Source organism: Chiloscyllium plagiosum, unplaced genomic scaffold (assembly GCF_037043375.1).
Source record: "Chiloscyllium plagiosum isolate Xiang-an unplaced genomic scaffold, Cpla_swu_hap1 HiC_scaffold_6, whole genome shotgun sequence".
Taxonomy (NCBI): domain Eukaryota; kingdom Metazoa; phylum Chordata; class Chondrichthyes; order Orectolobiformes; family Hemiscylliidae; genus Chiloscyllium; species Chiloscyllium plagiosum.
The window spans coordinates 128,494,605-128,773,930 of NW_028270144.1; the positions used below are offsets into that span (position 1 = coordinate 128,494,605).

The 279,326-nt window shown below is 43.9% G+C and overlaps 1 protein-coding gene across 1 annotated transcript; it reads right to left on the reverse strand.

The window, feature by feature from the left end:
• Positions 1 to 1,759: 1,759 nt before the first annotated feature.
• On the reverse strand, positions 1,760 to 237,554 carry inppl1a (inositol polyphosphate phosphatase-like 1a). Its single transcript, XM_087988454.1, has 28 exons — positions 237,290 to 237,554; positions 138,432 to 138,495; positions 137,107 to 137,257; positions 135,430 to 135,538; positions 122,943 to 123,083; positions 109,647 to 109,737; positions 107,284 to 107,373; positions 94,538 to 94,651; positions 90,835 to 90,985; positions 87,890 to 87,996; positions 85,400 to 85,502; positions 83,603 to 83,799; positions 78,941 to 79,058; positions 72,869 to 72,965; positions 63,456 to 63,594; positions 58,058 to 58,157; positions 57,880 to 57,968; positions 56,156 to 56,237; positions 48,318 to 48,407; positions 42,989 to 43,102; positions 39,364 to 39,452; positions 38,129 to 38,216; positions 36,827 to 36,982; positions 29,437 to 29,512; positions 27,907 to 28,047; positions 21,525 to 22,302; positions 9,257 to 9,393; positions 1,760 to 5,429 (listed from the first exon to the last, which is right to left on the reverse strand). The coding sequence occupies exons 1-28, from the start codon at positions 237,451 to 237,453 to the stop codon at positions 5,336 to 5,338; spliced, it is 3,870 nt and encodes a 1,289-aa protein (XP_087844580.1). The 5' UTR covers positions 237,454 to 237,554; the 3' UTR covers positions 1,760 to 5,335.
• Positions 237,555 to 279,326: the final 41,772 nt, after the last annotated feature.

Consider the following 279,326-nt stretch of genomic DNA (forward strand, 5'->3'; position numbering starts at 1 on the left):
TATCATTAAAGGATGAGATTTCTAAATTCTTGGAAGTGCAGTGTCGGATTAAAACAAGTCAGCATGGATTTAGTAAGGGGAGGTCATGCCTGACAAACCTATTAGAATTCTTTGAAGAGGTAACAAGTAGGGTCGACTAGAGAAACCCAGTGGATGTTATCTTCCTAGATTTCCAAAAGGTCTTTGATATGGTGCCTCACGGGAAGCAAAGCAAGGTTAGGGTCCATGTTATTCGAGGTGTGCTATTGGCATGGATTGAGGATTGGCTGAGTTGGGATTGAGAAGGCAGAGTTGGGATAAAAAAATTCTTAGGTTGAGTCTGTGATTAAGAAAGCAAATGTAAGTTTGTCATTTATCTCAAGAGGGTTGGAATGTAAAAGCAGCAATGTGCTACTGAGACTTTATAAAGCTCATGTTTGGCCCCATTTAGAATACTGTGTCCAGTTTTGGGCCCCACACCTCAGGAAGAACATACTGGCACTGGAGTGTGTCCAGCGGAGATTCACACGGATGATCCCTGGAATGGTAGGCCTAACATACGATGAAAGGCTGAGAATCCTGGGATTGTATTCATTACAGTTTAGAAGGTTGAGGGGAGATCTAATAGAAACTTACAAGATAATACATGGACGCTGGGAATTTGTTTCCGACAGGTGGGGATGCTAGGACACAGCCTTACAATTACAGGAAGTCAATTTAAAATGGAAATTAGGAGACATTTCTTCAGTCAAAATGTGGTGGAATGCATTGCCATGGAGTACAATGGAGGCCGGGACATTAAATGTCTTCAAGGCAGAGACTGATAAATTCTTAATCTCGCAAGGAATTAAGGGCTATGGGGAGAGTGTGGGTAAGTGGCATTGAAATGCCCATCAGCCATGATTAAATGGCGGAGTGGACTAGATGGGCCGAATGACCTTACTTCCACTCCTGTGTCTTATGGTCTTAATAATAACATTTCACTGAAGAATTTAAAAATTCATGCCTTCTGCTGGTATTTAAAATAAATTTGTTCATTTCATCAATTTGTTCTTTTTCATTTCCTTTGACTCTTTCTTAGGATGTGGGTGTCACTGGCTGGGGCCAGTATTTATTGCCCTGAGTCAAGAGCACGGTGCTGGAAAAGCACAGTAGGTCAGGCAACCGCTAAGGAGCAGGAGAAACTCTGATCTCCAGCCCTCAACTTTCTCATTTACTGCCCTGACCCTAGTTGCCTCTTGAGATGGTGGAGTGAGCTGCCTTCTTGAACCGTTGCAGTCTATGTGCTGTGGGTAGACCCACAATGCCCTTAGGGAGGGAATTCCAGGATTCTGACCCAGCGACAGTGAAGGAATGGCAATATATTTCCAAGTAGAGACGGTGAGTGAGGGTGTTCCCAGGTATTTTATTTGTCTGTTTGGAACATGGGCTGTGCTATCAAATCCCTCCAAATGAATTCAGTTCAAGATGTGGGTCAGAGAGAAATGCTCCTGCATGGAAAAGTGCACAGGGCAGCTTCATCACTTGTCAGCCTCCTTTGAATTTAGGTTGTGGCGCACTGCTGGGTAAGTCCATCTCGTCAATTTTTCCTGCTCGGTATAACTGCAAATTTCTGCCATCAGCTTTATAAATCATACCACTGAGCCAAAAATCTTAAGTTGCCACACAGAGATTTGAAACAATTGTTTTGCAATCGTTAGTATGTGTGACAATGCCCTTGGTACACACAAGTCAATGCCCAATACAGAATCACAGTTAAAGTAAAGACATTCAAACTCAATATTGTTAAAAAGAACTTTAGTTTTAAACAGTTTTGTACAGACATAATTAAATCATTAAAAATACAAAATCTTAAATGAAAGGAACACAGGCGCACACACACGCGTGGGTATCCTTGTCGTTTGCTCTTGCTGTTCTTGTCATCACTGTGCTACAGCTAAACAGGAATTCAGTGCTAATCACCAACACACATTACAGCAAGGACTGACTAGGTGGGGACGGAGCAAACAGGGAAGGCACCACAAAAATAACTTGGCATAATTGCATTAAATATCACAGATAAAAGCAACTTCACAAACTCCTCCAATTAGCCGTAGTTACAATACATTAAAACGGAAAAAAAATAAAGAAGAGTAAACGAAAGACAAACAAGCTCTTGGCTTCTGGCAGTTCACACACATTATTGCATAATTATTCTAAAAAAGTTGAGGACTTTTTTTCATTTTGAAAATATATATTTGGAGAAAGGTTGAAGAAGAAACACAATAAGGTTCCTACATTGAGTTGGGCTCAGCACCTCCGGATGACACAACGTCCAGCACAGAATAAGTGACACTATATTCTCAACAATGGACAGTATAGAACAAAACAACAAGCCAAGAGTGCAAATAGATCAGTCCCCCAACTTGGAGTGTTGAAAATCCTTCCTACTTTGTTTTCTCGACAGATCAGTGAAAATCTGGATCCCTCTCCTTTTGCCCACAACGAGGAAACATCTGGAACTTTCGAGCACGCGATAGATAGATCTTTGCTGTGACAGGGTATTGAGGGACTTGGAGTCATGGTGGACAGATGAAATTGCAGGTCTGCCAATGCTGGAGCAAGCCCAAGGGGCTGAATGGCTGCCTATTGCCTGAACTTCAGTGCATTGTCCAGTGTTTGGTCAGCTGCGATTTGAGAAACTTGTGCGTGAGATGAAGCTCAGCAGAATGATACGTTTAATGAAATTACCTCAAACCATACAGGGACGAGAGACATTCATTCATGGATGACTAAGTCGCCAGGGACTGAATGCGTCTCAGTAAAGGCACTTGCACAGAATTGGTGTGCTGCAAGTAAAGCTGTTAAACCACACCCTCAGGAAACAGCTTGATCTCTGATACAAGAGTTCCCAGTCGCTGTAAAATCACTTTTCACAACTCTGTACCAATCTCCCAATCAATACTTAATCAATGTTGAATAGCATGTTAAGGCAAACCACACTTAAAAACAAAAGCGAGTGCAAATTTTCTTTCCGTTATTCTAGTGAATTCGATATTTAACCTTTTAAGTCACTAATGGCAGTTCAGTTAATCTGGCAATGTCTGTATAAGTGTGAGAGATGGGTGAGAGGCAGTAAGAGCAAGGGAATGAGGTGGAAAGAAACAAGGACTTGTATTTCTATAGAACCTTTTGTGACTTCAGGATGTCTCAAAGCACTTATAGCCAATGAGGTATCAGGGAGTGCAGTCATCATTATGATATTGGAAACACTGTCCCAAGGTCCAATAGACAATAATGAGGAAATGGCGAGCAGAATCTAGTTTAGGATTTGGTTAATACTGGCGAGGACATGAATTGCTCATCATTTATTATTTCCATGGGATCTTTCGCACCTATCAGACAGTATTTTATGTCTCATGCAAAGGGTTGAACTGTCAACACTAATACTGAGGGAGCCAGTCTAGACTGGGTGATTGGTGTCTAGGAATAAGGCCTGAATGTTTGGAGGCATAGGTGTAGTGGACTACCCGTTGAAGGAGGTGGTGATGTTTGATTGGTTGACGTCGGTATAGAATCTAGGCAGGACACTAGGACCTTGCAGCAAGCGAAAATAACTCGAGACTGTGAAACAGAACCAGCTGTTCCAGGTTTCAGGTCCATCAAGAAAATGCAGACCAAACAAAACAGTTACAAGGAAATACCTGTGGGAAAGCTCACTGGCCAGAAATAGCATTCCCTCTGCCTGCAGTTGTAGATGATGCCTCAGCTGCAGGATTGTGAAGTGATTGCAAATGGGTTCTAGCCAAGTTCCAGATTCCTACCAGCATTCTGGAGAAGCCTGGAGCTTGCAGGGCAGGGAACGCTGCCAGGCCCAGACTGAGAGGAAATACACAGACTTTGGAGATTGCAGCTGGCTGACACAGATTCCTGGGAGTGGTCACTCCTCAGATTTGCACCACTGACCTCACAGCAATGGGGATGGCGGTGGTGGCACAGACAGGAGTCATTTCTACACTATTACAGAATTAACTTCAAGAACAAATCCACAAACACCATTGAGACACTTCAAACTTGCTTTACCCAGTCAACAGACATGTCAAGTCCCACCAGTGGAACCGGTGTATCTGACCTGGGCTTTTTTACCTCCCTCACCGCCCACCCACCAGACTATGGCTTCAGTCACAGGAGATGGAGCTTCTATAAACTGCTGGAGCAGTTTATAGCAACCCCTTTGACCAGCTGCACAAAGATACTTGCTGTGTGAAGGTGTATGTGATCACTTGCAGGTTGTTTAATTTGAGCTAGTGAACAGATTGCTGCCTACCTTCACTCCCTCTGCAGGATGGTGAGAATATAATCACAAGGGAAAATAAATAATTTGAAGAAAAGAAGAACATTTCCTTCTACCTCTGGCAGAGCAGAAGCTGAACTTCATCCTGTCCAGTCCTCACTGCAGGGCAGAGGTGATTTTCCCTTTAGTGTGTTGAAAGCAAACAGCTGAAACAGCTGCACATGCTTAACTCAATTTTTCATACACCCTTTGACCAGTCTTTCTCTTTCTCTCTCTCTCTCTCTCTCTCACTCACCCACTACCACTCTGCAAAATACTGAATGGGATCCATTTGACTAGAATCAGAACAAATTGGCCCCATTTTCAGAAACACTTAAGATTCAGATCCTAACTTCTCAGATATCCATACTGCATACACACCGTCACACCTTACCTTTCTTTCCTCAATTCCAGCATGGATACAATACCAATGGATGGTCAGCAGCATCTCACCCTCCTGGCCCCAGAATGGAATCATGCGCTTTCTGAGGCACAGGAAGACAATTTCTGAAGACAACATTCCCCCTCCTTTCCTGGGCAGGTGACCCCAATGCAATTTAAGCCAGAGGATGTGCTTGAAAATAAAGCAAACAGTGCACAGTGAAAGGAGTCAGCACTGCCCATCTATCAACCAGAACTACAGAAGCCCCATCAACAGGACCCGCTGGTTTCTGTGTGATCCATGCCACTGCATTTCTTTACTGTGATGAACACGATGGAAACGGATTTAACTTAATACTTCCACATGGAATGAAACAAAATGCATCTCACTGCACTGCTTGTAAGGACGAAGACTCTCAACAGTGTGGAGACAGGAGTGAAAGAACAGAAGAGTGAGGAAGAGGTCGCAGCCTCTGTATTCTATCATCCAAACGTTGCTAAGGACAGTAAGCACCTTCCTCATCTGGACAGGTCAGTTGGGTTTACATTTTCCTTTTTTCAATATTGCTTGAGTTTCAGAGCTACTGTCTATCAACATTTTGAAAAAGTCTTCCTAAGGCACTTTTTTGTTTACAATGAAGAAAACAACAAAATCCCAACAGACTATTTTCCAACTTGCTGTAAACTCTCCAGGAGAATGTTCTGGTGAACAGGATCCGTCACTCCAGCCTCATCCAAGTCGTCCTTGGTTATGTCACTGGTGAAGGATCAAAAGAAAAAGAACCGGAACAAGAGTCAGCTTGAGATTTTCCATTTCCTCAGTTATTAATATTTCCCTTCATTGCCCAGGTCAGGGATGTTACCGATCGACTGCAGAGCATTCTAAAAGGGGACGGCTTGGATTGGTGCCTGGGAGTATGACGTTATTGCAATCACAGAGACTTAGTTGAAGGAAGGGCATGATGATTGGCAACTAAATGTTCCAGGATACAGACGCTTCAGATAGGACAGGGAGGGAAGTAAAGGGGGGGATGGAGTTGCATATAGGCACCAACGATATAAGTAGAAAACGAGATGAGGTCCTGAAAGAAGAATTCAGGGAGCTAGGAGAGAAGTTAAAGAGGAGGACCTCAAAGGTAGTGATCTCAGGATTACTACCAGTGCCACGTGCTAGCCAATGTAGAGATGAAAAAATAGGCAGGATGAACACGTGGCTTGAGAGATGGTGTAGGAGGGAGGGGTTCAGATTTGTTGGACATTGGGATGGGTTCTGGGGAAGGTGGGACTATTACAAAATGGACGGTCTACATCTGAACGAGACTGGAACCAATGTCCTTGGGGGAGTTTTTGCTACTGATGTTTGTGAGGTTTTAAACTAATGTGGCAGGGGGCTGGGAACCAGAAGAGAAAACAAGTAGGCAGTGAGGTGGAGACTGCAGACTGTAAGAATTATGAAGATAGCACGAATAAAGGGAAGAATAGGCAGAGAGCAGGTGAGCACAAAACAACTGAAATGCATCTACTTTAATGCAAGGAGTATAGTGTGTAAGACAGATGAACTTAGGGCTTGGATTGGTGCCTGGGAATATGACGTTGCAATCACAGAGACTTGGTTGAAGGAAGGACATGATGATATAGACGCTTCCGACAGGACAGGGAGTAAAGTAAAGGGGGGGGCGGAGTTGGATTGCTGGTCAGGGACGATATGACGGTTGTGCTAAAGGAGGACACTATGGAGATCTTGGGAAGTGAGGCATTATGGGTGGAGCTGAGAAATAAGAAGGGTGCAGTTACATTGTTGGGGTTGTATTACAGGCCTCCAAACACAGAGCGTCAGGTAGAAGTAGAAATAGGTAAACAGATTATGGAAAGATGTAGAGGCAATAGGGTAATGATGATGGGAGATTTTAATTTTACCAACATTGACTGGGATACACTTAGCGCCAGAGGTCTGGATGGGGTAGAATTTGTAAGAAGCGTCTAGGAGAGTTTCCTAGAGCAGTATGTCAATAGTCCAACAAGGGAAGGGGTCATTTTGGACCTGGTACTGGGGAACGAGCCAGGACAGTTGGTAGAAGTTGCAGTGGGGGATTTCTTTGGGAACAGTGACAAGTCTGTAAGTTTTAGAATACTCGTAGATAAAGAACAGAGTGGTCCTCAGGGAACAGTACTAAATTGGGCCAAGGCCAATTATATCAAAATTAGGCAGGAGCTCGGAAATGTGGATTGGACACAGCTATTTGAAGGGAAGTCCACATTTGAGATGAGGAAGGCTTTCAAAGATAGGTTAAAGATAGTGCAGGATAGGCATGTCCTGTTGAAGGCAAAGGATAGGAAGGGCAAGATTTGTGAACTGTGGATGACAGGAGAAATTGTACGACTAGCCAAGAGGAAAAAGGAAGCATACATAAGGTCTAGGCAGCTAAGAACAGAACAGGCCCTGGAGGAATATCGGAAGAGTAGGACACGTCTGAAACGAGGAATCAAGCGGGCAAAAAGGGGTCATGAAACAGCTTTAGCTAGCAGAATTAAGGAGAATCCCAAAGCATTTTATTCTTATATAAGATGCAAGCGGGTAACTAGAGAAAGGATTGGTCCACTAAAGGACAACGAAGGAAGGCTGTGTGTCGAACCTGAGCAAATGAATGAGATTCTGAAAGATCACTCTGCTTCAGTGTTCATTGAGGAGAGGAACATGATGAATGTTGAGATTAGAGATTGAAGTTTGATTAGTATGGATCATGTTGACACAAGTAGGGATGATGCGTTGGGTAGGCTAGAAGTTATTAAGGTGGACAAATCCCCAGGACCAGATGGGATCTATCCCAGGTTACTGAGGGAGGAGAGAGAGGAAATAGCTGGCGCCCTGACAGATATCTTTATGGTATCCTTAAATACAGGTGAGGTGCTGGAGGACTGGAGGGTTGCTCATATTGTCCCCCTGTACAAGAAGGGTAGTAGGGATATTCCAGGTAACTACAGACCAGTGAGCCTGACGTCAGTGGTGGGAAAGTTGCTGGAGAAGGTACTGAGGGATAGGATCTATTTATATTTAGAAAAGAATGGGCTTATCAGTGATAGGCAACATGGTTTTGTGTGGGGGAGATCATGCCATACCAACTTAAGAGAGTTCCTTGAGGAAGTGACCAAGTTGATAGATGAAGGAAGGGCTGTTGATGTCATATACATGGACTTTGGTAAGGCATTTGATCAGGCTCATGGTAGACTAATGGAGAAAATGAAGTCACATGGTATGCAGGATGTTCTAGCGAGGTGGTTAAAGAACTGGTTGAGCAACAGGAGACAGAGAGCAGTAGTTGAAGGGAGTTTCTCAAAATGGAGAAAGGTGACCAGTGGTATTCCACAGGGGTCAGTGTTGGGGCCACTGTTGTTTGTAATATACATAAATGATCTGGAAGAGGGCACTGTTGGTATGATCATCAAGTTTGCAGATGGCGCGAAGATTGGTGGAGTAGCAGAAAGCATAAGGGACTGTCAGAGAATATAGAGGATATAGATAGACTGGAGAGTTAGGCGGAAAAGTGGTAGATGGTTTTCAATCCAGACAAATGTGAGATGATGCATTTAGGCAAGACTAATTCTAGAGCGAGTTATACAATGAATGGAAGAGCCTTGGGAAAAGTTGATGGGCAGAGAGATTTGGGAGTCCAGGTCCATTTTACTCTGAAGTTTGCTGCACAGGTGGATAGAGTGGTCAAGAAGGCATTTGGTATGCTTGCCTTCATTGGACGGGGTCTTGAGTATAAGAGCTGGCAGGTCATGTTAAAATTGTACAAGACTTTGGTTCGGCCGCACTTAGAATACTGTGTACAGTTCTGGTCTCAACATTACCAAAAGGATGTGAACGCTTTGGAGAGGGTGCAGCGAAGGTTTACGAGGCTGTTGCCTGGTATGGAAGGTGCTAGCTATGAAGAGAGGTTGAGTAGGTTGGGTTTATTTTCATTAGAAAAAAGGAGATTAAGGGGGGGACCTGATTGAGGTTTACAAAATCATGAAGGGTATAGACAGGGTGGATAGAGACAAGCTTTTTCCCAGGGTGAAGGATTCAATAACGAGAGGTCATGCTTTCAAGGCGAGAGGTGAAAAATTTAAGGGGGATACACATGGCAAGTACTTCACACAGAGGTTGGTGGGCATTTTGGAACATGTTGCCTGCAGAGGTGGTAGAGACAGGCACGATAGATTCATTTAAGATGCATCTGGACAGATGCACGAGTAGGTGGGGAGCAGAGGGAGACAGATGCTTAGGAATTGACCGACTGGTTTAGACAGTACATTTGGATCGGTTCAGGCTTGGAGGGCCGAAGGGCCTGTTCCTGGGCTGTAAACTTTCTTTGTTCTTGTTGACTCTCACTATGTCTTGCCCTGGTGTGTCAGAATATCAGTCTGATAGAGAAAGGAAACTGAAATGAAATGGATCTGTATACTCTCCCCCACTAATCTATTTCCCTGTGGGCTGCCCGCCTCATGATGGGAAGGCACATGCCCTTCGATAACTCTACAGCTTTGCTGGTAGGAACAAACGGAAATGAACAGGACCATTCCAATTGTGCAGGCACCTACCTCAGAAACTCTAAATCATCCCAGCCATTATGGATCAGCCCATCTTCATATCTCTCCAAACCTAGGCGACGTAACCAGTTACCTATACTGGAGTCGTGGGACAGGCTGGAGCTGGTGCTGCTCGCTTGACACGATGACTACATGGAGAAAACAGACAAGTTATCACACAAGTTAAATGATGAAACTGATCGGTGATCTGAGATGCGAAGCCACTGACCGCCTCTGTTACAAATCTCAAGACACATGAGCAGGGGAATGTCCACTGATATGGTCCATATTTTTGACGAAGATTTAAATAGAATGATGTGGGATATATGGCACACAAATAGGGCATTTGGCCAAACAGTCCACAGCAGTGTTCATACTCCACCCAAGCCTTCTCCAGTGCTTCTACTATCCTCTGCTCTCCTCTTCATTCTGTGTTTCGCCAGATTTTCCTTAAATGGATCTACACTGCTCACTTCATTTACTCCAATGGGCAAGTTACATATTTTCACTACGCTTTACATAAAGAGATTTCTCCTGAATCTCCTACTTGATGTTTTGGTGACCATCTTATCTGGATGGCTTCTAGTTTTACTGTCCTCTATTAAATGGTAACACACTCTGCATCTGCTCCAGATAAATCAGTTTATAATTTTAAAGATTTTTGAGAGAAGAGGTGCAGCAGCCTATCCTTTCTTCTCATGTTGACCGACTCTTAGCCAAAACAAATACAATCCCCCCAAGCGAATGCATTTTCATTTCATTTACTACTCTCCTGTGAAACCATATCAAAATATTTCAGAAAATTCAGATACACCATGTCCACTGGCTCTGCGACAAAGAACTCAGGAAATGCCAAGCTTGTCAAACATAATTTCCCTCTCATTAATCCAAATCTACTAATTTTAGCATTTACTGAGGAACGTCGATTATCCGAATATTGGATTATCCGAAGGAGATCTCAAGTTCCCGATAGAAACATTACAAAGATGTGTTTCCAACACTGATCGGGTTGTTTGTTTACAGTGATTAAAAGTGAACTCGGCTTACTGAAATGCAGCCGAGAACAGTCCTGGTACCGTCTCCAAATGACTGACCTCTCGCCCTCTCTCTCCCCGGAGTTCTACACAGGGGTGTAGCCTAAACCGCCCCCCCACCTTCCCCAGATAATTTCTCCAACATTGTCCTGTACAGGGCAAAGGTGGAACCTGTGAAATAGTTGCAGTCAGATGGTAGGAGCGTGTGTGCATGTCTCTGTGGGCATCTATGTGGTTGCACGCACACACGATATTTGAAGACACACCCCCCCCACCCCCAAAAAGGCGGTGGCAGCAGCTGTCTTGTTGTTGGTGTCCTGTCCGGCCGACCCAGAGAGGTCGGTGTTGGATGGGGTTGGGGTTGGATGGGGTGCGGTGTTGGACAGGGTTGGGTCGTGAGCGTGTGGGTGGACAAGGGGAGAGGGTGGGGGCAGACGGGTGGGGGGGGTCAGCGCAGTGTGCTGCTGCCTAGTCTCCTGAACGGGGAACGGACTTGACAGAAAACTCCAAGCCCCAGAGCAAATCAATTAATCAAATAATCAATTATCTGAATGAAATAATGCCTACCCATCTTATTCGCATAATCGAGGTTCCTCTGTATTCCAAAATATCCAATTATCACATCCACTAAAATAGATTTCAAAATTTTTGCTAATATCAAAACAACATGATTGTAGTGCTGCACTCTCCTCCTTCCTCCCTTAAGTAGTGGGATGACAGTAGTGGGACTAGTTTCCAAACAATAGGAACCTTTCCCAATCTACAGAATTACAGAAGATAATTACCAAAGCATCCATCACCTCAAAAGCTACTCCCTCAAGTAGCGATAGCCGTGTTGATGCATGCTTTATTAACTATAGGAGCTAATTTTTAAAATAAATATTCATAGTGTATAGGCTTCGTGATGAGCCACTATTTACTGTCATCATTAGATGCTCTTGTAAACGTGGTGGTGAGCTGCCTTCTTGAATTGCAGTCCATTTGGTGTGAGTCGACAAGTGCCATTAGAGGCAGTTCAACATTTTGACCTAGGAACAGTATTGGTGAGTGACTTGGAGAGGATCTTGCAGGTGACGATGTCCCATGCAACAGAGGGGTAGTGGCATAGTGAAATGTCATTGGACTATCAATCCAGAACCTCAGGCCAATGCTCTGGGGGCATGGGTTCAAATTCCAACATGGCAGATAATGAAATCTGAATTCAACAAACTCTGTAATAAAGAGGTGAACTAATGGTGACCATTGATTGTTATAATCCTCTCCTTTAGGTGAGGATATCTGTAATCTCTACTTGGTTTGGTTGACATGTGACAAACATCCACTCCCTCCACCACTGATGCTCAATAGCAGCAGTGTGTACCATCTACCAGGATGCATTGCAGAAATTCACCGAGGCTAAGATAGCACCTTCCAAATCCACGTGGCTTCAAGGCAATGTGGTTGATTCTAATCATCAAACTAGTTAACTCCAACAATTAAGGACAAGCAACAAATGCTGACTTTGCCAATGATACCCCCATGAACAAATCAAGCTGCTTTTGTTCTTCTATGTGATAGCAGCTGTGTGCTTTGAGGTGGTGGACAAGATTTGGGGAGTCAGGACTGAGTTACGGCAGGAATTCTAGTGTCTGACCTGCCCTTGTAACCACAGTATTTATGTGGCTACTCCATCCTGGTCACCCCCAGGATGTTGATAGTGGGGGATTCAGCAACAGTTGTGCCACTGAATAGAGTCAGAGATGTACAGCATGAAAACAGACCCTTCGGTCCAATTCGTCCATGCCGACAAGATGTCCCAACCCAATCTCGTCCCACTGCCAGCACCCAGCCCATATCCCTCCAAACCCTTCCTATTCATATATCCATCCAAATGCCTCTTAAATGTTCCAATTGTACTAGCCTCCACCACATCCTCTGGCAGCTCATTCCATACACGTACCACCCTGTGTGTGAGAAAGTTGCCTCTTAGGTCTCTTTTATATCTTTCCCCTCTCACCCGAAACCTATGCCCTCTAGTTCTGAACTCCCCGACCCAAGGGAAAAGACTTTGTCTATTTATCCTATCCATGCCCCTCAATTTTGTAAACCTCTATAAGGTCACCCCTCAGCCTCCGATGCTCCAGGGAAAACATCCCCAGCCTGTTCAGCCTCTCTCCCTGTAGCTCAGATCCTCCAACCCTGGCAACATCCTTGTAAATCTTTTCTGAACCCTTTCAAGTTTCACAACATCTTTCCGATAGGAAGGAGACCAGAATTGCACACAACATTCCAATAGTGGCCTAACCAATGTCCTGTACAGCCGCAACATGACCGCCCAATCCCTGTACTCAATACTCTGACCAAAAAAGGAAAGCATACCAAACACTTTCTTCACTATCCTATCTACCTGCGACTCCACTTTCAAGGAGCTATGAACCTGCACTCCAAGGTCTCTTTGTTCAGCAACACTCCCTAGGACCTCACCATTAAGTGTATAAGTCCTGCTAAGATTTGCTTTTCCAAAATGCAGCAACTCGCATTTATCTGAATTAAACTCCATCTGCCACTTCTGAGCCCATTGGCCCATCTAGTCCAGATCCTGTTGTAATCTGAAGTCACCCTCCTCGCTGTCCACTACACCTCCAATTTTGGTGTCATCTGCAAAATTACTAACTTGTACCTCTTATGCTCGCAAATGTTGAGAAGGAAAGGTTAGATTCTCACTTGTTCGAGAATGATCATTGCCTTGCATTTGTGCAGCATGAATATTTCCTGTCGCTTGCCATGTCTACATCCTTTTGAAGTTCTGCATTATCTTCCTCAACATATTCAGTGCTTCCATGTTTGGCATGATTAGCAATTTTTGAAATTGTGCTGCCTAGTCCAAAGTCTTGAACATTAACATTTACTATGAAAAGCAAGGGTTGTAACACTGATTTCGGGCATCTCTATGATAAACCTTTCCCACAGCCTGAAAACCATTAACTATTTCTTGGACTTTTATAACCTGCCAAAATTCTGCTCGAAGCAGGACCTGCCAAGCCCTGCAAGTCTCCCTCCAAGCCATTCACCATATCACCATTCCCTCAGTCTCGCTGTGCCAAAATCCAAGGGTCCAACAACGCTAAATGGTCTTCAGCGTTTCAAGAAGCAACTCACGATCACCACAAAGACAATAGGGATAAGCAAAAAATGCTGGCCCAGCCAATGCACCAACATCCCATGAATGAATAGAACTAAAATTCTACAAATTTATTCATTTCTTCCTATGTACCTTCACCAAGGTTGCAGATGACAAAAAATAGTGGGAAGACAATCGGTGAGGATGACAATTTGAACATTCCCTGAGAGGCTGGCTGACCTGCTGTGCTTTTCCACCACCATTCCAATCTTGACTAATCTCCAGCAACTGTAGTACCCACTTTCGCCTGAGGATGACAGTTTGCAGAGGGATATAAAAAAGGTTAAGCAAATCAGCAAAAACTTGGAAGATGGAAATATAATGAGGCAAAATGCGAGGTTATATACTTTGGCAGGGCGAACCAAGAACGCGATCATTACTTAAATAGAGAAAGACTACAGAAAGTTACAGAAGAGAGGAATGAGGGAGCACCAGCATCCAAGTTCAGTAGAAAGTAGGGAAAGCAAATCTAATGTTGGCCTTCATTTCAAAGGGAATGGAGCATAAAAATAGGGAGACCTTGCTAACACTATACAAGGCACTAGTCAGTCTATGTTTGGAATACTGTGAACAGCTTTGAGCCCTAATCTAAGGAAAGATAGACTGGCATTGGAGGCAGTCCAGAGAAGGTTCACTCGGCTGATCCCGGGTCCAGAGAGACTGTTTTATGGGAAGAGATTGAGTAGGTTGGAACTGTACTTATTAGAATTTAAAAGACTGAGAGGTGACCTCATTGAAACATGTAAAATTTTTAGAAGACTTAACAGGGGAGACACAGAAATAGAGTTGTTTGCTCCTGTGGAAGAGAGTCTTGGACCAGCAGACATAATCTTAGAATAAGAGGTCATACATTTAAGACAGAAATGAGGAGGAATTTCTTCACAGATGGGAGCCAATCTGTGGAATTCTTTACTGTGGAGCTCTGTTGAAGCTGTGTCATTAAGTATATTCAAGGCTGAGATAGATAGAGTTTTAATCAGTAAGGGAATCAAGAGTTGAGGAAAAGGCAGGAAAAGGGAGTTGAGGATTATCAGATCAACTAATCTTTTGAAGAGCAGAGCAGACTTGATGGGCCTGAAAGGCCGACTTCTGCTTTCAAGTCTTATGGTCCTCCTGGAACTTGCTGTGGTTTCAGTGTTAATTACATCCCTCAACTTGACATTCCTGCAAAGTTAGAAATTGTGTTTTGATCCACAAATGATCGTTAATATAAAGTGTATGCAACATTTGTCTCTTAGTCTTGCAAGATATTTCCCACTTGCTGCCAGTGAATAGCTATCCTTTGTCCTTACTCCCTACCCCCTGTCTTGCAGTCAGCTAGCTATCCTACAGATAGCACTGTAAGCTACCTGGATTGGAGGGGCAAGTTATGAGGAGACACAGACATACTTAGCAAGTAAGGAAAGTATAACAGATGAACTGGATCGTAGAGAAGTGCGAGGTTACCCACTTCAGATCAGACAAGATAAATCAGAATAACTCCTGAATAGTGAGAAAACAGTAACAATGAAGGAGCAAAGTATACAAAATGCAATCAGAAAAGGCTTCAAAGATGTTGGCCTTCATTTAATGGTGACTGGAATACAAAGACAGAAAGTAATGCTTGATTTATAAGAAGATTTGGTCAACCCCATCTGGGCTAACTGCCTTTAATTCTGGAACATGAAGTCAGTATATTCATCCTGAGCTGCATTGGGTTCACATTCACATGAGTGATACTGGGCATAAAAGTGTCAAATTGAGGATGGTTTAAATAAACTTTATCTGCATTAATAATTGCCTGGAAGTTACAGAACTTGAACTTTGTGGAAAAGAATAGTCTACTGAAGCTTTTTGATTTTCAGTCATCAGGCAGAATAACAAAAACATCAAATCTCAAAAGGAAGCAACAATTTATGCTTATGAAAAGAGGATGCTGATTGGTTGGTAAGTGGACTCTGATTAATGGAGATGATGCCATGGATAACACATGTGGAACACTGTTTTGGACCAGCTTCCACATAAACATTTTTTTTGCAGTGGGAGTGGTGAGAGTGAGGACCACCGGACTGCTGGGAAGGTAAATTAATCCTATAAAAAGTTACGTTGTGAATAGGCATCGCGCACACTGAGCAGGAGCAGACACATGATGGTTAAATAAGTGAGGTAATATATTTGAGCGGTTGCTTTATCTGAAACACTACTTAGGTAGTGTCTCCCACCCATCCTCCTCCTCTAACCAAAAAGATGATTCTTTGCGCAGATTTGGTAAGGTTACTAATTTTTTTTTCCAATAGTCTCTTTGGGAATTCAGAACAGTAGGTATGGATGTTAGGGCAATTGCATGCTCCTCCTGTAGAATGTGGGTCACCACTCGTGTCTTCACTGACTTCATCTGTGGGAAGTGCACTTAACTCCAGCTCCTCGGAACCGCATTAGGGAACTGGAGCTGGCTGAAATGCGACTCATTCAGGAGGCTGAGGGGGTAATTGAGAGGAGTTACAGGGAGGTAGTCACACCTCAGGTACAGGAAAAAGGTAGATGGGTTCCAGTCAAGTGATGGAAAGAGAACAGGCAGACACTACAGTCCCCTGTGGTCGTTCCCCTCAATAACAAGTATACTGTTTTGGATACGGTTAGGGGTGATGACTTACCAGGGGTAAGCCATGGGGTACACGTCTCTGGCATAGAGTCTGTCCCTGTTGCTCAGAAGGGAAGGGGGAAGAGGATTATAGCATTAGTCATTGGGAACTACATAGTTAGGGGGACAGATCGGAGATTCTGTGGGAACAAGCGAGACTTGTAGTTGGGTGTGTTGCCTCCCAGGTGCCAAGGTTCGTGATGCATTGGATCATGTTTTCGGGATCCATAAGGGGGAGGGGGAGCAGCCCCAAGTCATGGTCCACATAGGCACCAATGACTTAGACAGGAAAAGGGATGGGGATTTAAGGCAGAAATTCAAGGAACTCGGGTGGAAGCTGACAGCTCGAACAAACAGAGTTGTATCTCTGGTTTGTTACCTGTGCCATGTTCTAACGAGGTGAGGAATAAGGAGAGAGAGCAGTTGAACACGTAGCTACAGGGATGGTGCAGGAGAGAGGAATTCAGATATATGGATAATTGGGGCTCATTCTGGTGCAGGTGGAACCTCTACAAACAGGATGGCCTGCACCTGACTAACAGGTTTGCTAATGTTCTTCGATTTAAACTCATTCAGCAGGGGGATGGGAACCTCCAGCGTACAGGAGGTTGAGATTAGTGAGGTCATGAATAAGGTTTCAAGGTCGCAGGAGTGTACCGGCAGGCAGGAAGGTGGTTTGAAGTGTGTCTAATTCAACACCCACAATAACGTGGGTGAACTTGCAGCATGATGTGGTACCCGGGACTTTGATGGTGTGGCCATTTCGGAGACATGCAAAGAACAGGGACAGGAATGGTTGTTGCAGGAATGGTTGTTCCTGTAAGATCAAGGAAGATGGTAAAAGAGGGGGAACGTGTGGCATTGTTAGTCAAGGACAGTATCATGGTGGCAGAAAGGACATTTGATGTGGACTCATCTACTGAGGTAGTATGGGCTGAGGTTAGAAACAAGAAAGGAGGTCACTCTATTGGGAGTTTTCTACAGACATCCGAATAGTTCCAGAGATGTAGGGGAAAGGATTGCAAAGATAATTCTGGATAGGAGTGAAAGTAACAGTGGTTGTTATGGGGGACTTTAACTTTCCAAATATTGACTGGAAATGCTATAGTTTGAGTACCTTAGTTAGGTCGGTTTTTGTTCAATGTGGGCAGGAGGGTTTCCTGACACAGTATATAGATAGGCCAACAAGAGGCGAGGCTGCATTGGATTTGGTACTGGGTAATGAACCAGGCCAGGGGTTAGATTTGGAGATAGGTGAGCACTTTGGAGATAGTGACCACAATTTGGTTATGTTTACTTTAGCGATAGAAAGGGATAGGTATATGCCTCAGGGCAAGTGCTATAGCTGGGGGAAAGGCAATTATGAGGTGATTCAGCAAAATTGAGGATGCATAGGATGGGGAAGGAAACTGCAGGGGATGGGCACAATTGAAATGCGGAGCTTGTTCAAGGGACACTACTGTATGTCCTTGATAAGTATATGCTGGTCAGGCAGGGAGGAAGTGGTCGAGAAAGGGAACCGTGCTTTACTAAAGAAGTTGAATCGCTTGTCAAGAGGTAGGAGGCTTATGCAAAAATGAAGCGTGAATGCTCAGTTGGGACACTTGAGTGTTACAAGTTAGTCAGGAAAGACCTAAAGAGAGAGCTACGAAGAGCCAGGAGGGGACATGAGAAGTCTTTTGCAGGTAGGATCAAGGAAAACCCTTTCTATAGCTATGTCAGGGCAGCACGGTGGCACAGTGGTTAGCACTGCTGCCTCACAGCACCAGAGACCTGGGTTCAATTCCTGCCACAGGCGACTGACTGTGTGGAGTTTGCACGTTCTCCCTGCGTCTGCATGGGTTTCCTCCGGGTGCTCCGGTTTCCTCCCACAGTCCAAAGATGTGCAGGTCAGGTGAATTGGCCATGCTAAATTGCCCGTAGTATTAAGTAAGGGCTACATGTAGGGGTATGGGTGGGTTGTGCTTCGGCGGGGCGGTGTGGACTTGTTGGGCCGAAAGGCCTGTTTCCACACTGTAAGTAATCTAATCTAAAAAGAATGATTAGAGTAAGAGTAGGGCTTGTCAAGGACAGTAGTGGGAAGTTGTGTGTGGAGTCTGAAAAGATAGGAAAGGTGCTAAATGAATATTTTTCGTCAGTATTCACATAGGTAAAAGACAATGTTGTCAAGGAGAATACTGAAATACAGGCTATTGGACTAGACGGGATTGAGGTTCATAAGGAGGAGGTGCTAGCAATTCTGGAAAGAGTGAAAATAGCTAAGTCCCTGGGCTGGATGGAATTTATTCTAGGATTTTCTGGGAAGCCAGGGAGGAGATTGCAGAGCCTTTGGTTTTGATCTTTATATCGTCATTGTCTACAGGAATAGTGCCAGAAGACTGGAGGATAGCAAATGTTGTCTCCTTGTTCAAGAAAGGGAATACAGACAACACTGGTAATTATAGACCAGTGAGCCTTACTTGGATTGTGGGTAAAGTGTTGGAAAGGATTTTAAGAGACAGGAATTATAATTATCTAGAAAGGAATGATTTCATTAGAGATAGTCAACACGGTTTTGTGAAGGGTAGGTCGTGCCTCACAAACCTTACTGAGTTCTTTGAGAAGTTGACCAAACAGGTGGATGAGCGTAAAGTAGTTGATGTGGTGTATATGGGTTTCAGTAAAACGTTTGATAAGGTTCCCCATGCTAGGCTACTGCAGAAAATAAGGAGGCATGGGATTGGAGGTGATTTAACGGTTTGGATCAGAAGTTGGCCAGCTAAAAGTAAACAGAGGGTGGTGGTTGATGGGAAATGTTCATTCTGGAGTTCAGTTACTAGTAGTGTACCGCAAGGATCGGTTTTGGAGCCACTACTGTGTGTCATTTTTATAAATGACCTGGATGAGGATGTAGAAGGATAGGTTAGTAAATTTGCAGATGACACTAAAGTCAGTGGAGTTGTGGACAGAGTGGAAGGATGTTGCAGGTTATAGAGGGACCTAGATAAGCTGCAGAGCTGAACGGAGGAGGTGGCAAATAGAGTTTAATGCGAAAATGTGAGGTGATTCACTTTAGAAGGATTAGATTCCCTACAGCTATATATCAGAAAGGCCCAACCAGTCCACAGCGATCCTCTGAAGAGTAACTCACCCTGATCCATTTCCCTCTGACTAATGCACCGAGCACTACAGGCAATTTAGCATTTTGCTAAATTTAGCATGACCAATTCATCTGACCTGCACATCTTTGGATTGTGGGAGGAAACCAGAGCACCTGGAGGAAACCCACACAGACACGGGGAGAATGTGCAACCTCCACACAGTCACCAGAGGCTGGAATTGACCCTGGCTCTGTGAGGCAGCAGCGCTAACCACTGAGCCACTATGCCATCCTCTTTTGAAAAATGATGACATGGTCACCATCACCAAGGTCAGCTTTATATGACAGATTTATTAACTGAATCTAAGGAGTAACAGGAATAGAGGATACTGGGTTAATGGTAAGATTCTTGGTAGTGTGGATGAGCAGAGACATCTGTGCTCATGTACATAGATCCCTGAAAGTTGCCACTCAGGCTGATAGGGTTGTTAAGAAGTTGTGTTGGCTTTTATTGGTAGAGGGACTGAGCTTCGGCACTATGAGGTCATGTTAAAACCGTACAAAACGGCTGCACTTGGAGTATTGTGCACATTTCTGGTCACTGCATTATAGGAAGGAGGTGGAAGCATTGGAAAGGATGCAGAGAAGCTGTACCAGGATGTTGCCTGGTATGGAGGCAAGGTCTTATGAGGAAAAGCTGAGGAACTTGAGGCTGTTTTCGTTAGGTTAAGAGGTAACTTAGTAGAGACATACAAGAAGATCAGAAGATTAGATAGGATGGACAGTGAGAGCCTTTTTCCTTGATGAGTGATGGCTAACATGAGGGGACATAGCTTTAAATTGAGGGGTAATAGATATAGGACAGATGTCAGAGGAGGGTTTTATATGCAGAGAGTAGTAAAGGTGCAACATTAGTAGACTCACCAACTTAAAGGATACTTAAACGGTCACTGGATAAATATATGGATGATAATTAGATTAGATTAGATTACTTTACAGATTAGATTAGATTAGATTACTTTACAGTGTGGAAACAGGCCCTTCGGCCCAACATGTCCACACCGACCCGCCGAAGCGCAAACCACCCATACCCCGACATTTACTCCTTACCTAACACTACGGACAATTTAGCATGGCCAATTCACCTGACCTGCACATCTTTGGACTGTGGGAGGAAACCGGAGCACCCGGAGGAAACCCACGCAGACACGGGGAGAATGTGCAAACTCCACACAGTCAGTCGCCTGAGGCGGGAATTGAACCCGGGTCTCTGGCGCTGTGAGGCAGCAGTGCTAACCCACTGTGCCACCGTGCCGCCCAATAATGGAATTGTGTAGGATAGATAAACTTTAGATTGATTTCACAGGTCAGCGCAACATCGATGGCCGGGGAGCCTGTATTGCGCTGTAGTGTTCTATCGACTGAATGATCTCTAACCTCCTCTCCCTTTCTGATATATAGCTGAGACCTTTGCTGGATGAGAACTTGTAGCTGCCTGTACAAATTTTGTTCAACCCCTTAACTGGCTCAAATTCACCTTTGAAATTGAGCAGTCAAATGAAAGCCTTTTCTTAGAATTACTAATTAAGAAATCCACCAATAGGTTCTCCACTACTGTCTAGAACAAGCACATCCTCACTGATCCATTCACATTCAGCATTCCAACAATTTCACAATTTGGTATTCTGGTCATTCTGACCTGATGGGTGGAGGACAAATTGCTTTGTCAGCATAGTCTCTTTTTTAAGCTTGTATTCCCTTGAGCATAGAAGGTAATTTGACTGAGGTTAAAAAAACAATAGATGGAATCGATACAAAGGAACAATTGTAGAGGCAGGCAGTAAATGAGGAAGCACTTTTTGTCACAGAACATCTAATGGAAATCTGAATTTCGCTTCACGAAAAGACTCAGAATAAGTGAAAACATTTCAAGGTTGAGAGTTATATGTGTTTGTTGAGTAAGGAAAGGATATGGAATAAAGTTGGAAAAATAAAGTTAAGATAAAGATCATCTATGACCTTACTGAACAGGCTAATGGCCTCCTTACTTTTCCACTGATGGACATAGGTCTCAAAGCAAATCAAACAAAAAGCAGCTAAGTGTATTTGTGATACAGACTGGCTGTGTTCAAACAGCAGAACAGGCTTTGGGGCTAGATGGCCATTTAATGATGCTCAATGTTATGATGTTAGATTGGCGGCTCATCATGCACGTAATATCCATAGAGCTTTGGGGCAAAAATCTTACGTTTGTATGCAATGATTTCCTGGCCCTCATGACTCTGCATGAGTGATGTTTTGACAGAGCGCACAAGAAGAATCGAAAGGACATCAACTATTACAGTCATTCTCGTGCTGCCGATCCCCAAACCTCTCCTAACACTCACCTCTTCAGCCATGTCCTCTTCGATGCTTTCCTTTATGGAGCGTGAAGGGAAGGACGTGGGTCTGCTGTAGTCAGGGAGCAGTCCTCGGGGAAGCTGGCCTTTCACCGGTAGTGGAGGATTTCTTGGTATAGGCTCAATCTTGCCCGCCGGGTAGTCCACCTCACTGAGACTCTTGGCCATCTGAAGGGCAGAGTAGGATCGGTCATCGACTATGCCTTGGTAGGGAGTGTTGCATTGGTCAGTCAGAAAGGGGCTGGCCACGTGTGGTGTGCCGGAGACCAGCTGCGGCTTAGGGTGTGCTTTTGGCGGAAGCGAGGCCTTGGCTTCTGAAGGTTCAGTGGGAGTCCGGTGCTTAGCACCAGGGTTTCTGGGGTCCAGCTCATCCCTGGCTGGCCCTGTTTTGGGTCGCTGGAGTTCCTTTGAGGAAGCATAGAAAGGATTATCAACCATATCCAACTCCACTGCCTTGGGTAGAGGAGGAGGGGGGTAATCGGGTGGTGGTCGATTATGGTTCGAATTCTCATCATCTGATAGGGATCCCTCCTCACTCGTTAATGGAAGGCGCCCCGAATGATTGCGTTTCCTATCTTGTGAACCGAGTGTTGCCTGGTTTTTGCTTTTCTGTCCTATCTTGGAAAAGGCTGAACCCTGGTGCTCTGGTGACAGCAGTGCAGCTTGCTGATGTGGCACTCCCTCCAAGATGTAGTAAGCTGGATTGTTGAAACTATTCTTCAAACACAGAGCATCTGCATCAGAGTAAATCTCTTGCTGTTTTGATCTGAGGAAAATACATTCAAGGTCAGGTTATCTGCACCAGTTTAGATAAAAACAACACAAAGTCATATCTCAATTTTAAAAATTTTCTGATCCTCATGGGAGTAAGGGATCCATTGGCACTGGCCAGCTCCCACCAACTCACTCATGTGTCAGCCATGGCTCAGTGGGGAGGACACTTGTCTCAGAGTCTAAAGGTTGTAGATTTAATATCTAGGCCGTACTAGAGGATTCATTTGCACATAGCAATACAGAGGACTACGACACTGACCGAAGGTCCCAAGTGTCAGCTGAAGATTTCAAGATGTTACTCTGAAAATGTGGGGGAATTCTCCTGGTTCCCTGGAAGCTATTATTCATTCATCAAACAACATCACCAGGATAGATGTGTTCATCATCTCATTATTGTATGACAGAGATTGTACCTGTGAATTGACTGAACTTTCTACTGTACAGCAGTATCAAGAGCAGAGAGAGCTCTTTGTTAATAGAAATGAAACCAGTGGGTGATGTTTAAAATCAAATCACACCCCTCAAGGAAGGGATCTTGCTCACATGACGTCAAAGGCAACTCAAGATGGGCAACACACGTGACATGATGTAAGTGTTTTTTGACATAATGGATATACAAAATGGAACAACACAAGTGAACATTTAAATACTGTTCAAGTGCTGAGAGCATTTGTGACTCAATTATCCTTTCAGGCAGTAAACTCCAGGCGAAAGTACATCCTTAACCACCCTGCTCATATATTCTATAGTCAAGCTAATAAAGGCAAGTATCCCATATGCCTTTTTAACCACCTTACCTATTTGTCCTGCTGCCTTCATGGATCTTTGGATATGCTAATCAAGGTCGTTCTGATCCTCAGTACTTGCCAGTCTTATTGCATGCTTGTTAACCCTCCCTAAGTGCATAATCTTATATTTTTCCAGTTTGAATTCCAATTGCCACTGCTCTGTCCAGCTGAACAGTCCATTAAAATATTCCTGCAGTTTGCAGGTGTACTCCCCATCATTTACCACTCACTGTTTTTGTTGGACCTCATGATCATAGCTCTCACATTTAAGTTGAAGTCATTAACACAGACTATGAACAGCAAAGGCCCCAGCACCAAGCCCTGTGGAACTCACTGGAAATAGACTTCCAGTCATAGAAACATCCCTCTACCATCACCCATTCCTTCCTGCCTCTCAGGCAAATGTGAATCCAATGTGCCACTTGATTTTATGGGCTCTCACCTCCTTAACCGATGTATCATGAGGGACTTTATCAAAATCATCACTGCCCTCTTCATAGCATTTAATACAATTTTTTGAAATATGATGTTTCTTTAACAAATCAATGCTGGGTATTGTTGATTAATCCATGTTTCTCCAAGTGCAGATATATTCTGTCTCTCAGAATTCTAAACTTTCCCACCGAACAGGTTAGACTGACTAGGATTAAAAAAAGTCACATTCACCATAAAACTATGAAATACGAGCAGAAGTCAGCCATTTAGCCCATCAAGTCTGCTCCACCAATAATCAATTTGATCATGGTTGATCTGATAATTGTCAACTCCACTTTCCTGTCTTTTCTCACAACCCATGATTAAAAATCTGCCTGTTTCAACCTTGAAGATATTTAATGACCCAGCCTCTGCTGCCCTCTGCAGTAAAGAATTCCACAGGTTTACTATCCTCAGAGAAGAAATTCCTCCTCATCTTTGTCTTTAATGGGCAACAATTTATCCTGAGGTTATGTCCTCTGGTCCATAAGCAGTCTTTCTGCACCTACCCTGCCAAGTCCCCTAAAAATCTTATATGTTTCAGTAAGGTCAACTCCCATTCTTTTAAACTCTAATGAACAGAAGTCCAACCTCTCCTCATAAGACAATCTTGCCATATTTATTGTATACCTGCACATCCATTAATACCATTTATTGTATCTGTGATGCGGTCTCCTCTACATTGGGGAGACTGGGCGCCTCCTAGCAGAGTGCTTTAGGGAACATCTCCGGGACACCGGCACCAATCAACCACACCGCCCCATGGCCCAACATTTCAACTCCCCCTCCCACTCTGCCGAGGACATGGAGGTCCTGGGCCTCCTTCACCGCCGCTCCCTCACCACCCGACGCCTGGAGGAAGAACGCCTTTATCTTCCGCCTCGGAACACTTCAACCCCAGGGCATCAAGGTGGACTCCTCCCTGACCTATCACCTTCATCCCCTCCCCCAATGTACTCTATGCTACTTTCTCCCCACTCCCCCCCCTCCTCTAGCTTATCTCTCCACGCTTCAGGCTCTCTGCCTTTATTCCTGATGAAGGGCTTTTGCCCGAAACGTCGATTTCGCTGCTCCTTGGATACTGCCTGAACTGCTGTGCTCTTCCAGCACCACTAATCCAGAATCTGGTTTCCAGCATCTGCAGTCATTGTTTTTACCCTGTTTATACCCAGAATCAGCCTAGCGAAACAAAATCAGAAATTGCTGAAGAAACTCAGCAGGTCTGGCAAATCTGCTTTCCTTCCACAGATGCTAACATTTTGAATCAAATTAGCCTTCAGCAAAGTGAACATTTTCTGGATGACAACATATCTTTCCTCAGATGAGGGGACTAAAACTGTTCAGTATTCCAGCTATGACATGACTAGTGCTTTGTATAGTTTTCACATGATCTCTCCACTCATATACTCAAAACCCTTTGTAATAAAGGTCACCATTCATATTGTATCTCAGGAAGGATGCACTGGCCCTAGAGCGGGTCCAGAGGAGGTTCACGAGAATGGTCCCAGGAATGAAAAGCTTAACATGTGAGTAATGTTTGAGAACTTAGGTCTATACACAATGTAGTTTGCACATTCTCCCCGTGTCTGCGTGGGTATCCTCCAGGTGCTCCGGTTTCCTCCCACAATCCAAAGATGTGCAGGTCAGGTGAATTGGCCATGCTAAATTGCCCGTAGTGTTAGGTAAGGGGTAAACGTAGGGGTATGGGTGGGTTGCGCTTTGGCGGGTCGGTGTGGACATGTTGGGCCGAAGGGCCTGTTTCCACATTGTAATGTAATCTAATGTAATCTAATCTAATGTAGTTTAGAAGGATAAGAGGAGATCTAATTGAAACTTAGAGAATAATTGAAACTTACAGAATACTGAATGGTCTGGACAGGATGAATGTTGGCAAGATGCGTCCATTGGTAGAGGAGACTAGCACCCGGGGGCACAGCCTTGGAGTAATGGAAAGACCTTTGAGAATGGTGATAAGGAGAAACTTATTTAGTCAAAGGGTGGTGAATCTATAAAATTCACAGCCACAGAAGGTTGTGGAGGCCAGGTCATTGAATATATTTAAGACGGACATAGCTAGGTCCTTGATTGTCATGGGGATCATGGGTTATGGGGAGAAAGTGGGAGAATGGGGTTGAGAAACTTAGCCATGATTAAATGGTGGAGCAGGTTCGAAGGGCTGAATCGCCTAATTTCTGTTCCTGTGTCTTATGGTATAAATTCCATTTACCTTCCCTATTATCTGCTGAACTTGGGATGCTAACTTTGATTTATGCAGATTCCTCTATACCCAAGGTATCTGTAATCTTTCTCCACTTAAATATTATTCAGCTCCTTCATGCTTCTGGTCAAAGTGCATAACCTCACATTTTCCCACATTTAATTTCATCTGCCTTGTTTCTGCCCTCTTGCTTAAACCTGTCTACGTCCCTCGGCATACTCTGTCTCATCCTCACTACTTGCTTTCTTACCTATTTTTGGGACAAGTACAAACTTGGTGACAATGCATTCACTTTCCTCATCCAAGTTATTAATATACATTCTAAATAACTGCGTACCTGCACTGATTCCTGTGGCACTCCACTAGTTCCAAATTGCCATTCTGAAAACATGTCCCCTTTTATTCCAACTGTTTTCTATTAATTAACCAATTCTCTATCCAGCTAATATACTGTTTCGAATACCACAGGTCCTTATTTTAAGTAGCCTAACATACGATACCTTATCAAACTATTCCTGGAAATCTAAACATTTTACAGCAAGTGCTTGCCCTTGACCTACCCTGCTTGCTGCTTCCTCAAAGAATTCTAACCAATTTGTCAGACATGACTTCCCCTTCGTGAAGCTATGCGGTCTCTGCTTGATCATATTGTGTATTTTTAAATACATCCTTAATAACAGACTGTAGAACACTATTCCAATAGTGCATTAAGCTAACTGGCTTACAGGTACTGGTTTTTCTGTCTCCTCCTCTTTTTAAATAAGGATTTTATATTGATACTTTTCCAATCCTCTGCGACTTTTCCAGAACCCAAGGATTTTTGGAAGGTCACTTTCAGTGCATCCACTATCCATGCAGCTACTTTCTTTAAAATCCTAGGATGCATCCCATCAGATCCAGGGGAATTACTGGTCTTCACTCCCATATCTTCCAATCAAATAGGACTGACCTTTAATCAAAGCAACTTTGGAAAATCAAAAGCAATGCTTGAACTCTCTCTCTAATCACTTCTTTAAGACTAAGTTGTAGTCATTCAGAACCCAGGTACTTGACAGCTTACAGCACCAAAGATTTACTTGACTGGAGATTGTAATTTTCCAGAGCTTCTATTTCCTGATCTAGCACAGCTTCTGGGATGTTACCTGTACCCTCTATAAATACTTATGCAATTCGTTTGCCATTTTCTTATTTCAAAATAATTATGCAGTCTAACCTTACAAAGGACCAACGCTCACTTTGTTAACTCTTCTCTTATTTAAAAATTTATCAAAACTCTTACTCTCTGTTTTTATATTCTCGCTCACTTTCATTTCTACACTTACATTTCCTCTTCCATCATTTCACCGTTGATCGAAAATAGACTGATAGGGCAGTAAATGGCCAGGTTGAATTTGTCTTGCTTTTTATCAAGTAGACATTTCTGGGCAATTTTCCAGAGTGTCAGGTATACATCTGTTGTAGCTGTACTGCTACAGCTTGACTGGGTCACCATTAATTATGGAGTGAAAGCCTTCACCACCACAGTCAGGTATTTGTCAGGGCCCATAGCCTTTGCTTGACTCAGTGCTTTGTGGAATGAATCAAATTGGCTGAAGACTAGCATCTATGATGACCTCAGAAAGGGGCCCACATGGATTGTCCATGTGGAACTTTTGGTTGCAAATACATCAGTCTCACCTTTCGCATTAACAAGCTGCACTCCCTTTAGAACTTCCAACCCTTGCCAATGAACATGTTTGTGCAGCCTCCTCCTCTCCTTAGCTTAGTTGTTTACAACTTCGATAACTAATGTGGCATGACTACAAGTTTTCATCTATTCTAATGGGATTACTAGCTCTTCCTCAAACAGCTTCCATTCTCTAACCTGCAGGTTTGGAATATTTCACTAGGTTCTTCAACAAATTGGAGCTTATTTACAGATTCACCTGGAGCTGGTCCTACCATACTATCTCCATTCCTCTTGAAGTAGTTGGTTGCCTAGCTTGGTCGTAATAATAAACTGAGAGTTATTATTAGTTCATGAGGCATTCATTATTGTGAAATAAAATTCTGGGTTTGCTGATGGCCCACAGCACTTCTCTAGAAATGATCTTCCCCCAGACCCCACGGTTTCTACCTGTCTTCAGCAGTTGCCCCAGGAAGTGGAATTGGTGCGCGCCCCATGGCAGTACAACTGGGTTTCTCCACCTCTTCACATGGTGGTTTCCCAAGCTGAATTCCCATGTTGTCTGCAGAAGCCAGCTTCTTTGAGGTTGCTCTGAAAGATGAGATCCAAGCGTTAAAGCTGAAATCACTCAACTATGCACAATTATCTGTGCATCAGGCCGCCACTCTGTTGTTGTGATTCACGCAAAGCAGCAAGAAATTTTGACACTACTGAGGGAAGAAATCACCTTTGGCACAAAGCTGAGTAAGTTAGATAGAGATTACAAACCAGTGGGAGTGCAAATGATCATTAAATCCAGTTTGTAATCAAACCTACAGAATGGCCCATTTTTACACCAAAATTTTACATCAAAAATAGAAAGATAGATCCAAGGGTGCAGAGATCTACCAGAATGATACTGGAGATTTCAGTACGTGGAGAGGCTGGGGTTATGCTCTTGACAAAACAGGTTATGGGATTTTTAATAGAGCTGCTCCAAGTCATGAAGAAATTAATTTTGCTTTGATTTATTCACACAATGTGGCATCACTAGCTAGGCCCACATTGGTTGTCCATCTCTAATTATTCTGGGGAAGGTGGTGGTGAGCTGCCTTCTTGAACTGCTGCAGCCCATGTGACTTCAGCATATCCACAATGCTGTTAGGGAAGGTGTTCTCAGATTCTGACCGTGTAACACGGAAGGAACAGTGATATATTTCCAAGCTGGGTGGCAAGTGTCTTGGAGGAGAACTTGCAGGGGGTCGTGTTTGTGTGAACCTGCTGCCCTCGTCCTCAGAGACTGTACGAGTTGTAGGTGCAAAAAATGCTTCTGAAGGAGTAAATAAGCAGCAACTGTCTCCAGTGGCAGGAGGGTCAACAACCAGAGACACAGATTTAAAACCATTGAGAGGAGAAATGAGTGTAAGCGTTTTTAAAATACAAGATGCCAGAATTAATTAATAATAGACGAGGAACAAAGTGATCTTGGATGGCTGTGGTTATGGGAGGAATGGCAGGAAGTTATTGAGACAGGGAGAGAGAATCTGTGGAGGATTTTGAAGAGAAGGAATGAGAATATAAAACTTGAACTGGAAGACAGGGCACATCACCAAGTTGAGGGGCAATGGATGAATGGAAATTGAAAAGAGAGAGGAAATTACAAAGGCTTAGATGACCTGCAGTTCACAGCAAGTGGAAGGTCAGCCGCAAAAGTGTTGAGAGTGGAGTCCAGAGGTTCAGAGATGGTTTAGGCTTTCAATAACAGATGAGCTGAGGTAACTGCAACATCAACTTTGATTTTAAATAACTTAAAAGGACAGTAAATTTCCGAGTGATTTGTCATAACAAAATTTGTTACTATACAGCCCCACTTGAAAGGACTGGGACAGTTTCCCAAAGATGCTGAAGCCCTCCCTTTCCCTTGGACATGGAGGAAGAGTCAGTATAATTGGCAATTGCAGACATCCAAGAAAGAAAAGATCAGGGAATAAATGACCGTACTTGAAGTCTTGGCTCAATCGACATCCTGGCTTCCCTTTGGTTGCTCCAGTCTCATCCTTGTCGACTCTAATCCATTCTATGAAAAACAGTGGAGACATTCACACCATCAGTTGTGCTGTGTTCAGTGCAATACTCTCCTGAGTGAAATCAAAGCTTAAATATCTAAGCGATTTTACAGTATTGAAATGATCTGGAATTTGATGTGTTATACCTCATTGGTACCAATAGATGGAGCTGGAACACCGTCACCACTAAATAATATGCTGCCCACTGTGACGGAAAAGTGTCAGCCCATTTCACAATTAACTACTTTGAAAGTATGACTAAGCCACTAAAAATAGTAGGATATCTACAAGGTTCTATAAACTTTGGTGAGCTAATTGGCCAGCAAACCTGCACTTCACAATGCTGTCATGCTGTTCACCACGTCACAGTGGATAGTACCCTCAGAAGAGTTAAGAGATTTGAGAGTTTAAATTTTTCCCTGCAGACTTTAGCACAAGAATCTCAGCTAACACTACATAATACTGAGAGTGCTCCAATGATGCCGAGATCCCTCAATGTCCCAGGTGAGCTAGCATTCTTCATTTCATCAAAATGAAACTGATATGTGTGGTTCAAAAAGCTATAACACAAACTGCCTGCTGATGTGTCCAAGCAAAATATTCAGTTATATTATCTGCTAAGAATCCCAAGGAAAGAATAAAACCAGACAGACCGCTTGGCATTCACTAGGAACTGGAAATGACAACAGCAAACTCAACCCTGCAAAGTCCTCTTTACCAATTTCTGGGGCTAGTGCCACTTTGGGAATTGAATTGAATTTATTGTCACGTGTACCGAGGCACAGTGAAAAGCTTTGTCTTGCGAGCAATACAGGCACATCAGAGTTAAGCAGCGGAGATAAGTAAATAATAGGTAAACAGTGACGAAAACCAAAACACAGGTACAGGCGAAGTTAAGAGTTTGAGAGTCCATTCAGCATTCTAACAATAGTGGGAAGAAACTGTTACGAAACCGGCTGGTGCGTGTGTTCAGGCTTCTGTTCCTTCTCCCTGATGGTAGAGGTTGTAGAAAAACATTGCCAGGTGGGATGGATCTTTGAGAATGCTGGCGGCCTTTCCTTGACAGCGGGCCTGGTAGATGGATTCTATAGATGGGAGGTTGGCCTGTGTGATTGCCTGGGCTGAGTTCACCACTCTCTGTAACGGTCTTTGATTTTGAATGGCACAGTTGCCATACCAGGTAGTGATACATCCAGACGGATGCTCTTGATGGCACACCTATAAAAGTTGGCAAGGGTATTTGCTGTCATGCCAAATTTCCTCAGCTGCCTAAGGAAGAGGAGATATTGTTGGGCCTTTGTAACCATTGTGTCTGCATGAAGAAGGGCCTGTGCCCGAAACGTCGAATCTCCTGTTCCCTGGATGCTGCCTGACCTGCTGTGCTGTTCCAGCAATAAAGTTTCAACTTTGATCTCCAGCATCTGCAGACCTCACTTTCTCCCCGTCTGCATGAAGAGTCCAAGAAAGCTTGTAGTGGATGACCACTCCCAGGAGCTTTACACTCTCCACTTGTTCCATCTCTGTGCTGTTAATGCATAGGGGGGGCGTGAGTAACATCCCACCGAAAGTCAATAATGAGTTCCTTGGTTTTGCCGGCATTTAGAGCTAGGTTGTTCTCAGTGCACCATTTTTCCAGGTTTTCCATCTCCTGTCTGTATTCTGTTGCGTCGCCATCTGAGATACGACTGACTATAGTGGTGTCATCAATGAACTTGTAAATGGCATTAGTCTGGTACTTGGTGATGCAGTCATGAGTATACAGTGAGTACAGTAGGGAGCTGAGTATGCACCTCTTGGGGGGGGGGGGGGGGGGGGGGGGGGGGCATTGTTGAGTGGCAGTGAGGATGAAATACTGTTCCCAATCTTCACTGATTGTGGCCTGTGGGTCAGGAAACTGAGGATCCAGTTGCAGAGAGTGGGGCTTAATCAGAGATCACTAAGTTTAGTAATCAGTCTCGAAGGGATAATAAATTAGATTACTTAGTGTGGAAACAGGCCCTTCGGCCCAATAATCCACACCAACCCTCCGAAGAGAAACCCACCCAGACCCATTCCCCTACATTTAACCCTTCACCTAACACTTCAGGCAATTTTAGCATGGCCAATTCACTTAACCTGCACATTTTTGGACTGTGGGAGGAAACCGGAGCACCCGGAGGAAACCCATGCAGACACGGGGAGAATGTGCAAACTCCACACAGACATTTACCTGAGGCGGGAATTGAACCCGGGTCTCTGGTGCTGTGAGGCAGCAGTGCTGACCACCGTGCCGCCCCAATAATAGTGTTGAAGACTGTATTGCACTGTTCTTGGTGTCAAGATGTTCTAGGGAGGAGTGAAGGGCAAGTGATATGGCATTTGACATGGATCTATAGGCAAATCGGAGTGTGTCAAGAGTAGTGGGGAGGCTGGAGTTGATTAATGCCATAACCAACCTTTCAAAGCACGTCATGACCACCAAAGTTAGGGCCACTGGGCGGTAGTCATTGAGACATGCTGCATGAGCCTTCTTAGGCACAGGGATGATGTTGGCCCTCTTGACACAGGCAGGGACAGTGGCCTGCTGCAGGGAGAGGTTGAAGAGGTCCGAGAAGACCTCTGCCAGTTGATCTGCGCACGCACTGAGTGCATGGCCTGGTACTCCGTCTGGTCTGACCTCTGATGTAGTGACAGTTGGGATAGGTTCGTTTGGACTTGTCGGAATAGGTGTTATCTCTCCGCCGAAATTCTGCTCAAAGCGAGCATGGAAGGCACTGAGACAATCTGGGAGGGACGTGTCATCGTCTGCTATCTTACACTGTCTCTTTTTAGAACCTGTGATGTCATTCAGTCCTTGCCATATTTGCCAAGTGTCTATCTGGGTCTCTAGTTTGGATCGGTGTTAGACAGTTGTCTCACAGACCTTTCAAGTGACACGTATCATATTCATACAAACTGACACAGTTTATAGACAATGTTCCAGACAATACCATCATCCTATAACCATATGTTCTGTCCCACCAGCAAGACAGAAGCGGTTGTGATACTGTGGTATATGGGAGAGAGTTGCCCTGTCAATCCTCAATATTGACTCTGGACAGAAAGTCTCACAGCTTCAGGTTAAACATGGGCAAGAAAACCTCCTGCTGATGACCAGATCCTCCCTCACCATCCCACATAAATACCCACATACCTGTCAGTATTCCTCCACATCAAACATCATTCAAAGGAAGCACTGAAAGTGAGATGGGCAGAGTGTACTTTGGTGGGGTCCTCAATGTCCATCACCAAGAGTGGTTCAACACCACCACTATTGACTGAACTGGACAAGTTCATACAACATAGCTACAAGACTGGATGCATCTGTTCATGACAGTACTGGTGAGATTGACTGCCTCAGAGACTAAGCGAAGATGAAATCTTGTCAACTCAAAACTGGATGCTGTGGACCACCAGCTGCAGAATTGTATTCAACACAATCTGTATCTGCAATTTCATGAAGCAGCATACCCCCACTCTATCATTACCATCAAACCAGAGGATTAATCCTGGTACATACAGGTGCATACCAGGAGCAGCACCAGGTATTTAAAATATCAACTTGGCGAAGCTACAAAACAGGACCACCTGTGTGCCAAACAGCATAAGCAGCAAGTGACACAGCTAAGCGATTTCACAACTAATAGATCAGATCAAAGCTCTGCAGTCCTGGCATAATATGACCGGTGGTGGATAATGAAACATCTCATTAGAGAAGGCTAAACAACCTATCCTTAAAGATGGATAAGCCATGAACATCGGCATAAAAAGAAAGACTGAAGCATTTGCAACAATCTTCAACCAGAAGTGAGAAATGATCATTCACTTTGACCTTCTTCAGTGGCCCCCAGTAACATAGTTACTGATATTCAGTAAATTCAATTCACTCATGATATCAATGAACAGCTGGAGATACAGAATACTGCAAAAGCTATGGCTCCTGACAAAGTTCAGGCAATAGTACTGAAGACCTGTGATTGAGAACTTGCTGCCCCCCCCAGCCAAGTTGTTCCGGGATAGCTACGACTCAGGCGTGCACTCAACAACCTAGAGAACCCCCTGGGTATGTCCTGTTCACAAAAATCAAAACAAATCCAACCTGGTCAATTACTGCCTCATCAGTCTACTCTTGATCATCAGGAAAGTAACGGAAAGTATCATGATGAGTACTTGCAAGGAGCACTTGCATAGCCATAATCTGCACATTGATGCTCAGTTGGCTTCAGGCTGAGCCACATGGCTCCCGATGTCATGTGATCCTTGGTTCAAACATGGACAAAAGAGCTGAATTCAAAAGGTGAGGTGAGAGTTATGATTTTTGAAATCAGGGCAGCATTTGACGGAGTATGACATCAAGGTTGCAGAATTCCTCAGAGTAGATATTTTCTCATCAACCTATTTGGAGATGTTGTGACATACTTCTGTAGTGGGCTGGACATGAACCAGGGCTTCCTGGCTCATAGATCAGGACACTAAAACTGCACATTAGAGAAGGCTAAACAGCCTATCCTTAAAGATGCAGGAGCTGTGGACATTTATGTAAAAGGTAAGGCCGAAACATTTGCAACAATCTTCAACCAGCCCCTTGTGCCTCAGGCCTAACCATTTTCAGTTGCTTCATTAATGACTTTCCTTCCAACATAAGGTCAGAACTGGGATGGTCGCCGATGACTGCACAACATTCAGCACTATTTGTGACTGCTCAGATAATGAAGCAGTTCATTCTCAAATGCAGCAAGACCTGGACAATATTTAGTCTTGGACTGATAAGTGGCAAGTAGCATTCACATCCACACAAGTACCAGGCAATGACCATCTTCAACAAGAGAGAATCGAACCACCATCACTTGATATTCAATCACATTACCGCCACTGAAACCTCCCACTACCAAAATCCTGCAAGTTAACATTGACCAGAAACTTAACTGGATTAGTCATCTAAGTACTCCGGCTACAAGAACAGGTCAGAGTCTAGGAATCTTGCAATGAGTAACTCACCTCCTGACTCCCCATAATTTGTTCACTATCTGCAATGGCACAAGTCAGGAGCATGATGGAATACTCCCCACTTGCTGGGAAGAAATTCACCATTGCTCTTTAGACAGCAACCACGACCACTATTACCTCAAAGGATTAGGGTAGCAGATACATGGGAACACCGACACAACCAGGTTCCCCAACAAAACTCTATCAATCCTGACTTGGAAATAAATAGTCATTCCTTTAGTGTCTTTTAGTCAAAATCCTGGAACTCCTTCATGTTGGCATTGAGAGTCTACCTACAGCACATGGACTGCAGCAGCTCACCCCCATCTTCTCAAGGGTAACTAGGGATGGGCAATAAATGCTGACCCAGCCAATGACTCCCACATTCCATGAAGGAATTCTTTTAGAAAGAAATCTGATCTGTATGCAAACTCCAGTCCCACATTAATGCAGTTGAGCTTCAGCTGGTCTCTAAAGTGGTCCATCAAGACTCTCAGCAACAACAATGCAGCATATGCACCAAGCTCCCAATAACAACAACTGGGATAAAACAAAGGAATTCACATCCATACATCTGCAACACAAGCACAGGTGACTATTGTCCATTGTACCTCAGAACCTAAATTTCAGGTCCACTCTCCCTTGGAATAAAATGCTAAAAAGCTCCAGACTCTGCACTCTGCAACATACAACCTGTTCTATTGATTTTTGATATCATGCATTGAAGTGGAACATTAAAAGTCTACATACTTCTGTCAATTGTTCCATCATAAAAATTTGTTATGGTGACATTACAAGTTCACCTAGGCATTTTCCATTAACATCGTGGTCATAAGAAATCCCAATGATAAAGAAGGACAGAATGAGACTATGTTATTTTTACAAGGTCCTGCAAAACTTTTAAGTCAATCCTAAGGGGACCAGGAACCCATTGAGAAAAGCTCTTGGCCACATTTCTACATTAGAAAGTGCTGCATAAACACTGGAACTCAAGAGACAGAATGCAATGACAATGAAGCAGAAAGCTCAGCGAGGCACAGTACTTTTTAACAGAGTTCAAAGCGATGCCACATCATGAGTCTTTCAATCATTGCTGGCTGGGTTCCCAGTAGTTGGGGAAAACTGCCAGGAAGTGTCTTCTGCTTTTGCTCCAGGGTTAGGAAAGCAATACTTTCATTCCTTCCTTAAAAATAAACAAGTGCTCAATGCAACAAAAGCCAGTCAGGCTCCAACACTATAGCGTTCATCAGTGGAACAACCCATTTGAGGTTCAGTTGGTCCATGGAAGCGCTTATGCTCCACATGAATCCACTCCCACTTCTCTTCATCTCTCACAATCAGTAAGCATACCCTTATGGCTTGGAGCATTTGACTGAAACATTGTTTTTACTTCTCTCATTCTTCCAAATCTAAAGATCCAGATTTATGCAAGGTTTGTGAAGGTTTGTAGCTCAGGTTGAGATTTAGGGTGTAGGTTTGCTCGCTGAGCTGTAGGTTTGATATCCAGACGTTTCGTCACCTGGCTAGGTAACATCATCAGTGGCGACCTCCAAGTGAAGCGAAGCTGTTGTCGCCTGCTTTCTATTTATATCTTTCTCCTGGATGGGGTTCCTGAGGTTTGTGGTGATGTCATTTCCTGTTCGTTTTTATGAGGGGTTGATAGATGGCATCTAGATCTGTGTGTTTGTTTATGGCGTTGTGGTTGGAGTGCCAGGCCTCTAGGAATTCTCTGGCATGACTTTGCTTAGCCTGTCCCAGGATAGATGTGTTGTCCCAGTCGAAACGGTGGCTTTTTTTTTTCATCCGTGTGTAGGGCTATGAGGGAGAGAGGGTCGTGTCTTTTTGTGGCTAGCTGGTGTTCGTGTATCCTGGTGGCTAACTTTCTTCCTGTTTGTCCTATGTAGTATCCTATCTAGATTTATGCAGGAGCATAGTGCTCAAGTTGCTGGCCATCTTCCCATTAGCCTTCACTACCACCAATCCCTTCCCTACACAAAAAAATGAAGTTTCCCTAGCCTGTGGGCTTTGACTGGACAGGATGGCACCATTCAAAACCACAACATGGAACAACCAACTCTGTGAGCTGAAAAGAGGAGGACATGACATCTGCTACTTTATCCATTTCAAATGGTGCAAACAAAAAGCACAAAAGATGAAACCATTCTATGTCAATACAATGCTGACAAGTGTAACTGCAGTCTAGCTCAGTTTAAATAGCATGAAGCCCACAAAAACAATAAGGGGTCAGCAACACTATTTGAGACCTCTGAACTAAGCCAATGAAAGAAAACAAAGCTTGCTCATGTTGACACATTACACACCATAAAGACGCTCCCGAGTTCCAATCCTCTCTGCTGGCACCCGAACCTTCATGGATCCACGAATGTTGCCAGTCTCCTCTCCTCTGTGTGATAACGATGTCAGGAATTGTTGAGCAGTACTGCCAATCATTGACTTCAGCGCAATGCAGCACTCCCCTGAGACAGACAGAACACATTGGGAGAAGGAGTTAAGAATCAAATGACAGACTTGCTAACACACAGAAGAACTCCACCCAATATAAATCATACTCTCGGCTGGGGTTCAACCCAGGAACAGATTCAGCTCACAGTGAAAAGAAAAATTGTTGGAAAAGCTCAGCAGGTCTGGCAGCATCAGTGAAGAGAAATCAGAGTTAATGTTTTAGGTCTGGTAACCCTTCCTCAGAACGGCTGACAAAGGGGTAGAGGGAGAAAATACTAGTTGGCAGACGCCAGATGACAGAAAGCCTGGACACCAATGGTGGAACTAAAGATGGAAAAATACATTAAGGCCAGAGCTAAGTAACAGACTTTACTGGGCTGAAGTGAGGTTTCAAGGGTTTTAGAGTTATTCCACAGAACAAAGTCATTTGGCTCAATCAATCCATTTCAATACATCATTTCCTACTCTAGCTTTCTCCTCAAATTCCATCTGCATTATTCTCAATTCCTCTTCCCCCATAGAGTTGCCTAGCTTCTCCTTCAATGCAGTTAAATTATTCCATGTTAATGAGTACTGCATTCTCACCATTCACATTTGGTAAAGCAGCTTGTTCCACATCATCTATTGGTTTTCTTGGTCACTATTATGGTTTCTGTTTCTACTAATGCCAACAAGAGGCAAGATACATATAGAAAAGCTTTGAGATATATAAGCTACGGTGAGGCAATGAGGGTATCAAAAATAAGGAGACATTTTCAATTTCATATCCAGATGTGAGGTCTGAGGAGCCAATGTAATTTAGTGAAGACCAGTGTGACAAGCTAAGAGGGCTTTGAATGCAAACAGATATAGGGTAGAGTTTTGAGCTCAACTTTATTGCCAGCAGATAATGAAAGAGCACTAGAAAAACCAAGACCACTGAACATTAAGACATACATGAGATTTCAGTGGCAGAAGCAATTAACTTTGACATTTGGTTCCTACTGATGCCCAGGATGATGTTGGGGACCAGTTCACACATCAAGATCGACCACGTAGCATGGAATTGGATTCACATGGAGGACAGATGGGTAGGTTTACAGTTTTTCTTCACCAGATATCTGAATATGTGCAGTAGGGTTAATCAGAATATTCCTTCCCATTACGCTGGCAATACTTACCATAGGATTCATAACCATCCACCGATTTGACAGTGAGGAGGAGGTGCTGGTCCTGAAGATATTCAATATCTGACAGAATTGGCTTCAGCTTTAAAATAAAATGTATGCATCATTGCCAATTTATTTGTTCATCAACTAATAATTAGCCTTGTGAATTATAAAGCAAAGCTATCAACATGTACTTGATGGGCCGAATAGTTACTTTCTGCGCCACAAATGATGATATATTAATTTTCGACTGTTACTAAATATATATAATACACTGGTATCTGCACAGCCTTCAAGGAAGACTCGAATATGGTTTAATGGTGCAACATACTCTGAGTGAGGCAGATGTGGATTCCAGACCCACTTCAGAGGCTTAAGCCCATCATCGAGACTGAGACTCAATGAAATACTAAGGAACTGCCTTTCAATGAGACTCTGTATCAAGGTTCTAATTGCCCTCTTGAGTAGGTGGAAATATCTCAAGGCCACTAATTTGAAAAACAGCAAGAGAGTTCTCACCAACATCCTGCTGAGTATTTATTGCTCAATCACAAGGACAAAAAAATGATGATGTGGGTCATTGTCAGATTGATGTTGCTGGACTTTGCTACATGCAAAGTGGCTGTTGTATTTCCAACATTGCAACAATAACTACACTTAAACAACATGGTCCGTAAAATACTTCAAAACACCCTCTGATTGTGAATGGTCACGTACATTAGAGTTATACAGTCATAGAGATAAACAGCACAGAAACATACCCTTCGGTCCAACTTGTCCATGCTGACCAGATATCCCAACCCAACCTAGTCTCACCTGCCAGCACCTGCCCTATTTCCCTCCAAACCCTTCCTATTCATACACTCATCCAAATGCCTCGTAAATGTTGCAATTGTACTAGCTTCCATCACTTCTTCTGGCAGCTCATTCCATACAAGTACCACTTTTTGTGTGAAAACGTTGCCCCTTAGATCTCTCTTATATCTTACCTCTCTCACCCTAAACCTATGCCCTCTAGTTCTGGACTCCCCCCACCCCAGGGAAAAGACTTTGTCTATTTATCCTATCCATGCCCCTCATGATTTTATAAACCTCTGTAAGGCCACCCCTCAGCTTCTGATGTTCCAGGGAAAGGCCCTGTTCGGAATCCATGGTCCTCCTTTGCCTTTGTTTCTCCCTGGAATAAGGATAAGGCACAACAAGATAGCACATAACAGCAAAAAAGAGATACTGTCTGCTTTATTTACCGTTGGGAGTTGCCTTGAAGACCAGCCAACCTTCAGAAAGTTGATGTTGTCACAGCTTTGTGTATCATTTTCTGAACTTTTCTTGAATTCTGCAACAGAATGGTCAAACATAAGTCAGTACATTATTTCTCTCCCATTCAGATCATGGGTGTGTGTACTCAGAGCTGGCAGCAATATTAAGCATGCTGCAAATGTTGGTAGATTGTTTAACGTTGATTGGTAGGAAAGGAGGAGCAGGAAGCAGAAACACACATCAAAACAGCACTCACTCTTCTCTCCTTCCAATCCTACTGAACTCTAATACTCCAAATGTCAAGTCTCACCTCCAGGACACCACTTATTGACTGCATATCTGTGTGATAGTAAAGAACGAACCAGGAAGTGAGTTTACTAACTGCTATGTTCTGACCAGAGAGCTGCAGAGTGTTGAACAGCAAGATGAGATACTGCTTCAGGATATTGTTAAGGAGCACCATTACAACAGGTTAGAAGGCCAGAGATAAGATGCGTCTGATTGAGACTACAACAAGAGTTGAAATGATGTGTTACAGTAAAGTCAAGGCCCCAGACACAACCAGAATTAGAGGTGAGTTGGTCACCTAATCTTTGCTTGGAGAGTAGAGTCCAAGAGCTGGGAGTGCTGTCTCAGATGGCTGGAGCGTTTGGGCCTCAGTATGGATGAATGACTACACTTGTATCTCGTATAACTATATGAGATAATACCATAGAAAAGACAGCTGAAAGAAAGCATTGTGGAAGAATTATTACAGCCTAATTTTAATGGCTAAAGGTCTGCCCTAAAATTTAAACTCTGCAATCAAACAGCATAACAGTCACAGCATTTGAATTTGTATTTATGAATAAAGCAGCAAAGCTGTAGGAGCAGTAGTAGTCCATTCAGCCCATCGATGAACCACTGTGTTTTTATACAGGGTAGATGCAGGATTTTCTCCATGGTAGGGGATCTAACACCAGGGATTACTGTCTAACGATATAAGGAAGGCCATTTTGAACTGAGATGAGGAAAAATTCCTGAAATCAGAGCCTGTGGAATCTGCCACCACAGAAAGGGGTAGTCGCTGGTCACCTTGTTATGAGAAGAGTTGTCACCACCTGTTTTAGAATACACAAATTGCACAAAGAAAAATACACAAAAGAAAAAAATCACAGAAATTAAATGTGCACTTTTAATTCTAAAATAGCTTTTCAGTTACAGGAATGCAGCACAGGACATGGCAAGGCTCCAAACCTCAGTGTGAACAGACCCACACTCAAAACTTTGGCTTCAGGTCCACATACACGCAAACCTTTTAATGTACTCTTTGCTCCCCACACCCAGGGCTGAATCACTGTTAGCCACAGCAATGGACTTGCAGTTTTAATTTACTTTAACAGCTCCAGAGTTTCTAAGCACAACCCCAGAATGTTAGGAAACACATCAAACAAATCTTGAATACAGTTGGACTGATGCATCAGCAACTAGAAGGTAATTATAGAATACATATTGTAAGCATGGAGTAAAAGTGAGTGAGGGTGAAATTATTGAGAAATCTATTGGGAGGCAGTGGTATGGTGGCAATGTCACCAAGTTAGTAATTCAGAGGCTCAGGCTACTGTCGTGGAGATACGGACATTCTCTCTAAAATGCATGGCTGCTGGGAAACTCTGCATGTCAAATTGCATTCAAATGAATGGTTTCTGCACATTGATCAGAGGTTTGCACAGTGACAAAAAAATTACAAGGGATATTGGACATGGGTTCAAATACAATCAAAGCATCTGGTGAAATTTAAATTCAATAAATAAAATATGGCACTGAAAGCAAGTCTCAGGAACACAATGACCAAGGCAGCCAAAACACATCCATTTTTGTTTGCTTTTAACTGCTGGCTTTTATTTCCCAGCCCCCAATTACCCTGACAAAGTGCTAGCAGGACAGCATGACCTCAGTAGCAATTTGATATAATTCAGGTGTCTGCTATGGTAGTTCAAAGGGAAGCTAAGAGTTGGTAACTTTGGTGTTGGACCAGACTCTTATATGGTCTGATTCCTTTCTTTCACAGGAACATTAAAAGTTGGGGGAAATTGATCATTCATAATGTTCATGGTTGATTATCTGGAGCGAGATGCCAGAGGAAGTGATGGAGGCTGGTACAATTACAACATTTAAAAGGCATCTGGATGGGTATATCAATAAGTGTTTGGAGGGATATGGGCCAAATGCTGGCAAATGGGACTAGGTTAATTTAGGATATCTGGTTGGCATGGATGGGTTGGACCAAAGGATCTGTTTCCATTCTGTATGACTATCTAATTAAATAGCCTGTTCCTGCTTCTTGTCTAACTTTTTTAAAAATCATACAATGTTTTGACCTTGACTACTTTGAGGCAGCAAATTCCACAGGGTCACTACTCACTGGGTGAAGCAATTTCTCTTCTCAATTCTAAATTACCTACCCAGTAATCCTTAGACTGCAACCTCAGATTCTGGACTCCCCTATCATCAAGAACAGCCTTCCTGCATCTACCCTATGTAGTCTGATTGGAATTTTGTAGGTTTCTATGAGATGCCCCTCTTTTTACGAATTCCAGTGAATATAATCCTAACCGATTCCAGCTCTCCTCATACGTCTGTCCTGCTCAATCAAAAGGACAAAAAAAGCAGATGTGGGTCATTGTCAGATTGATGTTGCTGGAGTTTGCTGTGTGCAAAGTGGCTGTTATATTTCTAACATTGCAACAATGACTACACTTCAGATAAGGAGACCAAAACTACACATGATATTTCAGGTGTGGTCTTACCAAGGCCCTGCACAATTGCAGCAAAACTTTCGCAAAAGTCCATCAGAGAATCAATTGGAATTTCAAGACTGGGGAGCACATTTTTAAGGTGAGAGGAGAGAGATTTCAAAAAAAGACACAAGGAGAAACGTTTTTACACAGAGGGTGATTCGCGTGTGGAATGAACTTCCTAAGGAAGTAGTGGACGTGGGTACAATTACAATGTTTAAAAGACATTTGGATAGATACATGATTAAGGAAGGTTTGGAGGGATATGGACCAAGAGCAGGCAGGTAGGACCAGTTTAGCTTGGGATTATGTTCGGTATGGACTGGTTGGACCGAAGGGTCTGTTTCCATGCTATATGGCTGTATGACTCTATCACTAAGATCATCTCTCATTATTCTAAACCCCAATAGAGACAGAACAAACATACCCAACCGTTCCTCATAAGAGAAGCCCTTCAATTTAGCAATACTACCAGCATCTTTGTTGGGTTTTGAATATATTAGCCTAGGTCCCTGGATTACCAGTCCAGTGATGTTTCCATTACATCATCATCTCTCCCGAAAGAGGCTCATCAGGCCCAAGATCCTTCTTGGGTACCTCAAGCCTCCTGGCCATACGAAGCTGGACTTAAAGAGCGAATTAAGGCAGATAACAGTGAAGAAACATCTCACGTTTATTTGCTGAAGTTGTGAAGAATTGTGGTGTGGGTGGGGGGGGGGGGGGGGGGGGGAGGGATCAGTTTTTGGGGAGCCTAGTAGTGTGAAGAAAGCAAAGTCAGGATGGGACAGGAGGCTGAAGGAAGGAAGAGCAGGGGCTTCTATTTACAATCACTTACCTTCCAGACAGGTAGAGTAGAACTCAATGAAGAACTTAGTCCTGCTGGCAGTTTTCACGATGGCTTCTATATTCTCAAAATCAATGTAAGCCTGGTCAGATGTTTTGGATAGACCTGTATATAAACATGAGCCAGGAATGAGTAATAAGCAGTCAGACCAATTTCTCACTTTGTTAGTAAGATCGCCTTGTCCAAGGCCAGGTCAGAACATAAAACTAGAAACCGAAGCAGGAGTAGGAGGATGACATTTAGCCCTTCTAGTCAGTCCTCCATTCAACAAGATCGCGGCTGATTTGACTCAAGCCTCAACTCCTCTTTCATGCTGATTAACTATAGCTCTTAGCTCTGTAATGCTTCAAAAATCTAGCTACCTCCTCTTTAAAGTCCTTTAGTGATCTAACCTTCGCAACTCTCTTGGGTAGACCGTTCCAGCATTCACTGTCCTTTGGGAGAATAGATTCCTTCCATCTTAGTTTTAAATGAATATCCCCTTGTTCTGGAACTATGCTTCCTAGTTTGAGATTTTCCTGTTTGTGGAAATATATCCTCAATATTTACCAAGTCCCGTCAGAATCTTACGTGTTTCAATAAAATCACCTCCTCATTCTTCTAAACTCTCATGAATAAAGAACTAACCCGTTTAGCCATTCTAGAAGTCAACCTGTTCACCCCACGGATCATCCAAGTGGATATCTTCTGGATAGCCTCCAATGGCGATATGTTCTGTTTTAAAAACAGGCACCAACACTGTGTACAGTACTCCAGGTACGGTCTCAGCACCCTGTACAGTTCTAACATGATTTCTATGTTTTTTTAAACTTGAAACTCAAAGAAATAAAGACTCCATGTGCTTTCATTAAACGCTGCACTGGACAAAACAATTTATCTAAAGATTCAACAAATCTCAGCAGGATATTTACCTGTCCTACTGTCCATGATCACAGCTCACCTTCCACAACAAATCCCCATTACCAACAAATCCCTTAGACTTTTTTTGGGCACTATCAATTTCAATTGAGGCACAACAGTAGGTTACTATCTATCTTCTCAAAGCCCACTGAAGGTGACTAACAAGAATATTAAGCCTTAATTTACTCAAATACAAATATCCACACAATCATACATACTTTGCATCATTCACTCACATGGGGACACCTCACCTCATCCCAAAATGCCTTTGTGAAATGTAAGGACTAGACCTCCTCCTCAGCAGTCTTTTACGATCAAGGTTGTGGCATTCTCAACTACAAAAGGCTGCAGCATCAAAGTTAATGAACATACATAAAGATAGATTTAAAGGGGAAGGGGAGAGAGTAGGACTATGGCACTGAGACAGAGGATCAGCCATTATCATGCTGAATGATGAAGCAAGCTTGATGGGCTGAATGGCCTATTCCTGCTTCAACTAGCTACATCACAAGTCCTGGTGGTGATGACAGACTCCTTCAGTGATTTTCTTAGAACAACTCTAAAGCATTTTCTGTGAAACTCATGCATTAGTCTATGCTCTGCACTTCAATTATATGACCGAGAATTTCACATTCTCACCAACACTGGATGAGTGAATATTTAAAGTATCATTTTGATAAAGTAAGACATGGTGACAATCAACATACTCACATCATGATCACACTGCTATCAGTCTTGGGAGTATTCTGTTGTGAATAAGGTCTAAGTAGAACATTTTAATTTTGACATTCTGGTGTCAGGAATACACATGACATGTCCAGCCAAGTGGTTTATATTTTAGCAATTGCTGCCTCAATACTGGGTCTACTGACTTGTGAAAGGCTTATCTCCAGACTGAATTACTCTCAAATATGGTCCCCAGGCCATCCAGAGTCAGATCCAGTTCAAACAGCAACCATGGTTAAATAGTTTAGGATCCTGGGTTCCTATGGTAACTCGTGCAACGCGCAAGTGTGTGCCCAATTCCCAAAAGTGTTCCAGTGAAAATCAGGAAGATCAAAAGAAAACATCCCTTACAAATCATTTTAAAACTAGTAGTACTTGGTTTTAGATTATGTTAAAAAAAAATCTATTCAAAAAATAGGCTCGTTGGTCTAGGGGTATGATTCTCGTTAAAGGTTTTCCACAGATGCTGGTGTCACTGGCAAGGTCAGCATTTATTTATTTATATCACAACCAAGTAGCTTGCTCAGCTGTTTCAGAGGGCAGTTAAATGTGAACCACATTGCTATGAATCTGAAATCATATATAGGCCCTGACCAGATAAGGACAGCAAATTTATTTGCTTGAAGGACTTTAGTGAAGCAGTTAGGTTTTGACAGTGGTTTTACATTCTGGTTCTTTTAAATGATCAATTAAATTTCCGAGTTCTCGTAGTAAGATTATCATTCCTCTCGATTACTAGTTGAGTAATATCATGATTATGCTACCATGACCCTTCAATGTGATGGTTGTCACATTCTGACAAAGCCTGGGTCACAATGCACTGTTGATCATGCCCATACTCTCAGCAATTTTCAATGACTAGCTTCACTCTTCACTGGCTAACCATAGCAGACGAGAGCATCGTGTTCGTCAGAAGCACCTTTAATGGACCAAGCATGAATGACAAGGGATCGCATTCACATAATCACCGCTGTCATGGATGTCTGCACTCGCATCAGCTGTGTCCCCAGTAAACAAACCCAGCTGCTTCAAGTACACAATATAGAACACAAATAACAGGCCCCTCACATTCATACTGACTGACGCAGTCTCTTTATATTTATCTGCAACACACAATCACAATAACTACGATTGATTCACATGCAGCGACAGACATCAAAAGCTCACTCTCAGTCAAAGCCTTATCTTTCAAGCTACTGAACTGTCAAGACGCTTATTGTTCACTCTACGCTGCTTTTAATTCATGCAGTCCATTCAGTTCAACAGGTCTATGATCTTCATATAAAGGCTCACCACCCCTCAACTCTTGCATTCAATTACAGTTCTGTGAAACTCATGCATTAATCTATGCTATGTGTCCCAACTATGTGGCATAGAATTACACATTCTCAACACCCATTGGTTCAATAAATAATTGAAGTGTTAATTTTATAATCTTTATAATCTATAAAATAACAAGCAACGTACTCATATCACCATCATACTGCATGACCAGATAATCTGTTTTTACTGATTCTGGTTAAGGGATAAATATTGAAAAAGACACCAGTGCCTTGAAATCTTTTGCATCTACCTTAGGGTTCACATTTTATCTGATAGACTGACCTTCCAACAATGTCAAAGCTAGTGTGCTTCCAATTAAACCTGTTGGACTATAACCTGGTGTTGTGTGATTTTTAACTTTGTACACCCCAGTCCAACACCGGCATCTCCGAATTATAAATAACTTGGATAAGGGAATCGAATGCAATATTTCCAAGTTAGGTATTGACACAAAACAAGATGAAATTGAGAGTTGTGTGAAGGGTGCAAGAAGGCTTCCAGGTGATCTAGACAAGTTGAGCGAATGGACAAACAATATAGATTCAGAATCATACAGGGTAAATATGAAACTGAGGTACTTTGGTGTGAAAACCAGGAAGACAGTATTATTTAAATGTGGATGTACAAAGGGATCTGGCTGTCTTTGTACACCGTTCTATGAAGGTAAACAGATAAGCTCAATAAGCAACGAGGAAGGCAAATGGTATGTTGCTGAAAATGTGTTGCTGGAAAAGCGCAGCAGGTTTCCAGCAACATATTTTCAGCTCTCATCTCCAGTATCTGCAGTCCTTACTTTCTCCGAAATGGTATGTAGGGGGGCCTACTTTGCAAAAGGGTTTGAGTTAAGGAGGAGGATATCTTACTGCAGTTATATTGGATCTTGATGGAACACACATGCAAAGTATTTCCTGCAGTTTGGTCTCCCTACCTAAGAGAGGATATACTTGCCATAGGAGGAGTACAGTGGAAGTTCACAAGGCTTATACTGGGAATGGTTGACTTATGAGGAGAGGTTGGTTCACCTGGGGCTGTATTCACTAGAGTTTAGAATGAGTGAATCTAATTGAAACATTGTAAAATTTTAAAGGAACTGGATAGACTAGATGCGGGAAGGATGTTGTTCCAAGCTGGGGAGTCTATCACCAGAAGAGACAGAGTCTCAGGATACAATGAACAAAGAACAATACAGCACAGGAATAGGCCATTCAGCTTACCAAGCCCGTGCCAATGCCTAACCCTTATTTAGACCTGTTACTTACTGCCCATGCACAGTTTCTATTCCTCTAATCACCTCCCATTCATGTGTCTATCAAGATATGTCTTAAACATGGCTAATGTGCCTGCTTCCACCACCTCTACCGGCAGTGCATTCCAAACACCACCCTCTGTGTGAAACATCTTGCCTGCACTTCTCTCCTAATCTTTCTTCCTCTCACCTTGAACCTGCGCCCTCTTGGAGTTGATTTCTTTACCCTAGGAAAAAGCCTCTGACTATCCACCCTGTCTATGTCTCTATATGTATACAGTATAGATCATTTAGGATTGAGATGAGGAAACATTTCTTAAAGAGTGGCGAACCCATAAAATTCTTGACCACAGAAGGCTTTGAAAGTCAGGTCACTATACTTATGAAAGAGATAGATACATTTTAAATTTTAAAGGTATGAAGGAGTATCTGTAGAAAGCAGGAATATGGCATGGAAAAAAAAAGGATCAACCATGACTATACTGAATGGCAGAGTAGGCTCAAACAGTCGAACACCCTACTGTTGCTCCTAAATTTCTATGTTTCAACAGTGTGGTACTTTCCCTGTACTGCTCCCCTGACAACATTACACTTCCGCACAAGACCCCTGCCAGTTGCCTACAATACCATTGCTTTGACAGTGTTGTGCTCCTTCAGTACTGCCCCTCTAACAATGCAGTGCCTACCCCAGTGCTGATGCTCTGACAGTGCAGCATTTGCTACTAAAAGTGAGGAACAACTTGAATTCAGTGATACTCCTGATAGCACATGCAACCCTTTGGGCAAGGCAAGTGGATGTAGGTGCACAGGTTTGGCCGAGCTGCAATATCCCTCACCAGTGACCCTAGCATCATTTGAACACCATGACCATATTCAGCAACCAGATTCACAAATCAATGCTACTCAATAAGGTTGTGAAGGAAACTTGCAAAGTTCTTTGCTGCCAAAACTCTGGAGGCCACTGAACTTCAAAAATCAGATGGGCAGATTTTTGTTCAGTGAAAGTGATTTGGTTATACAGATTAGCCTAGGTGCAGAGAGTTGTAGTTTTGCTAATTTGTAGAACAGCATCAACAGACTGAGTAGCCTCTTCCCTGCTTTGATGCTCCATGTGAACATACTCACCCTTTTTGGATACAAACTGTGATGTCACACCAACTTCGAAAGTGCCAAAGGCTGGCGAGTGGTCACTTGTCACAATATCATCTGTGCAACCTGGATGGAGAAAAATAAACAGATGAGATATCTTACTGATGAAGACAATCCATGTACATCAGCAGGAAGAATGAGATTTCTGGGCTGAACAGCCTTTTTTAAAAACACAACCCCTCTTGAGTTTGGCTTCAGTTAGCTTGAGACATTTGGTAGAGCAGTTGATTAAATGTAGACCCCTTATTGCAACTGGTCATAGAGATGTACAGCACGGAAACAGACCCTTCAGTCCAACCTATCCATGCTGACCAGATATCCCAACCCAATCTAGTCCCACCTGCCAGCACCCGGCCCATGTCCCTCCGAACCCTTCCTATTCATATAACCATCCAAATGCCTCTTAAATGTTGCAATTGTACTAGCCACCACCACATCCTCTGGCAGCTCATTCCATACACGTACCACCCTCTGTGTGAAAACGTTGCCCCTTAGGTCTCTTTTATCTTTTTCCCCTCACCCTAAACCTAAGCCCTCTAGTTCTGGACTCCCTGACCCCAGGGAAAAGACTTTGCCTATTTACCCTATCCATGCCCCTCATAATTTTGTAAATCTCTATAATGTCACCCCTCAGCCTCCGACGCTCAAGGGAAAACAGCCCCAGCCTGTTCAGCCTCTCCCTGTAGCTCAGATCCTCCAACCCTGGCAACATCCTTGTAAATCTTTTCTGAACCCTTTCAAGTTTCACAACATCCTTCCGATAGTAAGGAGACCAGAATTGCACGCAATATTCCAATAGTGGCCTAACCAATGTCCTGTATAGCCGCAACATGACCTCCCAACTCCTGTACTCAATACTCTGACCAATAAAGGAAAGCATACCAAATGCCTTCTTCACTATCCTATCTACCTGCAACTCCACTTTCAAGGAGCTATGAACCTGCACTCGAAGGTCTCTTTGTTCAGCAACACTCCCTAGGACCTTCCCATTAAGTGTATAAGTCCTGCTAAGATTTGCTTTCCCAAAATGCAGCACCTCGCATTTATCTGAATTAAACTCCATAAAGAGATGTTGTGAAACTTGAAAGAGATCAGAAGAGTCACAAGGATCGGAGGATTTGAGCTTTAGGTAGAGGTTGAATAGGCTGGGGCTATTTTCCCTGGAGTGTCGGAAGCTGAGGTTTATAAAATCATGAGGGGCATGGATAGGATAAATAGACCAAGTCTTTTCCCTGGGGTGGGGGAGTCCAGAACTAGAGGGCATAGGTTTAGGGTGAGAGGGGAAAGATATAAAAGGGGCAAAAAATCAGCTTTTTCACTCAGAGGGTGGTACGTATATGGAATGAGCTGCCAGCGGAAGTGGTGCAGGCAAGTATAATTGCGACATTTAAAAGACATCAGGATGGGCATATGAATAGGAAGGGTTTGGAGGGATATGGTCCAGGTGTTGGCTGGTGGGACTAGATTGGGTTGGGATATCTGGTCAGCATGGACGAGTTGGACTGAAGGGTCTGTTTCCTTGCTGTACATCTGTATGATTCTTAATCACTCAATTAATGGAAATTAAGGTGGATTACATTTAAGAAAAGACAAAGGAGTCATTTGAGATTACACAGGGTGAAACTCAAATAATCTGATATGTTAAATTGCACAAAAGGGGGCACTGACTCATACTGCAACAAGCTCCTGTCTGAAAGGGAATGGTTATGGAGGTGGTCAGTTGGCCACTCAATTTAATTCAAAACAAACTACTTCAAGTGACCATACTTTGAAGAGAGCACTGGAGATGTGAGATGAAAATGCATGTTGAGACAGATAGGGTCAGAAAATTCCAGGAAAACTAGAGATGTGTGGCAGAGCAAATAACTGTAGGAGAGAGAAAAAGTGAGTTGAAAGTTGTTTTAAACTTTGGGAATGGCTGCAACCTTAAAGTAGCAAGGAACAAAGATGAACTTTTGTCCCATAAAATGTTTGATCAAACCCACCCCCAGCAGGGGAGGGGAAGACCAAGTTTGAGCAAAACACAGGCATGCACGGACAGACACATACATACTCAGAGAAACACACACACACACGGGGTGCAGACAGAGCCACACACACACACACACAGGGTGTCAAACATATATTAAATGTCTCCCATGAAGCACAGCCAAAACAGTGTGCAATGCACTGTTTTGGCTACTGTCTGAAGGGGAATGGTTATGGAGAGGTCAGTTGCCAACACACAGTATCCAAGAGTCACCAAATACAAAAAAATCAGCTTTGAAAGCTCTTCTCAGTTGCTAAGATTTCAGTGGAAATTGGAACAGTTGTCTCCTTGAAGTGTTTTGGTTCTGATCCTGTGATTAACTGGAAATTTGATTCCACAGAGCCAGATACTAATGAAGACCACATGTGCTGCTTCTTTGGTGTGGTTTAAGTTTGAGTAGGGCTGGATGTAGAGCAGGGAGTCGGGGTTGAGAGAGGAGAAGAGTGAACAATCAGAAAGGAATCATATCCATGGCAAACAGGAAAAGGACATAAATGCAAAACCACCTTAAAGAAATGTTATTAAAATCAACCAAAGGGTTATACCTAATAACTTAATTATGCTTCTATCAAGGTCTTCTACATGCAATCAGTTTTTCAAAAATGAGTGCCTGGTCTTTGGTAATTTCAGGCAAAATGACAGCAATCTGGAAACAGCCAGGTCCCAGAGAAAGCAAAATAAATAACTGACCGAGGCAGATTATTAGCAAGGAACTCCAACTCTCTGTAAAGGTATCATACATGTTTCACATAATTCTCTCTGGCAGATAGCATTTCAGTTCAATTCCTCATTCACTGAAGGTTCAAAATAGTTAAGTCATCTTCAAGTATCTGAGTTTGGAAGCACTTCCACCGTTCACAAAGCTCAGAGACCTTGGCACTCTCCAACATCAACATGATCTGCCCCCCATTTCACTTCCATGCTATGCATTCCAGACCCAAATCATTCATTCTGTGACTTATTGTGTTTGCATCACACTGGTTATATTTGCAAATCATTTTGGTCGCTCTGCCTATAAGAAGGATGTTATTAAAATGGAAAGGGTACTAAAAAAAATTTACAAGGATGTCACCATAACTGGAAGTATTGCGTTACAAGGAAAGGCTGGATAGCTTGGGACTTTTTTCCTTGAAAGGTAGAAGGCTGAGGGTGACCTGATAAAAGTTTATAAAATCATGAAGGGCACGGATAAAGGTGAATAGATCTCTTCCTCAGGATAGGGGAGTTCAAAACTAGAGGGTGTATTTTGTTTTAAGGTGAGAGGGAAAAATCTTAAAATTTAACAGGGACCTGAAGGCAATGTTTTTCATGGATGGTGTGTATGTGCAACAAGTTGCTAGAAGAGATGGTACAGGCAGGTACAATTACAACATTTAAAAGACGTTTGGACAAGTACATGGTTAGGAAACGTTTAAAGGGATAATGGGCCAACCGCAGGCAAATGGGACTAGTTCAGTTCAGGAAAAATGGTAGGCATGAACAAGTTGGGCCTATGGTAAGTTTCTGTGCCAGTTCTGTACCCAGCAGCATTGGTGGTATCTGCATTGTCAAGGTCTATCAAGAAGGCACCAAAGAGTGGCAAATTTCCTTCCAACAGCAGCAGCATGGTAAAAGGGACTCATGCCTGAACACCAGTCCCATGGCCCATGACAGAGCACTTAACAAGGAGGACTACACATTTGGACACTTGTTTATTTCTTCATTTTTCTGCTTTTACAATCCATGTTTTGGTTTATTTTTTCTGTGTTTTATGCTTGTGCCAGAGAGTGGCGACACTATTCAAACACTTTTCATGATACTTTTAACAAGATACACATGACAATAAACCAAATAAATCAAGGCAGATGTTTTTAATGTGGTGGTCCAAAGGGCCTTTCTCTGTGTTGCAGATCTCAATGATTCCATATCAAATATCATCTGCCACCTTTCTGCCCAATCCAACTAAATGCCTATGTCTTTTTGGAGTTCTATACTGTCACCCTCACATCTTACAATGTAAAGTTTTGCATCACCCACAAACTTAGAAACTGTCCCCTGTACACCAAGATCTAGATCATTAACATATACCAGGGAAAAGGGTCCCAATACTAACCCTTGGGGATCTTGCTCCAGCCTGAAAAATATCCATTAACCATTACTGTTTCCTATCACTCAACCAATTTAGTAGCCACATTGTTGCTATCTCTTTAATTCCATGACGTATAACTTTTCTCAAGTTGTGTGGAACAGTAATTACTTTTTGAAAATCTATCTTCACCACAACAAAGCATTAGCCTCACTTACCTTAAATCTTCAAAATACTTCAGCAAGTTAGTCAAACAATTCCCCCTTCAGAAATTCTAGTTGGATCTTTCTAATCAACTCACCATTTTCCATGTGACCACTAATTTTTTCCTGAATAACTTTTTAGAAGCTTCCCTACCACTGAAGCTAAACCACTGAAGTTCTTTAGTTTCAAAGAGGAGTAATGGGACTTTAACTGTTTCTCTGCCCACAGAGTGCTGCCAGCTTGTCTCCAGCACTTGCTTCAATTTCAGATGTGCAGCATCCACAGTCATTCGCTTTTATTTCACTGAAGTTAAACTGAGTGGCTTATAATTGCTGGGTTCATCCATAAAGCCTTTTTTGAAGACGACCAAATGTTTGCAATTCTCTGATCTTCTAGCATCTCCTTTGCGTCTACCAATGTTGTTGATAACCACAAAAATGTTGCTCTTTTCTTCTAATTAATCTCTTACCACTATTGCTCATCATTCTTCCTCCTCTGCTCGTGCAATCTAAGCTGATTGTGGTGCCACAAACGTGGTCCAGTTTGAATTCTCGAGGAACCGGAGCCTTCAAAAGAGAAGAGTGAATTGAGAGTTGGAGCCCAGGGGGCTCTTGAACTACATCTGTTTCTCTTGCACAGCTTGATTTTCACCCAGTCTCTTCAATGTGACCACCTCTCTGGATGTGCTATCCATATAACTTTGAGTTTCACAGATGTGCCAACGTGACTCCAGCTGCCGCTCACACCTAATCTCAGAGCTCAAGTTTCTGCATCCTGGAGCACTTCCGGCACGTGATTTGTGAGGATACTTGTATTATCCAGGACTTTCCTTATATTGCAGGCTATACATTCCACTTGACTGAACTGAGCTGCCATATTTTCAAATTATTTTCCTTACATTAACCTTTCTCTGTTTTGGATCAGTTTCTACTGAACCAACTCTCTGCTGCAGTTAACTACTGAGACCAAAACATTGACGATTTTCAAGAGATATAGTTCTTAGGTCTGGAGGGAATCAAAAGGGTTTAGCTATTTGGATAAAAAGTTGGCTAGCAGGGACAGAGGGTGGTGGTGGAAGGTTGCTTTTTGGACTAGATGCCCGTGATGGTGGTGTGCCGCAGGGATTGGTGCTGGATCCACTGCTTTTCGACACTTGTTTAAATGATTCGGATGTGAACATAGGAGGTATAAGTTAGTAAATTTGCTGATTACACTAAAATTGGTGTTATAGTGGACAACGAAGGTACCTCAGTACAACGGTACCTTGACCAGGGCCAAGGAATGGCAGATGAGTTGAATTGAGACAAATGTGAGGGGTTGCAACTTGGTTGGGCAAACCAGGTGGAGGTCTTATACACTTAATGGTAAGGTCTTAGGGAGTGTTGCCGAACAAACAGACCTTAGAGTGTAGGTTCATAGTTCCTTGAAAGCAGAGTCGCAAATCGATTGGGTAGTGAAGGTGGCATCTGGCATGCTTGCCTTTATTGGTCAGTGCATTGAGGATAGGAGTTTGGAGGTCATGTTGTGACTATATAGGACATTGGTTAGGCCATGCTTGGAACACTGCATTCAATTCTGGTCGCCCTGCTACAGGAAGAATATTGTGCAACTTGAAAGGGTTCAGAAAAGATTTACAAGGACGTTGCCAGGGTTGGAGGGTTTGAGCAATAGGGAGAAGCTGAAAAGGCTGGGGCTGTTTTCCCTGGAGCGTTAGAGGCTGAGGAATGACCTTAGAGGTTTATAAAATCATGAAGGATATGGCTAGGATAATAGTCAATGCCTTTTCCCCATGGCAGGGGAGTCCAAAACTAGAGGACATAGATTTAAGGTGAGAGGAGAAAGATTTAAAGGGTCAAGTTGTTCATGTAGAGGGAGATGGGTACAATTATAACATTTAAAAAGCATCTGAATGAGCGTAGGAAGGGCTTAAGAGGGATATGGGTCAAATACTGGCCAATGAGGCTCGGTTAATTTAGGATATTTAGTCAGCATGGACATTTTGGATTGAAGGGTCTATTCCAGTGTTAAAAATCTCTACAGCTCTGATATGGGGAGAATGAGAGAACAAAGGACTAAGTTGAATGATCAACCACGATCACACTGAATGGCACAGCAGGCTTAAGGGGCTGAATTCAGGCTTTTACGTGCTATGTTTCTATGATTTTACAGATTTTCTGTGGTATTATAGTTCACTCTCCTTTCAAACTGAGGAGTCATTCCAATAGCAGTCCAGTTCTAAGTGTGATCTAATACCAAGCTGATTCTAGTGTGCTTGTCCAACATCCAGTATTCATTGGAAGGTTGATGAGAAGAGGAGATACCAACCCGAGCAGTTGCATTGTAATCTATTGGTCCTTATCAGGATTAGCTCGTCACAAATTGGAGTGTGAATGAGTATTCTAATATCCATTGCATGCGCTTCTAATGTTTTTGTTTGGTTTCCAAAATAACTACTATTGAGTATGAAGACATACTTGACTTTGATCTGGTCTTTCAGGTCATTTTCTGGTGAGTCTGTCACAGGAATTTCTTAAGGACTTCAGTCACCACAAGAGAAGGGAAGATTAAGTGATGCAACACCGGGAATAGTGTAATGGTGAATTTATTCCAATAAATTGGTCTCTTTATTCCAATGAATTGCCAACACATATGGGATGACATTGCTAGATCAAGTCAGTATGCATTCAATTTAATGCCATGATGTGGAGGTGCCAGTGTTGGACTGGAGTGGACAAAGTTAAAAAATCACAAAACACCAGGTTATAGAGGTTTATTTGGAAGTACAAGCTTTTGAAGCGCTGCTCCTTCGTCAGTTGGCAAGTGGGGCAAGATCATAGGGCGCAGAATTTATAGTAAATGATCAAAGTGTCATACATCGTATCAGTTGTATGACAATTGATCTTTTTGGAGAAAGTGAGGACTGCAGATGCTGGAGAGCAAAGTCGAGAGTGTAGTGCTGGAAAAGCACAAGAGGTCAGGCAGCATCCGAGGAGCAGGAGAATCAACGTTTCGGGCATAAGCCCTTCATGATGAAGGACCTATGCCCCAAACGTCGATCCTCCTGCTCCTTGATTGCTGCCTGATCTGCTGTGCTTTTCCAGTACTACACTCTCAACTTTGATCTTTTACTATAAATTCTGTGTTCAATGATCTTGCCCCACTTGCTATCTGGCAAAGGAGCAGTCCTCTGAAAACTTGTACTTCCAAATAAACCTGTTGGATTATAACCTGATATTGTGAGATTTTTAATTTCAATTTAATGGTACAAATTGTGGAACAGATGGTTGGAAGCAAACACACCAAAGCCTTAAGACTGGCTGTCATGTAATCCATCATGAAATGGACAACAAGGCAAGTAGCCTACCCTTGATGCCATTCAATATCTCAAAGCTAAGCATGAACCTAATGGCTTTTGGTATTTATGGTAATGAATCAACTCGATAAAATACACTGGAATAAATACAGAGACTTGCTCGCAAAGTTATCTGTCAAGGGATTGAGGTCACATTAACTTACCATATGAATTACAAATGATGTGGGTCTCGGGGTATGATTTCCACAAAATTCTGTCACACCACGATGGAACATTTGTGCGGACCTGTTGGTGGAAACAGCACCTGCATTTACACTGTCATCTCGTTTATACCATCAGGCTCTAGAACTGAGAGATCCTCCTCCACTTTGCGAATTGCTCTTGCTTCAGTTCTACTTGCCTACCCAACTTGTGACATGTACCGAAAAGCCAGAGCAGCCATGATGGACTGAAAAGTGTCTTTTCAATGCTCTATGACTCAATAGGGATGCTACGAAATGTTAAGAGATCCTTTTGAGGTGAGGAGAATTTCACATGTGTTTTCTCCTTCTTACACTTTTGTTCTTTGTCAAAGGATTCACACTGTCAGAATTGGAAGATATTTGCAAGGTTGAAAGCAAGCCATTCAGCTGTACTAAAAACCACTTTCACAAGCAAGACTTGCCAATGATGCTAATTTTTTGTGACTTCAGCACTAGGTCTAAAATCCAGCAAGCTGAATGAATTAATATTACTGGCAGCATCAAGTGAAATGTTGATCAGACTTTGGAGCCGTGGAGCAGAAATGAAAAAGAGCATTTGTCAAACTTTGGGAAAGCTGAGCCATGTTCAAAGAGAGGTCACTTAAGTTTCTTCGAGTCCAGACAAAAAAAAATGAACAAACATGCGTTTTGACAGAAATCTGTTGACCTGAACCATTTCCCTCTCCAATGTTTGCCCAGCATTTCCTATTTTTACTTCCAACATCTACAATGTGTATTCTGGTTTTCAGCCTCCTTCTCAAGTTTCAGATGTGAAGTCTAAATGGAAAGAGGTAATTCACAATGTTTTCTCAAAAGGGTCTTTTATGTTGGAATTTAAAGAGAGATTATAGTCATTTTGATCTAAGTCAATGGTAACTCAAATACAAACATTACCTTTGGCCCATTTTCTACAGGGAAAAAAATGAATGGAATCAAGGAATGCAATGCCCAAATAATAGGTTCAAAACATTTCAGAATGTTATGACAAAACTGAAAATTTATTCATTCACAGCTAAATTCCTTGGTCATAGAGGAATACTAGGTCTCACAGAACATTACTGGCTTTTCATGGGGGAAAGAAAGAAATGGAGTGGAATGCCAGTCTCAAACCACTGGTCAGAACCTAAGGCAACCTGACGATCTGAAATGTACAGTCTGCAAGGGTTGTGGAGTAGACAAGCAGGAGACTGGAAGAGCTCAGCAAGCCAGGCAGTATCAGGGTAGTGTAAGCAGATTCAAAAATAACTTGCAAATCTGCAGGTTTCTGCAAGGATGGAGTGCAATAGGGCTTGGAATAGAGCTTGCAAAGAGTTAGTAGCACAGTGAGTCAAACAATCTTCTCCGTTGTAGAACTTCCGGCCATTAAATAGGAACACAAGTAAGCAAAGCCTGTTCTATCATTCAATAAAATGATGGATAATCTTTTATTTCAACTTCACATTTTGATTCTTAGATGTGCATAACAAATGACCATCCACAGCCTTCTAGGCTAGAAAGTTCTCAAGATTCACAAAATTCTGAGTTTGAGTTCGAAACCTTCACTGACTCTGACTATAACTCCAGTTGCATATATACATTGCAAGCCAGTGGTTCCAAATATTTATACAATTACAGCAGTGACAAAGATGGGGGAGAAAAAAGAAGAGATGAGAAATTTGCAACTGACTAGGAAAGCCATTACGTACCCCAGTAGTCTTCTGTTTGTGACAAACGTATACGTCCCGGGATCCTCGCTCATATCGATATGTCGGAGGGAATGTGATCTCCTCTTCATCTACAGGCAGGCCATAAGAAACTAATGGAGTCAAACTTTCAGGTTCAGTCTTGGCCATGACCAACAGATAATGTAGCATCAGTACTTACAAAATCGAAGAAATATTTTGTTTTTCTCCTTCTCCAAGTTCAGCTGGTCAACCTTATGAAGAGGCTCAAACTCTTTCCTGTTAATGTAGTTGAGTATGTCCTGCATGGAGAAACAGAATAAACAAAAATCATGGGGAAGAAAAGTAATAGCATCAGAGTCATACACCTTACATTTATCTAAATTAAACTCCCTCTGCCACTCATGAGGAATGACAGGTAAAGACAAACAGCTCAGAGAAGGCCCCCATTTCAATCCCAGGTCTATAACAAGCTGGCTGATGGTGACCTGGGAAGGTTGGGGACTGTTATTATTTGCCTCTTGGGCCATGGGCCATTGAAGAGCGAGGATGAGGAGGGATGTCTCAGTGTAACTGCAGCCCAGGAAAGGAGGAGAACATTCAGATGGAGACAAATTGGCTACCGGGCTCAAAATCTCAAGAATGAGCCTTTCGCTCTATTTCACATTCTTCCATAATAAAGGATGACATTAAGACATTGGTAAAAAAGGATCATAACTCAGAAAATCAGGAAGTAGAATCATTATGGTTCGAGATTAGGAGTAGCAAAGCTCAGAAAAGTGAGTGCAATTTATAGACTCCCTAGCTGTTCTTGGATCATGAAACAAAGTATTAAACAAGCAGGTACTGGAGTTTTTAACGAAGTGCAATATTATTGGTTCTTTGGATTTTAGTCTTGATAAAGACTGGACTAATTCAATTGATATAGCTGGAAGATGTAATTGTAGAATGTCTGACAGTTTCCTGGAGCAATACATTATGGAACTAGCTAGGGATGAACTGCTTTTATATCCACTAGGCGGAGGTGGGTACTGCAAATGTTGGAGATTAGAGTCAAGGTTAGAGTGGTGCTGGAAAAGCACAGCAGGTCAGGCAGCATCTGAGAAGCAGGAAAAATCGAAGTTAATAATAATAATTAAACCGATTTTCCTGCTCTTCAGATGCTACCTGACCTGCTGTGCTTTTCCAGCATCACTCTAACCTTATTTTTATATCCAGTATTGTGCAATGAGCCATGAGTTAAAATTAAAGAACAGGACCTCAAGGGTTATAATCTCTGGATTATTAGCCAAGCCACATGCAAGTTGGCACTGAGATAAGAAAATTATGGAAGCAAATGTATGGTGAAGAAAGTGGGGTGAAGAAAGTGGGGTGAAGAAAGTGGGGTGAAGAAAGTGGGGTGAAGAAAGTGGGGTGAAGAAAGTGGGGTGAAGAAAGTGGGGTGAAGAAAGTGGGGTGAAGAAAGTGGGGTGAAGAAAGTGGGGTGAAGAAAGTGGGGTGAAGAAAGTGGGGTGAAGAAAGTGGGGTGAAGAAAGTGGGGTGAAGAAAGTGGGGTGAAGAAAGTGGGGTGAAGAAAGTGGGGTGAAGAAAGTGGGGTGAAGGAAGTGGGGTGAAGGAAGTGGGGTGAAGGAAGTGGGGTGAAGAAAGTGGGGTGAAGAAAGTGGGGTGAAGAAAGTGGGGTGAAGAAAGTGGGGTGAAGAAAGTGGGGTGAAGAAAGTGGGGTGAAGAAAGTGGGGTGAAGAAAGTGGGGTGAAGAAAGTGGGGTGAAGAAAGTGGGGTGAAGAAAGTGGGGTGAAGAAAGTGGGGTGAAGAAAGTGGGGTGAAGAAAGTGGGGTGAAGAAAGTGGGGTGAAGAAAGTGGGGTGAAGAAAGTGGGGTGAAGAAAGTGGGGTGAAGAAAGTGGGGTGAAGAAAGTGGGGTGAAGAAAGTGGGGTGAAGAAAGTGGGGTGAAGAAAGTGGGGTGAAGAAAGTGGGGTGAAGAAAGTGGGGTGAAGAAAGTGGGGTGAAGAAAGTGGGGTGAAGAAAGTGGGGTGAAGAAAGTGGGGTGAAGAAAGTGGGGTGAAGAAAGTGGGGTGAAGAAAGTGGGGTGAAGAAAGTGGGGTGAAGAAAGTGGGGTGAAGAAAGTGGGGTGAAGAAAGTGGGGTGAAGAAAGTGGGGTGAAGAAAGTGGGGTGAAGAAAGTGGGGTGAAGAAAGTGGGGTGAAGAAAGTGGGGTGAAGAAAGTGGGGTGAAGAAAGTGGGGTGAAGAAAGTGGGGTGAAGAAAGTGGGGTGAAGAAAGTGGGGTGAAGAAAGTGGGGTGAAGAAAGTGGGGTGAAGAAAGTGGGGTGAAGAAAGTGGGGTGAAGAAAGTGGGGTGAAGAAAGTGGGGTGAAGAAAGTGGGGTGAAGAAAGTGGGGTGAAGAAAGTGGGGTGAAGAAAGTGGGGTGAAGAAAGTGGGGTGAAGAAAGTGGGGTGAAGAAAGTGGGGTGAAGAAAGTGGGGTGAAGAAAGTGGGGTGAAGAAAGTGGGGTGAAGAAAGTGGGGTGAAGAAAGTGGGGTGAAGAAAGTGGGGTGAAGAAAGTGGGGTGAAGAAAGTGGGGTGAAGAAAGTGGGGTGAAGAAAGTGGGGTGAAGAAAGTGGGGTGAAGAAAGTGGGGTGGAGAAAGTGGGGTGGAGAAAGTGGGGTGGAGAGATTTCACTTCAGCTCTGGGACAGAATTGAATTGTACCGTTGGGATGGGATCCACCAGAATCAGAATCAGAATCAATGTGGGATGAGAACTTTAGCAGAAAGGCTGAATGGTGGTGTTGGGGATACTCACTGATTATTATACTGCCAAAACAAGTAATGAGAGAGAGAGAAAGTATAGAAATCATGGACTAAGACACTCATAAAGCTAGTCATTTCAGGTTAACCTTGCACTATCCCCTGGTTCTGGCCACAGAAGAAGTATTCACACTGCATCAGACTGTTAATCAGCTATATAACCCATCTATTTATACATCTTGGTTGCTTAAAGAAAGAATTGAAAGATGAGAGAAGAGTACTGTGCATGAAGGTACCATCCATGCTGTTTCATTTTAAAAAAAGCTTACTGCACAAGAGCTGTAGTGTAGCAATTGTTCAGAGCGTGCCATAATCCTGCTTTGGTATCAGGAGTCCTAAGAATAAGGGAAACACTCATAATGGAGTCATACTTAGAAGAAAGATGGTTGTGGTCAATGCAGGCCAAACATCTCAGCCACAGGACGCTGCTGCAGGAGATCCTGAGGGAAATGCAAACATTTTAGGCTGCTTCATTAATGACCATTGCCAATTCTTCACTCAATGTGCAGTATTCAATTCCTCAGATCATAAAGCAGTCTGTGACTGTGCGCAGTAAGACTTGGATAACCTTCAGGTTTTGGTTGCTAAGTAGTAAGCAACATTCGCACTACCCGTGCCAGACTATGGTATCATCAACAAGACTGAATCTAAGTATCGCCCCATTGATATTCAATATCTTGACCATCATTGAAACTGCCACTATCAACACCCCGAGTAATCCTTGACCAGAATCTGAACTGGACTAGTCCTATAAATAATCTAATAAAGCACATCAGGCACTGGGAATTTTGCAGTCAGTAACTCACCTCCTGACTCCCCAAAGCCTGACCACCAGCTACCAGGCATAGGTTTTCAGTCAGGTGTTTGAAAAGGTTCTGTATGGGAGACTGGTTAAGAAGATTACATCACATGGAATACAGGGAGAACTAGTTACTTGGATACAGAACTGGCTCAAAAGGTAGAAGACAGAGGGTGGTGGTGGAGGGTTGTTTTTCAGACTGGAGGCCAGTGACCAGTGGAGTGCCACAAGGATCGGTACTGGATCCATTGCTTTTTGTCATTTATGTAAATGATTTGGATGTGAACATAAGAGGTCTGGTTAGTAAGTTTTCAGATGACACCAAAATTGGAGGTGTAGTGGCCAGTGAAGAAGTTACCTCAGAGTACCCAACAGGATCTTGGGCAGATGGGCCAATGGGCCAAGGAGTTGGCAGATGGAATTTAACTTAGATAAATGTGAGGTGCTGCATTTTAGAAAGGCAAATCAGGGTAGGACTTATACACTTAACCTTAAGGTCCTGGGGAGTATTGTTGAACAAAGAGACTTTGGAGTATAGGCTCATAGTTCCTTGGAAGTGGACTTGTAGGTAGATAGGATAGTGAAGTAGTTTGGTAATCGTTCCTTTATTGGTCAACATATTGAGTTTAGGAATTGGGAGGTCATGTTGCAGCTGTACAGGACATTGATTAGGCCACTTTTGGAATACTGCGTTCAGTTCTGGAATCCCTGCTCCAGGAAGGATGTTGTGAAACTTGAAAGTGTTCAGAAAAGATTTACAAGGATGCGGCCAGGGTTGGAAGGTTTGAGCAATAGGGAGAGGCTGAATAGACTGGGCTATTTTCCCTGGAGCATCAGAGACCGAGGGGTGACCTTACAGAGGTTTATAAAATCATGAGGGACATGGATATGGTCAATAGCCAAAACTAGAGGGCATAGATTTAAGGTGAGAGGGAAAAGATTTGAAATGGACCTAAGGGGCAACCTTTTCACACAGAGGGTGGTGCGGATATGGACTGAGCTGCCAGAGTAATGTCCGTTCTTATCTGTATGTAAGGATACTAGCCATAAAACGACCAGACCCTCTCTCACTAGTATCCTTACATACAGATAAGAACGGACATTACTTTGATGGGAACAACACATTCATTCTAGGACAAACCAAACAGATACATGCACGAGAATTCCTAGAAGCATGGCATTCCAACTGGAACTCTATCAACAAACACCGAGTTAGACCCCATCAATCACCCCTTGAGAAAAAAAACAGGAAATGACCACCACAGGAGAATGACATCACCAACCCAAAGAAACCCAAACATATAAATAGAAAGCAGAAATCATCAGCAGTGCTTCGTCCGGAGGCCCACTGAAGATGTTACCTAGAAGGGTGACGAAACGTCTGGAAATTAACCTTCCAGTTCAGCAAGCAAACCTACATCCAGAACCTCAATCTGAGCTACAAATCTGCTCAAAACTCGCGCAGAATTACTGTTCCATCATTAGGTCAAACTCCCAGAACTCCCTAACAGCATTTTGGGCATACCTACTGCATAATGACTGCAGTGATTGAAGAAAGCAGCTCACCAGAACCTGTTCAAGGGCAATGGGAAATGAGCAATAAACAATGGCTTTGTCAGCGATACCTACATCACATCAAATTTTTTTTTTTTTTTTTTTTTTTTTTTAAGAGAACCAAATCCAGATTCTAGTTACTGGAAAGTTAAATATCACAGCTGGGCAGACAATACCGAACATCCAGTGATGACTTATCCAGCTGGATCAAGAGTGTGTGAAAAATCAATTAGGGAAACTTGACTGCATTTTAGCTTTCTGATCCAAAAGCAAGTTGTCATAGTCCTTAGGATAATGGAGGTCCCACTGCAACAACTGAATGATAATAGATTGTGTAGAAGCTCCTCCTCCCTCTTTATCCCTGGATTAGGTGACATGGAATTATCCAACACCTTTGCATTGGTACCTCTGGACTAGTCAGCCTCCTAACAGGTGATGATACCTACCTGCAGCTCCATGTCCAGACGATAATTGAGATCTCCAAACCAAAAGAGATGAGTGAATCGTAATGAGATGTCAAAGGAGCTCAACTGCTTGTCACCGAGAGACAGCAACCGCAGGATATCCAGGTAATTCTGATTTCGTCTGTAAGAGACAAACAGGATTGGATACAGATGAATTTATACTGGCTAACCGATCCACTCAGACTCTTACTTTTATCTTATTTAGTTTCAGCTTCCCAAATAAAGGCAGCTTCTTCTCCCTATGAATGGGATTGTTTGGTGCCAGAGTCAAAGACTGCAAACTCTCCTGCTCCCACTGCATCAGCACTCATCGCGTCATGCATCAAAGTTTCATCATGAAGAAAGCTACAGTAAAGTCGTACAAGACCTGGAATATATCCAGAAAAGAATCATCTCCTGTTGAGTCAGTCCAATTCACCTTCCAATAGTGTGCACATAGAGATATTAAAAATAAAACCCGCATGTGTTGGCTCCTGATAGACATCTTACCATTCTCTCAGTGAACCAGATTTACAGAGTTGTAAGCTCTCAACTTAGTGTCACAACGAGTTGGGAGACAATGAGAGATGAGGCTCCAGAGGCATGAACTACGGGTCATTATCTCAAGGTAATGGGTTAATTATTCAAGGTGGATGGCAAAACATTTCTTCACCGACTGCTGTGAAAATTTGGAATAAATACCCTAGAATGCTGTAGGTGCTTAGTTACTGAACATATCCAACATGGAGACAATAGATGTTTTGACACTGAAAGAAGAGAGGACTATAGTGAAAGTGGAGTGAGGTAAATCAACCAGTGAGACAGGCCTAAGTGGTAATAAGGTCAGAGGACAAACTGAGGACTGCAGATGCTGGAGATCACAGTCGAGGCTGTGGTGCTGGAAAAGCAACAGCAGGTCATCAGAGGAGCAGGAGAAGCAACATTTTGGGTTCCTGAAGAAGGGTTTATGGCTGAACTGTTGATTCTCCTGCGGTCTGACCTACTGCGACATTTTCCAGCACCACACGCTCAACCCTGGTAAGAAGGTCGACTTCTTATCCTTTCTCTTGCATTGCTCACCCAACATTGTTGCCGTCAACTTCAACATTAATTACTGTGCAATTAGATTCTGCTTCAAATTTATTCACATCTTTTCGCATTGCGCCTTACTACTGAAGTCCTGAAGGAACTGCATCTTAGAAGCACAGAATTCCTACAGTGCAAACAGGCCATTCGGCCCATCATGGACCCTCCAAAGAGCACCGCAACCAGACCCACACCCCTACCCTATCCCTGCATTTCCCATGGTTAATCCACCTAGCCTGCACATCCCTGGACAGTATGGGGAATTTAGCATGGCCAAACTGCCTAAATTGCACATCTTTGGACTGTGGGAGGAAACCGGGGCATCCAGAGGAAGCACAGGCAGACACAGGCAGTAAGTGCAAATTTCACATAGACAGTCGCCCAAGGGTGGAACTGAACTCAGGTCCCTGGCGCTGTGAGGCAGCGGTGCTAACTACTGAGCCACTGTGCTGCAATTTGATATTTTCTTCCCTTCAATTTTGGCTCCATGAGATTTTTTGCTTCAAGGTCCCTCTGCCCCTCACACCATCTCTTCAGCGTATTTCAGTACATTCCTACATTTAACCCAGTGATCCCTTCTTCCTTTCTTTCTGTAGGTTTTGTCTGTTTTTAGAAGTCTGTGTTCCCAAGGCTTTCACTTATTATTTCTGCTTGGCTCTGGTGGGTGGTACCTGTACCTCCCTTCATTTTACCTTTACATAAGAAATAAGAGTAGCAGCCCATTCGGCCCTTCACGCCTGCTCTGCCATTCAACAAGATCATGGCTGATCTTTTCATGGCCTCAGCTCCACTTACCTGCACTCTCACCATTACCATTAATTCCTTTATCGTTCAAAAAATTATCCACCTTAGCTTTAAAAACATTTACTCAGGAATCCTCAACCACTTCACTGGGCAGGGAATTCAACAGATTCACAACTCTCTGGGTGAAGAAGTTCCTTCTCAATTCGGTCCTAAATCTGCTCCCCCTAATTTTGAGGCTATGCCCTCGTGTCCTAGTTTCACCTGCCAGTGGAAACATCCTCTCTACTTCTATCTATTCCCTTCCTGATTTTATATGTCTCTATAAGGTCCTCCCTCATTCTACTAAATTTCAAAGAATATAATCCCAATCTACTCAGCCTCTCCTCATAAACCAATCCCCTCAACTCAGAATCAACCGAGTGAACCTCCTCTGCACCCCCTCCAGTGCCAGTACATCCTTTCTCAAGTAAGGCGATCAAAACTGCACACAGTACTCCCGGTGTGGCCTCACCAGCACCCTATACAGCTGCAACATAACCTCTCTGCTTTTAAACTCAATCCCTTTCGCAATGGAAGACAAAATTCCATTTGCCATTTTAATTACCTGTTGCATCTGCAGACCAACTTCTGTGATTCATACACAAAAACACCCAGATCCCTCTGCACAGCAGCGTGCTGCAATTTCTCACCATTCAAATAAGAATCCTTTTTCCCGTTACTCCTACCAACATGAATTACTTCACATTTATTAACATTGTATTCGATCTGCCACTCACTTAAACTATGTCCCTTTGCAAAGTTTCACAGTCCTCTGCACACTTTGCTCTGCCACTCATCTTAGTCTCATCCGCAAACTTTGATACACTACATGCGGTCCCCAACTCCAAATCATCGATGTAAGTTGGGAGTAATTGCAGTCCCAACGCTGATCCTTGAGGCACACCACTAGTCACTGATTGCCAACCAGAATAGCACTCATTTATCTCCACTCTGATTCCTGTTAGTCAACCAATCCTCTAACCATTCTAATAGATTACCCGGAATGCTGTGCATCTTTATCTTATACAGCAGCCTTTTGTGTGGCACATTTTAGAATGCTTTTTGGAAATCTAAATACACCACATCTACTGGGTCCCCATCATCCACTGTGGTCATATTGTCTTCACAGAATTCTGGTCAGTCCAATCCAGACAAAGAACAGAATCCAGCAATTAGAAAATGTCTGCTATAACATTTAAAGGCTATGTAGGAATTATGAGAAAATAGAGAACTTTCACAAACTGATTTGCTACAGGCAGAGTACATCATTCACCCAAGTCATATATTTCTAAATGTTTCTTTAAAATAAACACCAGAAATTGGGCTAATGGGTAACCAAATAAAGATCTTCTAAATTACGAAAGGGTTATGATAAAATGCACACCAAGAGAATGTTTTCTCTTATGAGCAAGAGGATGACTAAAGGTCATCAATATAAGATATCGCCCAACAAATCTAACAGGAAATTCATGAGAAACGTCTTTACACAAAGGGTGGTGAGAATGTGAAATTTTCAACAGCACAATAGCACAGTTACATTTAAAGGATAGCCAGCCACATACGCAAGGGAGGAGGAGAAGGAAGATTACAACAATGGAGAAGGCACAAGTGGAGCATCAACCCACAGCACAAGTTGGGCTGCATGGTCTGTTTCTCCTCTGAATGTTCTATATAATTAACAGTCATATTTGTTTATCCTGCATTTGCCAATTGCAATTATGTACATATCCTGAAGAAGGGCTTATGCCTGAAACGTCGATTCTCCTGTTCCCTGGATGCTGCCTGACCTGCTGCGCTTTTCCAGCAACACATTTCCAGCACATATCCTGTACACTCAGCTTTATGCTTTTAGAACTATTCCACATTCACCCCATTGTTTTCTCATTGAATCCTTAGTGTGGAAACAGGCCATTCAGCCCAAAAGTCCACATCGACCCTCCGAAAATCATGCTACCTAGACCCAACCCCCTATCTTTTCCCTGTAAGCCTGCATTTTGCATTGCCAATCCACCTAACCTGCACATCTCTGGACACTATGGCAATTTAGCATAGCTAATCCATTTAACCTGCACATCTTTGGACTATGGGAGCAAGCCAGAGCACACAGAGGAAACCCACGCAGACACAGGGAGAATGTGCAAACTCTACACAGACAGTTGCTCAAGACTGGAATTGAACCTGGGTCCCTGGTGCTGTGAGGCAGCAGTGCTAGCCACTTAGCCACCGTGCCAACCCCTGTTCTAAGTGATGTAGAATGGTCAAGTCAATTTGCTTCACTTGGTTGCAGCTGTGCTCCACAGAAGGATACATTTCGCCTGAGGAAATGCTGCACTATGATACTTGCTACATAATGCACAAAACCAAGAACTTGCTCGCCTTGACTGATAGAAGGTGAAGATTCCAATATAAAATAAAAGAATAGAGGGTTCTTCTCATATTCTGCCATATATATTTCCCTTTAGTAAACAGTCAATGCCAGATTAACTGTTGTTTGTGTGGGATGTTCTGACAAAATGCCCTTTAATCTACCTGGACTTGCTTTGAAAATATTTCAGTGCGTGTAGAGTTCTGAACAATAATGGGGGCAATTCGTCAGCTGTGGCTCAGTTGGTAACATCCTTGCCTCAGAATTGAACTAATTTGCAGCTTCAAGTCCAACTCCAAAGCTATAGCACAAGAACTGTGGCCAACACTCCAGTGCAGTATTGGGAGGTGCACTCGACAGAGTTGTCATCTTCTGGTTGAGATATTAAATTGAAGTCCCATCACTTTTGAGATACAGCGGGAGAGTTCTCCCTGGTGTCCTGGTCAATCTCTATCTCTGAATCAGTGTCACAGAAATGGATTACATGGATAATTACGATATTCTTAGCCACATCCGTAACTGTTTGCAGAACATGCATATTATGGTTAGTCTGTGCCAATGAAACAGCCAAAATTCAAGAGTTGGGCATAAAATTTTGTGCCTCAAATTGCCATTTTGATTAATTGATGTATTGTCATGTGTACTGAGGTACAGTGAAAAGTTTTGTTTACAAGCAATACAAGCAGATCATAGCAAACAAGGATGTACAGATCAAAAAGATTTAGACAGAGGTATACAATTATATTGCACAGGGTGTGTCTTTGGTGAGAGCAACGTTAGCAAGATCAGCATTACTTGAAGCTAAAGAGTCGATTCATCAGTCGAATAATCGGGAAGAAGCTGTTCCTGAACCTGCTGGTGTTCTGCCAGACCGAAGAGGTTGTCGGAGATTATCAGAGTGTGATAAGTCTTTGATGATGTTGGCAGCCTTTCCAAGGCAATGAGAGGTGTAGACTGAGTCCACGTATGGAAAGTTGGCTCCCATGATGGTCTGGGCTACGCACTTCACCTTCTGTAGTTTCTTACAGTCTGTGGCACAGCAGTTGCCGTACCAGGCCGTTATGCACCCAGACAGTATGCTCTCAATGGTGCATCTGTAGATGTTGGTGAGGGTCCATACGGACATGCTGAATTTCCTGTGCCGCCTGAGGGAGAAGAGGCGTTGTTGTGCTTTCTTGACTATTGCATCGACATGGGAGGTCCAGGACAGGTTGTCAGTTATCATTGCTTTGAGGATGCACTCCAACCTATAAACCTCAGATGTAGATGGGGGCACGTTCTCCTTCCTCCATTCTGAAGTCAACGATCAGTTCTTTAGTTTTGCCTTCATTGAGAGAGAGGTGGTTCTTATTGCACCACGTCACCAAGCCAAGTATTTTGACTCATCATTGTTAAATACCAGTCACATTATAGTGGTGTCATCAACGAACTCGGAGATGGCATTAGTTTGGAATTTGGCAACACAGTTATCCATGTAATAAGGAGTACAGTAGGGGGCTGAGGACACACCCTTTTTGGGGGGGGGGGGGGGGGGGGTGGAGGGTTCCAGTGTTGAGTGTTATTGTGGAGGAGTTGCAGTTACCTGTCTTCACTGATTGCAGTCTGTGGATCAGAAAGCGGAGGATCCAGTTGCAGCGTGCAGAGCCAAGACCATGGAGTTTTGACATCAGTCGGGAATGGATAATGATTTTGAAGGTGGAGTTGTAGCCAATGAGCAGGAGTCTGACATAGTTGTCCTCACTGTCTAGATGTTCCAGGCATGATAGCAGGGGCAGGGATAATGCATCCACTATGGACCTGTTACATCAGTAGGCAAATTGTAAGGGATCGAGGCAGGCTGCTGGGAGAGTGGAGTCGATGTGGGCCATGATCAGCCTCTCGAAGCATTACATAATTATTGAGGTCAGAGTCACTGGGTGATAGTCATCAAGGCACGTTGCATGTGCTTTCATAGGTACCAGGATGATGGTGGTCTTCTTGAAGAAGGTGGGGACTTCAGCTGGTAGGAGAGGGAGGTTGAAGATGTAGGTGAATACCTCTGCCAGCTGATCCACACTGGATCTGAGTGCTCGGCTAGGAACACAGTCAGGGCCCTTTACTTCCCTTGGGTTGACTCCCAGGATGACCGATCTGATGTTTGTAGCAGTGACCAAGGGAGTAGGTGCAGCTGGGGCTGTCAGGACAGGTATCACTGCACCGCTAGCATTTTGCTCAAATTAAGCATAGAAAGTATTGAGCACATCTTTGCCCACTATCTTGCTCTGCTTCATTTTGTATCCTGTAATGCTGTTTAGGCCTTACCACAGGCAACACGAGTCTTGTCTGGTTGGTTTGGGTCTCTAACTTGGTTTGGTACTGTCTCTTGACATGTCTGATGCGGAGGTCTTATCTGGATTTCCTGTACTGGTCTGGGTCATCCAACTTGAAAGCCACCCATCTGGTCTTCAGTAGGGAATGGATTTCCTGGTTCATCTAAGGTTTACGATTGGGGAACACTCCCCGATTGACTTCTTTCATATGTAGTCCCCCATGCATTTGCTAAAGTCGTCTGTGACAGCAGTGGCATGCTCGTCTAGATTTTCTGTTGAGTACTTGAACACAGTCCAGTCCACCGATTCCAAGCAGTCCCTGAAACGGTCTTCCACAGCCTCGGACCAGCATGGTACTTCCTTTTGTGAAGGATCCTCCTGTTAAGCTTCTGCTTGTAAGCTGGGAGGAGGAACACAGCATCATGATCTGATTTTCTGAAGTGTGGGCGGGGAAAAGGAGCAGTAGGTGTCTTTGATGGTTGTGTAGCAGTGGTCCAGGATGTTTGATCCTCTGGTGGGGCTGGAGATGCGTAGGTCGTATTTTGGCAGCTCTCTCTTGAGGTTGGCCTGGTTGAAGTCGCTGGCCACAATGAATAGGGCTTCGGGTAATTTGTTTCAAGTGTTTGTGGCAATATAAATCACATCTAGGGCATTCTCCACATGGGGTAGTATGTATACTGCTGTTAGGATGCCGAAGGTGAAATCTCGCGATAGGTTGTAGGGATGGCACTTTACTGTCAGGTATTCTAGGTCCGGGGAGCAATGGCTTGCCAGGGTTGCTACGTCCGAACACCAGGAAGTGCTGATCAGGAAGTATACCATATCGCCCATTGCTTTGCCAGAGGATGTTATATGGTTCATGCCATGTATGGAGAACCCGTCAGCTTGTAGGGCGCAATCAAGAATAGCAGGGGTGAGCCAGGTCTCCATGAAGTAGAGCACACAACAGTCACTCAGTTCCCTCTGGTAAGTCAGTCTAGATTCAAGTTCATTTATTCTGTTTTCAATAGCCTGGATCTTTGCCAGTAGTATACTGGACCAAGGGGGTCATGAAGCCACACTGTTTCAACCTGACCTTCAGGCCAGCAGATTTTCACCGTTTCCTCATGGCTTTCCTGCATCTTTGAGGAGAAAGTGAGGTCTGTAGATGCTGGAGATCAGAGCTGAAAATGTGTTGCTGGAAAAGCGCAGGTCAGGCAGCATCCAGGGAACAGGAGAATTGACGTTTCGGGCATAAGCCCTTTTTCAGGAATGAGGAAAGTTTGTCCAGCAGGCTAAGATAAAAGGTAGGGAGGAGGGACTTGGGGGAGGGGCGTCGGAAATGTGATAGGTGGAAAGAGGTCAAGGTGAGGGTGATAGGTCAGACTGGGGTGGGGGCGGAGAGGTCGGGAAGAAGATTGCAGGTTAGGAAGGCGGTGCTGAATTCGATGGATTAGACTGAGACAAGGTGGGAGGTGGGGAAATGAGGAAACTGGTGAAATCCGAGTTCATCCCTTGTGGTTGGAGGGTTCCTAGCGGTTCCGCCTAGAAACGTCGATTCTCCTGTTCCCTGGATGCTGCCTGACCTGCTGCGCTTTTCCAGCAACACATTTTCAGCTTTCCTGCATCTGTACAGTCCCAGGAGTTTGTGATGCGAGTCTCCACAAGGTAACTTTAACTAAGACAATTCTAGATAACAGAGCACTGCATTTTATTTTCAAATTTATTTATATATTTTTGGATACTGCCGTGTACAATTCAATACATGTGCATTCAGTTAAGAGCATCAGTGCCTATTATGTAGAAAAGACTCATTTCCACAATACTGCCCATATTCTCAAGATGTTGTTGAGTACTTCAGACAATAAACTATTTGTGACGTAATCACCATTATAATGCAAGGAAACATAATAATCCCCTAAAACTGTGATAATTGACCTGCTAATCTGCTTTAGAAATATTTGTTGCAAGATAACATGGGGTCAAGGCTCTGAACAGTGCCACAGGATATTATACACTGATGTGAACTCAGTTCAATGCCTCACCCAAAAGTATTTCCTTGGTACTGTACTGAATCATTGGCCTAGATATCGTGTGACTGTAAAGTTTTAATGCAGGCGCCTCAAGCTGAAAGAAAAACAGAACATGCGGTTTAACAGCCCACAAACTGCTTTTTTTTAAAGATTACCTGTGTGGAAACAGGCCCTTTGGCCCAACCAGTCCCCACCGACCCTCCGAAGAGTAAACCACCCAGACCCCTTTCTCTTTGACTGATGGGCAATTTAGCATGGCCAATTCACCTGACCTGCACATCTTTTGGACTGTGGGAGGAAACCAGAGTGCCCGGAGGAAACTCACGCAGATACGGGGAGAATGTGCAAACACCACACAGACAATCACCCGAGGCTGGAATCAAACCTGGGACCCTGGTGCTGTGAGGCAGCAGTGCTAACCACTGAGCCACCGTGCCGTCTGTGTTCGGAATAATATTGTTGGATTTGAAAAGTTATGGTGTCTCTCCACAGATGCCGCCGACCTGGTGTTTCTCCAGCAGCTTTGTTTTTATTTCAAATTTCCAGCATCTGCAGTACTTTTCTTTATTAGCAGTTGATAAATGCCCATCATATTTTCTTGCTGGCTGGAGTAATATCTATGAAAGGTCTTCCTCCAGGCTCTGAGCATTACTGACACAGTAAGCACAGTTCGAAGAAATCTCCATCCTCTATGTTGCTCTTGTTGGAGAGGGTAGGGAGACAAAAATATCTGTATTACAAGAGCATCATGTGACCACACAGAAACTTCCCTCGGTGCTGAGGATGGCCCTATATGTAGTGACTGAAAACACTACTGTCCCAAGTTGTTCCTCGTTATGCAAATTTTTAAACTACACTTACCTTGCAGTTTTCTCATTACCAGACGTTAAGTGACAGTTAACAAATCCAAATGACGTTCCATTAAACATAAACGAAACACCAACAGCTCCTTTATTGCCTGTGGTTTAAAAAAAGAAATACTTTAAGCAAATAACATTTGCTCAAGATACTCACTTGATGTTTCATGTGAAAGAACATGTCGCTTTAATATTATAAACTGCCCTAAGGAGCTTCACAGGAATATAATCAGATGAAGTCTAAAAGTTGGCCACACAAAGAGATATCAGGGCAAGTGATCAAAAGTTGGGTTAAAGAGGAGATTAGAAAGAGCACCACACACACAAAAAAAGGTAGAGATGGTGTGAGCTTCCAGTATGGAATTTCAGAGTTTAGGGACCAGACAGCTGAAGTCACAGACGCCAAATTATGAAGTGCTGGAAATCAGGGATGTGAGAGAAATAAGAATTAAAGGAATGACATGATGTTGGGGAGTAGGAAGAAGAGGTGAATTCTGAGCAGAAACCAAAGTGATTTTGTGTAGGATAAGGAGAAGGGGTAAGGAACATGATAGACAAGACTTTCAAGGAGAAAAGTGAGAAGAGAGATTGAGCAGTTCTGAGAAGAGACCCCAGAGGAAGAGAGCAGGTGAAATGTCAGCCTCTAGCAACAAATGATTTGGAGACGCCGGTGTTAGACTGGGGCGTACAAAGTTAAAAATTAAACAACTTCCACTAGCTTCCAAATAAACCTGTTGGACTATAACCTGGTGTTGTGTGATTTTTAACTTTGTCCAATGACAAAATGGAACAAGAGCAGTAATCAGGAACTGGAAGACCAAAGGCCATGCCTATGGTGTACAGAGACAGAAGACCCTTCAAAAACAAAAAAATCCCAAATCAATAGGAGGCAGTTTAAGGAGGCAGTTCCCCTTCTCAAAGGGGACTGGGGACAGGTAATAAATTTGACCAGCCAATGAAGCTGACATACCATGAGTGAATGAAAAAAAGCCTTGTTTTGAACACCCAAACCAAAGCTAACATAATCCTTGCATCCAGTCTGCCCAGCCCTATCAGCATTTTATATATTTGAATGATTCGCCTCACAAACTGCTAAGCCATGGTTAATATAGGCCTAGTTAGCTCAAACTCTCCTCATACGATGAACCAGCCTTGCAATGAATCAGTCTGGCAAACCTTTGCTGCACTCCTTCTATGTTAGAGGAGATCGAAACTGCACACTCCAGGTGTGGTCTAACTAAGACCCTTTATATACTTCCTTGCTGTTTTACTGAAATTCTCTTACAATGAAGCTAACAAGGTTAAGCGAGTGGGCAATAACTGGGCAGATGGAATATGTGCGAAAACCTGAGCTTACATACTTTGGCAGCAAGAATAGAGGAACTGAATATTATTTAAATGGAGAAGACTACAGAAAGCTATAGAGAGATTTTGGGGTCCTCATGCATAAGTCTCAGAAAGACAGCATACAAATTCAGCAAGGAATAGGAAAGACAAATGGAATGTTGGATTTTATTACAATGGACTATTAACGTAGAGAGGTCATACTAAGACTATACACAACACGGGGGCAGACTACTGATGGAACACTTATCAGTTTTGAGCCCCTTATTAAGGCAGTAAGACATAGAAACAGGAGTCGGCCATTCAGCCCCTCACTAGGATCACAGCTCATCTGATATTCCTCACATCCACTTTCCTGTCCTTTCCTCATAACCCTTGAATCCCCTACTGATCAAGAATTTATCTCAGCCTTAAATAAATACATACAAGGATTCTGTCCGCACAGCTCTCTGGGGCAAGGAGTTCCAAAGACTTATCAAAGGAAACATACACTGGCACCGGAGGCAGTCCAGAAAAGGTTTACTGGGTTGATCCTGGGTATGGAGGGATTTTCCCATGATGATAGGTTGAGTAGGTTGGGTTGTACTTACCGGACCTTAGAAGAGAGAAACTCTCTCATTGAAATATTTTTCCAGGGCTTGACAGGGTAGATGACTCTCCCCTTGTGGGAGAGTCTAGGACCAAGAGAACATAAATAGGTGACCCATCATTCTGTGATTAAGACAGGGAAGGAGTTTATTTTCGAGGACGATGAATCTTTGCAATTATTTATTGCAGAGGGCTGTCAAGACAGGGTTGTCAAATATATCCAAGGCTGACAAACAGATTTTTAATCAGTAAGGGAATCAAGGGTAAAGTATCAGATTGGCCATTCAATGAGATCATGGCTGATGTCTGCTTTATGGTTTGACATACTATTAGATTCATAAGTGCTTGCTGCATCTGCATATTTGCTTTCAGTCACCAGTATATAAGGACATCCAGGTTCGTTTATACATGAACTTTTGCCGATTTGCTGTAATTTAACTAACAGTCTGCCATTGTGTTTTCTACAAAGTTGGACAAGTTCTCTCCAATCCACTTTAAACTTCATCTATCATGCATTTGTCACTTTATTCAACATGTTTGAATTAACTTGAAAGTTTTTTTTAACGTAACTAGAGGGCATAGGTTTAGGGTGAGAGAGGAATGATATAAAAGAGACCTATGGGACAATTTTTCACGCAGAGGGTGGTGAGTGTGTATGGAATGGTCTGCCAGAAGTCGTGGAGGCTAGTACAATTGCAACATTTAAAAGGCATCTGGATGGGTATATGAATAGGAAGGGTTTGGAGGGATATGGGCCGGGTCCTGGCAAGTGGGTTGGGATATCTGGTCGGCATGGACGAGTTGGACCAAAGGGTCCGTTTCTGTGCAGTACATCTGTGACTCTATGCTCACAATCTCACCTCGTTATGTGTTGTCAACAAAGTTGGAAAAATTACACTATTCTCTTACCCAAATCACTGATCCCTGCAGAACATTACATGTCACTGCCTTCCACCCACGCCAAAGATGATCCATCTATTTAGACTTGGTTTCCTGTCTGTTTACCAATTCTTGATATGCTAGGACATTATCAACAATCACATATGTTTTTATTTTGCACACTAACCACTTACAAGGGACTTCTACAAAAGCTATCTGAAAATCCATTACACTACATCCATTAGATAGACCTCCCTCATCTATTTTACTACTAAAGTCCTTAAAACAAAGCTCTAGGAGGTTTGTCAAACATCACTTCTCTTTCTCAAATTCATGTGGAATCAGTCTAATCGCATTGGTTATTTCTGTGTGTGCTGTGATCACATCCTTTATAACAGATTCCAGCATTTTCCGGAGTGCTGACTAACTGATCAGTAATTCCTGTTTTTTCCCCTCTTTTCTTTCCTAAAGAGAAGGGTTACATTTGCCACCCTCTAATCTGCCAGGACTGTTTGTTATGGACTAGATCAGACCTTCTCAAAATATGTTAAGGTAGTCTAGACCTCAACTTTTTCTCATTTTAAAAGTAAATGTCAGGTGCTATGTTCCAGATGCAATTCAATTGGTCCAATTACTCAACATGAAGCAAAACACAATTTATTTGAACATTATAGTTAAAGCACAACAAGAAAGAAAGAAAGAACTTGGAACAACTTAACTGGAAAACAACTGAATAATCGATACTGTACCCATTATTAATTAACTGTACCAAAATAGTAACATCCCTCAAACACCCCTTTGACAAAAAAGGCAAATTGAGAAAACAGATTATCTCTCACACAACTCTCAAAGCAGGCAAACAACCCCCAACTTTTGGCTGTAACCGAGACAGGGACAAAAAATAGCTTCCAGCTCTTCAAGACCTCAACAGCAACTGCTGCTGAGAAAACTACAAAGCTAAATTCCCTGCTTCCAAGGGTGGGCATTTGACCACACCTACACAGGCTGCTTCTATCGTTCCAACTTCAAAAGAAAATCCATAGCTTCACAGGCTGCTCAGCATCAGTCCCACAAACTCTAAAAGAAACTTTAACAAAACCACACCATTTAAAGCCACAGCATTCTCACAAGGCAGAACTCTCAGAATATTCAAAAATAACAACCATTTCCCTTGATCTGCATCCTCTACTTGCTCAACAAGATCTCTGCACACCTCCAAATCTGGATTCTTGAACAACCCGAGTTTTCATTCTGGAGTTCATAAGTCAGAGCGAGTTTTGAGAAGATTTGTAGCTCAGGTTGAGGTTTTGGATGTAGGTTTGCTCGCTGCGCTGGAAGGTTCATTTCCAGACGTCTCGTTACCCTACGAGGTAACATCTCAGTGGGCCTCAGGCGAAGCAATGCTGAAAATTGCTGCTTTCTATTTATATGTTTGGGTTTCTTTGGGGTGGTGATGTCATTTCCTGTGGTGAAGTCACTTCCGATTCCTTTTCTCAGGGGGTGGTAGATGGGGTCTAACTCGATGTCATGGAGATGTACAGCATGGAAACAGACCCTTCAGTCCAACCGGTCCATCCGACCAAGTATCCCAACCCAATCTAGTCCCACCTGCCAGCACCCGGCCCATATCCTTCCTATTCATATACCCATCCAAATGCCTCTTACATGTTGCAATTGTACAAGCCTCCACCACTTCCGCTGGCAGCTCATTCCATACACGTACCACCCTCCGTGTGAAAACGTTGCCCCTTAGGTCTCTTTTATATCTTTCCCCTCTCACTCTAAACCTATGCCCTCTAGTTCTGGACTCCCCGACACCAGGGAAAAGACTTGGCTTGTTTATCCTATCCATGCCCCTCATAATTTTGTAAATCTCTATAAGGTCACCCCTCAACCTCCGATACTCCAAGGAAAACAGCCCCAGCCTGTTCAGCCTCTCCCTGTAGCTCAGATCCTGCAACCCTGGCAACATCCTTGTAAATCTTTTCTGAACCCTTTCAAGTTTCACAACATCCTTCTGATAGGAAGGAGATTGGAATTGTACGCAATATTCCAACAGTGGCCTAACCAATGTCCTGTACAGCTGCAACATGACCTCCCAACTCCTGTACTCACTACTCTGACTAATAAAAGAAAGCATACCAAATGCCTTCTTCATTATCCTATTTACCTGCGACTCCACTTTCAAGGAGCTATGAACCTACACTCCAAGATCTCTCTGTTCAGCAACACTCCCTAGGACCTAACCATTAAATGTACAAGTCCTGCTAAGATTTGCTTTCCCAAAATGCAGCACCTCGCATTTATCTGAATTAAACTCCATCTGCCACTTCTCAGCCCAGGTAAGAGTTCCGGTTGGAATGCCATGCCTCTAGGAATTATCGTGTGTCTCTCTCTGTTTGGCTTGTCCTAGGATAGATGTGTTGTCCCAGTCGAAATGGTGTCCTTCCTCATCCGTATGTGAGGATACTATTGAAAAGCAGGGGGGGGGTCATGTCTTTTTGTGGCTACTATCCTCACTAGTATCCTCACATACGGATGAGGAAGGACACCACTTCGACTGGGACAACACATCCATCCTAGGACAAGCCAAACAAAGGCAGACATGAGAATTTCTAGAGGCATGGCATTCCAACCAGAACTCTATCAACAAACACATCGAGTTAGACCCCATCTACCACCCACTGAGAAAAGGAACCGGAAGTGACTTCACCACCAGAAATAACATCACTACAGGAAATGACACCACCAACCCAAAGAAACCCAAACATATAAATAGAAAGCAGAAATTTTCCGCATTGCTTCGCCTGAGGCCCACTGAAGATGTTACCTAGTAGGGTAACGAAACGTCTGGGAATGAGCCTTCCAGCTCAGTGAGCAAACCTACATCCAAAAGTCCATAAGTCATCATTGGACTCAAAACATTAACTGTTTATCTCCACGGCTACTGCCAGACCTGCTGAATTTCTCCAATACTTGTTCTTATTTCACATTTCCAGCATCCAGAGGACTTTTCTCTTAGCAATTTTCATTGTTCCAGTCTTCAACAATTTGGGGTCCTAAACAATGGAATTCTTTCCCTATACCACACTTTGGGATGTTCCTTCTAACCTCATCTTATGTGGTTCAATATCTCCTTGTGCTCAAAAGCATTGCTGTGAAGCACCTCAAGACAGAGTTACTACGTTCAGGCTGCTTGATGAATTCAAGTTGAGAACGATCAATAATTATAAAGCTGAGCTGTGGGTGTTACTTTGTTACCTACCCAATGTATTGGCTATTCCAGTTTTCACACTTGAGGTACTGATGTGGCTGATCCGGTTCTCATGTTCCGGCTTAACCAGGACTACAATTTTAATGTTCCAAAGTGTCTGCATTGCAATCTGCGAACAAATGAGCATATTTACTCCAGAAACAGAAATGATTCTTGATATGGGTACTGTGCATTTCAATGTAGATTTTGACTTTGTGAATCAAGAAGCACAGAACACTCAGAGGCTGTGCCACGGAGCTACAAAATCCGCCACGATCTAGCCAAAACGCATGTGTAAGGTCGGGGGGGCTGAATAGCCTCTGACTGTTCCTAGTGGCTAAGCCTACTAGGATCACTGGTCGCGGCAATGTAGGACTGGAGCCACATATAAGCTGAGAAGAGTGACATGCTCCCTTTCCTGTAGTAAATAACTCCATCTGCTACAGTACATTCACTCACTGTACTCAATTTTCATCCAATTTCCAAATCACTCCAATGCCCTCAACCCTCTGCATATCTTCGATCTCTATTGTCAAGAAATCTGTATTGTTCCAATTCTAACCTTTAATGCATCCCCAATTTTAACTGCTCCAGTAGTGATAGGACCGACATGCCTTCAACTGCCTAGCTCCCAGCTCTATAATTTCCTTTCTAAGGCTCTTGACTTCTCTCTGCTAAGTTAAATGTTCATTAACACCTCACTAGTCCTGATCGTTCTGTCAACGATAAGCAATGCTGTGAAGTATCTTGGAATGGCTCATTATATTAAAGGAGCTTTGTAAATGCAAGTTATTGTACTTTCAAGAGGAGAATCTGGAGACTCAAAGTGATTTTTCTCAGCCTATCAGAAGTACAATCAACTAACTGTACAGAGATTAAGGACTGAAGTGCTCATCCTCCCAAACTGTTGGCTTGTTAATATAATAATTACAGATTCTAAATGCATACTTATATTTGTTCTGTTCCTGGACTTACTTTCCTTCCCCACCATCCATGCTGCTCCCTACCCTTGCACTTCATCTCCTCTTTCCAATTTTTCTCTTCCTATCCACCATTTTCAAACCAACACTATTCCAGTGGGAGAGGCAGAAACATAGAATCCTTTAGATTGTGCAAGCTGGCCATTCAACCCATTGAGTTCACACCAACCCTCCAAAGATCAATGCACCCAGACCCAGACCCAACCCCTATCCTACCCCATAACGCTGCATTTGCCATGGCTAATCCACTTGGTCTGTACATCCCTGGACACTATGGGCAATTCAGCTTGCCAATCCATCCTAACCTGCACATCTTTGGACTGTGGGAGGAAACCGGCAGTGTAAGGCAGCCGTCCTAACCATTGAACCAACCACCAGGTATTCCCATGCGGTCTCCCAGCCAAGAATAACCAGGCCTGAGTCTGCTTAGCTTCCAAGATCAGACAAGATCAACTGTTTTCAGGCTAGTATATCTCTAATGATAAGAAAGATAAGAAAGTTAGCATTAAGGCACTTTACCTGAATGTTCGTAGCATTCGTAACAAAGCAGATCATCATAAATGATTATGATGTGGTAGGCATCACAGAGACGTGGTTACAGGGGGGTCAGGACTGGCAGTTAAACATCCAAGGGTTTTCAACTTATCGAAAAGACAGGGAGGTGGGCAGAGGGGGCGGGGTTGCCTTGTTAGTTAAAAACAAAATTAAATCTATGGCACTGAATGACATAGCGTCGGATGATGTGGAGTCTGTGTGGGTGGAATTGAGGAACCACAAAGGCAAAAAAACCATAGTGGGAGTTATGTACAGACCTCCTAACAGTGGTCAGGACCAGAGGCACAACATGTACCGGGAAATAGAGAAGGCAAGGTCACGGTGATCATGGGAGACTTCAATATGCAGGTGGACTGGGTAAATAATGTTGCCAGTGGATCCAAAGAAAGAGGATTCATGGAATGCTTACAGGATGGCTTTTTGGAATAGCTTGTCATGGAGCCCACACGGGAGCAGGCTATTCTGGACCTAGTGCTATGTAATGAACCAGACTTTATAAAAAATCTTAAAGGAAGGGAACACTTAGGAAGCAGCGATCATAATATGGTAGAGTTCAGTCTGCAGTTTGAAAGAGAGAAGGCAAAATCAGATGTAATGGTGTTACAGTTAAATAAAGGTAATTATGAGGGCATGAGAGAGGAACTGACAAAAATAGACTGGAAGTAGAGCCTAGCAGGGAAGACAGTAGAGCAAAAATGGCAGGAGTTTGTGGGTATAATTGAGGACACTGTACAGAGGTTCATCCCCAAGAAAAGAAAGATTATCCGGGAAGGGATTAGACAGCCACGGCTGACAAAGGAAGTCAGGAAATCTATCAAAGAAAAAGAGAGATCCTATAAAGTGGCCAAGAGCACTGGGAAATCAGAAGATTGGGAAGGCTACGAAAACAAACAGAGGATAAAGAGAGAAATAAGGAAGGAGAGCATCAAATATGAAGGTAGGCTAGCCAGTAATATTAGAAATGATAGTAAAAGTTTCTTTCAATACATAAGAAACAAACGACAGGCAAAAGTAGACATTGGGCCACTCCAAACTGATGCTGGAAGCCTAGTGATAGAAGATAAGGAAATAGCAGGAGAACTTAATAAGTACTTTGCGTCAGTCTTCACAGTGGAAGACAGGAGTAAGATCCCAACAATTAAAGGGAGTCAGGGGGCTGAGTTGAGTATGGTTGCCATTACAAAAGAGAAAGTGCTAGAAAAGCTAAAAGGTCTTAAAATTGACAAATCTCCTGGCCCCAATGGGCTACATCCTAGAGTTCTGAGGGAGGTGGCTGAGGAAATAGCGGAGGCGTTGGCTGAGAGCTTTCAAAAGTCACTGGAGTCAGGGAAAGTCCCGGATGATTGGAAGATTGCTATTGTAACCCCGTTGTTCAAGAAAGGATCAAGACAAAAGATGGAAAATTATAGGCCAATTAGCCTAACCTCGGTTGTTGGTAAAATTCTAGAATCCAACATTAAGGATGAGGTTTCTAAATTCTTGGAAGAGCAGGGTCGGATTAGAACAAGTCAACATAGATTTAGTAAGGGGAGGTCGTGCCTGACAAACCTGTTGGAATTCTTTGAAGAGGTGACAAGTAGGTTCGACCAGGGAAACCCAGTGGATGTGGTCTACCTAGACTTCCAAAAGGCCTTTGATAAGGTCCCTCACGGGAGGCTGCTGAGCAAGGTGAGGGCCCATGGTGTTCGAGGTGAGCTACTGGTATTGATTGAGGATTGGCTGTCTGACAGAAGGCAGAGAGTTGGGATAAAAGATTATTTTTCGGAATGGCAGCCGGTGACAAGCGGTGTCCCGCAGGGTTCAGTGTTGGGGCTGCAGCTGTTCACATTATATATTAATGATCTGGACGAAGGGACTGGGGGCATTCTAGCGAAGTTTGCCGACGATACAAAGTTAGGTGGACAAGCAGGTAGTACTGAGGAAGTGGGGAGGCTGCAGAAGGATCTCGACAGTTTGGAAGAGTGGTCCAGGAAATGGCTGATGGAATTCAATGTGAGCAAATACGAGGTCTTGCACTTTGGAAAAAAGAATACAAGCATGGACTACTTTCTAAACGGTGAGAAAATTCGTAAAGCCAAAATACAAAGGGATTTGGGAGTGCTAGTTGAGGATTCTCTAAAGGTAAACATGCAGGTTGAGTCCGTGATTAAGAAAGCAAATGCAATGTTGTCATTTATCTCAAGAGAGTTGGAATATAAAAGCACCGTTGTGCTACTGAGACTTTATAAAGCTCTGGTTAGGCCCCATTTGGAGTACTGTGTCCAGTTTTGGTCCCCAAACCTCAGGAAGGAGGTTACTGGCACTGGAGCGTGTCCAGCGGAGATTCACACGGATGATCCATGGAATGGTAGGTCTAACATATGAGGAACGGCTGAGGATCCTGGCATTGTATTCATTGGAGTTTAGAAGATTAAGGGGAGATCTAATAGAAACTTACAAGATAACACATGGCTTGGAGAGGGTGGACGCTAGGAAATTGTTTCCATTAGGCGAGGAGACTAGGACCCGTGGAGACAGCCTTAGAATTAGAGGGGGTAAATTCAGAACAGAAATGCGGAGACATTTCTTCAGCCAGAGAGTGGTGGGCCTGTGGAATTCATTGCTGCAGAGTGCAGTGGAGGCCGGGATGCTAAATGTCTTCAAGGCAGAGATTGATAAATTCTTGATGTCACAAGGAATTAAGGGCTACGGAGAGAATGCGGGTAAGTGGAGTTGAAATGCTCATCAGCGATGATTGAATGGCGGAGTGGACTCAATGGGCCGAATGGCCTTACTTCCGCTCCTATGTCTTATGGTCTTATTGTATGGCTATAGGCTGGGAAAATACGGGGAAGCAGGGTTGGATTAGATTTGACCAACTTGACATGAAAGGAGTGTGGGCTGGGAGAATGCTGACTTTCAGGATTCACAGATGGGCCTTAGAGTATGTAGATGAGAGGCAGAGGTCATTAGCAGCAGAAATGGAGGCAGACAACCAAAGCAACATGAGCCAATCTGAAAATACTTATTGGTGGGGTGGAGAAAGATTTAGAGGAAAGATTATGATCCTTAGCCCACCCACATCCCAGTGCAACAGCTTGGACATTTCAGCAGCCTTCACCCACAAGGACAAGGTGAACAAACTCTCAATATGTCTTACCGGTTTAAAGTCCAAATCAGTGCAGTCTTTCAAACTGGCCCGTACAAAGTCCACCCACTCCTTGTCTGCGACAGAGTTTTCCTGAGTTCCGATAACGTAGATGTCATGTGGAATGGTGACTGTTGTTTCATCCAGAGTTTTCCCAAGTCCCTTGGATATCAGCCAGGAAGCCAAGATTTTTGGAGGGGGTGCACTTCCTATCCGTGTTAATTTTTTTATTTGAGAGAGAGAGAAAGGTGGTTTGAAATTGCACTTGAACACAAGCACATTTTTAAATAAACAGAATAAGCAATCAGTTGCCAAATCCAGTATTTATTGCCCATCCCTAATTACCATATGGTGTAGTAGTGAACCGCCTGCCCGAACTGTTTATTGTGTGTGGCTAAAGGTGCTCCCACCGCGTCATGAGGAAACAGGATGCATGACTTCTGACCCAGTAATGAAGGAACAGCTGATATATGTCAAAACCGGACTCGTAACTTATTTTTCTACAACCCTCCCTTAGCAAAAGAGAAACTGAGGCGAGCTGCAGATCCTTGACGTGCTGCTATGCTCAGAGTAACTCAGAAGAATTGTCCAGGAACAGAACCTGACTCTTCCAGACCTTTCTGGTCAAACTAATAAATGGGCCGAGGAGCAGGCAAGTGCAGGGGAGTAGTCAACGGTATTATTTACATCTACTTCATTGTTCGGAGAGATGTTTTACATTAATAGTATGTGTACAGTCTTAAAATGATGTTAAAACAATAGACGAGAAAAATACCAAAATCTAAAGTATTTGCTGTTGCACCAACCCTTTGTGCAAAGGGTTACCGAATCATTTGTGCAAAGGGTTAGTGGCACAGAGTGCATAAATGGAAATAACAGCAAGGCAGAGTGAGGCATGATATGATTTAAGAGGCTTATTTTGTCCTTGTTTTTGAAGAGAGGTTTGAAGTCAAGAGATGTCGAGCTGTCTATTTTATTCCAGTAAAGAAAACAGCTTGTGAAGCCTTGGGGTTTTTCTTGTGTTGGAATAATAGCAGTTCGAATGAGTGAGGTCAAGTTCTCTTCGAGCCACAATGTTTAGCTTTTCAGTAGCAGTTGCCGGGGTCTTGTAGCTGGGTTTGGAAGCTGCAGAACATCCCTCCTTGCTATACTGAGCTTTCTCTTTATGTTTTTCCTCCTGGACTGAAGAATTGGCTGACAGACAATCTGTTTTACTGAGTTTGCCATTTCCAAGGGTGTGTTTATGGGATATTACTATATTGGAACAGTTCATTAGTAGTAGTTAATTAATTAATTTGGTAAGCATGTCAAAAGAGCTATAGTTAAGCCAATTCTTGATTTTGTTTTGTTTGGATCTTTAGTGTAGTGTAAAAATAAGCGTGGTTAGCTTAACGTTGAGTAGTTTGACCAATTGAATTGCATCTGGAACGCAACACCTTAGAATTACCTTTAAAATAAGAAAAAGTTATATTCAGCAAAAAGTCTAGACTCTATTTTGAGCAGATGTGGTCTGGTCCACAACAGGAGGCAGAGCGAGGAAGACAGAGAGAGAGTCAACAGTAACTTTCAGAAGCAATTGAATAAAGAAAATATTTTCAGATTTGAGGAGAAAAGTATAGATTGCAACTAATTTGATTGTACTTTCAAAGAACTGGCAAACAAACTACAGTGAAATGGCCTTTTCCTGTGCTGTATGATTCTACTACAGCATTGATTTTTGGAGGAAGGAAATCTGAGTCAAGCAATCACAGTTAAATGAGAAATGGGAAACTAATCTGTGAGAAACATGATATCTGGTAGGATTTTTACCCATGTTCCAAGTGCCAATGAAGATAGAGATCATGTCTGGCTCATCCTGCTTGGAATGTTTGTTCTTCATAAGTTGTAAGAGTTGGCAAAATGCCTCTCGTTTCTGAAAGATGAAAAGCGAAAGAAACAAAGTTTTAAAGGTTGGCAGTTTTCAAAAAATCTTTGTGAAGATTTATGAATCATAACTTTAACTCACTTGTTTCAGCTTGGTTCAACAAACAGTAAATGCTACATTTTATCAAACTGAACTCTAGAAACGTCAGTGTGAACAAACTCTGATTGGGACTACAGACACACGTTAAGTGACTAACAGCAAAACTAAGATGATCAGATATGCACTAAATTGTAGAGTGCACTCAAAATTGCTTCTTGAAGCTGATTGGTACAAATTTCAAACCTTTCTTTTAAGTTAAAGCTTGCATGTATCATAAACAGCCTTGTGCCTCTTAAAATAAGCTTTGTACCTTCACTTAGATGTAGCCTAACCCAGAAGTCTACTCTTTAAGAATTTCTTGCTATATTCGTTTGATACAATAATCAGTCGAAAGTGAGTACTGCAGATGCTGGAGTTTAGAGTGAAGAGTGTGGTGCTGGAAAAGCACAGCAGGTCAGCAGCATCTGAGGAGCAGGAAAATCAATGTTTCGGTCAAAAGCACTTAGTCAGGAAGGATCCTGATGAAGGGCTTTTGCCCAAAACGTCGATTTTCCTGCTCCTCAGATGTTGACTGACCTGCTGTGCTTTTCCAGCACCACACTCTTGATACAATAATCGTCAATGTCACAAAGTGTCCCGACTTGGAAATCTTTCGGCTGTGCCATGGTCCTCGATAGGCTGAAATCTCAGAAATCTCTCCCGAGCAGCAGTGGGAGCATCTTCACCACAAATACTGCAGTAGTTCAAGATAACCGCTTTCCACCTTTCCAACAGATCTTAGAGGTGGGCAACAAATACATGCCCCGCCAGAAACATGTCTTTTCTTAAAAATCTCGAACTAACTATTGTTTGACAAATAGATTAATCCTCATCACAAAGCGACATGGCTGAAAATGAGTTCACAATTCCTTTAATTTTACAGCTTGTAAAGAAGAGAGAGGAATGTCTGAAGAAAATCTCAAAACAATATCTCTTTCTGCAATTACTTGAGCAAATGACTCTGACCTTCTCAGAAAAGTATGACAGGAACGCAACAAACAGACACTTTGTGATCTCAATTCCATGGTGTGCCCTGGATTTTATTTTTTCTATACTGTATTGATTTGTGTTACAAAAATGTCATTTACCATAGCTGTTCCACCTTTGGTGACCAGAGCGATCAATACCTGAGGTCATCAGTTCTGGAATTCTGTCTCTTAACGTTTGTCTCCTCCTTGAATAAATTTCTTAAAATCTTTCTTTGGCCAAGCTGTTGGTCACCTGTTCCAATATTTCTGATCTCCTCCTGCCGGTATGTCTTGTTTTATTAAAGGCACTGCATAAATCTAATTTCATAACAGCAACTTGCCCTTGAACCTACATCCGAATGTGAATTTACGTTACTAATTTATTTGTGGCACGTGGGCATCACTGACTATTCCACATCCGAAAAGGTCCTCGAAGGCTAGATTGATTCTTCTACTTTGACTCCTGCAGTCTTGAGGTGTTGTTACAGCCACAGTGCTGTCACAGGAGGGAGTGCCAGGATTGGTGTTGATTCAGTCACAGGGCTGTCACAGAGACAGCGCCAGGATTAGTGTCGGTTCGGACACAGGGCTGTCACAGAGGGAGTGCCAGGATTGGTGTTGGTTCAGTCACAGGGCTGTCACAGAGACAGCGCCAGGATTAGTGTCGGTTTGGCCACACGGCTGGCACAGAGGGAGTGTCAGGATTGGTGTTGTCTCAGTGCCAGGATTTTTGTCAGTTCGGTCACAGGGCTGCCACAGAGAGAGTGCCAGGATTGGTGTCGATTCGGTCAGTGCTTTTACAGAGGGAGTGCCAGGATTGGTGTCGGTTCAGTCACAATGCTGTCACAGGAGTGCCAGGATTGGTGTTAAATCAGGTTGATGTGCAGTTTTTTTTGGGAGGGGCAGGCAGGGAGCTTGTGGGTGGTGGTCTTCCCACGTATCTGTTATCCTTATCTTTCTATGTGCCATTATTGAGGGTTTGGAGGGTGCCATCCAAGGAACCTCAATGACTACTTTAGTACATCCTGTAAATGAAACATATTGTTGTGATTGTCTGTTAGTGGTAGGAGGAGTGAATGTGGAAGTTGATGGATGAGGTGTTAACCAAGCCTGCTGCTTTGCCCTGGGTGGTATCAAACGTCTCGAGTTTTGTTGGGGCTGCACTCACCTAGGCAAGTGGAGAGTATTCCATCACATTTTTGACTTGTGCCATGAATATAGTGGATGGGCTTTGAGGTTTCAGGTGGTAATTTGCTTGCCACTGAATCTCAAGGTTTTGACCCGAGAGTAAATAGCCAGTGGGACTCTTGTAGTAGGTGGATAACTCACCCTTGTAGTTTCGAAGATGAAATCCTTTCTCTGTGTTTTATCCTTCTCTTTCTCGAATACTATTCCCAGTTTGCTGTGGACGCGCTGTGATTTTATCAACTGCCGAACTGATGAGGAAAGGAAACAAGAATTCACTAATGACCTCTAAAATATTTGCTTCATTGATGCGCATTTGACCAGGTCCAAGCCTCCAGAGCCCAAGTACAAAACGCTAGAACCAGGAAGGCTGAAGTTTCAAAATCCTGACATCAAACCCAAGACAGACAAGTACGTCAATGATATTGCAAGCTGTTGATGAAAAATGATAGCCTCATATGATAAAGACAGCAGCGTGAGAGAAACTCAGCTGGTTTTGCAGGAGTGAGGGGAGGAACAAAGTTAGCACTGAATCCATTATGACTTTTTCAAAATTGATAGTCCTCTACTATTCTTCCTGGGGATTCTTAAAACATGTATCTGTAAGAAAGACTTGATCTAATCTATTTTCTCATTTGCACAGAGCGAGGATATTACAAGCAGAATGTGAGAAATAGCCTCAGCTTTGCTGGGTGAGTGGGACAGTAGTGCAGTGATTCTGATACTGGGCCACTGACAGAAATCAAATGCAAGCAAATTAATAATGGCCTTAACCTAAAAACAACAAAAATACTGGAGAAGCTGGAAATCTGAAATGAGAATGACATCTTGGGAGACACAGCAGTTCAGGCAGAATCAGTGGAAAGAAAGAGTTAATATTTCAAGTCAATGATCTGTTCAGATGATAGGTGACTGTTAATATAACAAAAATAGAATTATACAGCATAGAAAAGGTCTTTCAGTCCATCAAGTTTGCACCGCCAAGCACTTCACAATCTAGTCCCTCTTTCTTCACACTTGGCCTGAAAAATGGTGACATTTCAAGTGCTCATCCAAGTACTATTTAAAGATTGTGAGGTTTCCCGCCTCAACTACCTCCCCACGTATCACATTCCAGACTCCTACCACCTTCTGGGCGAAAACACATTTTTGCTCAAATTCCCTCTAAACCTCCTAACTTTCACTTTAAAATTATGGCCCCTCATTACTAGCCCTCCAACTAAAGGGAACAGGTGCTTTCTGTTCACCCTGTCCGTGCCACTCAATCTTCCACACCTCAATCAGGTCTCCTCAGTCCTCACTGCTCTCAAGAAAACAACCTGAGCTTATCCAACCTCTCTTCATTGCTAAACTGCACCACCCCAGGCAGCATCCTGGTGAATCTCCTCTGCACCCTCTCCAGTTCAATTACATCCTTCCTATTGTGTGGGGACCAGAACTGCACACAGTACTCCAGCTGTGACCTAACCAAAGTAATCAACATTAAAAGGAAAAAAAGGAGTTGTCTGTAAATTGACCAACCGATATCTAGATTATATAAAACAGATTTGGTTGGGACTCATTGTAAGTCAACAAACTCTGCACAAGTAAAGTCCATATCTCTCAGTTTTCATTTGAATATCTAGTTAGAATCCAATAAGCCTTCAACTTGAAATACTAACTCATGTTTCTCTTCACAGTTGTCGTCTGACCTGCTGAGATTTGCAGCTTTTAATGTTGTTGTGGTTCTGTTCGCCGAGCTGGGAATTTGTGTGAAGCGCTTCTGTAATGTTTCCTCCGGCATTTATAGTGGCACAGAAGCGCTTCACAGGAGGCTCCCAAGCACTGAGGATGTCACCTAGACAGGGGACGAAACGTCTGCAACACAAATTTCCAGCTCGGCGAACAGAACCACAACAATGAGCACCCGAGCTACAAATCTTCTCACAAACTTTGAGCTTTTAATGTCCTTAGAGTCTGTCCTACAGGATTCCAGCCCTCACTTAATGGTGTCTGGGCACATTACAACTCGTAATAAGCACTGCCTGGCTAGCATTGCTAACCTCCCGAGAACACACAGCACCAGTGACTAACCAAAAAAAATTGCTGAAAAGCTCAGTAGGTCTGGCAGCATCTGTGAAGAGAAACTAGAGTTAACATTTTGGGTCCAGTGACCCTCCCTCAGAACTAGTGACTGTCAAGCAGTCGTCTGATGCAACACAGCATTAGTATCTCTCATTTTGCAACACAAGCTTAGTGCAGGGAGATGAGGTCTTACCCCATCCACTTTTTTGCAATTTTGCGAGGAAAATTCAATAATTATTATGTTTACACTGCATCATTTGTATAAACTTCTTTCTATCCAAATGCAACTTGCCTGCCCTCAAGCCATTCAGAATTGTTACTAATTACAGACTACAAACATCAAAAAATTCTAGTGTCACTTAAACAGCAATTGAAATTCCCTCATCCAAAGCACAGCAGATTGGGGTTGGAGGAGAAAACACAAACAGAAGCTTGAGAAGCATTAACGATGCAGGAAACAAACTATTGCCTCTGAAGGGGAATACAGAAAGAGCAGACACTGGAGTTATTGAACAAGACATATTAGGAATCAGCTTGAAACAGTGAGAGAACAATTGGAACACTTTCCTCCTGTCTCCCCCCCCCCCTCCCAAAAAAAAGGTTGCAGATGCTCGACATGCATGAATCAAGATTATTAGATAAAGGTATGGACAGTGAAGGATCATTAGGGTATAGAGTAGCCATGATTGATTTAATGTCAAAACAGTTTTGAGATACTTAACACCTTCTTTCTGTAGTTAAACCTGAATAGCAAGATGATGCATTCCATCAGCTGGACTCAGTCAACCTCAGAAAGCTGCTCCTGTCCTGGGATTGTACAATGGGGACAGTGTAATGACAGCTTTACTCTGCATCTAGCCCTGTGCTGTCCCTGTCCTGGGAATGTGTGATGGGAATGTTACATCACACAGCAAACATTTATTACACTGTTCACTACAGTAATCTTCAAGAAATAGAACTGCTTTAGTACACTTAGACCCAAAGATTACCCAAATCATCCAGCACAATAGTGCACTTGTCCTTACTCTTATCATGTGTAAATGTATTCCAGTCTTCCTGTGGATCCTTGGATTTCTTCTGCACCACCAGCTTTCCTCCCTCCACATCCACACTGAGTAAATATTTCTGTGATTTACCAATCTTTGTTAAATCAGTCAGGTTCACATCCAGTTTCACCTGAGGAACAAAAAAAAAGTGTTTGATGATTGTATCAATTACAACTGATGTTATTGTAGCTTTTTTCATTCATCCTTTACATATCAGCTTTACTTTAGTGGGGACATGAGTCAAATGGTCATGGATTCAAATCCCACTCTGCAGACCGGAGTACCTAACTCAGGCTTACACTCCCAGTGTAGTACTGAAGGAATACCGGACTGCCAGAGATGCCAATTCTTTGATAACATTTCTGCCCTCTTAGGTAGTAGCAAATTTCATAGGCATTATTTCAAAGAAGAATCACTGGAGTTCTCCCTTTTCTAGGGCAATACGTATCAACAGACATGACTAAAACCAAATGTTCTGGTCATTATCTCATTGTTCCACTACAAACAGTTGTCAATTTCCTGCATTGCAGCACTGACTATACTTCAAATACAATTCATTAGCCCTGAAGTGCATTGGAAAGCCCAAGGCTGTGACAAGTGCTATATTAACACGCATTTGTTTTTATATCTGCAAGCTTGTTTGCTTTATTTCACACTGTAGACACACTATCACCCGGTTAGTTTCCAGAGATGCGAAATGAAAACTCTGAGCAATAACAGGAAGTCAAGCATATGAAGTCCACACTTGCTCTTCCACCTCTGACCAGTAGTGAGATAAGCTGCCATTATCATTTTCCTAAACTTCTCACTGCAAAGAATTTAAATTAATCAATAGAAATTAATCTTGTCTGTTTGCTATGCTGAATTCTGTTCCTCAGCTGAAGGTATATGATAACAACCAGCTCTATACGGAGACACCTTGGTCACCCAACACATAACCCACTTCTGAAAGCATTTTACATAGACAGAGGTCATATTCAGATCACCATGTTTGTATCAGCTCTTCGAATTACCCAAGTCTCTCATTCCCTTGGGCTTTTGTCCTCGCACCAATCCTTACCTTACTGCTCCTTTTCTTTTTAATACTTAGCATTGTACCTGCCTTCCACTGCCCTTTCAGGAAGTAGATCCTGATCATAGTTTGCTTGCTACATGCAAAAGAGATTATCTTACCTCCCCTCAGATGCTTTTGGCAATTATCTTCAATCCACACCAGAGACATATCAATTCCCATTCCCCCCAACCCACTGCAATTCAGTCCTTCAAATCTGCCTCACCATTCCATAGAATCGTGGCTGATCTGCCCCAGGCCTCAGGTACCCTTTGTGCCATCTCAGCATCGTTGCCAACTCCCCTAAATCTCAGAAATCTAGGACCAGGGGTCACAGTCTCAGGGTACAAGGTTGATCATTTAGGATTGAGATGAAGAAGCATTCTTTCACTCCAAGGGGATAGTGAACCATTGGAATTCCCAACCACTGAAGACATAGTGGGCCAGTCACTGAATATATTCACTGTGGAAAAGGATATGGAAGATATTGACTGTAGGGAAATAGATGGTGACATCTTGCGAAGTGTCCATATTACAGAGGAGGAAGTGCTGGATGTCTTGAAACGGGTAAAGGTGGATAAATTCCCAGGGCCTGATCAGGTGTACCCTAGAACTCTTTGGGAAGCGAGAGAAGTGACTGCTGGGCTTCTTGCTGAGATATTTGCATCATCGATAGTCACAGGTGAGGTGCTGGAAGACTGGAGGTTGGCTAACGTGGTACCACTGTTTAAGAAGGGTGGTAAGGACAAGCCAGGGAACTATAGACCAGTGAGCCTGACGTCGGTGGTGGGCAATATGTTGGATGGGAATCCTGAGGGACAGGATGTACATGTATTTGGAAAGGCAAGGACTGATTAGGGATAGTCAACATGGATTCGTGCATGGGAAATCATGTCTCACAAACTTGATTGAGTTTTTTGAAGTAACAAAGAGGATTGATGAGGGTAGAGCGGTAGATGTGATCTATTTGGACTTCAGTAAGGCCTTCGACAAAATTCCCCATGGGAGACTGATTAGCAAGGTTAGGTCTCACAAATACAGGGAGAACTAGCCATTTGGATACAGAACTGGCTCAAAGGTAGAAGACAGAGGGTGGTGGTGGAGGGTTGTTTTTCAAACTGGAGGCCTGTGACCAGTGCAGTGCCACAGGATTGGTGCTGGGTCCACTACTTTTCATCATTTACGTAAATGATTTGGATGTGAGCATAAGAGGTACAGTTAGTAAGTTTGCAAATGACACCAAAATTGGAGGTGCAGTGGACAGCGAAGAGGGTTTCCTCAGATTACACCAGGATCTTGACCAGATGAGCCAATGGGCTGAGAAGTGGCACATAGAGTTTAATACAGATAAATACGAGGTGCTGCATTTTGGGAAAGCAAATCTTAGTAGGACTTATACACTTAATGGGAAGGTCCTAGGGAGTGTTGCTGAACAAAGAGATCTTGGAGTGCAGGTTCATAGCTCCTTGAAAGTGGAGTCGCAGGTAGATAGGATAGTGAAGGCGGCATTTGGTATGCTTTCCTTTATTGATCAGAGTATCAAGTACAGCATTTGGGAGGTTATGTTGCAGCTGTACAGGACATTGGTTAGGCCACTGTTGGAATATTACCTGCAATTCTGGTCTCCTTCCTATCGGAAACACATTGTGAAACTTGAAAAGGTTCAGAAACGATTTACAATAGGCAAAGTCTTATCCCTGGGGTGGGGGAGTCCAGAACTAAAGGACATAGGTTTAGGGTGAGAAGGAAAAGATATAAAAGAGACCTAAGGGGCAACATTTTCACACAGAAGGTGGTACGCATTTGGAATGAACTGCCAGAAGAAGTGGTGGAGGCTGGTACAATTGCAACATTTAAGAGACATTTGGATGGTATATGAATAGGAAGGGTTTGGAGGGATATGGGCCAGGTGCTGGCAGGTGGGACTAGATTGGGTTGGGATACCCGGTCGGCATGGACGGGTTGGACCGAAGGGTCTGTTTCCATGCTGTACATCTCTATGACAAGTCTTTGTACTTTAGAGGCATCAAGGGGTATGGGAAGGAAACAGGAATTTGATATTGAGGATCAGCCACAATCATACCGAATAAGGAGCAGGCCCGAATTACCTACTCCTGCTCTTAGTTTCGCTACTTCTATTTGTATCCACTCAAGACAAAGTCTCACCATTTGGAGCATCTCTATGAAAATGCATCTTCACCCTACCTGTTCTTAATAAAAACAGCTCTGGACTATCAATATAACTAAAATCTCTCATTTGAATCACAAAGCTACCAATTTTAACAAAATATCCTGGAAATGGATACTGCTAGACCCGTTGAGCACTGCTTTCTCTACCAGATTTCCAGCATCCGCAGAATTTTACTTTGTCACTCAATCTGGTGAATTAAAAGCTTGACAGATATCATGCCAACAAATATAGCAGATCTCCGCACTCTACAATGCTTTGACAGCTTTCTCAAAGTGTACTGCCCAGTATTGGACAAAGTATACTACCTGATTCATTACCATGTTAAACAATCCTGTAAATTTCTCATCAGACCAAATTATATTTCTGCAGGATGGGGAATTAGCACTGGCTATCCCAGGGGTGAAAGGCACGTCAGCTTCCAAGTAAAGGCAGATCATTACCTCAAATGCTTGCACTGGAATACTCTTCGCCTTGCGAGGTGCTGTGTGAGAAAACATCGAAGACTGCGATGTGAAGCTGGGGCAGGAACTCATCTCCTGTAGTGCTTTCAATGCCTGAAGATTATAAAGTCAGTGCACACAAGATTGGCATACTTCACACTTTTATTTAATGCTGATAACTTTAAGGGCTTGAAAAAGGTTCACAATGAATCTGAAGGAAATTAGCAAATTAAATAAAGAGTGAAATATGGGTTTTAAAAATCAGTCAGCAAGAGCACTTCTACCTATCATGGCAGAGTGTGACATCAGAAACAAAGTTTTTTTTAGTGACTCTTTTGATTAGCTACAGGATTTAAATCAGGAGATGTTATTACAGCTGAATATAAGTCAAGAAATTAATCTATAAAGTGTTTAAATCCTAATGAATTAAAGAAAAGTCAGAAATGGCTGGGCAGGCAATGTGTTGCAGCTGTAAAAGGGTGGGGGAGCTCAAAAATAGGGACATATTTTTAAGATGAGAGGAGAAAAATATAAAAAGAACACAAGGAGCAACTTTTGTTTTACACAGCGTGGTTTGTACGTGGAATGAACTGCTAGAGAAAGTGGTAGATACTGGTACAGGTGCAATGTTTAAAAGACATTTGAATAAGTACTGAATAGGAAAGGTTTGGAGGGATATGGGCCAAACATCAGGCAGGTGGGACTAAATTAGTTTGAGAACATGGTCAGCGCAGGTTAGTTCTCTATCCTGTATGACTGCTGGGGAGGGGGTGTACAATACATGGTCACTATGCTTCAGGAGGCAGCTACAGGCCGAAGATTAGTTAAAAATTTGGTCTGTGATCAATAATGAGAGGGTAATGACAGAGAGGGACAGGTATGGGAATTCATATTTAGCTCTTACGGAGCCTCAGCCAGTACCAATGTTCAAGGTACAAGGTTCTTGCTCTATGTTTGGATGAAGATGCTGGATTAGTGGTGCTGGAAGAGCACAGCAGTTCAGGAAGCATCCGAGGAGCAGTAAAATCGACGTTTCGGGCAAAAGCCCTTCATCAGGAATAAAGGCAGAGAGCCTGAAGCGTGGAGAGATAAGCTAGAGGAGGGTGGGGGTGGGGAGAAAGTAGCATAGAGTACAATAGGTGAGTGGGGGAGGGGATGAAGGTGATAGGTCAGGGAGGAGAGGGTGGAGTGGATAGGTGGAAAAGGAGATAGGCAGGTAGGACAAGTCATGGGGACAGTGCTGAGCTGGAAGTTTGGAACTAGGGTGAGGTGGGGGAATGGGAAATGAGGAAACTGTTGAAGTCCACATTGATGCCCTGGGGTTGAAGTGTTCCGAGGCAGAAGATGAGGCGTTCTTCCTCCAGGCATCGGGTGTGAGGGAATGGCGGTGAAGGAGGCCCAGGACCTCCATGTCCTCGGCAGAGTGGGAGGGGGAATTGAAATGTTGGGCCACAGGGCGGTGTGGTTGCTTGGTCCGGGTGTCCCGGAGATGTTCCCTAAAGCTCTCTGCTAGGAGGCGCCCAGTCTCCCCAATGTACAGGAGACCGCATCAGGAGCAACGGATACAATAAATGATATTAGTGGATGTGCAGGTAAAACTTTGATGGACGTGGAAGGCTCCTTTAGAGCCTTGGATAGAGGTGAGGGAGGTGGTGTGGGCGCAGGTTTTGCAGTTCCTGCGGTGGCAGGGGAAGGTGCCAGGAGGGGGGGGGTTGTAGGGGGGCGTGGACCTGACCAGGTAGTCATGGAGGGAACAGTCTTTGCGGAAGGCAGCAGAAAGGGGTGGGCTGGGAAATATATCCCTGGTGGTGGGGTCTTTTTGGAGGTGGCAGAAATGTCGGCTGATGATTTGGTTTATGCGAAGGTTGGTAGGGTGGAAGGTGAGCACCAGGAGCTTTCTGTCCTTGTTATGGTTGGAGGGGTGGGGTCTGAGGGTGGAGGTGCGGGATGTGGACGAGATGCGTTGGAGGGCATCTTTAACCACGTGGGAAGCGAAATTGTGGTCTCTAAAGGAGGCCATCTGGTGTGTTCTGTGGTGGAACTGGTCCTCCTGGGAGCAGATACGGCAGAGGCGGAAGAATTGGGAATACGGGATGGCATTTTTGCAAGAGGTAGGGTGGGAAGAGGTGTAATCCAGGTAGCTGTGGGAGTCGGTGGGTTTGTAAAAAATGTCAGTATCAAGTCAGTCGTCACTAATGGAGATGGAGAGGTCCAGCAAGGGGAGGGAGGTGGTCAGAGATGGTCCAGGTAAATTTAAGGTCAGGGTGGAATGTGTTGAAGTTGATGAATTGCTCAACCTCCCGACGGGAGTACGAGGTGGCGCCAATGCAGTCATCAATGTAGCGGAGGAAGAGGTGGGGAGTGGTGCCGGTGTAATTATGGAAGATTGACTGTTCTATGTAGCCAAAGAGACAGGCATAGCTGGGGCTCATACGTGGCTACCACCCTTTGGATGATGAAGATGCAGACTTCAGAAAGGATGAGCAAACAGGATACAGAGTGATAGTGCAAAGTGCTGTTCAAGTGAGCATAGTTATAGGGGATTCTAATATTAAGGGATTGGATTCTGATCTCCGCAAAGACAGTCTCAAAGGCTGCGTTGCCTACTTGACACCAAGCTCAGGACATCCTTTCTAGGCTAGAAAGAAATGAGGAGGAGGGGGGAGAGAATCTAATTTTTGTAGTCCATGTAGGTACAAATAACATTGGTAGGACTAAGAATGAGATTTATTGAGGGATTGCGAGCAGCTTGGAGCCAAATTTTAAAGCAGAAACACAAAGGTAATGATTTCCGGATTACTACCTGAGCCAAGTGTAAATGGTCACAGGATTAAAAAGTTTCAAGGGGCAAATGTGTGGCTCGAAGATTGGCATGGGAAAAATGGATTCTGATCCCTAGGCACTAGGTACCAGCACTGAAGAAAAACCTGATCATAGGAACATGCTTCATTTGAACATGCTTCATTTGAACTACAGTAGGACCAGTGTACTGGTGAATCTTATAATTGGGGTTGTAGACAGGAATTTCCTGAATGGAGAAAGGGGTTCAATTGAAGGGAAATTTAAAAACTAAACCAAAATGAGAAATACAGGGCAGTGAAGAGGTAAATGATAATCAAAGTGTGGCATAAACGGATCATGTTAGGTAATGTCAAAACCTTGCTTTGTTATTTGTGTTAAGGTTCAGGTGAGTTTCAAGATAAGGTTCTATTGTTCAAATATAGTTTCTTCATCATACAAACTTAAGTCCTTGTATGATGGTAAATTTGCGACCTTTTGTGAATATGTTTCAGTGACTAACCACAATGGTAACTGACTGAAAAATTAAACATATGATCTATCAAGCCAAGTTTCATTCTGAGGCCTGACTTATCTGGTATTATCAGCTGGGATCATAATTACATCATGGTATATATTAATGGTCTGGACCCTGAGGATCATTTGCAGATATGAAACTTGGAAGTGTTGTCAAGTATTAGGAAGATAGTGGTGAACTTCAAAAGGACAAAGATAGATTGGTGCAATGTGCAGACAAGGGGCAAATGAAATTTAATTCAGAGAAGTATGAGATGATGCACTTCGGTGGGAAGAAAATGGAGATACCATAAAAATTATACCTCTGAAAGGTCTGCAGGTGCAGAAAGATCTGGGTGCATTTGTGCATCAAAGGCAGCAGGTGAGGGTGATTAATCAAACCAATAGCATCCTGAGCTTGATCAAAGGTACAGATTACCAAATCAATTAAGTTATTTTAAGCATGTATAAAACATGGGTTTGACCTCAGCAGATACAATTGGTCAGTGGCATCCTTTTCTGCTGCAGCCATTCTCTCGTCTACATGAAACTGAGGCCCTCTCATTCCTGGTACCATCGAGTAAATCTCCTATGAACACTGCCGAAGTCATTCTTGCTCAAGTGCAAAAGGGACAGCGCACAACTAACCAACCCCAACCCTAATTAGTGTTTTTTTATGGTTTAACAGTTTTGTGCTTTCAACTTCATGCTTCTATTTATAAAGCTAATGACAACTTTATGCATTTTTAAAAAATAACACCCTTCTCAACTTGCCCAGCCACCTTCAGAGGTTTGTATATACTCTGCTTATGTACCCTCTTTGAAAATGTATAACATACTTTTTATCTCTCATTCTGACTAAGTTACTTGTTTTTCACATTCTGCATTAGATTCTATTTTCATACTTCTGCCCATTTCATCAGATTATATTCATCCAGAATCTGTAATAATCATCTTTATTTTCACAAATGACAATGTTTTCAGCTGCATATTTTGATATTATTTCCTATCTGCTCAAGTACAGGTTATTAATATATATCATAAATTGCAGTTGTCTCAGTACTAACCCCTGGGGATATCACTCTACACTTTCCTCCAGTCTAGAAAGATGTTTATCACTGCTCTCCGTTCCTTAGCCAAATTTATTTGCACACATCATGCCATGGGCTTTAGTTAGTATCTTTAATTAGTCCAACTAATTCATTAATATTCTTTCAGAGGGGACCCTAACAACCTCACTTCGTCTGCACTGACCTATGATTCCAGTCACACAACAAATGCAGACAGCCCTTAACATCCCCTCCAAATGACATAGCAATGTATCTAACAAAAGGTTCAACAATACTTATTGAATGGCAACTCCAGCAATAATAACCAGTCTTGTGAAAATAAATCTAAAATAAATAATCATCAAGTAACACATTGCAATTAACAGGAGAAACTCCCAACAATTACATCCTGTTTTATTCATCCATCCAAAGATCATGAAGCCTGACTTCCTCCTCTTCCTCCCCAGGGGAAAGCCATAGTGGTCAGGTCTCTGGCACTGAATCTGGCTCTGTGGCTCAGGAGAGAAAAGGGGAGAACAGAAAAGCGCTAGTGGTAGGAGATTCAACAGTAAGAGGAACGGGCAGGAGATTCTGTGGTCGCGAATGAGACTCCCAGAAGCTATGTTGCCTTTCAGGTGCCAGGGTCCAGGATGTCTCTGATCGAGTATACCAGGTTCTGGAGGGGAAGAGTGAGCAGTCAGAAGTTGTGGTGCACATTGGTTCACCAATGACACAGCCAGGAAAAGGAATGAGAATCTAAAAAAGTGATTTCAGAGAGTTCGGTTAGAAGCTAAAAAGCAGGAAGTACAGAATAGTAATTTCAGTATTACTACTGGTGTCACTTGCTAGTGAGGTGAAGAACAGGGAGTGAGTGCAGCTAAACATGTGGCTATGGGGCTGGTGCAGGAGGAAGGTCTTTACATATGTAGATCATTGGGGTACCTTCTGGGCAAGGTGGGACCTGTGCATGAAGGGAGCGTTGCACTTATACTGGAGGGGCACCAATGTCCTGGGACGGAGATTTGCTAGTGCACTTTGGGAGGGTTTAAACTAGTTTGGCAGGGGGGTGGGACCCAGAGCTACAGATCGGAGGAGAGGGTAGTTGTTGGATGGGCAGAAATGGAATGCAGAGAGTCTGTCACGAAGGATACAAAATTGACAGGGCAAAGGGATGGATGAAAATGTGTCTGTTTCAGTGCAATGAGTGTCAGGAATAAGTGTGATGAGCTTAGAGCATGGATCAGTACTTGGAACTATGTTGTTGTAGCTATAACGGAGACATGGATTCCACAGGGGCAGGAACGGTTGCTACATGTTTTAGGGTTTAGATCTTTTAAAAAGAACAGGGACGGGTAAGAGAGAAGGGGAAGTAGCACTGTTAATCAGAGAGTGCATCAGATTTGCAGGAAAAGAGGCTGTTGAAGAGGGTTTGTCTACCGAGTATGGGTGGAAGTCAGTAACAGGAAAGGATAAGTCTCTTTATTGGGTATTTTCTATAGAACCCCCAATAGCAGCAGAGAGATGAAAGAACAGATTGAACAGCAGATCTTGCAACGGTGCAGATGTAACAGACATGTTGTTATAGGTGATTTCAACTTCCCCAATATTGATTGGAACCTCCTCAGTGCAGATGGCCTGGATGGAGCCGATTTTGTGAGGTGTGTTCAGGAGGATTCCTTACTAAATATATAGATAGGCTGACGAGGGGGTAGATAATATTGGATTTGGAGATAGGCAACGAGCCAGGTCAGGTGTCAGATCTCTCGGTAGGACAGCATTTCAGTGACAGTGACCACAACTACTTCACCTTTACCATAGCCATGGAGGGGGATAAGAGCATACAATATGGGAAGGTATTTAATTGGGGGAGGAGAAATTATACTGCTATTAGACAGGGGCTGTGGAGTATAAGTTGGGAACAATTGTTCTATGGGAAAGGCACAACAGAAACGTGGAGGCTGTTTAAGGAGCACTTGTTGAGAATATTGAATAACTTCGTCCCACTGAGACAGGCAAGGAATGGTAAGGTGAAGGAGCCTTGGATGATGAGAGCAGAGGAGTTTCTCATCAAAAGGAAGGAAGCTTACTTAAGGTTGAGGAAGCAAGGATCTGGCACAGCATTAGAGGATAAGAGGATAGCTAGGAAAGAACTCAAAAATGGACTGAGGAGAGCTAAAAGGGGGCATGAAAAAACCTTGGCAGGAACGATTAGGGAAAACCCAAAGGCATTCCATACATGCGTGAGGAATCAGAAAATGATCAGAGAGAGAGAGGGTAGGGCTGACCAGGGATAGTGGAGGGAACTTGTACCTAGAGTCTAAAGAGGTAGGGGAGGCCCTGAATGAGTATTTTTGCTTCAGTATTCACCAGAGAGAGGGACTTTGTTGATAGTGAGAACACCATGGAGCAGGTTAATAGACTTGAACAGATAGATGCTAAGGAAGTGGATGTGCTGGAAATTCTGGGAAGCATCAAGGTAGATAAGTCCCCAGGGCCAGACCAGATATATCCAAGGTTACTACGGGAAGCAAATAGTGAGATTCTACGTCTCTGATGATGATCTTTGCCACCTCACTCTCCATTGGAGTAGATTAGATTAGATTACTTACAGGCCCTTCGGCCCAACAAGTCCACACCGACCCTCCGAAGAGAAACCCACCCAGACCCATTCCCCTACATTTACCTAACACTACGGGCAATTTAGCATGGCCAATTCACCTAACCTGCATATTTTTGGACTGTGGGAGGAAACCAGAGCACCCGGAGGAAACCCATGCAGACACTGGGAGAATGTGCAAACTCCACACAGACAGTCGCCTGAGGTGGGAATTGAACCTGGGTCTCTGGCGCTGTGAGGCAGCAGTGCTAACCACTGTACCACCGTGCTGCCCACCAGTAGTACCGGATAGTTGGAAAGAGGTGAATGTTGTTCCTCTGTTCAAGAAAGGGAATAGGGAAATCTCTGGGAATTACTGACCTGTCAGTCTTACGTCTGTGGTTTAAAAAAAAAGGTACTGGAAAGGATTCTCAGAGATAGGATTTTTGACCATTTGTAAACATGTAGTTTAATTAAAGATAGCCAGTATGGCTTTGAGGGGGGCAGGTCATGCCTCACAAGCCATACTGAATTCTTTGAAGACATGATGAGATACGTTGAAGAAGGTTGAGCAGTGGATGTGGTGTATATGGATTTCAGTAAAGCATTTGATCAAGTTCCCCACAGTAGGCTCATTCAAAAAGTTAGGAGGTATGGAATACCGGGAATGTTAGCTGTCTGACTTCAGAATTGGCTGACCAAAAGAAGACAGGAAGTGTAGTGGATGGAATGTATTCCGCCTGGAGATCGGTGATTAGCAGAGTCCCGTAAGAATCTGTTCTTGGGCCTCTGCTCTTTGTAGTTTTTATAAATGACTTGGATGAAGAAGTGGGAGGGGAGGTTAGTAAGTTTGCCAATGACACAAAGGTCAGTGGTGTTGTAGATAGTATCAAGGGCTGATGCAGGCTACAATACGACATTGACAGGACGCAGAACTGGGCTGAGAAGTGGCAGATGGAGTTCAACGTGGACAAATGCGAAGTGATTCATTTTGGAAGCTCAAATTTGAATGCTGAAAACAGGGTGAAAGATAGGATTCTTGGCAGTGTGAAGAAACAGTGGGATCTTGGAGTCCATGTCCAAAGATCCCTCAAAATTGCCACCCAAGTTGATAGGGTTGTTAAGAAGGCTTTCATTAACGGGGGATTGAGTTTAAGAGCCGAGAGGCTTTGCTGCAGCTTAGACCACACTTGGAATATTGTGTCCAGTTCTGGTCGCCTCATTATACGAAGGATGTAGATGCTTTAGAGAGGGTGCAGAGGAGATTTACCAGGATGCTGCCTGGACTGGAGGGCTTGTCTTATGAAGAAAGGTTCAGTGAGCCCAGGCTTTTCACACTGGAGAGAAGGCAGCAGAGACGTGACTTGATCGAGGTGTACAAGGTAATGAAAGTAATAGAGTAGATAGCCAGAGACTTTTCCCCAGGGCAGAAAGGCTGTCGCAAGGGGTCACAATTTTTAAGGTGATGGGAGGAAGGTATAGGGGAGATGTCAGAGGTACGTTCTTTACTCAGAGTAGTGGGTGCGTGGAATGCACTGCCAGCGGTGGTAGATAAGTCAGATACATGAGGGACATTCAGTGACTGCTGGACAAGCAGATGGACAGCAGTAAATTGAGGGGTGTGTAGGTTAGGTTGATCTTAGATTAAGATAAATACTCGGCACAACATTGTGGGCCGAAGGGCCTATGCTGTACTATTCTATGATTCCTGCATGCCAGGGCTGCATGGTAAGTGCTAAAAGTTTTCCCACCAGCAATGTTAATATCATTGGTCTTACGTGGTCAGGTTTATCTGTGACCCCTGTTTCTGAACAAAGGTACAACATTCACAATCCTCCAGTGCTCTGGTACCATCCCAACTGGATCGAGTAATGCAGCTTCTTACTGGAATAGCCTTTCAACAGCATCACATACAGTAAAGGTTCAAGAATGCAGCTCACCACAACCTTCTCAAAGGCAACAAATTCTGCCCCAGCCGGAGATGCCCACGTGCCATGAAAGAAGAAAAGATACACAAGGAGGACTGTGTATCCTTTTTTGCTCAAAGAACTATGCATCTGAACCCCCAGGTCCCTATGTTCAACAACACTACCCAAGGCCCTTACCATTAAGTGTATAAATCCTGCCCTTGTACGCTTTACCAAACTAAAATACCTTGCATTTCTGACTACCAAGTTCATTATTTTTTACATTCCAAATTAAATTCCATGTTCACACGTGCACAATTTCTGGCCTTTCTTCCCTCTACAGCAAAGGCTGCATCTAGACTGGAAAAGCTTCCAGTGGTTTACTTTATTTTTTTATGGAGCATGGGCTTCGCAGGTAAAGCCATTTGTTGCCCAACGACAACTGCATTTGAACAGAGTTGTTTACTGGACCATTTCAGAGGGCGATTGTGTGTTAATCACATCATTGTAGGTCTGAAGTCCCAGATCAGGTAGGGACAGAAGATTTCCTTCCCAAAAAGGACATTTGAACCCAAGAATGAGCCTGGCAAATTTCATTTCTGGTCCAGTAACAATTCAACTTCACCATCTTCCTACACGCCACCTTATTAATCACCACCCAATGACTGATTTTCTATCCTAATCATAAAACCATAACACTTTGGAAGAGAGGTAGGCCATTCAGCCCATCAAACCTGCCTCAACAGTCCTCTGTGGTAAAGAATTCCACAAATTCGTTATCCCCAGAGAGGAAATTCCTCATCTCCATTTCAAATGTGCAACTACTCAGAAATCATGCTCTGAGATTGTGACTCTGAGAAAAGTGATGTGATTGAAGGCAGATAAATCCCAGGGCCTGATAATCTACATCTCAGAGTACTTAAGGAAGTGGCTCTAGAAATAGTGAATGCATTGATGGTCATTGTTCAGGATTCTTTAGACTCTGCAACAGTCCTTGCAATTGGAGGGTAGCTAATGTCACTCCAATATTCAAAAAAAGATGTAGAGAGAAACCAGGGAATTATAGACCAGTAAGCCTAATATCGGTAATGGGGAAAATTCACAAATTCATTATCAAGGACCTTAGAGCGGAGGATTTAGAAAGCAGTGGCAGGATCACCCGGAGCCAGCATGGATTTATGAAGGGAAAATCATGTTTGACAAATCCATTGAAATTCTACAAAGATGTAACAAGTAGAGTTGACAAGGATTAGCCAGTCGATGTGATATATTGGACTTTCAGAAAGCATTTGACAAAGTTCCGCATAAGAAATTATTGTGCAAAATTAAAGCACACAATTGGGAAGAGTATGGAGATGGATAGAAAACTGGTCCTTTTCAGATTAGCAGACAGTAACTAGTGGGATGCCATGGGGATCAGTGCTGGGACTCCAGTTATTCACGATACATATTAATGATTGGAATGAGGGAACAAAAGGTAACATCTCAAATTTGCAGATGATATCAAATTGGTTGGGAGAGTGAACTGTGATGAGGATGCAGAGTTCCTTCAGCATGATCTGGGCAGGTTGGGTGAGTGGGCAAATCAATAACAGATGCAGTATAGATTGAACAGTATAAATGTGATGTTGGAGGCAAAAACAAGGCGGCAGATTACTACCTGAATGGCTGTAAATTGAGAGACTTGGGGACTGTGCAGCATGACTTGGGTATCTTTGTGCACCAGTCGCAGAAGGTAAGCATGCAGGCGCAGCAGGTGGTCAAGAAGGCAAATGGTATGTTGGCCTTCATTGAGAGAGGTTTTGAGTACAGAAGCAGAGATGTGTTGTAGTTATCAGGGTCATGGTGAGGCTACTCCTAGAATATTGTGTGCAGTTTTGGTCTCCTTTTCTGAGGGAGGATGCTCTTGCTCTCGAGGAAGTGCATCAAAGGTTTACCAGGCTGACTCTGGAGATGGTGGGACTGATATATGGGGAGAGATTGACTAGGTTAGGACTGTTTTCGCTGGCGCTCAGACAAATGGGGGTTGGGGGTGGGTGGGGGAGTAGAGTGGATCTCTTAGAGACTTATTAAAATTCTAACAGGACTAGACAGGGTAGATGCAAGGAGGATGTTCCTGATGGTGGGTGCGTATAGAACCAGGGGTTACAGTCTGAGGATTCGGGGTATGCCACTTAGGATGGAGATAAGGAGACAATTCTCCACCCAAAGGGTTGCGAGCCTGTGGAATTCATTACCAAAGGAAGTATTTGATGCCAAAGCATGGAATGTATTCAAGAGGCAGCTAGATATAACACGTGGGGTGATTAGGATCAAAGGTTATGGAGAGAAAGCAGGATTAGGCTATTGAGTTGCACAATTAGCCTTGATCATGAATCAAAGGGCTGAATGGCCTTTCCTGCTCCTATCTTCTATATTTCTGTTCCCTCTGATCCTAGCCTCTCTTGCAAGGGGCAACAACCCTATCAAGACCCCTATGAATCTGATGTTTCAATAAGATCTCCTTTCAATCTTCTAAACTCTAATGGGTACTAGCCCTACCTCCTTAAACACTCCAAGAATATCTTTTCATACCCAGGATCAACCTAGAGAACCTTCTCTGGACTGTCTCCAATGCCAGTAGATCTTTCCTTACTTTATGGACTCAAAACTGTTCACAGCATTCCAGCTGTAGAATGACTAGTACCTTATAGAACTTTAACAAAACCTCCCTATTTTTATACTCCATCCCCAGTGAAATAAAGGTCACCAGTTCATTTGCCTTCCTTATTACCCACTGAACTTGGATGCTAGTGTTTTTACGATGCAGGATGAGGACTCCCAAATCCCTTAGGTTTCTGCAGTCTTTCTCCATTTTAATAAAATTCAGCTTCATTATTCTTCCTGTCAAAGTACATAATCTCACTTTTCCCCACATTATATTCCATCTGCCAAGTTTTTGATCACTCCCCTAACTTGTCTACATCTCTCTGCAGACTGCGTTACTCTCACCACTTGCCTTCCTCACATTTTTGCATTGCCTGCAAAACTGGCAATAGTATATTCACTTCCGTGATCAGAGTCATTCATATATATAGTGAATAATTGTGGCCCTTGTACTGATCCCTGTGGCACACCACTAGTTACAGACAGCAATCCCTTTACTTTCTATTAGTTAATCAATCCTTTCTCCTCTATTCAATATTTTAGTACTTAAGCTCACTATCATAGTTGCCCTGAAAGCAGAAGTGCTTTAAGATGGAAAGTGCTTTTTTGATCACTCAACCATGTCTACTGCATTCACAAAGTCTTTTCACATCTCTGTTTAAGTGCCCAACCAACTTCATCCTTCCTTTGCTAACTGCTTTATTATTTACAGCCATAGAGTCATTACAGCACAGGTGGTGGTCATTTGCGGCAGAGTTCTGCCAGCGCTCTGCAGAGCAGATAGTCTGTAGTCAATCTCATTCTCCTAGCTCCATCTAAATATAAAAGATATGGCAGCAGGATTTAAATTATCAATGACAGTGAGAAAATACAGGCTCTTAGGCTGATCAATGCCTATCATCCCCTTCAGATGGGCAAGTTCATGTACTATCTTCCTCAATCATCAGTAAAGCCTCACATAGGAAGGTTGACTCATTACATTTCTTACTTCCTCCTGTGAAAGATTAAAAACAACTTTGATAACTATTTTTGTGCTGATGAATAAGATAATACAACGAAGCATGTAATCATCGTATACAGCCACAATGTTAAATGTTAAAGCAGCGTGAGCAAATTATTTTGGGAGTAGACAGTGATAAATGAGCGAGAGAGCTTCTACTTACAAAGAAAAACATAACAGGCACAAACTATAAACTTCTTGGGTTGCAATAACAAAAACCATTCATTACATACACAAGGACAATGGCCCCTCACCTTGCGCTCCATAGACGACAGGAGGTCCTTCAGGACAGAAAGCTTCACAACTAGATTTTCCAACTCCTGATCGCCACCCTGACTGCTGGCCTGCAAAAAAAACACATGCCACTTCCATCAGCACAGCAAAACCTAGCTGAGGAAGAAAGAAACAATTGGGACTGCATCTAATATCAGAGAAAGACTGTCATACAGACTGATTGATTGTCTCCTCAGACAATAATGAACACGGTGAGTGTTGGGAAAGTGGAATTGGAGCCAACGATCAGCCACAATCACATTGAATTCACTGACAGAGTCGGTGGGCTAAATGGTCTATTCCTGCTCTCATGTTCCTTCATATGGAAATAAGAAACATAGAGATACCCATTTAAAGCTGAGGATGAGCTTTCATCTTTGGGTCCCATTAGTCTGTGCAATTCTGTTTTACAAAAAACAGGAGGTTATCTTTTATTCACTTAAGGACATTGGTGGCATTTATTTCCTGTCCATAATTGGCTTTGAGGTAGTGCTAAGCTGCCTTCTTAAAACATTTCAGTCTAAATGCTGTAGGTAAAGCCACAATGTCTTTAGTGAGGGAATTCCAGGATTTTGACCAATTGATATTGAAGGGATGGCAATATATTTCCAAATCAGGATAGTGAGTGGCTTGGAGAGGAACTTGCTGGAGGTGATCTTCCCATGTATCTGCTGTCCTTGTCCTTCTAGATGGAAGTGGTTGTGGCTGTTGAAGCAACTTTGGTGAATTTCTGCAATGCATCTTGTAGATGGCACAAACTGTTGCCACTGAGCATTGATGGTGGAAGGAGTGGATGTTTGTTGATGTGGTGCCAATCAAGTGGGCTGTTTTATCCTGGACGGTGCCAAGCTTAAATGCTTTTGCAGCTGCACCCATTCAAACAAGTGGGGAATATTCTATCACACTCCTGACTGGTGCCTGTAGACATTAGACAGGTTGTGAGGAGACAGGTGGTGAACTAATCACACCATATTCCTAGTTTCTAACCTGGTCTTGCAGCCACTGTATTTATGTGGCAAGTCCAGTTTCTGGTCAATAGTAACCCTCTCCCAAACGTTGATAGCGAGGGATTTGGTGATAGCTACATCTTTGTACGACAAGGGACGACGGTTAGGTTAGAATCATAGAACCCTACAGTGTGTGTGTGTGGGGGGGAGAGAGCCTATTGAGTCTGCACTGACCCGTCCAAAGAGCACCAACTCAGACCCACCCTTCCACCCCATCCCGGTAACCTCACATTTATCATGGCTAATTAACTTACCTTACACATTCTTGGACACCACTGACAATTCAACATAGCCAATCCACCTAATCTGCACATCACTAGACTGTGGGAAGAAACCGGAGCAGCCGATGGAAACCCATGCAAACAAAGGGAGAATGTGCAAACTCCACATAGACAGTTACCGAAGGCTGGAATCAAACCACAGTCCCTGACGAACTTCTGCAGATATGCCCTGCAGCTGAGATGACTGACCTCCAACAGCCACAAACATTTTGCTACGTACCAGGTATGATTCTCACCATCACACAGCTTGCCCCGATACCCACAGATTCCAGTTTTGCAAAGTTCCTTGATGCCACACTCGTTCAAATGTGGCCTTCAATGTCAGTGGCTATCACTCTCACTCAAATTGGCCTCCAGAGAGGTTACTATTGAGCAGATGCTGGTGCACAGCAGTGTCGATGAGACCTTCCATCACTTCACTGATGATTGAGAGTAGATTGATGGGGCAGTAATTGACCAGGTTGGATTTGTCCTGCTTTGTGTACACAGGACATACCTGGGCAATTTTCCACATTGTTGAGTGTACGCCAGTGTTGTAGCTGTACTAGAAGAACTTAACTGGAGGAGTGGCAGGTTCTTGAGCAGAAGTCTTCAGTACTATTACCAGAACATTGACAGGGACCAGTCTTTGCACTATCCAGTGCCTCCAAATGTTTCTTGATATCAAGTGGCATGAATTGAATTGGTGGAAGACTGGCATCTGTGACGCTGCAGGACCTCTGGAGGAGATTGAGATGGATCATCCACTTGGGACTTCTGGCTGAAGATTGCTGCTAATGTTTCGGCCAATATAATATTTATGATGTATTAAGATTTTTGATTAACGAGGGAGTTGAGGGGTATGGTATGGATAAGGGCATACAGCAAAATGGACATGAGACAAAAAAAGTCAGCCATAATCTTATAGAATAGTAGAGTAGGGCTGAATGGCCTAATCCTGTTCCTTAAGCTTGTGAATTTCACTCTTGCTGACCTCATTGACAGAAAACAAAATAAGACAAAACTATAGGTTTAACAATCAGAGAATTCATATCTTAAAATAGAAAACATCAGTACCTGCTGGATAAGCCGCGTCAGTAATGGAGAACTTTGTTGGTCAAATATCTTGGATAATATTTCCAGGCCAGCCAGGACTTTATCAACTTCACTGGAAGGAGAATAAAATCTTTAAACAATAGATGGGTGAGGTAAAACAATTAACTGTGGATATAGTAGGGTAATAATTACTTTCTGGGCTAACACAAGAAATAAAAACAGGAGTGGATTTGTCCCCTCAATTCTGCTGTGCCACTCAATGATGTGCCTCATGTCTTCAATTGTGCCAGATCATGAGGAGTAATCCATAAGGTGGTGGTCTAAAATTTGGAAACAGAACACTGTAAATCCTGTGTCATGGGTTCATAGTCCCAGGTGAACATATTGCTCCCATTAAGTCGTCAAACTTTGGTCCTATCAATGCTGCAGGATGTGGAGGCTGTCTTTCAAAACATAGCACTCTTGCATGTCAGTCAGAAAGCTGTGCCCTGAACCACCAGCTACTCCAGAGGCCTGTCCACAAGCATTTAGGTTGATGTTTAGTGCAAGAAAAGAATGCTACAGTGTTGGAGGAAATGTTAAGTCAAGATGCGTGTAAAAGGTCCTGTGTATTAGCCACAGGAGTGAGCCCTGGTGTTCTGGCCAAGATTTATTCTTCAGTCGATAGCACTACAAGGGATTATATAGTCAACTTATAAACTGCTAATTTTAGGAGCTTACACCTCAAATACCTATGTATTTTTTATAAAACTGCTGAGGATTTCTGCATCTATCACCCTGCCAACCACCAAGTTCCAGACCCTGGTGAAACCAAGACTCAAGTTCTCTCTAATCCTCCCAGATGTTTTAAACCTACACACTCTGGTCACTAACTCTGCTAATGGAAAAAATACTTGAATAATATTATATAGCCTATCCAATTTGTCTTGACAGCTAAAATTCTCCATGTATGGCAAATGTCACAAATTTCTTCTGCACTTTCTCTGGTATGATCACAACATTCCTGTAAAGCTGTGACAAAAAATGTATGTAGTAGACTAACTATGCTGCCAACACTTACACTCGCAGCCTCAGACAATAAAGGAAAAGTACCCAATGCACCTTTTTGATTACTCGTCGACCTACTGCTGTATATTTTTTCACAAATCCACATCTAAGGCCTTTTTGTTGCTCTACGTTTCTCAGAATATGAGTATTTAATGTGCATTTGCTTGCCCACACTGTCCTCCTGGAGTGTATTCCAGAGACACCAACTGAGCCAAACTAGGCTTGCAAAGTATCACCTGACCTCAAATGGTATGCAACTTAGGAGGAATTGTTCACAGAATATTTCTTAAGGAGCTGCTGGCACATCATTTTAAGAAGTTTACACATCGCCATACAGTACACACAATGAGAGAATTCCTTTATGCTGCACTAATTATTGAGTCATTGAGGAGATGTTGGTGTAGTGACATTGGACAAGTAAATCCCAAAGTCCAGTCTAATGCCATGGTCGCATGAGTTCAAAATCCATTATGGCAGCTAACCATAGGATCATAGGTAGCAGGAACAGGAGTAGGCTATTTAGCCCCTCAAGCCTCAATAGGATCACGGCTGATCTAACATGCCTGACAAGTTATCCACATTCTAGACATTTAAACTCTGTATTCCCATGCTAGTCTTTTTTTTTTACTATTTCAATTCAGTGACAATGTTTAAAACTTCTGTACCTAAGACGGTGCCGAGAAGCAACATGACAAACATTTCACTATTTGTTCCAGTGCACGTGACAATAAAAGCTATTCTATTCTATTCATCCTCTTCACTCTGATGGCCCTGATACTCTTGATTCCCCAAGTGATCAAAAATCTATGTCAGCCTTAAATACACACAAGAACTATGCCTCATAACTCTGTGCGGCAAAGAGTTCCAAAGACTCTAAACTCTCTGTAAGAAGAAAATCCTCAATTCTTAAATAGACACCCCTTTATTCTGAGAGTATGCCGTGGTCCAAGATTCTCCAGAGGGGAAAAATCTTCTCAACATTTATCCTGTCCAACTTAAGGATTCCATGTATTTCGTTGAGCTCACTTTCCATTCTAAATTCTAATGAGTCCCAAGCTGTTTAACATTTGGTCATAAAACAATCTCTCCAAACAGAAATCTTCCTTGCAAATCTTCTCTGAATTGCCTCCAATGAATATTATCTTTCCTTAAATAAGGAGAACAAGATTGCGCCGCATACTTCATATGTGGTCTCACCAGCATCTTGTACAGCTGCGGTGGAACTTCCTTACCCTTATACTCCAACCTCCTTGAATTTAGGGTCAACATTCCATTAGCCTTTCTCTTTACCTGCTGTGACTCTGTACGAAGTTTGTGTTTTGTGCCTAAGTCTGTCCAAGTCCCTCTGTGAAGCAACTTTCAGCAGTCTATCTCCATTTAAGTAACATTGTTTCTTTTGCTCTCCCTTCTCATTTTCTCAGATTACACTCCATTTGCCCAATTACTAAATCTACTAACTTCTATCAACTGTATCCCTCCCACAACCTGTCTTTCTACCTATTTTGTGCTGTATGCAAAGTTGGTGACAGTACATTCACTTCTTTCTTATTACAATTGACTGTTAACTGCCACAAGGACAATTCAGGCTGAGGAACAAATGCTAGCCTTTCTAGCAAACCCCCCACATAGTAATAAAGTACATTAAAAAAAAGTCTCCCACATTCATAAACACACAGGCAAGTTACAGCACAGCAATTAATCTGCAATATGCAGATGATCAGTAGCTAGGTAGCTGCTTTTAACTGAAGCTGATTGGTTCTCAGTTAACTGAGTAGATTGGAACTGGAAACAAGTTACAGAAACAGAATCTCAGAGAAGAGACGCAGAAGAATCTGTCATCCTTACCGGGTCTGGCCTACATGTGACTCCAGACACACAGCAATGAGACTGACATTTTACTGCCTTCTGGGGCAATTAGGGATGGACAATAAATGCTGGCCTGGCTGGTGACGCCCACATCCCATATATGGTTTTAAAACTACTTATAGTAAATAATAACTTTTCTTCGTACAGAGATCTGGTCCGTGCCATCAACCTTGGTCTGAAAGTCAGGTAAATGGTTACTTAAAATTTGTATCATTAGAAAACTTTAACATTTGGTATGACCCCAGCAATATCAGGGCATGACTTACGGTGCGCCATCCCAGTGGTTTGCAACAAAGCATCAACAGTCCAACTAAATCGTCACAAAAACTACCAGACTTTCATAAATTTCAAATACTCATGCCCTGAGGGGAGGGAAACATGTCATTCCTGTCTGTCATGGCTTAAATGTGACAATAGGTGCAGGAGTAGGCCATTCTGCCCTTCAAGCCTGCACTACCATTCAATATGATCATGGCTGATCATCCTTAATCAGTATCCTGTTCCTGCCTTATCCCCATAACCCTTGATTCCACTATCCTTGAGAGCTCTATCCAACTCTTCCTTAAATGAATCCAGAGACTGGGCCTCCACTGCCCTCTGGGGCAGAGCATTCCACACAGCCACCATTCTCTGGGTGAAGACGTTTCTCCTCATCTCTGTCCTAAATGGTCTACCCCATATTTTTAAGCTGTGTCCTCTGCTTCGGTGCTCACCCATCAGCGGAAACATGTTTCCTGCCTCCAGAGTGTCCAATCCTTTAATAATCCTATATGCCTCAATCAAATCCCCTCTCAGTCTTCTAAACACAAGGGTATACAAGCCCAGTCGCTCCAGTCTTTCAGCGTAAGGTAATCCCGCCATTCCAGGAATTGACCTCTTGAACCTACGCTGCACTCCCTCAATAGCCAGAATGTCTTTCCTCAAATTTGGAGATCAGAACTGCACACAATACTCCAGGTGTGGTCTCACCAGGACCCTGTACAGCTGCAGAAGAACCTCTTTGCTTCTATACTCAATCCCTCTTGTTATGAAGGCCAGCATGCTATTAGCCTTCTTCACTACCTGCTGTACCTGCATGCTTACCTTCATTGACTGGTGTACAAGAACACCCAGATCTTTGTACTGCCCCTTTACCTAAACTGATTCCATTTAGGTAGTAATCTACCTTCCTGTTCTTGCCACCGAAGTGGATAACCATACATTTATCCACATTAAACTGCATCTGACCACTCACCTAACCTGTCCAGGTCACCCTGTAATCTCCTAACATCCTCCTCACATTTCACCCTGCCACCCAGCTTAGTATCATCAGCAAATTTGCTAATGTTATTACTAATACCATCTTCTATATCATTAATATATATTGTAAAAAGCTGCGGTCCCAGCACGGATCCCTGCGGTACCCCACTGGTCACTCCTGCCATTCCGAAATGGAGCCGTTTATCACTTCTTTGTTTCCTGTCAGCCAACCAATTTTCAATCCAAGTTAGTACTTTGCCCCCAATACCATGCGCCCTAATTTTGTTCACTAACCTCCTATGTGGGACTTTATCAAAAGCTTTCTGAAAGTCCAGGTACACTACATCTACTGGATCTCCCTCGTCCATCTTCAGAGTTACATCCTCAAAAAATTCCAGAAGATTAGTCAAGCATGATTTCCCCTTCATAATTCTATGCTGACTCTGACCTATCCTGTTACTACTATCCAGATGTGTCGTAATTTCATCCTTCATAATAGACTCCAGCATCTTTCCCACCACTGAGGTCAGACTAACTGGTCTATAATTTCTTGCTTTCTCTCTCCCACCTTTCTTAAAAAGTGGTACAACATTAGCCACCCTCCAATCCGCAGGTACTGATCCCGAATCTATCGAACTCTGGAAAATAATCACCAACGCATCCACGATTTCTCGAGCCACCTCCTTCATTACCCTGGATGCAGACCATCAGGCCACGGGGACCTATCAACCTTCAGACCTAACAGTCTCTCCAACATCAATTCCTGGCAAATATAAATTCCCTTAAGTTCAGGTCCTTCAGCCACTGTTACCTCAGGGAGATTGCTTTTGTCTTCCCCAGTGAACACAGATCTGAAGTACCAATTCAATTCTTCTGCCATTTCTTTGTTCCCTGTAATATATTCCCCTTTTTCTGTCTTCAAGGGCCCAATTTTAATCTTAACCATTTTTTGCCTTTCACATACCTAAAAAAGCTTTTACTATCCTCCTTTATATTTTTGGCCAGTTTGCCTTTGTACCTCATTTTTTCTCTGCATATCTCCTGCTTACTAATCCTCTGTTGTTCTTTAAAAGTTTTTCAGTCCTCTGTTTTCCCACTTATCTTTGCTATGTTATACTTTTTCTCTTTTAATTTTATATGTTTCTTAACTTCCCTCGTCAGCCACGGCCACCCATGCCTCCTCCTAGGATCTTTTTTCCTTTTTAGAATGAACTGATCCTGCATCTTCTGCATTATACACAGAAATATCTGCCATTGTTCCTCCACTGTCACCCCTGCTAAGGATTGCACCATTGAACTTTGGCCAGCTCCACCCTCATAGCCCCATTGTTCCCTTTATTCAACTGAAATATTGTCACTTCCGATTGTACGCTCTCCCTCTCAAATTGGAGATTGAAGCTTATTGTATTATGGTCACTACTTCCCAATGGCTCCTTCACTTTGAGGTCCCTGATCAATTCTGGTTCGTTGCACAATTGCCTTCTCCCTGGTAGGCTCCAGCACCAGCTGTTCTAAGAATCCATCTCGGAGGCACTCCACAAAGTCTCTTTCTTGAGGTCCAATACCATCCTGATTCTCCCAGTCTACCTGCATGTTGAAATCCCCCACACTCAGAGGACAAGCAACATGAGTTCGACTGGGACTACACTACGATTATAGGACAAGCCAAACAGAGAACAGCCAGGGAATTCCTAGAGGCATGGCACTCATCCACAGATTCAATCAATAAGCACATCGACCTGGACCCAATATACCGGCCACTGCAGCGGACAGCTGGAACCGACAACCGGAAACGGCAGATACAAATCACTATAAATGCCGGAGGAAACATCACAGAAGCGCTTCACAGGAGACCCCCAAGCACTGAGGATGTCACCTAGACAGGGGACGAAACGTCTGCAACACAAATTCCCAGCTCGGCAAACAGAACCACAACAACGGGCACCCGAGCTACAAATCTTCTCCCAAACTTTGACTCTACATCCCCTGATCCTAGGTCCCCCTGCGCAAGGGACTGAATATCATCCCTTACCAACATGGCCACCCCACCCCCTCTGCCCGTCAGTCTGTCCTTACGATAGCACGTGTAGCCTTGAATATTCATTTCCCAGGCCCTGTACACTTGAAGCCACGTCTCAGTTATCCCCACAATATCGTATCTGCCAATTTCCAAAAGAGCGTCAAGCTCATCCATCTTATTTCTAATGCTTCGTGCATTCATATATAGTATTTTTAATTTGTTACTGCCCTCACCCTTCCCATCAACTCCTATTTCACTCAACCTTACAGCAGGATTCCTTTTTGAGTTTTCTGCTTCATTGATACAATTGTCTTTCTTGACTTCCCTTGTCCTAACTTTCCCTTCAATTTCCTTCTTAAACATCCAGTTTGTCCCCTCCCTCCCGCTACTTAGTTTAAACATAGCTGTGTTGCAGTAGCAAACCTGCCTGCCAGAATGCTGGTCCCCAACCTATTAAGGTGCAAACCGTCTCTCTTGTATAATTTATGCTTACCAGAAAACATACCCCAGTGATCCAAGAATTTAAATCCTTGTTTCCTGCACCAGTTCCCCAGCCACACGTTCAAGTCCATTATCTCCCTGTTTCTGGCCTCACTAGCCCGAGGAACTGGAAGCAAACCCGAGATAACCACCCTGGACATCCTGCTTTTCAGCCTTCTTCCTAGTTCTCCGAAGTCCCGCTGTAGTATGTTCCTCCTCTTCTCCCCGAAATCATTTGTACCGACATGTACCACCACCTCTGGCTCTTCACCTTCGTCCTTGAGGATTTCCTGCACTCTGTGATGTCTTTAACCCTGTCACCAGGAAGGCAACATACCATCCTTAAGTCCCGTCTGCTGCCACAAAAACCCCGGTCAGTTCCTCTCACTATGGAGTCCCCTGTTACCACGGTTCTGTGCGATGTCTGACTCTTCCGCTCTGCCTCCACGCCAACTTTTGATTGACAGACCTGGCCGTCTTGCGGACTGGCAGTGTCATCTGTCTTTACTGTTTCCAAAAGATTCAACTTGTTCCTGACAGGTACTTCCCCCAGGGTCTCTTGCACCTGTCTCCTCTCTGCCTTCCTCATCGTCTGCTCTCTTCTGGTATGATGTGATTGGTCTCTGCAAGAGAACCTCACCTAGCCACGCTACACACCTTTTTCCCATGATCCTATAAAGCTTTCCCCCTTCAAATAATTATCCAATTCTCTTTTGGAAGTCACAATTCAGCCTGTTTCTAAATATCCACAAACAACTATATTTCAAATCCTAATTTCTCATTGTCCGAAAACTATTTCCACATGATACCATTGCTTCTTTTGCCAATTACCCTAAATTAGTGCTCCATGATCTCAATCCATGTGAGGGGGAGCAGTTCTTCCCAATCTATTGTGTCTAGATGCTCATGATTTTGAATATACCTAACCAACCTGCTCTCAACCTTCCCTCTCTCAAAAAAAAGCTTCCCCAACATACTCTGAAAAATGTTCCTCATGCCTATACCATTTTAGTCAATCTTTTCTGCACTCTCTTCCAAGTCTTTATGAGAGTAACTCATAATTTGTAAAAGTTGGTGCCCAGAACTGGACATAATACTCCCAGTTGAGACTAAACTAGCACTTATACAAGTTCAACATAAGTTCCTTACTCTTGAATGCAATGAGCCTATAAATGAAGTCTATGATACTTTGGTTATTTCATTCACAGGATGTGGGGTGTTGCTGGACCAGCGTTACAGGCCCTTGCAAATGTGGTGGTGATCTGCCTTCATAAACTGCTGCAGTCCATTTGACAAAGGTAGACCTATAATAGTCAGATGGGAATGTATGTAGTAGCCTAACTATGCTGCCAGTTTCCCTTGAACAAAGCCATGTTGGTTTGCCTGATTACCTTGAACTTATTCAAGCATCCTGTTAATACAGCTTTAATAATAGCTTCTAACATTTTCCTTATGAAAGATGTTAAGCTAACTAGCCTATGATTTCCTGCTTTCTGCCTCCTTCCTTTTTTGAATAAAGGAGTTGCACTGGCTATTCTCCAGCTTAAAGGAACCTTCCTAAATCTAATAAAATTTGGAAAATTAAAACCAATGCATCAACATAGGAGCTGGAGCAGCTTCTCGCGATCAACCCTGTCCATCCAGCTGCTTACCCCGACTAGGAAATTTATCATTATTCCTATCACTGGGTCAAAATCCTGAAATTCCCATCTGACTATTATAGGTCTACCTTTGTCAAATGGACTGCAGCAGTTTATGAAGGCAGCTCATCTAAGATCGGAAGCGATCTGACCTGGTGACATGGAAAAGACGTTGTCTATTATGGAAGAATCTAGAACTAGGGGTTATAGTTCAAAAACAAAGGATCACCCAATTAAAATAGATGAGGGAAATAATTTTCTCTCAAAGGCTCTTTGGAATTTCCTACTTCAAAAACCCTTGGATGCAGAATCTTTAAGCTTTCTTTTAAAGCAGAGGTAGACAGCTTGATTACCAAGAGGACAAAAGATTACTGGCAGGGATATACAGGAATATCAAGTTGAGATTAAAATTAGATCATCCATGATCTTATTGAAAGGCTCAAAAGGACCAAATGGCCTCCTCTTGTCCCTTGTTTGTATACCATTTTGAACCCATCTCTCAACCTGTCCAGTCACCTTAAATGATTTATGCACAGATAGACCCAGGTCCTTTGGTTTCTGCATGCACTTTAGAATTTTTGTCCACATCTCAGTTTTTCTGATCAAAATGAATCATTTCACAAATCACCGTTATGGAGAAAGAAATTTAGCTAAACACCAGAGAAGAAGAAATAGATGGCCACGCTGATAAGGTGAAGTGCAAAGGGAATGTTTCTGAGTTGTACCGCCTCTGCAGGAGATACTAAAATGATGTGTGGGATATGTTATTGAGGGTGGCTTTTATAAAGAGGATGTAAGACAGAGGGCATGATACCAGTTCACAGTTCCTTCTGAGCCAAGAACCACTGTGACTGAAAGGGGTGTTTAGTTTATATGAAGTGTCGCTCTGTGTTGGGATTCCTCGTGACTTGCCTGCAGCTGCAACAACACATGAATCATTTCCTCTCCTTGGACTGCGGTTGAAACTCAGAACACTGGGGCTTTTCTCTACACCTCAACTAAGTGCTTTAAGATTTCACACAGCAGACAACTATGAAACAGCAGGGAGGAAAAATAATCCTGCCTCCACCAAGCGCTGGGAAGCAGATCAATCCTTCACTTTCTATTTTATTTCTCTGAAGGTAGCTATTGAGTTGCATAACTAATACATTGATTTTGAGGCTGCAAGTGATGTTTTAATTGGCTCTCAACTGATTTAGTATCAGTTAAGCTCAGTAAATTCTGCAACATAAACTGATCCCAATTGCCCCCGATGCAGCATCTTGTCCCCTCCCCTTCCTTTAGTGAAGAGGCATCTGCCTAATTTGTTCTACTCTAGGCACCTTGAAAGGATACTGGCCTTGGAGGGGCTGAAGCACCAACTCACCAGAATGGTACTGGCACTATAAGGATTAAATTGTGAAAGCTTACACAGGTTCTATAAGGTTCTATTCCCTCGTATGCAGAAGAATTAAGGGGCAGTAACTGAGGTGCTTAAGGTACATAATCAAGTGACTGAACAGGCAATTCAGAGGCCTATACAAATATTGCTGAGACAGCACTGTCCAAACCCATGGTGTCTACCACCTAGAAGGAAAAGGGCAGCAGATACATGGGAACAGTGTAAAAACAAGGACTGCAGATGCTGGAAACCAGACTCTAGATTAGAGTTTCCTGCTCCTCGGATGCTGCCTGACCTGCTGTGCTTTGCCAGCACCACTCTAATCTAGATACATGGGAACATCACTGCCTTTAAGTTCCCTGAGAAGTCACATCATCCTGACTTCGAATTATATCACCTTCATCGTCGTTGACTCAAAATTCTGGAACTTCCTTCCCAACAGCATTACCTACACCCCCGAGGCTCTAGCAGTTCAAAGCAGCTCACCACCACCTTCTCCAGCACATTTAGGCATGGACAATAATTGCTGGCCTAGCCAGCGACACACACACATCCAGTAAACCAAGAACAAAAAAAAGTTCAAATCCCATCAGTTAATCAATCAAAAAATCTGAACTAATAGTGTCAAAAATGAGTGACTAATGAAACTACCAGATTGTCTTAAAATCCATCTTGCTCACTCATGTCCCTTAGGAAATAAATCTGATTTTCTTACTGGGGTCATTTATACCAAATCAAAGGTCATATCAATGTGGTTGACTTGGTGGCATGGTGGCTCAGTGGTTAGCACTGTTACCTCACAGCAACCGAGTTAAATTCCAGCCTTGCATGACTTCCTGTCTGGAGTTTGCATGTTCTCCCAGTGTCTGCTTGGGTTTCTGCCGGATGCTCCAGTTTCCTCCCACAGTCCAAACATGTGCAGGCTCGGTGGGTTGGCCATAGGAAATGCAAGGCTATGGGATAGAATGGGTGGCTAGATCTGAGCGGGATGCTGTTCAAAGGGTCAGTTCAGACACAATGGACCAAATGGCCTTGCTCCGCACTGTGAGGATTCTACATTTCTATGTAATACACCAAAACACCATACATCACTCCAGCTATCAGCTATAGACTTACCGCCATCACCACAGTTTGGGATGGGCAATAAATGACTTGTTCGCCAGCAACCCATGAATGAACAAAAACAATATTAGTGTTGTTGCTGTGATAGATAGAGAAAAAGCATCTCCCACAGGTGGGAGAAGTACAGAACAAGTGGTAATGAAAATCTGGAGCTCTCAAGAAAAGTTACAAGATGAGAAGAGCACCTGGAAAATCACAGCAGGTGAGCGGATGTGGAATTCGGAAGAACTTGGCATATTACTGCATGACAGGATACTTGACCAAGGTAAAAGCTATCTTGGCTCTCAGCCCCTTGCTTTAGTGGGAAGATACTGCTCGAGATAAAGACTAAAGTTTAGCAATTATAATTTGATTAAATATAGGGAGTATATCATAGGTTCATTAGTGCGGTGCTTCCTGAGCTCACTAGCTTCTCTGTACTTGAGCAGCAAGGTGATAGCTTATCTTTATCTTGAATTATTGTAAAGTGCAGAATGTAAGCCAAGTTGCTTGCATCATTGTATAAGTATAGGCTGACTGTTCAGCTCAGCGAAGTGCTGTGGGACAGTCGGGACTGCATGGCAGCTTCTCCATGAATTCACAAAAAATAAAGCTTCTTGAAACAAGACTCAAGTATCAGACTAAGTAATTTCCTCAACAGTTGGTATCCAAGGAAAGACATAAGGTTAACATTTAGACCTGTCTGCAGACACTGCCTGACCTGCTAAGTTGCTCAAGTATTTTTTGTTATTTCAGATCTCCAGAATTCACTGCACTTCATTTTTGCAGCTTGTTCATTTATTTGGACTTGAGAGTTACAGAACCAAGGTGGGTAAATAAAACAGTGACAAAATCAGCCACAATTTAACTGAATAGTGGAAAGGTCAAGGAAATGGAATAGTTTTACATTCCCAATTTTCTCTCAGATTAATGTAGACCCAACCACATGATTCAAGCTGGGGAGTCTTCCCTTAGTTCTGGTCAATATTTCTCAATTAAATTTGTAACAATTATATATTTTATTATATTAGATTTCCCACAGTATGGAAACAGGCCCTTCGGCCCAACTAGTCTACACCGACCCTCTGAAGAGTAACCCACCTAGACGCATTCCCCTCTCCTATATTTACCCCTGATGAATGCACCTAACACTATGGGCAATTCAGCACGGCCAATTCTCCTGACCTGCACATTGTTGGATTGTGGAGGAAACTGGAGCATACAAACGGGGAGAACGTGCAAACTCCACACAGACAGTCACCCAAGGCTGGAATTGAACCCGGGTCCCTGACGCTGTGAGGCAGCAATGCTAACCACTGAGCCACCATGCTGCCCCAAGACCATTTCACCTTTAATCTCCAATGCCTCGAGACAATTGCGTTAAAATTGATGAACAAGTGCAAGTTGTAGTTATGCAGGATTTTGCTATGGGCAAACTGATTGATATGTTTCATATCTTACAACATTAACTGTGCACCAAAAATTCTACACCAGACTTGAGACATCCAGAGGTCATAAGGAAATCTTCAAACAAAAAGATCAAACAATTGGGAGCTAAGACAAGTAAAGGGAATGGAAGTATAGGTCAACTATAATCTACCAACAGTCGCTTGGCACTACACAGTATGCATACCACTTTTGAGAGAGACATGTTGGCAAAGCTTTGTATTGCACTCATCAGAAAAAATTCAAGAATGCCAAATTTCAAGTGTTCACAATTTATACTACAGGCAAAAAGTGGGTTGATTGGTTGGCAAGTTGTCTCTGATTCACTAAGGCATTGCCATAGAAAAAGCAAGGCTTTTACTCCTCAGGTAAACTAAAAAAGATATATTCTTTTTGTTTGGAGAGAATGGGACACGACATACGCATGTTGATTCTGTGGTATACATCATTCTGATTGAAATTTGACATTCTTGCCTAAATCATGATAACTCATAAACTAATTCAATGGCAGAATAAGATACAGATTCAGAAAGGGACTCCTGTCTATACATTTCTGAAGGATCCTCTGGTATTTCTGCAAAGTAGCCATCTTCAAAACAAGTCTAGTCACTTAGCACTGGTGAGAAGCTCTAGATTCTGTACAGTAAAGAACCTTCATTTCTTCTCTGGTCTCATACAGCCAAGCCGTTCAGCCCAGAAAGGGTGGCACAATGGGTCAGTGGTTAGCACAGCTGCCTCACAGCGCCAGGGACACTGGTTCAATTCCAGCCTTGGGCAACTGTCTGTGTGGAGTTTGCACATTTCCCTATGCCTGTGTGGGTTTCCTCCCACAGTCCAAAGATGTGTATGTTAGGTGAATTGGTCATGCTAAATTGCCCATGTGTACACCCAGTCAAGTGAAGGAATTTCTCATTTCAGTTCTAAATGGTACAGCTCTTTTCCAGACACTATTACTTCTGGTACTTGAGTCCACAGGCAAGGGAATTGGCCTCTACAGGAATCTACCTGGCCAAACAGTTAAATCATATCATACATTTCAGTGAGATCAGTGTGAAAAGATAAGAAATCCCACTGGATTCTATGGGATCAAGACCCACCTGTTTAGCCTCTTGCAGGACGTCACTAATGCTTTGTTGAGGTGTGGGAGGCTGGTAGCACCTGCTTTCACTGCCTCCAGGTCCAAGACATAGCTCGCTTTCAAATATTCGTGAGACATGGTGGTCATCCCATTGGTTGCACTGGAGAAGGGAAAAAGACGAGATTAAAAGGAAGTAAAAAACCAAAGATGTTGGAGGAAGATTTCAGCATCGACACTGCTTTGCTTTTATTAGATACAAAGGAAGTACTGCTGCAACAACCAACCCTCAGCAACTATTCTCCTCAATCTGCATAAAGTTAATTCTTAGTCAGACAGAAAAAAGGTTGAAAAGAGGCAAAATTATTTATCCCAGAGTCTCTCGCCATAATGCAATAGCACTGCACTGAATCGAGGGTTATGGGGTAAACGTAGGAAAGCAGAATTGAGGATTATCAGATCAGCCATGATCACACTGATTGGCAGAGCAAACCCAGTGGGCTGAATGGCTTATTTCTGTGCCTATATCTTAGGGTTTTATCGTCAATCAGATGTTTCCTTCTTAGAGATATCAAGCTCAGGGATCCAGTTCACATTTTGTTTTAGCACAAAGTACCTTTTACTTGGTCTGCAAGAGTTAAGGTTGATAGACAACTAGGCTGGGCTGTTCCACCATTCAAAAGACCCTGGATAATCTGTAATTCAATTCCTTTGCCCCAAATCTAGTCATATCTTTGGTTAACAAAACTCATCAATCTAAGATATAAAATTAACAACTGGGACCAAGCATCACCTGCTGTTTTAAGAAGAACAAAAGACAGGAACTGATTAGGGATAGTCAACATGGCTTTTTGCGTGGGAAATCATGTCTCACAAACTTGATTGAGTTTTTTGTAGAAACAACAAAAAGGATTGAGGAGGTCAAAGTGGTAGACGTGATCTATATGTACTTCAGTAAAGCGTTCAACAAGATTCCCCATGGGTGACTGGTGAGCAAGGTTAGATCTCATGGAATACAAGGAGAACTAGCCATTTGGATACAGAACTGGCTCAAAGGTGGAAAACAGTGTGGTGGTGGAGGATTTCTTTTGAGACTGGAGACCTAGGACCAATGGAGTGCCACAAGGATCAGTGCTGGGTCCACTACTTTTTGTCATTTACATAAATGATTTGGATATGAGAATAAGAGATATAGTTAGTAAGTTTGCAGATGACACCAAAATTGGAGGTGTAGTGGACAGCAAAGAAGTTTATCTCAGATTACAATGGGATCTTGATCAGATGGGCCAATGGGCTGAGGAGTGGCAGATGGAGTTTAATTCAGATAAATGAAAGGTGCTGCATTTTGGGAAAGCAAATCTTAGCAGGTCTTATACACTCCATGGTAAAGTCCTAGAGAGCGTTGCTGAACAAAGAGATCTTGAAGTGCAGGTTCATAGCTCCTTGAAAGCAATTGCAGATAGATAAGATAGTGAAGGTGGCATTTGGTATGCTTTCTTTTATTGGTCAGATTATTGAGTACAGGAATTGGGAGGTCATGTTGCAGTTGTAGAAGACATTGGTTAGGCCATTTTTGGAATATTGCCTGCAATTCTGGTCTCCTTCCTATTGGAAGGATGTTGTGAAACTTGAAAGGGTTCAGAAAAGCTTTACAAGGATGTTGGATGGGTCAGAGGATTTGAGCTATAGGGAGAGGTTGAATAGGCTGGGGCTATTTTTCCCTAGAGTATCAGAGGCTGAGGGGTGACCTTATAAAATTTTATAAAATCACGAGGGCATGGATAGGATAAATAGACAAGGTGGAGGAAACTAGAACTAGAGGGCATAGGTTCAGGGTGAGAGGGTAAAGGTATAAAAGAAGTCTAAGGGGCAACATTTTCACAAAGAGAGTGGTGCTGGAATGGGCTGCCAGAGGAAGTGGCGGAGGCTAGTACAATTGTAACATTTCAAAGACATATGGATGGATATATGAATAGGACAAGTTTAGTGGAACATGTGCCGGGTGGTGGCAGGTGAGACTAGATTGGGTTTGGGTATCTGGTTGGCATGGACGAGTTGGACCAGAGGCTGCTTCCATGACTCTAAGAAGTTCCAAGCTTCTACCACCTTGGTGTGGTCAAGTGTTTCTCAATAACATTCTTGAAAGGTCTAACTTTTTAAAGACCATGCTCATCACTCTGATACTGCTCACTTAGTGGAATTACTTTCTTTATACATTGCCCTAATGGTTTCCATAACACCTTGAGAATTTTAATCAAATCACACCTTATCCTTGCAAATCCCAGGAAATTCAACTTCTGATTATATAATCTCCTATTTCAATACTATGAGTATGTATCACATGGAGTGAGTGGAGACACATTTGGACCTGGCTATGGTATGATTCACAGTTAAATATACTGTACAGGTTAACACAGGGTTTCAGAAGGGGAGATGCAAATGATGCCGTCAAAGATCACAGCACCTATCAGTGGTTCGTTCCATTAGCTGTCTTATCACCTCTGCACTGGTAACAGTTATTTCTCACAGTTTTTGTTTGAGATTCTATTTTAAGACAGAAGGAAAGGTTAACTAAGATTTCGGTTCCAGATGGGATAATTCTATTCCTTTTTTTTCCCCCTGCATTTCCTCCCACGCTTCTGCCTTTGAACATTGATAAGCATTTCAATGGAACATGAAAGAAGAGAGCATAGGTTTCTCATGTTTTAATTGCAGTGCTTGGAGAAACCACAAGCATCTAACTGGCGCTTCAGCAATGGCTGGATTTACACAGAAATGGGAACTCGTACATTAATTCCAAGCCGAGGCCCAATTAAGGGGGTGAGACATTAGAATTATAGGAGCATTACTCAAATAGTTTAACAATGACCTGAGCCACATTAGGGACAACAGTAGCAGGCGCTAACCCGGTCTGTATATTTGCCTGTTGTATAGTTGCAGAGCCAACCACAGTTTTAATGTCTCTGCTTTCCACTCAGTAATATTGTCTGAATCAACCCTGTAGCAGCTCATGTTGCTTACCCATCCCTTTCTTACTTCTTCCAACATATAGTTGGCCTGTCTCTCATCTACTGTACTGCATTAACCTCAATTCATCAACAACTTTGCTGTCTATGTCCCAAGTCACATCAAGACCTGTTCAACCATCAACATACTGATCTGTGTTGACGTTTGCCTGTGCATCAACTCCAATTTAAAATTCCATGCTCAAAACCTGCCTAGCCTTTTCCCTTCTCTTTTTAATCCTCTCCAATGTTAGAATTTTCCAAAGTGTATGCACTTCATTTTTGGTTCCACATCTGAGGTGGTGATATTGTGGTTATGTTACTGGTCTAGTAATTCAGAATCCCACACAAAAGTTTTTGGGACACAGGTTTGAATCTCATTTCAATGCTGGGGATATTGCTGCCAGTAGAGTACGTAAATGAACTTGAATATTGAGGGTATAGTCAAGAAATTTATGGAAAACACAAAACAGTTCTGAATATTCATATCGGACTTGAAATACTGCGTTTTTCTTACCACAGATGCTGCCAGAGCTGATATATCTGCAGTATATTCCTTTTATTTGCATGTTTAATTCATTGCCTCTTCTCTTCCAGATATGGCCACTTTGAAGAAGTTATGTCCTTCTGTCCGACAGGACTTTCATTTTAATTTTTCAGCTTGGTCACATTTTCCTATCTCCCCCCTAGAGTTGGATAAATTGTTTGCCAAAACTCACTTTCACAGTAACACCTCATTCCTCAGTGACTGTCTCTGGCTTTACCTCACCCCACATGGATTTGAAATGAAATTCTATCCTTCTTGTTACAAACTCAACCAGAATCACAATTCTGAAGAGGAGTCAAATCAGACTCAAAAGTTTAACCCTATTTCTCTCTCTCCACAAATGCTTCCAGACCTGCTGAATTTCTCCAATATTTTCTGGGTTTGACACAAAAATTATTAGGTTGACAAATATTGAAGACAGCTATAGACTGCATGAGGATTTCAATGAACTTTGACAGCTGGGTGGAGCAGTGGAAAGTGGAATTCAACCTGGAAAAGTGACAGATAAGTTACGAGGGGAGGCTAACAAGGCCAGAAATTGCACTATTAATGGTAGGACCCTGGAAAGTATGGAAGATCTGAGGGACTTTGGTCTGCATATCCACAGATCCCTTATATTCGTAGGAGAGGTGGATAAGGTGGTTAAGGTGGCATATGGGATACTTGTCTTTATTAACCGAAGCATAAAATACAATGGAAATGTTCAGCCAGAACTGTAGCACCATGTGCAGTTCTGGTCACCACATTATAGAAGGACACGATTGCTCTACAGAGGAGGCTTATTAGGATGCTGCTTGAGACTGAAGGGTCTGAACCAAGAGGAAGCATTGGGTAGGCTGGAGTTGTTTCCCCTGGAGCAGTGAAGGTTGACAGCCTATCTGGTAGAGGTGCGTAAGGGTTTTAAGGGTCATTGATAGGTTGGATAGGAAGGCATTTTTCTTCCACTAGAGGGGTCAATAACCAAGGGGCATAGATTTAAGATCAGTGATTGAAGGCTAAGAGGAGAGTTGAGGAGAAGTATTTGACTCAGACAGTAGTGAGAGCCTGGAACTTACTAACAGAAAGGTGGTTAAGTCAGAAATACCAGTAACATTTGAACAGCATTTAGATATCAGTGGCATAGCCTCCAAATACTTTTTTTATTAGTGTGGTCAAAATAAGCCAAATGGCCCCCTTCAGTGCTGTAAAGGTCTATGAAAGCTCACATCCTATGAATGAATAAAAACAAAACGCACTATTGGTCGGCAGGCCTTCTACTGCTTCAGTCTGAAACTTGGAATTCCTTCCCACAATCTCCCCATATCCCCAAAAATCTTCAAGTTCCCAAGTTTCACTGTTTGTACACGCACTCATGTGGTTTGATGTCAAATGTTGTTTGATAAATGTTTGTGAGGCAGCCTAGGAAATTTAATTACATTAAAATTCGAGAGAAAGGCAACTTGATAGTCTTGAAAACATTTTCTAAACAAACAGACTTGCATTTATATGGTGTCTTTAATAAGCACAGGAGTTTATGAAATGCCTTACAGCCAATTAAGTTTATGAAGGATGTTGCCAGGGTTGGAAGATTTAGCTATAGAGAGGCACTGAATAAGCTGGGGCTGTTTTTCCTGGAGCCTCAGAGGCTGAGAGATGACCTTATAGAGGTTTATAAAATCATGCGGGGCATGGATAGGATAAATATACAAAGAGTCTTTTCCCTGGGGTGGGGGAGACCAGAACTAGAGGGCATAGGTTTAGGGTGAGATGGGAAAGATAATAAAAGGGACCTAAGGGGCAACTTTTTCATGCAGAGGGTGGTGCATGTATGGGATGAGCTGCCAGAGGAAGTGGTGGAGGCTGCTATATTTATAACATATAAAAGGCATCTGGATGGATTTATGAGGAAGAGTTTAGAGGGATATGGGCCAAGCTGGCAAATGGGATTAGATTAGGTTAGGATATTTGGTCAGCATGGATGAGTTGGATCGAAGGGACCATAGAGACGTTCTGTGCTGTACATCTCTATGACTCGAAATGTAATCAGCTGTTATAATGTCGCAAAAATGTCAGCCAATTTTGACAAAGCAAGGTCCCACTAAAGAGTAATGCACTAAATAATTTAATTGAAACACTTTAGGACATATTTCTTTGTTATAGTCTTCATTTTAAATGGAAAATGTAAAACAGTCATTTGGCTTAGGGAGTGGAATTAGTTAACACCTGAAAGTATTGGACATTGGTTAGACCACACGATCACACTATCAATTGTGGCTTCCTTATTATATAAAAAAAAGGATGCAGAGCAACTAAAGATGGTCCAAAAGAAGAATTACAAAGCTGGAGACTGAGCTCTGAAAGATTACACCAATTAAGAAAGGAGGAACAGGCTGGGACACTTTATTCTTGAATAAGAAGAGAAGGCTGATGAGTGACTCGAAGAAATTTGAAATTAGAAAAGGTTAACATTAGATACAGTGTGCTGAAAGCAAAACCAGAAACCCTCAATATGCATCACTACCAAAGAGGGATTTAGAACAAATTTATTTAACCAGAAAGTGGTGAGAATATGAACATTGATACAACAGGCAGTTGATGTGGATCATTATGGATGTAATAAAGATGCAGTTCAATAAATAAGTGAAGGAGAAAGGAATACAATTCTATGCTGTTAAAATTACATGACAAAGGATAGAGGAGGATCATGAGGGAGATAAACAGTGATACACAAAGATATTAGTGACTAGTTTTTATGCAATACATTCGATGTAAAGTGAGAGGGAAAGATTTTGATGTGGTGAGGGGATAATGCGGGGGAGAAGAAATAGAACCTCAGCACATTAGATATGAACATGACACCTGCATGATGGTGAACCTGTGGTTTGACACCAGAATGAAATGATCAATAACCACTGTAATGTTTGTGGCATGCGCTTTGAATGCTTCAGCTGGTTCTAATTCTGTTTTAAAGAGGTTTCTTCGGAGCAGCAGGTTAGAGAGTTTCTCCTCTTTTTCACCTCAAATATCTCTTTGCTGTATGTGCAACTTCATTCCAGCATCAGCTTCCACATGTAACCTTCATCCAAATATGTACTCTTCAATTGAGCCAAGTGTATTAGCAAGTTAGTCCACCTGGAGACCAGCACAGCTGAGTCAAACCTTGATCTCACTGCCTATCCAAGGGTTGAGAGAGAGCAACCTGGGATTGGAATCACTAATCAATTTCACAATTCTAGGATGCTGGCTCATCTGTACCTAGCTGCTGCTCCAGCTAAATTCCATTGACAGCATATCAAACAGAGACCTTTGAGTTAATGACACCAAGTATTGAGAACAGATTTGCAAAGCTGCAGTCTAATATCCTTAGCTATCCCAAAATACTTTCCATATTCCAACATGATCTTTAACATCCACCCGTACAGGAGACAAACCTCAGATTAAAAGTTCATCCAAGAATGAGCTTCTCTAACAATGTAGCACTGAGGCAAAAACTTCCAAGGTATAGAGACAGACATAAGTTAAAAGATCGTTGGATCAGGCTTAAGGCGCTCAATGGCCTGATCCCGTTCCTATGTTCTGCAATAGAACTTGAATTAGCAGCCTGAATCCCAAAAGTAGGAATGCTTTCACTGAACAGAACTCAATACAGAGAGGAAGACAACTGTCAAACTTTTTCTGAGCAGTAATATCTCGGTGCACAAATCAGTGAAAGATAATATTTTCAAAATTACAAGTAGTTACAGTTTAGTATTTGTATTGATTTTGAATAACTTACCTGAAAGCTTTGAGGGTGAATCACAGGTTCCATCTCAGAAAATCAAATTAACTCTTTCGCACTGAAGTCACCCATGAAGTTGGATGACTTCATTTCAGCATGTTTTAGGGGCTTACTGAAGATACTGGTGCAATAAGATACAATTATTTTTACAGCTAAATCTGTAACTTGCAGAGCAGACTCAGGATTGCTCTCCTCCTTTTAACTTTAGAATCTGCATGGCCTTTCTGAATACAGGTTGCACCTTGACAATACAAGCTCAGTGCATTTGCGTGACAGCCAAATGAATATGGCACAGAGAAAGGAATAGAAATAGAGAAAATAGGAGGACTTGGCTACTCAGCCCTTCGAGTCTGCTCTGCCATTCAATATGATCAAGGCTGATCTTCCAACTCAGTACCCTGTCCCCGCTTTCGTCCATATTCTTTGATCCCTTTGGCCCTGAGAACTATGTCTAACTCGTTATTGAAAAATTTTAATATTTTGGCCTCAACTGATTTCTGTGAATTACTTTATTATTATTGTCACACATACCAAGACAGTGAAAACTTTTGTGTTGCGTGTTAACCAGACAAATTGTACCTTACACAAGTACCTCAGAGCAATAGAACAGAATGTAAAATATAGTGTTGCAGCTACAAAGAAGATGCAGAGAAAGATCAGCTCCAGTATATGACAGGTCCATTCATAAGTCTGATAACAACGGGGAAAAAGCTGTTCTTGAATCTGTTGATATATGTTTTCTGCCCAATGAAAAAAGGTGGAAGAGAGTATAACTAGGTTCTTCGATTATGTTGGCTTATTTCCCAAGGCAGTAGGAAATGTAGACTGACTCAATAGCAGCCTGAGAATTCCACAGGCTCACCACCCTCTGGGTGATGAAATTTTTCATCTCTGTCCTAAATAGCCTAACCCGTACTCTTAGACTGTGACCCCCAGTTCTGGACTCCTCAATCATAGGGAACATCGTTCCTGCATTTATTCTATCTAGACCTATTAGGATTTTATTGGTTTCTATGAGATCCCCTTCTCACTCTTCTGTACTCCAGTGAATATAATCCTAATCATTCCAAATTTGCTCCATATATCAGTCTAGTCATCCCAGGAATCAGTCTAGTGAACATTCTTTGTACTTAGATTAAGGAGACCGTCCTCAGAAAAGGAGCCCAAAACTGCAAATACTCCAGGTGTGGCTCCTGTTAAACTACAGCAAGACATCCTGCTCCTGCACTCAAATCCACTTTGCTATGAGGGCCAACATACCATTTGCCTTCTTAAGACCATAAGAAATAGGAACAGAAGCCTCTACAGCCTGCTCCGCCATTCATTTTTCACCACCTGCTGCATTTGCAATACTTACTTTCATTAGCTTGTGTACAAGATCACCCATACCTCGTTGCAACTCCCTATTTCCTAATCCGGTGTTTTCCTGTTTTATCCTATACAAAGTGGATAATCCCACATTTAACTTTATCTACTATGCATTTGCCCACTCAACTTGTCCAAATCCCACTGAAGCATCCCTACATTTTCTTATGACCACGCTAACATTCTGGGGATTTAAGTCCAAATCACGAGCTAGTGAGGATAGGAATAGGAGGATTGAGATGAATGCGTGGCTGAGGAGCTGGTTTATGGGAGAAGGATTCACATTTTTGGATCATTGGAATCTCTTTTGGGGTAGAAGTGACTTGTACAAGAAGGACGCATTGCACCTAAATTGGAAGGGGACTAATATACAGGCAGGGAAATTTGCTAGAACTGCTTGGGAGGATTTAAACTAGTAAGGTGGAGGGGTGGGACCCAGGGAGATAGTGAGGAAAGAGATCAATCTGAGACTGGTACAGTTGAGAACAGAAGTGAATCAAACAGTAAGGGCAGGTATGGACAAGATAGGACAAATAAATTATACTGCATTTATTTCAATGCAAGGGGCCTAACAGAGAAGGCAGATGAACTTAGGGCATGGATAGGAACATGGGACTGGAATATCATAGCAATTACAGAAACATGGCTCAGGTTTGGGCAGGACTGGCAGCTTAATGTTCCAGGATACAAATGCTACAGGATGGATAGAAAGGGAGGCAAAAGAGAAGGGGGAGTGGCATTTTTGATAAGCTGTGCTGAGGGAGGATACTCCCGGAAATATATCCAGGGAAGCTATTTGGGCGGAACTGAGAAATAAGAAAGGGATGATCACCTTATTGGAATTGTATTATAGACCCCCAATAGTCAGAGGGAAATTGAGAAACAAACTTGTAAGGAGATCTCAGCTATCTAAGAATAATAGGGTAGTTATGGTAGGGGATTTTAACTTTCCAAACATCGACTGGGACTGCCATAGTGTTAAAGGTTTAGATGGAGAGGAATTTCTTAAGTGTGTACAAGACAATTTTCTGATTCAGTATGTGGATTACCTACTAGAGAAGGTGCAAAACTTGACCTACTCTTGGGAGATAAGGCAGGGTAGGTGACTGAGGTGTCAGTGGGGGAGCACTTTGGGGCCAGTTACCATAATTCTATTCTTTTTAAAATCGTGGTGGAAAAGGATAGAGCAGATCTAAAAGTTGAAGTTCTAAATTGGAGAAAGCCAATTTTGATGGTATTAGGCAAGAACTTTTGAAAGCTGATTGGAGGCAGATGTTCGCAGGTAAAGGGACGGCTGGAAAATGGGAAGTCTTCAGAAATGAGATAACAAGAATCCAGAGAAAGTATATTCCTGTCAGGGTGAAAAGGAAGTCTGGTAGGTATAGGGAATGCTGGATGACTAAAGAAATTGAGGGTTTGGTTAAGTAAAAGAAGGAAGCATATGTCAGGTATAGACAGGATAGATCAAGGGAATCCTTAGAAGAGTATAAAGGAAGTAGGAGTCAACTTAAGAGGGAAATCAGGAGGGCAAAAAGGGTACGTGCGATAGCTTTGGCAAATAGAATTAAGGAGAATCCAAAGGGCTTTTACAAATGTATTAAGGACAAAAGGGTAACTAGGGAGAGAATAGGGTCCCTCAAAGATCAGCAAGGCCGCCTTTGTGTGGAGCCACAGAAAATGGGGGAGATACTAAATGAATATTTTGCATCAGTATTTACTGTGGGAAAGGATATGCAAGATATCAACTGTAGGGAAATAGATGGTGACATCTTGCAAAATGCCCAGATTACAGAGGAGGAAGTGCTAGATGTCTTGAAACGGTTAAAGGTGGATAAATCCCCAGGAAATGAGCAGGCGTACCCGAGAACTCTGTGGGAAGCTAGAGAAGTGATTGCTGGGCCTCTTGCTCAGATATTTGTATCATCAATAGTCACAGGTGAGGTGCCAGAAGACTGGAGGTTGGCAAACGTGGTGCAACTGTTTAAGAAGGGCGGTAAAAACAAGCCAGGGAACTATAGACTGGTGAGCCTGACCTCAGTGGTGGGCAAGTTGTTTGGAGGGAATCCTGAGGGACAGGATGTACATGTATTTGGAAAGGCAAGGACTGATTAGGGATAGTCAACATGACTTTGTGCGTGGGAAATCATGTCTCACAAACTTGATTGAGTGTTTTGAAGAAGTAACAAAGAAGATTGATGAGGGCAGAGCAGTAGATGTGATCTATATGGACTTCAGTAAGGCCTTCGACAAGGTTCCGCATGGGAGACTGATTAGCAAGGTTGGATCTCATAGAATACAGGGAGAACTAGCCATTTGGATACAGAACTGGCTCAAAGGTAGAAGACAAAGGGTGGTGGTGGAGGGTTGTTTTTCAGACTGGAGGCCTGTGACCAGTGGAGTGCCACAAGGATCGGTGTTGGGTCCTCTACTTTTCACCATTTACATAACTGATTTGGATGCGAGCATAAGAGGTACAGTTAGTACGTTTGCAGATGACACCAAAATTGGAGGTGTAGTAGCCAGCGAAGAGGGTTACCTCAGATTACAACAGTATCTGGACCAGATGAGCCAATGGGCTGAGAAGTGGCAAATGGAGTTTAATTCAGATAAATGCGAGGTGCTGCATTTTGGGAAAGCAAATCTTAGCAGGACTTGTACACTTAATGGTAAGGTCCTAGGGAGTGTTGCTGAACAAAGAGACCTTGGAGTGCAGGTTCATAGCTCCTTGAAAGTGGAGTCACAGGTAGATTGGATAGTGAAGGCGCCAAATTACTGCAGATGCTAGAATGAAGGCGTTTGGTATGCTTTCCTTTATTGGTCAGAGTATTGCATTCAGGAGTTGGGAGGTCATGTTGTGGCTGTACAGGACATTGGTTAGGCCACTGTTGGAATATTGCATGCAATTCTAGTCTCCTTCTTATCGGAAAGATGATGTGAAACTTGAAAGGGTTCAGAAAAGATTTACAAGGATGTTGCCAGGGTTGGAGGATTTGAGCTATAGGGAGAGGCTGAACAGGCTGGGGCTGTTTTCCCTGGAGCGTCGGATGCTGAGGGGTGACCTTATAGAGGTTTACAAAATTATGAAGGGCATGGATAGGATAAATAGACAAAGTCTTTTCCCTGGGATCGGGGAGTCCAGAACTAGAGGGCATAGGTTTAGGGTGAGAGGAGAAAGATATCAAAGAGACCTAAGGGGCAACTTTTTCATGCAGAGGGTGGTACGTGTATGGAATGAGCTGCCAGAGGATGTGGTGGAGGCTGGTACAATTGCAACATTTAAGAGGCATTTGGATGGGTATATGAATAGGAAGGGTTTGGAGGGATATGGGCCGGGTGCTGGAGGGTGGACTAGATTGGGTTGGGATATCTGGTCAGCATGGACAGGTTGGACCGAAGGGTCTGTTTCCATGCTGTACATCTCTATGACTCCCACGACAGCAGCCAGGGAAATTTAAATTTAATTAATACAACTGAAAATATAAAATTATCTCGATGATGATGAACAGTATTGTCATGACAACTGACCATCATGCAAAAATGATCTAACTCACATTGGGAATGAAATTTACCAACGTTACTGGTCTAGCCTCCATGCGACTTCAACTCTACTTTAATGTTGTTAAGGACATATTCTCCAACCCTGACGTGGTAATTTCAAGGGTGCAATTAAGGACAGGCAACAAATGCTGGCCTTGCCAGCAATGCCTAAATTCCATCAAACATTTCAAGAAAAGAGCTGTTCCCATGGCATGCCTTATTAAACATCCATTGAAGAAACTAACTCCACTGGCGTTCTTACTAGTATGATGTCTTGTACTCCTTGACTTCAATTTACCTGTCTGCTGCTCCATCTTGCGCGACCGGACTAAGGCAAGTGCCAGCACTGCCACTGAAACTGGTAGAAGCAGAGCGAGGGGGTAAAGGTGGCTTCTCATCTTCACCATCTACAAAAAGATTTTAAAAAATTAAAATCTACAATTTGCTCCATGTAAATAGTGGGAAGAGGTAGAAAGTTTTCAGTCCTCATTAAGAAGATGGAGCTACCACATGCCTCATTGGAAAGAGGGGAAGTGAAGCAGAGAGATTTACAAGGCGAATTCAAAGCTCAAGTCCTAGGCAGCTGAGCAAGGGCCAATGGTGGAGTCGTTAAAAATAGGAATACAGATGATGGCAGAATTGGAGGAACGGAGAGATCTTGGAAGGTTGTGAAGCTTTAAGGAGATTGCAGAAATAAGAAGGGACACGACTACAAACAGATTTGAAAACAACTATGAACGTTTTAAAATTGATTCCCCAGCCAGTGCAGATAAGCAAGCACAGTGGGTGATGGGTGCGTGGATCTTTGTGCCAATTTGAGCACAGACAGAAGGGTTTTTAATGAACTTAAGATTAAGGGGGTCAGCCTAGTGAACACTCAGGCAAGACTAAAAGGGAACAAAGGCATCGATTTCAGCGGCAGTGAGCTGACGGAAGGCCAGATGCTGGCCACATTACTGAGATAGAAATAGATGGTCTTGATAAAGTAAATGCATGTTTGGAAGGACAAGGTCAAGCATAAAGCCAAAGATGTGAACAGTCCGATTTGGCTTCTGACAATTGTTAGGTTGAGGGGTGTAGCTTGGGGCAAGGGAATCAAGTTCATGGCAGGGACTGAAACAGTGGCTTTGGTCTTCCCCATATTTAGTTTGAGGCAATTATCGGTGACCTAGACTTGATGTTGGAAAGCAATGTGGTAATTCAACAACTGCGGCAAGATTTAGAGTGGTGTTGAAGCAGAATTGGCTGCACAGGGATACAGAAGGAATCCAGTGTTATGTTAACTGCCTTATCAGCATTATGAGAAATGGATGAGCAAAATACAGCAATAATTCCTGAAGAAGGGCTTATGCCCGAAACGTCGATTCTCCTGTTCCCTGGATGCTGCCTGACCTGCTGCGCTTTTCCAGCAACACATTTCCAGCTCTGATCTCCAGCATCTGCAGACCTCACTTTCTCTCCACAGCAATAATTAAGTCAAGTTCAAATCCACCAATCCATCAAGGGATTTACTAAATTACCAGCAAGATGAGGAGAAACTTTATAACTTCAAATTTAAAAAAAAGTTTAAAAAAAATTAGGTCAACAATTCCAGTCAATGTGTTGACTAAGGGCATCTGTTAGAAAGGAGTTGTAGTGGCTTGTTTATTTGGAGGAATGATGATAGCAGTTCCGAAAGCTTGAGGAAAGGGAACCATGTGTTAATTTGTGGAGGCAGCAGGAAGGGAAGGTGAAAAGTTCGCAATTTAAGCCCAGGAGAAAGGAGTCAATGTCACTGGTGAGGTGTGATTGAAGACAGCTCATGGTGGACCAGCAGAGGAAAAGGATAGACAATGAAGAAGCTATGAAAATAATGTTGGGGCTCAGGGTTACAAATGAATAAATGGTCATTAGTCTTGAAACATCAGCTCCCATTGAGCTGACGAAACTAGTCAGTGCTTGTAATAAGTCAGCCCTTCCAAACAAAAAAAAATACCTGAGTAGTCCTTGTCCTCGGCTGTCTCCTTCTTGTCCTCCCTCTCTACAGGATACAGCAGTGTACTGACCAGGCCCTGGTTTGGCTGGAGGTAGGACGTGATAAGTTCAGTCAGTGTTTTGAAGCGTCTCACCTGCACGCCTTGAGAAGTCTGTTTTAATGAAAAACACAAGATCATCATCAATGCCTGAGCCTCCATATTCTACTCCAAATTAATATCTACTTACATCACATGAACACAGCACATCAAGGCAGTAATTCATCACCAGCTTCTCAAATGAATTAGAGATGAACAAAAATTACCAGCCTTGCTAGTGACATTAGTATTCCATGAAAAAAATATTAAAAGTTGTGACAGGACGTGATAACCAAATTGTTTCCCCAACAGGAAAATCTAGAACACAGGGACAGAGTCTCAGTATAAGCAGCTGTTCATTCAAGAACTGAAATCAGGAAAACTAATCTTCACTCGTGTTCATCTTTGGAAATCATTACCCCAAAGAGTTCCATCATTTGAATATATTCAATGTTGAGGTAGTCAAATATTTGGTCTCTTAGGCAATCACAGGATATGAGGAGTTAGCAGGAATGTGGAGCTCTTGTCCGGCCATGATCAGATTGAATGATGGACCAGGTTCAACAGATCATATGGTCCACTCTTGTTCATATTTGTTATGCTCTTTCAGCCACCATCTACAACCTCTACCACCTAGAAGGACACGAACATTAGATTCATGGATCCACCACCATTAGCAAATATCCCTCCAAGTCACCCACCATCCTGATTTGGGAAGATATCTGTTCTTTCACTGCCACTGAGTCAAAATCCAGGAACTTCTTCCCTAATAGCATTGTAGGTCAACTTGCACCAAATAAACTGCAGTAATTCAAGAAGGACGTTCACCACCATCTTCTCAACAGCATATAATGATGGAAAATAAATGCTGGTCCAACCAGCAACACCCACATCCCATTCATGATTTTTTTTCAATCCAATCCAACTTTTGTCCAATGGTGACTATCAAGTTGTATGCCTATAATTCTCTTACACAATGGTCATATCTAGTTCTTGCGAAACAAAACATGCTTCATATGTTGGTACTTTGCCAACCAATAAAAAGGGTTACAGATAGCATGCATATGCCATACAAATATGGAATACTCTGATCACATGTTCAACAGAATCTGACTCATCAACTCATGAAGAAATTCAATTAGCTACATCTGGATTCCCAGTTGGCCATGTGTGGCTAATAACATTACATTATTGACAGCACAGAAACACAGAACTAAAGTGCCAATCAGCCTCAGTCTGCTTCTCTCACCTGTACTGCCAGAAAATCATCTTCATCGGGTAAGATCCTGTAAGTATGTACATGCTTCTGATACCTAGGAGAGAAAAAGAGATCAGTTAATTTGTTTTTTTTTTAATGCAAGTTGGTCAAGTTCAATGATAGTACAGTTGCAGTGTCATGTTGTGGATCAGTACACAACGTGCCTATTGGCCTCCTTATACCATGTAACAATTGTAATTCTGTGTTCCTGGTTATTTGCTTATTTACAGCAGGGATATTTTCACCAAGTTTCAAATTGAGGGACACAATAAATTTCCCCAAAAGCTCAGTTTTGCTGTAGGCAGTCCAATATGACGAAACCTGCTTCCCTGTCACTTTTCATAAATTATTGCATAATGATGCCAAATCCTCTCTAAAATCACACATTATCATAGCTTAGATGGACACCATCGCTCCTTCATCATCAGTGGTTCAACTTTCCTTACAAGCTAGCAATTTCCCAGCAGTCTTTCAAAATAGCAGTTCACTGACTATCTCTTAAGAGCAATTAGATATAGGCAATAAGAACTACGCTGACAAAGTGATATTAGAAATGTTTGAGATTGATAGGCCCTTGGCATCATAAATTGCAAGTTGGCTGAAAGGTGGAAAACAGAGTAGGTATAAATGGGTACATGTTAGGCTGGGACAACTTTGCTGATTTTTCTTCCAAGATGACAACGGAGTAGGAGTCTTGGGCCATAACTTATCTGCTCTGACCTCTTTTGTTGCTTTTTTTAATCATTTTTTCATTTTTTTTTCACCTCACCTTCTGGGGGGAGCTCAGTCATGGAAGCAGCAGGGACAGCTGTGGCTGTGGGCCCAGGGTGGGTATTTGGCACAAGGCAGCTAATGCAATGCTACCGCAGCCTTCTTCAAAGTCCAGAGTTTGGAAGCAGCTTAGGGGCTCGGTGTTGTACCAAGTCAGGATTCTGGCTATCTGCAGCAAGGTGGCTAAAGAGCATGGATGACAGTCAGTGGCAAGATGTCTGGCAAAGTGGACTGGACTCTTGCAGTCAACAGTAAGACAGCATCGCAGAAGAGCACGCACCCAGGGGACTGAGCACTGTACAGAAGAGATCCAGCCCTCGTGAGGAAGCCCAGCATGGAGCTTCTGCAGACTCATGGCTAAAGGAGGACAGTTTTTTTTTGACATGATACTAAGGACTGTGAGGTTTAATTTTTACCTTATTTCATTAATTTTCTACTTTGTATCGAAGATTTTGTACCTCTTTGCCTTTGTACCTAAGGTAGAATGGCTACTTTGTAAACATTTCACTGTACTCCTGGATCCCTGTACTTGATTTTAGGACATGAAAATAAACTGTTAAAGGTACTAAAATGGTTTCCAAAGTCAAAATTGAAGACACTGCATAAACTTAAGTTCTTTCATGATTTGAAATGTGCGTGAGGAAATAAATTTTGGAATCCAGAATCATTTACCGAAATACATGAAAAACACCATGGTAGTTGAAAACTAGCTGTAACTGGGTCAGATTCACAATGAAATATTCCTTCCAACAGGAACAGGGAAGGATGAAAGGCTTGGAACATTAAGAGACAGTATCATAATGCCAGCAATAAAGTACAATGATTTAAAAGAGAAAATGGTCCAAACAAATGTGAGTTGCATTCACATGGGGCCTTTCACTAACTCTCAAAGCAGTTCATAGCCAATTAGACAAAACTGAAGTCTAGTTGCAGTTACACTGTAAGAAACATGGCAGCCAATTTGCACAGCAAGCTCTCACAAAAGGTAATGCAATAATTACCAAACAATCCACTTGAAAGACATTGTTGGAGGGGTAAAAATAAACCTGTACTGGAGAAAACTGTCCACTAACTTTGTAGAACGGTAACTAACATAGAACATAACAGCTCAGAACCTCGATGTTGCATCGACCTGCGAACTAATCTAAGCCCATCCCCCAACACTATCCCATCGTCATCCATGTGCTTATCCAAGGACTGTTTAAATGCCCCTAATGTGGCTGAGTTAACTACATTGGCAGGCAGGGCATTCCACACCCTTATCATTCTCTAAGTAAAGAACCTGCCTCTGACATCTGTCTTAAATCTATCACCCCTCAGTTTGCAGCTATGCCCCCTCGTACAAGCTGACGTCATCATCCTAGGAAAAAGATTCTCACTGTCCACCCTATCTAATCCTCTGATCAGCTTCTATGTCTCTATTAAATCCCTTTGGCCACCTTCTCTCCAATGAGAACAAACCCAAATGTCTCAGCCTTTCCCTCATAAGACCTTCCCTCGAGACCAGGCAACATCCTGGTAAATCTCCTTTGAACCTTTTCCAATGCTTCCACATCCTTCCTGTAATGGGGCGACCAGAACTGCACACAGTATTCCAAGTGAGGCTGCACTAGCGTTTTGTACAGTTGCAGCATGACATCACAGCTCTGGAATTCAATCCTTCTACCAATAAAACCTAACATACCGTATGCCTTCTGAACAGCACTATCAATTTGGGTGGCAACTTTCAGGGGCCTATGCACATGGACACCAAGATCCCTCTGAACATCCACACTACCAAGAATCTTTCCATTGACCCAGTATTCTGCCTTCCTGTTATTCTTCCCAAAGTGAATCACCTCACATTTAGTTGGATTGAACTCCATTTGTGACCTCTCAGCCCAATCCTGTAGTTTTTCCAAGTCCCCCTGAACCTGTAACATTCTTCCAAACTGTCCACTACTCCACCAACTTTAGTATCATCTGCAAACTTACTAACCCATCCACCTATGCCTGCGTCCAAGTCATTTATCAAAATGACAAACAGCAGTGTCCCAAAACAGATCTTTGTGGCACATCACTAGTAACTGGACTCCAGGCTGAATATTTTCCATGAACCACCACTCGCTGCCTCCTTACAGAAAGCCAGTTTCTAATCCAAACTGCTAAATCACTCTCAGTCCCATGCCTCCGCATTTTCTCCAAAAGCCTACCATTTGGAACTTTATCAAAGGCTTTACTAGAGTCCATATACACCACATCAACCACCACATCAACTGCCCTACCCTCATCTACATGCTTGGTCACCTTCTCAAAAAACTCAATGAGGTTTGTGAGACACGACCTGCCCTTGACAAAATCATGTTGACTATCTCCAATCAAGTTGCTGCTTGCTAGATGATTATAAATCTTATCTCTTATAATCCTTTCCAAAGCTTTTCCTAAAACAGAAGGAAGGCTCACTGGTCTATAATTACCTGGGTCATCTCTACTGCCCTTCTTGAACAAGGGCACATTTGCAATTCCCCAGTCCTCTTGTACTAAACCTATAGACAATGATGAATCAAAGATCATGGCCAGAGGCTCCACCATCTCCTCTCTAGCTTCCCAGAGAATCCTTGGATAAATCTCATCCAGCCCAGGGGACTTATTTACTTTCACACATTCTAGAATTGATAACACCACCTCTTTACTAACCTCAATCCTTTCTAGTCTAATAGCCTGTATCTCAGTCTTCTCCTTTACAATATTCTCCTTCTCCTGAGTGAAAACAGATGAGAAATATTCGTTTAGTACCTCTCTGATTTTCACAAGGTCCACACACAACTTCCCACTTCTATCTCTGACTGGCCCTATTCCTACCCTAGTCATCTTTTTATTCCTAACATACCTAAGGAAAGTTTTAGGGTTCTCCTTTAGTCTACCTGCCAAAGACTACTCATGTCCCTTCCTTGCTCTTCTTAACTCTCTCTTTAAATCCTTCCTAGTTAATCTGTAACTCTCCATCGCCTCATCTGAACCATCTTGTCTCAACGTCACATAAGCTTCCCTCTTCCGCTTAACAAGAGATACAATTTCTTTAGTAAACCATGGTTCCTTTACCTGATCACTTCCTCCCTGCCTGACAGGAACATACCTACCAAGGACATGCAGTATCTGTTCCTTAAACCAGCTCTATATTTCAACTGTTCCCATCCCCTGCATTTTGCTGCCCCATTCTCTGCCTCCTAAGTCCTGCCTAATTGCATTATAATTGCTCTTCCCCTGTCTGTAACTCATGCCCTGTGGTATGTACCTATCCCTTTCCATCATTAAACTAAATGTAACCAAATTATTGTCACTCTCTCCAAAGTGCTCACCTGCCACTAAATCAAACACCTGGCCTGTTCATTACCAAGTACCAGATCCAGTGTGGTCTCCCCTCTTGCCAGCCCTTCGACATACCGTGTCAGGAAACCCTCCTGCACACATTGGACAAAAACTGATCCATCCGACGTAGCATTTCCAGTCAATGCAGGGCAAGATAAAGTCTCCTATAGTGACCACCCTGTTCCTTTCACTCCTACCCAGAATGATTTCGCCAATCCTCTCCTCCACATCCCTGGAACGTTGCGGAGACCTTTAAACAAATCCCAGCAGTGTGACCTCGCCTTTCCTGTTTCTAACCTCAGCTCATACTAACTCAGTAGACGAGTTCCCGTCAAAAGTTCTTTCAGCCACCATTATACTGTCCTTGACTAACAAAGCCACACCTCCCCTTTTTTAACCACCAGCATTGATCTTAATAAAAGATCTAAACCCTGGAACCTGCCACATCCATTCTTGACCCTGCTCTATCCATGTCTCTGAAATGATCACAACATCGAAGTCCCAGGTACCTATCCATGCTGCAAGCTCACCTACCTTATTCTAGATACTCCTGGCCTTGAAGTAGACGCACTTCAAACCAGCTTGCTGTCTGTCAGCACATTCCTGTGGCTGTGAAATGCTGTCCATGTCCTCCCTACTCTCATCCTCCTGTGCACTGCAACTACACCACAGGTTCCCATCCCCCTACTAAGCTAGTTTAAACCTACCCAAATAGCACCAGCAAATCCCACTCAGGATATTAGTACCCCTCTGGTTCATGTGAAGACCGTCCTGTTTGTCAAGGTCCCACCTTCCCTGGATGAGCCCCAATTATCCATATACCTGAAACCTTCCCGCCTGCACGATCCCTGCAGTCACATGTTCAGCCCATTCTTTCGAGCTAAAATTTGCATTTCGAAAGAAATTCACACAACCATACGAAGCGGTTCACAGCCAATTAACTATTTTTGAAGTGTAGTCACTGTTAATATGTAGGTCTAAAACTAACAAACCAATAAACACGTATTGGTTTCATACCCTGTGCAAAAGGCAATAAGCTCGAACAATGTAGCACTCAGGTGCAAAGCTCCCTGACTAACCACACATCCAGTCTGACAGATCAGGACAATATCCAGGTTTGGACTGACAAATGGCAAGCAGCATTAATGCTACACAGATGCTAATAACCATCAACATCAATGATGTTTGATGGCATTATCATTGCTTAATGCCCTATCAACATCCTGGGAGTTACTGTTGACCAGAACCAGACTCACCATATATACTTGTGGCTATGGGAGAAGGTCAGAGACTGGGAATTCTGCTCTAGTAACTCACCACCTGTCTCCCAAAACTTATCCATCATTTACAAGGCACATATCAAGAGTGTGGTGCAATAGTTCCCACCTGCCAGGATTGATATAGCTCCAACAACACTCGAGAAATCTGACATCCAGGACAAAGCTGCCCACTTGATTGGCACCACATCCACAAGCAATGCTTAGTCGCAGCTGTGTGTACTATCTACAAGATGCACTGCAGAAATTCACCAAAGATACTTAGACACCACCCTCTAAACTTACAACCACCTCCATCTAGAAGAGCAAGGGCATCAGATGCATGGAGACACCACTCTCTGCAGGTTCCCCTCCAAGCCACTGACCATCCTGACTGGGGAATATATCATCATTCCTTCTCTGTCACTGGTTCAAAGCCCTGTAATCCCTTCCTTAAGGGCATTGTAAGTCTACATACAGCACATGGACTGCAGCAGTTCAAGATGGTCAGCCAGCAACATCCATCTCTCACTCTGGATCTAGGCTACCTTCTTAATATAATTTGAGGGGGTCTGCTCTGGTCCATTACAAATTGGGGGCTCTTGTCAGGATCAAAATTCAGGAGTGGATTTAGGATTATTGGACTCAAAGGCAGCATGCGGTGTTAGTGTCCTTTGTTTCGGGTGTTGAATTCGCTTGTTAAGACACAGTGTGCTTTTTGTAAAAATGGTTCTTTCAGTCAGTAGGAATTTCCTGAGGGTGGAAAAAATCAATTTGGGAGTTTTATAGTAAGTGAGCAGGGCAAAGGTTTTCAAAATTGAAAGACCAGCTGGAGTCAGGGTTGCCTTTGTCTGTGCAAAAAAGGTGAGGTAATAGCAACAACAGCTCAACATTTATGATTGTTGGAAATGCCATCACAAACTTTGGAAATTGCTAAAATTCAAATGCAAATGAACCAGCTTGAATTAGAGGCAAAAGAGAGACATAAGGAACTGAAACAGATTGAATTATGATTGAGAACAGAGAAAACCTCAGAGGGGAAGAGAGTGCGCGCCGAGGGGAAGAGAGTGCGTGCCGAGGGGAGGAGAGTGCGGGTTAGGGTGGGTGGGAGGGAGGAGAAGGCGGGTGACGAGAGGGGGGGTGGGTGGGAGGGAGGAGAAGGCGGGTGACGAGAGGGGGGGTGGGTGGGAGGGAGGAGAAGGCGGGTGACGAGGGGGGGGGTGGGTGGGAGGGAGGAGAAGGCGGGTGACGAGAGGGGGGGTGGGTGGGAGGGAGGAGAAGGCGGGTGACGAGAGGGGGGGTGGGTGGGAGGGAGGAGAAGGCGGGTGACGAGAGGGGGGGTGGGTGGGAGGGAGGAGAAGGCGGGTGACGAGAGGGGGGGTGGGTGGGAGGGAGGAGAAGGCGGGTGACGAGGGGGGGGTGGGTGGGTGGGAGGGAGGAGAAGGCGGGTGACGAGAGGGGGGGTGGGTGGGAGGGAGGAGAAGGCGGGTGACGAGAGGGGGGGTGGGTGGGAGGGAGGAGAAGGCGGGTGACGAGAGGGGGGGTGGGTGGGAGGGAGGAGAAGGCGGGTGACGAGAGGGGGGGTGGGTGGGAGGGAGGAGAAGGCGGGTGACGAGAGGGGGGTGGGTGGGAGGGAGGAGAAGGCGGGTGACGAGAGGGGGGGTGGGTGGGAGGGAGGAGAAGGCGGGTGACAAGAGGGGGGTGGGTGGGAGGGAGAAGGCGGGTGACGAGGGGGGGGTGGGTGGGAGGGAGGAGAAGGCGGGTGACGAGAGGGGGGGTGGGTGGGAGGGAGGAGAAGGCGGGTGACGAGAGGGGGGGTGGGTGGGAGGGAGGAGAAGGCGGGTGACGAGAGGGGGGGTGGGTGGGAGGGAGGAGAAGGCGGGTGACGAGAGGGGGGGTGGGTGGGAGGGAGGAGAAGGCGGGTGACGAGAGGGGGTGTGGGTGGGAGGGAGGAGAAGGCGGGTGACGAGAGGGGGTGTGGGTGGGAGGGAGAAGGCGCGTGACGAGAGGGGGGTGGGTGGGTGGGAGGGAGAAGGCGCGTGACGAGAGGGGGGTGGGTGGGAGGGAGAAGGCGCGTGACGAGAGGGGGGTGGGTGGGAGGGAGAAGGCGCGTGACGAGAGGGGGGTGGGTGGGAGGGAGAAGGCGCGTGACGAGAGGGGGGTGGGTGGAAGGGAGAAGGCGCGTGACGAGAGAGGGGGGGGAGGGAGAAGGCGCATGACGAGAGGGGGGGGTTGGTGGGAGGGAGAAGGTGCGTGCTGAGAGGGGGGGGTGGGTGGGAGGGAGAAGGTGCGTGCTGAGAGGGGGGGGTGGGTGGGAGGGAGAAGGTGCGTGCTGAGAGGGGGGGGTGGGTGGGAGGGAGAAGGCGCGTGCTGAGAGGGGGGGGGGTGGGAGGGAGAAGGCGCGTGCTGGGTGGGAGGGAGGGAGAAGGTGCACGCCAAGGAAGGGAAAGGCCGCATGCCAAGGGAGGGGAAGAGGGAGAGGGTGCAAGCCTGGTTGTGGGGAGGGGGGGGGGCTTATGCTGAGCGGGAGAGGGGGAGGTGTGAGAAGATGAACGTTGGGGGGAGGGGTCTGCTGAGGTTGGGGAGGGTAAGAGGGCACATACTGAGTTGGGGAGGGGTGGGGTGCACACGCCAAAGGGGGAGGGGGGGGAAGAGAGCACGCACCAGAGAGGGAGAAAACGTGCAAGAGAGGGAGAATAGCAACTGGAAGAGATTCACTGCCTTCCAACCCTGTTCAGATCCCAGTGACAATGGCTGAAAGCAACCTAAAAGTCCTGTATCTGAGTGCTGATCCACACCCACTTGGGCTGCTTCTATCGTTTCAATTTTTTAATTCCCCAAGCCTCACAGGTCATTTATTTTCTCAGACTACTTGGCTCCTGTTACCCCAATCTCTCTCTCTCAAAGAAACCAAATTAAGCACACTTCTTAAAGCCACAGCAATGTTTCACTCGAGAAAGAAGGAAGAGACAGGGAGAAGTGCAGCAAATCATTTACATTTTCAATCTGCCTTGTAAGATAGACTCTTACATGGATTTGACTGTTCAGAATGCTTCACATGGAATAAGATTACGAATTTGAAATTTTCCTACCTCTTCTGTACTATTACAAAATCTTTCTTGATTGTTATTGTGACCATTCAACATCCAGTAATTGTTGACAAAACTTGAAACGTTAAAAATAACTCAACGGCATAACCAAAACAGACTATAACCTGCAATGTAGCATCGAATAAAATGATATTTAAATATTGGATAAATCAAATAAATATAATATATCTCAAAATACTAAACTGCACATTAATATATATGGCGATCATTCTTCTGTTTCGCATGGGTATGCACCTATTCATCTCTCCTTCGAAATTCTCCCATTCTTCATTCCCTGTTTTATCGACCAAAATGCACTTCCAATCAACTGTCAATGCTCCAAACAAGTCTCCCAAACTAGAAACTCCTCTTGCTGCCCATAATTTGAACCCTGAGTCCATCATCCCTGGTCGGAACCCTGGCATGCCAACTATAGGTGTAAGTCGCGAAGTCTTGAATAAACAACCCTCACTCTGACACATCGCCATCCATGCCTTGATTGTACTAATGGCAATGGGGTTCCGGCAATGGTCCATAACTGCCCTCATCTTATCCATGAACAACAGGTTAGTAAGAGGGCACTTTGCCTGGGAGACCTCGATATCCAGCCGTATTGAGTTTGGATCGTTACCTAACCAATCACAGACAAAGGACAGCAGGGAACTCAATTGGTACCTCCTGATGCCTGGGAAATCAACTCCTCCCCCTCCATGAGGCAACTGTAATTTAGTAAGTTTGATGAGGGGCCGCCCACGATGCCAGACAAAGGAACCAAACCACCCCATAAGCTTCCGCAGCGTTGACCTGGGAAACATTATAGGGAGCATACACATAGGATAAAGCAAACAAGGAAGAACATTCATCTTAATGAGAGATATTCAGCCTAGCCATGAAATTGGAAGAGCCTCCCATTTCTGGAGATCTCGCCTAATATTGTCGAGTAAATGAGCAAAGTTAGTCCGAAATAACAGATCAAACTTGGGGGTCATAAAAATGCCTAGGTATCGGAACCCTGCCCGTGACCACTTAAAAGGGAACTTAGGGCCACCTTCAACTTCTGGTACATCCTTAAGGTTCCCCAAAGGCATAGCTTCCGAATTTGCAAAGTTAATCTTATATCCTGAAATAGCCCCAAATTAATTGATACATTGTATCAAATGGGGTATGGAGGTCATCAGGTTTGATAAAAACAGAAGGACATCATTCGCATACAGTGTAAACTTGTGTGCCCTTGATCCCACTTCCGGAGCGGTTATGTGGACGTTCTGATGAATGGCCTCTGCCAGCGGCTCTGTCACCAACATAAACAACAGCGGTGAAAGGGGGCAGCCTTGCCGACTAACCCTACCAATCCTAAAATTCCCAGACTTCACCCCATTGGTGATGACCATGGCCAGGGGATGGCGATATAAAACCTCTATCCACCTAGCAAAGACTCCACCCAAACCAAACTGTTCTAAGACATAAAAAAGATATGGCCATTCCACCCGGTCAAATGCTTTCTCTGCATCTAAGGAAATCACCAATCCCTGAATCGATCGTTGCTGACAAGCTTGGACCATATTTAGCAACCTTCTAATATTATTAGAGGACCTATGGCCCCTTATAAAGCCTGTCTGGTCCTCTTTAATAATATGGGGCAACACCCTTCCCAATCTCATGCGCCAGGATCTTGGACAGAATCTTGAAATCTGAATTTTGTAGAGAGATGGCCTGTATGAGGCACAATACTCAGGAACCTTCCCCTTCTTAAGAATTAGGGAAATATTAGCTTCTCTCAAAGATGGTGGTAGGGATTCATGCATATAGGAGTGATTGTACATCTCCAATATCAGCCCTGACAGAATCCCTATAAAATCCTTATAAAACTCACCCAGAAGACCATCAGGGCCAGGCGCTTTCCCACTCTGAAGTTGCCGAGCTGCCTCCTGTATTTCCTGAACTGTCAAGGGGGCATTAAGGAGAGAAGCCTGTTCCAAGGTTACCTCTGGGAGGTCCAGGTTCTTAAAAAAGGTCTCCATTTTAGCCCTCCTCTCCTGGCAACCTTCAGACCAATACAATTCAGAGTAAAAGCTCTGAAAAGCCTCATTAATCTTTTTAGCATTGTACGTAAGGACCCCGGCGCTGTCTCTAATGTCAGTAATGGATTGGGGAGCACGCTTTTTCCTAGTCAGGTACACTAAATATTTCCCTGCCTTATCCCCATATTCGAACATCCTTGGTCTAGCAAAAGCAAGTTCTTTCTCTGCGTTTTGTGTCAGTATTGAATTCAAGACAGCCCAGAGGGCCGTGATCCGCTGTAGCTTGGTCATTGAAGGCCGCACACAATGTGCCGCCTCGGCGGCTTTCAACGACATCTCAAGTAGACACTGCTGTTCCTCCTTCTGTCGCTTCCGGCTAGCCGAATAGGAAATAGCTAATCCCCTAGCAAAGGCCTTAGCAATCTCCCATTGCATAGATGGACTACTAGCCGTGCCTGAGTTGATAGTTAAGAATTCCTGAAACTCCTTCAAAAAGTATTCCACAAATTTGGAATCCTTAAGGAGAAAAGGGTCCAAATGCCAGTGCCGCAAACTTAGCCCCTCACTCTTGGCCTTAACCTCCAAATACACTGCTGCATGATCAGAGATAGCTATATTCCCAATTTTACAACCCATAATCTAATCCAGAAGGGCCAAGGAAGCCAGAAAGAGGTCAATCCTTGTGTGACATTTATGTGGGTTTGAAAAAAACGTGAAATCCCTGCCGGTAGGATGAAGACATTTCCAAATATCCACCAACTCCAACTCCTTGCATAAATCAATCACCTGCTTGGCCTGCGAAGAAATAGTTGGGGGCCCACAAGGCATCCTGTCCATGGTCAGATCCAAAAGACAATTAAAATCCCTCCCTGCTATAATAATGTGCCATGTTCCAAAAGCACTCAACTTAGAGAAAGCACTAATCAGAAATTTAAGGGGATGCACCGGAGGACAGTAGACATTTAAAATGCCATATTCCTCCCCATGTATCAGGGCTTTAAGTATCACAAGCCGTCCATTCTCATCTTTTACCTGCTCTAATAATATGAACGGAAGATTTTTCTGGATAAGTACCGCAACTCCCCTACTTTTAGTAGTAAAGCATGAAAAGAATACCTGGTCATAACCCCCCTGTTGTAATTTCAGGTGTTCCCCATCATCAAAATGGGTTTCCTGCAACAAAGCGATATCAACCCTTTCCCTCTTAAGACTAGAAAGCACTTTTTTTCCTTTTAACAGGCGAATGACTTCCCTTAATGTTCCAGGTGCACCATTTAATAAGACACTTAGCCATATCCCCTTTCAGAGACCTTTGAACCCCTTGGGAGGGAGAACTCTGCTTACAAAGCGCCGAGCATAAGTAAATAAAGACTCAGATTCGAGGAACTATATATACAAAAACTACTCTATCATAACTATAAACAACTATTACTACCAAAAAACTACAAAATAAAAAGCAACGATAAAACCTTGAATGGAAGACTCTTCCCCCTGCGCATAGGTTGAACTCACCCAACCCATCCCCTCCTTTACAGTTCCTTCAAACCAGGACTGTGCCCCAGCCTTAGGCCATAAAAAAAACCAAGGAGATGATCCTTAAATCAACAGAAAAAAGACCAAGTCAGGATGAGCACTCCACCCATCCCTGGTTTCATGTCACCCCAACTTGTGACTAAAAGGGAAACAGAACAAATAAAAAAAGGAGAGAGATAACAAAGGACATCCATAAAATTTCTCATCAGAAAATCCAGTTATTAAAAAAAAAGGAACTTATTCCAAGGTCTTTTCCCCTCTTTCCAAAAAGGAAATTATTAGGGTGAAAAAAAGGAATTTTAAAAAAAGGAAGGGAAAACATGGGGAAAGATAGAAAAGAGAACAAACATTAAACCATATTCTTCAGGCCAATCTGTCTATTTTAAAGTGTCTACAAAGTTTTTAGCTTTATCCGCTGAGTCAATTTTACAAACTGAGTCCTCGTGCTGAAATGGAGCACTGCGGGGTATTTCATGGAGTGCTGGATGCCCCGGTTCCTCAGCCTCTTTTTAACTTCATCGAAGGGCTTCCTCTTTCGAATTACAGCTGCAGAGAAATCCTGGAAAAACATCTCACAAACATGATTTTTGATTTTTTGTACAGTAGTGCTTGCGGATCTTTTTTTAGGGATCTGAAAGCTTCTATGATGTTTTGCTTGCCCTTATATGAATGGAAATGCACTAGGACTGGGGGTGCTGCACCAGCCCTGACCTGTGCACTGTAACCCGATAAGCCCTTTCAATCTGTAGCCTGCTGGACTGGATGTAAAGGCCCAAAAACTTCGGCAGCCTGTTTTCAAAGAAGCTCACTGGCTGCTCACCTTCCGGGAGCACAACAATTCAGAGATTTATTCTCCGCTCTCGATTTTCGAGGTCATCGATATTGTCTCACAAGGCCCGCACCTGGATTTGACTGGATGAAGACTCCATTGCAGCTTCCGAGGCCTTAGTTCGACCCTCCACCTCCTCCCTCATCTCCCAGAGGCCCTGGATCTCCTGCTCATGCTTCTGCAGCATGGATGCAATAGGTTGGACCTGGGCACAAATCTCCCCACGGATCTCCTCAATCACAGCCCCAAACTTTCAAGGTAAGTCCCTCCATCGCCACAGCCAATTCCTGAGAGTCTGTCAGGTCCCCAGAAGGGGTCAAGAGAGGCTGCTGCTGCAGTCTCTTTGTTGTAGGTGCTGCAGGGGAGTGTCCTCCTTGCTGCTGTGTGCTTGTTCCATTTCCCTTTGGCATCCTTCCCACTTCCAAATATTAACAAATGTGTTTTCTGTAAGGTTTTAAACTAATAATTCCACCACATAAGTTGGCCAGGGATGGCAAAAAACACCAGTATGTTAGGCAGAGCTGTCCACAGCAGTTCTACAGAATCACTGCCATCTTGCCAAGTCGGGAATGGAACTTAAAAGGCTTCCTGACATATGGAAATGGAAATCTGCAAAGGCATTGCTAAGAATCATTTTGTCAAGGCCATCGGTGTTTTACCAGAAGTTCAGTTCCCCAGCCTCATGGGGAAGTCCATCAGCTAAAAGCAGGTGACCACCACCAGCAGCCCAATGCTGAAGTAGTGATGGGAGTGGAGGATGGAAAATATATTTTCAAGCAACGATGAGGCTGTCGGGATGGAGGGCAGCCTCTGCTGCTACTGAAGTTTAGTCAGAGCGGTTTCCACTCCACCAACAGCAATTTCTTTTAAAATATTTTTCAGCCTCTGATCCATGGGCTACAGAACCCCTCGCAATCTTATCCAATGATATACCATACACATTGCTGTTCCTTATCTAGCCAGTCAAAGCTTCCCAGCTATTGTTTGCTTCACTACAAAACCAGAAGCCCAAGCAAATTCTGAGGACACAGGTTTCAACTCAATCATGGCAGATGATAAAATTTGAATTCAGGAAAATCTACAATAGAAAACTAGCCTAATGATAAATATGAAACCAGTGTAAAAACCCATCTATTTCACTAATGTCCTGTAGAGAAGATAATCTTTATCCAGTATGGTCCATTTGTGAGTGACACTATACCACTGCAAGGTGGTTGACTGTTAATTGCCTTCTGGCGATTAGAAATAAGAAATAAATGCTGGCCTAGCCAATGATGCTCACATCCCACAGATGAGTTTTTTTAAAAAGTCCTATACAAGTAGATACTGATGCTGTGGGATGGCAGTTGTGTATTTAGCTACAATAAGAGGGAAAGGGGAACGTGTTATTTCAAGTCATCAAAATTTTGCTGCAGCTACAGATACTTCCTCTCCAGCTGTTAAGTATTACCACATGCAACACTAGTCCACAATGCAACAATGGATGCATTTCAAAAATATTGCAATGGTCACACAGCACTTTGGGCAGCCTGAAGTTGAAAAGATGCACTAAATAAATGCAAGTCTTATTTTAGACAGACTAGACAGGAAAATAAAAGACTGCATTTCGAAACAGACAACTGTTTTCACTGGTGTAACAATTAGCAGAAATACACAATTATTGCTAAAGGTTTAATTACAGTAGGAGTATTTGCAACAGATTTCTTTACATTGCGTTTTTATTCTGCAGCCCTTTACCTAGCTGGATTTTACAAGTCTTTTGTGGCCTCAAGTGCTTTTCCAACCTCTGGAATAACGGAAAAGTCTAGATGGAAAGAAGGAATCAAATATTCCTCATAAACCAGGCATCTCTATCTGATGCATCTCCGACAAATACAGGCAAGACAGGTCAGCACAGCACCAAACACAATTAGGCTCCAACTCATTGAAATGAATCCTGCTCACCCAACAATTAATTACCGTAGCTTGTGCAAACATGATTGCTCATTATCAGGAGGATCAACATTATATCATATTGCTGTTTGTGGAAGCTTGCTATGCACAAATTGTTATTCAGTACAGTTCTAGTCTCCCTGCTGTAGGAAGGACATTATTAAATCAGAGAAGTTGCAGAAAAGATTTACAAGGACGTTACTGGGACTGAAGGGTTTGAGCTATCAGGAAAGGATGGACAGGCTGGAACTTTTTTTCACTGGAGCACAAGAGATTGAGGAGTGACCTGAAAAGGTTTATGAAATCATGAGGGGCATAGATAAGGTAAATAGCAAAGATCTTTTCTCTAGGCCAGGGGAATTCAAAACTGAAAGGCATAATTTTAAGGAGAGAGAAGATGATTTAAAAAAGATCCGAGGGCCAACATTTTCCAAGAGGGTGACTTGCGAATGGAACAAAACCACCAGAGCAAGTGGTAGGTGCAGATACAGTTAAACATTTAAAAGACGTTTGGACAGTACAAGAATAGGGAATGTTTAGAGGGATATAGGCCAAATGCAGGCAAGTAGCACAAGTTTAATTTGGAAAATTTGGTTGGCATGGACGAGTTGGACAAAAGGATCCATTTCCATGTTGTATGACTCTGTGATTCCATGATTAAAACAAAGAATGTTTCTAGGTGCTCCCAGCGGGTGAGGTGATCCAGAGACTCAGGTAATGTCCTTGGAACTTGAGTTCAAATTCCAAGTGGATATCTCATGGTAGATATGGAATCTGAGTCTAACGATGACCATGAAACTGTTGCCAATTGTTTGAAACACCCAACTGGTTTGCTAATGACCATTCAAGGAAGGAACTGCTGTTCCTGTCGGTTTACCTGTGACTTCAGACCCACAGCCACGGGTTTGATTCTTAACTGCCCTCTGGGCAATAAATGCTGGCCTAGCCACTGACACCCACATCCCGTGATGAATGAATTAAAACCAAGAATTGTGAAAAAACCACATCAGGATTTGAGACAGCAAGATGGTTAACAGATGCGGTATGAATGCAACTGTTAGCATTTTTATTACTACAAGAGGAAACTCTTTTAGTCAAGTTAATGCCTTATCATATAGAAACAATCCATGAAGAGTGCCTCATATATTTTCAGTCTCCCAACAGCAAATGTACACAGTACTCTACTGAAGTCCAAGGGGTTTAGTCACAGTTTGGAATCTGGTTATGTTAATCTTCAAGGAAATGCATCATAGATTCACTGTATTGACACTGGGGCTCAAAACACTCAATTATGAAGAAAGTTTGCAGAGACTTTGTATTCTGTTGAAAATCAATTAAGAACGTAGCTACTGTTGTGTGGAGTAAACAAAGACAGGGAAAAACATTAATATTAATTGTGATTTGGCAGTACAGACTGAGTATTGCTGAGAAAAAAGAAAAACATCAATTAATTCAGGGTCGGTTCCTGAGGACTGGAGGGTGGCTAATGTTATACCACTTTTCAAGAAAGGTGGGAGAGAGAAAGCAGTTAGTCTGACCTCAGTGGTGGGAAAGATGCTGGAGTCTATTATGAAGGATGAAATTACGGCACATCTGGATAGTAGTAACAGGATAGGTCAGAGTCAGCATGGATTTATGAAGGGGAAATCATGCTTGACTAATCTTCTGGAATTTTTTGAGGATGTAACTCTGAAGATGGACGAGGGAGATCCAGTAGATGTAGTGTACATGGACTTTCAGAAAACTTTTGATAAAGTCCCACACAGGAGGTTAGTGAGTAAAATTAGGGCGCATGGTATTGGGGGCAAAGTACTAGATTGGATTGAAAATTGGTTGGCTGATAGGAAACAAAGGGTAGTGATAAACGGCTCCATTTCTGAATGGCAGGCAGTGACCAGTGGGATACCGCAGGGATCCGTGCTGGGACTGCAGCTTTTTACAATATATGTTAATGATATAGAAGATGGTATCAGCAATAACATTAGCAAATTTGCTGATGATACAAAGCTGGGTGGCAGGGTGAAATGTGAGGAGGATGTTAGGAGATCACAGGGTGACCTGGACAAGTTAGGTGAGTGGGCTGATGCATGGCAGATGCAGTTTAATGTGGATAAATGTTTGGTTATCCACTTTGGTGACAAGAACAGGAAGGTAGATTACTACTTCAATGGAATCAATTTAGGTAAAGGGGCAGTACAGAGAGATATAGGTGTTCTTGTACACCAGTCAATGAAGGCAAGCATGCAGGTACAGCAGGTAGTGAAGAAGGCTAATAGCATGCTGGCCTTCATAATAAGAGGAATTGAGTATAGAAGCAAAGAGGTGCTTCTGCAGCTGTACAGGGCCCTGGTGAGACCACACCTGGAGTACTGTGTGCAGTTCTGGTCTCCAAATTTGAGGAAAGACATTCTGGCTATTGAGGGAGTGCAGTGTAGGTTCACGAGATCAATTCCTGGAATGGCGGGATTACCTTACACTGAAAGACTGGAGCGAATGGGCTTGTATACCCTTGAGTTTAGAAGACTGAAAGGGGATCTGATTGAGACATATAGGATTATGAAAGGATTGGACACTCTGGCAGCAGGAAACATGTTTCCTCTGATGGGTGAGTGCCGAACCAGAGGACACAGCTTAAAAATACGGGGTAGACCATTTAGAACAGAGATGAGGAGAAACATCTTCACCCAGAGAGTGGTTGCTGTGTGGAATGTTCTGCCCCAGAGGGCAGTGGAGGCCCAGTCTCTGGATTCATTTAAAAAAGAGTTGGATAGAGCTCTCAAAGATCATGGAATCAAGGGATATGGAGATAAGGCAGGAACAGGATACTGATTAGGAATGATCAGCCATGATCATATTGAATGGCTGTGCAGGCTCGAAGGGCTGAATGTCCTACTCCTGCACCTATTGTCTATAAAGCTTTTGACTGATGAGTGTAAGACAAAAGCTTTAAGAACATGTTTTGTCCCCAGCAATAACCTTTAATATTAGAGTCAGGCCATTAAGGAATTCAGTTAGAAAGCACTTCTTCACACAAAAGGACAGAGCATCTGGAACTCTCCTCCTTATAATGCTGTTGAGGCTGAGGATTCTTGATTTGTAAGGAAAACAAGCCCAAGAAAGAAAACTAGAGTTAGAATATAGATAAGCAACTATCAAACAACAGCAGGATAGACTATAGGACTGAATGGTGTCCTATTAGTTAAAGGCCAACATAAACTCAGCAACCTTGTCAATGTTCAATTTCAGCCAACTAACCAGGAGGTGAAGATGACCATCAAGGTTCCTGCAGCTTGCTCAATACATTTATGCAATGCTGTTAAGTCAATGTCCTAGAGTCCTCTTTGAACCATATAAATACTCAGCCTGAACAGCTGGACTGTTGAAAATCAAAGTTCAAATAAAAATAATCCAGTTCCACTCAAGTTAAGCAGCAGTGTAAAGTGCCAGAATGCATCCACTGAAAGACATGCGTCGGAGTTCCTCCAATTGTTTGAGTAAACACATTACGTTAGGTGGAATGGAGCATACAGAACAGAAGACTGGCCTCCACCAAGTCACCCAAGACCCCAAAATAGCTATGCAGGGCAGACAGTGGTGTAGTGGTAATATAACTGAACTAGTAAACCAGAGACTCAGACTAATACCCAGGCAAGAAAGGTTCAAATCATACCATGAAATCATACTAAAATGAAATAATAAATCAGGAATACAAGGCTGGACTCTGTAATGGTCCCATGAAACTATTAATTTGTCATAAAAACCCATCTAGCTTAGTGCAGTTTAGGGAAGGAAATCTCATCCTGGTCATACCTGCCTGGACCACATATCACAACAGACCCACAGCAAGATACTTTACTCTTAGCTGCCTCCAGCCCGCATACCCAAGTGCCACAGAAAGCAGTCAGCTGCAATGGTTTAAGATGACAGCTCACCCCTACCTTCTTAAAGGCAATAGGCAACTTGCCAGTAATGAGCACAGCCTATAAAATAATCAAAGGTCAACAGATTTTTGGTCGGAAAGGGTATTATGATTATAGGACAAAAGCAGTTGGATGGAGTTAACAAAGAGTTAAGCTATGGTCTGACGGATAACGTTAACAGCTGGAGGCCTCATCCTGTTAATGTGTTCATGACATTGAGCATTACTGCTAACTCTATAACATGAATTTGAAAGGGAAGTTGTGGGAGGAAACAGTAAGTCAATCTGAAAACCCCTAGATGGAATAGTTATTCCTGTCTCAAATGCTGTCAGGTGAAGAGCACAAGCTTAACTTTTTTATTTCAAGATATACTTTATTCATGAAAATCATCTATAAATGCATACAAAGGTTCTAATTTACATCTGTACAGACTTTGCAGAGAAAAAAATCCAAACAAAAAATTGGAATGCTACACTCCTCAGAGGTTCTCCAAAGATGCACAAATATAAAGCATTTTCACTTCATATTAATGCCCTGATAGGGTCTGAGAACCAAAGATCAAAAAGATTCTGGCAGTCAAAGCGGGCCTTTCACTGAGATGATGTGCCTGAAGGACTAACCAATGTTTCTCGTCATGTATCAGGTAACCAGCAATAAGGCACAAGACACTGTCACTCCTCTCCTTTTGGAATATGCCTTTGCACAGAAGTCCCGAGTGCTGCTCAGGACCTTCTGTGCAAAGACACATTCCAGAAGGAGAGGAGTGACAGTCTCTTTCTTTAATTGCAAAAATATACATTATTCATAAAAACGCATCGACATCTGCAAGTACCAAGGTAGTTCTGTATGGTCTTTGCAAATCAAGGAAAAACAACATTGGAATTTTACATTCCCTCTAATTGCAAAAAACAAAGGCATTTCTTATCATGCAGGTTTGAACTGGTATACAGCGAGGGAACAAGAGGGCCTGATAACTGAAAGGACCCCCATTACACTTTGGCAGAAAAACCTTAGACGTTGGTCTTTCCCCATTGCGCCTTGGCAGCAATTGCCCAAGCTTTAGTGCGTCGCTTAGCACATAGATCTGGACCTTGGAATCCACCAGTCTGCAACACTTGTCAAGGTCAACCTTTTACTCTGAGACCAAACATTGTGGGAAGACCAAAGAGCGTCTTTCACCAAGTTGATGGTCTTCCAAGTACAATCAACGTCAGTCTCAGTGCATCCCAGGAACAGCCCATACAGATTAGAGTCCTGCATCACAGAGGTGCTCAGGATGACCCTCAACAAAAATCATTGCAACAGTCTCTTTGGTTAAGTGCACCATCTTTTGCTTTCAAAAGAAAGTTGAATTTGCATTGCACCTTGAATTTATCAATACACACAGACCCCATTAAGACTGGAACATGAACAATACTCAGGAGTCACTCAATCTGCCACAAATCAGCAGCTTTAGACAAAAGGAAAATCAGCATCATAGCGCTGGAGTTGATTTGCATATACAGCCAGTGTGTTTAAATAGAGTTAAATTTTAAAAGCAGATAGAGTGAATCAGGTCATGTGACATGGGGAAGGGGCGAAAGGGATGCTCAATCAGAGCATGCATTTGGCATTTTAATTCTTTAAACAGCGAACACTCCGTGTCTCGGTGCAGCACAGTGTTTGCTCAAAAATACTTTTGACACATATCCATCCGTTAGATCCTGTTGAACGAAACTAGGCTTCAAATCTGATCCAATTTATACAACTCAGATTGCTAATGGCTACTGCTTTCTTTTAAAATTATGGATGCCAGAACCTTACAATTCACAATCCTGGTGGCTATCTAATTTCTGAAATGGCTTCAAGCTATGCCTACAATCTTCAATTTAAAAACAAACTGCTCCAGTGGCTTTATGAGTAATCAACTTGCTTTAGCCTTGTACTGACAAGGAAGAAAGACTTGCTTCATATAGCATATTGCACAACCTTAGGATTTTCTGAAGTGCTTCACAGCCGGTGCAGTAGTTTTGAAAAGTTGTCATTTTTAAAAAAAATAGGAAACACAGTTACCAGTTTCCACATAACAGGCTCCCACAAACATCAATTAGGTAATTGATGTGATGATCAGTTTTCAAAAAGTGTTGTTTGTTGAATGTTGACCAGGACACCAGAGAGCTCCACTTCCCTTCCAATAGATCTGGATCTTAAATTCCAGTCATTACCACGTAAAGCTCGTCTGAAGGACAGCAGCTCCAACAGTGCAGCCCCTCAGCACTGCTACCCCTCTCTTAGCTCCTCAGAGAGCTACATAAAAATCACTTTCTCGGAAGAGGCCAGATAATCAAGGGGAGTTATATTTCTGACTTGTAATGTTTACATTTAAAATCTATTCATTGTCATGAATCCAAGCTGTCCAACATTCATCTTACAACACACAATTTATCTCCTCACGAAACTTCACCCTGACTCTCCACACCACCCACTCCCTCTACTCAACCTGCTTGCCCCTTTCCCCTCCCCAACTGCTTTGCATGCCCTGTCCTTTCCTCTGACTGTTCCACTCACTCTTTTCCCAAAACTTCAATTCTTCAATTGCCATCAAACCATCTCTCCTGCTTGCTCTTTCTCTTTTCCAGACGCTCGTAGTGAGTGAGGGTTTGAGGGGGGGCCGGCAAGAGGGAACAAAGTAACCAAGAAAGCAAGACAGATGGTAAACAGAAACCAAAAAGTGATCGTTTATTTTTTAAAAAGATTGAGCATGCTCACAAGACCATAAAATATAGAAGCAGGTAGGCCATTTAGCCCATCAAGTCTGCTCCACCAATGAGACTTTGATTGAAATTGATATTTTCTAATTGGCTGAAAATGTGTTGCTGGAAAAGCGCAGCAGGTCAGGCAGCATCCAAGGAGCAGGAGAATCGACGTTTCGGGCATGAGCCCTTCTTCAGGAAGGGCTGAAGAAGGGCTAATGCCCGAAACGTCGATTCTCCTGCTCCTTGGATGCTGCCTGACCTGCTGCGCTTTTCCAGCAACACATTTTCAGCTCTGATCTCCAGCATCTGCAGTCCTCACTTTCTCCTAGAAGATTTTCTAATTGGCCCATGGATGGAGGATATAGGCATCTTTGGCTGGGCCAGTATTTACTACCTGCCTATAGTTACCCTTGAAGTGGTGGTCATGAGTTGCCTGCTCGAACAATATTGTCAGAGAGAGTATTCTAGGATTTTGACCCAGCAACAGCAATATATTTCCAAGTCAGAAAGTTGAGTGGCTTGGAGTGGAATTTGAAGGTAGTTTTATTTCCATTATTTTCTGTCCTCATCCTTTTCGATGCATGTTGGATTTGATAATCCTTAATTCCATTTTCCTGCCTTATCCTCAAATCCCTTGCTGATTAAAAGTCTGTATCTCAGCCTTGAATGTAGTGTACAGGCCGTCTTTAAGTCAAGAATTCCACAATTCACCACTGAGAAGAAATTCCTCCCCTCCATCTGAAATGGTCAATTAATTTCTCTGAAATTTTGCCCACTGATCGTTAACTCGCCTACAAGGAGAAACAATGTCTCTGCATTTACCCTGTCTCCTATGAGGTGTTGTCTCATTCTTCTAAACTCCAAGCCCAACCTACTCATCTCATAACAAAATTCCTCCGTATCGAGATCAACCTAGACAACCTTCTCTGGAATGTCTCCAATGCCAATACTGTATACCTTTTCTTGCAAAAAGAAAATTAACTGCATAAAGCCAAACATTGAGGCAACGTTACTAGACTTACCAGTATAATAGAAACACACCATTGGAACAGAGTTTAAGAGGGAAATATCTTTATTGCGATTGAAGAGTCTGCCCGGACTGTATTCAAATCTCTGCACTAAGGCTTGAGCACAACTTTCTGACTCAAACTAACATGCTACTCAATAACGGGAAACACCACCACTGGGAACAAATTTAATTCAGAACTGAACAGTCTTGCTGGATCCAAGCCAGAACACTGGTCGAACCGAACTTTTATTTCCTTATTACTTTGGAGGTAGCTGAGAATAAAGTCCTGAGGAAGAAACTCCATTCTTTATCTGCAAACTTTACCAAACTGAGCGAAGCATCCACACCCATAACCTTGACAACTTCAGATGACGTAAAGCGGATAAATTCCCAACACTTGGTTATTGTTTCATTTCCAGGATCACTTTCATTGAAGTATTGAACTCTATTCAATATGGGTCTTCAGGAGGGAAGTAATCCATTAGGCAACAACTTGCATTTGTAAAGCATCTTTCACAGAACAAAATGTTCCAAGGTGCTTCATAGGTGTCCTAATCAAGCCAAATTGAGACAGATACATGCGTGAAAGATAGACAGGTAAACATAAGCTTAATAAATAAGGTAGGTTTTGCACAGTGTCTATTAAAGTAAGAGGCAAAGGTGAAGAGGTTCAAGCACGAAATTCCAGATCTTTGGGCCAGATAAGCTGAAAGGAAAAATAGCACAGTCAAAGCAAAAAAAATTGGCGTTGGGCAAAATGCCAAGCTTTGAGGAATGCAGAGTATTGGATACTGGTCTAGAGAAATTGCAGAGATTTGGGGGAAGGAGATTTTGGGGGAGTGGTGTCTGCGTGTGTCAGCATAAACTAACAGAGGGATTTGAAAACAAGAACGAGAATTTTAAAATACAATGAAAGCTTAAAGGAGATTATGCCTGATGCAGCAGTCTTCCAGTCCCGGAAACATGCCAGCAGTTTCATATTTTGACCAAACATTCTGAACACCATTCCAGGGCTGCAAATTAACTCCTGACATTTGCATTGCTCAACAGGAAATTCAGTGGCTTAGTCTATTTGATCTTTTGCTCAACAGTGTTTAAATCATCAAATCCATTTCCGTTACACACTGCTTCAGCACATGATCTTTCCTTCCCCATCTGCTCACCTTTGCAACACCACCATGAGATTTACCATTAAGCCTTTTGTGAACCCAACTCAAGAGTAGGTGTGAAGAACTCGCACACAGTCAAAAGGCTCACTGCGTTGTATTTCGCAACCATCCAACAAACCCAGCATTAAACTATCTGAGAGTACCAAAATATAGTATGTGATTTTGCAAGTCTTTTATTAAATATTTTAAATGGGCTTGAATATTCAAACTTAAGAACCAGCCTCCACCACCGAGAGAGTAAGGTAGAAGTACAAATGCATTTCATCTTCTAACTATTCTCAAAAGACAAATGCAAATTCTTCAGAAGTACAGAGAAAAGAAATCTCTGCTAGAATGTTCAGGAGTCTGTTGTGCCTTCACATGGTTAAGAGAGGTCAAAGTGAACATAGGCCACTTTGAAATTAATCTGGGGAGATGGTTGTGGCGAACAAGGAGATGGCAGAGGAGTTAAATAGATATTATACATCAGTCTTTATGGTAGAAGATACTTCTAATATCCTGTTAACACTAAAGTATATGGGAGAGGAATTAAGTATCACTACCATCACTAAAGTAGCAGCATTAGACAAAATAATAGAGCCAAGAGTAAATAAGGTTCCTGGCCGTGATGGCATGCATTCTAGGAACCTAAAAGAGGTAGCCGTAGTGACAGCATTGGTTGTAATTTTCCAAAAATTCTTTTGATTCACAGAGGACAGCAAAACTGCCAACGTGACACTCTATTCAAAAAGGAGGGGGAGGCAAAACCAGGTAACTATAGGCCGATTGGCCTAAAATCTACTGTTCAAAAGTATTGGAATTATTTATTAAGAAGTAATAGCACAACATTTGGAAAATCAATCTAATCATGAAGCGTAAATGCTCACAGAATGTTTTCTCTCATACAAAGAGTCTAGGACCATAGGGCATCGTCTCAGAATAAAGAGGCACCAATTTAAGAATAAGGGGAGAAAGAACTTATTTTGTTAGAAAGAATTTATTTTGTCAGAGGAATAAGTATCTTTGGAATTCCTTGCCACAGAGGGGTGTGGGAGCAGAGTCCTTGTGTATATTTAAGGCCGAGCTAGGTAGATTCTTGATCAGTAGGGAATCAAAGGTTATAGGGAAAAGACAGGAAAGTGGATGTGGGGAGTGAGTCAGATCAGCCATGATCCTTCTGAACACTGGAGCAGGCTTGAGGGGCCTGTTTCTTTTTTTTTAAATGGTCAAAGTAACCAATCTCTGGTTACATCTGTCTCAAGTCTTGCAGACATAGCTTGCTCAGAAAATACAATCTTGAGATATTCCTAAAATCACACTTTCAAAGAAGGTCAATAGGTCTCACTGCAAACCAATGTAAAGTTTTCTTTTAGAAATGGGAAAGATTAGCTGTTCAGCTTGTTCTGAATAAGCTTCCCTCAAATCCAGCTTATTCTTAGCAGGTTTACCTCCAATTCCACCAAATGCCACAAAAACCTCTAAGCCAGTCACAATTCAAAGCAATTCCAAAAAGATCTACAGCAAAGGAAGCAGTTGTCAGTGATGTGATTTTTCAGAAGACTTGTTAAAATAAAAATTTCCAATGTCCACAGTGAACTTTCAAGTACATTTCAAACTAATCTTATTCATAGATAATTTTCTCCTTCAATCTCTAACCGAAGGCTTGAAACCCACTTACAACCTCACTATTGGAATGGCGTTGTTTCCCATGCCCTGTTCCAAATCTATAATATTTAATCTTAAATGCATGATCCCTCACTCTTGACCTTTGACTACTGGAAGCAACCTGGTTCCATTTACCACGCCAGACACATTGCAGGTTTGGTCAGTGACTTGTCTGGTTGCAATACATGCGAGTTCCATTTTCATCAGGAATATCCGGATAGAGGCTGTTTACCATAAAATTCCATATAGACAAATTTAATTACAACACTCAAAAGTCAAAATCAACTAAAAGGTTCTTTTTATTCTTTCATGGATGTGGGCAACACTGGCTAAGCCAACATTTATTGACCACCGTTAGCTGCCCCAGAGAACTGATGGTGAGCTGTCTTCTTGATCTCTAATCCTTGGAACGTAAGTACACTATGTTGTTCAGGAGAGAAATCTACTTTTATTTTGAACCTTTAATATACAACACCTTCCATAAGGCTTCGCAAGGACATATTTGGAGCAAAACTGATATGGAGCAGGAAGTTGTGGAAACAACTAAATGGTTCATCAAAAGAGTCAATTTTATGGGGAATATTAAAGAAGAGAAAAGCCAGGAGGCTTGAGGGAGGAAATTCCAGAACTTCTGAGAACAAATTCATATAAAGTAACTGTGGGTGAAGCATTGTGGGATTTTAAAACACAAGGCATTTGATAATATAGGTTAAAAAAAAAATGAGTGCCATAAATGTCCTGTTAATTATGATTGATCAAGGGAGGTGGCTGTTTGACTTAAGTTTCCTTTTAAATACATTAATATCTGCTTCCTATATTGGTGAGGTTGATCAAGATTAGCATTATGCATCAAATACTAAGTCAAAAATACCCAAGTCAACCTTTGACATGGTTTGTAAGATTTTACTTCCTCCCCTAGCAAACCTGTTGCATGAGAGGACGTTCACTGAGGTTAATGTAAAGACAGTCAGAGCCTTTGGAACTGAGCAACAATAGAAACTTGGGAGATCAAGAACTGAGAACAGTATTGGTGTACATACTGGCCTTTATTTCAGTGCACAAGCTTTGCTGTGTTTGCTAATAAGACGGAAGCAGCTGGTCATTAAATTCTCAGGCACATCAAGTGGCTCAAACTGGAAACTTGCTGAGAATTGTTTGTGGATACACACTGTATATTACAGATAATAATACATACAGGTACAAATATGTATATTTATGCTATGTATAAATACAAATCTCTATTCTTAATTTATTTTATAGGCAAAAGTGAGGACTGCAGATGCTGGAGATCAGAGTCTAGATTAGAGTGGTGCTGGAAAAGCACAGTAGGTCAGGCAGCATCTGAGAAGCAGGAAAAATCGACGTTTCCTCACAAAGGGCTTTTGCCTGAAACATCGATTTTCCTACTCCTCAGATGCTGCCTGACCTGCTGCACTTTTCCAGCACTTCAATTTATTTTATACTGATACTATAATGATTATTTGCTTTCTTCAATTGTACCCATTTCTCCAAAGTACCACAGACATCACTCTGCCATCAGCACAGATAAAAACCTCTCAGCTCTACTGAAATACAAAGCATCCTCTTACTGTCTGCCTATCATAAACATTGAAATAAGAAATTCTCAGCAATGAAGAATCTCATTCAGCCCCTCATACCTGTGCTGGTTCTTCTACACAGCTGTCATGTTCAGGTCCATTTTGTGCTATTTGTCCAGAGCTTTGGAGCCCCCTATAACTCTTGCTCCTTTGTTTATCCATCTTCACAAAATCTTTGCAAATTACATCAACCACTGCATGTGGTACTGAAGTCTACAATCTTACCACACTCTGGATAAAGAGTTTTCTCCTGATTCCCTAATGAAATGAATTGTGACTACCTTAGATTACAGTCACGGTTTTAACTCTCCTTCACAGGTGGCAACATCTTCTGCACATCAACCCATGAAAACCCTTTCAAAATCTTAAAAGGGAATCCTGCAGACTTGGGACTCAATCAAAAATTCCACCTCATTCTTGAAGAACCATGAATCATCACCTCCTACATCTCTCCTTTTTAAAATGAACTCGCTGCCTTTTAAAATCCAAGAACAATAACACAAACCACTGCTTCTTGCCTCAGATTTTGAGCTTTGATGATATCCCACACTTAGGCCTTGGCGCTTCAAGAAAGATTTGCAAAAAATGTTTTCAAAGAAAAAGCAAAATTAATTATTTGTCCAATCTTAACCACAATCAAGGGTTAATATTACCACTGATCAGGTCCAAAGCCCCAGTGGATCATTTTATTGGTCATGAACAGAATATTAACATTGGAAAATATGCCAACAGATTTGTTTTCCAACTTCCTGTATTAGTTGGTACTGGCTCAAATTTGTAAATTTTAAGACCTGAAGACATTCAAAGTTTGATGAGGATACCAAGCTGAAACAGGAACTTTCAAGCAAGAGCAGACAAATAAGCCTTTTGAATTTCCTCCAACATTTGATACAATCTTGAGTGACCTTATTCCTTTCTTTGCTCCACTTTCCTTTCTGCTATCCCATTATCCTTGTACGTTTCTATCAAAAATCTAAATCAGCCTTGAATAAATTTAATGAACCAGCTTCCAATGCTGTCAAGGCAAAATAATGTCACACTACAGTAACACAGAAAAGCATTCTTTCTCCTTCATAAAAGGGAGATCTCATTCTTAAACTAGTTCTCGATATTTTTGAATCAACCTGTTCAGACATGTGATGACACTTATCTGGAGCAGGTGGGCTTCTTATTCAGAAGTAAAGAATCACCATTGTGCCACAAGACTCCTTGTCTCAATTCTTGTCATGTCCAAACTAGACTGGCTAACATTTTCCAATCAACCTGTTCAGAGATTACACATATCTGGAGAGGTGGGACTTGAACCCAGGTCTCCTGGCTCAAAGACAGGGACACCACCACTATGCCACAGGAGCACTAGTTCCTCTCATTGCCCAATTAGACTGGTTAAACTATCAATCAGAAACCCTGACAAAAGGACTAACCAGCAGTCAAGAAAAAAAAAAATTTGCAGCCTGAAAACAAATTGATTCACCTATTCGCAGGTTTTAGTGTCTTCTCCTTGAGATGTAGACAAAAGGTCTAACTAAAAATTCATAACACATTGTTTGCAAGTTGAACTCCAAAGAACACAAAAATTTAAGAAATAGGAGTAAGGATATTCAGCCCCTCAAGCCTGCCCTGTCATTCTCGAAGATCATGGCTGATCTGCCCCAGACCTCAAATCTTCTTTCAAGCCAGCTCAAGTCAGGAGTGTGATGGAATACGCCCCACTTGCCTGGATCAGCACAGCTCCAACATTACAAGGAAATGTATAACATTCCAAAACAGATCAACTGGTATCCCAACCACCATGTTAAACACTTAGTCCATTCATTATCAATGTACAATGGCTGCAGTGTCAACTATTACAAATCAAACAGCATGAGCATACTGACTGGTGAGAAGAGATCAGGTATTTTCCTGACGAGAGAGGAGAATTTGTGCAACAAGAAAGATAGATGGAGAGAATGCAGTGAGAAAAAGGTCCCAACCCAATCCTAGATGTATCTTGATGAGGGGGCATGGCATTTGATTAACAACGCAGGGATTGCAAGCCATCATGACAAGTTGAGACAGTGATTTCAATATACTACTCAAGGCTGGATCAGTCTACATCACTAATTTCAGTGTAACTAATGAGAGGCAATAAATATGAAGTCAGCCACACCATAAGAGCAAACATCCTTAGATGAGGTTACTAACTAGAATCAAATAACCCGACATAAAGACTCATTCTGGAACAAAAAGACAACAACAGAGGGAAAGAGACAAATATAAAGATGGGAAATAGGTGCTCGTGGTAGTGTTAATGTTCTTGCCTGTGACCCAGGAGGCCTGGGATGAAATCCCATCTGTTCCAAAGGTGTGTAATAACATTTCTGAATAGATTAATAGAAAAGATCTAAAAATGGAAAATGTGTAGTGGAACAAAATATTTAATTTACTAAACATCACTGATTGATATGAATACACAACAGAAAAACTGTTTAGTATGTCCTTATTAGCCTTAGTAAGTCAACACACGATAACTGAACAGCTACACAAAATAGCAGCACCTGCAGCCACCACCTACATGCTGACTGCAGCTGTTAACTGACACTACAGGTGATTTGGGAGAAAGTGAGAACTGCAGATGCTGGAGATCAGAGCTGAAAATGTGTTGCTGAAAAAGCGCAGGTCAGGCAGCATCCAAGGAGCAGGAGAATCGACGTTTCGGGCATGAGCCCTTCTTCAGGAATGAGGAAAGTGTGCCCAGCAGGCTAAGATAAAAGGTAGGGAGGAGGGACTTGGGGGAGAGGCGTTGGAAATGCGATAGGTGGGAAGAGGTCAAGGTGAGGGTGATAGGTCAGACTGGGGTGGGCGCGGAGAGGTCAGGAAGAAGATTGCAGGTTAGGAAGGTGGTGCTGAATTCGAGGGTTGGGACTGAGACAAGGTGGGAGGAGGGGAAATGAGGAAACTGTAGAAATCTGAGTTCATCCCTTGTGGTTGGAGGGTTCCTAGGCAGAAGATGAGGCGCTTTTCCTCCGGCCATTGTGTTGCTACGGTCTGGCAATGGAGGAGTCCAAGGACCTGCATGTCCTTGGTGGAGTGGGACGGGGAGAAAGTGAGGACTGCAGATGCTGGAGATCAGAGCTTAAAAATGTGTTGCTGGAAAAGCGCAGCAGGTCAGGCAGCATCCAAGGAGAAGGAGAATCGACGTTTCGGGCATAAGCCCTTCTTCAGGAGTGGGACGGGGAGTTGAAGTGTTGAGCCACGGGGTGGTTGGGTTGGTTGGTCCGGGTGTCCCAGAGGTGTTCTCTGAAACGTTCCGCAAGTAGGCGGCCTGTCTCCCCAATATAGAGGAGGCCACATCGGGTGCAGCGGATGCAGGAAATGATGTGTGTGGAGATGCAGGTGAATTTATGGCGGATATGGAAGGATCCCTTGGGGCCTTGGAGCTAAGTAAGGGGAGAGGTGTGGGCGCAAGTTTTGCATTTCTTGCGGTTGCAGGGGAAGGTGCCGAGAGTGGAGGTTGGGTTGGTGGGGGGGTGTGGACCTGACGAGGGAGTCACGGAGGGAGTGGTCTTTTCGGAAAGCTGATAGGGGAGGGGAGGGAAATATATCCCTGGTGATGGGGTCCGTTTGGAGGTGGCGGAAATGACGACGGAAGATACGATGTAAAAGGAGGTTGGTGGGGTGGTAGGTAAGGACCAGTGGGGTTCTGTCCTGGTGGCGATTGGAGGGGTGGGGCTCAAGGGCGGAGGAGTGGGAAGTGGAGGAGATGCAGTGGAGAGCATCGTCGATCACATCTGGGGGGAAATTGCAGTCTTTGAAGAAGAACCACTACAGGTGATCTGTTAGGTGACTGTGCCTCAAAGGCACAGCAGTAAAAACAGCACTAGCTGCACTCTATCAATATGGAAGCCCTAATCACCAATGGGTTGAAAGAATAAGACTTGCAAATCTTAAGGGTGACCAAAAACAGCCATGTGGTGGTGAGCGGTGCTTGACAGGAGGTCACATAGTGAAACCAAGAATATAAACAATGTTTATTTGTATAGGTCCTCAATTACCTCAGAATAACTCAAAGCTACAGAAACCACTGAAGTGTGGTCATTACTTAATGCTGAAAATGCTAATCCCACAAATCAGCAATGATAATGACCTGATAATCAGTTTCAATGCTGCTAATTGAGGTACAAATGACCAGGACATCAGGGAGAACTCTTCTTGCTGTTTTGAATAGCAATCATATGACCTTTTATTTTCTCTCCCTTTGGATCGGGGTCATCTACTCTGTTTGATGCATTGCAAGATAGTTGATAAGTATAACATGAGATACACAGGCTGCATCATATTTGGAGGTGGTGGTGCCAGAACAGTTGGAACCTGAGGTGCTTTGTATTTTATGAACACGGTCTAAAAGCTTGGTCCAAACTTCATGCATTCCAGGCAAAGTTTCCTGAAGTGTTTGAAGGCTTCCCTGAAGAACTTTCACCACTGTAGTCATTCTAAAGCCAGGGTTTCCTCATGAATCAGGCGTATTTAACCGCTTCAGGGATCCTGAAAGTATTTTTCCTGAGTATGGAAGTTCCAAGAAAAGCAGCTGCTTCAAGAATTTGGTGTCAAGCACGCAAACAGCATGTCCCACCTGGTGGGGCTGGCTTCAAGTCATTAGTGCCTTGATTGCTGGCAAACGTGGTATGTTGGCCTCCGCATGAAGCAGACAGTGACTCAGCTCAATATCTCCTCGAAAAGACACTAGCTCGACAGTACAGCTCTCCCTCAGTATTGCTTCAGGAGTAGCAACCTTTATTTTTGTACTCAAACCCTGCAGGTGGACTTGAACCCAGAACCTAGAAGCAAGAAAGTTACACATTCAGCCACAACTGAAACCCAGATAAATGTGGTCAGAGTTGGAAAAGTAACAAGTGGCACCAAAATGAGATTTGATGAGACCTTCATGATCATGCTGCAAAAGTGATTAGTAGTAAGATGTTTAATTGTTGAAATGAGACAGGTTAAAGATAACTAATAAAGGAACTTTTTATGTTAAACACACCAAGTTCTTGTGATCTGTCATATGCTGCCAGAAATATGGTGCAAGCAGATGTAAAAGTAACTTGTAACAGATCCCAGACTATCTGCTTAATCACAAACATCTTTTAAATCTTTGTTCTTTTCCTAGTTTAGTGTATTCAGCTATTTGCCTCAAGTGCCTCCAGTCAATTTTGCTCTGTAGCCACTCTGAGTAAAGAAATTGTTCCTTAATTTCCCCAATGGATTTATAAGCAATTTTCTCCTATTTCTAGCTCTTGGTTTTAGTGAGCATCACAATCATAGGGATCGACAATGCTGAAAAAGGCCCTGTAGCCCATCGTGCTTGTGCTAGTCAAAAACAACTACCTAACTATTCTAATCCCATTTTTCAGCACTTGGCCCATTGCCCTATATGGTGTGGCCAAGCAAGTGCACACCTACATATTTCTTAAATGTCATTAATGTTTCTGCCTCTCACACCCTATGGGTGAAAAAGCTATTCCTCATGTCTCCTCTTTACCTTCTGCCCCTTTACCTTCAGTCTCTGCCCTTTCGATCATTGGTCCTTCCATGAAGAGGGATAATTTCTTCCTGTCGACCCTATCTAAGCACCTCATAACTGTATGCATGTCAATCATGCCCTCTCGCAATCTTCTCTGCTCCAAGGAAAACATCCCCAGTCTGTCCAATCTCTCTTCAAAACAGAGTCTTCAGTCCAGGAAAAATCCTGGTAAATATTCTCTGCATCCTCTCCAGTGCTATCAATGCCCTCCTTTCGTGTAGATTTCAGAGCTGCATACAATACTCTAGTTGTGAGCTAACCAACATTTTATACAGTTCCAGCATAACCATCCTGTTCTTAAACTGTGTGTCATGACTAATAAAAACATACCATACATTTTCTTGACTACTAAATCCTCCTGTCCTGATACTTTCAGGGACTCGTGTACATGCACACCAAGGTCCCTCCGATCCTTGATGCTTCCCAGGATCCTCCCTGTTCATCATGTTATTTGTCCTATACAAGTGCATTACCTCAGTTATCCAAATTTAATTCCATTTCCAATAAGGTCATCTGACTAGTCTATATGTTCTTCTAGTTTATGGTTATCCTACTCTATTTATCTCTAAACTTTTTGTATCATCTGCCAACCTATTGATCAACCTTCCTACATTCCAGCTTAAATCATGTATATAAACCACAAACAGCAAGGGTTCCAGTGAACACTGTGGGACTCTACTGGACAAAACACCTCTCAACCATTTCCTTCTTGCCACTCAGCCAATTTTGGACAGTTTCCTTGAATCCAATGGGCCTTACTTTTGCTATTCAGTCCCCCTAAATACATAACATCAAAACCATTGCCCTCCCCTTAACTAATCCATGCCAGCTGTCCTTGATTAATGCAGATGGCTTCCAATGCAGAATTGCTTTCAATAGTTTCCCGTCTACCAAGATTAGACTGACTATAGTTTGCTGGTTTTATCCCTTGTTCCCTTCTTGAATAATGGTACTGTATTGGCAATCCTCTATCATCTCTCCAGTAGTCAGACAGAAATCGAAAGCTGTCAGCTCCCGATTTCCTCCTTGCCTCCCTTAACAATCTGGGTACCATTTTATCACCGTGGAGACTTATCTACTTTTCAGCCTACCAAACTTCTCAATCTCCTCTCTGCATATACTAATTGCTTTAATTATATCACAGAGCTTATCCCTGATTTCTAGAGTAATTTCATCTGTCAAAAGTCTGTACTCTCCATATTTCCTCCTTGAATGCATCCCACTGTTCTGAGACAGATTTACCTGAAAATATCTGCACGCAGGCCACTCTGGCCCAATCATATCTAATCATATTAAAATCAGCCTACTCCAGTTGGGAACTTTGTTTTGGAAAAGGACAAGGATAGGCCTGAAATCAATCTTGAATCTAACAGAGTTATGATCGTTGCCTGCAAAATGTTCCCCACTGATTAACTAAGGGACGGACAGGATTGGCAGCTGAATGTGCCAGGGTACAGGTGCTTTAGGCAGGACAAAAGTGGTGGAAAGAGGGGACGGGGAGTTGAATTTTTGATGCAGATGAGTATCATAGCAGTAATCAGAGATGAAATAATTGAAAAATCATCCAGTGAGGCTTAGTAGGTGGAACTAAGAAATAAGAAGGCGATGATGATATTATTGGGGTTGTACTATAGACTCCCAAACAGTCAACGGGAATTCGAGGAACAAATATGCAGGGAGACTTGCAGGAGCAATAGGGTTGTCATAATAGGGGATTTTAATTTTCTGAACACAGGCTGGGACTGCCATGACACAAAGAGCTTAGATGGGGTGGAATTTGTTAAGTGCATTCAGGAAAGTTTCCTCAAGCAGTACGTAGACAGTCATACTGGGGAAGGGGTAAAACTCAACCTACACTTGGGAAATAGGACAGGACAGGTGACTGAGATGATGTGGGGGAGCACTTTGGGACCAGTGACCATAGTTCTATTAATTTTAAAATAGTTATTGGAGAGGGACAAAACTGGTCTACTGGTTCAATTGCTAAATTGGGACCAGGCAAATTTTGATAGAATTAAACAGGAGCATGCAGCATTTGTTTGCAGGGATAGAGACCTCCAGCAATTGGGAAGCCTTTAAAACTGAAAAAGGTAGAGTTCAAGGTCTACATAGAGCCAAGAGTTCATTCCTAACAAAGGGCATTTCCTGAAACGTCGATTCTCCTGCTCCTCTAGCCTGACCTGCTGTGCTTTTCCAGCTGCATGCACTTGACTCTAATCTCCAGGATCTGCTGTCCTCACTTTTGCCTTCAAGGTCGATATATTCCTGTGAGAGTGAAAAGCAAGGTTGACAGGAATAGGGAATACTGGATGATGAGAGGTAATGAGGCTTTGACCAGAAAAGGTGGTGGTGCTATGGCTCAGGTACAGGCAGCTGGGATCAAGGGAATCCCTGGAGATATATAGGGATAGAAGTTTACTTGAGGAGGAAATCAGGAGGGCGAAAAGAAAACACTAGATCGCTTTGGCTGAGAAGATTAGGTTGAATACAAAGGGGCTCTTCAAGTATATTAAAAGGAAAAAGAATAACTAAAGACAGAATAGGACCCGTCAAGGACTGAAGTGGATATGTAGGTGCAGAACCGCAGAAGATGGGGCGAGGTCCTCAATGAATATTTCTCTTCTGTGTTTACTATGGAGAAAGATGTGAAGACCTGGGAACTTGGGGAAGTTAGTGGCCATATCTTGAGGACAGTCCACATGACAGAGGTGTTGTTATATGTATTACAATTTACAAAGGTGGATAAATCTGCTGGTCCTGACCAGATATATCCAAGAACACTGCAAAAGGCGAAAGAAGAAATTGTGGGGACCCTAGCTGATATTTTTGCATCAGCATTAGCCACGGGTGAGGTCCGGGAAAACTGGAGGGTAGCAAATGTGCCATTATTCAAGAGTACTGCAAAGAAAAACCTGGAAGTTTAGGTAAGTTACTTGAGAAGATTCTGAGAGATAAGATATATATGCATTTGGAAAGACAAGAGCTTATTAGGAGTAGTCAGCATGACTTTGTGCATGGGAGATTATGCCTCACAAATTTGTCAGAGTTCTTTGATGAAGTGACCAGGAAGATTGATCACTGCAGGGCGGTAGACATAGTCTATATGGATTTTAGTAAGACCTTTGATAAGGTTCCACATGGGAGGCTGTTCTGGAAGGTTAGATCGCATGGAATCCAGAGGGAGCCAGCAAATTGGATGCACAATTGTCCTGATGGAAGGAAGCAGAGGGTAATAGTGGAAGGATGCCTGTCGGACTGGAGGCCTGTGACTAGTCGGGTGCCTTGGAGTTGGTGCTGGGTCCATTGCTGTTTGACATCTATATCAATGATTTGCATGAGAATATACAAGGTATGTGTAGTATGTTTGCAGATGAGACTAAAATAGGCAATATTATGCATAGTGAGGAAGGTTATCAGAAATTGCAGCAGGAATTGATCAACTGGGAACTGGACTGAGAAACAGCAAATGGAGTCTAATATACATAAGTGAGGTTTTGCATTCTGGAAAGTCAAATCAAGGTAGGAGTTTCATGGTGAATGGTAAGACTTTAACGAGTAAAGTGGAACAGAGGAACCTTGGAGTTCAGGTGCATGGTTCTCTGAAAGTAGTCACAGGTAGACAGGGCAACGAAGGCGGCTTTTGGCACATTGGCCTTCATCAGTCAGGGCATCGAGTATAGAAATTGGGAAGTTATGTTGTGGTTGTACAGGACGTTGGTGAGGTCGCACTTGGGAGTATTGTTCAATTTTGGTCACCTTGTTACAGGAAGGATGTTTTTAAACTGGAAAGACTGCACAAGAAATTTACAATGATATTGCCAGGGCTCAACAGTCTGAGTTATAGGGAGAGGTTGGACAAGCTAGGACTTTTTTTTCTTTAGAGCATAGGAGACTGAGGGGGGGGGGAAATCTTATAGAGGTGTGTATGATCATGAGAGGCATGGATAGGGTGAATGCTCTCAGTCCTTATCCCAGGGTTGGGGAATCAAGGACGAGAGGGCATCAGGTTAAGGTTAGACAGAAAAGAATAAAAGAGAACCTGAGAGGCAACTTTTTTTTTACTCAGAGGGTGGGCTGCACATGGAATGAGCTGCCAGAAGTGGTTGAGCAGGTATATTAACAAAATTTAAAAGGCATTTGGACAAATATATGGATAGGAAAGATTTAGAAGGATATGGGCCAAGTGCAGGGAAATGGGGTTAGAGTGAATGGACATTTAGGCTGGCATGGACCAGTTTGGGCCAAAGGACCTGCCTCTGTACTCTAGGACTCTGACTCTATGATTCTTCAAGCACTTGCCCAGCTTCATTACATGAAATTAAGACCACGCCTTCTCTGTTGGGCTTCTATGTACTGGCTTAAAAAGCTGTCCTGGATGAATTTTAAGAATTCCATGCCTCGAAACCTTTCAAATAAGGACTACCCCAGTTCATATTGGAGAAATTGAAATCCCCTATCTCTAGGAGAAAGTGAGGACTGCAGATGCTGGGGATCAGAGCTTAAAAATGTGTTGCTGGAAAAGCGCAGCAGGTCAGGCAGCATCCCCGATCTCTACCATACTATTACACTGCCCCAAAATGGGAAGATTGCAGATTCTCCCACAAAAAGGAGCATTCTTTACAACTCATTCATAAATTTAAATGTTTCATTAAGTTCTACTCTGAGATATCTGTTTTCCAAAGATAAGGCTCCAACCTGTTCAATATTTCCTGACTGCTGTAATCTCTTAGTCTGGTAGCATCTTTGAAATCCTTTTTCTGCACTTTACCTAATATAGTTGCATCTTTTTGACAGTGTGAAAACTTGCACGGTTGCCCAGGTACAGTCCGACCAGGGTCCTATACATGATTAACACGGCTGTACTTACTTCTGGAGTCTAACCTCAAAATCAAATCCCAGTGCTTTATCAGCATTTCTCAATTGTTGTGCTGACTTGAAATGGTGCTTTTACTGATTTGTTCACTTGTATCTCTAAGTCTCTTTTCTCTCTAAGCTATTCAGCAGCGAGAAGCCCTCAAAGAATTTCCCAAATGAGGAGCACAAGTCAAGCCTTGCACTGTTGTCATCTTTATCAATAGATAAGCATGGCTGACAGAGCAAACATAAGGGTGACATGAATTGAGACACTGATATCAGGAATCAGAGTTCGTAAATTCTGTGTGAGAAATATCAAAATCAATAATGATGAAGGATTTAGAAGGGTGGAGTGGGAAGTACAACACACAATGTGAACAGAAAACTTGGTTTGATGAGGGATTGTGCAGTAGTAATTGTGTAGCTATTTAGGGATATGAAGTGAATCTTGGAAATGGCAAGTGATTAATTGACTGCTTGAAGGTGGCTTTTGGCACACTGGTCTTCATCAGTCAGGGCATGAGTATACAAGTTAGGAAGTTATGCTGCAGTTGTACAGGACATTGGTGAGGCTGCACTTGGAACAGTGTGTTCAGTTTTGGTCACCTTGTTATGGGAAGGATGTTATTAAACTGGAAAGAGTGCAGAATAAATTTACAAGGATATTGCCAGGACTCAACAGTCAAAGTGCATTGATCATCTATTCCAGTTATGACAGAATTTAAAATTCTTAGTGTTAAACAAGAATCGTTGTGTTACCATTGAGTCCACGATGACTATTTTTCAGAACTCAGTATTGGACTCAAACTGTTGACTATTTTCTCTCTCGACAGATGCTGCAAGACCTGCTACCAAATCTGATAGTGCAGATGTTGGAAATCTGAAACAATTTTGCTGTCATTATTAATGGCAATATAGGAAATCTCAGCAGTAACTGGGATTTATTTCTCAATAAAATTCGGAAGTGTTGTTAAACTTGTACAATACCCTGTCAGTGGTGGGTAAGTTGTTGAAGGGGATTCTGAGAGACAGGATTTATATGCATATGGAAAAGCCAGGACTGATTAGGGACAGTCAGCATGGCTTTATGCATGGGAAATCATGCCTCACAAAATTGACTAAATCTTTTTGAGGATATGACCAAGATAGATAGATGAGGGCAGAGCGGTAGGGATTGTCTAACATGGACTTTGGTAAGGCCTTTGAAAAGGTTTTGAATGGTAGTAAAGTTAGGTCACATTGGATTCAGGGACAAATTGAATCCAAACTTGGCTTGATGTTAGGAGACAGAGGGTGGTGGTGGTGGAGGAGGATTGCTTTTTGAACTAGAGGGCTGTGACCAGCAGTGTTCTACGAGGATCAGTGCTGGATCCACTGTTGTTTGTCAATTATACGAACAATTTGGATGACAATATAGGAAGCATGGTTAGTAATTTTGCGGATGACACCAAACTTGGTGGTTTAGTAGACAATTAGGAAGGTCATGTAGGATTATAATGGGATCTTGATCAATTGGATCAATGGGCTGAGGAGTGGCACATGAGGTTTAATTCAGATAAATGCAAAGTGTTGCAATTTGGTAAAATGAATGAGGGCAGACTTACAGTTAACAGCAAGGCCCTGGGGAGTGTTAAAAAGGTAAAAACAATGACTGCAGATGCTGGAAACCAGATTCTGGATTAGTGTGCTGGAAGAGCACAGCAGTTCAGGCAGCATCCAAAGAGCAGCGAAATCGACGTTTCAGGCAAAAGCCCTTCATCAGGAGAGACTGATGAGTTCAGGTACATAGTTCACTGAAAGTTGCATCACAGATAGATAGGGTGGTAGGGAAAGCATCTGGCTCATTTGCCTTCATTGTTCAGACCTTTGAGTACACAAATTGGGACATCATGTTGCTGTTGTACAGAACACTGGTAAGGTCACTTTTGGAGTACTGCATACCAGTTCCAGTCTCCCTGCTAAAGGAAGGATATTATTAAATTGGAGAGGGTGCATAAAAGATCTACAAGGATGTTACTGGGACTGGACGGTTTGAGTTTAAGGAAAGACAAACTTTTCACTAGAGCACAGGAGGTTGAGGGGCATAGATAAGGTGAATAGGAAATGTCTCTTCTCTAGGGTAGGGAAATTCAAAACCAGAGGACATAAATTTAATGGGAGAGCAGATTTAAAAAGGACCTGAGAGGGGCAACGTTTGCACACAGAAGTATGTGGAATGAACTGCCTGAGGAAGTGGTATATGCAGGTGTAATCACAACATTTAAAAGACATTTGGACAGGTACAATAGGAAAGGTTAGAAGGATATGGGCCAAAAAGGGACTAGTTTAGTTTGGGAAACAGCACAGACAGGTTAGACCAAAGGGTCTGTTTCCATGCTGTATTATTCTGTGATTCTATGCGCAGGGAAAGAATCCCCTTTCATTAAACATCAACAAATAAATTTTCAGAAAAAGTAAGTTACAAAATTGTACATCAAGTCATCAAAAATGTATTTTATGTACAATTTTGTAACTTACTTTTTCTGAAAATTTATTTGATGACATTTTTGATGACTTGAAGCAGTCCCAAACAGTCCATGGCCAACTATTTTTGAAACATGTCATAGCAATAGAGAAAGAAAGTGCACTGTTATCTTCCAGAAGACAGCAATGATGTGAAATCAGAAGCCCTGTCACCAGCATCTGATGACTGAAGAATATTGTATTTATGGATGACTTTTAGACATGCACATACCTGTAGGAGAGAGAACACATATGAAATACTGGAAAATAGTTGGTTCCCATGAAACCAGACCTGTGCTGGGTCATTACTTGGCGTGGGTTGCACAAGGGGACAAGGGAAAAAGATTTGGTTTTAAATAAGGAAATAGAATAGTGAACAAATAAGTGCTCAATAGGTGAGCTAAGATGATAAGCATTAGAAGTCGAAATAGTTCATTTGGTCCTAGGAACCATTCAGTAATATTGTGACTGATTTATGGCATTTGCTCCTCTCTCCTGTCCCCACCCCAAATAATCGTTAAGTCTCCTGCAGATCAAAATTGAATATATCTAATGATCCAGACTCCTTGGCCTTCTGGGGAAGATAAATCAAATGATCTACCATCCTCAAAAAATGTTTTATCATCTCAGTCTTAAATGGGAGACCTTTTTTACAAAAAGAAAATTGTGTCTTCTAATTTGAGATGTCCCCAAGAAGGGAATCATCTCAGTACCCAGCCTGTAAAGACTCCTCAAAGCAGATGTGTTTCATCAAAATTACAACTCATTCATCTAAACTCCAATGAATACTGATCAAAGTTATCCAATATTTCTCATAACACAACTCCTTTATACCAGGAACCAACATCATGAACTCACTCAGATCTGCGCCTAATGCAACCGGACCACAATCTGTGTTATCTGGGACATACTGAGAATTAAACAGCCTCATGGAAGGGTTGCTTATAACCCTACTACTTCCTCTCAGTGCCTGCTTGGTCATGTAATTTATCTGCACAGTTCACTCATTAATCTTAAAAGATAACTTTTCCAAATAGCCCAATTTTATAATTTTGATTTGCTTCCTGTTATGAAGCAGAGCATGCACAAACAGTCCCAAAGGAATAGATTTTTTTTTTAAAAAAAGGAGAAACGACAAGCAGTCAAAATCCAGAAATTTTAGTTAATGGAGCATTCCTGTTGTTAGGAACAGGATGAAACAATATTAAGAAGTGTACAATCATATGTGGCATCCAATGTGGTACCAATGTTTTAAACAATTATAGCAAGACATCATCACGTTTATGACATTCCCTTTACACTCAAGGTCAACATTGCTAATTATGTGCTGTACCTGCACTCTAACCTTTCGTGATTCATGTACGAGGATTACTAGATTCCTTCAATTGCAGCATTTTGCAATTTCTCTTCAGTTGAATCATATTCTACTTTTGTATTCTTCCAGCCAATCTCAATTTCCACAATATACTCCATATACCAAATATTTGTCCACTATTTAACCTATCTACTATGCTTGGCAGTCTCTCTGTATCCTCCTCCCAACTTGCTTTCCTGTCATTTTATCATCAGCTAGGACTGGTCATTTCACATCAACTTCAACATTCCGCATTTCAGATTAGATGATCCAATGTTATTGGAATAAAACTCAAGAATTAATGAGACAAGGTGCAAAGTTTTTTCAGCAAAAGAATATTCACATACTGGTTGTCGATAAGATCAATGGCTAACAAAGTATAATTCACCTGGTCATAGGAGACAACTTTAGGATGTTTAAGCACAGACTGCCCTGACATTGAGACATTCAAATAATTGATCAGTACTGAACAAATCTGAGGGACAATGAGTTGCTATGAAAATTACAAGCTGAAAGAAAATTAAAAGAATTCGAAGGGAAAAGATAAAAATTCAACCAATTGTCACGTTCAAATCTGTTTAATCAGAATAGCTGACATATTTATAGCAAAAAGCATTTGTGTATCAACTATGCTTAATGATATGGACGTGGAGTGTCGTAACTGAGATATCACTAAGAGGAAGCCTAATTTTAAAAAAACTAAGGGGAGGACATGTGGAGGGCTCTTGTGGCACAGTAGTAGTGTCTATATCTCTGAACCAGGAAGCCTGGGTTCACGTCCAGAGATGTGCAATATCATCACTGATTAGAAATAGCTTACTAGAAAAATAAACATTGAGCACAAGAGGTGGGAGATTAGTGGTGCAGTGGGAGTGTTTCTGCCTCTGGGTCAGAGACCAGGCTTACATGCCACCTGCTCAAGAGGTGTGCAATATTGCTGAAGGGGTCGATTAGAAAATATCTAGAATATATACTGGGGCTCTTGTGGCACAGTAGTAGTGTCCCTACTTTTTTAGATTAGATTACAGTGTGGAAACAGGCCCTTCGGCCCAACAAGTCCACACCGACCCGCCGAAGCGAAACCCACCTATACCCCTACATTTACCCCTTACCTAACACTATGGGCAATTTAGTATGGCCAATTCACCTAACCTGCACAACTTTGGACTGTGGGAGGAAACCGGAGCACCCGGAGGAAACCCACGCAGACACGGGGAGAACGTGCAAACTCCACACAGTCAGTCGCCTGAGTCGGGAATTGAACCCGGGTCTCTGGCGCTGCGAGGCAGCAGTGCTAACCACTGTGCCACCGTGCCGCCCACTTCTGGGCCAGAGGACCAGCTTCATGTTCCACCTGCCCTAAATAGAGTCAGAGTCATACAGCATGGAAACAGATCCTTCAGTCCAACCAGTCCACGCCAAATTAAATAGTCCCATTTGCCTGTGCTTGGCCTATATCCCTCCAAACCTTTCCTATTAACGAACTAGAGAGGCACAGTAGCTCAGTGGTTAGCATTGCTGCCTCATACCAGGGACCTGGGTTCGATTCCATACTCAGGCAATCATCTATGTGGAGTTTGCACATTCTCCCTCTGTCTGCAAGAGTTTCCCCCAGGTGCTCTGCTTTCCTCCCACAGTCCAAAAATGTGCAGGTTAGGCAGGTTGGCTATGTAAATTGCCCATAGTGTCCAGGGATGTGCAGGTTAGATCGATTAGCCATGGGAAATACAGATTACAGGTCTAGGGTAGCAGGGCAGCATGGGTTTTGGTGGGATATTCTTTAGAGGGTTGGTGTGGTCTCAATGGGCTGAATGTAGGGATTCTATGATTCTTATCTAAATGTCTTTTAAACATTATAACTGTACCCATATTCACCACTCCTTCTGGCAGTTCATTCCACATATGAACAATGTGTAAAATAAAATTGCCTGTGTCCTTTTTAAATCTTTCTCCTCTCACCTTAAAAATATGTCCCCTAATTTTGAACTCCCCAACCCTAGGGAAAAAGACCCTGGTCATTCACCTTATCTCCGCCCCTCATGATTTTATAAACCTCAACAGGGGGTATCATAACATCGCCAAACAAGCTGATTAGGAAAATACTTTGAGCATGTAAGGAAGGCTCTTTTGGCACAATGATAGTGTCCCTCAAGTTAGGTGTTTGCTTGTAATGTTACCCTTTAAAAATAAATGTAGACAAAGTGAAGATTGACCCTGTCCCAAGTGGCTTTCTGAAATTTTACAACTGTATGAGGTTAGACTGCGTGGTGTGAAAATTCATGTGGCTGCTGCCTGACAAAGTATCATTACAACTCCTGAACTCTTCCTACTAATTTGCCTAATAGTTATGCTGAACTACGCATCATGCTTTGGGGTTTTTTGAACATTTTAAAGGAAATTGTGTATGCTCAACATTCACTATTTTAGTTTCAGATCTTTTCTAATAATAGAGAAAGAGATATAAAACCCAGCAATATCAAAATCACACAAGAACACCAAAGATCAGGATGACGTGTCAGACCCCAGAAAGGTGCTTATTTGCTGGGTCTTTGACTCTCCTGCTGAGGAATGAAAGAGACTATTTTCCCCCCCCAGGTACTACCAAGGAAGTTCATTCAGCAAAATCTTCTGCTGTTTTGCAACCATTGCAACTTGGTAACATCACATCCATTCAAGCAAACCTTAGTGCTATCTCAATAACAGGTTCAACAGCCTCCAGTTTCTCTACAGAAGAAACCACTGCCCTGAAACCCCAAACTTCAACTCCACCCTCACTTCAGATGGGTAATCTTCTCAGTTCATTTCCATTAAGCTTGCAGGATTCAAGACTAAAATCTTTTCACTAAAAGTCATTTATACCTTGAAATATTTAAAAATGAAAAATAACTTCAATTCCAAAGATTTATTTTTTATAAAATCTATTTCTACATAATGATTTCCAAATGGAGACTAAACAATACGATGGCTGTTATGAGAATGGCAGGACTCGTTTGTGATCTCCAACACTTGGGCCTACAATATTGGCCAGCTTGGCTCACAAGTATGGTCAATTAGGCATGGTTCAGGAACAGAATGTTGACCGAGCAAAGTCTCATGCCACAAAAGCTTGTTTCACTAATTAATATAAACAGAAATCAACATAAAAGTTGGAATGGGAAGAATATTTGAAAAGAGTGAGGGTGTGGTGGGGAAAGGGCCAGAATGCTGAAGCAGCTTAGGCCACTTGTGGTAGAGTGGTATGCCACTACCTTGGAGCCAAGAGGCCCAGGTACAAGTCCTAACTGCTCCAGAGGTATGTCATAACATCTCTGAACAAGTTGATTTTTTTAAAAATCAGAACAAAGGGCCAATATAACTTTAAATCTAATTAAGGATGCAGATGGACTAACTTACACGCCCCAAATCTCAATTCCCTTGCATTATCTGCATCTTCACCCAGAAATGTCAAATTTCTTGTGTTATTCAAGTGATGGTCTCCCATCCAACAACTTTCATCAATTCTCCAAAATAAATGAGCCATTCAATTCTCTAACATTGGAGAAACAAAAACCAGAAATACTTTGCAAACTTAACATAAAACAGATGTATCTGAGGCCAAGCAGGCAGCTATCACACTCCAGCAAATTGCAACAGCAATTCTGCAAAAGATGTCAAACTATTACTTTATACAACATTCATCTCAAGTTTGCTATTGTCAGAGCAGCCAAAATAATTATCCTCTGGGCCCTCGACATTTTGCTCCAAGAGTCAGCTCGACTTGAGTAACAGACAAATTTTGAAGTCAGGTGGTTTGTGGATTCAAGGCCCATTTCCAGACTGCAGCACATTTTATGTTCACTTAGGTGTAGCACTACTGGAAGAACCAGCATCTAGATGACATTTAATGGAGGACCTGTATCTGTAGTGTAGGTGCACTTTCAAAGTTCAATGTCACTATGCAAATAAAAGTTGAAAATTCTTCCAATGTCAGGACCAAAACTCCATTCCTTGAATCAAGATCAATCACTAAAAATATAATTGGCCCTTTATTTAATTCTGGGAACAAAATGGCTGCCATATTTGCCTCAGATACAGAAAATGTTGTGCAAAGTTTGGGAAACAAAACAACAAAGTGGGAAAAGACTATTTCTACAGCTACTTTCACAATTTTCAATATGCTACAAAGCACCTGAGGGTAAGAAATTACTTTTATTGTGTTATAATTGAAATCTCAACAGTTGTGCACAAAGTCTCTCACAACATAGCTTCAGCAATGTCGGCTGAGGAATAAATATCAACTATTGATCAGGGTACAGTGTTGTTCCTTCTCCAAGTAGTGACCTTGGGATCTTTTACATCCATATGAGAGTACACAAATGGATTTAACATTGCAGTTCCACACCGACACCCCAAACAGTGTAGCAGTCCTTCAATCACTATCATTCTGAAATGTTAGACTTTCTAACAGTCAAATTTCTGGAGTACAATTTGACCTACAACCAGCTGACTACTAAGTTGACAAACATATCTCCAACACCACAGTGTTATGTATTTTCAAGTTGTGTCCTCTGTACCATTGGTCCTTCAGTGATTTGTCCATAATTGGAATCAATGTCCAAAAAAAACCCCAAAGAACTGCAGTTGCTGGAAATGAAACAAAATCAAAAATTGGTGGAAAAACTCAGGTCTGGCAGCATCTGTTGAAAGAGGGCAGAGTTAACGTTTCAGGTCCAGATGTACCAGATTTGATTTACAAGAAATGTAAAGTTATACCCCAGCAAATCTCCCTTTAAATTGCTGACAAAAATGCCAGCATAAATTATCCTGAATATTAATGCTGTTAGAATAAACGTAGACATCTACAGCACTGATAGTTTAAGTATACAGGTGTAGGCGTGACTATGACAGGAAGTTTCAGATGAGAGAACAAGATAAGATGAAGGTGTTAATCTAGCACACCAGATCACTGATTATGTATCAGCCAAGTTATCAAATATACATTTGTAGATTTGTTCTCAGGATATGGGCAGTTGCGGCAAAGCCCGATTTATTACCCAGCTCTTAAATGTGGCAGGCATTTAAAAGTCAGCAATGCAGCATGCATCACAGCCACATGAACCTCAGATTCTGTAAGGTCATTCGTAAAGGTACTCACTTTTTAAGAACAATTGCTTTGGTAGGCAATGGCCTAAGGCATTGCTGTTGTACTGTTAATCCAGAGACGCAATGTTCTACAGACCTAGGTTCAAAACCCACCCTGGCAGACGGTAGAATTTGAATTCAATAAAAATCTGGAATTAAGAATCTAATGGTAAACATGATACCCATGCCAACTGTTGGAAAAATCCATCTGATCACAAATGTCATTTAAGGAAAGAACCTACCATCTTTATCTGGTTGGCCCTACATGTGATTCCAGACCCAAATCAATGTGGTTGACCCTTAATTGCCCCCCGGGTAATGAAGATTAGGCAAGCATGCTGGTCTAACCAGCACTGTCCTCATCCTGAGAGGGGAAACCCAACATTTGTGCTGCATGAAAAAAAAATGTTGATTGTTTAGCAAGTGGATTCAGCTGTGTTACCAGAGAGAACAGACCAGTTCATGATGATTGATAGTTAACAGCTGAACTTTAAACATTTCAAATCAGGCAGGTTAGCCAGTGGTCAAATCATTGTCTTGAGACATGGACCAGTGAATGGTCATGACCTACCTTGTTGAGTTGCAACAAGCACAACATGTCGACATTTATTGTTTGCAAGAAAAGGGACCCTTGTACTAATATATTTAATTATAGTACATGCGAATATGCCACAATGCAAGCACAGTTAAGAACCCTAAATTAGCCAATTGGCATTAATGGCGCATTGACCATTGCAACATCTCTGGCGTCCACGTGCCAATCAATCAGTACCCGCAGACTAAGTGTTGACTCACTCTAAATTGGAATTCTTGCAAATTATACAAGTGAATGCAAAACAAAAAGCTTCAACAAACCATGTCTTTTTTCTGCAATATTTAAGTTCTGTAAATACCAAATAACCAAAGTTAACTTTCTGGATTGATTGGACTGGATAGGTGGGTGAAGGAAACAGCACTGAGAAGGGAACATGGCAAGTAGAATTTGTTTGGAAGTATATGCTCATGGTGAGTAAACAGCAACATGGCTGAGTCAAACTGCATTTTACATACTATTCCTCACCACCAGAGAGGCAGTAGCATGGAGTTTTGAAGAGGAGTCATACCAGACTGAAACATTAATACTCTTTCTCTCTCCATAGATGCTGCCAGGCCTGCTGAGTTTTTTTTCCATCATTCTGTGTTTGTATCAGATTTCCAGCTTCCACAGTATTTTGCCTTTATTAAATAGTCTGGTCTTTGCTAAGAATTACACTGGAAACTAATTATGTGTCACGTGTGCAGTGTGATGCATTTGCACATGCTGGAAGCTATATACCGTATTTTAACACAAAGCACCCTGTTTTGCAGGCACAAGACTTTATACATGCATGCATTTTTGTCATTGGTAAAGATAAGGATCATGGAGACTGTCAACATCTCTCAACTTCTATGACAACACCCTGACCAAAATTGACACCTGATCTAAGAACTAAGACCAAAAGTTAACTTGGATTGTAACCGTTGTATATCCAATTTGGCCAGTGCCAACATTTTATTTGACAGCACTTCTGTGAAGTGCTTGGAACCTGAGAGATGCTGTAAAAAGACACGTTGTTGCTGGTTGTCCCCTCAAACCTTGCATTGATCTCCTGCAGTCTCCTAATAACCTCTTTCTTTGTTCTAGTCTTAATAATTCTTTATTTATAAATAATTACCTTGTACAGAGTTTAGCCATTGCGAAAAGAAGGCACAAAGTCAGTACATTTGACCATGCTTTCATCGGGACGAGGATGCAAGAAACAGATTTGCAAAAGGGACAGCAAATTTTGTATCATGTAAAAAGGGTGCTAATTGGTTTGGGTTATCATTGGCATTGCCAATGTATTAATCCAGAAACCATCCCACTTACATTCCAGGAATTGCTCTTCGATAGTATTGCATCTGATTTTATTTGCCCACTCTATATGCAGATTAAAATCACCCATAATTACAGCAGTACCTTTATTGCTAGAGTCTCTAATTTCCTGTTTAATGCCTTTCTCAACATTACCACTACAGTGTGAGGTCTATATACAATGCCTGTCGTGGTTGTGGCTATGTTCGCCAAACTGAGAAGTTGATTTGCCGATGTTTCGTCCCCTACCAAGGTGACATCTTCAGTGCTTTGGAGCCTCCTGTGAAGCGCTGTTGTACTGTCTCTTCTGGAATTCATTTGGTATGTTACTACAACGAACAACCAGAAACAGCAGAAACGATACCAAATAAATTCTAGAAGAGACAGTTCAGCAGCGCTTCACAGGAGGCTCCAAAGCACTGACGTTGGCACATAAACAGGGGACAAAGTGTGTGCAAATCAAATTCCCAGCTCAGCGAACATACCCACAACCATGACAACCAGCACTTGAACTACAAATCCTTACACAAACCTTGAATATACAATATATATTGTTGTTTTCTGTCCCGAGGTGCTTCTAAACTCTACATGTTTAGATTTTACTTCACTGGAGCTAATATCCTTCCTCACTACTGAGTTCATTTTCTCTTCCTAAATATTGCATATCCTTTGATAATCAGCCACTTTATTATGAATTCTCAGTTTCAAATCCCTCAAAAGCCAATGACAGAATTTAAATTCAATAGAAACCTTGAATTCAAAGTCTAAGTGTGATCAGGAAACTAATGTTCTTTAGGGAAGGAAATCTGACATCCTTACCTGGTCTAGCCAATACATGACGTGAGACTTGATTGACTCTTACCTACCCTCAAATGGCCTTGCAAACAAGTCAGATGTAGCAACTAAAACAGGAGGGTGTCGATTTAGGATAAGGAGTAGCAGAATTAAAACCGAGGAGAGAAGAAATTATTTTGCTCAAAGGGCAATAAATTTCTGAAATTCACTAACCTGCTGGGACACTGAGTAAATTTGAGGAGGAAATAAACAGATTTTTAATTAGTAATGGGTTGAAAGGTAATGAAGATTGGAGATCAGCCCTGATCATATTAAATGGCAGAGCAGGGTTGAGGGACTAAATTGCCTACTCCTAGTTCTTACGTTATGTTCTAATCACCAGAAAGTCTTAAAAAAATGAAATGAAACCAGATGACCAGCTGGCATTGACTAAAGGCACCGGAAATATCAACATGATCTAAGCGCTGCAGTTCTTTCACATCAAGTTCTGAATAGTGGTGGGCAATTAAATAAATTTTAGGAGGCGGCTCCACGAATATTGCCATCCTCAATGATGGGGGGACCCAGCACATCAGTGTAAAAGATGAAGCAAAAGAATCTGCAACAATTTTCAACCAGAAGTACTGAATGTACGATCCATATCAGCCTCCTCCAGGGGTCCCCAACGTCACAGATTACAGTATTCAACAAAATCAATACACCTCGCGTTATATCAAGAAACAGCTGGAAGCTGGATCATGCAAAAGCCATGAGCCATGATAACATTCCAGTAATAGTACTAGAACTTGTTGTACTAGTACAGTAACAACACTGGCATCTACATACGTGAAAATTACCCAGCCATGCCCTGTACAGAAAAATCAGGACAAATCCAATCCAGCAAATCACCACCTCACTCTACTCTCAAAGTGATTGATGTCATTAGCAGTGTGACCAAGAAACACCTGCTCAGCAATAATCTACACATTGAAACTTTGTTTGGATTCTGGCAGGGCCACTCAGTTCCTGATGTCATTACAGCCGTGGCTCAAACATGGAAAAATAAACAGTTGAACTCCAGATAGAAGATGAGGGCAACAGCCCTTGACATCAAGGCTGCATTTGAGCGACTGTGGCAAAGAGTTCTAGCAAAACTGGGGTCAATGGGATTCCTGGGATGGGGGTGGGGGAGAAAAAGAGTCTCCACTGGGTTTGGAGCCATAGCTGCAATAATGAAAGTTCATTGTGTTTGTTGAAGGTCAGTCATCTCACCTCCAGCATATCTCTTCAAGAGTTCCTCAGGGCAGTTCCGAGGTCCAACCATCTTCAGCTGCTTCAATGACCTCCCCTCCATCACGAGATTAGACATAGGATGTTTGCCAGAGATCACAAGATGTTCAGCACCAATCACAATTTGTCAGATATGGAAGCAATACCCGGGCAATATCCTGGCTTGGGTTGAAAAGTGCCAAGTAGCATTCATACAACACAAATGCCAAGCAATGACCATCTCCAACAAGACAGAATGTAACCATAATCCCTTGACATTAACTGGTATTAGCATCACCAAAACCCCAATATCAATATGCTGGGATTTACTATAAACAAGAAACTGAACTGGGCTCGACATATAATTCAGTGGCTTCAAAAACAGGTCAGGGGCTGTCTCCTTCAGCAACTCTCCTGATTCCCTAAAACCCATCCACCACGTACAATGCACAAGTCCAGTGTGTGAGGGAATACTCTCCACTTGCCTGGATGACTTCAGCTCTAACAACACTCAAGAAGCTTGACAGCATCCAGCACAAAGCAGCTGCTTGATGTGAACCACACCCACTCCCTCCAGCAGCAATACTGAGTAGCAGTAGCATGTACATCTACAAGATGCATTGCAGAAATTCACCAAGGCTCCTTCAACAACTCCTTCCAACATCACAACAGTGTCCACCTAGAAGAACTAGGGTAGCAGATACACGTGAACAGATACACTTGCAAATTCCCTTCTAAGCTAGTCGCCATCCTGAGGTGAAAACATATTATCGTTCCACAAGTGTCATTGGGTTAAAATCCTGGAGCTTCCTCCTTAACAGCATTCTGGGTCTATCTGCAGCTCATCGACTGCAAAAGTTCAAAGAGGAAGCTCACCTTGCCTTCTCAAGGGCAACTAAGTATGGGCAACATATGCTGACCCAGCTGCATTCTGAGTAAATTAACAAAAAAGGAGCTGGATGGGCAACAAATCAAGTTGTGATGCACACATCCACTGAAAGAAAAAAAAAATCATTTGTAGAAGTTTGTCGGCCTTTCAGAATAGTCCATTTTGTAGCTATTTTATTTTTTAACTAAAATATAAAAATATCTTATGTTCAAAAGGAAAGCAAATATGTATGTAAATACTGCCCTGCAGAACTACCCAAAATAGAAGCTGCTGCCAAGCAAGCTAGACTTCAGTTGCTCAACAATATCTTTTCATATAAATTTTAATTTAAAACTGTGCTATGGTGTGGTGCCTCTGAAAGAGCGCCTTTCAAGCTTACAGACCTCAAGAGGGAAAGTGCAGGGTCACATTAAACATTCTCCCTCCACAAAGCAAAAGCAAAATATAGTACTAACTGCATAAACAATCCATTTCAGGAAACAGAAGTTCAAGTCAAGGAAGAACCAATTACGCAGACTAATAAGTTACACAATTGTCCATCGGCAGGAAACTAGACAACATTCCTGAGTGGATCTGAACAATCAAGACAATAGGAAAAGTTGTGGCCTGGCCCAACAAAAATAGTCAAAAGGAGTTGTACACTTCCAATGCCTCTATTGTGGACTAATGACTGAGTTAACATGGATCTGATTCAATCTTTTGATTCAAAGCTCAACCTCGTTTTGTTCAGTCAAGACTGAAAGAGCTCTACTTCTTCCAGTTAATTATATTGGAATAGAGGGCTTGAAAGGGTTCATTCTGAGAAATCATTGTCTTCTCTGAAGTGTCTGGGATTACATTCTTAGGATAACAGGCCAGTTATCTTGGACTGAAATGAAGAGAAATTTCATCACTTGGGTTGTAAAACTAAGGAATTTGCTACTCCAGAGGGTTGTAGATACTCAGTTATTGAGTACATTATAACAGACAATAGTTAGGGAACTAAGATATGTAGAAATAGAGCTGGAACATAAATTTGGGAGATTCGATAATCCACCCTCGTCCTATTTATCTTTTTTTAAATGCAAACTCTTAAGTGACAATTGGAGGTAGCAGTGCAGGTGAAATTGATATCTTTTACTGTAATGGTTTTCAAAAACGTGTCAGCTGATAAAACATCTTTAGGTTACGTACAAACTGGGAACTAGGCATGTCAGTGGACTGGATGTTGATTTTTCTTTCTATAATTTGGATTCAAATCCAGGACGAAGAAAGCAAAAGTCTCGCTGCTCACCTATAAATAATTTCAGAGCTACTGTATTAAATGAGCTTGAAACTACCAATCAACTTCATTGATTGCTCACATTTTCGCATAAATCAGCCATCTCTGCAGGTAACATCACAGGAATATTAGGGTTCTTCACTTATGGGATGTTGACATAACTTGCAAATGCAGTATGTATTGCCTATTTCCAATTACTCTTAAAATAGTAGCCAGTCATCTTACTGAACTTCCAAATATCCTGTGGTCAAGAAACTCTGACTATGATTATTACCAACGATTTCTAGGCCATTTCAGAGGGCAGTAACTGTCATGCAAATAACACAAGTGAGATGGGAGGAAAAGAACTTTCACAGATGAAATTAAGTCTGGAATGCACTATCTGAAAATGAAAATGTAGTGGAGGCAGTTTGATTGAGACATACAAGAGGGCACTGGAATGTTCTGGATAGTTTTGGTGGGCAGGGATATGAGGAAAAGGCATGGGATTAGTACTAGACAATAGAGCTGAATGGCGTCCTTCTATAGTATAATAATTCTGGGATTCTGTAATCAACCATATTAGTGTGGTCTATGAGGTTCATATAGACTAGGCCTTGTAAGAATGGCAGATTCGAGACCACACTGTTGACTGAGTGTTATAGATCTGATACGGATGAGAAGGTGCTTCAGGCTACGAGCACTCTTTCAGTGAATACACTATCATTTGTTGGGGGGAGATTCCTCAGATGACATTGAGCGTCTACATGAGGTCTGGAAGAGAGAGTTAGGAGTTGAGATCACTTTGGAAACATGGGAGGACATCTGTGAGAATGTGAAGAGGATTTTGATAAGTAATAGGACCCACGCTATGCAGTTAAAGATTCTTTATAGGGCTCATCTGGCTCCAGATCGTCTTGCAAAATTTAAGTAGGGAGCGTCTTCAATGTGCCCTAAGTGTAAAATAAACATGGGTACCCTCACTCATTGTTTGTGGTCCTGCCACAGGCTCATGCATATTGAAGCTCTGTGGCAGAAGTAATAATGAGTGTCTTGGGGTCTGAAGTCAAGGTGGACCTGATCTCTCTGCTCCTGGGTCTGCCGAATTTACCTCACTTCGACGTACATGGGAAAAAGCTTTAAATATTCTTGCTTTTTGTGTGAGGAAGACCATTCTGATGTGTTGGGTGTCTGAGAAACCCCATGTCGGTCAGGGTGGCATAAGTTAATTATGGAACACATTCTTTTAGACCTTCTCACAAATATGGTGCACCAGAAAACAAACAACGTTACAAGACGTGGCAGCCCTTTTCGAATTACTTGGAAGCAGATCTGTCTGCCATTTTGATTAAGGCTTTTGTCTAACCATGATGGTTTGGTCTGATAAACCTAAGGCAATGAGGGGAAGAATTTCGAACAAATGTGGATTTAATAATTGTTGCTCTTGTAGGTTGAGAACTATGGTCTTGTTGCGCTGAGTGGAGTTATTTATTGTTTGATTGATTTGTAATAGGCATAAGTTTTGATTTCTTTTGTAGAGTAGTATAGTAGTTGGTTTATTGTTTATTGTTGTCTTTGATATTATGATGCTATATTTTCATGTTTCTGTAACTTTCTAAAGAAACATTTGTCAATAAAAATATTTTTAAAAAGGATGGCAGATTTCCCTCCCAAAAGAACACAGTGAACAAGCCAGTCTCTGTGGCGCAACTGGTCAGCGCATTAGGCCGTTAACAGAAAGGTTGGTGGCTCAAGACCATCTGGGGCAAAGCTTCTGCTGTTTTCACTCCATTGGTTTCTGGGGTGACATGATGGCTCAGTGGTTAGCACTGCTGCCTCACAATGCCAAAGACCCAGGTTCAATTCCACCCTCAGGAATTGAACCTCAGGTGACTGTGTGCAGTTTGCACATTCTCCCTGTATCTGTGTGGATTTCTTCCAGGTAGTCCGGTTTCCTCCCACAGTCGAAAGGTGTGCCAGTTAGGTGGATTAGCCATGCCAAGTTGCCCGATACTGTCCAGGATGCAGGCTAGGTGGAACAGCAGGGTAATAGGGTAGGGGTTGGGTCTGGGTTTACTGCCCCCCTCCTCTAACCAGAAGAAAAGGATCCTGTAACGTAAGGCTTTTATTTCTTATCTTTCTTTTTCATTTATTTAAGTGCATTGTTTGGTTTTAGTTAGATCATATAAAATTAAGCTTCCAATGGCAGGAGACCTCAGACCCGTGGCACACGACTCTTGCTTGATGTGGGAGCTTCGGAACGTGACTGACATTCCTGACTCTTACACTTGCAAGAAATGAGTCCAGCTACAGCTGTTGTCAGACTGCATGATGGCTCTGGAGCTGCAGATGGACTCACTGTGGAGCATCCGCGATGCTGAGGAGGTCGTGGATAGCACATTTAGTGAACTGGTCATAACCGCAGGTTAGGATTGCTGAGGGAGACAGTGAATGGCTGACCAAAAGACAGAAAAAGAGTAGGAAGGCAATACAGGTGCCCCTTGCAGTCATCGCCCTCCAAAACAGGTATACTGTTTTGGATACTGTTGGAGGAAATGGCTCACCAGGGGAGGGCGGCAGTTGTCAAGATCATGGCACCGGGGCGGGCACTGCTGTTCAGAAGGACAGTAAAAAGATTTGTAGGGCCATAGTCATAGGAGATTCTATTGTGAGGGGAGTAGATAGGTGGTTCTGTGGCCGAAAACAGGACTCCTGGATGGGATGTTGCCTCCCAGGTGCTCGGGTCAGGGGCATCACTGATTGGCTGCCGAGCATTCTAAAAGGGGAAGGCGAACAGCCAGTTGCCTTGGTACATATAGGCACCAACGATATAAGTAGAAAGCGAGATGAGGTCCTGAAAGAAACATTCAGGGAGCTAGGAGAGAAGTTAAAGGGGAGGGCCTCAAAGGTAGTGATCTCAGGATTACTACCAGTGCCACATACTAGCCAGTGTAGAAATGAAAAAATAGGCAGGATGAACACGTGGCTTGAGAGATGGTGTAGGAGGGAGGGGTTCAGATTTGTTGGACATTGGGACCGGTTCTGGGGAAGGTGGGACTATTACAAAAGGGACGGTCTACATCCGAACCAGACCGGAACCAATGGCCTTGGGGGAGTTTTTGCTACTGATGTTTGTGAGGTTTTAAACTAATGTGGCAGGGGGCTGGGAACCAGAAGAGAAAACAAGTAGGCAGTGAGGTGGAGACTGCAGACTGTAAGAATTATGAAGATAGCACGAATAAAGGGAAGAATAGGCAGAGAACAGGTGAGCACAAAACAACTGGTGGCCTGAAATGCATTTACTTTAATGCAAGGAGTATAGTGTGTAAGACAGATGAACTTAGGGCTTGGATTGGTGCCTGGGAGTATGACATTATTGCCATCACAGAGACTTGGTTGAAGGAAGGGCATGACAATTGGCAACTAAATGTTCCAGGATATAGACTTTCCAGACAGGACAGGGAGGGAAGTAAAGGGGGGGGTGATGGAGTTGCATTGCTGGTCAGGGACGATATCACGGCTGTGCTAAAGGAGGACACTACGGACATCTTGGGTAGTGAGGCATTATGGGTGCAGTTACATTGTTGGGGCTGTATTACAGGCCTCCAAACACAGAGCATGAGGTAGAAGTAGAAATAGGTAAACAGATTATGGAAAGATGTAGAGGCAATAGGGTAGTGGTGATGGGAGATTTTAATTTTACCAACATTGACTGGGATACACTTAGCGCCAGAGGTCAGGATGGGGTAGAATTTGTAAGGAGCATCCAGGAGAGTTTTCTAGAGCAGTATGTCAATAGTCCAATGAGAGAAAGGGCCATATTGGACCTGGTACTGGGGAATGAGCCAGGACAAGTGGTAGAAGTTGCGGTGGGGGATTTCTTTGGGAACAGTGACCACAATTCTATAAGTTTTAGAATACTCGTAGATAAAGAAGAGAGCGGTCCTAAGGGAAGAGTGCGAAACTGGACCAAGGCCAATTATATCAAAATTAGGCAGGAGCTGGGAAATGTGGATTGGACACAGCTATTTGAAGGGAAGTCCACATTTGAGATGTGGAAGGCTTTCAAAGATAGGTTAAAGGTAGTGCAGGATAGGCATGTCCCGTTGAAGGCAAAGGATAGGAAGGGCAAGATTCGTGAACTGTGGATGACAGGAGAAATTGTATGGCTAGCCAAGAGGAAAAGGGAAGCATACATAACGTCTAGGCAGCTGAGAATAGAACGGGCCCTGGAGGAATATCGGAAGAGTAGGACAAGTCTTAAACAAGGAATCAAGCGGGCTAAAAGGGGTCATGAAATAGCTTTAGCTAGCAAAATTAAGGAAAATCCCAAAGCATTTTGTTCTTATATAAGCAGCAAGCAGGTAACTAGAGAAAGGATTGATCCACAAAGATAATGAAGGAAGGCTGTGTGCTGAACCTGAGAGAATGGGTCAGATTCTGAATCATTACTTTGCATCAGTGTTCACTGAGGAGAGGAACATGATGGATATTGAGATAGAAGTTTGATTCGTCTGGATCATGTTGGCATAAGCAGGGAAGATGTGTTGAGTATGCTAGAGGTTATTAATGTGGACAAATCCCCAGGACTGGATGGAATCTATCCCAAGTTGTTGAGGGAGGCGAGAGAGAAAATAGCTAAGGCCCCGACAGATATCTTTGTGGCATCCTTAAATACAGGTGAGGTGCCAGAGAACTGGAAGGTTGCTCATGTTGCCCCCCTATACAAGAAGGGTAGTAGGGATATTCGGGGTAACTACAGAGCAGTGAGCCTGACGGCGGTGGTGGGGAAGTTGCTGGAGAGGATACCAAGAGATAGATCTATTTATATTTGGAAAGGAATGAGCTCATCGGTGATGGGCGACATGGTTTTGTGCGGGGGAGATCTTGCCTTACCAACTTGATAGAGTTCTTCGAGGAAGTGACCAAGGTGTTAGATGAAGGAAGAGCTGTTGATGAAAATATACATGGACTTTAGTAAGGCATTTGATAAGGTTCCCCACTGTAGACTAATGGGGAAAGTGAAGTCACATGGTGTGCAGGGTGTTCTAGCCAGGTGGATAAAGAACTGGTTGAGCAACAGGAGACAGAATAGTAGTTGAAGGGAGTTTCTTGAAATGGAGAAAGGTGACCAGTGGTGTTCCACAGGGGTCAGTATTGGCACGGTGGCACAATGGTTAGCACTGCTGCCTCACAGCGCCAGAGACCCGGGTTCATTTCCCGCCTCAGGCAACTGTGTGTGGAGTTTGCACATTCTCCCCGTGTCTGCGTGGGTTTCCTCCGGGTGCTCCGATTTCTTCCCACAGTCCAAAAATGTGCAGGTCAGGTGACCTGGCCGTGCTAAATTGCCTGTAGTGTAGTGAAGGGGTAAATGTAGGGGAATGAGTCTGGATGGGTTGCTCTTCAGAGGGTCAGTGTGAACTTGTTGGGCCGAAGGGCCTGTTTCCACACTGTAAGTAATCTAATCTAATCTAAATGACCTAGAAGAGGGCACTGTTGGTATCATCTGCAAACATGCTGATCACACAAAGATTGGTGGAGTGGCAGAAAGCATAAGGGACTGTCAGAGAATACAGGAGGATATACATCGACTGGAAAGTTGGGCGGAAAAGTGGCAGATGGCTTTCAATCCAGACAAATGTGAGGTGATGCATTTAGGCAAGACTAATCCTAGAGCGAATTATACAATGAATGGAACATCCTTGGGAAAAGTTGATGGGCAGAGAGATCTGGGAATGCAGCTCCATTGTATCCTGAAAGTTGCTGTACAGATGGATAGAGTGGTCAAGAAGGCATATTAGTATGCTTGCCTTCATTGTACGGGGAATTGAGTAGAAGAGCTGGCTAGTCATGTTAAAATTGTACAAGACATTGGTTCGGCCACATTTAGAATACTGTGTACAGTTCTGGGCGCCACATTACCAAAAGGATGTGGACGCTTTGGAGACAGTGCAGAGAAGTTCCATGAGGATGCTGCCTGGTATGAAAGGTGCTAGCTATGAAGAGAGGTTGAGTAGGTTAGGTTTATTTTCATTAGAAAAAAGGAGATTGAGGGGGGACCTGATTGAGGTTTACAAAACCATGAAGGGTATAGATAGGGTGGATAGAAACAAGCTTTTTCCCAGGGTGAAGGATTCAATAACGAGAGGTCATGCTTTCAAGGTGAGGCGTGAAAGTTTAAGGGGGATACATGCGGCAAGTACGTCACACAGAGGGTGGTGGGCATTTGGAACACATTGCCAGCAGAGGTGGTAGAGGCAGGCACGATAGATTCATTTAAGATGCGTCTGGACAGATGCATGAGTCGACGTGGAGCAGGAGGATACAGATGCTTAGGAATTGACCGTCAGGTTCAGACAGTACACTTGGATCGGCTCAGGCTTGGAGGGTCAAAGGGCCTGTTCCTGGGCTGTAAATTTTCTTTGTTCTTTGCTCTTCAGAGGGTTGGTGTGGACTCAGTAGGCCAAATGGTCTGTTTCTACACTGTAGGGATTCTATGATACACCATCTCTGAAGATTTCTATTCCACTTTTATTTCCTTCCAATTAATTGAATTTTGATTCCCAAGTTGCTTTAGCAGAATGTGAAGTGATGTCCCTCAGATCATTTGTCCTGGTCTCTCAGTCACTGATCCAGTAAGATAACAGTATTGCTAACATATGTGGGAATTAGAAATATCATGTCAGCATAGCTGGGGGTGTTCTTGAGGCTGAAAGGCAAAAGCATCAGAAAGCTTTTCATTGTGTGTGTGTCTGGCATGATCAATATTCAACATCAAAACTCAATCTAAAAATGTTCCCACTCCAGACAAATAACACCTCTCAAGTACATGAGCACTAACTATGTTAGCACTAAAAATGATAATAATGGAAACAGCATTGTGCGATTTACAGCAACAGAACAGGACATTTTACAAAACTCCAGCATCTTTAGCAAAGTGATGTGGAGGAGACATGACAGTGGAGAACATAACACGTGCAAGTCGGACATACAAGTTCCAAGTTTCTATTCAAAGAGTACGCCTCAGTGTTCTGGCCAACCTTTATCCATCACCCAACTCTTCAAAAACTGTTTGCTTGGTCATTATCTCTGAATGTTGCAAGAGATGGCTGTGTACAGATTGGCTGCCAGATTCCTTACAATGCAACAGCAAAAGTCAAAAGTACTGAAATAAAGAGAGAAAGCATTGAAAAAGGAAAACTGTAGGTGCAGCAGCATCAGTGGAGAGAGAAAGACTTAACATTTCAAGTCAATCATAACTCACTTACAGTAATTCACTATCTTTCTCTATTTCAAGCTGGATATCATTTTTCTAATCTTTTTGCAGGTAAATTATATTTAATTTGAAAGGTAACTCTCTCTCTATAGTATGATGGAAGTTATGGGATTTATATTGATAGTAATATTTTTGTTCGGGTTTGGATTTCAAAGTAGTGAACTGTTACCTCTGTGAAGGGGTTTAAAAAAGCAAGGTCAGAGGACCATTTTTGGAAACATGATTTAATCCAGTATCTGTCAGGGTGCAAAGTGAGGACTGCAGATGCTGGAGATCAGAGCTGAAAAATGTGTTGCTGGAAAAGTGCAGCAGGTCAGGCAGCATCCAAGGAGCAGAAGAATCTACATTTCGGCCATAAGCCTTTCTTCAGGAATGAGGAGGGTGTGCCAAGCAGGCTAAGATAAAAGGTAGGGAGGAGGGACGTTGGGAATGCGATAGGTGGAAGGAGGTTAAGATGAGGATGATAGGCCGGAGAGGGGGTGGGGGCGGAGAGGTCGGGAAGAAGATTGCAGGTCAAGCAGGCAGTGCTGAGTCCGAGGGTTGGGATTGAGATAAGGTGGGGGGAGGGGAAATGAGGAAGCTGGAGAAATCTGCATTCATCCCTTGTGGTTGGAGGGTTCCTAAACAGAAGATGAGGTGCTCTTCCTCCAGGCATTGTGTTGCCATGGTCTGGCGATGGAGGAGGCCAAGGACCTGCATGTCCTTGGCAGAGTGGGAGGGGGAGTTAAAGTGTTCAGCCATGGGGTGGTTGGGTTGGTTGGTGCGGGTGTCCCAGAGGTGTTCTCTGAAACGTTCCACAACTAGGCGGCCTGTCTCCCCAATATCGAGGAGGCCACATCGGGTGCAGCGGATGCAGTAAATGGTGTGTGTGGAGGTGCAGGTGAATTTGTGACGGATATGAAAGAATCCCTTGGGGTCTTGGAGAGAAGTGATTGGGGAGGTATGGGCACAAGTTTTGCATTTCTTGCGGTTGCAGGAATGGAGGTGGATTGGTGGGGGGTGTGGACCTGACGAGGGAGTCGCGGAGAGAGTGGTCATTCCTGAAGAAGGGCTTATGCCCAAAACGTCGATTCTCCTGCTCCTTGGATGCTGCCTGACCTGCTGCGCTTTTCCAGCAACACATTTTTCAGCTCTGTCAAGGTGCAGATGACTGAAAGACTGTTATACTATGGGCTTAATGACAGTGAGTGCAAACATTGCGTCAAGGTGGTTTATAATAATCAAGAGTTGACTTTAGCTGAGAAAATCCAAGAAACCGTTTCAGACAGATCTGACTGTGGTCACAACCAAATAGAATCCTAGGAGAGAAACTGTCATGTTGTTCTAAAATGCGAATTGCTTACAAAATGCACCGTTTAAAAAATAAAACCTGTTTTTCTTCTTCCTGTGGAGTTCTCAACCACAGAAGGCTTTGGAAGCAAAGTCACTGAATATATTTAACAAAGTAAGAAATATTTCCAGCAGCTAATTATTTTAAGAGGTACAGGGAGATAAGCAAGTGTATGGTATTAAGATGGAAGATCAGCCAGGACAATACTGAATGGCTGAGCAGCCCAATGGGCTGAGCAGCCTGTCTGTTGCTATTTTTTTACGTTCCTCTCAGAAATGAACATAGTACACTTCAGGGAGAGCTCAGATACCTTGGTCTAAAAGATTAGGTGGTGAAACTCCCAGAGAAGTAGCATTTTGTTAAAGGTTAGAGATTGTTAAAAGGCTGAGATGGTCTAAGTTTTCATTTTCATGTCATAGAGATGTACAGCATAGAAACAGACCCTTCAGTCCAACCTGTCCATGCTGACCAGATATCCCAACCTAATCTAGTCCCACCTGCCAGCACCCAGCCCAGATCCCTCCAAACCCTTCCTATTCTTATCCTCATCCAGATGCCTTTAAAATGTTGCAATTGTACCAGCCTCCACCACTTCCTCTGGCAGCTCATTCCATACACATACCACCCTCTGTGCGAAAAAGTTGCCCCTTAGGTCTCTTTCATATCTTTCCCCTCTCACCCTAAACCTATGCCCTCTAGTTCTGGACTCCCCGACCCCAGGGAAAAGACTTTGCCTTCTTACCCTATTCATGCCCCTCATAATTTTGTAAACATCTATAGGGTCACCCCTCAGCCTCCGACGCTCCAGGGAAAACAGCCCCAGCCTGTTCAGCCTCTCCCTATAGCTCTAATCCTCCAACCCTGGCAACATCCTTGTAAATCTTTTCTGAACCCTTTCAAGTTTCACAACATCTTTCCGATAGGAAGGAGACCAGAATCGCACACAATATTCCAACAGTGGCCTAACCAATGTCATGTACAGCCACAACATGACCTCCCAACTCCTGTACTCACTACTCTGACCAATAAAGGAAAGCATACCAAATGCCTTCTTCACTATCCTATCTACCAGCGACTCCACTTTCAAGGAACTATACACCTGCACTCGAAGGTCTCTTCGTTCAGCAACACTCCATAGGACCTTCCCATTAAGGGTACAAGCCCTGCTAAGATTTGCTTTCCCAAAATGCAGCACCTCTCATTTATCTGAATTAAACTCCATCTGCCACGTCTCAGCCCATTGGCCTATCTGGTCAAGATCCTGTCGTAATCTGAGGTAACTCTCTTCGCTGTCCACTACATCTCCAATTTTGGTGTCATCTGCAAACTTACTAACTGTACCTCTTATGCTCACATCCAAATCATTTATGTAAATGACAAAAAATTGAGGACCCAGCATTGATCCTTGTGGCATTCCACTGGTCACAGGCCTCCAGTCTGAAAAACAACCCTCCACCACCACCCTCTCTCTGTCTTCTACCTTTGAGCCAGTTCTGTATCAAGATGGCTAGTTTTCCCTGTATTCCGTGAGATCTAACCTTGCTCATCAGTCTCCCATGGGGAACCTTGTCAAACTCCTTACTGAAGTCCATACAGATCACATCTACCGCTCTGCCCTCATCAATTCTCTTTGTTACTTCCTCAAAAGACTCAATCAAGTTTGAGAGATATGATTTCCCTAATCAGTCCTTGCCTTTCCAAATACATGTACATCCTGTCCCTCAGGATTCCCTCCAACAAATTGCCCACCACCTACATTAAGGCTCACTGGTCTACAGATCCCTGGCTTGTCCTTACCACCCTTCTTAGCCAACCTCTAATCTTCCGTCACCTCATCTGTGACTATCGATGATACAAATATCTCAGCAAGAGGCTCAGCAATCACTTCTCTAGCTTCCCACAGAGTTCTAGGGTACACCTGACAAAGTCCTGGGGATTTATCCACCTTTACCCATTTCAAGACATCCAGCACTTCCTCCTCTGTAATATGAACATTTTGCAAGATAGAAAGATAATTTCTCTGGATCTGAAACACTAGAATTATGGTTCTGAAGAAAGAATGAGACTGTTTTTGCATCAACTTTAAGATCTTTCAAACTGTATTTTATGTTCAGATATTTGTTTTATTTTCTTCCCTGTAACAAACTGTGGCTTCACTGTTCAAACAAATTCTGTGCCAGCAGTGGCAGAATCAGGGTAAATCTGAATTCAGAGCAGGAGCGATAAATCACATTTTGCTGCCAAGTGGGAGAGTCCCATAAGTTGGAAACCACCAGCATGTCTGAAGCAGGAAGGAACAGATGCAGAACCCAGAGATATTTCTTGCTCGCCTGCAATTATGCCATACACAGGTTGGCAGCTGCAGTGATACAAACAACACCATGCAGTACAGAACAAAACACTACAGAAACTGGGGTGTACTTGTGGCTGATTTTCAAGAAAATTAAATCAGCACCATCACTGGAATCAGAGTAAAGCAAGACTTCGAGAAACTTTCATGCCATGGAACATGACGACAGGTGGCTGTCATCCAGCTTTGCCAGCACACTCTACCATTCAATTAGATTGCAGCTGATCAGTGTCTCAAATCTATTTAACTGCCTTGATTCCATAATCCTCGCACATTTACCTAATAAAAATCTGTCACTGTTCTGTCTGACCAAGTACTTCATGACACTTCATTTGTTCATATAAAATTGAATAAAATGGGAGATTCAGCCCTGAGGTCCAGTCAAATTGGATATACCATAGTCAACACTTACATCCATTCTAGCTTCTAATCACAGCTCTACATCTAAATTCATCATTGCAACCCTATGTTTGAACCTTTATGTCTTTCTAGCTACTCTTAACTACATCAACACTCTCCACCTCAATTCTTCTGAGATAGCAAGCTCCACCTTCTCATTCATTTGCGTGAAGTTGCTTCTTCTGAATTCCCTGTTGGATTTCTTGGTGACTATCGACAGCTTTTAGTTTTGCCCAAGCCCACAGGGAATATTCTCTCTGCATTCTGCCAATGACAATCACTATCACCACCACCAGGGAAGTTGGGGCAGGCAAATAACTGAACCTACAGGCTGACTAATTCCGAGGACTAGATCGCCTACATTCTAGGCTCTTAAAATAAATGGCAATACAAACAGAACACATTTGTCGTAATCTTCCAAAGTTCCTTAGATTCTGAAAGGGTCCTGGCTGATTATAAAGTAGCAAATGTAACAACTTTATTCAAGAAAGGGGTAGGCATAAACCAGGAAACTATAGGCCAGTTAGCCTCATCCAGAAGATGCTAGAATCTATTATTTAGTTTATAGCAGAATACTTTGAAAATCACAATGCAATCAAATTGAGACATGACTTTGTATTTAACTAATCTATTTTTTGAAGGAGTAACATTCAATGTGGACAGAGGGGAATCAAAAGATGTGATGTACCTGGATTTCCAAATGGTATCTTAAAAGGTGCCACATCAAAGGCTGCAAGAAGAGATACAACTATATGATGTAGGTGACAACATATTATCCTGGAAAACATTGATTAGCTAGTAGGAAGCAGGGAACATTAATTACCCTTTTTCAGGTCTGCAAATGCTAACCGCCGAAGTGCCACAGGGATCAGTGCGTGCGAGGTGGTGGCATGATGTTCGTATCACTGGACTATCAGAAGGCTAAACTAATGCTCTGGGAATACAAGTTCAAATCCATGAGGCTTGCTCAGCCATTTTACAGGCCAGTTCAGAGGCAACCACATGTGCAGATGTGGTGTATCATGAAGGCCAGACTAGGCAAGGATGGTAGATTTTCTTCACTAAAGGATATTAGTGAACTTGAGTTTTTACAGCCATCATTGATGCTGGTCCTGATCACCAATATTGAGATGAGGTTCACGTTCCAACCTTCATGGAGGAGTTCTAACCCATGTCTCCATGACATTTGCTTGAGTCTTTGGATTACTAACCCAGCGATATGAACACGGTGTCACCATCTCCCCCGCAAGTTACTAACAGCATAACATGACACAGAAGAACTTAGTTTCAATTTGACAGGGAGGAACTTAGATTGGAAAGAGATGTACGAAATAAAGATAATTACTAAAGCTAGCTGAAGTACCAGGAAAGGAGTTAGCAGCAAAGACAATTGAGGAACAATAGTAGGTGTTTAAGAAAATAGTTTATGGCTCACAGCAAAGACATACTCCAGTAAGGCAGGAGAATTCTGGGAAGGGGATAAACCAACCATGGTTAACCAGGGAAGTTATAGATTGCATTACATTGAATGAAAAAAACATAGAGAAAAAAATTAGTGTTAAGCCAGAAGATTGATAATGCTTTAAAAACCAACAATATACAACCAAAAAGGGAGAAAATAGTAATATCAAGACAAAGTCAAAAAACACACAATACTGGGTTATAGTCCCCATGACAGACAGCAAGAGCTTTTTTAAATGTAGGAAAAGGAAAACAGAAATCAAAATGAAGATTCATGGTATGAGAGAGGATTAGGAGAGTTTTAAAACCAACAAAAAAAAGGAAGAAAATAAATTTTGAGAGTAACCCTTACAAGTAAAATCAAGAACAGGAAGAGCTTCTTAAATAAAAATATGAGCAAGGCCAAAATGAACATAGACCTTTCAAAGAATGAGGCTGAGAAAAGCTTAATAAGGAAGCAGGAAATGGCAGAGGCATTGAATAAATAGTTTGCAGTCTTGACAGTAGAAGACACTACTAGCATCCCAGAATTACGAAATATTCAAGGGGCAAAAAGAGGAGAGGATATAAATTCAAAAGCTATCATGAGAGAAAAAAAGTGTTAGGGTAAGCAATGGAGTTGAAGACTTATGTCCACTGGATTTGATAGGATGCATTCAAGGATATTAAAGGAATTAGCTGCAGAGATAGTGGATGTACTAATAGTGATTTTCAAGGAATCCTTAGATTCTGGAAAAGTTTCAAACAACTGAAAAATAGTGTAGTCCCAGTCGAACTCATGTTGCTTGTCATCCGAGTGTGTAGCCACACACTCAGATGACAAGCAACATGAGTTCGAGTGGAACAACACTGCTATTATAGGACAAGCCAAACAGAGAACAGCCAGGGAATTCCTAGAGGCATGGCACTCATCCACAGACTCGATCAATAAGCACATCGACCTGGACCCAATATACCGGCCACTGCAGCGGACAGCTGGAACTGACAACCGGAAGCGGCAGATACAAATCACTATAATGCCGGAGGAAACATCACAGAAGAGCTTCGCTGGAGACTCCCAAGCACTGAGGATGTCACCTAGACAGGGGACGAAACGTCTGCAACACAAATTCCCAGCTCGGTAAACAGAACCACACCAACGAGCACCTGAGCTACAAATCTTCTCCCAAACTTTGAATATTCATAAGGTGTTTGATTGGGTACCATATAGAACATAGAAAAATACAGCGCAGTACAGGCCCTTTGGCCCTCGATGCTGCCTGATCCAAGCCCACCTAACCTACACTAGCCCACTATCCTCCATATGCCTATCCAATGCCCGTTTAAATGCCCATAAAGAGGGAGTGTCCACCACTGCTACTGGCAGGGCATTCCATGAACTCACGACTCACTGAGTAAAGAATCTACCCCTAACATCTGTCCTATACCTACCACCCCTTAATTTAAAGCTATGCCCCCTCGTAATAGCTGACTCCATACGTGGAAAAAGGTTCTCAATGGTCAATGCTCATATGTTAGGCGAGTGAATAGATAAGACCCCATGGTATAGGGTGTATTACATTAGCATAGAGAATTGGCTAATTTGAGACATTGTTGGGATAAAGGGGGCATTTTCAGGAAGACAATCAGATCAGCCTTGATCTCATTGAATGGTGGATCAGATCTGATGGCCTGAAATGCCTATTTCTGCTTATATCTTATTGTCTACTCCAGTTAAACTGAGTTACAGATAGAAGGACACAAATTTGGCTTGAAGCCAAAATGCCACTTAATTCTTTATATAAAAGAGAGAGCATCTCTTTTTCCACCCCTTATCCTCTCCTGTCAAATCTATAAATGGAGAAGAGAATTCATTTCCAAGGTCACAAATCCCGACCCCGTTCAAGGTTTTCATTTACACACTTTGCAGAGATCACTGCAAAGCAATCATGAGTTGAAGGCTGGCTGATTTTAATTTTCTGTAACTAAACAAAGGGGCACAAAATCAAACTGTCACAGCCCAGCAGCACCTTCCTTACCATACCACACCACTGCTTAATTTAGCACAAATCTGGGTGGGTTGGAGACAAATCTTCCTATTCTAAAAGGTTCAGCTTCACAATAGAAACCTCTGCAAGTTGCTGTTCTTTGATTCAGAGTTCGAAGAATCCTAAATAAACCAACACCAAACTAAAGCTACATTAACAAATTGTCTTGGGGAAAGGAAGCACCTGTTAAAGTTCAACAATAACGTGTTGGCCGCTGACAGGAGCGCTGTTCCTTCATCAGGTAGCTGTGGGGCAGGATCATATATCACAGAATTTATAGCAAAAGATCATAGTGTCATGCAACTGATATATTATATTGAACAAACCTAGTAAATGTGTCAGACATGATCTCCCCTTCATGAAATTATCCGGACTCTGCTTCATCATATGGAGGAGCTATGCAAGGATTCACTAAATGACAGGGTCAAACATCTATTTCTGACTTTCCCAGCAGGATTGATGCAACCTAGAGACTGCATTAGTGGTTTATAATTTTCCTCTTGCATAAAGACTCCATATCAGCTGTTACACATTTCAGCGCACGTACAGAATTCAAATTCCCAATGAGGGCTGTGTCATGTATGGATTGCTTTGCAAAGAGCACATCACAGCTCGGATTAAAAGCAAGTCTCAATAGATAAGAGTTAGAGGAAGAGTTCACAAATGCTCAAGTAAAACTAAAAGGAAATCAATGTAGTAACAAAGTGATCGTATCACTAGTCTACCAATCCAGAAGTTCTGAGGCATAGGTTCAAAATCCCACAACAGAATTCCTTAAAATCTGGAATAGAGGGAAGCTGGCCCAATGGCAGCTTGGAGACATTGTCGATAATTGTTGAAACCCACCTGTTTCACTAATATCCTTCAGAGAAAGAAATTTGCCATTCTTACCTGGTCTGGCCTAATGTGACTCCAGACCCACAGCAATATGACTCTCAACTGCCCTCTGACCAATTACAGATGAGCAACAAATGCTGGCCTAGCCCGTGATGCCCATATCCCATGAATGAATTAAGGATAAGAAAGCAGTCTGAATATGGTCTGTCTGAATTTTGTAAATTTCCTCTCTCATCAGTCTGGTTCCTAGTGATACAGGTCCAGTTTAACCCATCTATCCTCAGAGGACAGTCGTGCCAGCCCTGGTATCAGCCAATTCAACCTCCACTGCACTCCCTTATGGCAAGTATATTAAGGTTGTGTTCTGTAAGTATGGGAAGAGAAAAAGATTAGTGAACACAATTTAGCTCTCTTACAGTCAAAATCAGAGGAATGTATAACAGAAAACAAATAAATGGCTGATTAAATACATACCTTGGGTTGTTACTCAAAGGAGAACATAAATAACATACCAGAAATGTTGAGGAACCACATGTAGAAAAGGAAGGAACTGGGTATTAAGGAAATAGAGGTGGGCAATCCTTAAGGTGTGGTCTCACCAAGGCCCTGTATAACTGCTGTAAGACATTCACACTTCTGAACTCAAACTCTCTTGCAGTGAAAGCCAATACAGGTATACCATCGTCTTTCTAGTTGCTTGCTGCACCTGCCTGTCGGCTTTCTTTGACTGGCTACAAGGACACCCAGATTCCTTTGAACATCCATACTTCCCAACATATTACCATTTAAACAACACTTTTCCTTTGTTTTTCACAACAAAGTGTATAACTTCACATTTACCCATGTTGTGCTGCGTGTGCCATTTGTTTGCCCAATTCAGTCAAGTTGTCTAAACTAACATAAAGCCTCTTTGTAACCTCCTCACAACCACAGAAGAAAGTGAGGACTGTTGATGCTGGAGATCAGCGTCAAAAAGTGTGGTGTTGGAAAAGCACAGTTGGTCAGACAGCATCCGAGAAGCAGGCAAGTCGATGTTTTGTGCAGAAGCTCTTCATGAAGAACTTATCCTCGAAACATTAACTCTCCTGCTCCTCAGATGCTGCCTGACCAGCTGTGCTTTTCCAGACCACACTTTTCGACTCCTCCCAACCACACCCAGATTTGTATCATTAGTAAACTTGGAAGTGTTCCATCTGGTTCCCTCATTCAGGTCATATAGATATACAAATAGATGGGTCCCAAGCACTTTTCCTTGTGGTATATCACTAATCACTGCCTGCTACTCAGAAAAAGGTCAACTTATTCCCACCCTTTAGGGACTGAGTTGCCCACATATTGTTTAGATGTTTTAAAACCATTTTTGCCCTGTGACTGTTCCACATGATAGAAGAATCAAATCGGTTGGACTGATCCCATAATATGGAAAATTAGTGAAGCAGTTTCATTTATGTTAATTTCCTCTTTGTTGGTGTCAGTTCATTAAAATTTTGACCATATCTAAAGTAACTGCATTAGCACTGGACACTATACTTCAGGGTTGAGAGATTTGCTTTGAAAGTGGTGTCGTGCAGTTTTACTGGAATTGGGGAGGCAATAACCTCATGGTATTATCACTAGACAATTAATCAAGAGACCCAGATACTGGGTTTGAATCCTGCCCTGACAGATGGTAGAATTTGATTTCAATAAGCATCCCAAATTAACAATCTAATAATGACTGTGAAATCATTGTCAATTGTCAGAAAAGCCCACCTGCTTCAATACCATCCTTTAGTGAAGGAAACTGGCACCCTTACTCTATCCAGCCTACATACAATTCCAGAATTACAGCAATGCGGTTGACTCTTAAATGCCCTCTGGCCAATTATGGATGAGCAATAACTCTGGCCTAGTCAGCAATGCTCTCATCCTGAATGAAAAAATTATATTGCAAATAAAATTAGGGATAAAGAGAGAATTGGAGGAGTGCAGAGATCTAAAGGTTTAAAGGCTGGGATTACAGGGATACAAAGGGGCAAGTCTGTCATAGGATTTGAGAACTAGAATGAGAAGTTTTAAATGGGATCTTCAGTGCGAGTCAGTGTGCTACCATCTGTAACTGATCACTGTGGCTCCATTTGCTTGACCACATCTTTAAGATCTTATTTCCTCTCCTAGAAATAGGTTGGCCAGTAAGTAGCATAGGAAGAATGGTAGCACAAGTCTAAGTAATGGGCTTGGCATCAGATTTCACTAGTTCATATCCAACAGTAACTCATTGTGATCTAAAGAAACAGATGGTTCAAAGAAATTCCCAATTGAAGCTTTAACTGAGATAATTCCCAGAGCAGATAATTGCTTCTCTAGTGAAAGGAAATGATCACTGTATTATGTCACTTCAAAGTTGCTTTTTCATGTCAATGAAAATGTGCAGCAGCAATCTGCCCGCATTGAGCTACAGCCCTTTAGTTTGAAATTAAATGCGTTTGCTTAGCATCTCGTTGTACGTCCTGTTAATGTCAGAAACACAAGGGAGACATTTTAATACCAGTAGTGCAGTGAAGAGACAGAAGGATGATTCCAGAGGAATAGAAGTGAAAAGCAAAGAAATGATTAACCTTGTGTTGAACATTTATTAGACTGGACTTGAAGTTGTGAACAGTTTTTGTCTTGATAAAAAAAATACAAAAAGGCATAAAAAGATTTAGTGAAATAATATTACAGTAGAGAGATTACACACAAGGGAAAAAACTGAACAAGTTAGAGCTCTTTTCTGGAGGAAACAGAAGGGTGACCTGCTATAATCCTTTAAGATTAAGAAAGTGTTTGATAAAACTGCGAGATGTTTCTCCTGGTGGAGACACTAAAATGTAAGGGACATAAATACAACATAGCTGATTAACCCAATAGGGAACACAGCAGAAACTTACCTGGACATTGGCAAGAATGTGGAATTTATTCCTATGAGCAGCGGTTGCGAGAAGTAACATTGACATATGAGGGAAGATAAGTTAACACAAAGGATTAGGTGAGAAAGGTGTAGGAGGAGAATCATATGGAACATAAAGAATAGCATGTCCCAGTTTGATTGAATGGTTGCATTTCAGGTAGTTCATCTATAATATGATGGTTGCATTGTTGTCCAACCCTGCATTTTAGAAAAATCGAACTTTCAGCACTGTTTCTAAAGAGTTTGTGTTAAATGTTTGTGCTTTGGAAACATTATTCCAAATGTGTCAATCAGGTTACAGCTATTTGCTTGACAAAATTGTGTGTTATAGCAGAATGACCTGTACTTCATAATGCAATCTGAGTTGGATTGAAAATGAAATAGTTGAACTGATCCTATATTAAAACAAACACAAGTGACATCTTCAGGCCATCCCAAAAATGAAACTCAAAGCTTGGTAGCTTGTCATAATGGCAAGTGCAGCTGCCTATTTGAACACAGCATGACTATGAACAGAAACAAGATAGCAGTTAATCCTTTTTGCTTCTGTTAGCTGAAAGATAAATGTCATGTTCTGACTCTGGAAGAACTCTCTTCGCCAGGCATGATTAGTGCCATTAGTTGTTTAACGTGCACCTGAACAGATAGGCCCACGTTTAACATCTCATCAGATGGAATCTCAAATCAAATCGTTGCACATGAACAGAATTCAGCACTGACTGGATTGCAACTATTAGTGTTGAAAAATATATTTTGTACTCTACCTCCTACACACCCTCAGAACTTTCCAGAAGCAGTTTTAAAAAAAGAAATCAACACAAGTAACTTCTAGTATTCAGGAGCAGTGTGTACCAGGCATCATTCAACATTGATTCTTCAGACGAACTCAACCGACACTTAGGCACACTCTCATTGTTAGAAGGCACACAACACCAGGTTATAGTCCATTGGGTTTATTTGAAATCACTTCACCTGATGAAGTACCAGCAGTCCAAAAACTTGTGATTTCAAATAAACCTGTTGGACGATACCCTTGTGTTGTATGACTTCTGACCTTGTCCACCCCAGTCCAACACTAGCACCTCCACATCATGACACACTCATTGGTCAGACAAACTCCTTCAAGTTCCAGTATTCATCATTAGTTGCAATACACAAGCAAAATACAGAGTAAGGGATTTTGAAATTTTACATCACATACAGAACAGGGAGGAAGAAAAGACAGGAGAGAGTGCAAGAACGTGATGGGGAGCATGAAGGGAAGAGAGCAAGCACTTTAAACATAGCTGATTCATACAAATAAGAAGTTGTGCACTATTCTTTGTGATAATTCCGATACAGCCTTTAACACAAAACAAAATTGAACACCTAGTCAGGAAAACACTTGCAATTTTCTTCTTTTTCCCCTCAGATTTCTTGCCCAAAAATGATAAGTTTCCTTTGCAGCTATTTCAATACAACTTACTTCTCAGCTTTGTGATGAACCAACCAAGTGCAAGAATGGAATTAAATATAGGTCCATACCAGGTAAGGACAGAAGCCTTTCTTTCTTTCTTCAAGCACATGAGTGAACCACTGAAAATTTTAACAAGTCAAGGGCTTCATAGTTTATTCCTCACATGCAAATTTCTTAAACTGCCATGATAGGTTTAAAATCATGCTCTTTAGATTACTAGTCCAGTATTATAACCTCTGCACTATTGTGCCATTCAAAACAAAATTGGGAGATAAAGATGTCTCAAGTAAATACATCCATGGTCATATAGGGAAAAAGCATAAGATTGGTACTAGTTAATGATGCTCATTTAGGAGAAAGTGAGGACTGCAGATGCTGGAGATTAGAGTGGTGCTGGAAAAGCACAGAGGGTCAGGCAGCATCCAAGAAGCAGGAAAATTGACATTTCGGGCAAAACCCCTTGATCAGGAATGATGCTCATTTGAAGAGCCAATGCAAACAAAATGGCTACCTTCTGCACTGTAGCAATTCTACGCTTCAATTATTTGATTTTATGCAGAGGATAAGCTCTTTCAAGCTACACAAGCAAACGTGCTGTCCTCCCTCTCACATCTTTACTCAAAATACTGGAAAATTTCTTTTTACTTGTACCACGGTAGTCTTATCTCTAGACACACTAAAATACTTTACAACATGTATCTGAAGTACAATTCCTGTCATAATGTAAGCACAAAGGTCAATCAACACTTCAATCTACTCTATTTGTAATCACTGCAGTTTATTCCATTGGTCATGCTCACTAAGAACTAAGAAACTGCAAAAAAATTCTGGTTCACTAATGTCTTTCAGGGAATGAAATCAGACGTCCTTACTTGGTCTGAATCATTTGCAATACCAGACCCATAGCAATATGGTTGATCCTTAACTACATTCTGAAACAGCCAAATAAGTCACTCAATTCAAGGGACAATTAGGATGGGCAACAAATAATAGCTTTGCCAGGAAGACCTGCATCCCATAAAAGAATGAACTTAAAATTTGGAATGCATTGCATTAGCAGGGACAAATTAAATAGTAAATTTCAAAAGGGAATTCAATAAATATGATGGAACAGACACAATAGGCCTTACGACTGTCTTCTGTGCTGTATTTCAGGTCAGCGATTTTGAATGATGTAGGAATTATAGAGTCATACAGCAAGGAAACAGACCCTACAGTCCAACCAGCCCACCCCGACTATGTTCCCAAATGGAGTGTTTGAGATATAAAAAATAGACAGTAAAGACTGGGACTTTTTTTTCGCTCGAGTATAGGAGGTTGAGGGGTGACCTGAGATTTATAAAATCATGAGGGGCATAGGCAATGAATGACAAGGATCTGTTCTTCGTGGGGGTGGGGTGGGGTGGGAGGTGTCAAAACTAGGGGGCATATTCTTTTAGGTGAGAGGAGGAAGATGATTTAAAAAGGACAAGTAGCAATTTTTTTTCCTGTGTAATAAACTTCCACCGAAAATGGTGGATGCAAGTACATTTACAACATTTAAAAAAACATTTGGCTAAGTTCATGAATAGGAAAGGGCTGAAAGGATTTCAGCCAAGCACAGGCAGAGTTATTGGATATCAATTTGTAATTGACTTTATCTGCTACAATGGCCCGGGGTGCTGAGACCAACTATTGTACTCAACACAAAAGAAGCTTGAGCAACTAACGGCCTGCATTCAGGCAACGCTTGCAAAGTGTTACCATAGCAATCAGCTGTTTCAACATTGACTGGGAATCAAGTCCAGGTTATTGGAGAAGAGTCCACATTAGGCATGCCGGGATTATCAACACCTGATCTCCAATCTCTTCAACATGTTGCATGGTATTCCCATGAAAAACAGACTAATGAGTGACCTGACAGAGGTCTTAGAGATAGAATGTTTCCTGTTTTATGGAACAGCATTACAAGAGACCTTGCATATAAGACTGTAAACAAATAATCTAACATTAGGAGAAATCTTTCTACTCCAGGAAGTGATGAGAATGTTGAACACTAGCAAAAGGAGTGGCTGAAGACAATAGTCTAAATGTATTTAAGGGGTCTCTTGACTAGCAAGTAATGAAGAGAACAGAATGGAGGGTTACAATCATAAAGTGAGGAACTATTTGAGTGCAGAACATACACCAATATAGAAATTGGCTAATTCAAGGTAACTGGCGAAACAAGCAACAACAGCCTGAGGAGAAACTTTTTCATCCACCATCTGATTTGGGTTTGCAATGCACTACCTGAGTGCATGGTGGAGAAAGTTTCAATTGAGGCATTTTAAGAGGGAATTAATTCTCTGAACAGGAAAAATGCACAGGGCTACAGGGAGAAGGAATGGGACTCAGTAAAAATAAAATTGCTCCTTCAGAATTCCAGCATAAATATAGCAGGTCAAATAGTCTCCTTTTGTGCAGTAACGGTGATTCTGTCAAACCTTTTTATAGACTGATGACCAAACACCTTGTTACTGTGTAAATCCCATGTAATCCTTTGATTAGGGGATATTCAAATGATTTCCCCACCCACAGAAAAATCAGATACACTCAAGACACAACCAAAATCCTCAATCCAGGTATTATTATATTAGCTGTAGCTAAATGGGCTGCATTAATGTCTCCAAGTCAGAGATCATCGGTTCACTCCACACTTCAAAATTTTGTGCGCGAGGTCAAAGCTGAAACTCCAAAGTAAATATTGGACTGAAAGAGATGCTTATTTTTGGGTGAGATATTAAACCAAAATATCTTCAACCTCAAGTGAGCACAAAAGCCCCCACAATGTTCCTGAAAACAAGCAAGGGAGTTGCACCTGACATTCTGGGTCCGACATTTATCCCTCAAATGATCATCAGTATTAAAGCATTTATGGAAGCCTCAGATGCACCTGTACCCACAGTCACTGCGGCAGACATTAGGTCGGTGTTCTTGACAGTGAACCCATGGAAAGCAACTGGACCAGATGGAGTCCCTGGCTGAGCACTCAGATCCTGTATGGACCAGTTCGTGGGAGTATTCACTTACATCTTTAACTTCTCCACTCTACTGAAGTCCCAACCTGCTTCAAGAAAACCACCATAACCCGAGTGCCAAAGAAAAATAATGCAACGTGACTACCGCCCCCGGTGGCACTGTGCAGAGAGAAAGCATCGCTGTGAAGCAGACCAGGAGGAGTGTGCAGTGAGGGAGCATTGCTGTGTAATGGACCGGGAGGAGTGTGCAGTGAGTCAGCATCACTGTGAAGCAGACCCAGAAGAGTGTGTAGTGAGTCAGCATCGCTGTGAAGCAGACCCAGAGGAGTGTGCAGCAGTCAGCATCACTGTGAAGGAGACGGGGAGGAGTGTGCAGTGAGTCAGCAACGCTGTGAAGCAAACTGGGAGGAGTGTGTAGTGAGTCAGCATCGCTGTGAAGCAGACCGGAAGGAGTGTGCAGTGAGGGAGCATTGGTGTGTAACAGACCAGGAGGTGTGTGCAGAGAGAACATCGCCGCAAAGCAGACCGGGTAGAGTGTGCAGCGAGTCAGCAACACTGTAAAGTAGATCAGGAGGAGTGTGCAGTGAGGGAGCATTGCTGGGAAGCAGACCGGGAGGACTGTGCAGTGAGGGAGCATTGCTGTGAAGCAGACCGGGAGGAGCGTGCAGTGAGTCAGCATTGCTGTGAAGCAGACCGGGAGGACTGTGCAGTGAGTCAGCATTGCTGTGAAGCAGACCGGGAGGACTGTGCAGTGAGTCAGCATTACTGTGAAGCAGACCGGGAGGACTGTGCAGTGAGTCAGCATTGCTGTGAAGCAGACCGGGAGGACTGTGCAGTGAGTCAGCATTGCTGTGAAGCAGACCGGGAGGACTGTGCAGTGAGTCAGTATTGCTGTGAAGCAGACCGGGAGGACTGTGCAGTGAGTCAGCATTGCTGTGAAGCAGACCGGGGGGAGTGTGTAGTGAGTCAGCATTGCTGTGAAGCAGACCGGGAGGAGCGTGCAGTGAGTCAGCATTACTGTGAAGCAGACCGGGAGGACTGTGCAGTGAGTCAGCATTACTGTGAAGCAGACCGGGAGGACTGTGCAGTGAGTCAGCATTGCTGTGAAGCAGACCGGGAGGACTGTGCAGTGAGTCAGCATTGCTGTGAAGCAGACCGGGAGGACTGTGCAGTGAGTCAGTATTGCTGTGAAGCAGACCGGGAGGACTGTGCAGTGAGTCAGCATTGCTGTGAAGCAGACCGGGAGGAGCGTGCAGTGAGTCAGCATTACTGTGAAGCAGACCGGGAGGACTGTGCAGTGAGCCAGCATTGCTGTGAAGCAGACCGGGAGGACTATGCAGTGAGTCAGCATTGCTGTGAAGCAGACCGGGAGGAGTGTGCAGTGAGTCAGCATTGCTGTGAAGCAGACCGGGAGGAGTGTGCAGCCGTCAGTATCGCTGTGAAGCAGACCGGGAGGAGTGTGCAGCCATCAGTATCGCTGTGAAGCAGACTGGGAGGAGTGTGCAGCAGTCAGCATCGCTGTGAAACAGACCGGGAGGAGTGTGTAGCCATCAGTATCATTGTGAAGCAGACCGGGATGAGTGTGCAGTGAGTCAGCAACGTTGTGAAGCAGATCGGGAGGAGTGTGCAGTGAGTCAGCATTGCTGTGAAGCAGACCGGGAAGAGTGTGCAGTGGATCAGCATCATTGTGAAATAGACTGAACGGAATTTAGCATTAAACAGTCTGTGAGCAGTGCAGTGAACCTGGTCTAAAACAATGCCAAAGGTCAGCTGTGAGCACCTTGTGTCATTGGTGAAGGAATCTCACTGCAGAACAGGGGAAGTGTGTCTTAAGTCTTAGTATACTGAGTTCACCTTCAGGCAAATACAGGAAGTTCAGATAGTGAGTAAATTAGGGCGGCTTTTTTTTTAAGAGAGTAATAACCATAATTTTAAGGTAGTTAATTAAAATTTAACTTGTCAGCTAATAAAGGATTAGTGATACCAGTTGATGGGGTTTCATTAATCATGGACACAGAGATGGATTACATCTGCAGAAAGGTTACCCAGTTTCAGCTACTCACCAAACAAATGGATCAGCTTGAGTGGCATTTAGGGATGCTAAGGAGCACAGAAACAGTGGACAGCATCATAAAAAGTCATAGGAACACAGTGACACCCAAGATGTAGGAAGATAAATGGGTGACCGCTGGACAGGGCAGGCAGTCAATGCAGCAGTCCCCTATATCTGTCCTCCTGTCAAACAAGTATTCCGTTTCAGATATTTAGGACGGATGAGCCCACCATGTGATAGCAGCAGCAGCAGCCAGAGCAGTGACACCATGGTTGCTGAACAGAAGGGAGGGACAAAGCAATGGTAATTGGAGATTCAATAGTCAGAGGCACAAATAGGTTTCTATGGCTGCAAGAAGGGCTCCAGGATGGTGTGTTGTTTCCTAGGTGCCAGGTCATAATGTCTGAGTAAGTAAAGGGCATCCTGAAATGGGAGAGTAAAAAGACTGAAGTAATTGTCTATATTAGCACAAATGACATAAGTAGGAAGAGTGACAAGGTCTTCTAACTACAATTTAGGGAGTTAGGTAGTAAACTAAAAAACAGGACATTGGGAGTAGTAATTTCAGGATCACTCTCCGTGCCATGTGCTACTGAAGTGAGCAACAGAGACAGAGTAGAATTGAACACATGGCTAAAGAGTTGGTGGGGAGGGCTTCAGATATGTGGTTCGTTGGAATGTCTTCCACAGAAGGTGAAATCTGAAAAGGACAGATTACATCAAAAATGGAGGGGCACCAATATCCTGGCAAGGAAGTTGGATAGTGCCAGTCAGAAAGTCTCAAACCAATGTGGTAGTGGGTTGGCAACGAGAACAGCAAGTTATTAAGTACTGGGACTGGCAACGAGCTTGAGTCTAAAGCAAACATAGCTAAGAGGAATAGCAGTCAGGGAGCGATTGTTGAGTTCAGCTGACTGGAGGCTTGGACTATGTTTGCTTGAATGCAAGAAGTAGAACAGATAAGAACTCAGCCTGGATTAACGCATGCCATTATCATATTGTTGCTATCACAGAGACACGGTTGGAAGAGGATCAGGATAGGCAGCTTAATGTCCCAGGATATCAATGTTTTAGACAAGACAAAAGCAGCAGCATTACTGGTTAGGGAGTATATCACAGCTGTGTTGATGTAGGGATCTTGTAGCAAGGCATTACAGAGAGAGCTCAGGAGTAGGAAGGGTGCAATCTCAATGCTGGGATTGTACTAGAAACCTCTCAGCTGCCAGCGGGAGATAGAGGAAGATGTATGTAGTCAGATTATGGAAAGATGTGAAAACAGGGATGTTGAGGTAGTATTGTTAACTTCCCCCATATTGACTGGGACTCCCTTAGTGCCAGGAGTTTTGATGGGGAGCAATTTGTTAGGTGCGTCCGGGACGGTTTTTTTGAAACAGTATGTGAATACTCCAAAAGGGAGGGGGTCCCACTGGACCTGGTATTGTTAAGTGAGCCCAGTGTGATCAAAGTTTCAGTGGGTGACCATTTTAGGAATACTGACCATAATTCCATAAGTTTTCAAATACTTATGGATAAGGTCAACAGTGGACTTCAGACAATGGTGTTAAATTGGAGAAGGCCAACTATAACCGAATTATGCAAGAATAGGAGAGTATGGATTGGGAGCGGCTGTTTGAGGGTAAATCCACATCTGATATGTGACAGTCTTTTAAAGATCAGTTGATTAGAGTGCAGGACAGACATGTTCCTGTGGAAATGAAGGGCAGGATGCTGGAACATTGGATAACAGGGGAAATGAACAGTTTAGTCAAAACAAAAGGTCTAGGCAACTGAAAACAGAGTCATAGAATCATAGTCATAGAGATGTACAGCATGGAAACAGACCCTTTTGTCCAACCTGTCCATGCTGACCAGATATCCCAACCCAATCTAGTCCCATCTGCCAGCACCTGACCCATATCCCTCCAAACCCTTCCCATTCATATACCCATCCAAATGCCTCTTAAATGTTGTTATTGTACCAGCCTCCACCACTTCCTCTGGCAGCTCATTCCATACACGTACCACCCTCTGCGTGAAAAAGTTGCCCCTCAGGTCCCTTTTATATCTTTCCCCTCTCACCCTAAACCTATGCCCTCTAGTTCTGGACTCACCCAACCCAGGGAAAAGACTGACTATTTACCTTATCCATATCCCTCTTGATTTTATAAACCTCTATAAGGTCACCTCTCAGCCTCTGACACTCCAGAGAAAACAGTCCCATGCTGTCTAGCCTATTTCAACCTATTTAGCTGGAATCCTCCAACCCTGGCAACATCCTGTGGCCCATCGAAACTGCTCCACCATTTGATCATGGCAGATATATTTCTCAACCCCATTCTCCTGTCTTCTCAGCACCTTCTCCATAGTGATAGCCACTACACTTATCTCTGACTTCTGGGACTCTGGTTTGCTACTGGTGAAGAATAGTGCAAAGTCCTATTTAGTTCTTCGACCATTTCTTTGTTCCCCATTACTAACTCTTCAGCCTCATGCTCCAGTGGCCCAACATCCATTTATGGCCTCTATTACCTTTTATTCATCTAAAAAGGTTGCAGCTCACCAACACTTTCACACGCACAGGTAAAGATGGGCAACAAATGCTGGCCAACCTGCAATGCCCAAATCCTATGTGTGAATGAAATAAACTTCAACGAATAATTAATTATCCATAAATTAATGTGAGACTTACTGAGAAGGGTTTTATGCAAATTCTTTCATTTTCTAAAATTCTACAGATACACAAGCCAAACAAACATACCTGAAGGAAAAACTTCTCAAATGCAAAGTTTAGTCACATATTGGACATAGGGCTGTTCCCTCATTAGAGATGGACACCTGTCTGTGGTTTAACCAGAGGGTCAACATGCCTTAGGCAAGGGGACAGATTGAGAAGGAATGTCCTTCAGGTAACCTAGGCTGGTGCAGGTATTGAACCCACGTTCTTAGTGTCATTTTGAACTGCAAACCAGCCAATGAGCTACCACTATAGGATATCATTACTGAAAATGAAGTTTGAGAGTCTACAATGCAATTATTGGCATTTATTCTTTGAAATCAGTTATCTGCAGAACAACTGTATGTAAGCAAAGAACAGTTTCAGTAAAACCTTCTTATAGCATCAGGCCATATCAGAACAAACAGTCCAGAACAGGCACACAAGGACACAGCATGTACAGCACTGACCAATACCAGTATTTAAGCACAAGAGCTTCCTGCCACATCTCATCTTGCTCTACTTGCACAACCATCTATTCATTTCACACCAGCATGTTTACTTACCTTTCCCTCAACTGTGGTGACTTCTATTTTAACAGTGGAGTTGTGAATATCAGCAGCAGATTCTAAATCTTGCAAAGACTATCTTTTTATCTGTATTTTTGAATGTGGACTGAAATAGGAAAGAATGTTTTGAAAACCAAGAATTGCTGAAGTACTGCTGTATTTTTAAAAACCGAATAACTCAATCATTCTAAGTACTGTTCACACAGCTGCTTGTTCAATCATGGAAGCTGAGTTTGCAGACAAACTGGAGCCAAGGGATATATATAAATGAAGCTTGGCTGTCAACAACTGATTGGTCTGTGGACGAGTGATCAATTATTGATGACAAAGGCCTTCTGCCGACCAACAACAAATGATTGGCTCCCAAATAGCCAAAGAGCTTGAGGGTGTGAATGTTTTGGCAGAAACCAGGTACCTTTGGAGAAGCTGTTTTTGCTCTGCAGTAAGAAGCAGCTCAAGCCTGAAGATAGCCATTCATTTCCAGGCACTGTAAACTGTGACTAAACTAAAAGACAAAGTGGGAAGCAGTCACCCTGTGCCTCCTGCAAACAAGTGAAGATATCAAGAAAACAGTAGACATTTGAATCACACTACATTTGGAAGATGACCTCAGTGATGAGAAACTATTGGAAGCAATGAGTGACTTATTCTGCAGTTGGATAGTAAGGAATTAATCAAGAACAGTCAGAACAGTTTTGTTAAGATGAGGCCCCGTCTGGCCAACTCGATTGAATTTTTTGAAGAGGTGATTGGATATATAGATTCTTCAGCAAGGCTTGATAAGTCCCACATGGGTGACCGATAGATCCCATGGGCTTTTATCTTTTCTAAGAAAATTTAGCTAATTCTACTTGGCTGAGTGGCAGGAAGCAGAGGGTGATGACCAAGAAGCGTTTTTATGACTGGAAGCCTGTGTCCACTGGAGTTCTGCAGAGAACAGAGATGGGTCCTTGGTTATTCATGGTATATATAAACGAGCGTTGAATTTAAGAGGGTTAATTATGATGTTTGGAGATGATATAAAAATTGAGTGGCAAATAGTGAGGAGTAAACCCTTAGTTTACATGAGGATATAGATGGGCTGATCAGATGGGTTGATCAGTAACAGATGAAATTTAATCCAGCTAAGTGTGAGGGGATGTACTTGGGCAAACAAAATGGAATACAAAATGAATGATTAAACCCCAGGGAACAGAGAGGATATAAGGAACTTGGTGTGCATGAACACCGGTCCCTGAAGGTATCAGGACATGGGGATAAACTAGTTAGGTATATTTGCCTTTATTAGCTGAGGCAGAGATTTTAAGGAGGGGTGTTATGCTGGAACTGCATAAATCACAGGTTAGGCCACAGCTAGAGAATTGTGTCCAGTTCTGGAATCCACCATTATAAGAGGGATATAATAGCACTGGAGATGGTATAGAGGAGATTTATCAAGATGGTGGTGACAAATTGTGGAAATGTACACAAAAGCGTTTGCCATTTTTGAAAGTGTTTGAAGAACTGCAATTTGTAATTTCATCAATTTACTGGAGAATTTCAGTTATGAAGAGAGATTGGATAGACTCTGGTTGCTTTCTTCGAGCAGAGCAGATTGAGATGGGACATGATTGAGATCTATAAGATTATGAAAGGCATAACGTCAAAAATGACAACACCAGGTTATAATCCAACAGGTTTATTTGAAAACACTAGTTTTCAGAGCCTTGCTCCTTCTTCAGGTGCTGGTGAGACAGGAGATGTCACACACATGATTTATAAGTAAAAGATCAAAGGCTCTCACAACTGATACGAATGTATTGAACAAGCCTAAAATGGCTGTTAAATCAGTTAGAATGGAGATGCAGGTTTCAATTGATTAATATGCAAATCCCAGAATTTCTTTCAGTAACCTCCCTGAGGTAATTTAAAATTTTCTCAGAATAAAAGAGGTGACATCTCAGGTCAGACAATACCTTTTAGGTGTGAGGCCTTGTTAAGAATCTGTCTATGTCTTAACCTGGAATCCGACTGGTTTTATTTCCAAAGTGGGAACTTATAAAATGCCACACAGTGACTTGAAAGAAATTCTGGGATTTGTATACTAATCAATCGAAACCTGCATTGCCATTCTAACTGATAAAAGATTTAAAAGTTTGTTCAATACTTTCCCATCAGTTGTATGTCCATTCGATCTCTTACTTATAAATTCCGTACGTGGTGTCTCCTGTCTCACCAGTACCTGGAGGAGGAGCAAGTCGCTGAGAGCTTGTGTTTTCAAATAAACCTGTTGAATTATAACCTGATATCAAGTGATTTTTGACCTTGTCCAACTACTCCAACACGGGCACCTCCACAACAAAGATCGGGCAAAGAAACTATTTCCGTTGATGGAAGGAAGGGACAGAAGATTTTGAGAAGATATGGGGAAAATCTTTTTCTCCCAGAGGGCAGTTGGAATCTGGAAATCACTGCATGCAAAGGCAGAAATCTTCATAACATTAAAGATTTATCTAGATGTGCACTTGCAATGCCAAGCCATAGAATATTTTGGGTCAAGAAAATAGGATAGAATAGTTAAGTGGTTGTTTTTGACCAGCTGAAGAGCCTTTTTCTGTGTTGGGCATCTCAGACTATGTCCCAAATCAAGACAGCATCTTCAGCAAAAAGATGACTGTGGCAAGAAAGAGGTGAAACCTCTAAAACCAGCTAATCACAGGAAACCGTTTTGAAACAGAATTACAAACAGCTGAAGCACTAAAAGCAAATGTCATAAGCATAACTAGTGGTTTTCACCATTCAGCTCAGGCGAGAAACTAGTTTCACCTTCACACATTTACACACAACATTTTTTTACACTCCTATACCACTTTCAAGAAGGTGTTATCTTATTCTGACATCTCAGAGAAAATGGCCAAAAAAATCCCAAGATACTTCAAGGTAAATCACTTTCTGCAACTTCAAGCAATGTAAGATGGGCATATTTTTGGAGGGGAGGGAACTTGATCTTTCTATTTGTTCAAGGGATGTGGCTGTCACTGGCTAAACCAGTACTTATTAGCCATCTCCAATTACCCAGAGGTCAGTTAACAATCTTGTTGTGGGCCTGCAGTCTCATTTTAAGCCAGGCCAGACAATACATTTCCTTCTTTAAAAGATATTAGCAAAGCAAATGGGTTTTATAACAATCAGCCGTGTTTATAAAGTTGCCAAACATTATTTTTCCCCAAATTTTCATTGTATTTAAAATTTCACCATCTGCCATGTTTGGATTAGAACACACGTGCCCAGAACATTAGCCTGGGGATCTAGGTTATGAGTTGAAGAAGGGCCTGTGCCCGAAACGTCGAATCTCCTGTTCCCTGGATGCTGCCTGACCTGCTGTGCTGTTCCAGCAATAAAGTTTCAACTTTGATCTCCAGCATCTGCAGACCTCACTTTCTCCTCGATCTAGGTTATGAGTCCAGTAACAAGACCTAGTGATGTACAGGAAGGGTAACAACGATAGTGACTAGGGTGTGGGACAGGAGTAAAGAATTTGTGGCAAGACAAGGACATTCACTCAAAAAGCACAGGCTTCATCACCTCTGCAACCACAGCAAGTTTTATAATGGAGCAATTTCCATTTTCAGTCCAACCCTTCAAATGTATTTGTAGTTAGATTTAGTAATTAGCAAAACAATTTCAGAATTAGTATGTTCATGAAGAATAGCTATCCAGAGATTCAAATAAGTGTTCAATATATTTCCTTGTACAGCATGAGTTTGCAGATTACAAGGTAAACCCAATCCAGGGACTCACACAGTACAACAGAACGAAAAGTGACAGACTACCTTCATTGTAGACAGTCATCCACTCCTCATTTCTGCTCTGCTTGCTTTGTGGTTTTCAAATGAGAACAGAAAAGTGTAGCAAATAAAAGATTAGAGTCAAATGTTGCTTTCCATAGACCACGTGAAATTCCCAAAACAGATTCAACCAGTCCCATCCACTCCCAAATTGGGAACAGATGTTCTCAGGGAAATGCACAACAGAAATGTGGAGGTTGTTTAGGAAGCACTTGCTGATAGTGGCAGACAGATTTGGCCCACTGAGGCAAGGAAGGGATGGTAGGTTGTAAGAACCTTGGGTGACAAAGGATGTGGAACATCTAGTCAAGACAATAGACAATAGGTGCAGGAGTAGGCCATTCAGCCCTTCGAGCCTGCACCGCCATTCAATATAATAATGGCTGATCATTCCTAATCAGTATCCTGTTCCTGCCTTATCTCCATAACCCTTGATTCCACTATCTTTGAGAGCTCTATCCAACTCCTTCTTAAATGGATCCAGAGAGTGGGCCTCCACTGCCCCCTGTGGCAGAGCATTCCACACAGCCACCACTCTCTGGGTGAAGAAGTTTCTCCTGAGCTCTGTCCTAAATGGTCTACCCCGTGTTTTTAAGCTGTGTCCTCTGGTTCGCCACTCACCCATCAGTGGAAATATGTTTCCTACTGCCAGAGTGTCCAATCCTTTCATAATCTTATACGTCTCAATCAGATCCCCTCTCAATCTTCAAAACTCAAGGGTATACAAGCCCAGTCGCTTCAGTCTTTCAGTGTAAGAAGGAAACTTACTTAAGTTTGAAGCAGCATGGATCAGACAGGGCTTTACAAGGTAGCCTGGAAGGAACTGAAGAATGGAATCAGGAGAGCTAGAAGGGGGCATGAAAAAGCTTTCATTGGTAGGATTAAGGGAAACCTCAAGGCATTCTATACTTACATGAGGAACATGAGGGTGGGGCCGATCAGGGATAGTGGAGGGAACTTGTGCCTGGAGTCAGAAGAAGCAGGGGAGGTCCTTAATAAATACTTTGTTTCAGAATTCACTACTGAGAGGGACTTTGATGTTTCTGAGGACAGCTTGAAACAGACTGATATGCTTGAACAAGTTGATGTTAGGAAAGATGATGTGCTGAAAACTTTGAAATACATGAGGCAAGATCTGGGCCACACCAGATACACCCAAGGTTACTACAGGAAGCATGGGAAGACATTGCTGCACCTTTGGTGATGATCTTTGCGCCCACACTGTTCCCTGGAATAGTGCCTGATGATTGGAGGGTGGCAAAAGTTATTCCCTTGTTCAAGAAAGGGAATAGGGATAACCCTGGGAATTACAAACCAGTCAGTCTTACCTCAGTGGTGAACAAATAACTAGAGAGGATTCTGAGAGAGAGGGTTTATGATTACTTGGAAAACCATAGTTTGATTAGAGATAGTCAACATTGGGGCAGATCATGCCTCACAAACCTTATGGAATTCTTTGAGGAAGTGATAAAACACGTTGATGCATGTGGTGCAGTGCATGTGGCGTACATGGGTTTTAGCAAGGCATTTGATAAGGTTCGAGCCGAAAATGTGTTGCTGGAAAGGCACAGCAGGTCAGGCAGCATCCAAGGAGCAGGAGAATCGACGTTTCGAGCATGAGCCCTTCTTCAGGACTCCTGAAGAAGGGCTCATGCCCGAAACGTCGATTCTCCTGCTCCTTGGATGCTGCCTGACCTGCTGTGCTTTTCCAGCAACACATTTTCAACTCTGATCTCCAGCATCTGCAGCATCACTTTCTGCTATTTGATAAGGTTCCCCATGGTAGGCACATTCAGAAAGTAAGGAGGTTTGGGATACAGGGAAATCTGGCTGTTGGGATATAGAATTAGCTGGCCCATAGAAGACAGACAGTGGTAGCAGATGCAAAGTATTCAGACTGGAGCTTGATGACCAGTGCTGTTCTGCAGGGATTGGTTCTGGGACCTCCGTTCTTCATGATTTTTATAAATGACTTGCATGAGGAAAGGGAAGGGTGGGTTAGTAAGTTTGCTGATGACATGAAAGTTGATGGAGTGGTGGATAGTGTGAAGGGCGGTTGTAATGGAACATTGACAAGATGCAGAATTGGGGTGAGAAGTGGCAGATGGAGGTCAACCTGGAAAATGTAAATGCAGGATACAGGCAACATTCTTGGCAATGGGAAGGAACAGGTGAATCTTGGGGTCCAAGTCCATAGATCCCTCGAAGTTGTCACCCAAGTTGATAAGGCTGTTAAGATGGCGCACGGTGTGTTGTTTTTCATTAGCAAGGGGACTGATTTTAAGAGTCACGAGGTTATAGTGCAGCCTGACAAAGCCCTGTTAGACCACACTTGGAATATTGCATTCAGTTCCGGTTGCCTCACTATAGTAAAATTTGGAAGCTTTAGCAAGGGTGCAGAGGAGATTTACCAGGATGCTGCCTGGACTGGGGGGCACGTGTTAAGAAGAAAGGTTGAGGGAGCTAGGGCTTTTCTCACTGGAGCAAAGAAAGATGAGAGGTGACTTGACAGAGGTGTACAAGATGTTGAGAAGCACAGAGTGGATAGCTAGAGACATTTTCTTAAGGTGGAAATGTCTATCATGAGGGGGCATAATTTTAAGGTAATTGGAGGAAGGTTTAGGGGAGATGTCAGAGGCAGGTTCTTTACAGAGTGATGGGTGCGTGGAATACACTGGCAGCAGTGGTAGAAGAGTCAGAAACATTATGAACATTTAAGTGACTCTTGTATAGGCATATGGAAGAAAGGTTTCTTGTAGGTTAGTCTGATCTTAGAAAAGGATAAAAGACTGGCACAACATAGAGGCCCGAAGGGCCTGTACTATGCTGTACCATTCTATGTTAAAACCAACTGTATTGAACCCTGTTACCAGGATTTCAGCAAAGCCAGATAGTAGATGCAGATGTCGACACCTGTCCATAGGATCATAGAAAACGTTCAGCAGATAAATAAATTATGCTCTCTTGTCAAAAGTTCAGTAGCCATTAACCTAGACCTTTCTGGATGCCATACATAGAAGACAGGCATTAAGTATACTATAGAACCAAAATTGCATCACGTCTGTGTACAATGTTTATAATCATTGGTGAAATCAATACATTAAATAAACAAAGCAAAAGCTCTCTGTGGACACACTGTATCAACCAACATTCATCAAATTTACTGACAATAACACTGTCATTCTACTCCAAATATTGTATCTCCTAGCTGAACATGCTCCAGTGCCAGTATGTCCCTCCTGGTGTGGGGCCCAAAATTGGACACAGTATTCTAAATGGATTCTAACTAGAGCTTTAATAAAGTCTCAGAAGCACGTCGCTGCTTTTATGTTCCAACCCTCTTGAGATAAATGACAACATTACATTTACTTTCTTAATCACGGACTCAACCTGCAAATCAACCTTTACAAATCCTGGACTAGCACTCCCAGATCTCTTTGTACTTTGGCTTTATGAATTTTCTCACCATTTAGAAAATAGTCCATGCCTGTATTCTTTTTTCCAAAGTGCACTTGCTCATGTTGAATTTCACCAGCCATTTCTTGGACCACTCTCCTAAACTGTCTAACTCTTTCTACAGCCTCCCTACCTCCTCAGAACTACCTGCCCGTCCGCCTAACTTCGTATCATCGGTGAACTTCGCTAGAATGCCCCAGTCCCTTCATCCAGATCATGAACATAGTAAGTGAACAGCTGTGGCCCCAACACTGAACCCTGCAAGACCACACATGTCACCTGCTGCCATTCCAAAATAGAACCTTTTATCCCAACTCTCTGCTTTGTGTCAGACAGCAAATCCTCAATCCATGCCAGTAGTTCACCTCAAACACCATAGGCCCTCACCTTACTCAGCAGCCTACCACCATGAGGCACCTTATTCAAAGGCCTTTTGGAAGTCTAGATAGATAACATCTACTGACCTTTCCCGGTATAACCTACTTGTTACCACTTCAAAGAATTCTAACAGGTTTGTCAGGCATAACCTCCCCTTACTAAATCTATGCTGACTTGTTCTAATCCTACCCTGCACTTCAAGAATTTAGAAATCTCATCCTTAACGATGGATTCTAGAATTTTACCTACAAGAGAGGTTAGGCTAATCGGCTTATAATTTTCCAGCTTTTGTCTTGGATAACTTTATGATTTTAAAGGAATCAGGGCTGTGGGAAGCAAACAGGAAAATTTAACAAGACAGGTGATCTGCCTTGATCATACTGAACAGGCTTGAAGAGTTAAATTGCTTGCTCCTGCCCCAAATTTTGGTCTCAGCAGGTGAGCCATTCTTTGGGCAAAACAAGTTACCAAACCAAACCTCATGACTTTATCAAGTCCATCTCAATAAATGATTTGGAGACGGTGGTGTCAGACTGGAGATACAAAGTTAAAATTCACACAACACCAGGTGATAGTCATTTGAAAGCACTAGCTTTCAGAGCGCTGATCCTTCATCAGGTGGTTGTATCATCAGGCGACAACCCCTGATGAAGGAACAGTGCTCCGAAAGCAAGAGCTTCCAAATAAACCTGTTGGACTATCACCTGGTGTTGTGTGGTTTTTAACTTTGTACATTTCTATAAATACCTCTTGTTCAACAATAATCCAGAGTAATCATGCTCTTCTGATTCTGACTGCTTTCTGATTTATTTTTGCCACTGACAGCCATGTCTTCAAGTGCCTTGCCAAAGCACTGGAATTCCTTCCCCAAATCTTTATCTTTCTCCTTCTTTAAAATGCACTTTAAAACCTATCTTTTTGAGCAGGTCCTGGATCTCTTTATATGTTTACTTTTTATTTAACAATGTTATTGTGAATACTTTACTGCAGTAATTGCAGCAAATAAATTGTCAGATATTTCTCTTCCCTGATCCAGGATGTGGAGTGAATGGAGCAGCAATCCCTAGACTGGTTTACAAACACTGGACCAATTTCTTCCTGAACCACATGATATTGTTACACATCACATTCTGTATTTACCTGCAAGCAACCAAACCTGCGGGACCTTCAGCAGCATGAACCAGTGCTTGCTGCACCTACCTGGGCAGCAGTACCGGAGTATAAAGGTACATTTACAAGAATGACACCTGTACTTCCTGAGTTAAGTTTGAGGAGAGTTTATATAAATCAGGCCTGTCTTCTCTAGATTTTAGAAGGTTAAGGGCTGATCTGATCAAAATCTTCAAGATATTAACAGGAAAAGACAGGATAGATAAAGATAAAATATTTCAACTTGCTGGTGATTGTAGAACAGGGGGTATTGTTGAAAAATTATGGTCAGACCATAAGGCATACAGCATAATTATGCCACTCAGCTCATCAAGTCTGCTCCATCATGACTGATGCATTTCTCAAATCCATTCTCTTGCCTTCTCCCTGTAACCCTTGATCCCATTACTAATCAAGAACTTACCTCTGTCTTAAATATACTTAATGAGTTGGCCTCCACAGCCCACTGTGACAATGAATTCCGTACAATAATCACCCTCTGGTTGAAGAAATTTCTCTTCATTTCAGTTCTAAAGGGTCATCCTTTCACTCTCAGGCTGGGTCCTACTCTCTCCTAGCAGTGGAAACATCTTCACGCCAGCTCTATCCAAGCCCCTCAGTATTCTGTAAGTTTCAATCAGATCCCTCTCATATTTCAAAACTCCATCAAATATAGATCCAGAGTCCTCAATCATTTCTCAAGGCCAGCACATCCTTGCCTAGGTACAGGGTCCAAAAGGACTTGCAATGTTCAAAATGCAGTCTTACATAGCCTCAGCAGTACATCCCTGCTCTTGAATTCCAGCCCTCTTGAAAGAATGCTAACATTGCATCTGTCTTCCTAACTGCCAACTGAACCTACGTAATCTTAACAGAATCCTGAACTAGGACTCCCAAGTCCATTTATGCTTCAGATTTCCAAAGCCTTTCCCTATTTGGGCGGCACGGTGGCACAGTGGTTAGCACTGCTGCCTCACAGCGCCAGAGACCCGGGTTCATTTCCCGCCTCAGGCGACTGACTGTGTGGAGTTTGCATGTTCCACCCGTGTCTGCGTGGGTTTCCTCCGGGTGCTCCGGTTTCCTCCCACAGTCCAAAAGATGTGCAGGTCAGGTGAATTGGCCATGCTAAATTGCCCGTAGTGTTAGGCAAGGGGTAAATGTAGTGGGTTGCACTTCGGCGGGTCAGTGTGGACTTGTTGGGCCGAAGGGCCTGTTTCCACACTGTAATGTAATCTAATCTATTTAGAAAATAATCTACATCTTTATTATTCCTACCAAAGTACATAACCTCACTTTGTCTCACAATGTATTCTGTCACATCTTTGCCCACTCTCCTCGCCCATCCAAGTCCTCTGCAGCCTTCCCACTTCCTCAACACCACCTATCCCTCCACCTATCTTTGTGCAGTTCGTAAGCTTAGAAATAATATCAATTGCTTCACTCAGATCATTAACATATATCATGAGTGGTTGTGATCCCAACATCTGCAGGACTCCACAGATCACTGCCTGCCATCCTGAAAACGACTGCTTTTCCCCCACACTCTGCGTTCTGCCTGTCAATCAATCCTTTATCCATGCCAGTACCTTGCCCCTAACACCTTGGGCTCTTATCTTATTTAGCAGCCTCCTGTGCAGCACCTTGTCAAAAGCCTCTGCAAATCCAAATTAATTAAGTCCACTCGCTCTCCTTTGTCTAAGTTACTCATTACTGCCTCATAGAATTCTAACATATTTGTGAGACACGACCATCCCTTGACGAAGATGTGCTGGCTCAGCCCAAATCTTAACAAAGACTGAGGGTCAAGCTAAGCAGGGTGGTAGAGGTTTGAAACTCTCTTTCACAAATGGCATCAGTTGCTGGATCAGTTATTACATTTTAAATATGGGATGGATTCATGTTTGTTTAAGCAAAGGTATTAAGGAATATGGGCCAAAGGCAGGTATATGAAGTTTGGCTACAAATCAGACATGATCTTATTGAATGGCAGAATAGACTTAAGAGGCTAATTGGCCTACTCCTGTACCCATAAACTCAATTTGACTTACTAAATGTGTCAATAGAAGTGGTCAAAATGATTTGCACAAAGATCCACCAAGGCTCAAAATAACACAAAGGAAGCAGTTTAGTTCAGAATCCTACTTTGCAAAAGGGAATTAACCACAAGCACACAGTTCTGTTGAACTCCAATGAGATAAATGGATGTGAAAAATATTTGACACAGAATCATGCAAGATGTTAATGTAGTAACTGACAGTTTAGTTACAGTCCAAAATTTGTAACTAGATCATCAGCAAAATTTATTAATGAATTAAATGTGAACTTTGTACCACAACCAACCTTTGATCACCACTTTAGTATTTTGTGTGACTGAGTTTCAACTATTTTTGATAATAGCTCTGACTGTTGGAATGTTTTGTTTCATTAAAGGCACTGTAGAAATGGAAGTTGATGTTGCCTGAGTCATTTTAAAGTCCCACAAGGATTAGTTCTCACATCAACACTGTTCTCTTGTTTAAATACTCTGGGGTTTGTGAAAGAAATATTCACAATCCAAAAGGATTTGCCATTGTCAAACATTTAATTTTTTTCTCTTCATCCATGGGATGTGGGTATCAATAGCTCAGCCAGAATATATTGCCCATTCCTAAGAGTAAGAGTTAGCCACATTGCTGTGGGCTTGAGTTATGTGCAGGGCAGAACAGTTAAGGACAACAGTTTTCTTCTCTCAAAGACATTAGTAAACCAAACAGTTTTTTTCAACAATTGACAAAGTTTTCACAGTCCTCATTCAACTCTTAATTCCTGATTTATTATTGATTTCAAATTCTACAATCTGCCATCATAGGATTTGAACTTGGGTCCTCAGAACATTACCTGGCACCCTGGAATATTAGACTAGCAGGAATACCACTTGGCCATCCATCTTGAGGATCATTGTGAACTGGGGAGGATTTTGATCACTGCTCAACACAATAAATGACAAGTGGAAATATCCAATGTCCAAACAGTGGCTCTTAAAATGGAGAGGGTGCTAAATATTTAGGGTTGCAAGCTGCAAGGCAGTGCTGGTCATCTCAATGTTCTAGCCAAATTATTACAACTGTACCCTGAAAATTAATAGCCTCCAACTCACAGGATTCTGGGTCAAGATTAGTGGTGCTGGAAAGGCACAGCAGGTCAGGCAGCATCCGAGGAGCAGGAAAATCGACGTTTCGGGCAGAGCCCTTCATCAAGAATGATCCCAAAATGTTGATTCTCCTGCTCCTCAGATGCTGCCTGACCTGCTATGCTTTTCCAGTACCACTCCAATCTTGACTCTGATCTCCAGCATCTGCAGTCTTCACTTTCACATCGAATTCTCCTCACTCTCAGGTTGCTCCACCCCCATCCTAACCCCATAGTTCTCATGTGGGGGATCACAACAATTTTCAAGGTTCAAAAAGATCTTCTGGGGAAAACATTTGAGAAGCACTAGATGAAGCATTCATATGGGTATTTTCTGTTCTGAGAAACCAACACTGCACACTTCCTGGCAGGCAAGGTAAGGTTTATCCCTACTAAGAAAATATAAGCATTTGGTTTTGAGGTTGAAACTTCTTTTCCTTCAAAGTTTATATTTACAAATCCAAGAACATTACAGCACAGGTGGTGAACTTGGGCATCCTGTATCAGAGGTTGGACCACTACCACTGCACCAGAACAGCTTATTTTCTAAATGTGCTTTCTTGTATTTCGGTCCTGATGACTGCAAGTTTAAGAGATTTAACTTCGCATTGCTTCTTAGCAAGTTGTAAGCTACACAATTTGAGGCAATGGCCTCGTGATATTATCACTCGACTGTTAATCTAGAGACCCAGATAACATTCTGGGACAGGGTTCGAATTCCACCACTGCAGATGGTGGAATTGGAATTCAATAAATACCTAGAAGTAATAATCTAATGATGACTATTGTTGATTGTCAGAAAAACCCATCAGGTTCACTAATGTCCTTCAGGGAAGGAAACTGCCATCAAATTCACTGCTTAAAGAAAGTTTTCACCTCACCACTGCTAACCAGGCCAGTTTTCTTAAATCTGACCTCCTACTTACACATCAGCTTGCCAGTAGCAACAACTCATTATACAGAACTTGAAACATTGCTCATAAAAAACACTGTTGCCAAAGCTTTTCATTTTGCATTCGTCAAGGCAAGTGCAAGAATGACAAAATTACATGGTTTGAAATTTGGAATCTTTGTACTTCTGATCTGATGAATTTGAGATGAAATGTTTCAGCAACTTAGCTCCATTTTCAGCAAGATTCCAGCAGTCATTATTTAGTCTCTAAATACCATTAAAATGTGAAAGAAATCTACAATTTTTGAGAAGATTTGTAGCTCAGGTTGAGGCTTAGGTTCTAAGTTTGCTTGCTGAACTGGTAGGTTTCTTCTCAGACTTTTTGTCACCATGCTAGGTAACATCATCAGTGAGCCTCCGATGAAGTGCTCGTGTTCTGTCCCACTTTCTATTTGTGTCTTGGTCTGTTAAGGTGGGTGATATCATTTCTAGTTCTTTTTCTCAAGGGTTGGTAAATGGGGTCCAAATCGATGTGTTTATTGCTGGAATTCCGGTTTGAGTGCCAGGCCTCTAGGAATTCCTGTGCGTGTCTCTGTTTAACCTGTCCTAGGATAGATGCGGTGCCCCAGTCAAAGCGGTATCCCTTTTTATCTGTGTGTAAGGATACTAGTGAAAGCTGGTCTTGTCTTTTGGTGGTAGACACAGTGGCTATTTTCCTGTCTCTGTCCAATGTAGTGTTTGTTGCAGTCCATGCAGGGTATTTTGTAAATGACATTCGTTTCACTGGTTGTTGGTAAAGGGTCCTTTAGGTTCATCAGTAGCTGTTTCACTATGTTGGTCAGTTTGTGGGCTACCATGATGTCAAGGGGTCGGAGTAGTCTGGTAATGATCTCTGAGATGTCTTTGATGTATGGTAGTATGGCTAGAGTCTCTGGGCATGTTGTGTCTTCTTGTTTGGGTTAGTTGCTTCAGCATTGGCTGACTTTGTTCATCAATTACCCATGGTTCTTAAAGACGCTGTATAGATATTTTTCTTTTGCTGCTCGTAATACCTGGGTGCTGCAGTGTGCAATAGCCCATTTAAATAATGTCTTGAATCACCTCCGTTTATGGGTGTTGGGATGATTGCTCCTGTAGTTAAGTATCTGGTCCGTGTGTGTTGCTTTCCTGTAGACACTGGTCTGCAGTTCTCCATTGACTGTTCGTTCCACTGTGATATCTACAACAGTCAATGGAGAACTGCAGACCAGTGTCTACAGGAAAGCAACACACATGGACCAGATACTTAACTACAGGAGCAATCATCCCAACATCCATAAACGGAGGTGATTCAAGACATTATTTAAATGGGCCACTACACACTGCAGCACCCAGGAACTACGAGCAGCAAAAGAAAAATATCTACATAGCATATTCAAGAACAATGGGTACCCGATGAACACAGTCCATCGATTCTTAAACTACCTGACTACTCCGACCCCTTGGCATCATGGTAGCCCACAAACCGATCAACATACTGAAACAGCTACTGATGAACCTAAAGGACCCTGTACCAACAACCAACGAAACAAATGTCATTTACAAAATACCCTGCAAGGACTGCAACAAACACTACATTGGACAGACACAGGAAAATAGCCACCAGTATACACAAACACCAACTAACCATCAAAAGGCAATACCAGTTATCACTAGTATTCTTACTCATAGACGAAGGGGGACACCACTTTGACTGGGACAACACACCCATCCTAGGACAGGTTAAACAGAGACACGCACAGGAATTCCTCGAGGCCTGGCATTCAAACTGGAATTCCATCAATAAACACATCGAGTTGGACCCCATTTATCAACCTTAGAAAAAGAACTGGAAATGATATCACCCACCTTAACAGACCAAGATACTTAAATAGAATGTTGGACAGAACACAAGTGTTTCACCGGAGGCTCATTGATGAAGAAGGGCTCATGCCCGAAACGTCGATTCTCCTGCTCCTTGGATGCTGCCTGACCTGCTGCGCTTTTCCAGCAACACATTTTCATCATTGATGATGTTACCTAGTATGGTGACGAAATGTCTGAGAACAAACCTACCAGCTCAGCAAGCAAACTTATCACATGAAAAAAATCTTTCCGAGGGCGAAAAAAAATTACATCAGTTTGACTAGTGAAAACAGTATTGCACCTTCAGGACCTGTCAGTGACACATATCCTTCTTCGTCAATTTAACTGAAAACAAACACTCCGCCACTTTTGAAAAACCTCAATCTGAGAAACTGGTCAGAATATAATTGCAACCTACAGAGTTCAAATGAAAGTCTTACTGCTCTCCTGACAGGACCAAGACTGAAGTTATTACAAAGTCACGCAGCAGTTGATGAGACATTTACTGTTCTATTTGCAGTCACTTTTTCCCTTGGCTTCATCTTTCCTGTCAGTACCATACTGCCAGAGAGTCTGCAAGGGGTTTTTTTGGTAGTGGTGGGGCAGCAGTGGGCAGAGAAAGAGAGAGGGACGGAGGGAGAAGAGATACACACTATCCCATATGCAGCCTTTTGAACAAAGTATGAAGCAAAAGTCTCAATCTCCTCTCACAACAGCGAGATCCAGAAGATCAGGAGTTCTTTACAGTGGTTTGGCTAATATTTACTACTGATCCAACATGACTGATATCAGGTGGAAAAGAAACTGTGCTGTGAGTAAATTAACTGCTACAGCTGTCTGTAAAACACTTTGGGACATCCTAAAGTTTAAAATAAAAGTGTTAAAAAAAAGACATTCTTTCCACTGTGAATTTCACATAAATCACATTCTTTCCAGGCATTGTAGGCCAGTTCTGATGAACAGACAGTGAACTCGAAATATTAACTTTGCTTTGTCCCCACAAATGCTGCCAGACCTGAGTTTGTGCAGCTGTCTATTTTTGGTGCACATTGCACAGTCAATGGGTAATGATCAGGAGCACTCCATTTGACAAAGATATTCCTAGTCAGAAAACAACCAGTGACTCCTAGTTTTAAACATAATTCAAGCCAAATATCAACACCATTTGGCTCATCAATTGAAACAAAACTGCAAGAATTAACTTCAGCTTTGAAAACATAAACAATTAAAGGATAATTCAGTCTTTGGTGTATTAACAGCCTCAACTGGATACACAGGTGACATTGGAACCCAAAACTGAAAAAACCCACAAACATCCCAAAGCAAAAATCCCATTTTCAACTTCAAATACACCTTGCACAACTCTCAATGTAATCAGTGTCAAAGTATCTCAGAAATTTTACACTTTTGGCATTGAATTTAACAAGTTCAGCTCTCAAATCCCATACAAGATACCAGTAAAATTTGTTGTATATACAGGGGAAATAAAAAATATAATTTAATCTCTCAAGTGACATTAAGTATAGCATAGTTTACCAGGGAGATGGTACCATAATGATAATGCCATTGGACTAGTCATCCAGAACATAGGAGAAAGAGAGGACTGCAGATGGAGGTAAGAGTCAAAAACTGTGGCGCAGGAAAAGCACAGCCAATCATACAGCATCTGAGGAGCAGCAGAATCAACATTCAAGCATAAGCTCTTCATGTCGGGGGGGGGGTCAAGGGGGCTGAGTGATAAATGGGAGGGGGAAGGGGCTGGGGGGAGCTTGGAAGACAATCGGTAGATGAAGGTGGGGAGTGATGGTGAAAAGTCAGAACAGAGGGTGGAAGCAAGATTCCCATCTATCTGCTCCATCCTCCTCACTGGCCTATTACCATCACAATCTACCTATCGCATTTTGAGCTACCTTCCCACAACCCTACCCCTTCCATTTATCTCATAGCCCCTTTGCCCACCCCCCTCACATTCCTGACAAACAGCTTCTGCTCGAAATGTCAACACTCCTGCTCCTCAGATGCCGCCTAACTGGCTGTGCTTTTCCAGCACCACACTTTTTGACTCTAGTCATCCAGAACCTCAGGCTAATGTGTGGGGGTGAGGGATCAAATCCTAATGTAGTAGACAGTGAAATGTGAACTTGATAAAATTCTGTAATTTTGGATATATATTTAAAAGTGATGAACTGAGGGGGTGCAAGGACAAAAGGCTGGAGAATGGGACTGGCTGGGTAACTCTTTAGGAAGGCAGTATCAACATGATGGGTGGAATGACCTCTAATGGACTAAAATTCCATGATTCTATTAAAAGGCTGCATTACCCAATTGGTGCCGTAGAGAATAAGAAAGAAAAATAGCAATAAAACTTCCAATGCTGGAAATCACAGGACCCAAAATTAACTGCGTTATCTCCACAGATGGTACCAGACTGGAGTTGTCCAAGCAATTGCAGTTTTTGTGAAAGAAAAATAATGCTGCTTGCATAATAACGTTCTGTTTCTCAAGTACTGGAGCTTGCTGGACCAGTCTTGTTCAAATTGGAGTCAAAGAGTGGAATAACACATCCATAAAAAAATACAAGGAACAGGATTAGGCCAAGTAGTCTATGCAAAAAAAAGTTCAATAAACATACACTGCTTCCCTTTTCAGTGAGCGCTGTAAAGGTCATGCTTCTCTCGAGATCTATAATGGATGTATACGCCACAGAGGACTTCTCATTTCAAATGTCTGCAAAAAAAAATGCTTCATCTGGAGAAAAAGAAACTGCTCAAGTCTGCAAGAAAACTTGCCAACTCAGTCCCCTTCGGGAGGACAAATGCAAACCCAATTTCCCCTCTCCAAATCTAGCAATTCTGAAAACAAATATGTTTTGCGTATGCACACACATGTAAACATTTGCTCTGCAACGTACTGTGGCTGGAACCCACCAACCAACCAAAAATGTAGCTGGTATTTCCTGAAAACAAAAGGGCTGGGATGACTGGGACACGAAGGAGGTGGAATTGAACACAACATATCAGGGAGAGCTCCCGTCTCCTGACGTTGGAGAATTGGCTGCGTTTAAACGGAAACCCTAAGGTTCAGAAATCAAGAGAGTACACGTTTTAGCTGTAAAGTTTACCGCGAGACTTGGATTTTAAACTTCTGCACATGCACAAGCAGAAGATCCCTAAGGTATTTGCAAACTTTTAAACGTTAACTTTTGCAAACTCCGAGCTGTGTGAAACATGACAAAGTCGATGCTTCGACTGAAGGCAAACAAGTTGAGGGACGCACTGGCAGCCAGGTGGGGGAATAAAAACAGCACAGGACGGCCAATTCCCTCCAAACACAGCACAACAAAACAACTGCAGAGTTTCCCGGTGAACCCTCCCCCCCGCCCGTTAACAGTTGGGATACTCACAGGACACACAGGGCATAGGCCCCGCTCACACTCTCGCTGTCTCGCACCAAGAAGCTGCCATCCCTGCCCGCTCGGGCCAGCAGCTCCTCGGCCGCCGCTCGGCTCAGGTCCCGGTGATACCACAGAGCGGGGCCGGGGCCGGGGCTAGGGCCAGCGCCCGCCATCTCCACACCACCACCGCTGTGTGACAGAGCAGGGCTGAAGCAAAGGGAGAAGCCGGCGGGACACTGACTAACTGACTGACGGGCGGCGGCAACGGTCGCGCTCCAAGCGGACAATCAGCTCAGCCACCGGCCGCGCGCACGCGCAGAGCGGGAGGGGCCAACACGCGGGGGGAGCCGGCGCCGGCCCCGCCCCCAGGAGCACAGACACGCCCACTCCCAGCCACATTCAGACAACCCCTCACATTAAGTCACGCCCACCCCTCATCACACAGACACGCCCACCCCTCACACACAGACACGCCAACCCCCACACACACCCCCCTCACACACAGACACGCCCACCCCCCCTCACACACACACAGACACGCCCACCCCCCCACACTCAGACACGCCCACCCTCTCACACACAGACACGCCCACCCCCTCACACACCCAGACACGCCCACCCCCTCACACACACACAGACACGCCCATCCCTCACACACACACAGACACGCCCACCCGCCCACACACAGACACGCCCACCCCCCCTCACACAGACACGCCCACCCCCCTCACACACAGACACGCCCACCCCCCCACACAGTTAGACACGCCCACCCCCACACACACACAGACACGCCCACCCCCCCACACAGTTAGACACGCCCACCCCCCCTCACACACAGACACGCCCACCCCCCCACACAGTTAGACACGCCCACCCCCCCTCACACACAGACACGCCCACCCCCTCACACACAGACACGCCCATCCCTCACACACAGACACGCCCATCCCCCCACACACAGACACGCCCACCCGCCCACACACAGACACGCCCACCCCCCCTCACACACAGACACCCCCACCCCCCCTCACACACAGACACGCCCACCCTCTCACACACAGACACGCCCACCCCCTCACACACAGACACGCCCACCCCCCTCACACACAGACACGCCCACCCCCCACACTCAGACACGCCCACCCTCTCACACACAGACACGCCCGCCCCCCCTCTCACACACAGACACGCCCACCCCCCCACACACAGACACGCCCACCCCCCCACACACAGACACGCCCACCCGCCCACAGACAGACACGCCCACCCCCCCCACACACACAGACACGCCCACCCCCCCACACACAGACACGCCCACCCCCTCACACACAGACACGCCCACCCCCTCACACACAGACACACCCACCCTCTCACACACAGACACACCCACCCCCTCACACACAGACACGCCCACCCTCTCACACACAGACACACCCACCCTCTCACACACAGACACACCCACCCCCCCACACAGACACACCCACCCTCTCTCACACAGACACGCCCACCCCCTCACACACAGACACGCCCACCCTCTCACACACAGACACGCCCACCCTCTCACACACAGACACGCCCACCCCCTCACACACAGACACACCCACCCCCTCACACACAGACACACCCACCCTCTCACACACAGACACGCCCACCCCCTCACACACAGACACACCCACCCTCTCACACACAGACACACCCACCCTCTCACACACAGACACACCCACCCCCTCACACACAGACACACCCACCCCCTCACACACAGACACGCCCACCCTCTCACACACAGACACGCCCACCCTCTCACACACAGACACGCCCACCCCCTCACACACAGACACGCCCACCCCCACACACACAGACACACCCACCCTCTCACACACAGACACACCCACCCTCTCACACACAGACACACCCACCCCCTCACACACAGACACACCCACCCCCTCACACACAGACACACCCACCCCCTCACACACAGACACACCCACCCTCTCACACACAGACACACCCACCCTCTCTCACACAGACACACCCACCCTCTCTCACACAGACACGCCCACCCCCTCACACACAGACACACCCACCCTCTCACACACACACACACCCACCCCCTCACACACAGATACACCTACCCCCCACACACACACCTCCACACCCCCCCACTCACACACACACCTCCACCCACTCACCCCCTCACACACAGACACACCCACCCCCACACCCACCCCCTCACATAGACACACCCACCCCCACACACACCCCCTCACACACCCACCCCCTCACATAGACACACCCACCCCCACACACATCCCCTCACACACCCACCCCCTCACATAGACACACCCACCCCCACACACATCCCCTCACACACCCACCCCCTCACATAGACACACCCACGCCCTCACATAGACACACCCACCCCCACACACATCCCCTCCACACACCCACCCCCTCACACTCAGACACGCCCACCCCCCCACACTCAGACACGCCCACCCCCCACACACACAGACACACCCACCCCCCACACACACAGACACACCCAACCCCCTCACACACAGAAACACCGGCACCCCCTCACTCCCACCCCCTCACACACACACACACCCACCCCCTCACACACAGATACACCCACCCCCTCATACACTCACACCCCTCACACACCCACCCCCTCACACAGACACACACATCCCTTCCACACACCCACCCCCTCACACACAGACACACACACCCCTCCACACACCCACCCCACTCACACACAGACACACCCACCCCCTCACACACACACCCACCCCCCTCACACACACACCCCCACCCCACTCACACACACACCCCCACCCCACTCACACACACACCTCCACACACCCACACCTCTCACACACAGACACACCCACCCCCTCATACACTCACACCCCTCACACATCCATCCCCTCACACACACCCCTCCACACACCCACCCCCTCACACACAGACACACCCACCCCCACACACACCCCTCCACACACCCATCCCCCTCACACACAGACACACCCGCCCCCCTCATACACAGACACACCCACCCCCTCATACACTCACACCCCTCACACACCCACCCTCTCACACAGACACACACATCCCCCTCACACATAGACACACCCACCCCCTCATACACTCACACCCCTCACACACCCACCCCCTCACACAGACACACACATCCCCCTCACACACAGACACACCCACCCCTCTCACACACAGATACACCGGCACCCCCTCTATCCCACCCCCTCACACACACACACACACACACACCCCTCCACACACCCACCCCCCTCACACACACACCCCCACCCCACTCACACACACACCTCCACACACCCACACCCCTCATACACAGACACACCCACCCCCTCATACGCTCACACCCCTCACACATCCACCCCCTCACACACACACACCCCTCCACACACACACCCCTCCACACACCCACCCCCTCACACAGACACACACATCCCCCTCACACACAGACACACCCACCCCCTCACACACACACACCCCTCACACACCCACCCCCTCACACAGACACACACATCCCCCTCACACACAGACACACCCACCCCCCTCACACACACATACACCGGCACCCCCTCACTCCCACCCCCTCACACACACACACACACACACACCCCTCCACACACCCACCCCCTCACACACAGACACACCCACCCCTCACACAGATACACCCACCCCCCTCACACACACCCCGACACACACCCACCCACCCTCACACACAGACACACCCACCCACCCTCACACACAGACATACCCTCCCCTCACACACACACACACCCACCCCGTCACATACACACACCCCGACACACACCCACCCCCTCACACACACACCCCATTAAAACACTCACCCCGTCACACACACACACACCCACACCCCTCACACAGATACACCTACCCCCCACACACACAGACACACCCAACCCCCTCACACACACCTCCACACCCCCCCCACTCACACACACACCTCCACACACTCACCCCCTCACACACAGACACACCCACCCCCTCATACACTCACACCCCTCACACACCCACCCCCTCACACAGATACACCCATCCCCCTCACACACAGATACACCCGTCCCCCCCCCACTCCCACCCCCTCACACACACACACCCCTCCACACACCCACCCCCTCACACAGACACACCCATCCCCCTCACACACAGACACACCCAACCCCTCACACACACACACACCCACACACAGACACACCCACCCCCTCACACACAGACACACCCACCCCCTCACACACAGACACACACACACACCCCTCACACACACACCCCTCTACAGACCCACCCCTCCACACACCCACCCCCACACACAGACACACCCACACCTCACACAGACACACCCACCCCCTCACACACAGACATCCCTCCATACACCTGCCCCCACACACACAGACACCCCCACCCCTCACACACAGACATCCCCACCCCTCACACACAGACACACCCACCCCGTCACACACACACACCCGTCCACACACCCACCCCCTCACACACACACCCCTCCACACACCCACCCCCCTCACACACACACACACCCCGCTCCACACACACACACCCTCACACAGACACCCCCACCCCCACACAGACACACCCAACCCCACACAGACACACCCAACCCCACAGACACGCCCAACCCCACAAAGACACACCCAACCCCTCACACACAGACTCACCCACCCCTCACACACAGACACACCCACCCCCTCACACACAGACACACCCACCCCCTCACACACAGACACACCCACCCCCCTCACACACAGACACACCCACCCCCCTCACACACAGACACACCAACCCCCCTCACACACAGATACACCCCTCACACACAGACACACCCCTCACACACACAGACACACCCACCCCATCACACAGACACATCCACCATCTCACCCACAGACACATCCACCATCTCACACACAGACACACCCACCCCCTCACACACAGACACACCTACCCCCTCACACACAGACACACCTACCCCCTCACACACAGACACACCTACCCCCTCACACATAGACACACACCCCCTCACACACACACACACAAACACACCCACCCCCTCACACACTCAGACACACCCACCCTCACACACACAGACACGCCCACCCTCACACACACACAGACACGCCCACCCTCTCACACAGACACACCCAACCTCTCGCACACACGCCCCCTCACACACCCACCCCCCTTACACACAGACACACCCACCCCCTCACGCACAGACACACCCATCCCCCTCACGCAGACATCCCTCCAAACACTCACCCCCTCACACACACATCCCCTCACACACACACACCCACCCACCCCCTCACACACACACATCCAACCCTCACACACAGACACACCCACCCCCCTCACATAGACACACCCACCCCCACACATAGACACACCCACCCCCCTCACACACACACACACCCTCACACACACACACCCCTCCACACACCCACCCCCTCACACAGACACACCCACCACCCCTCACACACAGACACCCCCACCACCCCTCACACACAGACACCCCCACCACCCCTCACACACAGACACCCCCACCCCCCTCACACACAGACACCCCCACCCCCCTCACACACAGACACCCCCACCACCCCTCACACACAGACACCCCCACCACCCCTCACACACAGACACCCCCACCACCCCTCACACACAGACACCCCCACCCCCCTCACACACAGACACCCCCACCCCCCTCACACACAGACACCCCCACCACCCCTCACACACAGACACCCCCACCACCCCTCACACACAGACAGCCCCACCCCCCTCACACACAGACACCCCCACCACCCCTCACACACAGACACCCCCACCCCCCTCACACACAGACACCCCCATCCCCCCTCACACACAGACACCCCCATCCCCCCACACACAGACACACCCACCCCTCTCACTCACAGACACACTGACACCCCCACGCCCCTCACACACAGACTCCCACCCCCCTCACACACAGACTCCCACCCCCCTCACACACAGACACTCCCACCCCCTCACGCACAGACACTCCCACCCCCCTCACGCACAGACACTCCCACCCCCTCACGCACAGACACTCCCACCCCCCTCACGAACACACACCCCTCCACACACCCACCCCCTCTCACACACACTCCCTCACACACACACTCCCTCACACACACACACCCCCTCACACACAGACACACCCACCTCTCACACACAGACATCCCTCCACACACCCACCCCCTCATACAGACACACCCACCCCCCTCACACACAGTCACACCCACCCCTTCACACAGAGACACACCCACCCCCTCACACACAGACACCCACCCCCTCACACACAGACACACACATCCCCTCACACATAGACACCCCCTCACACGCAGACACACCCACCCACCCTCACACACAGACACACCCACCCCCCTCACACACAGACACACACCCCTCCATACACCCACCTCCTCACACACAGATATACCCACCTCCTCACATACAGACACACACCCCTTCACACACCCACCCCCTCACACACAGACACACACCCCTCCACACACTCATCCCCTCACACACAGACACACACCCCTCCACACACTCACCTCCTCACACACAGACACACACCCCTCCACACACTCACCTCCTCACACACAGACACACACCCCTCCACACACTCACCTCCTCACACACAGACACACACCCCTCCACACACTCACCTCCTCACACACAGACACACACCCCTCCACACACTCACCTCCTCACACACAGACACACACCCCTCCACACACTCACCTCCTCACACACAGACACACACCTCTCCACACACTCACCTCCTCACACACAGACACACACCCCTTCACACACTCACCCACTCACACACAGACACACACCCCTCCACACACTCACCTCCTCACACACAGACACACACCCCTCCACACACTCACCTCCTCACACACAGACACACACACCTCCACACACTCACCTCCTCACACACAGACACACACCTCTCCACACACTCACCTCCTCACACACAGACACACACCCCTCCACACACTCACCTCCTCACACACAGACACACACCCCTCCACACACTCACCTCCTCACACACAGACACACACCTCTCCACACACTCACCTCCTCACACACAGACACACACCCCTTCACACACTCACCCACTCACACACAGACACACACCCCTCCACACACTCACCTCCTCACACACAGACACACACCTCTCCACACACTCACCTCCTCACACACAGACACACACCCCTTCACACACTCACCCACTCACACACAGACACACACCTCTCCACATACTCACCCACTCGCACACAGACACACACCCCTCCACACACTCACTGACCCACATACAGCCACAGCCACCCCCTCCATACACCTACCACCTCACACACACAGACACACCCACCCCCTCACACACACAGACACACATCCCTCCACACACCCACCCCCTCACACACAGACACACACCCCTCCACACACTCACCCACACCTCCCTCCCACACACACAGACCCACATACAACCACACACAAACACACATACAGCCACACCCACCCCCTCCACACACACACCCCATCCACACACACACCCCCTCACACACTCACCTACACCTCCCTCCCACACACACAGACTCACATACAACCACACCCACCACCTCACACACCCACCCCCTCACACACACAGACACACACCCCTCCACACACTCACCCACACCTCCCTCCCACACACACACACACAGATCTACAAACAACCACACACACAAAGACAAAAACAGTCACACCCACCCCCTCAAACACACCCCTCCACACACCCACCCCCTCACACACACAGACACACACCCCTCCACACACCCACCGCCTCCCACACACAGACACACCCACCCCCTCACACACAGACACATCCACCCCCTCACACACAGACACACACACACACCCCTCACACACACACCCCTCCACACACCCACCCCCACACATAGACACACCCACACCTCACACAGACACACCCACCTCCCTCATACACAGACATCCCTCCATACACCTGCCCCCACACACAGACACCCCCACCCCTCACACACAGACACCCCACCCCTTACACACAGACACACCCACCCCGTCACACACACACACACCCGTCCACACACCCACCCACACACACAGACACCCCCACCCCCTCACACACACACACCCCTCCACACACCCACCCCCCTCACACACACACACACACACACCCCGCTCCACACACACACACCCTCACACAGACACCCCCACCCCCACACAGACACACCCAACCCCACACAGACACACCCAACCCCACACAGACACGCCCAACCCCACACAGACACACCCAACCCCTCACACACAGACACACCCACCCCCCTCACACAGACACACCCACTCCCTCACACACAGACACATCCACCATCTCACCCACAGACACACCCACCATCTCACACACAGACACACCTACCCCCTCACACACAGACACACACCCTCTCACACACGCACACACAAACACACCCACCCCCTCACACACTCAGACACACCCACCCTCACACACACAGACACGCCCACCCTCACACACACAGACACACCCACCCTCACACACACACGCCCCCTCACACACCCACCCCCCTTACACACAGACACACCCACCCCCTCACGCACAGACACACCCATCCCCCTCACGCACACATCCCTCCAAACACTCACCCACTCACACACACATCCCCTCACACACACACACCCACCCACCCCCTCACACAGACACATCCACCCCTCACACACAGACACACCCACCCCCCTCACATAGACACACCCACCCCCCTCACACACACACACCCCTCCACACACCCACCCCCTCACACAGACACACCCACCACCCCTCACACACAGACACCCCCACCCCCCCTCACACAGACACACCCACCCCCTCACACACAGACACACCCACCCCCCTCACACACAGACACACCCACCCCCCTCACACACTGACACACCCACCCCCCTCACACACTGACACACCCACCCCCTCACACACTGACACTCCCACCCCCTCACGCACAGACACTCCCACCCCCCTCACGCACAGACACTCCCACCCCCCTCACGAACACACACCCTTCCACACACACACCCCCTCACACACACACCCCCCCTCACACACACACACACACCCCTCCACACACCCACCCCCTCACACACAGACACCCCCACCCCCCCTCACACAGACACACCCACCCCCTCACACACAGACACCCCCACCCCCCTCACACACTGACACACCCACCCCCCTCACACACTGACACACCCACCCCCCTCACACACAGACTCCCACCCCCTCACACACAGACACTCCCACCCCCTCACACACAGACACTCCCACCCCCTCACGCACAGACACTCCCACCCCCCTCACGCACAGACACTCCCACCCCCCTCACGAACACACACCCCTCCACACACACACCCCCTCACACACACACACCCCCTCACACACACACACCCCCTCACACACACACACCCCCTCACACACAGACACACCCACCTCTTACACACAGACACCCCTCCACACACCCACCCCCTCACACAGACACACCCACCCCCCTCACACACAGACACACCCACCCCTTCACACACACACTCCCTCACACACACACACACCCTCACACACAGACACACCCACCTCTCACACACAGACACCCTTCCACACACCCACCCCCTCACACAGACACACCCACCCCCCTCACACACAGACACACCCACCCCTTCACACAGAGACACACCCACCCCCTCACACACAGACACCCACCCCCTCACACACAGACACACACATCCCCTCACACATAGACACCCCCTCACACGCAGACACACCCACCCACCCTCACACGCAGACACACCAACCTCCCTCACACGCAGACACACCCACCCCCCTCACACACAGACACACCAACCTCCCTCACCGCAGACACACCCACCCCCCTCACACACAGACACACCCAACCCCCTCACACACACAGACACGCATCCACCCCCTCACAGACACAGACACGCACCCACCCCCTCACACACAGACACGCACCCACCCCCTCACACACAGACACGCACCCACCCCCTCACACACAGACACACACACACACCCTCACACAGACACACCCACCCCCCTCACACACAGACACACACCCCTCCATACACCCACCTCCTCACACACAGATACACCCACCTCCACACATACAGACACACACCCCTTCACACACCCACCCCCTCACACACAGACACACACCCCTCCACACACTCATCCCCCTCACACACAGACACACACCCCTCCACACACTCACCTCCTCACACACAGACACACACCCCTCCACACACTCACCTCCTCACACACAGACACACACCCCTCCACACACTCACCTCCTCACACACAGACACACACCCCTCCACACACTCACCCACTCACACACAGACACACACCTCTCCACACACTCACCTCCTCACACACAGACACACACCCCTCCACACACTCACCTCCTCACACACAGACACACACCCCTCCACACACTCACCCACTCACACACAGACACACACCTCTCCACACACTCACCTCCTCACACACAGACACACACCCCTCCACACACTCACCTCCTCACACACAGACACACACCCCTTCACACACTCACCCACTCACACACAGACACACACCCCTCCACACACTCACCCACTCACACACAGACACACACCTCTCCACACACTCACCTCCTCACACACAGACACACACCCCTCCACACACTCACCTCCTCACACACAGACACACACCCCTTCACACACTCACCTCCTCACACACAGACACACACCCCTCCACACACCCACCACCTCACACACCCACCCCCTCACACACAGACACACACCCCTCCATACACCCACCGCCTCACACACACAGACACACCCACCCCCTCACACACACAGACACACATCCCTCCACATACCCACCCCCTCACACACAGACACACACCCCTCCACACACTCACCCACACCTCCCTCCCACACACACAGACTCACATACAACCACACCCACCACCTCACACACCCACCCCCTCACACACACAGACACACACCCCTCCACACACTCACCCACACCTCCCTCCCACACACACACACAGATCTACAAACAACCACACACACAAAGACAAGAACAGTCACACCCACCCCCTCAAACACACCTCTCCACACACCCACCCCCTCACACACCCACCCCCTCACACACACCGCCTCACACACACAGACACACCCACCCCCTCACACACACAGACACACACCCCTCCACACACCCACCCCCTCACACACACAAACACACACCCCTCCACACACCCACCCCCTCACACACCCCTCCACACACCCACCCCCTCACACACACACCCCTTCACAAACAAACCCCTCCACACACTCACCCACACACCCACCCCCTCACACACACACCCCTCCACACACTCACCCACACACCCACCCCCTCACACACACACCCCTCCACACACTCACCCACACACCCACCCCCTCACACACACACCCCTCCACACACTCACCCACACACCCACCCCCTCACACACACACCCCTCCACACACTCACCCACACACCCACCCCCTCACACACACACCCCTACACCACTCCACACACCCACCACCTCACACACAAACCCCCACCACCTCACACACACAGACACACCCCTCCACATACATACAGACCAACATACAACCACACACACACCCTCACACACACACACACACACCCCTCCACACACTCCCTCCCTCCACAAACACCCACATACAGCCACACACACACAACCTCTCACACACACCCCTCCACACATACAGCCACACCCACCCCTCCACACACTCCTTCCCTCCACAAACACCCTCATACAGCCACACACACACAACCTCTCACACACACCCCTCCACACATACAGCCACACCCACCCCTCCACACACTCCTTCCCTCCACACACACCCACATACAGCCACACACACACACCCTCCACACATACAGCCACACCCATCCCCTCACACACACCCCTCCACTCACTCCCTCCCTCCACACACACAGACCCACATACAGCCACACACACACACCCTCCACACATACAGCCACACCCATCCCCTCACACACACCCCTCCACTCACTCCCTCCCTCCACACACACAGACCCACATACAGCCACACACACACCCTCCACACCCACAAACCTCCACAGACACCTCCACACCCCCACACGCCCACCTCTACACCCCCACACACACCCCTCCACACCCACACACACACCCCTCCACAACCAAACACACCCCCACACATAAACCTCCATACCCACACACACACCCAAATACACAGACCCACACACATCTACCCACAGCCAATACCCTCACACACATACCCACTCACAGACCGCCCCTTACTCACACATACCCCCAATACACACACACACACGCACACCCACCCCCACAGAGACACCCCCATACACACACCCCACACAGACACACCCATACACACACACCCATACAGACACCCCCATACACAGACCCCCACACACGATCACACACAGATATTCCCCCACACAGACCCCCACACACGATCACACACAGATATTCCCCCACACAGACCCCCACACACGATCACACACAGATATTCCCCCACACAGACCCCCACACACGATCACACACAGATATTCCCCCACACAGACCCCCACACACGATCACACACAGATATTCCCCCACACAGACCCCCACACACGATCACACACAGATATTCCCCCACACAGACCCCTACACACGATCACACACAGATATTCCCCCACACAGACCCCTACACACGATCACACACAGATATTCCCCCACACAGACCCCTACACACGATCACACACAGATATTCCCCCACACAGACCCCTACACACCGACACCACCCCACTCACAACCTCCACACACACAGACCCCACAGACATGCCCCCACACACACATCCACACATACACACACCCATACAACACCCCACACACCCCCAATACACACACACAGCCCACACACCCACACCCACTCCCCCACACACATCTATGCAACCTCCCACACACACACATCCATACACCCACACACACATCCACACACCCCCACGTGCATACCTCACACTCACCCACCCCACACCCCCACCCCCACAGAAACCCACCCCACACAGCCCCACACGCCCCCACACAGACCCACATGCCCCCACACAGACCCACATGCCCCCACACAGACCCACATGCCCCCACACAGACCCACATACACATCCACACACACAGAGAGATTCACATACACACCCCCTCACACACACCCACACCCCAGCACTCAGACCCGCAGACTGAGTATTCCATACTCCCCCCACGCTCGCCTTACACACAAACGTACACCCCATACACATTCACACACACCCCCACAGACTCCCACCCACACAGACCCCTCCCACACATACACACAATGCACAGACCTCCCCCCCACACACACTCAACAGACTCACCCACATAAGGACCCCCCCCACATACACACACCCCATAGACCCCCCCAACACACACTGCACACAACCCCACACCACACACAACCCCACCCACACACACATTCCCACCCCACAAAGCTACCCACACACACCCCCATACCGTCCCACACACACACACATACACACATCCATACACCCCACGACACACACCCATTCACCCTCCACACACCCACGCACACACCCATATACCCCCTCCCACACATGCACCCATACACCTCCCTCTGACACACCTATACACACACCCCCACAAACACCCATTCAGTCACTCATACACTCCCTCCCACACACACACCCATGCACCCCCCCCGACACACACCCATACACCCACACACTCATTCACCCTCCTGCACACCCACACCCATACACAACCAAACACACACCGATACACCTCCCCCCGACGCACACCCATAAAGCCCCATACACACCCATTCACCCCTGCCACACACACCCATATACCCCCAGATACACCCCACCCCTATGTGCATACCCCACAGACACCCTCCCCACACAAAGACCCACATACACACCCCAACAAATACACACACGCCCACACTCCACCACTCAGACCTGCACACACAACATCCCACACACCCCAACAACCGTCCTACACACAAACTCGCATACACCCCCATACACTTTCACACACACCCCAATGCCCCCCAACACACCCAAAGACTCACTCACACACACCCTGTGTGGTGCTGAGATTGGAGGGATGGAGCTGGGTGTATAGGGGTGGGGCTAGAATTGGAGGGACAGGGTTGTGTGAGTAGGGGCGGGGCTGGGATTGGAGGGACGGGGTTGGGCATGTAGAGGTGGGGCTGGGATTTGGGGCGGAGTTGGGATTGGAGGGACATGGTTGTGTGAGTAGGGGCGGGGCTGGGATTGGAGGGATAGGTCTGGATGTGTAGGGGCAGGGCTGGGATTGGAGGGATGGAAGTGGGTGTGTAGGGGCAGAGCTGGGATTGGAGGGACGGGGTTGGGATTGGAGGGGTGGGGCTGGGATTGGAGGGATGGGGTTGGGATTGGAGGGGCGGGGCTGGGATTGGAGGGATGGGGCTGGGTGTGTAGGGACAGAGCTGGGATTGGAGGGACGGGGTTGGGATTGGAGGGGCAGAGCTGTGATTGGAGAGGCGGGGCTGGGTGTGTAGGGGCAGGATTGGGATTGAAGGGACGGGACTGGGATTGGAGGGATTGGGCTCTCCTCAGCTTTTCCAGCAATCTCTATTTTTGTTCCAGTGGCCACCACCTTCAACATGCACTCCCTCCCCCACCGATGCTCAGTAGCAGCAGTGTGTACACTCTACAAGATGCACCGCAGACATTCACCAAAGATCCTCAGGCAGCACTTTCCAAAAGCATGACCACTTCCTTCTCGAAGAACAAGGGGCAGCAGATACACGGGAGCACCACCCCCAGCGAGTTCCCCTCCAAGCCACTCACAATCCTGAATATATTCCTGTTCCTTCAGTGTTGCTGGGTCAAAATCCTGGAATTCCCTCCCTAAGGGCATTGTGGGTCTACCTACAGCACATGGATTGCAGCGGTTTGAGAAAGCAGCTCACCCCCACCTTCTGAAGGGGTACTAAATTGTCATTTCAAATGTTCTTTCTGTTTGTCATCTTTGCTTTTCAGTTTTAATTGTGGCTTGGTGCTGTGTTTTAAGATCTCTTCAAGAGCAATGTGACTGGCAGATACTCCAGATATCAGCAAAGTGTCTGACTCAAAATAAGAAGATAGACTTGCATTTATATAGTGCTGTCCTCATCCTTCAAATTAACCCAAGTGCTTTACTGCCTATGGAAGTATAAATTTTGAAATATAATTGCTGATATAGTATTGGAGTCATAGCAGCCATTTTTGTGCAGAGTAAGATGGGGCAGCACGGTGGCTCTGTGGTTAACACTGCTGCCTCACAGCACTAGGGGCTTGGATTTGATTCCAGCCTCGGGTGTCTGTCTGAGTGGAGTTTGCACATTCTCCCTTTGTCTTGTGTGGGTTTCCTCCCACAATCCAAAGATGTGCAGATTAGGTGAATTGGCCATGCTAAATTGACCACAGTGTTCAGGGTAGCTGCATTAGTCAGGGGTAAATTTAGAGCAATAGGTTTGGGGGGTGGGTGGGTTACTCTCCGGAGGGTTGGTGTGGACTCGTTGGGCTGAAGAGCATGTTTCCACACTGTAGGGATTTTTTAAAAATCCCACAAACTTCAATAAAATTTATTTTCAGTGTTTACTTTGGGATAAATGTGCCCCTGAGCATTAGCGAGAACCCCCTGCTCTTCTTTGAACTAGTGGCTACAGAATCTTTCACATCCACAACGGGTGCTTTGTTGGGTCAATGGGATGACCTAGAAAGTTGACAGTAGCTCTAGCCACGCAGTCTCCAGCACAGTCTCATCAGTGAGTCACACGCACTTGGCAAGGAACCTGTGCTAAAAATAGATGTGGCTCTCGGAGCATTCTGACAGCTCCCACAGCTCCAGCTGCTGTAGAGTCCAAAACTCCCCCATCCCCCGTACCACCAGCTGCCCACCCCCTATATTACAACCATCACCCCAACATCTCCCACCTCATCCCCTGCCCCATGAGTCCAGCAAAGGGCAGCCAGGACAAAGTGAACGGCTGTAAGGAGCATGGGCAGAGGGTAGGCTCTGTGCCAGCCGACATACATTCGAGACCCTAGCCCAGACAGCTGCCCGAAAGTAGTTCACACGCAAGTACATATCCTTCCATTTAACGGTTGTTAGTAATCACTGCCAGACCAGCAGATCAACGAACAGTTTCACTGTTTTTGTTTTAAGTCAGCAATTGCCTCTCAGGACAGTTCTGTCTTTGACTATTTGATTCTTATGGCTCTGTGTGAATTACATTCCAGTATCATGCTACTTGAAGCAGAGTGACACCAACAACGTGGGTTCAATACCCACACCAGCTGAGATTACAGTGAAGGGCACTCATTCTCCACATTCCTTTATCGGTCAGAGCATTGAATACAGAAGTTGGGAGTTCATGTTGCGGCTGTACAGTTAGGCCACGTTTGGAATATTGTGCGCAATTCTGGTCTCCCTCCTATAAGAAGGATGTTGTGAAACTTGAAAAGGTTCAGAAAAGATCGACAGGAATGTTACCAGGGTTGGAGGATTTGAGCTATAGGGCGAGGCTGAATAGGCTGGAGCTGTATGCCCTGGAGAATAGGAGGCTGAGGGATGACCTTCTAGAGGTTTTTAAAGTAATGAGGGGCATGGATAGGATAAATAGACAAAGTCTTTTCCCTGGGGTGGGGGAATCCAGAACTAGAAGGCATAGGTTTAGGGTGAGAGGGAAAAAATTTGAAAGGCACCTAAGGGGCAACTTTTTCATGCAGAGGGTGGTGCATGTATGGAATGAGCTGCCAGAGGAAGTGGTGCTGGCTGGAACAATTACAGCATTTAAAAGGCATCTGAATGGGTATATGAATTGGAAAGGTTTAGAGAGATCTGGGCCAAGCGCTGGCAAATGGGGACTAGATTAGATTAGGATATCTGGTCAGCATGGATGAGTTGGACTGAAGGGTCTGTTTCTGTGCTGTACAGCTGTATGAACTCTATGACTCTATCTCTCCTAGCCTGAAGGGTGGTGACCCCCAGGTTAAATCATCACCTGCTGTCTCTCTCCCTCACTCCTGTTTGCAGTGAGAGAGCAGCCCTGTGGTTCTCTAGGACTGTGGTAACTATATCTTTATTTGATTTATATGTACAGTTCTGGTCTCCTAAACTAAGGAAGGATACGTTGCCGTTAGTGGGAGGGTAACAACATTCCACCAGACCAATCCCTGGTATGAGGGGAAATGGGGTTGAATGGGTTTGGAATTCCTGGAGCTTCAAACAATGAGTTGTGATCGCATTGAAGCATGACTGGAACAAAATAAGGGGAGAGAGGTCATGTGGGTATCACTGGCTTTATTGTCTGTCCCTAGTTGCCCCTTGAAAAGTTGATGGTAAGCACCTTCTTGAACCGCTGCAGTTCATGTGAGTTGACCCACAATGCCATTGGGGAGGGAAGTCCAGGGCTGAATGGCCTACTCCATTTCCTGATGTTCAACAGGGAAGAGTTGTTGTCCGAGAGTGGGAAGAGATTTCCAGATGTTCACTCCCCTTTGTGTGATAAATTTTTCCCTGACATCATTCCTGAGTAGCCCAGCTCATACTTTGGTCTAATTAAACCCAAGATGTGTCTCTGTGGGTAGCACTTGGTGACACCAGGTTCTACATTTGTGTCCCTCCCAGGATGTGAGGATACAAATCAAAGCTGGCCCCATGGTCAGTGAGTTACTTTCTGAAGTGTAGTCACCATTTTAAGAGAGGAAATAAGGCATCAATGTTGTGCACAGCAAGATCCCACAAATAGCTTTGTGATATTGACTAATCTCTGTTGGTTTTTTTCACTGAGGGATAGATAGTAGCCAAGGAGAGCAAGACTCTACCCCCTGCTTTTCATTGACACGGGGCCAGCAGAGGGACATTTACACCCAGCTGAGGGACAGATGGAGCCCCCACTTTAACACCTCACCCCAGAACATCTGCCAGTGAGGCACTCCCTCAGTGTGCCCTTTGTGCTGGAGTCCCGGTGGGAGAACGAAAACCAGAGACTCAGAAGCGTTTGAGTGACAGAAGGAGCCACAGGCAGCAAGACAATTTACTTACAATTTTATTGAGAGTTTCAGAGCATGAAGGGAATAAGGAGAAACTATTCCAGTTTTGAGGAGATTCAGAAAACCAAGTGACAAGGGTTTGAGAGACAGACGGTTGAGACCAAAAGTGACAATTTTACACAGCAATTAGTGTTGATCCAGAAAGTAATACCTGAATGGTGAAATCAAAATGACTAGTCAGAGTAAGAATTGAATTTGTTACAGAGTCACAGAAACAGAATGAGGACATGCCACAACCCAAAGGACTAGCCACACTACCATACATCAAGAGCATTTCCGAACTGACAGCCAGACTACTGCGACCACTAGGACTCATAACAGCACACAAACCAACAGCCACTCTCAGACAATAACTCACCAGAACGAAGGACCCGATACCCAGCATGAGCAAAACTAACGTAGTGTACAAAATCCCATGCAAGGACTGCACAAAACACTATATAGGACAAACAGGAAGACAGCTAACGATCTGCATCCATGAACATCAACTAGCCACGAAACGCCACGACCAGCTATCCTTAGTAGCCACACACGCAGACGACAAGCAACATGAATTCGACTGGGACAACACTACTATCATAGGGCAAGCCAAACAGAGAACAGCCAGGGAATTCCTAGGGGCATGGCACTCATCCACAGATTCAATCAATAAGCACATCGATCTGGACCCAATATACCGGCCACTGCAGCGGACAGCTGGAACTGACAACCGGAAGTGGCAGATTCAAACCACTATAATGCCGGAGGAAACATCACAGAAGCGCTTCACAGGAGACCCCCAAGCACTGAAGATGTCACCTAGACAGGGGACGAAACGTCTGCAACACAAATTCCCAGCTCGGCGAACAGAACCACAACAACGGGCACCCGAGCTACAAATCTTCTCCCAAACTTTGAACAGAAACAGACCCTTCGGCCCAACTCGTCCATGCTGACCAGGTTTCCTAAACTGACCAGGTCCCATTTGCCTGCATTTGGCCTGTATCCCTTTAAACCTCGAGTTTAATAACTCAAAGGGGAAAGACTTAAAGGGCTATGGGGAAAGAGAGGGGAGCTGAAATTAATTGTATACGTCTTTAAAGAGGACAGACATGATAGACTGAAAGGCCTCATTCTGCCGCAGCATCAGGCTCTCATTTTGTGTAAATATGTGATAGTGGTCTCACACCAATGGGGAATCGGATTACAATGCTGTAATCTTATACCTGAATACAGATCAACGCCCTCAGAACACACACCACATCCTGCTGCATATCCTGCCATTCAGAGCACAGTCATCGTTTTGAGATATTAATGAGCATTGGAATCTCCATAACAAACTGGGAAAAGATTCTCTCATTGCAGATGATCAAACAGCTCAATGAAATGTCTTGAAGTGGGAATACAAAACCTGCTGCCCATCTTGTCACTCACACGACTTCATGGTGACCCCTGTCCCTGTAGCCCCGCCTGTGTGGCCTGCTTGGCAATGCCTCAAATTTAAAATTTTTGTCTTTGATTTCACATCCTTCTGTGAACTCAACATCACCACCCCCCCAACCACGCCCTCCCCCCGCCCCCCCCCCCCCCCCCCCTATCATCACCTCCTCCAGCCAAACAACTCTCTGAGGTCTCCATACTCCTTCCATCCTGCTCTCCTGTGCAATGCTGATTTGAATGACTTGGGCACTGAGTTCTCCATATCTGTCCTAATATCACCCTGGCATCACCGTTTAAGACTGTAGAGTCATACAGCACGGAAACAGGCCCCTCGGACCAACCATGCCAAACATGATCCCAAACTAAAGCAGTCCCATCTGCCTGCTCCAGGCCCATATCTCTCCAAACCTTTCTGATTCGTGTATCTATCCAAATCTACTACTTCCTCAGCAAGTTCTTTCCAAAAACAAACCACCCCGTGTGAAAAGTTTGCTCCTCATGACTTTCTTAAATCTCTCTTCTCTCACCTTTAAAGTTTGTCTCCCCCCCCCCCCCCCCCCCAAGTCTTGAAATCCCTCATCTTAGGGAAAAGATATCGACCATGGACCCTACCTTTATCCCTCATGATTTTAAAACCTCTACAAGATCACCTCTCATGCACCGGTGAAAAAAAGTCCCCGCCTATTCAGCCTTTCTTTGTAACTTAGACCTTCCATACCCGGCAACATCCTGGTAAACCTCTTCTGAACCCTCTCTATCTTAATAATATCCTTCCTATAATAGGGCTGCCAAAAATGGACTCTGTACTCACCAATGTCCCAGGCAAAAGCCCTTCATCCTGATGAAGGGCTTTTGCCCGAAATGTCAATTTTGCTGCTCCTCGGATGCTGCCTGAATTGCTGTGCTCTTCCAGCACCACTCTAATCCAAAATCTGGTTTCCAGCATCTGCAGTTATTGTTTTTACCTACCCTCACCAATGTCCCATACAACCTCAATAAGACTTCCCAACTCCTATGCTCAAAGGACTGAGCAATGACGGCAAACACCTTTTGAACCATTCTGTCTCCCTGTAATGCAAGTTTCAAAGAATTATGTACCTGCACCCCTAAGTCCTTCTGTTCTACAACTCTACCCAAGGCCCAGCCATTTGTTGTATAAACCCTAGCCTTGTTTGTTTTACCAAAATGCAATATCTCGCATTTATCCAGATTGAACTTCATCTGCTATTTTTCAGCCCATTGACCCATTTGATCAAGATCCCTTTGTAATCTTAGAAAACCTTCTTCACTGTCTACTATGCCACTGATTTTGGTGTTGTCCACAAACTCACTAACCACACCCTATACATCCTCATCCAAATGCTTTGTGGTTAGTATAGCTTTACAGAGACATGGTCAGATATTACAGTGTCATAGAGCCAGAGGTGAATCCTCATCAGGTAGTTCTCAGATGGAAGATAGACCAGAAGAAGAGGAGGAACACCCAGGGAAGAGCTCCGCAAGACCTCAATTACAGAATAGAATGCTGCATTCACAACTTTAATGTGATTTTAATAACACATTCGTTGCCCACAGTCTGTTTGTCCTCTGGTAACAGTGAACCATCCACAATTTTCATGGCTGTATATACTTTTAATCAACCTGTTCAGTTGTGTTATGATACATCTCTGGAGCCTTCTAGCTCTGAGATAGGGACACTACGACTGAACCACAATAACCTGGTTGTTACTTTAACGAGTTAACGTGCCATATCTAAACTGCTCCTTAACAAACTCATTAAACTATCAAAAAATTAAACCATCAACAAATTGTTGACTGCCTACATTAGGTAACTGTGATCACAAATCCATAAAAATTAACAATCATAGTGAGGAACAAGGAGCTGGAGACCACTGTTCACTGCTTGGAGCCTGCTGCATCTTTCAATATGATCTTTCAATATGATCTTGGTAAGTGTATTATGATCTCAGCTCCAGTTTTGTATTCCCCCTCCATACACCCAAGTCAGTCTTCAATAAATGTAAAGACTTGGGTTCCATTACACTCTGGGGAAGAGCATTCCACTGACTGATTAGTCTCAGAGTGAAAAAGAATTCTCCTCCCACCATCATAAAGGGAGATCTTTCATTTTTAAACTGTGTTCTCCTAGCTCTTGTCACCCCCACAGTGGAAAACATCCTCCCAGTATCCACCATGTCAAGTCTTCTCAGGATCTTATACATTTCAATAAGATCACCTTTCATTCTTCTGAAGTCCAATGGGCCCTGGCCCAATCTGAGAAAGGCAGGTCATTTAGGATTGTTAGGAAACAGGTCAACTCAGTCTGGGGTATTTAGTTTTAAAGTTCCAGACCAGATGTGTTTGGTTAAAACCCTGAAAGGGTTATTTGAAGCTGAGAAATTCTAAGCTCAGTTATATGAAACCTCCAGTAAGAGAGTATCAGATTTCCAAGCAGCTATTTGAAACTATAATTATATGAAGCCCAATCGGGGTGACAGAGAGAGAAGGCGTCCTTGGTATGAGTACTGGAAAGGAGTATTGTTGTAGTTATCGGGATTGTGCTTTACCATGTGTTTCAAATTTTTTAAATTTATACCACATGTAAATAGATTGATTTATTTTAAATTATCTTCATTTCTTTTAGATAACAAACTTTTGTTTTATTGTTAAACTCAAATCCTTTTCATTGTGTGTTTGTGTTTGTATCTTTTAAAACCAAAAAGACAGATTATGATCTGTTAAGGCAGGTTTCAGTCTGGGACCAGTCGAATTCCATGTTCTATGTCATCACATCAACTGGGATCAGAACATATTTCATTTTCAAACATAATGTGAAATTCTAGCATATTATGTTCATTTGTCGCTAAAGGTTCTTTTACAACAAGGTTATTGATTAGCCCTTTGTCATTCCATAATACTAGATATAAAGTAGATAATTAAAAAGGACTTAGTGACTGAAATTGATAACCTGTATGCTGAATGGACAGCTGAGTCAATTCATAAGACTTGTCTTAGCTTAATCTGCCAGTTAATGTGTATAATTATAACTAACTGCAATTTGCCTGTTAATACATGGTTAATTTACATTGGTTCTGGATGTTGAGGTATAGGAGGTTATCTAAGCTTGCATTCTTTCAATAAATAACTGGGATTTGGATTTCTTCTTTTGAACCCAAAATATTGGTAACAAAGTTCATATTGACTGGTCCCCCCACTTCTGCTCTGTTACACCTCATGACACAATTACTACTCTTACCCAAATGCACACATCCCTCACATTTGGCCCAACACCAAAATCCTCTTTTCTACTTGGGCTGGGACCATACCCAGAACACATTTCAGAACCTCACCCCCTCCTTTCTGTTTACCCTGACAATAATACTGCTCAATGGTGTTGGTATCAGTCCTGAAGGCAGTCTTGAGCAGAACACAGGGACCGTCCATCTTGCTGGCTGTACCATCTCTTTACATTATAGTTCATCTCCCTTCACCTTCGCCTCCTTTACACAAAAACTCATCAATCTTCGTCATGGAAACTTCAAACTGACTGTAGTTTCCATAGCTTTTTGGAATGGAATGGAATGGAATGTATCCAAATACTCCAAATTCACCACAAAATGGCATTTGGTAGAGTTGCTCTGGGTTTGTAGGGTTTCAGTTCCTGTGTGGAGACACGGTAAGGATCAAACTGGCAATACAGAGTTACACCTCCACCTGGTGGCCAAGAGCTAACATACAGGCTGCTGATCTCTCAAAAGAATATAGGAAACAGAAGAAACCTTCAGATCCTCGTGCCTGCTGTCCCATTCAAAAAGACCAAGGATGGCCCTCGGCCTTAATTCCACTTTGTTGCACTATTCTCTCAATGTCTTTAACATTTACAAATCTATCAATTTCTCTTTCGAACATGCTCAACAATGCAGGTCCCTGGGGTAGAGAATTCCAAAGATGCACCACCTCTCTGAGGAACGAAATTCCTCCTTATCTCAGTCAGAAATGGTCTGACTGTTACCCTAAGGCTGTGTCCCCTGGTTCTAGACTCTCCGAGATCATCTAGACCACCTCTAATCCTTTCTCCATCCACACTGTCGAGCCCTGTTAGGATTTTATATGTTTCGAAGTGATCACCTCTCAGTCTTTAAAACTCTCCAGAATACAGGTCCAGTTTCCTCAACCTCTTGCTATCAAATGATGAACACCAAGGCTGACCAGTTCTTCTGGGTTGGAAGTGCAACAGCGCTGATTAATTGGTCAACACCTTCTCTCAACTCCTGCTCACTCTGGAGTGGGGAAAGGAGCTTTAATAACTGTGTTGATGGGATATGTGTATTAGGAAAAAAACACTACACAATCTGACAACATCTCAAATCCCTTCCTACCTTCCTTCCTATCAATATCCTAGGAGTTATCATTGACCAGAAAACAAACTGGACTCATCACATAAATACAGTACCTACGAGGGCAGGTCAGAGGCTAGAAAGTCCGTGGTAAGTATCTTGGCTCCTGACTCCCCAAGCCTGTCCACCATCTACAAGGCACAAGTCAGGAGTGTGATGGAATACCCCCCACTTGCCTGGATGGGTGCAGCTCCAACAAGCACTCAAGAAGCTCAACACCATCCTGGACAAAGCAGCCCCTGCCTGATTGGTCGCACATCCACAAACATCCACTTCCTCCACCAACGATGCTCAGTAGCAGCAGTGTGTACCATGTACAAGGTGCACTGCAGAAATTCACCAAAGATCCTCAAACAGCACCTTCCAACCCCACGACCACTTCCATCTGGAAGGACAGGGACAGCAGATACATGGAAACACCATCCCCTGCTAGTTTCCCTCCAAGCTACTTATTTGGAAATATATCGCCATTCCTTCAGTGTCACTGGATCAAAACCTGGAATTCCTTCCCTAAGGGCATTGTGGATCTACCCACAGCACATGGACTGCAGCAGTTCAAGAAGGCAGCTCATCCCCACCTTCTCAAGGGGCAACTAGGGACGGACAATAAATGCTGGCCCAAGCCAGTGATGCCCACATCCCACGAGCGAATAAAACAAAAGAAAAATAAGTTGTTGTTGTAATGCAGGAAGTACAGCAGCCAATCGGTGCACAGCAAACTCCCAGGAACAACATGGTATTGAGCAGATGATCAGGTTTGGTGATCAGGCGGAGAGAGGCAGGTTGACTCGGGACACTGGCTGGGGAATCCTCTACACTGCTTCAAAATCTGTTTACACCCACCGAGTGGTCAGGCAGGATCCTGTTTATCCCCACATCTGAAAGGTGGCATGTCAGGCAGAGCAGCCTTCCCCTGGGAGGGTCAACCGGGATTGCCATGAATGGGAAAATCCCTGGGAAGTGTTGCTGAACAAAGAGACCTTGGAGTCCAGGTTCATAGCTCCTTGAAAGTGGAGTCACAGGTGGATAGGATTTGGCATTTGGTATGTTTTACTTTATTGGTCAGAGCATTAAGTACAGGAGTTGGGAGATCATGTTCTGGCTGTAGGGGATATTGATTAGGCCACTTTTGGAATATTGCGTGCAATTCTGGTCTCCCTCCTGTCAGAAGGATGTTGTGAAACCTGAAAGGGTTCAGTAAAGATTGACAAAGATATTGCCAGGGTTGGAGAGTTTGAGCTATAGGGAGAGGCTGATTAGACTGGCGCTGTTTTCACTGGAGCATCGGAGGCTGAGAGGTGACCTTATAGAGGTTTATAAAATCATGAGGGGCTTGGATAAGATAAATAGACAAGGTCATTTTTCTGGACGGGGCAGGGGAATCCAGAACTAGAGGGCATTGGTTTAGAGTGAGAGTGGAAACATTTAAAGGGGCCTAAGGGGCGACATTTTCACACAGAGGGTGGTACGTGTATGGAAATGAGCTGCCAGAGTAAGTGGTGGAGGCTGGTACAATTACAACATTTAAAAGGCATCTGGATGGGTACATGAACAGGAAGGGTTAGAGGGATATGGCCAAATGCTGGCAAACAACTATACTCTTTTTAATCTTCCTTCAGAGCTGATGGAGAGAGAGAGAGAGAAGCAGTGTAGATTCATCAGAATGATAGCTGAATCAATGGGTTACATTATGATGAGGTTCTACAAACAATGGTTGTGTTGCCTGGAAATGAAAAAGTTAAGGCATGAGAAGATCAAGGTTTTTACCATGTTAACAGGAACGGAGAGGTTGGATAGGGAGAAATTATTCCCATTAATACAGAATTCCTGGATGAGAGGCCATCATCTAAAAGGTACAGTCGGTCATTTGGGGAGTGACAATAGTTTGGAAAATTTCCATAATTGTTGCTAACATGTGCGAATAAGGAGAGATGATGGTCTCGAGGTAGTATCCCTGGTGCTGACTACACATGGGCCCAGCCTTTGTGGACATGGGTTCAATTCCCACCAGCAGTAGAAAGTGAAAGCTAACCTCAACAATACTGACTAGGAAACTATCTTCATTTGGGGTTTAAAATCCAATCTGGTTCACTCATGTCCCTGTGATCATATTGAAGGGTTGAATGAACTACTCTGGGTCCTAATCCTTAAGCAACAGTAAGAATTGACTGGAGTGCAATAGATACCCCTTTACTCAGAGAGATACATTAGCAACTGGTCCGGAGATAGCTGACAATCTGAATCCAGGAATATCCTGCACACGGATAGAGACATGGATAGATACAGAGATAGGGATAGGGATGCTGACAGAGATAGGGATAGATAGAGGGGTAGGGATACTGACAGAGACAGGGATACCTACAGAGATAGGGACAGGGATGGTGACAGAGATACTGACAGAGTTAGGGATAGGGAGTGATACAGAGATAGGCACAGGTATGGTGATAGAGACATGGATACCTACAGAGATAGGGACAGGGATGGTCACAGAGATACTAACAGAGTCAGGGATTGAGATAGATACAGAGACAAAAATAGAGACTGTATTGCACAAGTGGCAAGTGACAGTGACGGTGGTGTCAAGTTTATATAATCACCTGGACTGGTTTCCATCGACTGTGAGGGTCTGTGAGGAATATCCGAGAATATTCTTTTCCTTTTTCTCTAAGGGGCTTATTCCCTCCCTCCCTGGAGCTGGAGGCTTTATTGGGGTAAGGTGAGGATGGGGGAGCTAATGGGAGTTGCTGGGATCCTGATTCTTACAAACATGGCGTGGGCCAGGCCAGGTTTGATGAATCTAGATTAGAGTGGTGCTGGAAAAGCACAACAGGACAGGCAGCATCCGAGGAAAATCGACATTTCGGGCAAAAGCCCTTCATCAGGAATACAGGCAGGGTGCCTGCAGAGTGGAGAGATAAATGAGAGGAGGGTGGGGGTGGGGAGAAAGTAGCATTGAGCACAATAGGTGAATGAGGGTGGGGATGAAGGTGATAGGTCAGAGAGGAGGGTAGAGTGGATAGGTGGGAAGGAAGATAGGCAGGTAGGACAGGTCATCAGGGCGGTGCTGAGCTGGAAGTTTGGAACTACGGTGAGGTGGGGTGAAGGGGAAATGAGGAAACTGTTGAAGTCCACATTGATGTCCTGGGGTTGAAGTGTTCCGAGGCGGAAGATGAGGCGTTCTTCCTCCAGGCGTCTGGTGGTGAGGGAGCGGCGGTGAAGGAGGCCCAGGAGCTGCATGTCCTCGGCTGAGTGGGAGGGGGAGTTGAAATATTGGGCCACGGGGCGGTTTGGTTGATTGTTGCGGGTGCGGGTATCCCCACCCCCACTCACCTATTGTACTATATGCTACTTTCCCCCCACCCCCACCCCGCTCTCATTTATCTCGCCACGCTGCAGCCACCCTACCTCTATTCCTGATGCAGGGCTTTTGCCCGAAACATTGATTTTCCTGCTCCTCGGATGCTGCCTGACCTGCTGTGCTTTTCCAGCACCACTCTAATCTAGACACTGGTTTCCAGCATCTGCAGTCCTTGTTTTTACCAGGTTTGATGAATATTTTGCATCTGTCTCTGCCCATTAACCCATCTTCAAAACTGGAAATAGCCCCCACAGTGGGATCCTTCTAAAATGGAGTTCTCCACCTCCTCCTCATGTTTACTGTGCAGTGTGGGATTTCAGTAACAACCTCACAGCAGCCTCCCAGATGTTCTGATGTAAACAAATGGAAAGGTCACAAGACTCGCAAGAGGCTCTGAGGTCACGATGCTCCAATGGACGACCACAAACAGTTTCTTCACTCCAGGCACAGACTCATGTGTAGCCTGTTCTCACTGCACTAACAAGCTTTGTTTCTGAAAAGTCTCATACGGAGACGGGGCAAAGTGACAATGGTCATCCTGAGGTCGTGGGTAGCTGCGCACAGTGATAGGCCTGAAGGGCTCAGACAAGCATTTGGCACATGTGCCTCCCAGCCCCAGAAGCAGGTTTATTAATTGGGGATGGTGAGAAATTGGTGAGAGAGAGAGGAAGAGTGTCCAGGGGAGTCAGAGAAGAGCAGGATATTGAGGAAAGAACAAAGACTGTTAGCACCAAAGAGCGCAAAACACCAGTAATCATTATTTTTGCAATAGGCAGTGTCCTGATTGCATTCAATCAGCCTGTGTTTGTACAACTCAGAATGTAAGGTCAGATCATAGAATTGATTCTGTGATTGGACAAACAACCAATTTAAGATTATCACTCAGTCTCATAATGTGGTTCACTCATGCCTCCTAGAATCTATATGTACTCACAGAATTCTGACAATGCAGAAGGAGTGTATTAAGGATATACACCAGGCCTTTCCACTAGCTGGTGAGTCTAGAACCAGGGAAAATAATCTCAGGACAAAGGAAATGCCATGGTCGACGTCGATGAGGAGGAAGAATTGGTTCCCTCGTGTGGGTCTGTTTGAAGCGAGTGAGCATCACGAGAAGGAATGAGAAGCCGTGAGAAGCAGCCTGCTCCAAGCCACGGACTGGGTTCCTGCCAATTCACCCAAAGTCCTTTCAGCATGAGTTACAGGTATGTCCTGCAGTGCACATGGTGTGTCTTCCACATCCTGCGTCACAGCGCATCCTGGATGCCAAATGTCAGATGCCAATGTCCGTGAACGAGGGGTGTGTGTAGTCGATTGGGCCCTGGTATATTATTTGATGCTGGGTAACGCGGAGGCTCCTCGCACTCAGCGGTGAGCTGAGATCGCCAGGTCTCCACTTCATTGTTGAGAACTCTCGGGGTCTAACTTTGTTTGTTAATACAGGAAACCCGAATATGAATGGAATGAGTCGCAGGGTTAATACGGCGTTTAACAAACTATAACCTCCATTAATTAGAAACTTGCCACAGCCTAATGAAAAACTCACTTCTCTGCTCAACAAGTAAAAACAGAACTAAGAGCAGAAGGAGGTAGTTTCACAGAATATAGGAGCAAATTAGAGCAGAGGCTGGAATCTGTGCGGAAAACAACAAATACTGCGGAACACAGCGGGTCAGGCAGCATCAATGGAGAGAGAGCAAGCTAATGTTATGAGTCTCGGCAAGTCTTCATTTAGCATCTCAGCCAGTGAACCTGATCATGGCTGATCTTAAGCATAAAAGATGGAGAAAGATGTTTCCAATGTCGAGATAGAGCTGGCTGGACTTCTCATCTGATTTTGCCACAAATCTGGAGAGAATGAGGACTGCAGATGCTGGAGATCAGAGTCAAAGAATGTGGTGCTGGAAAAGCTGGTCATCTTTTGCTTATTTTTCTTTGTATTGGAATAAAGAACTGAACCTAGCCAAAACAGCTAGAGTTTACCACTCGTGTCAGTTCCTAAACTGGATGGATCATTCACATTCTGTACAGACTGCAGAAAAATAAATCATCATGAAAATTTAACCACAGCTGTTTGAAAGATGAGGCAGGAACAATGAAACCAGAAGATGTGTCTCTGAGAAATTAAATCAATACCAGAGGAAATACCGAACCATAGAAAGCGAGACTTTGAGATTATGATTTATTCTTTTAACACTTTGAAGTCAATGCCCAATACTTGAACACAGAAACATTAATCTATACTGGCCATAATCCACAGACATTCTTTGAAAAGTTTAAAACTTGAAATTGGAAAGTACTCAGACTGAGTCTAATGTTTTAATCATTTAATGAAATAATTATCTATACACCTGAAAACAGTAACATGATCACAGAGGGGTTGTCCGGAATGTAAAATGATGGAGGAGGTTCCAGTTTTATGAAATGCTGAAAATGTGTACACTTTACATAAGGGGGGATGGAAGTCTCGTGTTTGTTTTTTGTGTGTCAGTACTTTTGATGAAATATATTTTTAAACTGGTGTCCCATCCCTTTTTACTTCTGTACACTTTAGATTATGGACTGAACTGGGAAAAGGATACTGCTGTGAAACCAAGAACTCTGGAAGGAGTTTTTGTACTTTTAAAAACAAGTCACTGGAACTCAGCCACTTGAGCGTTATGCTTACACTGCTGCTTTATTAAGCAATGGGGAAGGTGTTTCAGACCCAGTGTCGTGGCTGTATGGTATGACGATACTATAGCTTTAAGAGATATATTTGGTCTTGGTTTGGTTTCTGAAGAGACATTTTCAGACAGAGGTGCTGAGCTGTCAATTGAACTCAAGTAAACAGCTTGTGAGGCCTTGGTTTTTTTAAAAGTTGGAACAATAGAAACAGCCTGAATGGGTGGAGTCAAGCTCCCACAGAACCAGGATTTTTAGTTTTAGTTTTCATTAGCAGTCGCTGGGGTCTTAAGGCTGGGTTTGGAAGTTGCAGTTTATCCCTCCCTGCTACTCTGTCAGAGTTTTCTCTTCACGTTTTTCCTCCTGGACTGGAGAATTGTCTGTGAGATAATCTATTTTACTGAACTTGCCTTTGTCAAGGGTGTGTTTATGGGATGTTACTATATTGGTACAGTTACTGTTTAGTAGTTAAATAATCTTGTGTTAAGTTTTTCAATAGAGTTAAGTTATTTCATTTTAACTATAGTGTATGAATAAAGTGTGTTTTCCTTCAAGGCTGGTAGTTTGACCACTCAAATTGCATTAGAAACACAATGCCTGCCACTTACCTTTAAAATAAGAAAAGTTCGGCTGTCTCCTCAATACATTTTGACGGGGTTTGGTCTGGTCCATAACAATGAGAGCAAGCTTCACCCAAAGACTTGATTTGATTTGATTTGATTTATTATAGTCATGTGTACCTAAGTACAGTGAAAAGCTTAGTTTGCCAGTTATATGGGCAGATCATAGTGAGCTAGGACATACAAATCATAGGGTGCTTAAACAGAGTGAGGGCATACAGGGTTATGGCTGTATAGAGGGTGCACAAAGCAAGATCAGCATTATTTGAGGCTAGACAGTCCATTCATCAGTCTCATAATGGCTGGGAAGAAGCTGTTCCTGAACTTGTTGGTGCGCTTGTTCAGGTTTCTGTGTCTTCTGCCTGACAGAAGGGGTTGTACGAGAGCATGACTGGGGTGCGATGGGTCATTGATGATGTTGACAGCCTTTCTGTGGCAGCAAGTCATGTAAATAGCGTCCACGTATGGAAGGTTGGCTCCCATGATGGTCTGGGCTGTGCACACCACCTTCTGTAGTTTCTTACAGTCCTGGGCAGAGTAGTTGCTGCACCAGGCCATTATGCAATTGGATAGTATCTGTAGAAGTTGGTTCGGGCCTTATGGACATGCTGAATTTCCTGAGCCGGATGAGGGAAAAGAGGCATTGCTGTACCTTCTTGACCATCGTATCTACATGGGAGGTCCAGGACAGGGTGTGGGTTATTATCACTGCTCAGAACGTGACACACTTGAGCCTCTCCACCTCCGCTCCGTGATGTAGATGGGGGCGTGTCCTCCTCCTTTCTTTCCGAAGTCAATGATCAGTTCTTTAGTTTTGTCGACATTGAGAGAGATTGCACCATTTCACCATGCCCTCTATCTCCCTTCTGTATTCTGACTTATCATTGTTAGATACCCATCTCACTTTGGTGGTGTCATTGGCAAACTTATAGATGGCATTCATTTGGAATTTGATTACATAGTTATGAATATACAGGGAGTACAGTAGGGAGCTGAGGATACATCCTTGTTTGGGGGGGGGGGGGGTAACAATGTTATTGTGGAGGAAGTGAAGCTACCTATGTTCACTGACTGCAGTCTGGGTCAGAAAGCTGATGATCCAGTTAAAAGGGCAAAGTTGAGATGAAGGCCTCAGAGTTTTTATGTGGAAGTGCTGGTGTTGGACTAGGGCAGACAAAGTTAAAAACCACACAACACCAGGTTTTAGTTCAACAGGTTTATCTGGAAGTACAAGCTTTTGGAGCACCGTCCCTTCATCAGCTAGCAGTGGTTTGAGAGTTTTGAGATCAGTCTGAAACAGTTAATGATGTTGAGAGCAGAATGTAATCAATGAGCAGGAGTCTGACATAGGTGTCCTTGTTGTCCAGATGTTCTGAGGATGAGTGCAGGCCCAGGGATATGGCATCTGCTGTGGACCTGTTACGTCAATAGGCAAATTATGTTCCAAATGCAATTTGATTGTTCAAACTACCAGAGTTGAAGCAAAACACACTTTATTCATACACTAGTTAAAATGGAATAACTTAACTCTATTGAAAACCTTAACAGGCAGGCTGGGAGACTAGAAGCGATATGGACTATGACCAACCTCTCGCAGCACTTCATTATTATTGAGGTCAGAGCCACTGGGCAGTAGTCATTAAGGCAAGTTGCGTGTGCCTTCTTAGGTACCGGGATGATGTAGGCTGGGACTTTGGCTTGTAGGAGAGAGAAGTTGAAGTTGTTAGTCAATAATACCTCTGAGGTGCTCAGCTGGGGTCACCATCCCGGCCCATCTCTTTCCTTGGGTCGTGTCCCAGGAAGACCAATCTGATATCTGCAGTGGTGACAGAGCCAGAGTGCTGATTGGTTTTTCTATTAGGATCAGTTGTGGAGGCCAGGAGTCATTGGCATGATGACAACTCTGATTGGTTCCAGGGCAGTGAACAGCTTGCATGTGAATAATGCAGTGGAAGAAATTCTCCAAATTACAAGAGAAAGCATTTCTATTTTACTTCTCCCTTGTGGTGACATACCGCAAGTAGTAAGCAATCATCATTCACTCCCACCATTTGTTGTCCCTTGTGCCTCCTATTCAGTGACTGGGAAACTAGAAAACCCTGTTCCACTCCACCACCTCACCCCGTCCACACTTCAGTGCAGAATTGGGAGAACTTGGACATGAAGACTGGTGAAGAACTTGGAAGAAGAAAAAGGGCCAGTATTCTTTTTCTCCAAAAGAACAAATTGCTGGAAAAGCTCAGCAGATCTGACAACGTCCATGAAGAGAAATCAGAGTTAACATTTTGGGCCCAGTGACCCTTCCTCAGAACTGATGGAAGTTAGGAAAAAGTTGGTTATTATGCAGAAGATAGGATGGAGGGTGGGGGTGAGGAGTGAACGATAGGTGGAGGTAAACCCCAAAGAGAGAAGAGCAGTTGGACAGATGTAGGAATGGATAACAAACAGCCTGGGAGAATAAATGGCTGCTGATGGGGACTGTTAGTGGCTTACAATGGGTTATGTGTAATAGCAGACCATATGATAACAAGGCCTAGTGTGTGGGAGTTGGGGTAAGGACATGTGTGAAGGTGCCTCCAGCCCTGAAGTTATTGAACTTGATGTTGAGACCAGAAGGCTGTAGAGCTCCCAAAAAGAAAATGCTGAAGCACTGCAGCAAACCTGGGACAGAGGTGTTGGCCAGAATACATAGTGGTTTGTTCAAGTGGCAGGCAAGTAAAAGCCTCAGGGTCTTTTTTGTGGACAGAATGCAGGTGTTCTGTGAAGCGGTCACCCAGTCTACGCCTTGTGTCCCAATGTAAGCAGTGTATGCAGTCAACTAGACTGTGTGAAGTGTCGGTGAAGCACTGCTTCACCTGGAAGGTGTGTTTGGGCCCCTGGATACTGAGGGGAGAGGAAGTAAATGAGCAGGTGTTACACATTCTGCAGTTGCAGGGGAAGGTGCCATGGGGCTGGGGGGTTGTTTGTTCAGAATGGAGGAGAAGTTGGCCAGGGTGTCCTGGTTGGATTGAATTGAATTGAAATGAAATGAAACAGCCCTTGTGGAAGGCTGACAAGGGTGGGGAGGGGAATATGGAACTGGTGGTATTGGAAGAGCAGTACCTCATTTTCCGCTTGGGACTTCGACAGCCTCCAGGACTCAAAACCGAGCTCAACAATTTTAGGGCATGAGGCACCTTCTCCTATGTCCTCACCCCAATCCAACAGACCAGGCCTTGTTAGAACATAGAACAGTACAGGCAGGCAAAAGTGAGGACTGCAGATGCTGGAAACCAGAGTCGAGATGAGAGTGGTGCTGGAAAAGCACAGGAAGTCAGGCAACATCCGAGGAGCAGGAAAATCGACATTTTGGGCAAAAGCCCTTCATCAGGAATGGAGGCAGGAAGCCTCCAGGGTGGAGAGATAAATGGTGGGGGGGGGAGAAGGTAGCAAAGAGTACAATAGGTGAATGGGGGTGAGGATGGAGGTGCTAGGTCAGAGAGGGGGATGGGGGAAGGTAGCAAAGAGTACAATGGGTGGATGGAGGTGGGGATAAAGGTGATAGGTCAGGGGGAGGGTGAAGCGGATAGGTGGGAAGGGAGATTGGCAGGTAGGACAGGTCATAGAACAGTATAGCACAAGCATGGGCCCTTCGACCCACAATTTGTGCCGAACATGACACCAAATTAAACTAATACCTTTTGCTTGCTCTTGGTCCATATCACCCATTTCTTGCATATCCATGTGCTTATTGAAAAATCCCTTAAACATCCGTGTTGTATCTGCCTCTACCACCACCCCTGGCTGTATGTTCCAGACTCCAACCACATCTCACATCTCCTTTGAACTCTCTCCCTCCCACCATAAATGCATGCCTCATGCCTGCTATTACACACAGCCCATTGTTAGTCACTAAGTCTTCATTAACAGCTATTCGTTCTCATAGGCTGACCATTATCCATTCCTTTTTCTGGATTAGAGTGGTGCTGGAAAAGCACAGCAGTTCAGGCAGCATCCGAAGGGCAGGAAAATCGACATTTTGGGCAAAAGGTCTGATGAGCGTTTCTAGCACCACTAATCCAGAATCTGGTTTCCAGCATCTGCAGTCCTTGTTTTTACCTATTATCCATTCCTTTGTTTGTCCAATTGTCCTTCCCTCTCTTTGGGCTCTATCTCCACCTATCGTTTAATCCTTGCCCCTACCCTATTCTCTGAATAAAAACCATCCTTTTCCTAGCTACCATCAGATCTGGAGGTGGTCACTGGACCCAAGACATTAACTCTGATCTCTGTCCATAGATCCTGCCAGATCTGCTGAGCTTTTGCAGCAATTTCTGTTTTTGTTTCTGATTTCCAGTGTCCACAGTTCTTTCAATTTTTTTATTTATTTCTCCACATTTAACATTGTGTTTGTTTGCACATGGGTCAGAATTTGAGAGAGGAATTAGAGTTTCAGCTCGTATAAGTGTCATAGAATTATACAGTACATCAAATCTTTATCACCAATCTAGGTGAGTTGCACATTCCTGATGAAAGGTTATGCCCAAAACATTGTATCTCTTGCTCCTCAGGTGCTGTCCGACCTGCTGTGCTTTTTCCACACTTTATTGACTCCCACTTGACAATAGCCCCTTGAATGTTATAACATTGTAAGTGCTCATCCAACTACTTTATAAAAGTTGCGAGGTTTCCCCCTCAACTAACCCGCACCTGGGCAGTGTGTTCCAGACCCCTCCCCCACCCTCTTAGTAAAACCAATTTTCCTCAAATTCTCTCTAAATCTACTGCCTTTCACTTTAAAATTATGCCTGCTTATTATTGACCCTTCAACTATAGGGAATAGCTACTTTCTAATGACCCTGTCCATGCCTGTCATAATCTTATACACCTCCATCAGGTCCCCCTCAATCTTCCCTGCTCCAAAGAAAACAATCTGAGTTTATCCAGCCTCTCTTTATCGCAGGCAGCATCTTGGTGAATGTCCTCTTCACCTTCTCCAGTGCAATCACATCCTTGCTAGAGTGCGGAGACCGGAACTGCACACAGTACTCCAGCTGTGACCTCACCAAAGTCCTGTACAGCTCCAACAGGACGTCCTTGCTCTTACAATCTGGGCTATGATTGATAAAGGCAAATGTCCCATATGCCTTTTTAACCACCTTATTAACCTGTTTTGCCACTTCAGGTACCTGTGGACAAGCATCCAAAGACCCCTCTGTTCCTCTATACTTCCTCATGTCCCACCATTCATTGTGTACTCCATTGTCTTGTCCCATTTTCTAAAGTGTATCACCTCACATTTATCAGGGTTAAGTTCCATCCTCCTACAACCAAAGACCTTCTTCCTCACTGTCAACCACCCAGTCAATCCTCTTATTTGTCTGTGGTTAGAATTCAAGGACAAAAACCTGTTTTCTGTTCACTGGAGTCCATCAGCCAGGTAAATTGGAATAATTGGATTATTCAGCCTGAATATTAGTGCACTTTTCCAAATGGGTTGTGTCATAGTCACAGAGCTGTACAGCACACAAACAGACCTTTTGGTCCAACTTCCCCATGCCGACCCGATATCCTAAATTAATCCAACTTCATTTGCCAGCACTTCACCCATATCCTCCTAAACCTTTCCTATTCATATACCCATCCAGTTGCCTTTTAAATATTATTGTACCAGCCTCCACCACTTCCTCTGGCAGCTCATTCCATACACATACCACCCTCTGCGTGAAAAGGTTGCCCCTTAGCTCTCTTTTAAAATCTTTCCCCTCCCACCCCAAACCTATGCCCTCTAGTTATGGACTCCCCCACACCAGGGAAGAGACTGTCTATTTATCCTATCCATGCCCCTCATGATTTTGTAAACCTCTATCAGGTCAGCCCTCAGCCTCCAATGCTCCAGGGGCAACTGCCCAGCCTATTCAGCCTTTCCCTATAGCTCAAATCCTCCAACCTTGGCAACATCCTTGTATATCTTTTCTGAACCCTTTCAAGTTTCACAATATCCTTCAGACAGGAGGGAGACCAGAATTGCATGTAGTATTCCAAAACTGGCCTAACCAGTGTCCTGTACACAACATGACCTCCCAACTCCAATACTCAATGCTCTAACCAATCAAGGAAAGCATACCAAAAGCCTTCTTCACTATCCTACCTACCTGCATTCTATGGTCTCTTTATTCAGCAACACTCCCCAGGATCTTACCATTAAGTGTATAAGTCCTGCCCTGATTTGCCTTCCAAAATGCAGCACCTTACATTTATCAAAATTAAACTAAATTGAACCCATGCTGTTCGCATCACAGTGCTCTGCAAACCAATAACCCAGCCAATTGAGCTAAACCGATTCCCTGAACCTTGTAAAACATAGAACATTACAGTGCAGTATAGGCCCTTTAGCCAATGTTGCACCAACCTGTGGAATCAATATGAAGCTCATCTAATCTACACTATTCCATTCTCATCCATATGCCTATCCAATGGCCATTTAAACGCCCTTAAGGTTGGCTAGTCTACTACTGTTGCAGGCAGCGCGTTCCATGCCTCTACTACTGAGTAAAGAAACCACTTCTGACATCTGTCCTATATCTATGACCCCTCAATTTAAAGCCATGTCCCCTCATGCTAGCCATTGCCATCCAAGTAAAAGGCTCTCACTGTCCAACCTATCTAATCCTCTGATCATCTTGTATGTCTCAATTAAGTCATCTCTCAAATGAAAACAGCCTCAAGTCCCTCAGCCTTTTCTCATAAGACCTTCCCTCCAGACCAGGTAACATCCTAGTAAATCTCCTCTGAACCCCTTCCAAAGCTTCCACATCCTTCTTATAATGTGGTGACCAGAACCGTACACAATACTCCAAATGCGGCTACACTAGAGTTTTGCACAGCTGCAGCATGACCTCATGGTTCCGAAACTCAATCCCTCTACCAATAAAAGCTAACACACTATATGCCTTCTTAATAACCTTATTAACCTGGGTGGTAATTTTCAAAGATCTATGTACCTGGACACTGAGACCTCTCTGCTCATCTACACTACTAAGAATTCTTGTTACTCCTTCCAAAGTGAATCACCTCTCACTTTTCTGCATTCAACTCCATTTGCCACCTTTCTGCTCAGCTCTGCAGCTTATCTATGTCTCTCTGTAATCTACAACATCCTCAAACACTCTACACAACTCCACCGACCTTAGTATCATCCGTAAATCTACTAACTCATCCTTCTATGCCCTCATCCAGGTCACTTATAAAAATAACAAACAATAGTGGCCCCAAAAAAGATCCTTGCGGTACACCATTAGTGACTAAACTCCAGGATGAACATTTCCCATCAACCACCACCCTGTGTCTCCTTTCAGCTAGCCAATTACTGTTCCAAACCACTAAATCACCCTCAATCCCATGCCTCTGTATTTAGGGCAATAGCCTATAGTGGGGAACCTTATCAAATGCCTTACTGAAATCCATATATACCACATTAACTGCTTTACCCTCATCCATCTGTTTGGTCACCTTCTCAAAAGAACAATAATGTTTGTGAGGCACAACCTACCCTTCACAGAAGTGTTGACTATCCCGAATCAACTTATTCATCTCTAGATGATTATAAACCCTCTCTCCTATAATCCTTTCCAACACTTTACCCATAACCGAAGGCTCACACGTCTATAATTTCCAGGGTTGTCTCAACTCCCCCTCTTGAACAAGGAAACAACATTTGCTACCCTCCAGTCTTCTGGCACTATTTCTGTAGACAATGACGACAAAGATCAAAGCCAAAGGCTTGTCAATCTTCTCCCTGACTTCCCAGAGAATCCTAGGATAAATCCCATCCGGCTCAGAGGACTTAACTATTTTCACACTTTCTAGAATTACTAACTTCTCCTCCTTATGTACCTCAATCCCATCTCGTCTAGTAGTATGTAACTCCATATTCTCCTCGACTACATTGTCTTTTTCATGTGTGAATACTGATGAAAAATATTCATTTTGCACTTCCCCTATCTCCCCTGACTCCATGCACAACTTTATACTACTATGCTTGATTGGCCCCAATCTTACTCTAGTCATTCTTTTATTCCTGATATAGCTATCGAAAGCCTTAGGGTTTTCCTCAATCCTATCTGCCAATGATTTCTCATGTGCCCTCCTGGCTCTCTCTTTAGGTCCTTCCTGGCTAACTTGTAACTCTTAAGCGCCCTAACTGAACCATCACATCTCATCCTAACATAAACTTTCTTCCTCGACAAGAGGTTCAACTTCCTTAGTAAACCACGGCTCCTGTGCTCAACAACTTCTTCCCTGCCTGACCAGTACATACTTATTCAAGGACCAGCTATTACGGGTCTTTGATAAGCTCCACATTTCAACTGTGCCCATCCCCTGCAATTTCCTTCTCCAAGCTATCTTGCCCAATCGCATCGTAATTGCTTTTCCCCCAGCGGTATATACCCATCCCTTTAGATTAGATTACTTTAGATTAGATTAGATTAGATTACTTACAGTGTGGAAACAGGCCCTTCGGCCCAACAAGTCCACACCGACCCGCCGAAGCGCAACCCACCCATACCCCTGCATTTACCCCTTTAACCTAACACTATGGGCAACTTAGCATGGCCAATTCACCTGACCCGCACATCTTTGTGACTGTGGGAGGAAACCGGAGCACCTGGAGGAAACCCACGCAGACACGGGGAGAATGTGCAAACTCCACACAGTCAGTCGCCTGAGGCGGGAATTGAACCCGGGTCTCTGGCGCTGTGAGGCAGCAGTGCTAACCACTGTGCCACCGTGCCGCCCTTTCCATCACTAAAGTAAACATAACTGAATTGTGGCCACTATCACCAAAGTGCTCACCTACCTCCAAAGCTAACACCTGGCCTGGTTCATTAGCCACTACGAAACCTAATGTGGCCTCATCCCTTGTTGGCTTATCTACATACTGTGTCAGGAAATCCTCCTGCACACATTGGACAAAAACTGACCCATCTAAAGTATTTGAACTATAATGTTCCCAGTCAATACCTGGAAATTAACAACTACCCTGTCACTCTCGCTCCTATCCAGGATCACCTTTGCTATCCTTTCCTCTACATCTCTGGAACTATTTGGAGGCCTATAGAAAACTCCCAACAGGGTCAACTTCTCTTTCCCTGCTGCTAAGCTCAGCCCATACTACCCCAGTAGAGGAGTCCTCAAACATCCTTTCTGCAACCATAATACTGTCCTTGATTAAGTGCCACACCACCCCATCTTTTACCATTTTCTTTGTTCTTACTGAAACATCTAAATCCTAGAACCTGCAATAACCATTCCGTTCATGCTCTACCCATGTCTGATAAGTGGCCACAACATCAAAGTCCCAGGTACTAACCTATGCTGCAAGGTCACTCACCTTATTCCGGATGCTCCTGGCAGTGAAATAGACACACTTCAACTTCTTGCCTGCCAGTGCCTTCACGCGATCTTGAAATGTTAGTTCTGACTTCATTACTCACAACCTCCTGTTTACTCAAACTACAATTTAGGTTCCCATCCCCCTGCTGAAATAGCTTAAACCCTGCACAAAGAGCATTAGCAAATCCGCTCCCCCCACCCCCCGGCTATTGGTACACCTCTGGTTCAGATGAAGACCATCCTGTTTGTAGAGGTCCCACCTACCCCAGAAAGAGCCCCAATTATCCAGAAATCTGAACCCTCGCCCCTGCACCATCCCTGTAACCACATGTTCAACTCCTCCCTCTCCCTATTCCTCGCTTCACTAGCATGTGGCACAGGTAACAAACCATCTGTCTACTCATGTGTGCTGTTGGTGCCTGTGTGGACGACTTGGGACTGGTTCCCCTCCCCCTCAAGGATCCCAAAAACACAATCCAAGACATCACAATCCTGGCACCTGAGAGGCAACACACCAAACACGAGTCTCTCTCGTCCTCACAGAACCTCTCTGTCCCCCGAACTATGAAGTCCCCAATGACTAATGGTCTGCTCCTCTTTCCCCCTTCCCCTCTGGGCAACAGGCACAGACTCTGTGCCAGAGATCTGTGCCCCATTGCTTATCCCTGTTAAGTCACCACCACCCCAACAGTATGCAAAGTGGTATATTTGTTGTTGAGGGGAATGGCCACAGGGATCCCAGCACTGCCTGCCAGTTCCCTTTCTGTCCCCTGATGGTAACCCTTTTTCTTTTACCTGAGGTGTGACTACCTCCCTATAACTCCTCTCAATAACCCTCTCTGCCTCCCCAATGATCCAAAGTGATCCAGTTCCAGCTCTAGTTCCCTCACACTGTTTTCGAGGAGCTGGAGTTGAGGGCACATCCCACAGATGCAGTCAGCAGGGACACTAGTGGTGACCCTTACCTCCCACATTCTGCAGAAGGCACATTCAGCTACCCTAACCACCATTCCCACTATTCTAAATTCCCAACTAGACTACTGAAAAACTATATTTAAAAAAATGAGTCAACTTACCAATTGGCGCACAACCTATTAGTTAGGGGTGACTTGATAGAGGTGTACAAGATGATTAGGGGTTTAGATAGGGTTGACCGTGAGAACCTTTTTCCACGTATGGAGTCAGCTATTACGAGGGAGCATAGCTTTAAATTAAGGGGTGGTAGGTATAGGACAGATGTTAGGGGTAGGTTCTTTACTCAGCGAGTCGTGAGTTCATGGAATGCCCTGCCAGTAGCAGTGGTGGACTCTCCCTCTTTATGGGCATTTAAGCGGGCATTGGATAGGCATATGGAGGATAGTGGGCTAGTGTAGGTTAGGTGGGCTTGGATCGGTGCAACATTGAGGGCCAAAGGGCCTGTACTGCGCTGTATTCTTCTATGTTCTATGTTCTAAATTCCTCCTCATTTAAACCTTTAACACTATGGCAGCCCCAGTCTATGCTTGGAAAGTTAAAGAGTAATGGACTTATTACTCCAACAGATTTCCTTACGGACTGGTTTCTCAATTTCCCGCTGCTTATTGTGGGGTCTATAGTACAATCCCAATAAGGTGATCAGCCCTTTTCTTATTTCTCAGTTCTACCCAAATAACTTCCCTGGATGTATTCTCAGGAATATCCTACCTCAGTAGAGCTATAACGTTATCCCTTTTCAAAAATGCCACTTCGCCTCCTCTCTGGTCCCCTTTCTATCCTTCCTGTAGCATTAGTATCCTGGAACATTAAGCTGAAAAAACATGTTGCTGGAAAAGCGCAGGTCAGGCAGCAAAGGAGCAGAAGAATCGACATTTCGGGCATAAGCCCTTCTTCAGGA

What these genes read in the sequence shown, in the direction of transcription:
- inppl1a (XM_087988454.1), bottom strand. Translation starts at nt 237,453, where the DNA reads ATGGCGGGCGCTGGCCCTAGCCCCGGCCCCGGCCCCGCTCTGTGGTAT. An exon ending in CATTGGCACTTGGAACATGG is followed by an intron (nt 83,800 to 85,399) that starts GTAAAAATCCTA and finishes TAACACGGATAG; the next exon opens with GAAGTGCACCCCCTCCAAAA. An exon ending in CGATTGAGCCAAGACTTCAA is followed by an intron (nt 28,048 to 29,436) that starts GTACGGTCATTT and finishes CTCATCTTTCAG; the next exon opens with AGCAACCTCAAAGAAGCTGG.